This window comes from Ambystoma mexicanum, chromosome 1p (assembly GCF_040938575.1).
Source record: "Ambystoma mexicanum isolate Mex_15411 chromosome 1p, UKY_AmexF1_1, whole genome shotgun sequence".
Lineage (NCBI taxonomy): Eukaryota > Metazoa > Chordata > Amphibia > Caudata > Ambystomatidae > Ambystoma > Ambystoma mexicanum.
The window spans coordinates 627,497,161-627,785,518 of NC_090921.1; the positions used below are offsets into that span (position 1 = coordinate 627,497,161).

A 288,358-nucleotide genomic window follows, 5' to 3' on the forward strand; every position below is an offset into this window, starting at 1 on the left:
TTTTTCTTATTATATCCTTGTTTCACAAAGTTAGCAGCTGTCAGTGCACAGTGGTCGTCAAAACAGGTAATATCAGTACATTTATGGCGGTACCGGATAAACTCACCATATGGAATAGATTTCTTACATGCCGGAGGATGGCAACTATTGGCATGAAGTTGCAAACCGGTATTAGTAGGTTTTCTGTGGAGTGCCGTATAGAAACCTGTACTGTCCAGTGTGACAATGACGTCCAAATAGATAATCTCAGAATAGCTGTGACATTCAGTAAAGCAAAGGTTGACCTTATTGCTATTAATGCTTTTGACAAAGGATAACCACTCATTTTCTGAACCCTTCCAAATAACAAACACATCATCGATGTACCGCCACCAAGAAACAATCTGTGTTGGAAAACAAGATGAAAGCAAGTCAGAAAGAAAAGTAGCCTCCCACCACCCCATCGTAAGGTTAGCATAAGATGGTGCGAAGGCACTTCCCATGGCAGTCCCTCTGACCTGCCGATAGAAAGACCCTTCAAAGAGAAAGACATTGTTATGGAGACAGAACAAAAGCATATCTATAATCATAGAACTGTGCCCAAGATAGTTGAGAGAGCGGGTGTCCAAATAATATTTGCATGCATTAACCCCGACAGTGTGATTAATCGAGGTATATAAAGAAACCACGTCTAGTGTAGCCAAAATTAAACCCTCTTCCCAAGGTGTGTTAGTGATATGTTGAAGAAAGTCCTTAGTATCTCTCAGGTAGGATGGCAACACTGAAACGAATGGAAATAAAGTTTTGTCAATGAATTGGGCCAAATGTTCCAACTGTAAGCCACATAAAGTAACAATTGGCTTACCTGCGGGATAGTTAAGTGATTTATGTATCTTCGGAAGGAAATAAATCGTAGGTATGGTATAACATGCAGGGGTAAGAAACTTAATTAGATCATCCTCCATTAAATCTTCACTCGCCCATTTGGTACACAAGGCAATCAGTTCTGTTCTTATTTCTTCGAAGGGGTCCTTGGAGAGCTCACTATAACACAGATGATCATGTAATTGCCGATGCGCCTCTGCCACATATTTAGTTCTGTCCTGGATAACGATGTTTGAGCCTTTATCGGCTGGCTTAATGACAATATTCGATAGTTCTTGAAGTTCATTTATGGCCAAACGCTGTGCAGCAGTGAGGTTCTGCTTAGAAATACTGTTTTTTGTCACAGTTTTCTAAAATCACTGATACAAAGGTCTTGATATATATATATTCAGTAAAAAAACTTTGTTAAAGTTTGTTAAAGGGACGTTATGGTTAAGTTGCGCATCTTTGATGTCCTGGGTGTTAGTCTTAGCAGTGTAGGGTGGTGGCGCGAGTTATGGGTGCTTAGCTCACCATAACTGACAAATTTCAGGGGTTTTTCGGTTTTACTTGGAACCATATTGTCCCTTTAACAAAGTTTTTTCACTGAATTTCATAGGTTTTTAGTAGCGCAACTTAACCATAACGTCCCTTTAACAAAGTTTTTTTACTGAATTTAATAAGTTTTTATTAGCGCAACTTAACCATAATGTCTACGAACATCTCACTTCATTGCAGACCTTCCGGAGAATGCCACATGACCATATTCTGGCGCACAGCATGATGACGTGTCCGCGAACCCGTACGCACTTCACAATGAGATCTGTGCTTCATGGACAGTTTGGAACTACATTTTCTACTGATCTACTGATCTAGGAACTTTCAACTTCAACATTTCCCTTGCACAGCTCCAACACTTATTCGTACTCATCCATTAACAATCTAGTACACAGTACATACTTTTAGCAAAACTGCTATTTATCTTAAAATGGCATCAGCTAAGGCCATCCCTCCTCCCCAAGAGACACCACCACTGCTGTAATCAAGGAGCATGGGAAACACTGCCCCTACCTTAGAAATAAATCACGTGCAACATTTTCCCCTGTCCACCTGCCACTCCATATTCGTGTTTTGTGCCTCTTCCCTCATTTCTCTCCCCACCTTTCGTTCTTAGCTCTCTTGCCAAAAAAAATCCATCCAAAAACAAAATAAATGTTCCTTTAGGAAGCACCTTTCACAGTTCAAAAATAGAATTAAAAAAAAACGCATAGACTCGATCTACTTTATATTTCTCAGTAAAGTACAAAGACACAATAAGATTTTCCAACATTTCCATTTACATTTTGTGTTATGCTAATGGGAATATTAGGACGTTCATCCTCCTTTCCACAGACTGGAACGGTGGATACCGGCCCAGCATCCAAGTTATCAACCCAAGCGAAGCGAGGGTGGATAACAAGGTCTCTGGACCAATACCCCCCATCCCAGCCCCTGAAATGGGGGATGAATGCCATTAGCAGCCTAGGTTCGCAAAGCGGTAACATGTGCTACTAAAAAAGAGGATTTTTTGTCCTATACCGAGACACCAAAGGCATCCCGGTTTAGGAAGGAAGATCCTTTTCCAAGATGGCCACCATGGGAATGGAAGGTGGGGGTTCCATACAGGGCCCCTCTTCGCTTTCCATAGCAGCCTGCAAAAGGCAAAAAGAAAACCCTGTGGCCATATTAACACAAGCACATTTTTCTTCCCTTTCAAATCTATTCTAATTTCGAATAACTTTACCACAAAGCCAGTCCTAGGTGGACATGGCCGCTTTAATCCTATGTTTTGTCCCTTCTGGTCATGGGCAGTAGCCACATTGTCCGGATCATGAACTTATACCATGACCCCGACATTCTGGCCACTGCCAATGGCTACAGCCTTCCCCTCAGTCACTAAAGCTATACCGCTATATGACACTTGTCAAATAAGAAAACAATGCCACATTTGCAAAACCATCCTTTTTGATCCTTGCCAATGTGCCTTACGCAAATTTGCTGGAAATCCAACCACGTTTTATTTTTTCAAAACTGTCAAAAGAATGCACAAATCATTTGTCATATAAGCTGTGCACAAAATCCCAACAAAATTTGTAAACTCATTCGAAATCACATCAGAAATATTCCACCCATCATCATCACCCCCCACCTCCCCAAACATTATTTCATAAGTTTCACAAGTGCAATGCTCAGAAAATACTATTGTCCCGAGAGTTCGACCATGTATTTTTGTACATACGTTGATCTATCACAAACATTTCCAATTCACCTTACCTCATTTTTCCTCTTTTAGAAACATACAAAATCTGGCAGCAAGGCGCGTCCATCTTGTGCTATTCTTATCCATAGCTGCATCTGCCTAAGGTAAACTACCCTGACGTCATTAAATCATATGCCCTGCCCCTGACCCTCACATAACCAACCCTAGTGATATTGAACACCTTTCTCGGTTCCTCTTCAGCGTAGCCAAATGCGCCCATAATCACCTACGTGACGCAGAACCTGAAAATCAACACACATCGACTAACAACATAGCACGTCACAATTCGAAATATTAAACCGTTCTTTAAAAGTAAACAAAAACACTGTACAATTTGTAAAGTACTTTTATTTCACAATAAACTCTTCGAGAACATCTGACTATTCCCATATTCAATCAAATTGCAAAATTGTTTCTTTGCTCGCATTTGTGATGTCATCTTTGATGTCCTGGGTGTTAGTCTTAGCAGTGCACGGTGGTGGCGCGAGTTATGGTTGCTTAGCTTACCATAACTGGTGAATTTCAGGGGTTTTTCGGTTTTACTTGGAACCATAACGTCCCTTTAACAAAGTTTTTTTACTGAATTTCATAGGTTTTTAGTAGCACAACTTAACCATAATGTCCCTTTAACAAAGTTTTTTTACTGAATTTCATAGGTTTTTAGTAGCGCAACTTAACCATAACGTCCCTTTAATACTGTTTTTTTACTGAATTTCATAGGTTTTTCGTAGCGCAACTTAACAATAATAACTTTGACATGTAATATGGAACATACTGAACCCTTTCTACTGAATTTGACTGTCCGCGGACATGTTCGGACAACAGTACCACCACCTAAAAACTCTAGGGGGGTATGTGTAATTGTTATATCATAACATAGGAACATTTAACAAATTCACAAAGCAGCACACATACAAAGTATATGTAGTAATACTTAAGAAATGTAACCCATATATGTAACACACTAACCATTCGTTAAAATGCAATATGTTCTAAAATGGAATATACCAAAAGACGATAAAGTGGCTTCCAACATAATTACCTCACAGACACTCCACAACTAAGAGCAAGACCAGACGTACAGACTACTCATCACATATCTCACCTGAAATAGTGAGTGCACTTCATTTTACTCATATATTTATAAACTTTCTGTATTAGATAAAAAAAATATATTACTTTTTTGTTTTCTCAAGAAATGTGTAGTACTCTGGAGTGGCTAGAGGAGCATTTCCCACGAGAGGAAATGTCAGAAGATAGTGCACCTAATGGTACACACTTTACTATATAAACCAATTAATAAATATTATTTTGTATACATTTAACATCTACATTTTTTTTTGTACAGACCATACAAAAATTGAAACTACTACAGAAAAAGAAGCGGTGGATAACACTCTGGAACACATAAATGAAAAAATGGACCAATTTATGGCAAATTTTACCAATTTAAAAAACTTAAAACTAACAACAAGATACCATTGTCCCACCTGTACTTGTCCCCCCTCACCATATCCCACTCATTTAACCCCAAACCCTCTCCATGGACCAAAACGTTTTGATGACATTTCCATCCCTTCTTCACCTGATCCCAATTATGTTGATATCCCTAATTCTCCTGTTTTTGTTTCCGTTTCTGCCCCACCTTCTCAGTCATAAATTGTTAATATATGTCAAATAAAGTTATTTTTTTATATTGTGTGTTAATTAGTTTCAGTTCTTTTTGTTAAAACCAATTTAGGTGCCACAGACAGCGTGGTTGTTCGGAAATGTTCGGAAATAGACGAAAATGTAAGTGTCCTGAGGACACTGTATCTGTCCGTAATGTTCTCATGCAAGTTGAAACTGTTCTAAGAACACTCGTAGTGTCCTGAAATGTTCGTAAATAAACGAAAATGGAGGTGTCCTTAAGAACACTATGCCTGTTCGTAGTGTTCGCTAGCAAGTTGAAACTGTTCTAAGAACACTCGTGGTGTCCTGAATTGTTCGTAAATAAATGAAAATGGAGGTGTGCTGGGGACGCTATGTCTGTCCGCATTGTTCGCAAGTAAGTTAAACTGTGCTAAGAATAAACGGCTGTCCGTAACTGTTCGTTTTACGTGTGACGCACTTTTAATTAGTTCAGGACCCGAACACTGTCCGTAGAACATCAACGCGCATGTGCAAAACAATGTCCATACATTGGGTGTCCTGCGGACCGCCGCTTCCTTAGCGAACATGCTCACGAAGCAATCATGTGACCACGCCCACGCTAATCGCATGTTCTGAATGCGGACACTGTTCGTGTCCGCGAACAGTTTAAAAGTACATTTCCAAGTAATCCACAATATTTCTCATTAAAAACTCACCATACCACAAATCCCACATACTAATCCTAAATTTCCACATAGTTTTTGTGACTTTTTGAACCTTTTTTGGTGTTCGATCTGTCTTGCGGATGGCGTGCATGTCCGCGAACTGCGTACAAGCACCCCTATAAAAGACCACGCCCTAGAGCTCATTCTCATTGTGTTTCTGGCTATTCCACAGAGCACACTGCATTTTGCTGCATACTTTGCAGATTTTGAGATTTCCATCTCCAAGCCGATGACATCCATGGCTCCACTATTGCCACCTGGTGCTACATCTGCCTCAGCACCACCCCACCCCCTCCACCACCACCATCTCCACAAGGGCCTGAAGAGGGGAACAGGAGTGAGGATACAGAGGAGGAAGAAGAGGATGACGAGAATGAGGTAGAGGAAATCCCTACTACCCGCCCTCGGCGTGATTCTTGGGTGTGGCGGTTGTTTACCTTCATGGGACTGGTCCTAAGGCCTGTGCGAACCGTGTCACCTGCAATGAGTGCAAAATGCTACTCAGTCGCGGGAGGCATGGTTCGTACAGCTTTGGGACCTCAACTCATTCCACACTGGGGCCATTCACCAGGTTGTACCTTGCGAAGAGCGTAGTAGGTTGATTGCCTCTACTTCATCCTCCGTTTCTGATCCTGTCACCACAAGGAACACCTCTGTGGGACAGCGTCTTCCTCAAGCTGCCTCACAGGCCATACAGAATTCTGTTGACCCTTACCTTTCGAGGGTCACAGTTGTATGTATGTACTGTGACACAGTACTCTGCAGGGGGGAGCGACTTCTGAGTGCTTTTGAGACTATCGTCTCACAGCAGGAGAAGACCTGCTCACTAGCCAAATAAAACCCACTCTACATCTTCCTCTCTCAGCTCGCCCTTTCTTATCCCTGTGGTTGGTGTCCCTCCCTTTACCCTCCTTTCCCCTCCTCTCCTAGTGTGTCGTGTATAAAAAACCAAATAAAATACAAAATACATTGGTTGAAGGTGCATGCAGAAAGCTGTGGAGTATCTATAGATCTTGGATTCACACATGTGGAAGGGTGTCCAGTCATTTGGTCGACTGAAAACTGGTCGACTGGACAAATGATCGAACCAATTTGGTCGAAAACCAAATAGTCGAATTTTTTATTTTTTTATTTTCACCCCTTTATTTTTGGGGGGGGGGGTCCCACCCCCCAACACCTGTTTTTCTTCTAAAAAACCCTTTTTTTTAAAAACAAAAACCCGAAAAATAAATATATAATTAAAAAAAAAATTCGACCATTTGGTTTTCGACCAAATTGCGTCGACCAAATGTCATTCGACCAGTTTTCAGTCGACCAAATGACTGGACACCCTTCCACATGTGTGAATACAAGATCTATAGATACTCCACAGCTTTCTGCATGCACCTTCAACCAATGTATCCACGAGTCTCCCAAAATCCACACAATGGGCCTCATTACACGGTAGCCGGTAAGGGTTTACCGGTACCGGTATTTTACCGGTACCGGTAAATCCTTACTGCCTTACTACGAGGTCCCTTTGCGGGTTGGAGAATTTAACGCATGCTTTTTGCAGGTGTTAAAAACCAACCCGCAAAGGGACCAGGGAGCTAATTACGGTACCGCAATTTGCGGTGCCGTAATTAGCACCTTCCCCATTCCCATTATGCCCTATGGGGCAAAAATGGGAATGGGGAAGGGCAATGGGGGAAGGGGGAATTACCGCCCCACCAACCTTGGAATAGGGCGGTAATTCCCCTTTCCACCAAGGCGGTGCAGGTATTTTACCGGCATGGACCAAGGTGCTAGTAGCACCTTGGTCCACCGCCATCCGTGTAATGAGGCCCAATCTGTTTTTTGTAACACTCACCCATAGCTATCTGTTCTTCTCTCAGCAAAAATAATATCTGAGAAAACCTCTCCTAGCACAACACACTCACTAAACTTTACTGACCAATCCCTTGCTACATTCAATCTCATGTGCATGCCTCCCCACTCCAAATTCCCCGGATGTAATACGCGGTGTCCTAGAACTACTGCCATGTCCGCGAACATATCGTAACATGGAAAGCCCTTCTACCATTTCCACTTCACTCTCTGTGCCATTCCCTCATTGGATGTAGCTAAGAAATCACATGACCATCCACCAATCAAATCCAAGACCTCTACATGTAACTACATCATCATAGATCAGCACTGCAAATGTACGGTGAATCTCTCAGAGTACAAGTCTCATACCATTGGCAAGCACGATCTACGAGAAATACTATACAAGTCTCCAAGATTTCTACTTGCAGCTTCGTCCATATCCATATGCATGAACACAAACTACAGGTATGCATATTTTCTATACAGTACATGAACACATTTTCTAACCGACTTTTACCTTGTATAATCCGTAAAATGAATCTACGATCATTTTTTCATTGTCCTAAAATGAACTGTGACTTACAAACCTTTATACCGTTTAATTTCTTCATACACACACACGCAAATAATGTTAAACTAACATTTTTGAAATAAAATATATAGACTACATATAATCAAACAAAATTACATGCACACTCTATGATCAAATCTCAAACAATAATATTTGTACAAACACATAATTGGTTTTAATTTTTTTAATTTATATAATTACTTACATTTATATAGGACAAGCAGGCTATGACATTGACTCACTATTACGTGGAAAAGCAGGCTATGACATTGACTCACTATTACGTGGAAAAGCTTAGTTACAGGAATAGTGGTATACAGTGGTACATTATTCCTACAGTTAGTCATAAGATAGTTTTAATGGTTTTGAGGAAGGCGCTGAGCATTTCAATTAAAAAATTCTATGTCTAAATTAAAAACAGTGCTATATACAAACCAAATTACTAATTTCTTTCTTTTACAATTGCAGTGAAGACCATTCTCCTGAAAAGAAGTAGCTGAATTTGAAGTACAAAGAACAACTAAGAAGCAAACTCCTCATTTTAGAAAGAAAGTAAGTAGAATGTTACCATAATATTTGAATTATTACTCAAACACACTGTAAGGTTAATTCATGCTATTTCTGTGCCTAAAAATAGATATTCTGCACCATTCTGACAAAAATCCCCCTGTCTTAAACAGTTATTTACTGGCAGAATGGCCCACAAATTCCTATTTTTCGACACACAAATTACCCAACTCAGCTGCTAGAATTTAGATGTTGTAGAACAAACAACTGTTTTAATTGTATAGCTTTAGATATACTATTTATACTTCTCCACACCACTGGCTTACTTTTTTCTGTCATCTGAACCCCAGTTTAGTAACACATTAATTCAAGAATACCCATCTCTAGTAGTTGTACTTCCCAATGCACAATCACACACCATTACATACATCTTTATCATCTTACTCAAACACTCATGCACACAACACACATGCATTGCAGAACACCCCAACCCATACCTTCTGTATTTTTTTCAACAGACCCTAAAGAACGCCTACCAAAAAGCAACTCTGTAGAAAGGAACGCAGAAGTAGAGCAAATGAAAAGAAAAGGCTCCAACATAAATATCCATCTATAGCAGAATTTTTAAAAAAAAGTTGAAACACAACAGCTAATACAGTCACATATCACTACAAATAAAACTTCTTCTATAAATCTTGATATAGTGCAAAGTAAGCATACCAAGAAAAGTATTTTAGCCAAAATGTTCCGTCACAAAGTCCTTCAAAATCTTATAAAAACAGGAGAGAAACCAGGTTCAACACTTCAAACCTATCGTAGGAAAGTAATCTTAGAAGCGTTGATAGTCCCAGTGCAATTCTTCTCAAAAGAAAGTTCTTTATTTTAGTGTTAAACAGAATGAAACCACTAACAAAACTAATAACTAAATTACAAAAAAGACTTCTCAATAAACGAAAGGTCAACAGAAATAACTTCTTAAATATCTGTGGAGGTGAATGGAGTCGCACTACAAGCACAGAACCATACTTTAATGAAGAAGCGTACAAACAAAAGCAAACAAATACAATTGCCATACATAGCAGTGGTCGAAGTTATGAAAAAGTTAATAATACCATAATGGAACAAGAATTACTCCTTACAAAAATATGCCCTGAAAACCTAGATTTACCCCTCCATTCAACTGAATCAGAACATCTAGTGTACAAATGGCCATGCACGTCAATGTGTAACATTCCCAAAAAAATGTTCAAGTCTTTACGCCAATTCCTCAATCAATATGTGAAAAGCAAAGACAAAATCAAAATTAAACTACTGCAAAATATGGATGCTTGTCCAGTTCGCAAGTACACAGGACTACAAGGACATTCATTGGCCTGCATTACAGGACCTACTTGCAAAACAACCTTCCATGATATCAAAAGGATATCAACACATCATGCAAGTATAAAAAATCTAGTTTATAAACTGTACTATGCTAAATGTCCTGCTTTAGCACTAGCCAATTTAAATAACATTCTTCTACATGGTACAGCCAAAGACCTACTAGAAGATATCGACTATATCCAGACAAAATATTTTGAAAGTGAAACCCACTTACAAGATGAATTAGCTGTAAACCAACTTCGTAACAATTCTGCACATGGCAACCTTTCACTACACACATACAAAAAAGAAATATTAAAATTTTAAAGTACTTCAGCTGAAGTACCAAACCACGTGTGTGTATGTTGCCGCAGAACTTTTTATAAAAGTAACACAAAAACTGTAGACCTATCATACAAAATAGAAGACAATGAAGATTCTAAATGGTTTGAATTAGCTCTCGACCTTATAGCAGAAAACAAATATGAAATAACTGACCCCATAATACTTAGCACTTCCTGCACTACAAAACTTGACAACAACCAAACTCCTTCACGTGCTATCACAAATAACTTGGAATAATATCCACTACCAAAACCCCTTCAACAACTTAATTTATATGAGAGCATCATAATTCAAACAGTGCACCCATTTCAAGCAATAATACGCCTTCAACCAAAAACTGCAAAATTACCTCCCTCTGAATTAGTGAAAGGTATTTGTGGGAAAGTAGTGTATTTACCATTAGAGCTAAAAGAAAATGTGCAGACTCTAGAAGTGCAACGTCCAATGCAATAATCTTTAATTATCTTGGTAAATGGAGTACCTACAAAAGACAAAAAAATTAGCCCTGCAATATCTTAAAGAGAATAATGAATATTACAAAGAAATTAATATTGAAGAAAACTTGAAAGATACAACTGAAACAATTCAAGAGACAGAAGAAGCTGGTCAATTTGAGCTCCTAGATCCTGCTACAATATCAAACACTTTAGACCATTATACAATTCATCCATTGCATTCTAATGACACCATAGAAGATGCACTGCAAACGTACCAAATGCGTCAAACAAAAGGATCACCAATCAGCATATGGGAAAAAAGTATAGAAGCACGTACTTTTCCTCTACTCTTTCCTACTGGCAAAGGAGGAAGATACAATGATAGACCTATTCAAATATCAGCATCAGAATATCGCTCATTACGAATGTATTCTGAAGATCCCAGATTTCGACAAAATGTGGAATACATATTCCACCTACTCTTTGAAAGTGAACTAGCAACTTTATGTTACGGAGTTGCACACATAGTAAAATCAGGATCACACTTTCAAAATATGACAGCTGCACAATTATTACAAAAAGTTCAACAAAAAGATAAGGTTTTACAAGTAAATCTTACAAATCTATTAGAAAATATGCGTGGTACTAAAGAGTACTCGTTTCGATGTCATGTAGATGTACGTTGTATGATCAGAAACCTTGGCCCACCCACTTAGTTTGTTACATTAAGTTGTGCAGAATATGCATGGGAAGATTTACATGCTTTCCTACGCATATCAAACGAAAACAAAACAAACATAGATATACTAATACCTGGAGAACTTTGTTCTCAGGATCCTGTTAATGTTTCAAGATATTTTCACCATCGCTTCATTGCTATGCTACATTTTATTTGTAATAAAACTGTTCCTCCCCTTGGAGAAGTGCAACACTTCTTTTGGAGAATAGGAATACCAAGCCAGAGGAGCACCACATGTCCACATGCTTTTATGGATTAAAGATGCTCCTAAATTTGGTCAAGACAGTGATGCCAATGTTTTACAGTTTATTAAAAAATATGTCACTTGTGAAATTCCATCAGAATCCACAAATAGTGACCTTCATGCAAAAGTTTTACAATTCCAAAGACACAAATGTGGCAAATACTGTTGTCGCAAATACAAAAACAAAGGAAAATACTACACCAAATGCCGATTTGGTTTCCCTAGACCAGTTACAAATACAGGTCAAGTGAACAACCTCATGTCTTCAGTTAGACATAGTATTAAAGGTAAGTCACCTAAAAATACATATTGCATAAAAAGAAAAGAAGAAGAAAAATATATCAATGATTACAATGCAATCATTGCCCACTTATGGAATGCAAACATAGATATGCAGTACATTGCAGACAATTCTACTGCAGTTGCACGATATGTCACAGCATACTTAACCAAATCAGAAAAGACAGAGCTCCAAGACCTCTGGAATGACCTGTCATCAGATAAAACAGTGTCTCAGAAATTATACAGCTTGGGCATAAAAATGCTGTCCCATAGAGAATGTGGATCCTATGAAGCAGCTGATCGATTAACTGGTACTGCATTGTATGGTAAATCTGAAAATATAGTATGGCTAAGTCTTGGTCCAGCTAAATCTAGAAAATGAGTTCTAAAATCATACGAAGATATAGAAACAATAGCCAAACATGATCCCAACATCCAAGACATTTTAAAAAACAATTTATTGGACACATACTACCCAAACAGGAGTACCACTTTGGAAACCATGTGTCTATACCGCATTGCACAGAACTACACATACAAAAATATTATAAAACCTGATGAACAAAACCGTAAATACAAAGTGACAAACTGTGAAGGCAGCTTAGTAAAACTCACCAAACCAAATTTAATTAATCATATCAAATTGTCTTTAAAGACTCCTCAACATAAAGAAGTATATTACATGTCCCTGCTACAACTCTTTAAACCATGGAGAAAAGAAGAAGAAATACTAGTTAACTATGACTCATATGAAGACGCTTTCCAAGCAAATGAAAGCAGTATAACTGATGTAATCTTTGCACAGTACAAAACAATGTTGCACAATGAACAGCAACACGAAGAAGAACTCCAGGCCCAACTAGATAAGGACACTCCTGACAGTAGTCAACCGTCTGTCACAGGAAGCCAAGAACCACTGGGAGACCCACTAATAACAAATGAGGCAGAATTAGCTATGATAGAAGTAGAAAACACCATGTGTCAGTATGAAGATAAAGAAGACTTAACTATACTACAATCAAAGCTAAACAATGAGCAACGTAGCATTTTTCAAGAAGTAACAAAAGAAATTGCACATGGTGTACAACATGAAAACAAAGAATGCACCTGTCAAAATTACAAACCTATACTATTGTATGTCAGTGGTGAAGCTGGTTCTGGCAAAACATTCCTAATCAAAATCATCAGTAAGTTCCTTCAACAATTGACAAACAACAAACTGTCAGCTGTTGTCACTGCCCCCACAGGTTTAGCTGCCTACAACATAGGTGTTGTCACTTTACACCGATTACTACTCCTGCCAGTAGAACACCAAAACAAATTAGATTATTACAAACATTCTGCAGAAGCTGCAATGGAACTACGCAGAGTATTGAAACAAATGAAAATGCTACTAATAGATGAAGTGAGCATGGTGTCCAACCTAATATTGGCTTTTATTCACCTCAGATTACAAGAAGTACTCAAAACAAACTATGAAGAGCTCTTTGCAGGAAAACACATTATTGACAACAGTAAAAGGTGAGCCTATTTTTAAAACATTAGGACACAAACTCTGCCGTAAAACTGTTGGCAGCATTGGAAATGTCAACCTTTGGCAACATTTCCAATACACAGAATTAACAGAAAACATTCGCCAATCTACAGATCTCACTTATACCAACATCTTAAAAAGTATCAGAGTTAGTATACTTTCTAAAGAAGCAGAAGCAATACTGAAATCCGGCACATTCATGCACTTTATGGTGATAATGCATGTGCTACAGATGTTAGGGAACAACTAGCCCACAAAAATGTCAATTGTATGGCCTTAATGCCAAGTCTTGCAAGCTGTTTCAAATTCAATGAAATAATGTCAAGTAAAGAAATGCAACCAATAATGGAAATTAGCGCCACAGACAAACTAGATGTACATGGAATGACACTACCCATGTGTGACCAAGCCACAACAAGACTAAATAGTTTAGAAAAATCAATCACAAACACAGCAGGCTTGGAAAAGATATTAAAATTATCCTTAAATTGCAGAGTAATGCTGAAACGTAACCTTGACGTGGACCAAGGACTAGTTAATGGAGCACTGGGTAAAGTTGTTGGCTTTCAAACATACCCACGTGACAACAAAATTCAGTTTGTCAATATTCTCTTTGACAAACTTTCAGAAGTAAAAAGAATAGGACGCTCAATTGCTCGATTCCTTCTCTTCAAAGACATGTATGTACGCAGAAAACAATTTTCTCTAACTCTTGCATACGCAGTCACCATTCATAAATCACAAGGTCTTACCCTAGACAAAGCAATGATAGACATTGGTAACACAGTCTTTAAAGAAGGCATGAGCTACGTAGCACTATCACGCTTACGTACACTTGACGGTTTATTTCTAATCAACTTTGATGCAAGTAAAATAAACGCTGATATTCCTTGAATTTATGATACAATAGACTTGTTCACTATACACTCCCCATCTAAACACATATTCTGTTCCACAAAAAGTAAAACATTATAAAAGAAAAATAAATCAAACAGAAAAGCAACAGGATGTCACTGCAAATCCCCCAAAGAGAGTAAAAGAAAGTAATACTTCATCAAGTGCCACAAGCAAAAAAGAATCAATTAGGGAAAGTAAACCAGGTACTTCTTCAAAGAAGGAAGACAAACTCCAAAAAAAGCAGTCAGATACAGAACTACCTGGCCCATTTAAACTCTCAAATATAGTTGGTGTAAGTTGCTACGCAAATGTAGCAATAAATATTCTATTTCAATTACCACCAATCAATTGTTGAGAACATTTACTTACACAGTACAGACACATTGTGTTTGCAAATGTTAGTACTTCACAGAAATGCAGCAAACAATCCTGACAACATGTATAGTGTTTATGGAATAAGACAACAATTGGACTACTGTGCTGGAATGGTGAAATTCACTATAAACTCACAGGAAGATCCACAAGAATTTCTAATGTACTTACTATTAGTACTGGAAAACAAAAACATACCTATAAATGAAATCTTCCAGATTTCATACATGTGGAAACATACATGCACTCTCTGCAACAATGTAACACAAGAACAAATCCCCAATGATCGCTGAACGCTTTGTGTACATATCAATACCTAATTATGAATCCGTTCCATTTCAGCAACTTGTACAAAATGCAAACCATGGTAGATTATGTTCGACCTGCAATTCAGATAATCGCTCCACGTTAATAATACAAACACATAGTAATACTAATGCTTCTACGTTACAATGCAGATGGTACCAAAAACAACTGCAAGCTGACTGGATTCACACATGGTCAAATATCACTTGGTAGGAAAACCTTCACAACAATAGGTATAATCTACCACGCAGGAGCCACAACCAATTCAGGGCACTACACTGCATATATAAAAAAGAAATGTGGATGGTTTGAATGTAATGATAGTACCATTACTCTAAAGCAGAGATTACCAGCAAATCTTATAAATGCTTATTTAATGTTCTTAAAACCAAAATTTGATAACTAAACTGTACTTAAACCTTAAGTACACTTGTAGTAAAAAAATATAAACTGTCACAATATTCCAAAAGCTATCTAACTGCCCAAAGATGCTACAACAACTAATCAGATAAATGAATACCACTCAAATAGAGAAAAAAATAGACAGAATACGCCAATTGGTATCTAACTGTCCCAAAATTTTGAAATATCCAAACAGATAAATCAATACCACGAAATGATATCAAAAATAAACAGTTAGAATACGCCTACTGGTATCTAACCGCTCCAAAATTGTACAATATCCAAACAAATACCTAATATCTTACTGCTCCCAAAAACTAGAACAATCCAATGTATAACGCATTAGCCAGAAACAACAAGTAAACACTGAAAACAAACAAACAAATAAATTGTAGCATAACAGAAAAAGGGTTTTTTCTAATCCACCATCGATTTTTTTTCTTCCACAGACCCAATGATTTTAGCAACAAACACAGAAACTGAGCAAATTGCACAGTACTATGGTTTGTCATCTACTAAATATGAGGGTCAAAAAAAAGAAGAAAATGTTGATTGTACAATGTAATAAGTCTTTATAAAATACTAATACTAACATGCTATTTTCTTTTATCACAGAAATGAACAAGAAAAACATGGACTCCCGTTACTAAACCAAATAGTAAGTATAACATAAAAAATACAACCATCGCAGCATATCACACCCATACTGGCTTATAACATTGTTCCTTATAAATTTGTTTTTGACCCAAAGTTATAAACCACTATGAGTGTGATATGCTGCGGTGCTTGTGGCCAGGGCATAGACTCTTGGGTGCATGGCATATGAGTGTGATATGCTGCAGTGGTTGTGGCCAGGGCATGGCATCTAAGGTGCATGGCCAAATGGCCATGCACCCAACATCCTATACCCTGGCCACAACCACAGCAGCATATCACACCCATAGATTCAAGCATTGCAACCATTTTAATGTCCGCGGACACAAGGAAGTTCCTAGAACACATTCAACTTGCCAGAGGACGATACGGACAGCGTCCTCAGGACACCCCCATTTTCTTTATGTACGAACATTTCAGGACACCGCAAGTGTTCTTAGAACACTTTCAACTTGACACCGAATCCATTCTGTTTATTTACGAACATTTCAGAACAGCCGTGTTGTCCGCAGACAAATCGAACACAACAAAAGCGTCTAGCACATAAAAAAATACAGCATTGCACCTATCTCATACTCCCCCATCCTCCCCAAACACTCTTACACACCAACACACTCCACTAAATACAATTTTTAAACCAAGTTTCACCTCGCTGTCCGCGATCGTCCGCGAATGCAAGATGTCGGGCGCCACCAAAAATCTGACGCGCCCCACGCCGTCCAATCAGCGAACACGTCCGATGTCCGCGGACATCGCGCAAGCCGCTCGGCCAATCAGGGCACTGTCAGCGGAGCGAACCGGGAAGTCCGTCAGCAGAGCGAACAGAAATATCACTAATTTTTTTGACTTACATTTTGGTCATTTTAAAAAAAAACTACTGGACGTATTTACACCAAATGTGCAAAAGCACGCTTTCGGGACCAAGCCCCCACTCCTGCCACAAATTTGGTGTAAATCCGTTCAGCGATTTGGGCTGTAGGCGTGCGCAAAGTTTTTTCCCATTATGTCTATGGGAAAAAACAAAAGTTTTGGGACCCCCCCTATAACTTTGCCCCCCCTGGACCAAACCTCTCCACAATTCAGAGTGGGCCATATACTTTTTTTGCAAAGTTTGGTGAGGATTCGTCCAGAGGGAGCGAAGTTATAAGCCACCCAAAAAATGCTCTTCCTATGGAAACACCAACTTAACCATAACTACATGGAGGCTACCACGTCCATGTAATATATATATGGCCAAACCCACTCCCGCATCATCAACATGTTGCCAAACCCTAACATTCGCAGTCTCTCTCTCTTCACAGCTCACTTCGTCCGCCAACAGGCAGCACTCCCAGACATTTTTTTTATATATTCTTTATATTCACTTTAAATCAACTGATATAAATGATGTCCTTTTTCACATCAAACTACAAAAACATTGTATTTAAAAAAATATACATTTGCTATAAAAAAAGATATCATTTTTGATATCTGTTTTATATGAAATGTATTGCAAGTTTATACCAAAACCCATATCGTAAGAGGGCGGGACTAAGGACACCAAGGGGGCGTTCCCACCTGTCAAAAATTTAACATAGCAAAAAAAAGGGTACCCACATACTGCTGATTTATATCTCATATTTGTGCCAGACGCTTCAGTCGTAAGTTGGCAATACTCCTTTGGTGTATGTCAGTTTTGTCTGCCTCAAAGACAATGTTAATCTATTTTACAGCACTTTCTTATGCCTCCCATTGATAATTAACCTGGGTGAAACTATTCAAGCACATTGTGAAATGCCTGAATGTTGTATATTTGTAACTTACTGAGTTGCTCCGAACATTACCACTGGATGCAGCAAAGTTTTTAGCATAGTTTCCACTAAAACAGCATAAATAGGGAATGCACATTGCAATTTCAGGATCAGCCTTCTTAGCAGAACAGAGCAGGAGTTTTCTAGAACAGATTGAGTTGATGGAAACAATAAGATAGGCTTTAGTTGAAGGACAGGTAGGAAAATAAAATTGTATTTTGTTGGGGGACAGGAAGGAAATTGAAATAGGATAGGCCATCTTTTTAACACTATTGCTGGCTCTACTACATCTCAATCATCACCTTTCAAGACATAAACGAATGTGCTATTTCTTGTCAGTATGAGAACACCACTTAATTATTTGGAGGTAGGCAGGAGATAATATTACATTCAGTGGCTGTAAATTGATATATTATCTTTTAGTGAGCATACAAAATACTAGTTGCAGAAAAAAAGTGTTATATTTTTTGGTATGAAGTAGGAGATTGTTCACAGTGTCTGTAACAGAGTGCTTTGCCTTTTAGTTGTTTACAGTGTCCATACAAGTTACTAGTTGTAAATACTAGAGAAAATGTCTGTGGAGGTCATTATAGGGTAGTTGGTATTCCGGTGGGATAATGGCAACCCTGCCTTACTGTCTCCACCACCTGAGATCCCGGTATTACCAGGATATCACGGGCAGAGGAGTGACGGTAAGTTCCCATTCCCAATTCCCATGGAGTTTAATGAGACTCCATGGAATGGGGTTTACACTTGAACTGTTATTAACAGTGCCAGTGATTCAGGCATTTGTTTGTCGGTAGAGGTCAAGTCTGCCCCGGGAAATCTGTAGTCCCCATCGGCAAACCTGTAGTGTGCTAGGCCAGTAAAAATGCCAAAGCTGGAATTACCAGCATTTTTACCAGACCAGCACACTTGTAATGAGACCCTATATCTTGGTATGGAGGAGGAGATTACTTTCAACGGCTGTAAATGCATTATTTAGGGGCAAGACTGAATACTAATTGCTTATGAAGTTGTGAAAAACAAATCATCATATCCTAGCACTCTTTTGAGACATTCAAGTGCATTCAGTAGCTCTGACTGAGCCTGGCACGTGCCATCTCCGTGAGGCTATGGAGGAGTGACCATTTTGAGTGGCAATAGGACAAGAGCACCTCCAACTGCTGGGGATGTAAGTCAGGCAAAGTAAGTTCAGCCCACAGTTTTTGAGGCTGAATGAGGTGAAAATGTGCACATTTTATCTACTGAAAAGCCTAGAGAAATACATGTAGAGGTGCAGGTTGAGGGATGCTCCTTGCTTTCTCCAACACAAGCCAAACCCTTTGAGGATAAAGATGATGATGACAAAGATAAACATGGGTGAATCCGAGTGAAGGCAAGCAACACTTGATTTTGGAAACCAATGATACATAGAAGAAGGTGGAGGATAGCACCATAGCTACAGAGATGGGAGGGCAGGTCAAAGATATCATCCCACCTTTCGAAAGCAGTATGTCAGATCTGATACTGCACAGCCTCAGCCTGAGCAGACACAGCAGCAACTCTGCCACAGTGAACAGCGCTTTCATGGCCAGAAGAAGGTCAGAGGTGAGATTGTCTTTCTCCAGCCAAAAAGCCAAAGTGTGGAACTTCTTCATAAAAAGAATGAAAGCATCTCATCACCTGTGCCCTATGCAATACAATTGTAAAATTGTGTGCTGGAGAAAGGTTGGGACCTGGTTGGGTGCCACATCAGTGCATGGACATATGATGCAACACCATGCACCAGCCTCGGATGAACCGAGTAGACATCTATTAACAGCCTTCTCACTGTCAGTTGTCAATCACCATGCCACTCCCAGTCTGAATATTTGCTGCAGAAAGTGTTACTACTGTTGTGCCATAACTCTAGTAACTGACTGCAGTGGGGCTGATTGACTAATGGAAAGTGCCAGTACCATTTGTACTACTACTATGATGTTCTTGAGTCCTGCCTCTCCTATTTTGCAAGCATGGGAATTCAGAGAAAGAAGGAAAGAGAGAGAGAGAGAGAAAGAGAGAGAGAGAGAGAGAGAGAGAGAGAGAGAGAGAGAGAGAGAGAGACTTGCAATTGGACAAACAGTCGTATCCTAGACATTTATTTCTAGTTTTCCTTGTGAAATGAGATTGGAAAAAATAAGAATATTCTGCTTACACCAGGTACTGGTTGTTATGAGAGCATAACAATCAGAAGCACATGAGATGAGTTTCAATAGTAACAATTGCCTGTGGTTCTGCAAACATCAGTCACTGCTTTCTTGTGCATTTCCAAAGTTGCAAACACCTACGCATTTGGTTTAGAAAAGGCATCAGTCCTAGCCCAACAATGACATTAAGATGGCAAATGTACAGATCTAACCAAGTAGGGTGTTCAAAAACTAGTCCCCCTAACCAGTCTGTTGTGAAATATCACCTCACATCCTCTTCATTGTCTTGCATTCTTTTCTCATTATTCTGCTACAGTAATTTTTACAGTGAGTTCAGTGGTGGAACTGATGTATTTTCCATGCATCTCCACCATGCCAAATACACTGTGCCCTTTCTACCATCCATTACAGAAGATTAAATAATTCCATTAAAGAAGATTAGATAATTCAATCTACCCATCCACAGTTATCAATGTTTTGCATGCAGTGGATAATAAATGCAAACATGTACAGTAGGACCATGTGGAACATGATTGATTGTATTTCTCTTATCTTAAGACTGTATGGCCATGTCCAAGCAACTTAAATTCACAGATCACAAACATGTGTGCCAATTTTTGGTCTACGAATTTCATTTAATTCTGGACTAGCTTAGAACCAATTAGAACCGAAAAGTCTGACATGGCAGTTTCTTATTGACCATGCTATACGTCTTGGTAAAGTTCTAAGTTTCACTGTTTCACCGCATGTCAGCTGTGGCGCACCAGAAGGAGTCAGACTAATTATGGACATGTTTCAAGGGTGTTTCTTCAAAATAAAAATAAAACGCCTATTTAGCCCTGCTGCTATGAGGGAAGTTCCCTGCATAATAAACTAAAACTAACGGTGCTCGTCAAAAAACCAAAAAGTAGCAGTCTTTAGTCCAAATCCTGTTCAGCTACCTGGCCCTACTACTTAAGAAAACCTAACAAAAAGAATGAGGCCAAAGCAATGGCCTCTGTGTTTGGATTCTGCCTGGCCCAACACTCAGATCTCTTCTCCAAGAAGGAGGTTTTAAAGGTTCAAAGTTCTGGATCTCTTTTCCAAATAAAGGTTTTAAAAGAAAAGTTTGTCAAAGTTTATCAATTCCTTGCAGTACAGTCCTCTGCCTCTCTGCTGGTTCTCAATGCCACAGTTCCCAATGTTTATATCAAGTTCATACCGTTCCCTTTTCCACAGGCAAGACAAGGTTTTCTTTTCACAACTCTTGGTGCTGGAATGTGTCCTTCTCTTGCTTTGTGGCTTCTACAGCCTTTAGTGTCAATATCTTTTGGTTTCCCAGCGTTCTCCAAAGCACTCTGATAGACTTGCTTTGTCTCTATTCAGGTTTATCTGGTTCCCATAACCATTGTGGTTTTCCCAGCCTTGATTCACATAGTTCAACCCTCTCCACGGTGCTATCTTTTCAGGAGCATTCACTTTCCTTCTGCTGCTTGACTCTGCAGCTAATGCCCCTCTTGTGCAGAGCTTGGGTATTTGGGCTCTCCTCCCAAACCTAGTCTCAGTGTAAGTTATCATGCCCCAGGCCTACCACGGCTTCCTTGTGGTCGTGCAACCAGCAAGACAGTTCTTTCTGTCTCCATCTCTCTTCTGACCTTGGCTTCACGGTCAGTCAGGATGCCACGTTCCAGTGCCTGGCTAGCAATGTGCTTGCTTTCCACGCCACTGATGGGTTCACAGTCCAGTGTGGCTCTGCCCCATTAGGTCATCTTCCCATCTGAGGCTCGCCGCTGTGTAGGATTCTCTCCTCTCCATTTAAAGTTCCTTGTGGTTTTTTTGTACATCTTGACAACCAAAAGTAGTATATCATTCTTCTTTTACTGTGGCGTTCAGGATAAATCCAGCATTACCTGAAGCCAAAGACATTGAAAATGTCAGTATTCAGTACATCCAAATCATGGTTAATGACAGTCTTTCCAATTCCCCTATAGCAGATAGAGTACTCTAGATCAGGAGTTGCTATTGGAATGGAAGTCTTTCTCCCTGAGAGGGGAGTCACTCCCAGTGAGGTTAAACTTGCACAGCCCCCTAGGCCGGGTTTTGCTGAGTGGGCTCACCTCCCTAGCCTCAAAGGGGGTGGCTCCCCTCTGAGGGGAAGGGACAAATTGTCCAGATTAGTCACAAATGATGGGTGTCTCATTCCCTCCACATCCACCTCACACAAAGCCATCACTCCTCTCCTACAGTTCCCCTCTTCGCCCCTTACCTTGTTTTCTGGTCACACGCTACACTCCAGCCTCTTCGTCCACTGTGCATCCATCCTGCACCTCTCTTACTTTTTACAGCATCTTTCCTGGTGTGATGCAGGCACCTGTCATGACCCTCGCCCAAAACCCCCTCTAGCAAACCCATTGGCCAGGTGGAGTCAGGACTCGGGCCTCTAGAGCCTGGCAGCCTATGGCGCCAGGATCATACACCATGAAAAACAATGTGCTTGGGAACTACTTTATTGTATTGTCAGCCAACATGGAGGCATCCACATAGCTTTGTTCCTAAGAACCAAGCTATGCGGTCTAGTGTTTTGGGTGTGGTAGCCTAGGGACTAAATTACCTGGACTATTTTGTTTGGGCTATTTAAACCACACCCGAGCAAGACAATACCCTTCGCGTTCCTTTGCAGCTTGCAATGTGACGCTCACTGTGTCTCGAACCTCGGAGAAGCAGAACCTGCAAGGAGACAAAAGGAACATCATTAGCAGCAGCATCTTACCTGCAGTCTTCATCTTTAAACACTCGCAGCTACTGAGAAAAGCTTCCTCGAATCTGCACGCCTCCAGGACAGAACGACCTGAAAGAGGAAGATAGAGGCAACATTAAAGAAAGCAGTAGAGACATTTGTAAATTACGAACTGCTCAAAAGGCTTACCTGGCTGGTTGCCTCTCGGCTGGCACCACTCCGGACATTCCACTCGCGCTGAAGAACACTGTGACCTACAAGGAAGGAAAACACAGGTTAGCAAAGTCAAGACTTTGCAGCGCTGCGCATAGCGCTTACTTACCGCATCATAGCGCTCTTATTGCGCCATCATTTACCAGCGGGGCTCAACCAAGCCAGTTTGCTGCGCTGAAGCTCTGCATACCTAAGGGAGAAAAAAGCGACATTTTAAACAAAGAAAGGCATGCAGGATAGCAACAAAACTAAATAACAGCAATAAGACCTACCTGAACAATATCAAACGGGCCGGCGTCAGTGAAGCAACTGAACCGCACTCGCCCATGAAAGACAATGTGCCCCTGCAAAGAAGGCAGGACGGAGAGCACGCCTAATTCTACCATAAGGTGAGGAGAGGGCGCCAGAGGGACTGACATCATACGGGGTGGAGGGAGGATACTTACCTCAGTAGGTCAGTCTTGAACACAGTCCTCCTGTATTTTCAGGCAGAACCTTCCCCGCAGACCACATCAGGGCAAAGCTGAGAAGCATACCAGCGAGTAACCCGGCTGGGTGGCGTCCCTGTGGATACCAGGTGAGCGTAACAGAACGCGAAGCCTACCATAACAAATCCACCAGGGCACCATGGAGACATCAGAAAAGGACCAATTGGCCCAATTACTAGGAGAGCTTCGTGCTGAGGTTCATTCTGCCCGATAAGAGACTAATGCCCTCCGGAGAGACCTAATAGTGAGCAAAGAACGCACTGAAGAGATTAGCAGGCAATACTTGCAATCACAGGCAGGACAGACGCCTCTACCTGGAAGCAATCCAACGATGCAAAACCCTGCCATACCACCCACTCCGGTACAGATCACATTACCTGGAACAGTGCCCCTGGCACCACCAGAAAGGTTCTCAGGCGACCCACGGAAGTAGGCAGCATTCATCAATCAGCACCGCCTTCATTTTCTTTGTAGACCTGGAGCATTTCCAAACGACAAAGCTCGGGTAGCTTTTGTTTTATCATACCTGAGTGGTAGTGCAGCAGATTGGTCGGTGCCCTTGGTAACCCATGACGATCCTCTATTACATGACTTTGGGGGGGTTCCAGAGAGAAATGGAAAAACTTTTTGCTCGCCATACCCAGGAACAAGCAGTAGACAATGCACTCTTGTCCCTCCGACAGGGGAATCAGGACTTGTTAACGTACATTGCTACCTTCAACAGACTGGTTGACGAAGCTAGGTGCCCACAAAACAAAAGAACCACGTTATTCCATCGAGTCTTATGAGGCGAATTAAAGGACGTCTTAGCCCAGGTGGTTGATCCACCCGGAGACTGCGCAGAATTCACAAATCTGGTCGTGCAGCTAGACCACCCGTTGCAGGACCGAAAGGCAGACCGGTCTAAAACGGACCCTCGGACTGTGTATGTTCGACCAAGGGAAACACACCCCGTGTACCTGAAAATTCTGTAGAACCCATGCAGATTGGAGGGATACGGCCTCCATTAACAAAACAAGAGCGGGACAAAAGAAGACAACAACATCTTTGTTTGTATTGTGGGAAACCAGGACATTTCCTAAAGGACTGTCCAGTAAAACCCCCAAGAAGAACAGTCGGGGCCACAGAGAAGGATGAAGCTAAGGAATCGGAAAACTACCATGCTCGACAAACGTAGAGGGCAGTTTGTCGAGTGAGAAGAAAGAGTTGTTAACCTCGCACTTTGCATTACCAGTGATCTTAAATAACCACCAACAGTCGTCAAGAATGCATGCCGTTGAAGCACACATCGATAGCGGAGCAGTTGGAAATGATATTGATCAAGAACTGGCAGCAGAGATGGGGCTTCCTTTGTGTTCTAAGCCAACTATGGACAAGGTAACCACCGTGGATGGGACAGAAATCGCTTCCGGACCAGTAAACCAGTGCACAGCCAGGGTAACCTTGCTGTGCCAGGACGGACATTGGGAGTCTATTTCATTCGATCTAATCAAGGCACCTCAGTTCAGGGATGCCATGGTTGGTTGCTCACAACCCTGTGATAGACTGGCAGGCACGAAAATTAACCTTCCCAGGTGACTGCTCCCCTGCCTGCTATTACCAAGAGGAGAAACCCGACGTCTGTATCCCCATGACTCCCGGAGCGACAGTATCAACCCTGGGAACAACTAATACCTTGCCAAGTGAATACCATGATTTCCAGGATTTTTTCCGAAAGGACCAAGCCAATACATTGCCGCCGCACAGGCCCTATGACTCTCAGATCGACCTTGTTCCCGGTGCACAGATCCCTTGCGGCAGGATCTACACTCTCACAGAACCAGAAAACCTTCATTTGAAATCCTATTTAGACCAGTAGCTTGCAAACGGATTTATCCGTCCTTCAAAGTCCCCCGCAGCCAGTCCTTTGTTCTTCGTACCGAAAAAGGAAGGAGACTTGAGAACCTGTATTGACTACCGCGCATTGAACCAGATCACCGTGAAGAACCGCTACCCCTTGCCACTTATCCCTGAGATGCTAGACCAAGTTAAAGATGCCCAGATTTATACCAAATTGGACCTTCGAGGAGCGTACCACCTGGTCCGAGTCAGAAAAGGAGATGAATGGAAAACCGCCTTCTGTACTAAGTACGGCTTGTTTGAATATCAAGTCATGCCCTTTGGGTCATGCAACGCTCCTGCGGCATTCCAATATTTCATGAATGACGTCTTAAGGGAGTTAATTGATGTGTGCGCCTAAGTGTACAGAGATGACATCTTAGTATACTCAGCCTCGGAACAAGATCATGTCAGGCACGTTCATTCAGTCCTCACCAAGCTCCGTCAACATCGCTTGTTTGCAAAGCTTGAAAAATGCTTTTTTCACGTCACCGAAGTAGAATTTCTTGGTTTTATCCTTACTCCAGGAGGCATCAGAATGGACGTGCACAGGTAGATGCCATTCTGAAATGGCCTTCACCGACATCTCTGAAAGGGGTATAAAGCATGCTGGGCTTTGCGAACTTCTGCCGCCGGTTCATCCCAGACTTCTCTCAGGTTGTGCACCCAATCACAGTACTATTACGAGAAAACAATAAAAAGTTGGCTTGGACCGAAAAAGCAGAAGAAGCCTTTCAGGAACTTAAACAAAGGTTTACCTCCGCTCCAATCCTGCAACATCCTCGTCCAGACCTCCCTTATGTCGTTGAAACTGATGCGTCCAGTCTCGCAATGGGGGCTGTCCTTTCACAGAGAGACCCGGAAACTGGCCAGCTACATCCTGTGGCCTTCTGGTCGAAAAGGTGCTCACCTCCAGAGATTAATTATGCCATCACGGACAAGGAACTCCTGGCTATCAAATCCGCCTTTAAAGCCTGGAGGCACTACCTTCTGGGGGCCAGACACACCATTACAGTCATCACAGACCACCGAAACCTGCAATATCTTAAAACAGCCAAGGCCCAGTCCTCGCACCAATTACAGTGGGCCCTTTTCTTCGCCGAATATGATTATGTGATCACATTTCGACCAGGAGTCAGAAACGGAAAGGTGGATGCCTTATCTCGCATGGGCATAGATGAAATAGTATATACAACTCCAGACCCAGTACCTATTATACCTGAAGACAAACTCTTCGGTATCACGACAGCCTTAACACAAGCAGAACTACGAAAAGAAATCCAACGGACAATGAATCCTGATGCCTACCTCGCATGGCAAAGTGAAGGAGAACAACATACCATCAAGGACCATCTACCCTTTTTTAGGGATCGCCTATATGTACCCAAGAAGGAATTACAACAGCATATTATTTCAAACTACCATGATTCACTGATCGAAGGGCATACTGGGATGGCCAAAACCCTAGCTAAGGTGAAAGAGAACTTTTGGTGGCCTACCTGGCGTAAGGACATCATTCAGTATATTCAGTCCTGCGGTGTCTGCGCACAAAATAAATCACAGAAACAAAAACCATCTGGTCTCCTACAACCATTGGACATTCCTCCAGTTCCATGGCACACTCTTTCCCTTGACTTCATCACTGATCTACCTCCAAGCCAAGGATTCAACACCATCCTTGTAGTTGTGGACTTATTCTCGAAGATGGCCCATTTTATCCCTCTCAAAGGCCTCCCCGACGCAGCCACTTTAGCAAAAGTGTTCCTGGAGGGCGTGGTTAAGCTACATGGCTTCCCTTCGGTTCTGGTCTCTGATCGAGGCAGCCAGTTTGTTTCAAACTTCTGGAAAAAATGTTGTGCAATGGCGCAGATCGACGTTCGGCTATCTACCAGTCACCATCCCCAAACGGACGGCCAAACCGAGAGAACCAATCAGACACTCAAGCAATATTTACGATGCATGCTGCACCACGAACAAAGGAATTGGAAAGACCCACTATGGATAGCCGAATATGCATATAACAAAACTTTGCATTCAAGCACGGGACAAACGCCCTTCTATACCCTTTATGGCAGACATCCACGTACCTCTGAACTAGACCTTCCAGCCAGCTTGGAAATGCCAGCGGTAAAGACTCTACACACAAACTCAGGCTTTCAAAAGGGCAAAGGAACACCTTATTCATGCCAAAGAAAAACAAAAGAGATTCGCCAACCAACACCAGAAAAAGGCCCCTGATTATCAAGTAGGAGACAAAGTTTGGTTAGCCGCTAAATTCGTACCCATCAAGGGAACCCGGACCTTTCATCCCAGATTCTTAGGACCCTATACCATTAAGGCAATTATCAACCCAGCAGCCTTGAAACTGGATTTACCACCTAATCTACACATCAACCGTGTATTCCATGTGTCCCTCCTGAAACCAATGCAACCCGGCACACGGATTGGGACACCACCTAAGCCCATAGTTGTTGATGGAGAACCAGAATTCAAAGTCAAAGATATCTTGGACTCTAAATACTCTAGGACCAAGCTATACTATCTCGTCGATTGGAAAGGATTTGGACCACAAGATAGATCCTGGGAGCCCAGTGAGACTATCCACGCACCACGTCTAATCAGGAAATTCCATTGGAACTTCCCAACCAAACCTGGGCCAGACAGAAAGAACACCATGGGGGGGCCTTAGGGGGGAGTGCTGTCACGACCCTCTCCTGAAACCCCCTCTGGCAAACCCATTGGCCAGGTGGAGTTAGGACTCGGGCCTCTAGAGCCTGGCATCCTCTTCAAAAGCCCTCATGGGGCCAGTCCAGTCCAGGCTCATACACCATGAACAACAATGTGCTTGGGAACTACTTTATTGTATTGTCAGCCAACATGGAGGCATCCACATAGCTTGGTTCAAAAGAACCAAGCTATGCGGTCTAGTGTTTTGGGTGTGGTAGCCTAGGGACTACTTTACCTGGACTATTTTGTTGGAGCTATTTAAACCACACCCGAGCAAGACAATACGCTTCGCATTACTTTGCAGCTTGCAACGTGATGCTCACCGTGTCCAGCTATTCCCTCGAACCTCGAAGAAGCAGAACCTGCAAGGAGACAAAAGGAACATCATTAGCAGCAGCATCTTACCTGCAGTCTTCATCTTTAAACACTCACAGCTACTGAGAACAGCTTCCTCGAATCTGCACGCCTCCCGGACAGAACGACCTGAAAGAGGAAGATAGAGGCAACATTAAAGAAAGCAGTAAAGACATTTACAAATTACGAACTGCTCAAAAGGCTTACCTGGCTGGTCGCCTCTCGGCTGGCACCACTCCGGACATTCCACTTGCGCTGAAGAACACCGCGACCTACAAGGAAGAAAAACACAGGTTAGCAAAGGCAAGACTTTGCAGCGCTGCGCATAGCGCTTACTTATCACATCATAGCGCTCTTAATGTGCCATCATTTACCAGCGGGGCTCAACCAAGCCAGTGCACAGCGCTGAAGCTCTGCATACCTAAGGGAGAACAAAGAGACATTTTAAACAAAGAAAGGCATGCAGGATAGCAACAAAACTAAAGAACAGCGATAAGACCTACCTGAACAATATCAAACAGGCCGGCGTCAGTGAAGCAACTGGACCGCACTCGCCCATGAACGACAACGCGCCCCTGCAAAGACGGCAGGGTGGAGGGCACGCCTAATTCTACAACAAGGTGAGGAGAGGGCACCAGAGGGACTGAAATCACACGGGGGTGGAGGGAGGATACTTACCCCAGTCGGTCACTCTTGAACACAGTCCTCCTGTATTTTCAGCCAGAACCTTCCCCGCAGACCACATCAGGGCAAAGCTGAGAAGGATACCAGCGAGTAACCCGGCTGGGTGGCACCCTGTGGATACCAGGTGAGCGTAACAGCACCTCATCTTGTCCTTCACTCTTCCTTCATCAATCTGATCCCTTCTGTCCCTGCACTGCTCATCTGCCAGCATCTCTGCAGATTAGTATCCAGGGACTGTAGCATCATGGGTTACTACAGATAATGGTATAATGAAACAGATTACGCAACTCATTGTGCCCTACTGTGAGAAACCTAAAGGTGTCTCCCTCACTAGTCCCCGGGGATCTGTCATCCAGGTGGCCATGACACAGCCATCCCTTTTGGATCCAGTTCCTGAGGGTGGACCAGTGCGGGAGGATCGCCTGGATGAGGGGTCCTCGGGGAGTGAAAGTGGGACACCGGAGGGTGAGACACCGCATCCCGTTCCCAATAACACCTTCTTCCCATCCTACCACGTAGGATTCCTAGGAATTCAATCCCTCCTCCCCACCCATACCTACATTTGAATATCAGCGTATGAAATTTCATGAAGTTGTTTTTTTTATGTCTTTCTTTGATTTTGTTCCATTAGTATCTTCTGGGAACTGTTCTGATCTGAACCTTGACCCTGCTTTCTCATGCTAGATTTCACGATGTTCGGGGACAGCGGACATGATCGCTTGGCTCCTACACATTTCTGATGGACCAAGAGTATCTCTTGACGAGCCCAAGTTTCTTTCCATTCGAATGGTTGTATCAGCAGCTAGTATTAGAGGTCATGTTTTTTAAGTTGAAATCCCCCGTTATTATAGTAGCAGCGATTTTCGGTGTTTTAGCTACAATCTCTAGCAGAGTGGATACATCTCTATAAAAGATGTTGTCAGTAATTGCTGCCGGATTTCTATGCAGGTTTATTAAAGCTATGTCCAAATTGCCTTTAGATATTTTTACCAGGTGCATGAATTGAGTTGGAGTTGTCCATTCTTGTAGGGTAAAGCCTTGACTGATTTTGACTGCCACTAGTAAGCCGCCATTGGCCGGCCTTTTGCTGACTGAATAGCTGGTAGAAAAGCTAAAGCGCGGTCATCCCATATTGGCTTGGTTACCATCCAGGTTTCTTGTAAGGCAACGATTTCAAAATTATTGAGTTCATTGTTTTGATCTGTTTGGAGGTGGTTATGGCCTCGCGAGTTCCATGATGCGAGCGAAACATTACACTTTGCTGTAGACGGTAATGGTTATGTTTTTGAAGGCAATGTGCAAAAGGCGCATGAACACTCTGGTTGGATTTGTTGCGTCTTTAGGGATTGGTCTTGTGCTGCCAATTGGGCAGATGATGCCTCAGTATTTCTTTCTGGATCTTGTGCAAGTAAAAAGCCCATCTCGAATAAAGCCATTTTCACTCTCCACAAGGTATTTAAAACTAGGCCAGATCCGATCCACAAACGCACAATGGAGAGATTAGTATCGCACAAGTACTCTACTTGATAGATATCAGCTGAACAGATGTCTTCCAACTCGTGAATTTCGTTGAAGATGTTCAAGATGCTAGATCTACACAGATCATACTTTTCGTACGGGGCATACCTACATTTGAATATCAGCGTATGAAATTTCATGAAGTTGTTTTTTTTATGTCTTTCTTTGATTTTGTTCCATTAGTATCTTCTGGGAACTGTTCTGATCTGAACCTTGACCCTGCTTTCTCATGCTAGATTTCACGATGTTCGGGGACAGCGGACATGATCGCTTGGCTCCTACACATTTCTGATGGACCAAGAGTATCTCTTGACGAGCCCAAGTTTCTTTCCATTCGAATGGTTGTATCAGCAGCTAGCATCTTGGTAGAGGGGACTTCTTTACAGTTATTAAGCCGCTGCTGTAGGTATTCGTCCACTGCCGCTTTAATTTGTTCAGTCCGTTCTTGGATGTATTGGTGCTCGCTTACCTCTTTAGAAGCTGGTGGTAAGACATGGGTGGTTGAACTTGAGGGTTTGTTTTGTATCGACCCATCCACTTGATGATTTATTCGATTTTTGATTGAGTTCTCTGCCGACTCCACAAAGGCATTCAGTGGTGAATGAGCGAGCAGATTAGTTGCTGGAAGGAATTGTTGGCTAGTCTTCTGTATTGCTGTGGGCTCAGTTGAGATGGTTACCTGGGGCAGTGGATCAACTGCCACAGGACTGGTACTGGTTGTAGGCTTTATTGTTTGAACTGTAGGCGAAGGAATTGATATTGGCACGGTCTGGGTTAGGTCCACCATCGGGACCCAAGACTTCGGTTTCACCTCTGTTTTTTTGCCTTGTTATTGTTTTGATACAGCTTTGAAAGCAGAAGTTTCGTTCCGGTGTTAGGCCGTGGTCGCTTACTAAAGACCGCCTCAATGTTTTCCACCTGGTAACCTAAAGTCCTCCCACGCCAATTGAAAAATCAGCTCTGTGGGGGCCTGGTACCAGAATATACCATGTACGCGACACCTGACAAGTGAGGTGCAAGAGCAGGGACATATGCAGAGGCTTCCACCTGAGACTTCTGCTTGGTGACCACTTTTCCCTCCCCTCTTCTTGCTCTTCAATCTCCTCCTAAATCACAACCTGCACCCTATCCTTATCTGGCTGTTGGGAGCCCAATACATCTGCTAAACCCTCTCGCCTGCTACCATCATCCCTTCTCTAACTCCAAAGTTTGTTAAGGCACTGTCCAACACCAAGTCTGGTGAATATGCAACTACAATGCCCTCTGCCTTCATTAAGTGAAATATTGCCAACCATTCCTCTCCTTTCATATCCATGACCTCTAGCATAAGGACTCCCTGGACCAACTGTACCTCCTCCATCTCACCCCTGCCATCTCCACCTGTGGCAACGCCAAACCCTCTGTTATTATTAGCCCTGCTTTCTCATCTGTCTCCTCCTGCCTCCTACTCTGTGGTAAACCCTCCATCAGCCCTGTATCTGCTCATCTTGTGGAGCCGTCTCCCAATGGTTCTCCCACACCAGGAAACAAATTCACTGGCAGTGGGTGTGTGAGACCCGCAGACCCACAGTCACAAGTGGCACACCTTTTACTACGAGCCCTCCATCTGGCATTTAACATCCTTGTTCCATTACAAGCAAACGTCCTCCTACTCCTTCAAGTTCTTCATTAATTCAGTTCAGTTTTTCTTAAGAAGAACTAGCACACTAGACAATAATGACAAAAACAGGTGACTGACCAGGGCAAACAAATGGATTCACTTAGGGGTCTGAGACACACAAAAGAAGGTGACTAAAACAAAAAGGGGTCTCTGGGTTGCATATAAATATGGGAGGGCTTTCCTAAGTTTCACGAACACAAAAAGGAAGCCGTTTTGTATTTGGGTTGTTTTCTATTTTGGTGCTAAAGACAAGGTGATGGAAATAAATTAAACAAGTCACACAAGCCCTAGTAGGACAAACACACATCCAAATGGCATTTTTTTGTATTTTTACATTTTTGGGGGAGACACAAAGAGGGAAAGGGACAGGGGAAAGTGCCCTTTTTAATTTGAGAATGTAAGTGTGAAAAGCTAATAAAGACACCCACATACGAAAGGGGCCATTTTGAGACCTAAAAGCACTCACATCTTACAATCTGTAACCAACGATCTTCAAACTCCTCAAAAATGTACCAAAACCCCTTCAAAACTCGCGTTGTAGTCTTGCCCTGTAAAAACCTGCACAGCAGTCTAAGAAAACTCACAACAGGAAAGTGAAAGCGATTTGGTCCTCATATAGAGTGTCTGAATGTCCCAGAGCAGACTGAATTCCATGATTCTGTGTGCTTTGGTAGGTTTGAGACTCTGGCCCACCAAAAAGGAAGCACCCCATTGTACCAAACACATGGGGCAGGTTGGAACACCATTATTGGCTGCTGGGTTGCATATTCGGTTTGTGCTGTGTGCCAGGCTGGGTGGAGGTTTGCTCAGCCTTATTGATAATAGTCGCCTGATTTACAGCCCTTTTTTCTGTCTCACTTTGATGACGCGTTTCTGATTTCGGTCACGTTTTGCTGCCTTCCAATGATAAGATTCTTGTGATTTATGAGCCTGCCCATTCTCTCTGACCGTTGGTGCTAATGTGATTTTCTGCTTGTAGTTTCTGCATTATGTGAAAACTGTAAACTACAACAACACAGCTGGAGAAAGAATATACTTTGATGCCAATGGAGACTCTCCAGGATTCTTTGATATCCTAAACTGGCAGCTGTCCACAGATGGTAGAAGCAGCTTTGTGAAGGTTGGCACATTTGCTACTCAGTCAGCTGGATACCAGAGTCTAGTTATCAATGACAGCGCAATATTTTGGGGCAATGAATTTACACAGGTCAGAATATTGTTGGGGATCATCTTCTATACGTTATCGTTTTTCACATGCTAATGTAACGTAGACAAGTGAATAATTTTAAGCATGCATGTTAATGTTGTACTGTACACTACAGAGTATGATTTCCTCACTTTTCTGCTCACTATAGCTTCAGAATTTTTTTGTAAACTGATTCGTTGAGGGGCATATGTAAATCTGTGCGATTTTGAATGAAGGGAATTAGGAATACCATGGGTGCATTGCAAATGAATCATGTATTATGAGGTATTTTGTCTGAATTTGTGGCAGAGGGCCTGCCTGACATCATTAATCCAAGATGGCCACCGCTTCAATTTGTAAATGAGAATTTGATCTATAACTCCTTTCTGAGTGATCCTATCAAATATTTTCTAAGGTCCTTTTTTGTTGACCAAAAAAAAACTGAATAAAGAAGTTCCTTAAAAGAATTTTATTACTCTTTTTTTTTAGAATGTTCTGTTCGCAGGTTGTTTTTTATGATTTCTAAAAAAAAATTCCTTCTACTTTGTTACAGGCTCTGGTAATTGGCAAGAAAATGTGAACATTACTTTAGAGCAGTTGAAGCGTGAAATTTGATTGTATCTTCCAGTAAAATCCTTTTTTTTCAAAATGTCAATACCTCCAGATATCGAAAGTCATTTAAAAGTAGAACTTCCACCATCAGCCAAAAAAAGGAAATGGATTACAGACTTTTTCTAGTGTCAACAAAGACAGAATTCTCCCCTGGTTAATCCAAAACGTTCTGAAAAGGCTTTAAAGTGTATTAAGAAGAGAGCCAAGTGGAAAAATAACGTATACTTGAACATATGTCTTTGATTAGGCAACTTAACGAGTGAAGAACTGAAAAATGAAAAAGCATCATGGCATTCGGAATGTTACAAGCAATGTAGCCATAAGTCAAACAGGGATCAAAGCAAAAGACTGTATGAAGAGCAATTATGTGAGCCAAAGCTGTGCATCTCCAGCCATGAAGAAGAGGAAGAAGTAAAACGAAGCTACACTGCAAGATCAAAAATACCTATGCACAACAGAAATAAATGCTTCTTTTGCAATAAAGATGGAAATAGAATAAATCAATTATATTTGATAGCAATTGATTCAGCAGGCATCCTTTTGATGAGAGCAGTAGAACTGTCTAACAATGACACATTGAAGATTCGTCTTAGCGATTGTACAGATCCAGTAGACTCTCACGCAAGGGAAATTGCATATCACAAGCTATGTTGTAACACACATGTAGTGAATGTCTTACAATGCAAGCCTACACTAAGCAGAAAGATGCAGCCAAATTCACCGTCTTACAAAGCAACCAATGTTGAATTTATATGTTCAATAAGTGATTTTCTCCTTGAAGGCCACATAACAACAATGCAGGAAATTGAAAAGTTTTACAGGCAAATTGCACCTAACAATGGTTTAGAAAAAGGACAGATGAAACAAGAAAACAAATGTTTCATAGAAGAAGAGCTTGAATGAAGTGGCAATATTTTTATAATCCCAAAAGGGTAAATTAACCACAGGTCTCACTGAAAGTAACAGCAGATGTTCCACTATCTCATGCAGAAGAAGAATGTGAGGATATTGAGAAAAATATGAGAACCCTTCTTGAAGCAGCTACAATTTTACGGAGAGCCATAATAGTTTTGAAGAAGTGCATTTGACAGATGTTGTTCCACTTAGTTGGTCACTTAGCAAGCCCTGCCCACCTGATGCCTTCCTGCTTGCTGCTCTTTTTCACCACTTAGCAAGCCCTGCCCACCTGATGCCTTCCTGCTTGCTGCTCTTTTTCACCACTTAGCAAGCCCTGCCCACCTGATGCCTTCCTGCTTGCTGCTCTTTTTCACCACTTAGCAAGCCCTGCCCACCTGATGCCTTCCTGCTTGCTGCTCTTTTTCCTTACTTAAGGAGCCCTCCAGCCTCTTTTCCTTTGCAGATGGGGAGAAGGTGCAAGTGGATCTAGGTCACCTGGCCTAAGCACCACCCACCTTCTTAGCCCTGCTTCTTCCTTCCTGATCTTAACTATTAGATCAAGGGCATCTCTCGTTTGGGCGTCCAAAGCGAAGGGCAGACGAAGAAAAGGGCAATTCCTGTTTGGACCAGGAGGACACAGGGCCCGACCCCATACTCAGACAGCAGGTGAGCATGCACCAACATGCGTTACTCCCTCTGTCCCCACAGGCCATCCCAACCCCCTCTGGTCCCCCTGTGATGTTCCCTTGTGACCCCACAATTCTCACACACAGATGTTGCCTGTTTTGCTAGATTCTTCTACCCTGCTCCCCCCTCAACCCCCTTAAGCCTACTTCTGCAGGAGTCTGTCTGATAAATTCTGGTTTCACCATCACCGTCTTGTGGCCAATGCTGGATTTGACTTTTATGGACTTCATTCATTCACGGTGCGTCACCCTTTCTCAACTCTCATGCTGGACTTCCTTTGCATCTTGTACTCATGGTGACCCTGAATCATGCTGTTCTCATCTTCATCTTGTATCCTGGCTTGCAACATTATGTGTTACTACTGACTTCTGCAATTGTATTCACTCTCCCCTCTTGCTTCTCCACTCTTTTGACTGCTAATTCTCTGTTCTCTCCTCCTTTCCCTTCTCCCTTTTCCTATCTCCTCCCCTTACTTTCTTCTATGCACTTACTCTATCAGAATTGTCCCTGGACTGAGTATGATAGCAAACTCATCTGTCTCCTCCCCTTCAGCACTATCTGAAATGTCGTCAGGCCGAGTATGATAGTCGCTTGTTTTGTTCCTCCCCTACCTTTCTGCACCCGTCTCCCTCAACCCCTTGTTTTTCTCCAGCCCTACCAGAAATGACGTTGGGCCTAGTATGGTAGTCGCCTGTCTGTTTCCATTTCTTTCCCACTCTCTCTCCCTCCCTTCCTTATCTATGTCTTTGCTCTTGCACTATCTGAAATGTGGTCAGGCCGAGTAGGATAGTTAATTTCACATCCATACTGTTCATGGCCTGTTAGAATGTCATTGTATTTTCCCTTGTCCCCTCCATTGCTTTGAAGCGCTTTGAAACACATTGTGTACAGGCGCTATATAAATAAACTATCATATCATATCATATCAAAGGAAGTCGTTATTTTTTACAAGTGGCACTGTCAAGGACAGATGGATATCAAAAGTAATTCAGAAAAGCAGGATACCACTGTAATGAACAGGTCTCATAAATAGCCACAGATGTTTATATATGAAATGCTATCACTACGTCAAGCATCCTACACAAGCACTTTCGCCACACGGCCTACCTGCAAAATCCCCTGCAAAATCCCCACCGCAAGTGGCAGTTGGCTTACAATGCACACATCTACCCGCAGCAAATTCATCATTCAATTTCTGCATAGCATTGGAGCGTTTATATATTATGCCAGAGGCCTTCGGTTTGAGACAGAGATAGCCACAGAGGTAATAAAATGCATGGGTGAGTGTGGAGGATCTTAGTGTCACACATGGGCATTCATATGATCTGCAGCGCCCACGTGCCCCTGTGTATTTACAGCATAACAAACGCTGCGCTACTGCTTCGGTGTGGCAGAAATGGAGGTTGCCATGGAGAATATCAACAAAGGCACGCCTCCTGTGTCAAGGTTTCTTGCAGAGTACGCTCTGGTGCAAGCCCCGCCCACAGCCTATGGCATAAAGCTGTCGTCCTTCCACAGAACGGGGTTTTTAATTGCAAGTGTTACGGTATCCTGTTTTCAGTGTGATTCTTGCATCTGCTGAGGTTGACGGACTACCTTCCGTCTTCTTCCTTGAAGCTCCTTTCCTTCCTGACTCGGACCGCTCAAAGACTCCTTTCGCTCAGGACTTTGACTCATGGTTCCGACCCAGGACTGCTACACCGATTGTCTCGCCCTCTGAATTGTCTACAGCGTTCCCGTTCGGCTTCGACCACAGACTGATATTTGTCCCCGCCTTGCTTACTGATTCTACTCCAGAGTTCCTTATGGCCCGACCACAGAATGATACCAACTCCGCTTGTCTCTCAAGGTCGCCTCAGTTCCCGAACTGAATTGGTCCCGGACTGCAACCTGATGCCAATACGCTAGCCCACCATACAGTAAGGTTGTTGTTTCTTGGGATCTGTTGACTACTATTTGTACTCCATTCAATACTACTCACCAATGCTACTAGTATCTCATTATTTCTATCGAATCCTGATCACCTCCATCACAGTACCTTCCATATTGCTTGCCTACCGTTTCCACATCTAGAGACGTGCACGTTCGAATGCTCTGCTGACTAGTGCACCAACCTGTCGCCAGTGCGTCCCTCGTGCCACCCCGGGTAGTATTCCCGTACTAACCTACCTGTTTGTTGTTTTCTCCTGTCGTTGTTTTCTGGTACTTTCATTGGATTCAGATTCACATCTAGGTGGTAAGAACAATTTACTTATCGACTGTGGGGGTGTTTGGGTATTCTGTCTGCTATAGGGGTCTAAGGCCTGTTTTGGTTTCTACTATAGGTTCAGATTCCGTGTCCATAACAAGACTACTATTCAGGTATTCTTAACTCATAGTGCTTAGGTTATTGATTGTGAGATTCAGTTCAATATTACTAATTCTTTGCCCTTTCTTTGCAGCATTGGTTAAGCAGTGCGTGTGTTCTCTGCTCTTTTGTGGGATCAAACCCTCTGTCTGTCCTTTCTACAAAAGCAGAGGGGTGTATCGTAAAAAAGAGTTCCCTCAAGTTGAGGAGGCCTGATCTTGGAGGACTTGGTGTAATCAGGCTCCCTGTCAAGGGACAGAGGTTCTGCTTACTGAACACCACGTTGATCTCGGGACGTCTAGTCAACGCCCCTGGCAGTCAAGGTGCGGTGAGTAAGACTTAGGTTCCCTCAGAGTTCGTCAGAGGCAGATATGTCTATCTGCTGCTGACAACATTGACTTCCTTGATGGTACTCCATATGGTAAAGGAATTGTTCACAGTACAGTTATGGTGGTCTATCAGGAGGCAAAGCAAGGCTGAAGAGGGCCTGAGAAGATTGAGCGAACTGTTGAATCTGTTCAAATATTTGGAACTGTGTGGACAGCATATCAGTACCATAAGGCATAGCAAACGCTAAAGCATAAAGCTAGGGGATTGGAACCCCTAGAAAGTATAGTAAAACGGTTTCAGCCCAATACTTTATCCAGTTTCTGTACCCTTCTTCACACCCGACCCCTCTGGTTTTCCTTACCCAAGTCTGGGCAATCTTCATAGCTCTGTTTCTCTTCTTCTTCTTCCCAATGGTTTTGAAAGAAGGCAATTTAGAGGAAGTATGGGAGTCTTAGTTTTCCCTAATGATGGAGGGAAACTTCTCTAAGTGTTTGTCAGGGCAAAGGGGACAGATGTGTGGTTGTAGGTGAATGGGTTTTAGTGACTGTGGGGATGTCGGATAGGGATATATTTCTTCTCCTACACCTCCCTTTAATGTTAGTACCACATCTCTCCCGAGGGCATTCCTCTAACTGTTCCCAAGGACCCCCTGCTCAGGTGATCCTCCAGCACTGGTCCACCTCCATGGTCCGGTTCCAAAGGCGATGGCCGGGCCCTGGCCACCTCAACAAAGAATCCCTGGTGTCCATAAGGGAGAAAGCCCTCAGGTCTCTCATACAGCGAATTGTGTCACCTTGAGTGGGTTGGCTTTCTTTTGTCAAGTGAAAGGAAAATCCCTATCAAATCGTGCAATGTGCAGCGCTTTTCAGTGGCTGGGTAGTAAACAGCCAATGAGAATGTTAGAATTAAAATTGTTGTTTCATTTTTGTGATATGTAAATATTTTGGTTATTAGGGTATAGATATTTAGGCCCCATAGGGGCGTGTTGGGAGCTTTTACTTTGTGGTCTGCTTCTCCGATCGTATTTGTAAAATAAAGCCGTGCTTTTCCTGCATTGGTGCATTTTATTGTTTTGTTACTTTGGGTTGTAAATGTTAGTATTATTTTGAACTGCTGAGCAAATTACACCTCTACAGCTGGGAAGGAGGCAAGGGGGCAATTGCCCCTTCGGCTGGCTGGGCTGTTTCTCCCTGGGCCAGAGCTGCAAAGTTTAAAAAAAAGAATTGAAAAAGACAAAATCCTGCCTGCCTCAAAGGAATCAAGTGCTGCAAGGCCTGCGCGGTTTCTGTGAAGATGGGGTGAGACCCTCGTCTTGATGTCAGCAATGCTGCAGAAGTGTCTGGGAGCCCCCCCGAGTGTGGCCCTTGGCAGTGAGGGAGTGAGAAGGAGAAGAGCCTAGACTGTAGGTGCATGTTCATACCGCCCAGGGACAATATACACATTTTATTAACAGATTCTATGACCCTGGACAGTAAGGTTGGTACCACTGCATCCCGTACCCGATTGGTTGTTACAATCCTCAGCAGCTTGTCAAGACTTCTACTTGTCAATAGAGCTGGATGAGTCAGGCAGGGCTTGGGCTTTTCCGGGTCAAAGCTGAGGCTGTGGCCTAACCCCTCCTTTCAGGTCAGTGTCTTCTTTAAACAGGGGCCAACCATAAGCTTCACCCGCCTCACATCCGCCCATGAATAATTTCTTTTTAAAGTGCTCACAACATGCTGGGGCTGGACATGAGGAGAACTGAACTTCGTGTTACGGCACATGGGACAGCACTGAATGGACTGGTGGCATGTGTGAAGCATTTATACTTCATAAGGTAAGTGCCACCTGTTCTGCTTCGGCCCTAGCCCAACTCTGCTCCCCTCCCTGCCCCTCCCACACCAGCGCCGTGCCTTTCCAGCCCCTTCCCTCCTTGCTGCTATCCCTATTTCCCAGCACCATCCCCCACACCAGGTGAAAAAACATTCCTGCTGTTTGTTGAGTCTACTTATTTATGTGTTACTTAGGTAAGCATGCATTGAGCAATGAATCATAATGTAACATAGTTCTGAATGTGGATCCAGACCAATCACAATGTTCTATTCATGTGTTTATTACAGTTTTCCACTGTGATGTATATGTATTCTCAGAGTGTTATTATTTGTGGAGTTCTTTATGGAGTTCTGTAATCTTCAGTTGGGTTCTGCCTTCATGGGTGGTGCCTGATGTCGCTTGAACTGGACTTAATTAAACAAGTCTGAACTACCTATACTGCCCCGAGCCATCTTTTTAACATTGGCGACGAGGATTCGCTTCACGGACCCCTGGGCGCCTGTCTAGAGCTGCTGGCTTTGTTTTGCGTTCGTGCCGAATCGCCGGCGCTGTGCCCCTTCCGTCCGCACTAGCTGCGCGAGCTGCGAGGGAGCTGCGCGAGCACTGCCGTTACAGCGCAGGCCCCCGCGAGCTGTGGGGGAGCCGCGCACCGCTGTTAGCGCGCAGGCCCCGCCCCTAATTGCCTCCGTGCTAGCGCACGCGGCCCTCAGCTGGCTCTGGCCGCGCGCAAGCACACGCGCTGCGGCACACGCTGTGGGGGGCGTGTCAGCTTGAGCCCCGGTCTCCATTGTGACACCAGTTGCTTGGCAACGTGTCGGCCTTACCTTTATGAGCCCCGGTCTCCATTGTGATGTCAGCTGACTGCCAGCAGGACTCCCACGGCTGGGAGAAATAAAAGAACGCTGTAATTGGCAACAACGAAGTCACTTTGGGCCAGTGAGGCACATCAACAAAAAAAAAAGAAAATAAATAGAGCTCCATTCGTTGGAACTGAGGGGCCTGTACATCAAAAGCAATTGTTCCCACAGTGAACTGTGCACAAATACTGGTCAATTGCCTTTAAGCACCACAGCATTAGTATTTAAAGTCCTGCCACTTCACAGCCACCACAGCCATCTGCACACACATAGTTGGTGCTATTCTTTTTTCATCATGGCAGCATCAATTCCTCCACCCATTTCGTTCCTCAATGAACCCGGCCGCCCCCCCCTCAGGTGGGACAAGTGGAAGGACACATTTGAAAATTACCTGGTGGCAATGGGCGGAGACAGATTTTCCTCAGCTCGCAAAAAGGCTCTCTTGATCCACAATTTGGGCGTGGAAGGACGCAGGATCTTCGATGGGCTGGCTGGAGACCAGGTTTTGGAGGCGGTGATGCTGACGAGTATGCCTCAAAAAACTACAGGACCATTTTGAAACCAGGAAAAATGTCAGCTTTGTAAGGCATACATTTTTCCAGCGAGTACAAGAACAATCAGAGTCAGTTGAATCATATGTCGCATGCTTGAGGTCACTAAGTTACTCCTGTGAATTTGAGCATCTGACTGATTCTCTAATCAGGGATCAGTTACTCAGGTGCACCAATAACGCCAGGATCCAAGAGAAGTTACTGGCCAAAGATATGAAGCTGGATGAGGCACTCGAATTAGCCAGGAGCATCGAACAGACATCCTTATATGTCAAGGAGCTCAAGGGTGACAAACAAAGTCCGACCACCATGTCGGTCTGTGTAATAGACCAGAAGAAGAGGACAAACACTCCCACTGGGAAGAAAGGAAATTGGACTGCGAAGAATGCATGTACCAGCTGTGGTAACCCCAGACATGGTGCCAACTTTCCGTCGAGCCCTGCCAGATTTGCCGAATGCTTTAAGTGTAAGAATAGAGGGCACTTTGCAAATGTGTGTAAAGCTACTTCCATCAATTTTCTCGAACCCTTAGTGGAGAACAGGCCCAGCATTGAAGAATCGGTCAGGAGAAACTACAACATTCAAGAAGTATCGGCCACCCAGGAACCAAGCGCCAAGTTTGTTTTTGAAATTTCAGCTACTTCAAGTGAGGCCAAGGGTCCGGCAGACACCTTCCTGATTGATGGGCGCAGTCTAGTCATGAAAGTTGACACTTGCTCTCCTTGGACCATAGTCTCACGGGATACTTTAGTGAACATATTGAAGAAGAGTGAAGCTGTAATCAACCCCACTGATGTTAGAGCCTGTGGATATGGAGAATCCACAATAGAGGTTTTGGGGGAATTCTCCGCATCTGTGCATTACAAAGGAAAGGAATGCCAGGCTAACATTCTGGTAGCAAACAAGGGAGCCTCTTTATTAGGTTGGGAAGAACAAAAGAACTTGGGTGTAAGAATACAGGCAAATGCCCCTCAGCCAGTATCTATTGCTGAAGTGGAAGATGACGTCTGGACCAAAGAGTTTCCTGAGGTGTTTTCTGAGAAATTAGGGAAACTCAGAAAATTCGAACACCATATTAAACTTAAAAATGGTGCACAACCGGTGATACACAAGGTAAGGCAAGTGCCATTGAAGATGAGAAGTAAGCTTCGTGTTGAGTTAAATGACTTGGTGAACAAAGGAGTAATTGAGCCAGTAACAGCAACTGAATGGTTATCGCCTGTTGTACTAGTAGTCAAAGCAAATGGAAATCTGAGACTATGTGTAGACTTGCGCAGCCTCAATCGGAACATTGTTGTGGAGAGACATCCCCTTCCCAACATATCTGAGACTCTTTCCACCCTGGAGGAACCAAAGATATTTTCCATCATTGACTTGTCAGCAGCATATCATCAAGTTCCGTTGTCCAAGGGTTGTCAGCATCTTACTGCTTTCATCACTCCTGAGGGAGTGTTCAAATACAATCGCATGCCATTTGGATTAGCTTCCGCTGCTTCTGTTTTTCAAAGCGTGATGGAGGAAGTTCTTAGAGGGTTAAGGAAAGTAACGGTATTCCAAGATGACATACTAGTGTTCGCTGAAAATGAAGCAGAACATAATGAGATTTTGAGGGCTGTCTTAGTCAGACTTAAAGAAGCTGGTTTGACTGTACAAAGAAAAAAATGCAAGATTGCTGTTAGAGAAGTAGACTATTTAGGTCATAGAATTTCTGGTGATGGTATTGCTCCGAAAAAGTCTCTTATTGATAGCATCAGCAGTGCTCCCCAGCCACAAGACAAAGATCAGTTACGTTCTTTCATGGGGCTGGCGGAGTACTACCATACATTCGTAAATGGTTTTGCCACCATCTCCACTCCGTTGAGAGAGTTGTTGAAAAAGAATGTGAAGTTTGTGTGGTCGGGTGAGTGTTAAGAAGCTTTTAAGAAAATAAAAGAGTGCATAGTGCAAGCACCCTCTTTGGGAGGGTTTGTGTCAGGAAGGAAAACTGTTCTATCGGTTGATGCAAGTAATATGGGTCTAGGTGCGGCTTTGTCTCAGGTGAACTCTGGTAAAACTGAACATATAATTGCTTTTGCCTCTAGACCATTGAAGGGAGCGGAAGGAAACTACTCTGTTATTGAGAGGGAGGCACTGGCAGTTTTTTGGGCTGTGGCACATTTTAAGTTCTATCTATGGGGTCAAACTTTTACGGTAAAAACTGACCACAAACCTTTAGTCCAACTACTAGGTAGTGTAGAGTGGGCCAAAGGATCACCCAGAATATCTAGATGGATGATTGAACTCCTAGCCTATGATTTCAAGATAGTGTACATAGCTGGTAGGGACAATGTAGTAGCAGACTGTCTATCTAGGCTACCGGTGGAGGGTAAAGATACAGAGGAAGCATCCTTAGAGCAAGGTTTGAGTATTTCTGAGGTTGAATACAATGCCATAAGCAGAGATGAGTGGGAGATTGCTGATGGTGAGGATCTTATATTGAAACAAGTCAAGGTGTGGACCAGGACAGGGTGGCCTCACAAAGATATTGTAGAAAAAAATGTGACTGCTTCTATTGCATAAAGGATGAGCTGAGTCTATCAGGAGACGGTCTAAAACTCAGGAAGGGCACTAAAGTGATCCCACCCAGTAATGTTAGATCCAAACTGGTGAGTATTGCTCATCAAGGCCATCTAGTGATAGGAGGAACCAAGAGATACATCAGGGAGTTCTATTGGTGGCCGGCAGTTGACAGTGAAGTAGAGAGGTGTGTTAATAACTGCAGAGAGTGTGAGAGGAGTGATAAAAGTAAGGTGGTTAGGGAAGCACCCATGAGACCTGTGAGTGTTCCGGGTGAACCCTGGAAAAAGGTGGCTGTGGATCTGATGGGCCCACTGCAGAATTTGGGGGAGAATCTCAAGTACTTAATTGTGTTAGTAGATTACCACTCAAAGTGGATAGAGTGGAAGGCAATCGGTGAGGCTACCACGGCCCAAATGATATCATTTTTTGAAGAAACATTTTACAGGGAAGGTTTCCCTACGGAATTAATTTCAGATAATGGTGTCCAATTTTGTTCTGACAAGATGGTGGAGTTTTTCAGAAAATTTGGCATAAGGCATTACAGAACGGCACTTTATCAACCCAGGGCAAATGGGCTGGTAGAGAGGGCAAATAGATTTGTAAAGGGAGGCTTGCAGTTAGCAATGGTGGCAGGTTTGGAGTGGCAGAAAGTGTTGAGAGAGATGGTTTGGAACTACTGTACGACACCCCACACTGTTACCAAAGTGTCACCTTTTATGTCTCTCAAGGGCAGGCAGCCGGGCACTAAACTCTGTCCACGGTGGCTTGACTTGGCCAAGAGTGTGACTGTTGATAGGAATAAGATTGTGACACTCATCGAAGAGGCCCAAAATGCATACAAGGAAAGGTTTGACATGGAAAAGAAATCCAAGAGTTTGGTATGGAGAGAAGGTGAACTTGTGTATGTAAAAAACCCCAGGTTGTCCCCTAAATGCATCGAGAGCAAATTCATTGGGCCCAAGAAAATAGCTGTAGTAAGAGGAAATGTGGTCATAATGGAAGGTGGGGAATGCTGGTCCATGTCCAAATTAGTAAAATGTAATAACAATGGTCAAGCGGTAGAGGATGGAGAAAATGGTAATGGAAATGACAATGGCAATGACAATGAGTTGGTGTATGAATCCGGAGGAGTTGATAAGAGTGTTCAACAAGACACAGACGTTAATATCAGTGCAGAAAGGAGGAGAGGTAAACCTCTTTGGTTGCGAGACTATGTATTAGAGTAACTCTGTGTCATTGAAAGGGGGAAGATGTGTTGAGTCTACTTATTTATGTGTTACTCAGGTACGCATGCATTGAGCAATGAATCATAATGTTACATAGTTCTGAATGTGGATCCAGACCATTCACAATGTTCTATTCATGTGTTTATTACAGTGTTCCACTGTGATGTATATGTATTCTCAGAGTGTTATTATTTGTGGAGTTCTTTATGGAGTTCTGTAATCTTCAGTTGGGTTCTGCCTTCATGGGTGGTGCCTGCTGTCGCTTGAACTGGACTTAATTAAACAAGTCTGAACTACCTATACTGCCCCGAGCCATCTTTTTAACGCTGTTCCTACCCTCTCAACCTACTCAGAGCAGCTATGCTTCATTCCCCTGCCCAACCATCCTACTCGGCACCATCCAAAATACACTGGCACTGTTATTAAACTCCTCCACCATCCTCAGCACCCCAATCCCTCTTTTTCTTTCCCCAAGCCCCACAACAGTGAATAGTTGACTGACACTGTCCTTAGCTCCTTGCTGTATTTCTACAATACTGCCAGGGGTGTAATGTAAAAAGTTGTTTTCAAAACATTTCTTCAGCCTTTTCCACATTCACAGTGAAGGAATACTGTTGGAGAAACGTACCACCTCATACCACTACTGTACATTGTTCTATGCACAATGGGTCAATTATGACACTTGCATGCATTACATAGGTAAGGGGGTGATTGGGACATTCAAAGATGCCCATCTTTTTACCCACTAATCATGGCCCTTTGTAAAACCACTGTATTATATTTCACTGTATTGTACTTTCCCTCTGGACAGTAAAAAAAAAAAGTTTTTGAAAAATTGGGACCAAGTTGGATTGTTTAACCACCACCGCTTATCTGTATGTAAAAATAGACACATTTTCACCAGAAAGTGCTCCTAAAATACTCCTGCTGGTATTCCCGTGGGATACTGCCAGTGTTATTTGATTAAACTCTGATCTGTGCGGACAGTAAAATCGGTAGTAATTGCCAATTATAGCTGATATTACCATTACCTCCCAACTCTAAATGACTCTGTAAGGTTTTTGTTTTTTCGTCTTGTCCAGAATACTCTGTAGACAGTCACATGAATGTTAACAGGCTTTCTACCGGGCACAGTTGCCTCTTGCGTGGTCTCTTGGCGCTCTGGCATATCTGCATTGGAAGGGGGATTGGTATGGGGAAGGTGTGTTAGGCGGATTGGGAAGGAAAAGAGCTTTGATGTTCTGTTGGCAGTTTCAGTACAGAGAAACCGGTCACTGAGCTTATGTGTGTATTTGGCTCGCAGTCGTCCTGTGGTGGTGAGGTATGATTTTGTGTGGTTTGGTTTCATGTTGGGTGCTGTGAAGTGTGTGTGGTTTGTGGTGCAGTAGAGATATGGTTGTAGTTAGTTCAGAGTTTGAGGCTGAGTATGCAGAATGGTTAGATTTTAGTACAGTTAGTTAGGAGTAACACATTTCGTTCCCCCAGCAAACCATATAAGTGCAACACATATCCTGCCCCCAACATCAGGTTAATTGCAACACATTTCCTGCCCCCAGCAACCAGTTAAGTGTAGCACATTTTCTGCCCCCAACATATACTATATTAGAGAGGAGTGCTTAGGTCCAGAAGCATACATCGTCCCGAAAAAGCATCTGAATTTAAAGCATCCATTGTCCTAAAAAGGCACCCGGTTTCAAGGATACATTGGGCCTTATTCCGAGCATTGCGGTCCGAAAACAAGGGTGCTGGTAAGCTTACAGGCACCCTTATTTCTGGACCACCACATTACGAATCTGCCTGAAGGGGCCGTTGTGCCCGGCAGGGTCAGACCTGCTCGGCACAATGGCCCCTACAGGTAGACTTTTCACAGAAGTACCGGCACCGTTAGCAACAGTGCCAGTGTTTCCGTCTCCCCACTCCCATGGAGTCCTATGGGACTCCACAGGAATGTGCGGCCTGACTTCCCGTGCCACCGGGACTTGTAATGTCCTGGTGGTATTGGGAAGTCAGGCGGTGGATTCAGTGTTTCTGGGTCAGCGGCAACTCGACAGTTCTGGGCACAGCCGGTCAGGGAGCAGAGAACCACAATACAGATGTTTCATAATATCTAGCAGCGGGGAGTATATGGATAACTTGCACAATTGGGCCACATGCAAAATATGATTAAATTACACAATTAGGTTAGATGCAAAATATGGCTAACTTACATAGGCTTGATGCAAAATATGGCTAACTTGCACAATTAGGCTAGATGCAAAATATGGCTAACTTATACAATTAGGGCAGATGCAGAATATGGCTCATTTACACAGTTAAGCTAGATGCCAGTAGGCATATGGTATTAGGTAGTAAGAGTGGTGGGGTTTTGGGTTTAACTGGAATACAGTAATGGCTGTACTCCCCACCCAGATCACACTTACCTTTTCTGTCACTGTAGGTTGTCTGCATCAGCGTCCACGGGTGAACAGGGGCAAACAGGGATTGGAGCTACACAGAGGGGAGCTGCCCTTTGCCTCTGGCCCTTAGCTGATGCTACCCTGGGAGGGCTGATGAAGAAGATGTTTCCAGGTCATGTGACCAATGAGACCGGCCAATCGGAGGGAGTGGGAAGCAGGCAGCGGCCGGGTCAGAGGGCCGAAAGGAGCATGGCAAAGGCACAGGAAGAAACAGAAAAGCACACTAAGAAAGGGGAAAGAAAAGGAAAAGAGGCACAGAGAAAGTGAAAACACAAGTGGGGAGGGAGGCAGCAAGAGGGGGTCAGAGGGCCGAAATGTGCAGGGCCAAAGCACATGAAGTAACCGAAAAGCACACTAAAGAAAGCGAAAGAAAAGGAAAAGAGTGCTGTGACTTCACATATGATACAACACGTGGATGGAAGTGACTTGTTTAATCACAGAGGCTTAAATAACAAGGCCTCAAGGACTGGAGGAGCGCCAGGGAGCATCAGTTTCCTCCCTTTGCCCCTGCGTCTCTGCTTCTCACAGAATAAGAGAAAAGACAAGTGCAGAGAGAGGGGCAGCAAGAGCGGGTCAGAGGACAGCAAGGGGTAGAGCCAAGGCACAAGAAGAAACAGAAAAGTACACTAAAGAATGGAAAGAAAAGGAAAAGAGGGACAGACAAAGCAAAACACAAGTGTGGCAGGGGTCAGAGGGCAGAAAGGTGCAGGGTTAGGGCACAGGCTGCGCCATTCCTCACCACAGGTGTAGATCCAACTTCAACACACACTTTATGTAGTCACAAATACACTTCCTTGAAATCACAAATAAATATGATGGGTCACTCTTACTCCCTCTCCATCACCAGATCCCAGGCAGACTCGCCTCACAGTTCCTGCTGCTTGTATGAATTGAAATATGCATCTGACTTAACAGAAAAGTGCATCTTGGGAGCATAACAAAAGCCATGTCTACTTGACATATTTTGCTCTGCGTTGTCCAAATGCAAATCTCCACAGCCACAATTTCAAGCAAGACTCTGATCGCAGCTTCTTATCATGTCTGGCAGAGGCTGACTAGCAAATCAAGGTGGTCTACCATCTACAAGTGTGGCAGGGCAATGGAAGGGGGTGAATGACAAGTAATTGGTGACTGAGAAATAAAGGTGAGGGAAGGGTGTGTGTCCTAGGTAAGGAAAGGGGACTGAGTTAAGTGTTAAGGGATGGAGCAAAAAGGGAATGGAATTCGGACATATGTGGACACCAGAGGGTGATGGGTTAGGAAAATAGAGTAAATGAGATAGAGGGGTACATCTGGAAAGGTAGAGCAGCAGATTGAGAAACTGTGGCTAAGATATCTGCCTGGTGTGCATGCCACTGCATTCGATTTTGTCTCAACCCCTTTCTTTTTTATACTGAAGTGATGAATACTTGCTTTATGAACACATGTTTCAATTAAGACTTCTCTTATATTTTGCCAGGTTGCCTTACCATTTGAATTGGTGTTCTGAACGCCAGATTTGTTGAACAGTGTACTAGTTTAGCCTTGACTAATTACTTTACAGAAAGTGTTTTGTTGTTTCTAATATTAAAGATGGAATAGGAGAAGATGAAGTCTCCTCTGCTGTCTAAATTTGAAACGGTGGAACCATGAAGCCAATGCTCAAATCCCTACCCTCCACAATTGACACATTTAGTGATCCTGAGCAAAAAAATGTTTCATTACTGTGCCATGTTTTTCTTAACTTTCTGTAGGGACAGTCCCTCTCAAATGGGTTTATAATCTATAGTGTTAATCCATAAATACATATTAAACATTTATATGATGCATACTCATGGGGAGGCATGATGCCAAGTGAGGTTCCCATGTTGTGGGGGGTGGAAACAGGGTGGCAAGTATGTTTTTTTTAATGAACGGTGGGAAGGCAGGGAGGAAAGAATGGTATTTTTCCATACCAGTGAGTGTTTGGCTCTTAGAGTGAATCCAGACCCACTGACTTGAATCTACCAATTAATCCTATAGCTTCTCCACTTCTATACACTGGTCCAAAACTAAAGGTGGGATGGGATGCAATGGAACAAGGTGGGAGGAGAGGTAATTTGCTGTTCAATTTCAAACTGGGACACGAAGAAACGTGGGCTCAAATCCCAGCTTTCCCAATTCACCAAATTAATTAATTAATGTTGCTATGTTTTTTATGTGGTCGAGGTCCCCCGGGGCCGGTGTCTCTAAGACACCACTAACATAACTGAAAGAGATGTTGCATGAAAGAACAATAATGTCTACTATATATGATTTGTAAAATAAATAAATAAATTATATGTATATATAAATATATATATATATTTTTTTTTTCTCCAAAAAGAATAGATACCTTAAAAAAGCAACAAGTGGAATGCACTCCAGAGAGAAGCTGTGGGGTACAAATGTCCTTCAGCAGAAAGAGGAAAAAACACCACTTTGGATCCAGGCAGCACAAAGTTTCTTTATTAGTAGATGTGCGGCAGGAAAAAAGGAAGCATCCTGAACAAAAACGACCCGTTTTGCGGTAATGCCAACCGCTTGATCACGTAGGTAATAACTGACACAGATGATGGACTACGTTTTAAACCTTTGACAACTCTCTGATGATGTGTAGAGAGTGTCTACATGCTAATGACCGCTTTCTACGTGTGTGAAAAATCAGCCATTTTATCACATTGTAATATTGTGTAATCCACAAGTGTTGGTGCACACACTAAACATTTGCACTGGTTAGAAAACATTTCTGAAGCCCATTTTTGAAAAATAGGTTGTTGCAGAGCATATTTATGGAGGTTGATCTGTCGCTATTGAAAATAAATCTAATGGATGAAATGCTATTCCTCCATATGTGATGCAACAATTAGAATGTCATAATGTACTAATACCGCTTGCATGTGTGGGCAAGCTTAAAGGGAACATTATAATAATAACCCGTAACAAGGCAGTGCAAATACGCAAAAGCAGCAATATAAATGTGCAAAATACATTAAAGCAGCAATAATTTACATAGCAGCAGAAATAAAGTGCATAGTGCTCTCCGTCCATGCATGCAACTCAGGAAATTATGTAAAACTCATTGAGCTGTTGTCCATATGTGGCTCCAAATGCCCACATAATATTAAATGGATGGGGAGATATCCCTATAAGTCATTTCTCACAAAGCTTTGAGTGCTTGCATGGGCTGTTATTAAACTGCATGGTGCGTGCAAATATTGCTCTCCTCTAAAGTGCATAGTGCATAAAGTATTTCAATTTATAAAATGCCTAATATATATATATATATATATATATTCATGTTTGTTAACTGCAAGCCTAACTGCATATATAGTTAAAATCAATGGTAAGAATACCATTTTAAAATACCTGTATGCAGAAACACTATGTGGATAATACAAGATATGGTAGAAAAAGCAGGGTAAAACTAGTCCAAAAGTCTCTGTGTTCAAAGGGCTACTTGTAATAAGACCCAAAACCTAGACAAATTTACATAATCCAATAATTTAAAAAAAAAAACACTCAATCTAAAAAAGACTCAATCTAAAAAAGAATTAAGAAAGAAGCAACTGGAACCATGCTTTCATAAATGTTGATAACTAAACGAAGTTAAAATGAGCAAGTAATCAAAAAGTACTTGTTAGCAAAACCATCAAAAACACCACAGCATTATATAACAAAAATGATGATGAGTTGTTCTAAAGGTGGGTTCTCTTGGATAAGATACATAATGTGATCTAATACACACAGTTCGGAGGGGTAATATGCAAATGACCTCATGTACCCAGGAATGTATATAACTCCTCATCGAGATTATGTCCCCTGGGTTTTTTTGTCTCAAGGTCCAAAATACATTTTGTTTCCATCTGTCTCAATGCAAGCTCGCGATTACCACCTCTAAGTGGTTTGGCAACTTTGTGTATTCCAAAGAACGGTTATACATATATATTACACGGCCCGCGTTAGCAGCCGTGTAGTTATGGTTAATTTGCTCAACCCATAGTCAGACCACATTTTGGCAGGCTTATAACTTTGCTCTCCATGGACCAATTCTCATAGAACTTTGCAAAATAAGTATATCGCCCACTCTGAATTTTTTGGGGAAGTTGGGTGAGGTTTCGTGAACGGGGGGCAAAGTTAAAGGGGGGCCCCACATTTTTTTTTCTCGATAGAGTGAATGGACAAAAAGTTTGCGCATGCATACAGCCCAAACCATTGGACAGATTGTCACCAGATTTGCAGCAGGAGTGGTGGGTTGGTCCCAATAGCGTGCTTTTGTAAATTTGGTGAAAATCCATCCAGTACTTTTTTAAAAAACAGCTAAAATGTATGTCTCAAAGAATTGTGATATCTGGCTCCTCTCCGTGGTCCCATTTCGCTGTTCGCTCCCCGGTCAAAATTCTGATTGGCCTGGAGTGTAGCGTGATGTCGGCGAATATTGGACACGCCCAGTGGTTGGATGGAGGGAAGCGTGATGTGTGTTAGGAAAGATTTCATAATTATATGTAATTTTCCCTCCATGTGTCAACCCCCAAACGTTTTGCTGCTCTTTAAACACCATTGACTGACTTTGCCAGAGAAGCACAGCCCTCAGCTGCCCTCCTCTTGGCTTTTGCTGACTTTTTATGGGGAAACTGACATGCCCTTAAGACAGTCAGTACTGGGAGACTTTGTTTCCCTTAGTCCTTTCCTCATGTTGCAACTTTTGTTAAAGATGTAACCAGTGTGCAATGTATCTTACCATACAGCACACTTGGGTCTCTAGTCATTTCCAAAGGCCCTAGAAATTCTCGCTAGACTTTTTATGAACTGTGCAGATGTGTTATGGACAGGACAGGTGGCAGCTATCATTTTGCATTATTTTTAACCCTTTCTTGCCATGTTAACCGCGTTTGGCACGAATAGGTGGCCTGGCCCCAAATTTAGCCATGCCACAAGGTTCTTTGTCCTGCCCTTTGGCCATCTTACCCCTTCACCTCCCCCAGGTCCATGATTGGTCCACATATGGAGTGTGTGTTTGTGAGCAGATCTCCCATTGGGTCCTCTCTGTTTTGGCACGAAGGGAACTTTGGATAAGAGGAGGCTGAAAACACCAGTACCATGTCGATCTCTGGAGTTCTCACTGAACAAAGGATAGGATCCAAGTATCCTGCAACAAAAAGCCGAGTCGAGGAAACGCTGGTGACCCGCTGGAAGGTTTGGCACCCTGAGCCCGCTGTCATCCCGTGGGACTCCTCTGCATCTGGTCGTCCTAGAAGGTCTGCAAAGGCGCTTCGACCCATTGGAATAGTGGGACCAACTATTCTCAGCACCTTCACCAAACCCTGCGAGTAAGCCTTCTCGGAAGTGTCCCTGGGCCAACCAGTGGGCTGAGCAGTTTACGCAGGACCTTTGCTCTGTCACCGCTGCCATTTCGAGGAGCCTCTTAAAACTTGGTATTCTTCTAGCTCTGTGTCCACGGCACCCCCACACCGAATTTCGTACACTTGTCATTCCCAGGTCTGAATTGAGACGAGTGCGGCCAGACCGGAGTACAAGCGGTTACCGTGTTGCCCTGCCGGGGCAACGACCTGTGGAAGTTCGCTGCATTTGTGACCCCCTTCCCTCTTAAGCCTGCAGCAGTGAAACTGGGCCGATTCCTCCACCCAGAGTGGAGAAATCACTACTGTCCCATTTGGGAATCATCGCTGCATCTTGGGAACTACAAGGTGCCGAGATGTCCTTTTTGCTGCATTCGAACCTGCCAGCGAAGTGGACTGTACTGGCGAAGTTTGGGTCAGCCTGCATCGAAGACCGGTGAGTAGTCCTTAGCCCAACTGGTGGCCCCTATCACAGGAGCCCATTTTTATGCACAAGTGGCCCCTGAGGGCCCCTTTTCTTTCCACAGCTATTGCGAAATAGCAACTCCATCCCGCACTCTCAAACTACCTCTGCCCTCAAGTGGAGGTCCAGCTTGAATAGTGGGAACCTATTCTTCATCACCTCATCCGCCTTCCTGAGCTGCTAGAGACGCTTGAAGAGACCCTATCCTGCCCATTGGCACATGCGCGTGCATGTACTATTGAGCACATGGCTCCTCTCTTCGTAGGGCTTGGATTGCCTCTTAGTTAGGTCTATTATTGATGTGGGACTGGGTCTAAAGATTACCTGCACTGCCTGTTTTCTTCCCCTCTTGGTTGTCAACATATTTTGTGCGTTTAACCCGTTAGACCCCTTGGGTGTTGTATATATATTGTATTGAGTGTGATGTATTGGTTTACTTAGTGTTATTGTGATTCTTTGCTATGCTCTATGTTACAAAGGCCTTGTAATAAATGTGTCTATATTTTTAATATAACACCTGTCTGGAGTAATTTGTAAGTGTCCATGCTTTGTTTGCTCATTGAGGCCTTTCAGTCACCATCCCCCTCCTGAGACTTAGTCTTGACCGCCTGCCATAGCTACCCTGATTGGTCTGGCTTGTCCAGAGGTCACCCTGTTCCAAGAAATTAGGTTGGCCTTCTGAACCTCTGCCCCTCCAGGTCAGAAATCAGAAATCCTTCTTAAAAATGTGTGTCAGGGGCTGATAAACATGCTTTGCGCTATCTGGTAGTGGGAAGAGGGTATGGAAAGGGTGGAGGAGTGAAAGGTAGTTCATATGATATATTTGTTTAGGTGGAAGAAGACGATGGTGTGCGAGCAGTGTCTGCGAGTACTGCAGCAATTCACATGTAGCTCCTCAGGTGAATAGCTTCTGTGGTGACTGCAGGGAGGCTCAATTCGGGATGGGGAGTGGATTGCAGATGAAATCAGGATATTTGCATTGGGTGTAGTATGCTGTGTTGAGTGTGGTAAGCACCTAGCACCTTGGGTGTGTGGCCGGCGGCCTTGCACCGAAGAGTATGCCCACTGGTTGCAAGTACGTTTCGCACTGTTGGCTTGTGTGTGTCGTTTGTGCGCAGTGTACACATTGTTGGTTTCATGGCTGTGGTGATTGTTAGCACATCCTACAGTTTTCAGTCCATGCCTGGTGGTGTTGGAGTCAATAGTCCTGCAGTGTGTCCACTGGGTGAAGTATTGCAATACTATGTGTATAGAAGTGGATAGGGTTCCAGTGGATCCTTTATGTGTGTGGGTTGTGCCCATTGGCCAGATGAGAGTACTTTACTGTATTATGATGCATTGGTTATCAGTACTTAATACAGTCTTGGGTGCAGGGGCAATGTTCAGAAGATTTTGTGGTTTGGTTGGAAGTAGAATAATAGTATGTGAACGCAAGTGGGTAGGGGTGCCGCAGGTTGTGTTATGTTTGTGGGTTCTGGTAACTGGCTAGATCTTTGCATGCATGGCTGTATTATGTTGCAGGGTTGTGTAGGGGTGCTGGTGGATGTGTTGGTGGATGTTTTACGTTTATGGGTTGTGGTAAGTGGCCACATGATCCCATGCATGGCAGCATTGCTTTGCAGTGATTGTGGCCAAGGCATAGCCTCTTAGGGGCAAATAATAGCTGTTATTTACACTGAATGGTGGGCACATGGCACTGTAACACAGCATGACCACTGCTGTTACAAACCCAAGTACAGTGCACACGGACAAAGTCAAGGGGATGGTACCTTCATAATTATGCATACAGAACTGTATCCTACTAAATTTCAATCCCTATAAGCATTTCATGTAAAGTTGTACTTACACAGTTTCTGCAAATTCCATGGTTATACTGTGTGGACGGGAATTTACTCTGTATGGTGTATTGCACATTTGCAGACGACCTTTGCAGAACATGTGCGCTGGGACTATACTGTAAGTTATCTTTGACTTTTTTTTAAATGCCATACAATGTCTGCTCTTGGAGCAATTCATGCGTACTGCTCAAGGCTGTTTTAAAATGAGCATGTGTCCTGTTGAAAGAGGGGTATGTTAGGTTTCGCTTTCCGGCAAGCATGCAGCAAACATGCAGAAAAAAAGATTCAGGCGGCACCGTGTTACGATTTGACCATGCATTCGTGTTGGTAGTTTCACATCTTTCCACATTTTGAAGTGGTGGTGCACCATTATGGGATACGTAATGATATTTGCAGATGTACTGAATTTGTATAGGCATTGTTAGACAGGTGGTGTCTCATTTGCATAGTTGGTGGTTTCAGAGGTTACTGAGGATAGTTTTGAACCCTCATAGTAGCCTTTCTTTTACTTATCATGTAGGAAACAATATTAGTGTGATTTCTGTACAATTATTGTTTCTCTGAGTGTAATAATTGGGGAAATCATTGTAGAACAGACACATTGATGTATTTGTTGGATAGTTACTGTATGCTAAGTTGTTCTAGTTCCACAGTGTAGAAGGTAATTCTTTTTTTGTTGCAATTATGTAGGTACTGGTGGATGTTGGGGAGTAGGGTATTCTAATTTTGTACATCAATAAGTGCATTTTGGCTTCAAGAATATTAAGTAGGCAATTGCAAGATTTGCTGGTAATCTCTGCTTTGGAGTAATGGAAGTATCATTGCCTTCCAACCATGAACATTGCTTTCTAATGTATGCAGTATAGTGGCCTGCACTGGCTGTGTCACCTGTGTCGTAGATTATGGCTACTGTTGTGAAGGTTTTCTTGCCAAGTGATACCTGTCCGTGTGTAAAGGTAGTAAGTTTGCAGTTATTTTTAGTTCCATCAGCAGTGTATCTTAAAAGCATTAATATTACATATTGACTATGTGATTGTATATGTAACGGTGAACGATTGTGGGAATTGCAAGAAGTACTCAATATGCTATGGTTTGCATTTTCTACCAGTTGCTGAAATGGAATGGAATCACAGTTAGGTATTGATACATAGACAAAGCGCTTGTTAGGGACTTGTTCCTGAATGACATGGTTGCAGAGAGTGCATGTATGTTTCCACATGTAGGAAATCTGAAAGATTTCATTTATTAGTATTTTTTTGCTTTACAGTAGTTGCAGTAAGTAGAGAAATTAAAAATTCCTGTGGATCCTCTTGTCTGTTTAACGTGAATTTCACTATTCCAGCAAAGTAGTCCAATTCCTGCCTTATTCCTGAGACACTGTAAGTGTTGTCACGATTATTTGCTGTACTTCTGTGATGGATTAGCATTTGTAAACACAACTGGTCCGAGCCATTTAAATAAATGTTTTCAACAATTGGTGGCATTTGGAATAGAACATTAATTGCTACATTGCATAGCAATTTACACCAGTTGTATTGGAAAATTTTAATGGACCAGGTAGTTTTGTGTCTGAGTACGTTGTTGGAAGTGCATGCGGTTTCTTTGAAGAGGTACTTCTCTTTGTGTGTGGAGTTGGGTATGTGTTGTCCTTTTCAGTCCATTTTTTTGTGTTTGTGATAGTTGATGCAGTATGAGCTGATTTTAATTTCTTTGGTGGTACTGTTGTTTGTAGTCTGTTTTAAGGACCTCTTGCATTCTGAGGTGAATCAACGATAACAATAGGTTGGAAACCATGCTCACCTCATCTATTAGGAGCATTTTCATTTGTTTCAAAACTCTGGGTAGCTCCATAGCAGACTCTGATGAAAGTTTTTAGTACTGTATTTTGTTTTGGTGTTCTACTGGAAGGAGTAGCAATCGGTGTAAGGTGACACCACCTATGTTGTAGGCAGCTAAACCTGTGGGGGCAGTTACAACAACTGAAAGCTTGTTGTTTGTTAATTGTTGGAGGAATTTACTGATAATGTTTATTAAGAATGTTTCCCCTGGACCAGCTTCACCACTTACATATAGCAGTACAGGTCTGTAGAGTTCACAGGTACAAGTTTTAGTTTTGTGCTCTATACCATGTTTCATTTCTTTACTTACTTCTAGAAAAATGGTATGCTGCTCATTGTTTAGTTGGGATTTTAGTAGAGCAAACACTTCTGCAGATTGCTCATACTGACACATGGTGGTGGTCTTTACTTTCGTCATGGCCAATTCTGCCTCATTTGCTATGAGTGGCTGTCCAAGTGGTTCTTGGCTTCCTGTCACAGAAGGTTCACTGCTATCAGGAGTATTTACATTTAGTTGTGTCTGAAGTTCTTCTTCTTGTTGGAATTCATTGTCCAATATTGTTTTGTAGTGTGTAAAGTTTATGTCTGTTATGGTACTTTCACTTGCATTGAAAGCATCTTGATAGGAGGCATAGGTGGATAATACATCTTCTTCTTTTCTCCATGGTTTGAAAAGTTGCAGTAGAGCCATGTAGTACAGTTCTTTGTGTTGAGGAGTTTTTAATGACAATTTCATATGATTAATCAGGCTGCGTTGGGTACATTTCACCAGGCTGCCTTCACAACTCTCAACTCTGTATCTACCCTTTCTCTCATCTGGTTCAATGTTATTTTTGTATGCAAAGTTTTGGGCTATGTGGTACAGGCACATGGTTTCTAAAGTAATACTCCTGTTGGGGTAGTGTGTCCAATAAGTTGTTTTTCGAAATGTCCTAGCTGTTGGGATCATTTTTGGCTATTTTTTCTATGTCCTCGTACGATTTGAGAACTTTTTTTCTGGATGCAGCAGGACCAAGGCTTAGCCACACTATGTTTTCAGATTTACCATATAAGGCGGCCCGTAGCAGCCACATTCTCTATGGGACAGCATTTTTATGCCAAAACTGTACAATTTCTATGACAGTGTTTTGTCAGATGATATGTCATCCCAGAGGTCTTTGAGCTCTGTTTTCTCTGCTTTGGTTAAGTAGGCTGTGACATATCGTGCAACTGCAGTGGAATTGTCTGAATGTACTGTACATCTACATTTGCATTACATAGGAGGGCAATTGTCACATTGTAATCATTGATGTACTATGATCCTTCGGTTCTTTTTATGCAGTATGTGTTCTTAGGAAATTTCCCTTTCACACTGTGTCTAACCGAAGACATGAAACTGTTTACTTGCCATGTTGCTGAAACTTGTCTAGGGAAACCAAAGCAGCATTTGGTGTAGTATTTTCCTTTGTTCTTATATTTGCACAGACAATACTTACCGCATTTCTGTCTTTGAAACTGCAAAATGTGTGCATGCGGGTCACTATGTGTACTTTCTGAAGGAATTTCGCAAGTGACATATTTGTGAATGAACTGAGAAACAGTTGCATCACTGTCCTCACCAAATTTAGGAGCATTTTTAATCCACAAAAGCATGTGGATGTGTGTTGTTCCTCTAGCTTGATATTCTTTTCTCCAAAAGAAGTGTTCCACTTCTCCGAGGGGAGGAAGTGCTTTATTGCAAATGAAGTGCAGCATGGCAATGAAGCGATGATGGAAGTACCTTGATATATTTACAGGATCAAGAGAGCAAAGTTCTCCTGGTGTTTTCATGTCTACACCTGTTTTGTTTTTGTTTGGTATGCATAGGAAAGTGTGCAAGTCTTCCCATACATACTCTGCACAACTTAAAGTGACAAACCATTTGGGTGGGCCAAAGTTGCGTAGCATACACCGTACATCTGCATGCTGTGGGAACCAGTACTCTTTCGTACCACGCATGTTTGCCAATAGATTTGTAATACTTGAATGTAAAACTTCATCTTTGTCTTGCACCTTTTGAAGTAGCTGTGTAGCAGACATGTTTTGAAAATGGGAACCTGTTTTAAATGTGTATGCAACTCCATAACATGGCGCTGCTAGTTTACTTTCAAAGAGGAGGTGAAATATGTATCCCACGTTTTGTCTGAATCTAGGGTCTTCAGAATGCATTCGCAAAAAGCGGCATTCTGATGCTGTTATTTGTGTGCATCTTTCATCGTTTCATCATATCTTCCACCTTTTGTAGTCAGAATAGAGGAAAGGCTTGTGATTCTACACTTTTTTCACATATACTGATTGGTGATCCTTTTTTCTTACCGCATTTGATATGTTTCTAGTGCATCGTCTATGGTGTCTTTGGAGTGCAGTGGGTGAATTGTATGGTGATCTAAAATATTGGAGGCTGCAGTAGGATCTAGAAGTTCAAATTGGCCGGGATTGAGGAGTCCTGAATTATTTCGGTGGTTTCTCTCGGGTTTTCTTAAATGTTTATTTCTTTGTAGTATTCATTGTTCTCTTTAAGGTATTTCAAGGCTTTCCTAACTTTGTTAAAGTCCACCAGTTGCTGCCAATTTTTAAAAAAATCTTTTGTAGGTACACCATTTATCAGGATAATCAAAGATTGTTCCATTGGCCTTTGCACTCATCGAGTGTCTACATTTTCTTTTAGATCTAATGGTAAATAAACTACTTTCCCACAAATGCCTCTTAGGAATTCGGTGGGAGGCAATTTTGCAGTTTTTGGTTGAAGTCATATTATTGGCAGAAATGGGTGTACTGTTTGGATTATAATGCTCTCACACAAATTAAGCCGCTGGAGTGCATTTGACAGTGGAAATACTTCCAAATTATTACTGATTGCCCATGAAGGCATTTGGTTATTGTCAAATTTTGCAGTGCAGTATGTGCACAGAATGGAGGTGCTAGTAATTTCGTATGTGTTTTCAGCTATAAGGTACATAGCTAATTGAAACCATTGATATTCCTCATTGTCTTCTATTTTGTACATTATATCTATAGTTTCTGTGTTCTTCCTATAAAAAGTTCTGCGACAACACACACATACTTGGTTTGGCACTTCAGCAGATGTGCTTTTGAACTTTCGTATTTCTTTTTTGTATGTCTGACATGAAGTTGCAATCTACAAAGTTGTCACTACTGTTGTCTGAAAGTGTTGGAGTGTTTAAGTGCTCTTCACTTCCAAAATATTTCCTTTGGATGTGCTCTATTTCTTTCAGCAGTTGTTTGGCAGTACCGTGTAGGAGAATATCATTTAAATGTTGCAGTGCTAAAGCTGGAATTTTTGCATAGTGCAGTTTGTAAACGAGATTTCTTACTAACATTTTGATATGGTGGAAGGTGCTTTTGCAAGCAGGTCCAGAAATACAGGTTAAGGAATGTCCTCGTTGTCCTGTATATTTGTGCACTGGACAGGAGTCCATGGTTTGAAAAGTTGCAGTAGAGCCATGTAGTACAGTTCTTTGTGTTGAGGAGTTTTTAATGACAATTTCATATGATTAATCATGCTGCGTTGGGTAAATTTCACCAGGCTGCCTTCACAACTCTCAACTCTGTATCTACCCATTCTGTTTAAAATTAATATAAACAATTTACATTTCAGGAGTATTGCACTGTCTACAAGAGCTTCCAGGATTACTTTTCTGCGGTAAGTTTTAAGGGTTGAGCGCGATTTCTCCCCTCTATTTAAAAGCTTCTGAAGGACTCTGGGAATACGGGTAGGGTCTCAGTATTACACCTGTACGTTAGGAGTGTTGAGTCCTATCTGTTGGTTTAAAAATATTGGACTCTGTGGTGAAACATTTTTTGTAAAATAATTTTTTGGAATGCTTCCTTGTGGTGACATTATCATTTGTACGTGCTCTGTTAGCATTAGTGTGAGTTGCACTGTTTATAGTACATTTCTTTTCATTTCTACATTTTGACAGAGGAATTACAGTTTCTTTACTGGTAGGTGGTTTTGTTTTCATTAGTGACTGTATTAGCTCTTTTATTGGAACTTTCTGTACAAATTCTGCTAGTGGTGGATGGCTATTTTCCATGTTTTTAGGTTGTGCTGATCTATTTCTGTGTTGTTTTCTAGAGAGTTGCTGTTTGGTAGGCATTCTATAGTAGCTGTTGGAGAAAAAAGGAAAGTGTGGGTGTGCAGATTTTGAAATGTATATGTGTGCAATGTGCATGAGTGGTTGAATATAAGGGCGGGCATATAAATGGAAGTGTGTCACTGTGTAATGGGCTCTAACTTTCGGTTGGGAACGCTATATCACTATCTGGGGGTTAGTATAATGGTGGCGAGATGATGATATAAATTGAGGAACTGTAGTGGGTCATGAGTAAGAATGAAGCAAATACCGGTGAGTTGACGCAAATCTGTATCTTACAATATAAGAACACTGCAATCTCTCAGTAAGACATAAAACACTACGATGGTATTGAACTTACTTTGTTGGTTGGTGAGAGTAGGTTTATTCTAGGTTATATTTTCAAGTTCACACGCCAGTCGCTTTCAGGACAGAGGTGGGTACTGCAACTGTACAAGAAGAGCTTAAGAAATTATGTTTGTTAATGGCACAGTGATTGCATTTGGAGAATACATTATTTAAAAGTGTAGGGAGATGTCTTGGCAGGAAGAGTTAGTGTGTGTATAAATGGATGGCTTTGTATATGAATGGGGACTTGGGAGCATCAGCATGTTTGCTAAGGGGGTAAGTGGGTTATTTGTAAGTGTGTTGTGTGACGTGCACTCTAGCAAGTGTGTGTATTGATGTAGGACTATTTAGTTTGAAAATGGATTAGGACTCATTGTAGAAGGGTGAGAAAAAGGTTCAGAAAGATGTACAGATTGCAAAGGAGAATGTTTTTGTGTGTTCAAGTCCATTTACTTTTCTGCACATATATGCTTGCTACATGAGTGGAGCAATTATTTCAGTTGTTTCATTTATTTATTCACATTTATGAATGGTACTGTTATCAAGGCACAGATACATTTTGGGGTTTTTAAGTAATGTTGCACTCTGTGAAGTGTGCAAGGTAAGTGGCAGGCACCATGTTGTTATGCCTGCAATGTATGTACTTGGCTTAGTTTGGTAGGATACATTCACTGATCCTTTTCTGTGACATTTTGACAAATTTTATAGGAGGTGCGTTAGTGGGGGAAAAGGTCTTAAAATTGACAGAAAGAAAGAAAAGGGTAACCGTTTGGCTACTACAATGGCTGATATTGGTAAATGCTAACTTTGCAAGCACATAACACTGTAGGTGGCATTTGACGGTAGGTGATGGGAGAAATGACAGTATGCTTTTTGAGTACGTTATGGAGGTTCAGTGGCAGGTACCCTGTTGCGAGTCACTTATAACAGAGTTGCAAATGTATTGTATAAAAAATATTGAAACCTGCAAGTTGTGGTGTTGGGTGGCGATGTGGATGAATCTGGAAGCAGAAACTTTACAGTACTTTCCAGTGGAGGAGCTTTTGATTCACAGGACACTTGTACTCTGAGTGTTTAACGGTTAGTATGGAGTGTTGAACAGAGATGACAGTGTTAGATGCAGAGGTCTTGGATGTGATTTGTGGATGTGTGTGTGACTGTTTAACAGTACCCAATGAGGGAGTGTTGCAAAAGATGTACTGGAAAGGGAAGAAGGACTGCCTCTGCTCTGCTGGTGCACGGCCCTCATTATAGTTGGGGAAGGGCATGTGCCACATGTTGTCAATTCTTACCATGCTTGCAAGGAAATGGGACTGTGGATTATCCAATCAGGGGTTGAGGGTGTGCTTAACAGGAAGGGGTGGTAATATTTTTTTTAATTGCTGTGTACCATGATGATGGTAGAGATGCAGATAGTGACAGTGCTCATCGTCAGGGATTCGTTTGTGGGTGAACTGCACACATATGCCCAGGGTAGCAGCGTTGATGAACATTTTGGTTTGGAAGGAGTGCACGCTTTGTGGCGTAGTGTGGCTCTACCGAGTTTGTAAGCTGTGATTGCTGAGTGCAGGGATGTGGCCAGTTGTGGTACTGTTGACATACTAGTGCTGCATTGTGGAGCACTGCATGTGGATTTTGGCACTGCTGCAAGTTTGCTCGGTGAACTGAAGGAGGTGATGAAAGCAGTGATGCGCTTTTTTCCCACTGCAACAGTGATTTTCTCATGCATACCACCAAGACCAGTGTGGAGTAATCCCGATGTACTTTCTTCCGAGGTAGAGAAGGAAAGGTGTCTTGTAAACGGCAGCATGTCTGCATTTATGTTCGATGCTGGCATGTTCTTCTCTGCCCATGAGAACCGTAGTGCTTCTAATGTGAGGTTTTTCAGTGGAGCTGATTTTCTTTTGTCCCCCATTGAAAATGCTCTTGTGTTCCAGAATCTAAAAGCTATTTTGGAGAAGGTTGTGTAATAATGTAAGGAGGAGAAGAAGAGAACAATCCCCAACAAAAACAAAAAAAGGTGTTTGTTTACAAGCACTGAAGTGGGAGAATGGAAGAACAGGCTCCCGCCCTTCCCCTCTCGCGCTTGGCCTAGAGGATCACGGCCTAGACACCCGCCACGAGAGGAGTTTGCCTATCTACCAGACGACCAAATACCCTGGTACAGGAACATACGGATGTGCCCACCTACCTGCCCAGCAGCCCGCCCTGCCCATGCCGACACCTGCAGCATGGATCAACTCGACTAAACCTACACGTCGTTAGAGATGCCATGACGACCTAGCCAACGGTCAGCAAACCTGTGCAAACATGCGCACCGGACACTCCCACACCAATCCACACGAAGAACATACTCAGTGCTATGACGTAGGCGACAGACATACCCACGGACGTGCATCTTTATTATTTTCCACATAGGCTCTCAAAATGCAGAAACGCAAGACGCATAATGAACTTATCTAAAAAGGCTTGCTCACGCTTCTTCTAAGAACCATGTACCATAATGAAGAATATAACGGAGACACGATACAGAGGATAGAGCAATATGATACCGTAACCTAAAGCGCTCTGCATCAAACGGTTCCACCTATGCACCAGGCCCAAGTAGGCCGCAAGCAAAAGCTTCCATGAACATTGAATGAGCAAGAGCTCGGTTGCTGACCTTGCAGAATGAGCCCGGCAAAAGCACACCGTCAAGGGCACGATGTTGCAATCTCGCACGTTGCAAGCCGACGCCAAGGTCGCACCTGCAAGATAAACCAGGCACACAGCGGGAAAAACAATATTAATTGTGCTGAATTTTGCCTCAAACACGGTCCCACCTCACGTGACAAAGCCAAACCTGACAGGCTGCCAAGCCCAGGAGGAAGGAGACGCCTGAATTCCACGTTTCAAGACACAGGCAGATACAATTAAAAGACTCATTGGACATCTGCAGCAGGGGGAGTAGTCGACCTCCCAACATATGAATAAATCCTCACATTGTTTACACCTACCCATAGTAAAACATTGTTGCAAATGACAGGTGCACCGCGAGCTGGGAACAGCGATAGTCTCAGACTGGGAGGCTCGCGAGCGGACCAATCAGAACATGGGGCTCTTATCACTGACGCCATTAACATTGACCAATCCTCAGAGGTCTTCATGTAACAATTTTCATGTATCAAATTGAAGGGACAGCCCAAGTATACCACCTGACTAACCCTCAACCACTAACACCGTTCTCTATATGTATGCTATACTAACCCTACCACTCGAGTAACCAATCCAGAGTGGAAATAGGTTTTTTGCTAAACTTTCTAAGGTGACGCAAGTAGCGCGTCATACTAAGGTAAAAAGGGCCTGCGAGCCCCACGATTGTGTGTGTGTCAGGATGGACGCGTACGATCCTTGACCCATCCCTGCCGTTTTGTCTAATAAACAGCAGAGTCACCTTGCTTCTTGCGTGTGTCTCATACTCTATCTCTTTTGGGATATACGGGAGGAGTTGGGGCCTCCCTGCCCGGAGGTCTACGGACGGCCCGGCCGACCCCGGCAGAATTTCCCCCCGACAGCACCTTTAAAAAAATATATATTACTTTTCACAGCTACCAATAAAGAAGGGATCCTCTACCCTGGTTGAAATGTGTTCCCGCACCTACGCATAAAGATCAATATGTCAGCGGACACTGCAGCATTTGGAGGTGTGCACGTGCCACATGTGGGTCTTTTGAGGGTGCCTGGCATGGAAATGGGACTGTGTAAGCATGGGGATTGGTCAGTAAGGGTTCCTGGGCATAGTGTGTAAGGACAGATTGTGTCAGAAGGTGTGTTTGTAAATAGGAATGCAAATGGCTGTGGTTATGGCTGTGCTGTTCAGGAGGCAGAGTTTATGGCTTTTGGGCGACTCCTGGATACATTGGTTGACAGTGTATGCAAAATGCTGTGGAGTGGCTGCACACCACATGATGGGTTCCACCATGTGTATGGCCACTGGTACAGAGTACATGGGATGAAGTGGCTGCATGTGGGTTCTCTTTGTACCACTTTGGTGACGCTCGATCATCCAAACATTATTATTATTTATTGTGGAGGGAACAGTTTAGGACATGTTACCGGAATCTCACTGCAGTTTGCGATGAAGGAGACACTTTGACAAGTCATGGAAATGTTTCCAAAGTCGCCAGTAATTTTTTATCGCATTGCCCAGAGACAGATGTGGGTGCGTTCTTCCTCATTTGGGCTGAAAATGGAGAAAGTGAGGCGCAATGTGAACACGGCTGTTTGTGCCTTTTTGCAAGACGTTGGCATGTTCTCCTTCCACAATGAAAACATTACGTTTCGTAGTACCAACATTTTTTGTAGAGATGGAGTCCATCTTAGTGATGCTGGCAATCAGCTGTTTCTGCGTAATATCCAGAATGCAGTGCAGCACTTCTTGCAAGCATAGCAAGCATTTCTCCAGTAGGTGTTGACCACTTCAAACCTTCCAAACACAAACAGCACAAAAAGGCTCTTTTCGGAAGCACCACTTCCTTTTGGGAATGCGTGTAATCTTTGTGACGGAGCCACACCTCGCATTTTTTACTGCGCTATCCGCAGAGCTTATGGTCTGCGTGGCGACCTGCATCCTTTCATTGGAATTCTATTTTTGAACTGTGAAAGGTGGCTCTGAAAATAGCATTTTTCTTTTTTTTCCTTTCTGGTTGTTCTCCTGCTCTTGTAACACACGACACAGAAGGAAAGGAAGGGAAGGGAGGTTAGGGAAAGGGCACCAACCACAGGGATAGTGTATTGCTCTCCCCTGAAAAGTGCACGGAACAACCATAAATCACCAATGCAATTATAGAGCAAATACTTCAACCCATAAACAGACAGACACAATAACTCACAGCCACGCACTCTTTAGAAGATAATCAGCTCTTTACAGCTATTTATTCAAAGATTACAAGTACATAGAAATAACTCATAAAACTAACATGGACATAGATCACAGAAGAAGTAAAGAAGTCAAAATAAATACATCACCGTGAGCGTAACCTGATTCCTCATCTCGTCCAGAAGCAGCTGGAAGACTCCAGGGGCAGCCAGGCCGAGAGTGCCACAGCTCACAGGAAGGCCAGACGGAGCGTCCTTCTCTGGCTGAAGTCTCACCTGACCCCCTCCGGGTTCCCGCATATATAGGAACTCCACAAAAGGGGAGTTAATTCTCAAACCTTCTGGAATTGCACCTGCGCAGTTGAGGAACAGCCGTCGGTTGCCAGCTGGGTCAATCGAGAGCTCCCACCAAGGAATGCAGGGCCTCCCTGCTCTAATAACATGCTCCACGGAGAACAGTAGCAAATCATAACAACACGAGCTTTTCCCAGCAGAAATGGCCTTGACTGCATACCAAGTTTGAAAAAGCATGTTTGTCTCAGCACTGTGAATCTAACACTTCAGCAAAATGTGTGCAGCCTTTCACTGAGGAGTGAAGTAAATATCCAACATGGCATCTGAGCGCTCCCAGAATGCATTGCACGCCTCTGCCATTTTGAACCAAGCATAAATCAAGCAGAACAATTCCACCCTTTGGATATTTATCTTCCGTAGCCAGATGGCACTGGAACTGGTCTCTGAAACCTACGAAATGTTAAAACTAAATTGGGAACACATTGAAGGCAACAACAAGCAATTATAATAGACAGAATAATAAAAATGCAAGCAAAAATATAACGTAGTGTACCCCCAATATCAGGTATCCATGAAAATAACCAATCCCACCAGTTTTTGTTCTGATCTTGAGACACTTGAGAAATGAGATCCCTCAAACCTTGAATATGACTTTCAATGGATCGTGAGTGGTCACTCAAATTGAAGCAACACATACCTTCAAAGGCATTACACCCTAAATTATGTTTCAGCAATAGATAATCAACAGCAGCTCTGTTCTGTAAAGTTGCTTTTCTAATAACTTGACAATCAAGGAGTAATTCTTCTAAAGCTTGCGAAGTATGATTAAGACTTTTAACTACTAAACACGCTAATTTCATCAAAGATTTGTAACCTCCAGCAGCTAAACCCCAAACACCTACTAATGAAAGGGTTAATGCTAAAACCTCAGCTTCTGATAGCAAATGTACATGTGAATCACAGTCAGGAGATAGCCCTACAGATTCAAAGGTTGACCTTTTACCTCGAGTTACCGCTGAGTGTAAAGGAAACATCATTAGTCCTAATCGAGTCAAAGCACATGGACCTCCAGAAATGTTAGCTGGAATATAAGTATATGTAATGTTACCACATGAAAAGAGCCATCCTGTTGGAAGTTTCACATGATTCAAATGACTAGCAATTATCACTGTATGATTGCAAGACATAGTGTTATTTACACTGGTGCATTTGCGTGACATTTGTGAACACAGTCTCCTCTCGAATGTATTATGATTGTATTGATCGGTCAACTCTATTTGTCTGCATTTACCAATTCCCTGTGCTTTGCACGTCATAATATAACACATAATATAACACCTTGGGTTATGTTGTATGTGATAAAACATGTCAAATTTCTCCACTTCTTGTCGGTTTCTTGGCAGAACCTGCAGTACTCGTAGACTGAAAAAGATTGTCTAATGTCTGAGTCTTGAACTAAAGAATCATTATGTGTGACGCCGAAAATATGCTTTAAAACCGGAACAGGCGTCTGCACCGCTACTAAACATGTAGTCAATAAAGCTTCAGCATTGGGCACATCAGTTAAACAAAAGTGTTTATATTCAGTACTTGCTGTGCTAAATAGATCCACATATTTTCTTCTTGAGTTATCATAGGAGAGTGTTTCCTCCGTCCTACAAAGGGCTCCTGCACAACTGGCAACAAGGTTGTTTTCACTTGCTCCTGATGTGTTTGTCGCAATTCACGGATCCATGTCTTCGGTCTGTCGGGCTTGTCAGCACTGGCATAGGGCTGCTTGGGGACAATATTATTCATCACTATCAGTATCCCCTTGATCACTGGCACAGATGTGACATTTTTTGCTGGTGACAGAAGATTTCTTAACCCGTCCAAATGGAGTCCATTTAGTGCCAGAGTCACACCAACCAGACCCAGGATCTACAAAGCAAACCCAGAAAAGAGATATCAGTGTTGCACATCACTCTCTCAGGTAACATTTGTCTGCGGGTACATATTGCCATTTCCTTCTACCAGGCTCCATTACTAAAACCACTTGATCTTTGCCTGATGCAATGACATCTGCTGGCACTGGTGGACCACTTGACTGCTCCACCCACACCTTTGCACCCGGTACCATGCTGTCTGAAGAGCCAAAACCGTGATCCTCATGGGTAGTTAACACTGTAGGAGGCTCCCCTTTATTAATCATGGACAATTTAATGGGAATGACTATCAATTGGGCCACTCGATCACCCTTGTGGATTGATAACAATTGATCCCCACTATTCATTAGGATGACTTTAATCTCGCCTTGGTAATCAGCATCAAATACCCCTCCCAACACTTGAACTCCCTTCAATGCTAGGCCAGATCTAGGGGCAATCCATCCCATATGCTCTGGGGGAATCTGTACTCCAATCCCTGTTTCAATAACAACTATTCCTCTTGGGTCTAATCTGATTTCTTCATTAGAATGCAAATCTACTCCTGCTGACTCTGGAGTTGCCCGAGAGGGAGCTAAAGAACCTGGTGTAATTTCCCAGTATAATAGTGTTTCTCTGACTGAATTGGGTTGAACCTACAAAGTAGGAGTCATTAATCGCATCAAAGGAGTTTCATGTTCATACACAGGCCTATTGTTCAGCACTTGCACCGCATCAAACACACGATCTCGCCAGCCTGCCAAACTGCTGTCTCAAGATTTGTGCAACTGTTCTTTCAGTAACCCATTCATTCGTTCAATTAGCCCTGCTGCAGCTGAGTGGTAGGGAATGTGATATACCCACTCAATGCTCTTTTCCTGACAAAATTCTTGGACTAATATGCCTTTGAAATGTGACCCATTGTAACTTTGAATCTGCAAAGGCACTCCATAATGTAATATGATCTGATCTAACAACCTGAGGGTGTTCAATTGGGTTGTACGTTTGCATGGCAAAACCATCAAATATCCTGAGTATGTACTTACAATAGTGCATGCATACTGACAACCTCTGCTGATTGGCATAGGACCGATATAATCAATCTACCAAATTTGACCTAGTAATTTTCCTCTTCTCAATGTGCCTCGAACAATTTGAGGTATAGGTCTATGCAATTGGTGTTGGCACACGGGACACTGCAAGATAATTGTTTTCACTAGTTCTAAAGGAAGACTGATGCCTCGAGCTTGTGCCCACCTGATAGTAGCCTTTTCTCCAAGGTGCCCACTTTTCTGATGGGCCCATTTGGTCAAACCCTCCATATCGTCTTCCCGAGCCTCTGCATCCACTGAGGCAATCTTGCTGTGTTCATCTGCAACAGAATTAAACCAACGTTCTAATGAATCTGTGGCACAATGTGCGTCCACATCATATACAGTGACTTCACTTTGTAACAACATTTCTGCAATATCTTGCCACAGTTCCTTTCCCCACAACTCTTTTGAATGAATCTTCCATCCATTCTTTTGCCAAGTTGGCAACCACACTGCCAATCCATTCGCCACTGATCATGAATCTGTGTACACATAACATTGACCAGGGGTCGCTTGTTTCAATGCTTGGTAAACTGTGTAAAGTTCTGCGAACTGACTGCTCTTTCCTTTCCCTGTCGTTGTCAACATCTTTTTGGTTTTGGGATTGTACGACACTGCTTTCCAGTACCGCTCAGTTCCCACGTATCGGGCTGAACCATCCGTGAACCAAGCATGCTCTGTTTGTTCCACGGTCAAATCGCTGTAAGGTACTCCCCATTTCACGGGAGACTCACGTTTTTCAGGCACTTCCGGTGGTATGTAATCTGAGGGAGGTATGTTGGCTACTTGCTCATGTAATTTTGCCACTCCACCCTTTCCTGATTTAGCTCTGTCTTGAATGTACCATTTCCATTTAATTATGCTGGCTTCTTGAGCATGTCCTATTCTATGTGTTTTAGGAGAGCTCAGTACCCATTGCATGATTGGTATTTCTGGCCTCATCAATACATCATGGCCCACCGTAATTTGCTCAGTATCAACAAGAGCCCAATAACATGCCAGTAATTGTTTCTCAAACAGAGTATATGAGTTACCAGCATCGGGCAACTTACGACTCCAAAACCCTAATGGCACACGTTTCCTGTCTTGTTTCTGCCACACACTCCAGTTAGCATAATTGTCTTGCACAGACACATTTAATTCCACTTTGCCTTCCTTCAAGGGCCATAAATCAAGCACCTGCTGCACAGTGTCTTTCGCCATCTCAAAGGCTCTCTGCTGCTCTTCCCCCCACTGAAACTCATATTTCTTTCGTGTCACCTTGTAGAGGGGGGCCAATATCTGCCCTAAATGCGGAATATGCTGTCTCCAAAACCCAAACAGTCCTATAAACTGCTAAGCTTGCTTTTTGTTTGTTGGAGTGGTGAATTCAAGTATTTATTGTCGAGCTTTTGGCACCATTTATCGATGCCCATGATGCCACTGAGTCCCTAGAAATATCACTGTTTCAGCTGGACCTTGAATTTTACGCGGATTAATTTCCCACCCTTCCTTTTTCAATCCTTCCCTAAGGACATCTATCTGACTTTGCACGCTGTGCTCATCCTTGCCCTGAATCAAAATGTCATCAATGTAATGAGAAATGTGCATGTCAGGTTTACACGGTATCTTGTCTAAGTGCTCTGCCACCAGCCGGTGACAGATAGTCGGACTGTGCATGTACCCCATGGGTAGTCTTGTGAAAGTGTACTGACGTCCACCCAATGTAAATGCAAACTGCTCTTGACACTCATCAGCAATTGGTACAGAGAAAAATGCATTGGCTAAATCTATCACTGCATACCAAGTCCCCTCAAACTTTTGGACATTTTCAATCAAGGTAATGGCATCTGGGACTGCGGGCACTAAGGGAGGAGTATGTTTATTGAACTCCCTGTAATCCACCGTCATCCTCCACGACCCATCCCCCTTTTTAATGGGCCAGAGTGGATTGTTCCATGATGTGGTAATAGGGCGTAACACACCCGCCTCCACATACTCTTTGATGGTGTCTAAAATGTCCTTGTGCCCCCCAGGAATGCGGTATTGTTTCATTGCTACCCGCTTGGTTGCTATTGGCACTTGCACTGGGGGCATCTTCAATTTGCCTACAGTAATGGGGGTACAAATCAATGCACTCACCCCAAACTGATACGTTTTACCGCCAAGTCCCAAGGTTAGCCCTTCCAAAATGTCAAAGCCAATTATATACTCAGGTATCGGGACAATCAACACTTGGTATTTCTGCCTCTTTAAATTGCCTATTTTCATCTCCACTCGCGTTTGCACTGCGGGGGTCTCTTTTCCCCCTAAACCTGTGATCGTAAACTGTTTGCCTTTAAATCGTGTCGGATTACCATGAATCAAAGAGGCCTCCGCCCCGGTGTCTATCAATGCTCGCACCCCTTGTGTATTTCCTGGCCCCCAAAAAATCTTAACATCGACATGAGGCCGCCTATCCACTTTTATGCGGGCAGACACTGCCGGAGCTTGGCCGAAGCCCTAGTCAAACTTCGAATGAGTGGGACTTGACTCCGCCTCTAGCATTGCACTCACCACCTTTCTCAAATCAGCGTATGTCGGCTGGTACGGGGAAGGTGTCCCCATAGACCCTTCATCTTGTTCTTCCGCAGGGGGAGCAGAAGGTGAGGCATCCCCCTGTGGTGTGGTGACTACTTGTTTCTTAACCTGTTTATAGCGCTCTTTTGCTGCAAGTCCTCGTTTTTTGTATAATTCATACATTACTCTGGTTTCAATGCCATCAATTTCCTCATGTGGCACACCATCTTTTAACAAAGCCAAAAACATGTCTTTTCGGGACACTCAGGAGTCTCTGCTATCTTGCCGCCTGCCTTCAGTTCTTCTCTCACTGCGCCCCTCTCTCTCCCGTGGCTTGTTATCGCTCTTGTCCCACTCTCCCAAATCTGCAAGTTGCCGAATGGCATCTGCTACCTCATCAGCAGCCTTGCCCGTCATGCCTATGAGCAAAGTCATAATGATACTTTTGTATGCGGGTGGCTCAGTTCTAATCACCATGTTGCGAGTTGAAACTGAGAGCGGCACGGCTCCCATGTGATCAGGAGCATCTATGTGAATCGCCTCTTTCATAGCATGCTTTTGAATTGCTTCTCTCAATGTATACCACTTTGTTTCTTCACTAGGCCAGTCTGTGGTAATGGGGTATTTACGGTTACATGCTTGGGCTATCAGGTGCAACAAAGACACCTCCGTATCTTGACCATTAGCATTAGGGGGCGGTCCTGCTCTTAAGACCTCCTGTACATTGGTGTCAATTGACAGGGGTAAGAAATGCGGTGAATCAGTAGAATCTACCAACAACCCTGCAGCACCCCATCTAGCAATCTCACCATCCATGTCAATAAAGCTTCCCCTGATTTTTGCCTCAAACGGGTAATAATTTCCCCAACCTCCTGTTGTGTGTAATCTTCCAAAGTGGTTAAATCCACCATACCATCACTAGGATTCTGCGGGTGTGGTCCGGCTCGCTGCCTTCTAACAGGTTTCGCCGCCACTGTTTTCTGTTTCACCTCTGGGTTGGGGTCAGACTCTTCTGCAGAACTACTTTCTAGACTGATCGAATCAAAAATATCACCATCCCACTTGTCTGGATCGCGGTCTGCGCCAGCGGTAGCGATTACAGTTGCCACCTTTCTTTTGTTGACCCCTCCCTGTCTTTTCCTATGCTTATAACAAGCTACTCTGACTGCTGCCCTCTCGGCCACCGCCTGATATGTGTCGGCCTTATCTTTAAACAGTTTCATTTGAATCTGCTGCATTAACACAGTCGGTTGCCAGCTGGGTCAATCAAGAGCTCCCCCCAAGGAATGCAGGGCCTCCCTGCTCTAAAAACATGCTCCACGAAGAACAGTAGCAAGTCATAACAACATGAGCTTTTCCCAGCAGAAATGGCCTTGATTACTTACCAAGTTTGAAAAAGCATGTTTGTCTCAGCACTGTGAATCTAACACTTCAGCAAAATGTGTGCAGACTTTCACTGCGGAGTGAAGTAAATATCCAACATGGCTCCGAGCGCTCCCAGAATGCATTGCGCGCCCACGCCATTTTGAACCAAGCATAAATAAAGCAGAACAGATAGGAAAGGGCAAGTGGAGAGAGAAAGATGTTGGGTGTCCCTTACTTAGGTAGGTGGCAGTCCTTGTCATGCACCCGGACTGCAGCCTCAAAAGCACTATGAAGTTGATCTCCCCTGCAGAGTATTGCGTTGCAGTACATGCACAATACAGTGACCTTTGAAAGGTAAGGGTCTACTGTGGTGGGTATGGCCTGCAAGACTGGTTTAGGGATCCACTGCCCCACTGAAGTGTCCTTAGTGGTGGCAGGAGCAGGTGCACAGGATGCTGTAGAGGAAATTAACCTACTGCCTTCTTCAAATAGGCCAACCCTCCGAACTGCTGCCTTGTGGTTCGATATGAGGTGTCGCCACATGGAGGTGGTGCCGTATCTGTACACGGCAGGTTTTCCGTGACTGAGTAATATAGCACTCGGTGCATCTCACATGGTTAGTACGAGATTTGGGCACGTCTCCTACAGTGGTAAATAGTTTCCTCACCCAGGACTCACGCTGGCTGCAGGCAATGGGAAATTGCTCTACTACATCCTTCGTTCTCCTCTTGAACTCTATCTACATTACCATGCCGTTCCCTTCTCCAGGCCCTTGGAAGGAGGTGGTGGTGGTGGTGGTGGTGGTGAGGGTGTGGGTGCTGCTGAGTTACAGGCAGTAGTAGCAGCCATGGTTGCTAATAGTTGCAAAGGTAATATAGCACAGAATTGCTCACTAAGCAATTTCAGCATGAAGCAATATGAAGCACCACTGTTCTGTTCTGGAAAGCCAAACACAGAATGCAGAGTAGCTCTGGGGTGTGGCCTTTTGTGGGCTGCTGTTGAGCACTTGGAACCAGAAAGTGGCCCTAAATCGTTCCCAAAAATAGTTAGATGTACAAGGGCCGAGTGTAGGTCCTCTGTAAGGGTGTACTTTCACAGTAAGACTCCATACATTGCAGAAAACAGTACCTTTTTGATGTCAAGGGGCCCGGATCGGGTCCAGCAAATAAGGGCCCACGCGCAGCGTGGGTTCGGTCCCATGGTGATGTCGCAAATGTTCTCAAATTGGACGGCTGTCCGCAGGCTGCGTATTGGGCGGAATACTTTGTGCGCATGTGCATAGGGGTCCTACGGACAACTTTGGGATCCCCGGACTAATTACAAGTGTGACACATGTGCGGCAAACATTTTGTTTTGAAACAAGCTGGTTGTTTGTAGGGTACAGCAGGTGGGATCTTCATGTGCACAGCTACCCGTAGGATGTGTGTGGGCGCCTCAAACTACTAAAAGTATGTCACAAGTTTCTTTGCACATGCTGGACAGGGACGGTGTTGCCAGGACACAGAGGAAGAAATACGCATGCGCGGAGCTGTACAACGGACAAACGTGCGCTCCCACAACTAATTACAGGTAGTTCACAAGATGCGGCTGCAGTGGGGTCCTACGGATGCCTCCATTGTAATTGTGGATAGGCCGGTCAGGTGCAGTGTCTGTAGGACACCTCCATTTTGCTTAATTGCGGTCACCCCGAACAGTACTGTGCGCCGCAGAGTCATAACGGGATTTTTAAAAGAAAGGAAAATCCAACCACACACTCAGCAACACTTTACATTTAAACCTTTATTTTTACACATACATAGATACTATTAGAAAAAAAGAGGTAGCAGAAATGGATACATACACAGGGGAATTGGGAATTTGTACAGGTTGGTCGTGAGGGGAGGAAGGGATTGAGGTCTCATCGTAACGTCTCTGATCACAGGGAATTTGTGGGGATGGTGGACCGGGAAATGGGGAAGGGGTACACCTGCATGTGGGGCAGTGGTATTTAATTTTTTCCAAAATATGCCCTTTTACAAAATCTTTTAAGGCTGCAAAATTGTTTGGCAATTGCTCCATTTTGGCGTCCAGGCTGTCTAGTTTGTTATTTACAGAGTTCCTTCACTTCCTGTGGCCGTATGCTGTTGTGGGAGAGGTGCCGCTTGTGGTGCATTCCATTAATTTCCAGTATGTTCTGTTAAATAAAAGCAATATATATCAACTGTCTTAATTTCCAGACTGTGGTGCCTACCAATGGGATTACTATTGTTACTCATTTCGTCATGAGGGAAATTCTCTTCCAGCCATTCTAGGGTGCTTGCCATTGCTGGGCAAAAAAAGAAACATCATGGTTTTCTAGTATTGTACACTGCACAAACTGTGCAATTGTAGGAGAAACTTTAGTGTGCTTAACACGTTGTAGTGATGTTCTGCTCTCAGTACTTTGAAGTCCTTACTCTGCCAGTTCCTTCTTCGTTCCTATGTAAAGTAGCAGTGCTGTAATATTGTTGGAGGCAGACGTAATTTCTCTTGTTGGTGCATTCCATTATGGTGCATACCCTATGCCTTCGCTCTATTTGTTTCATAAGTACAGAGTTTGCCGACCTACTCTATTTTTCCTTGCAAATCACGTACATTGTGCTGTTTGTATATGTCCCTTGTTTTTGCTGAATGGTACCACTTTGTAAGAGAACCCCGGCCTTTTTCAGCAGGTTGGATGCCACCCGATATCTGCGAACAGATGCACAGTCCTCGGTTATTGTGCCCATCGGCGTGGAGCCATCGATTTGGTATGTTGTATGGTACATCTATACAAACTAAGGGTATCCTGGTAAAAACCTATGAAATTCACTGAAAAAACATTGTTAAAGGGACATTATGATTCAGTTGCCCTAAGAAAAACCTATCAAATTCAGTGCAAAGACTTTTAAAGGGACATTACAGTTACTTTGCACTAATAACAACCTATCCATATTATGCTTACAAGTAAAACCGAAAACCCCCAGAAATTCGCCAGTTATGTTAAGCTAAAAAACCATAACTCGTGCCATCACTGTGCACTGCAAGGACTAACACCCATGACATCAAAGATGACATCACAAATGCCATTCATGCCATCACTGATGACATCACATGCCTGGCTCCCTCTTTTTTTCTTTACTGACATATGTAGGCCTGGTGGTTTTCTTCACTTCTTTCCTTAGGGCCCACACACATCATATATAATACATACACATTGGGGAAGAACCAGCCTTGAAACATAGCAATCATTTGTGTACATGAAGATACTCAGTTAGGTTATGCACAATTTCTGGTAGTACTACTGCTTTTTTGCTCACTTTACTTTCCCTGTACATGCTCATATTTGCATGTGTTGTTCTTACACTAGGCAACTTAAGGCAACTGAACCATAACGTCCCTTTAACAATGGGGGTCATTACGACCCAGGCGGTAAGTACGCCAACTTTACCACCATGGTGTAAACTGCGTTTACACCATGGTGGATGGCGGATTTACCGCCCCATTCCAAGGTGAGTGGGGCGGTAAATCCCCATTTCCCATTTTACCCTTCCCCATTCCCATTTTTGCCCAATAGGGCATAATGGGAGTGGGGAAGGCGCTAATTACGCCACCGTAAATTACGGTGGCGTAATTAGCACCAAGGCGGTTTAGCGCCATGGATTTTAACGGCTGCTAAAAGCAGCCGTTAAAATCGGAATCAGGTGTTAAGGGTTAACGACGGCGTTAACCCTTAACGCCTGAGTTGTAATGAGGCCCAATGTCTTTTCAGTGAATTTGATAGGTTTTTAGTAGCGCAACTTAACCACAACGTCCCTTTACCCTTTAACAAAAAAGGTTCACTATGTGTATATATATATATATATATATATATATATATATATATATATATATATATATTCTGTCTGTGCAGGCAGCAGTATTACCATATAAGGATTCCCAGCCGGTAAAAAATGCCATACCAAAGACAGTATAAGCAGATAGGCTTTACCAACATGGGCCAGTGTACCACATAATAACACTTATATTTGCTTTTAGCCTTCATCCCCAGTACAAAAATGCTCTAGTCTATATGGTCAGACTAGAGTCACCAATGCAAGCCGGTCTAGCCACTGAATAACACTCATTATGTTTGCTTTAACCTTGATGCCCAGACAAAAATGCCATGCCAAAGTACTGACACCACCAATGTAGGCCAGTTAGGCCACGTAGTACCACTCATCATGTTTGCTTTATCCGTGATGGCAAGTAAAATTGCCATTCCACAGTAAGAAAGCATATGCCGACTGGGACTAACAGTCCATACCTTCTTAATTTGGCACAGCATTTTTTACTTGGCATGAAGGGTAAAGCAAACATGATAAGCGTTATCACATGGCTAGACAGGCCTACATTGGTGGTGCCAGTCTCCATATATTTTCTTCCTGCGCCATGGCATTGTTTACTTGCCATTAAGGGTGAATCCAACATGATATGTGTTTTTACATGTCTCGACTGGCCTATATTAGTGGTTCCAGTCTGCACATACTTTCTTTCTGTGGCATGGCATTGTTTACTTGCCATCATTGATGAAGCAAACATGATAATGGTTACTATGTGGCTACCCTGGTTTACATTGTCAGTCTGCATTTACTTTGTTACTGTGACATGGCATTTTTTTAATGGGGCTTCAAGGGTAACATATATACAGCATATCTCCATAAGTAGCTCCAGTCTGTCTATACTTTTCTAATGTGGCATGGCATTTTTTATTTAGCATCAAGGGTAATGTCATAAGTGTTATTAGATGGCTAGACTGACATACTCTGAATGTAGGTCAGACTAGCCACAAAATAACATGTTTGTGTTACCCTTGATGCACAGTAATTTACTGCGAATCAAGGGTAAAGCAAATATATGTGGTATTAAGTGGCTAGACTGGCTAAATTGAATGCAGACCAGTTTAGTCACATAATAATACTTATCATGTTTGCTTTACCCTTGATGCACAACACTCATGAGTAAAGCAAACATGATCAGTGTTATTACGTGCCTAAACTACCATTTTAGCCACTTAATAACACATATCTTGATGAGTACATTTTAATGTACCCTTGATGCACATTAAAATGTACTCATCATGTTTGCTTTACTCTTGATGCATAGTACAGTTTCCAGTGCATCAAATGTAACGCAAACATGATACATTTTATTACATAGCTAAACTGGCATTCAGGAAATGTAGGCCAGTCTATCCACATAATAATGTGCCCCACCATACTGGGCAGCCACCACTGGGCAGCACAGTCAACCCATATGCTTTATTAGCACGGGGGACGACGCTACCTGCCTCATTGCAGGGGGGCATCACTTGCTATGCATTGTTGTTTGTTTTTATGTGGAGCCCTTTGGGATCTGCAACAAACATAGTGAGTAATAATGGGAGTTGGCTGGTGGCAGAAATCTAGCCCTGCTGTCGCTCATTATTGTGCTAACAGCATAGACACACTGACTGACATGAGATGACTCCTCTCCTGATAGTCAGTGTGCTCATGTTATGGGGATAGGAGGGAAGGCCATCAGGTCATCTGTGGCGGCCTGGCGAGTGCTGAGGAAGCAAGCAGGTAAGGTGCTTTTTTGATGTAATGTTGAATGTATGAATGCAAGTAATTGTTTAAATGATATATGATTGTGTTGGTGGATGTATTGTATGTGAGTGTGTCTGTGTTGGTGTGTGATGGTGGAGTGGGGCCAATACATTTGGAGGTGAGCCCTGCCATGCACCTAGCAGTCTGCAGTTGGTGGGGCTGCAGTGGGCATGACATTCTTTTTTGCTTCAAACTTGATGCACAGTAAACTTTACTGTGCATCAAGGGTAAATCAATCATGATAAGTGTTATTATGTAAATAGACTGGTTTACATTCAATGTATCCAGTCTAGCCACCTAATAACACTTATCAAGTTTGCATTACCCTTGATGCGCAGTAAATTACTGTTCATTAAAGGTAAATCAAACATGATAGGTATTATTACATCATTCAAACAAAGCCACCTATGCCCTTTACTCATTCAATCGTGTTGTTATGTTATTTTATGGTCTTCACCCCTGAGAAATGGCACTTTGCCCCTTAATGAACAAGTACATAAATGGCAAGTTGGAAGAATGGCTTCTGAAGTTGGCCTGTTGTGTTGCTGTTGTTGCTAGTTTGAGAGTGTTTAATGGATGGCAAGTGTCCAAAACCGCAAGAGCTTCCTGCACGCCTCGAATTATATGGACTACGCCACTGAATCATTTCAACATGAGACTCAGCTCAGCGTGATAATCGGTTCATTGACCAAAACGTGACCGCAATAATGGCGTTCCCCATTATGAATGCTTCCACCGTGGCATCTGGCTTTCTACTTTACCATTAAATTGAAGACTGTGTGCATGCTGATGTCGATATCGGATCGGACTAAAGCTGTGGTATTTGTCGAGGTGCCGCGTCTGCTTTCCAGTTGCTGGAGACCATCATAATTAGATATACGCCATGAGCTAGAACCTGTAGAGTATCTTGGGTCCAGCATAAGCAATCAGAGCTTCATGCAATACAGCAAAGAAAATGGAATCATTTTTTGAATAAAAGACATGAAATGGAAGCTTTAGATATTGCTGCTAATTGCATTGAAAAGACAGTTACCCCCTGAAGAATTTCCTAGCTTGTCATTACATTGTCAGACGCGAAGGAGTGAAATATGTTGGGTTTTTGTTTGTATTGTCAGAATAGTGTGAATGAGAGAGAATGAGTCTGATGATTGAATGATTTAAGTGTGTAATTCTTTACATAAAATTGCACAGCACAAGCACGTTTTCAACCATAAACGGGTTCAAAGTTGTGACTGTCTTTGATGTGTTTTTACTGCTTTTTAACTCTAATTATATTAATAAAATATGTGTTTTTTACTGCCATTGTCACTGGTTGCAATTTTAGTATTTGCATATAATTAGTTTAGGATACAGTTAAATATCATTCTTTGACTGACCCATACTTTCTTGAAATTATTTAAACCCATAGGCATTTTTGTTTGGATTATAGGCTAACAACCTTTCGAGGGGCTGCTCTAGGGTTTGATTGCCCTGAAGCCTCCCTTTTTGTTCTGATGCAAAACTTCAAAGGGAGAGCTCTTTGATTAAGATGAAGCAGAATCCGTGCTGCTGCATTTTGTAGTCTCTGCAATCATTGCTGCTGAAATTCAAGGATGGTGAGGTTATGTAGTGCTTGGGAGATAATGATATGCTCAAAAGTGTGGGGAAATGCTAATAAAAGGCAGAGATTTCATTTGGAATTCAGAATTCTGCATGAAGCATAACACCCTGGCACCCATACAACCACTGGGAAGGATTCAGAGCAATTGCCCAGAACTTCCAATCAGATTTTCTGAGGCCAGATTGCTGGAGGAACAGCCACAATCAGAATGTCTATCTTCAAATGCTTCCTTTATAGGTGTGATGATCCTTCAGATAGCGTGACTTCTTCCCAGGAGAGCAACCCTTCCCATGAGGCTAGAGAGGTGACATGCGGAAGGCTCGAATGGGGAGGGGCTACTCTCCTAGGGATAAGGACGCAATTGGTAGGCACAACCCTTGTGAAAGCACAACACATAGGCTGACGATGACACCCAAACCTTATCAACATGAAATCACCTCCGGAACTATGTGTTATTGTGAAATATCAAACTCCTCGGATGGCAAAAGTACTGAGACAAAGAAGCGTTCAGAAACACTACATTTTAGAGGGACAGAAGCTAGAACAGCTGCTGTCAATTGGAAGGATCTTACGCAGGGGCCGTCCCCATGATTTAAACTGAACAGCAAAGATGGACTGTGTTCTTTTCAATCACTGAACTGTCCGGCAGCGGCTTGTGTGGTCTGGCAAGCTGGAAGCTGGGATACCACCATTGGGAGAACCATGCGACCAAGGAGGCCGCATCCAAGCATGTAGAGATGGTGCAAGGCTTTGTGAGAACAGGCTTGTCTTCAAGGATGAGAAAAGGAGTAGCAGGACGCCTGGAAGAGAAGGGCCATGCGAGTCAGTTGGGAATCAGCACAATAAACTTGCAGAGACTGAGAGGTGGTGGCATGACCTGTAGTGGGTGGACCGTGCGGTTTGACAACGTTGCTGAGACTGCCTATTGTAACATACAGCAGAACCATGTAAGTTACAATCAGTAGTGAGCGAGAGACCATGAAGATGGTGTATTCTGTTATGGAGGGACCAAGGGGTCCAACAACTATGCCAAGTTGATCCACAATACCTTGAGGCTGAGAAAGGCAAGACGCAGAGGAGGTCTCGAGAAAGAAGTTGACCTGAGAAGTGTGGACCCACGACCCCTGGTGAAACCGGTGAAGAGTTCCCAGGGAGAAGGTAACGGGAACATGTACAAGTCTCGGAGTGGGCCGGGAAGTTTCAAGAACCTACGTTTTAAAGAAGTAGAGAGAACCGTGAACCATTTTGTAATACAGGACACCAGACCAATTTCCTAAAAGTGTGGTGCTGCAAAGTCAAGGGGGAATTCAAGAAAAGTTTCATCGTCCCATTGGGGGTGGACCAAGAACTGTACAGGCCTTGCTAAGAAAGGTAGAAAACAATTGGGGAACCAGCTAGGAGAAGGGAGAAGGAACTTCATCTCCTTGCCCCATGAGAACTTTGTGTGACTGTTTATGTTTTCTGTTGAATCATGGAACTGCGATGGAACTTTTGTTTTGAAGAACCTGAGAGGAGTTTGGAGACTTTACATCCATGAGATGGGAGACATTCTCCTGGATAATAAACAGAAGTCAAAGTTTATCATATTTTTTTGTAGTGACAGCAATAGAGTAGGAGCATTTGTGACCAGGACAGTACCTTTTGGTTTTGACTCACAAAGACGAGCACCTGAGTTTCTTTGGTTTAGGCAGGGAAATTCCCTTCGAGTTAAGGATAGACTCTTCATTACTTGTTGCCACAAAGGCTGATAAGGAACAGCCAGCAATTTTAAAACTCAACAGTTGTGAAGCAGTTGTGAAGCAGATGTGCACAGCCTGCTGTGACGTTAAATGTGGATTGCCTGTCTTCAGCCTGATTGTACTCTTTGACGCCCAGGTCACAGTTCACCTACAATAGACATAATGAATATATGCAAAGGAACAGAGCCCTGAAGAACACCAGATTAAGAAAACTGAGGTTTAGACTAGTGTTCCTCCAGACAAGAGAGTAGGAATTGGTAACTGATAGTGTCACCGACACGCAATGGTGGGTAGTGTTGACCCTCAACATCACCTCCATTCCCACCACTGAAAAGTGTCCAATATGGAGGAAATTAAAGACTCAGTCCCTCATCGGCGTCCAAATCTGAAAAATTGATTGGATATAATGTATGACTGACACTGTTGTACCACAATGCTTTTCACAGAGTCAGGTTAGAAATAGGGTGGTAATTTACCCACTTCAAAGGGTCTACTTTCGTTTCTTTTCAGAAGTGAGATGACAGTTTTGGTTTTAGGTTCAGTCGACAGTTTTTCAGAATGCAGAAAGCTGTTGAGGCAGTTCAGCAGGTTTGTTCTCTGTATTACAGGAAAAAAGACTGTCACTTGTTTGAAGATTGCAGGAGGGAACGCCATTGGGTAGCTCTGAGAATCTTCTAAATGTGTTTTATCAAAAGGAAATCTGATACACACGTTGATAAACATTAAGGAGTATACTCAACAGTTGTTGGCTGAATAACAATTGGTGAGGTGGCAAAGTGGGCTCATGGTGGGCTTCAAGTGCCATCCCTTTACTTTGCGACCCCAATCACATTCACCTTTACTCATCCTTACCCATCTGGCCCATATTTGCTCACTCTGCTTTCTGGCCCACTTGACTGCACACACCATCGCACATCTCTTTGGTCTGGGTAGAAATAAATTGTAGGACTAGTTCACTTTATTTATTTTTACTGTACTAATGAGTGGTTGACAAAATCCTTTGGACTTCTGTACAAATTGGCAATGAATGCTAGAATAGTGATTAAACAATGCTCAAATAACTACAGTAGCTGTAACCCAGTGAATCAAGGGTGACCTGAAGTAATGAAATGGCAGATATTAACTCCACTCAATGTTCTGTCCTCAGGCACCGCATTCAGTGTGCAGTGAAAGCTGTGCTGCTGGTCAGAGAATGCTGATCCGGGAGGGTGAGCCCCCCTGCTGTTACAACTGTGTGCTGTGCCCAGAAGGCGAAGTATCTAACCATACCGGTGAGTTGCTGCAATACTTACATTACTACATTTCACAGCTCTCGTTTGTATATTTAGTTACTTTCCAGGCGCACCAGCACTGGCGCACCAAGAATAAACCAGTCTTCGCCGGCTACTTAAGCTGATGATAAGAACTCCCTCCCAGTTAGCCTTATTTCTTGCGAACTGTATCTTTATTGCTGTAATTGGTTAGGCATTGAGTATTGCTTGAGTCTCCTACTAATAGTTATGCTTTGCACTAGATTGTTTCACTTGAATTTGTGCACATTATATCAGTAATTTAAACATTGGTATTGTGTCAGCTAGAAACTGAAAACCAACAGCTAAAGCCACAATTCGAGCCATTTAAAAGGCTGAATGTTAAAGGAGCATTTCGAGCTTTGAAAAGACAAAGTTAAAAGCTGTATTTTTTTTCACCTAGATTCAACATTTGTACAGGTGCTTCTGCCCTTGGGGAAAAGGGCAAACATTGCACTGAATAAATTACAACTTTATTGCATTTCACCAACGGACTAAAACTACTGTCCCCATATGGCAGTATTATGCCTCAAGGGGGAAAAACTACATTTTCACAGCTGCCCCTTGTATACTTAGTTACTTTCCTGATGCACCAGGACAAAGCCGGTCTTTGACGGTCCGAGCTGGGTCGCAATGTTGCAACCCAGTTCCTCGCTATCCTCCAATTGTACACCCACACAGGTAAGAGTCTTTAAACAGGGCGGTATACTAATTCCTGCGGCACATCTACCATATCTGCTGACAATGGGTTTTCCTAATGATCTTACCTTAGCCCTGGCTGCCCAGAAGGTTAGGCATCTTAGGATAATTACTCACCTTCTACATAACAAATATGACACACTGCCTGGAACATTACCATAGTCCTCTGCCCTCTACGACTAGTCCCATGAATAAACCTCCTAGTCTAGTGAGTGAGGCCCCTGTTTCTGAATCAAAAACGAGTCTAGATACAAGTTGACACATGCCTACTCACCAGTTTCTTTAGATCTCACAAGGCTTTCGGATGACACCAGTATGGTGACTACATCTCCTCTCAAAACCACAGGGGTCCCTCCCAGCACACTCAGCCTGGCCACTCTTGTGGAGCCCACCTGTGCCTCAATTGGGAATATTGCTCTAACACTCCCTTGCCCGGTTGGTCCTACCTCGACCTGTTTAGGCTCAACCCACAAAGCACCCCTTACTCCTAATTGTTCTCCTTTGTTACCTGACACCTCCTTGAAGGTCACACACCCCCTCTTAATGAAACCTCTAAAATGTGCTCTACTGAAAACCCTGTCCTTAAACAAACATGCCATGGCCATTCACGATTATATCCTTGACTCAGACATCTTTTGCCTTACTGAGACGTGGATAACTGAGTCAAGTGGCCCGATGATCTCTATTTCTGTCCCAGATGGATATTTTATCACCTGTAAAAACCACCCACATGGCCAAGGGGTGGGGTTGGGGATATCGCCAAAAAACATCTAAAATTCTTCAAGTCTTCCAGCGACTGCGAGAATTGCTAAATCTTACTCCTTAAGACAAACCCTACACCACAGAGTTGTGTCAATCTGATTGTTGTTTATAGGCCTCCTGTCGATATGTCGGATTTTAACGGGGAATTGCTACATCTGCTGAGAGGGCTAAACAGCACTAACTGCTCTATTCTTCTTGTCAGCGACTTCAACCGCTGGCTACATAATAACTAGGACAAAGAAGCTGATGCTCTAGCAGCTGGTCTGAATAACCTTGATTACTTTGTTGCCAATAATGACCCGATGACAATAAAAGACAATATGCTTGACTGGGTAGTGACTAGAAATCTTTTAGTCAAGATAACTAGAACATCTCCCTGTATCAGGTCAGACCATCACACAATTGACTTTCTCATTCAGTTTCCGGGTCTCCAGTCGAAAGTCAAGAATCCATCTAAAGAGATCTCTAGTCGCAACTACAGTAAAATACATGCTCTTGATCTTCAGGAATGTCTGGACAATGTTATGGTCTCTTCACAGAACTCTGACTCCCCTGAAGTTCTTGCTAACGTATTTAATTCCACCCTTAGCTGCTTGATAAACAGACTCGCACCTATAAGGACAAAAATCGTCAGGGCCAACGTGAGCCACCATAAATGGTTTTCAACAGACATTAACCTACTGAAAAAAAAAAGAAAATGAAAGCCAAGTCTATATGGCTCAGGCAATAATCTGAAATAAACAAGAACAAATGGAAAGACTTAGAGAAAATCTATAAATCCTCACTTTTTCATGCAAAAAAACACTTCTTCAATCGGCAGAGCCACAAAGCCAAATACAACCCAAAAAAATCTTTTTTAAATTCTTAAGTCCCTGTAAAAGCCCGAAGCATTACTTACAGATCCAATTATGCCTCCATTGCTCGTCCCACCATCCTCTTGCATTTGGACTATTGCAATGTACTGCTACTAGACACAAGCAAGAAAAACACAGCCAAACTACACATTTCCCAGAATAGCACTGTTCGAATTGTTAAAGGCAAATCCAGGTGAGATCATATCTCTAGCAGTCGGAAGTCTCTCTGTTGTCAAATCAGCAGTCCTTTCCACAGATGTCTCTAAGGACATGCCCCTGTATATTTAAAGAACTTGGTGACCCCTTACTTTCCAGCAAGAGCTGTTTGCTCCTCCAACCAGGCACTGGTGACTCAACCCAAATGTGTAAATGGTTTAGGGGAGGCTTTCCCAGTAACTTCAGCCCGAATCCTCTGCCTTTGCCTGTAAGACATGAAGCCAACCTGGTTAACTTTCGTTGACAACTGAAAACCCCCTCAATGTATTTTCCCTCTTGTACCAGTCCTGTCTTTTTGTTCATCGTATTGTGTAAGTGTTCTCCTGCCCTGCGCCCTGATGCCTACAGGCTTTCGGTGCATTACAAATAAATAAATAAATAAAAATGACCAGACACTAGAATTCTTGCTGCATGTGTTGTCTCATAGCGAAGGCTAGTAGGTCAACAAAATATGACTATCCTCATATAATATGGCCACAATATCGCTGCAAGTGCTGGACTCATCTAAAGCGAACATAATTAAGATTTTCCTCGATGTCCAAAAGCTGTGTCCCCAAAATCATATGACCTGTGTTGGACTACTACTGGACCTACTACTGGACCTTCTCAGAGTCAGATGTTGACTTCATGTTCAGAGTGTTGGCAATTATTTCAGCACTGAGAAATTTCCGGGCGGGCGACTGACTGCACACCTAAACTATCCCGCACACCCAACAAAACTCTAATGCATACTACACACAAATCACACGCACATCTGAATGCAGACACTATTAACTCCAACTCTTAATGCAAACACTGCTCTGCTAACTCCCATTAACCCCACCTTTTTACTTGAAGACTCGAAGAACCAAGATAACATATACTGTGCAACAAACAGTAGCATGCCATTATTAATGTACTTACCACAACATTCAGAATGTAGTTTTGCTTCACACAGGAAAAGGATACAGCAGTCAGCACTCTCATACTGTCACATCCTACATGGCACTGTGAATTCTCTGCCAACAGATTCCTATAAGGAGTGTGAACAGAGAATGGCATATTCATATCCCAAAAAGGCAACATGCCAGGTGGATAAAACATCAGGGATGCACACAACAGACTGGTTTAGGGGGAGCCAGCTTGCAGCACTGGCATCAAATCAACTGTGTATGGTAAACGCACTCAGACAATGAGGAACTGGTTTGACAAAGACAAACAGTGCATTAAAAAAGTCCACTAGTCAACAATGGGCTGGAATGGAGAAATATGTTCAGTGTGCAAGATAGAGCAACTCAGTAGTATAAGATAATACCTTTCATCACCATATGAATCTGACAGGTGGCCACGCCACCTCAACTCAGAAGTGCCATCTTATCGGAAGTCCCACCCTGGATGTGATGATATGGTGGTCACCTGGAAGATCCTCCCTGCCGGAAGTCCAGCCCTACTGGAATTCTCGCCCTGGATGTGACATCTTGGGGGTTACCCGGAAGCCCCACCCTACCGGAGGTTCTGTCCCAGATGTGACGTCATGGGGGTTGCCCAGAAGTCCCGCCCTACCAGAGGTTCTATCCTGGATTTGATGTCATGGTGCTTCACACGGAAGTTGCACCTCACCCAGAGGTTCTATCACGGATGTGACATCATGGGGGTTCCCCGGAAGTCCCTCCCTACTGGAAGTACCACCCCAGATGTGACATCATGGGGGTTGCCTGGAAGTCCCACCCTACCGGAGGTTCTATCCCGATGTGATGTCGTGGGGGGTCACCGGGAAGTTCCACCCTATCTGAAATCTTATCCCGGATGTGATATTATGGGTGTAAGCCAGAAGTCCCAACCTCTAGGTTGAAGTGCCATCACCATTTCGAACTGATAGTAATCTGTGTGAAGCCCTGTTTGTGCACCCCTTGCACCGGTTTATGGGGTGACAATATAATGCACAAATGATGTAGATATTGTGTTTTACTCCCTCAGGTATGCCCCAAAGAACCTGGAAATGGGTCACAGTGTTTACAGGGCGCCAGGGCGCTGGGAGATGTTGCAGGCATTACACTATGACCTTTGGGAGGAGGTGTGAAGTAGGTAGTGCACTTTGGACCCTGAAATGTGTCATGGTGTGACAGGGCCCTGTGCCGTCCCTAGGGGTGGAGTAAAGGGTATATATACAGAAGGATCTCTGGAGAGAGGTAAACATCGCTCTTGAAGACTTAGGGTATCTACACCTCCGCACAATCTTCCTTGTAAAGGTTGACTGGCCGATTCATGGAATTAATGTGCGCTGAAATTTTCAGCGCAAGCGTGCAAAAGCGTGCGAAAGCATGCGAATTGCAGTGCCAGTGTGAAAATCGCAGCGAAACCCGTGCACAGCGATTCACGGAAGTCAGTGCGCGTGTAAATCCCAGGATGTGCGCCAAAATTCTGCGTGGCGCACGCTGGCGCACACGTCTCCAAACAGCGTGTGCTACGCGCACAGAGAAATTGCACATAGCGCGGCGCACACAACAAAAGTAGGAGGAACAGAGGGCGTGACACGCGGAATGGGGAGCAACGCGGGAAGTACAGGAGGCAAATGCGCGGAACACCCACATGCACGTTCAAAACACGTATTCATGGATTCGAATGGGGCTAACGTGTGCGCCAAAAAAGATGCACTAATCCTGAAACACATACGCCAGCAGGAAGCAGGCGTAGGTGGACCCGCGCAGCATAAAAGTGCACGCAAACAACAAACAAGCTCAGACGCCAGGATGAATATACCGTTCCTAGCAGCAGTGGTCGTGGGATACTGCAGGAGGAGGAGGAGGATAGTCAGGCCCAGAATTTTCACACCCAGACCAGCCTTTTTGGGATGCCTGATGACCAGGTGTATGGGAGGTACAGGTTTCCACCTCACATAATACTCGACCTGGTGAGTGAGTGGGAGGATGACCTCACATCACCCACCCTGTGCTCCCAGGCACTCAGCCCCCTGGAGAAGGTCCTCAATGTACTGCACTTCTTGGCCACTGGATCATTTCAGCGGACAAGTGCTATAGTCGGGGGGGGTGTTACAGGCCACGCAGTCACGCTGCCTACACCAGGTCTTGGCCATCATGACTGCATGCCCATCAGTCCGCAGGCACATATACCTGCCCAGAACACCTGCAGAAAGGCAGCCTGCCGTCCAGGATTTCTACGGGGTGGCACAATTCCCCAAAGTCCTAGGTGCCATTGATTGCACCCATGTGGCTCTACGTCCCCCCAGGGCATCAGAGCACATCTATAGAAACCGCAAGAACTGGCATTCCATCAAAGTGCAGGTAGTATGTGATGCCAAGGGAATCATCACCTCAGTATATGCAAACTATCCAGGGTCCACCCACGACAGTTTCATTTACAGAATGTCAACCCTAAACCGGGACCTAGAAGCTGGGCGGCATGGCGATACATGGCTGCTCGGTGAGTATAAATGCCACAGCACATGCATGCATGTCGGATACTGAGTAATGTCACAACCCCACTAATGATACCCATCACCACCTCCCCAGGGGACAGTGCCTACCCTCTGAGCACCCACTTGATGACGCCAATTCGGAATCCCACCACGCCACCCGAGCTAAGATACAACACAGCCCACATTGCAAAACGGGGCATAGTGGAGCGCACATTCGGAGTGCTCAAGTCATGCTTTAGCTCCCTTGACCGTTCTGGCGGGAAGCTGTTATACGCTCCCCCAGTAGTGTGCAGATCATAGTGGCAGCATCATGTGTCCTGCACAACATTGCAACATGCCGGGGCCTGCCCGTGGACATGGTAGTGCCCCCAAATCCTCAACCACATGCACACCCACTGCGCATGGGAGGGGAAAGGGCACGGGGTGAGGCAGCCCGTACGCAGCTGGTGGCTAATTAATTCACCTAAAATCACACCCCTGTGGCGTGCACACACCCCTGGCACATACCATCTGACAATCAATGATGATGACATAAGGGACACTCAACTGTCACAACCATACCAGCCTGAGATTGGTCACCTGGAAGAGTTACATTGTGTTCATCCCTACCTACACAAACACCACCAATGCTGTGTCATCAAAAGACACACTTCCATGCTGCTAAATTCATTACCCTCTTGCAAAATAGAACATGACAACAGTGCCATGTCACCCAACCCCTCCCCAGCACCGCCACCCAACACACCATGGCATGTCATGCTATGTGAGAGCAAACAAAGCAATCCCCAAAACATGACACAAGTGTCACAAAGTACAGTGTCCCTAATGGAAACTGGCCACACACAATATGCTCCCAGTAATGTAGAACTAACAACACACATGACCAAATACTTACCAACAATACAATGCAGCTACACAACCTCAAACATAGCACAAACATGACAGTACTAAGTTAAAGTAGTGGTAGTCTTACAACCTGATTATGCCAGCACATCGACCACTTCCAACTGTACAGTGTTGCTACCACACAAATGTGTAAGTGCACTGCTTACAACATGAACTCCATCTCCAAAGTAGACGGCCTTGTGAAGACATGAGGAATGAGCCTGCAAATTAGGAGGAAGACATGGATGCACAAGCACATATCAATACACCATGCAGTGTACAATACAACAACAATATCCACTAGGAATGTATACACAGTATTGACTACAGACTGCCCACACAGCTCATGGGAGTCCAACGTCACTGTGTAAGTCACTGTCACTTAGGCACACCCTTTGCAAGCCAATGGAAACGGGAAGCAGGAGGGGTGTGTGTCTCACGAACCCAAGCATCTAACCCAAACTCAGGAGAAGCCTGCATGTGCCCAGCCAGAATACAGTGGATGCCCACGGGAGCCACACAAGGCAACACACTGTAATAAAAAAATCAAAAATCAAAAATCAAAATTGACCATGTGGGGGCCGGGGGAGGGAGGAAGCCACCCAGGAGGTCTGAGGACAGGGTGCACACCAACAGCCAGCTGTGTGGATGTTGGGAAAACAAAACACCTCCATGGGCTCATGGCCTGCACGGCTATGCCAATGTGGGAGAACTGCTGCTGTCGCTCTCATCACCCTCTGCTGCTGCCACAGGAGGTGGAGGTGCTATGGGAGGCAGCCCACGCAAAGCCCTGGTATGGTCCTCCATGGCAGCAAGCATGCGGGTGTGGAAGGTCTCGTTCTGGAGGATTATAGTGCCGAGATCCCCATGCACCACCTGACGTGATGCCCCGATCTCCTCCCGAGTTGCCTGCCTCTCAGCTGAGAGCGAACGTGTGAGCCGCTCCAGATGCTGTTCTGTCCTCAAGTTAGTGGAAGCCTCAAGGTCAACAAGAGTCTCCCTGAGGTGATGGAGTTCTACCCTCAAGGCTTCCCTGTGGCCCTGGGACTCTATTAATATCGATTGGCGTAGAGTTTCCAGTACAGCCCGTCTGTCCCTGTTGGACGCCAACATGTCCTCCCTGTGTGATTGGCAAATGGAGTCTGTTGCCTGCTGTAGTTGCTCCATCTGCCTTTCAGGGGGACAATGGAAGTGGCCACCCTCTCCATTGCTTGAGCCATCATCTCAACTGATGCTGCCTGTTAGGTTGCCATACCGTACATGGATTGTTCCCATGCGGTATTGCCTGGTGGCGTATGCCACCGTTTCGGCAGGCACCACACCTGTTTGGGGCAAGGCGATCTGCGCCTTGCTGTGCCAGCACTGCCTGAGGCTGCAGGACTGCATTCCCCCTCTGATCTGCTGGCCCAGGGACAGGATCAGATGTTGTGGAGTGTGACCCTGCATCCGTGACCGCCAAAGGCGGACTTAACAACACTGACATCCCCATAGGGGGTTCTACCCCTGGTGCAGGTGGGTTGGACAGAACAGAATCCCTGCCAGAAACACTTACCTGCGATGCCACATAGGTCTCATCATCCGAATCAGCACCTGAATAGAGGTCTGTGGAGGTGCACCCAGAGACACCCCTGGACAGAATGGTCTGCAGCAAGATTGGGTTCTCACCCACCACCACACCACGTCCCCCACTGGTGCCCGGTCGTGCCTGAGATCCCTCCTGGGTCTGCACCATCTCCTCAACCTCAACAGCATCAAGTGCGTCATCCCCTGCAAAAACATGAAAGACAACAAATGGAAACAGGCGTTAGCACCATAGCACACAAATAGGCCTGACAACCTACAGAACCAGTACATGATTTACACATGTCCCACATCACTATAACCCTCCCATGCATGCACTGTCACTGAGTTGGAAGGGGAGGCAAAAGGCAGACACTGATGACACCAAGATGGAAGAGCAACACATTTGCTGCATGCTGGGTAGCAATGCCATCACACATTGGCCTGTGAGTGGCATGTCCAATACACATACATGACACATGCCATCACACAGATGGCATGTACCATAGCCATGGTACATTCCACAAGTACATCCATATGTCAGTGAATGAATATTGTCAGCCATCCATTTGAGATGGATATGATGAGATGAAAAATGCTACATAGTGTGACAAAATAGGCATATGCCACACACTGCAACACATCCAGTGTACAAAAATACAGTGATTGCAGGCCGATGTACACATCAATGGTTGTGCATTTCAACATGACAGGAAACAACTATCATGTTCCACATTCAAACAGGCCCCAGAAATGTATGTGATCAGGCCAATACTCAATCAGCCTGAATGGTCAAATCATTCACCTAACAAGGTAACACATGTGGGCCAATGTGGGGTTCATCAATGACAGAAGCATGTCACAAATGTGACAATAGGGCTGGGGACTACGTAGCAAAAGTGGGAGAATTGAAACAATCAGCCTGAACGAACTCTGAAAAATACAAACAATGTTGTTGCAAGATGCCACTTCAAGGGCAACTGCCGTAATGTTGCGCTAAATTACTACTGTGGGCAGAAGGGATACTGTCACACCCAAATCCAAGGCCGCTGAATGTTTTGGATGAAGCACATGGGTGACCCATACCACCCAGGCACACACACCCTCACCTGGCACTCAATCAGAACCCGTCACCCAAACAACATACACATGCATTACACACACATGCATGGGCACTCACCGGACAATGCATCATAATCAGGTAGTTCTCCTACACCTTGGATCTGTTCCTCTGTGATGAAGGCCCCAGCAACAGACTCATGTTCAGTGAGTTTGTTGTCCTCTTGTGGAGACCCACCGCCAGTCACCAGAGTAGCGGCATGATTTGAGGCCAGCTTGTTCTTTGCTCTGCGTTTCAGGTCATTCCACCGCTTGTAGCAATCATCAGCTGTGCGCCTCACAAATCCAAGGGCACTTATGCGGTCCGCGATGGTCTGCCAGTGTGCCCTACGTTGACCAAGTGTGGTCTTGCACCCTACAGTCACCACCATTTCGCAGCTATGTGCTGACACATAGGCCACAAGTGCATCACGTTCCGGATCATTAAAGCAAGGCTTCCTTGAGGTCCCGGAGTGTGTAGCCGTGTCTGGGGTCTCAGCCTGTCGTGCCAGAGCACCCTTCTTCCTCTTCTTTAAAGGTGGAGCAGAACAAGAGTGGCTTACGCCGCTCTGGTCAGTAGGGGCAGAATCACCGGTGGACTGGGTAGTAGGAGTGTGGGAATGCACAATGACCATAGGTCTTGATGAAGGCATTGGTTGCAGGGTAATGTTGGCAGGGGGAACGTCAGTTTGATGGACCTGGACTGACACTGTCCTGGCTGGGAGAGTCAGAGCTGGGGCGGATGGAGCTGCAGCTGCCCCTGCAGCCTCCCCACCATGCATACTTGGGGCAGCAGATGACATAGCTGCCCCAGATCCACGTGGCTTGGTGACAACAACTTGCACCGCCACACGTGGCCTAGACTTGCTGACCTGGAAGTCAGCCAGGGAGTCATCCTGTGCCAGGTCAGGTGCCACAATGGGCTGGTCCAACAGGGGCTGAGCTGGGATGGTGTCAGCCACGTTTCCCTCAACCATGGGGGGGGCATGGGTGTCCCTGATTGTTCCTCCACACATGGGGGTGTAGGGGCACCCTGCAAATCCCGGCCACGTCCCCTACTGCGCCCACCACGCCCACCTTTTTAAGGTCGGCCACCTTTGCCTCCCTTACCGCTTGGTCGCCTCCGAACCATGGCACTGATGTTGTTGTGCGTATGGGAGTTGCAATAAACTATTGTACTGGGCAATTGGGGGCCAAAGGGGTAGGATACCAGATGGAATTTGTACCCTAGTGCTCTAACAAGGCTGTCTGTGCCCCCTGGGGGAAGATGACGGGTCATGCAACGCACAGGCAGCCCAAAATCAAAAATTAACGTTCACGCAACCTCTCGTAGACCACGTGCGTGAAAAAATTAACCCGCACTACGCTGTGGCACCCAGAAACAAAAAACTAAGCGTACGCGTAATACACGCAGCCTACAATGACCTCTGAAGGGGAACGCGACACCCGGGGCAAGCACAGTTGCTAAGTACGTGCAGAACTCACCATCTGCCTGGAAAAAGAACGTGAAAAATACAAGTGTGTGAGCATTGGCAACACCCCCGCCAAAAGAAGAATTGTACGCTATCTGAGGAGACAGGACAAAAGGAAAAGTGAACTCTGTTTGAGGAAACAGGCCCAACAAAAATACAGAAAAGAGCTGTCAGAGGTAACAGGGAGTACGAACTAGAAACGCTGTGAAGTAATCGCGTGTGAACCGACAAGAAGTACAGATTTCACCCACTCGCTCTCCACGAAAAGCACGTACAAGGAAATGGCATCCTACATGTAGCTTTTAAACCAGCCCACATGTACACGTCGGATACGCGTGTACGCGGGCGCTTTCCTCCAATTACACGCGATGACACTCGGACGTGCAGTTTTTCCACGTGTGCTCTGTCATCACGTGCTATGAGGGAAATGCCCGCGCGCGTAATGTAACTTACGTGCTTATGCGCTAAGGGCCTTTGGTCCAATGAAATCGCGTGCGTGTGCTGACGCGCTTACGCGCTAAGGCCCTTTCCTCGAAATACACGCTGACGTGCAATTTTTTCACGTGCCAAATCACTCCGTATCAAGCTGCCCACGCGAAAACACACGGAAGACCATGTTCCTACCCAGAAGGCCGAATTACTGCCCCCCACAGCCCTGAGCACGCTCCCACCTGCCATCTGCTGCTGCCTGACTGCCTGCTGCCCACGTGCCCTGCCATTTGCTGCCTACACGTCAGCCAGGGGTGTAGTTGCTGTGACCACCCCTGCTGGAACCAAAGACTCCCGAATGGGATTCCATCGCTCCACAGCCCAGCCCCAGGACCCAGTTGCTCACCCACTCCTGCCTCTGGGGTTGCCATGTCCAGCACAACACCATCTGGCAGCACTGGGAACCCCCAGCCAGAGAGGCAGAGGGCCACCAGCTTCACTGCCACCGAAGTTGGTGTCCTGGTGGAGCAAGTCCTGGGGCAGTATGATGCCCTCTTTGGAAGTTTGCGCACCGACAATGAAGGACGGACCAGGATCTGGATGAACATTGTGACTGCCATCAACGCGGAGGGGGTGGCAGTCCGCGACTTACATCATGTCAAGAAGCGCTGGGAGGACTTCAGGTCCAGGACCCTCAACAAGGTCCGGCACCTCGCTAAGGCAGCGCATGCCAAGGGGCGCCGGGGCCAGCTGTCAAACCATCAAATGAGGGTCCTGGAATGCATATGCCCAGCGCTCTACGTCCAGATCCTTGAGAGGCAGACCCGTCTGGAGTCGAGCGGTAAGTGTACATGCATGTTGATAGTACGCTGTGCATAAACTTTTGTTTGCCAGTAGTTTGCCAGTAGTGTGCAGGTTGCACATGTGTTTACGTAGGACCATGTAGGGATGTGTATGAACATGGGCGTGAGGCTGCCACATGTGAGTTCTCTCAGTTGTGAAATACATTGATGGTGTATTTGTTGGTAAGCATGCTGGGCAAATGCAGATGTGGGAGCACACATGTTTGAATTTCTGTGTATGTACATTGGCATGGTTGTGGCATGGATGGTGGTTCATAATGCATGTATCTGCGCTGTGTACATGTGCATGTATCTGTATCTGACAAGTGTGCAACTGTGGTGCAACATGGATGCACGTGGCACTGATATGTAGAAGGATGAATGGCAGATGTGACATGTATGGCGATCTCATCACTGCAACAGTTGGAGGAGATGTAGACATGCATGTAAGTGTGGTGGTGTGTGAGCATGTCTAGTGCACTCCTTGTGTTTCATGTGATGTCAGGCTCACCTTTGGCTGTTCATGCTGTTGTATGTGTATGGATGGTGCTGCCTGGTGCAATATTGCTGTTGAAATGTTCATGTGTGTGAGTTAAAATGACATGTGTGTCGTGGAGTGTGATGCTGTGTCTGTAGTTAATCAATGCCACTCATGTGCAACTGTCATGTGTGTATCAGTCCATTGTACAGTGCCCTGATGCCTGTGTTTTATCTCTCCCTGTCTGCAGCGTCAACTGAAGAAGAGGGCGGAGAGGGTGCTGTGGAGCACAGCGGCAGGGATCATCCCGCCAGCCGGAGACGTAAGGCCCGGCTCCCCTCCCAGGTTGTCATCTTGTCGGGTAGTGAGGAGTCCGGTGCCACGTCCCAGGCCGCAGCTGGCGAGGGAAGGTCCAAGAGGCAGAGGTCGGAGTTGGACTCCTCAGCAGCAGAAGGGGCAGCTGAGACCCCACAGGGTGCGATGGAGGAAGATGGCACGGAGTCATCCAGGTTGGTGGAGGAGGAGGCTGTGCAAGGGACAGACACAGGGTCTGGAGGTGGGGATTCCACTGGTGCTAGTGGTGCAGTGCAGGGGCAGGGACAGGAGGCAGCACAGGCCATCGCGGAGGTGCCTGTGTGTAATCCTGTCCCCGATCCTGTGACTGCATCATCCCGCACCAGCAGGGATGCTTACGTCCAGACCCGTTTTCAGGGAGGGGATCCGCTTACAACAACTGGCCTTCCTCTCCCTGCGGACGTGGCTATCCAGGACCGGGTTGAGCCTGTCCTGGGTGGGGTGGCGTTGCGTCAATGGGCCATGCGAGGTAACCTGCAGTCTTTTCATGAGGAGACTGCATGTCTTCTCGAATGGCTAGTTGACCGTGTTGACCTACTGGGACAGCTCACCAGGGCCGTATTCCTCCGTTTTCTGGACCTTGTTCTGACCCCCTCCTCAACTGAACCCCCTATGCCCCAGTCGTCCTCCATGCCATCTTCCCACCCATGTATCACCTGGGTACCCTGTGGAGCTGCCTCTGACCCTGCGGCCAGGCTGGTGGAGAACACATCCCTGCCACAGTCGGGAGTCGGACGTCCACCAGGGGTGGCCACCTCAACAACTTCACCCCAGCCGGAGGAGGATGTGCAGGCAGCAAGAGCCAGGGCACAGGCGGAGGCACAGCAGCAGCAGCAACAAGGTGGGAGCCATCATGGCTCGGGGCCTTTGACATCAGAGGGGCAGGCATCGGCCAGAGGGCGCAGGAGGACCCAGGATTGGAAGTGTCTTCTTAGTGGCAGCGGTTAGGCCATGCTATAGATGTGGAGCGGCAGCGGGCAGAAGAGGCACGGCTCACGATGGTCAGGGCAGAGAACTCCATGCGGAGGGCCCTGAGGGGGGACGAGTGCCTCGAGGCAATTCGCAGGAAGTTGGAGGAGTACATGTCGTCGTCCCTGCAAACCCTCGGGGCCATGGAAGAGGACCGCCTCCAGGACATTGAGCAGATGTTCGATGATGCCCTGGCCCGGGACATCCAAAAGTGAGCCGTCGGACTAGCCTGCTGCCCTTGTAAATAGTTTTTAGAGTTAGGTTTCCTTTTCGTTTTCCTTTTATTTGTGGTCAATGGACAATGCCACACAAATTTGTATATAGTTATATTTTTAGGTTGTTTGTTAGGTAGGTTTCATTTGTTTGGTTGGGATCATGGACCCTTTGCATCCTTGGACAATGGATTGTATATAGTTTCATCATGTATTCAATTGTTTTTTTTTTTGCATTATGGACATGGAGCAATGGATTTATGTTTTCCGGACAATGGATTGTAAATAGTTGGACTATGGGTTGATTTCTCTTTTTTTTTATTATGAACATGAAGCAATGGAGATTTTTTTTTACATTTCCTTTGGATTTGCGTTGTTGGAGGATGACTTTGGACTGTTTTTCTTTCAATTTTTTTTGGCTTGGTTATCATTTTCATTCAATCATCTTTTTCACATGCTTTTCATTTCATGTTTCATATTTTGGTATGCTTTCATTTCATTTTGGATTTCATGTACATAATACATTTTCATGTTTTAGTTCCATGTGTGGGATTCGCTCATTGGGTTGATGCATGTGAAAATGTGGGTTTACACAAGCAATGCCAACCAGTGTATGTGTGTGACGGACATGTGTTGATGTACATAGTTGACTTTTGGTTTGTGTCATGAGATCGGCATTTCACTGCTGGGGGGTGGGGGTGCAGGGGGACATGAGTGGGGGCTTGCTGGCAGGTGCCCCACAGTGCTGGGGGGTGGGGGTGCAGGGGGACATGAGTGGGGGCCTGCTGGCAGGTGCCCCTCAGTGCTGGGGGTGGGGGTACAGGGGGACATGAGTGGGACATGAGTGGGACACCCCCACCCCCAGCAGTGCAGGGCACCTGCCAGCAGGCCCCCACTCATGTCCCCCTGCACCCCCACCCCCCCCCAGCACTGTGGGGCACCTGCCAGCAGGCCCCCACTCATGTCCCACTCATGTCCCCCTGCACCCCCACCCCCCAGCACTGAAGGGCACCTGCCAGCAGGTCCCCACTCATGTCCCACTCATGTCCCCCTGCACCCTCACCCCCCAGCACTGAGGGGCTCCTGCCAGCAGGCCCCCACTCATGTCCCCCTGCACCCCCACCCCCCAGCACTGAGGGGCACCTGCCAGCAGGCCCCACTCATGTCCCCCTGTACCCCCACCCCCCAGGACTAAGGGGCACCTGCCAGCAGGCCCCCACTCATGTCCCCCTGCACCCCCACCCCCCAGCACTGAGGGGCACCTGCCAGCAGGCACCCACTCATGTCCCACTCATGTCCCCCTGCACCCGCACCCCCCAGCACTGAGGCGCACCTGCCAGCAGGCCCCCACTCATGTCCCCCTGCCCCCAGGTCATGACGATCCTCAATCATGGCCCTTATGGCCAGCCTCCCCAGCCCAAAGACCCAACCAAGTATTGCATCCACCCACATAGAAAAGCCAATTACATGATACAACCCCAATGGCAAGTATGTAAATGAACACATGTCCGTCACACACACACAATGGGTGCAAGTGAATTTGAAAATCGATATCATGACATGCATGAAACCAATGAGATAATACCACACATCGAAGTATGAAGAAAAAAATGTATTAAACACAACATGAATGTAATCTAAATTCAACACACAACAATTGGAATAATAAAAGAAAAGCTGCATGTCTGTAAAAGAATAAAAAACAAGAAATCATAATCCAAAGAAATCCAAAAGAAATGGGGTCCAAAGGCACAGTCCAACAAAGCAATTCCAAGGGAAAAAAGAAAGTGAAAACCATTGCTCCATGGTGAAAATAAAAAAAACAGAACAATCCAATGGTGAACTATGTGCAGATGAACAATCCAGGGTCCATGAGCCCAACTGATGAAATGAAACCTATCAAACATACTACCTAATAAAAAATTATATACAAAAACGTGGTGCATTGTCCAAGCGCAACCAAAATAAAGAAAAAACTAAAGGAAACCTAACACTATCTAACTATATACAATGGCGGTGGGCAAGTCCAGCGGCTCACTCTGTGGTGTCCCGGGCCAGGGCATCATCGAACTCCATGTCTATTTGCCGGAGGTCTCGCAGGGAGGCACTCATGGCCTGTTCCAACTCCCTGCGAGTTGCCTCGAGGCACTCTGCCCGCCTGAAAGCCCGATGCATGGAGAACTCCGCCCTGATCATGGTGAGCCGCGCCTCTTCCGCCCGCCGCCGCTCCACACCGGTGCCACACGGAAGACACTCCCATTCCTGGGTCCTCCTGCCCTATGGCCGATGCCTGCCCCTCCGATGTTGATGGCCCCGAGCCATCATTGCTCCCACCTAGAGCCTGCTCCTGCTGCTGCTGTCCATGTGCTGTGTCTGATGGTGCCTGCACATCCTCCATCAGCTGGTCTCCAGTTGTGGTGTCCACCCCTGCCGGGCCGCCGACTCTCGACTGTGGCAGGGATGTGAGCTCCACCAAGCTGGCTGTGTTGGTCGGGCCAGGTCCACAGGGGACCCTGGTGGAATCTGGGCCGGAAGAGGGTGTGGAGAACGACTGGCACATAGTATCCACAGAGGAGGAGAGGTCCGCCAGAGTGCGAAACACATGTAGGAACCCACCAACCGGGCCCCTCCCAGCAGTGCCACGTCACGACGCTGCTCTCCATGATGGCGTGTGTTCTCCGCCCAGAAAGGACGCACGTCATCACGAATGACACGCGTGTGCAACGCGACACCAACCAGGACGGAGCCCATAAGTTTGTGGGACCCCTCGTCTGCAGGTAGTGGAGAGGCAGATGACATGGCACTCTCCCTTACCTGCGGACGGGCCTGGGACGGGGCCTCCCTGCTGGTGTATGGTGGTGCAGTTAGAGGGTCAGGGACAGCGACATGCACAGGCCCCTCCGCGGTGACCTGTGCTGCCTCCTGACCCTGGCCCTAGACTGCACCACTTGCACCAGTGGTACTACCCCCACCAGGCCCCATGTGTGGCTCAGTAGCAGGCTCCTCCTCCTCTGTGGAGACCACCAACCTGGATGTCTCCACACCGTCTTCCGCCATTGGAAGCCCCTGTGGGGGCTCACCCGGCCCTCCCGCCACAGCCATTGTGGCAGACGCAGCACCAGCCCCCTCGCTCCCGGATGATGGTAATTCCAGGGAGGGTGGCTGGGCCTTGCGTCGCCGCCCAGTGGTGGCATCCCCGCCGCTTGGCTCCACAGTGCCGTCTCCGCCCTCTTCTTCACTTGACGCTGCATAGAGGAGACAGAACACAAGCATCAGGGTACAGTACAAAATACCCTAGACAGGAAGCAATAACACATGAGTGGCACTGTCAAATGGCACTTCCGTCCTGTCATTCCACAACACATGGGTGAATGCACACAACACACATGCAGAAACAGTCCTGGCGCCTGCAATCAAGATCAACATCCATTTAGAAGGGCCCCTGTAAACCAAGATGTTGCCTTCAAAGTCACATGCATCCATGGCGTTTCAAAGTCATACACACATTTCTCAGGCACACGCACACACATGTGCACCATACATGTACATGACATCAGCACCCATTCCTCACACCCCCTGTCCAGGAACAGAGACAGCCATGCTTTCATGTGTTCATTCCGCATAGAGCTCCCCGTGTTGCATTAAAACACATGCACCAACCATGTGGTTCACACATAACTGGTCTCACAATCATGACCATGATGTCCCTGCACAGACACATCCATAGGTGGCCTATGTCACACATACAGGCAAGCATCAGACTACCAGCACACTGCAACATGCCCTGTCTCACACAGCAATGCTTGGCCACTTACCGCTCAACTCCAGACGGGTCTGCCTCCGAAGGATCTGGGCATGGAGCGCTGGGCCTACGCGTTCCAGAACCCTCATCTGGATGTTACTCATGCGTGCCCGGCCCCCCTCCTCGAGGTGCCGGGCCTTGTGAAGGGTCCTAGACCTGAAGTCCTCCCAGCGCTTCTTGACGTGCTTGATGTTGCGGGTTGCCACCCCCTCCATGTTGATGGCAACCACTACGTCGTCCCAGATCCTCTCCCGTCCTTCCTTGTTGGCGCGTGATGTTCCGAAGAGGGCATCATAATGCCCCAGGACATGCTCCGCCAGGACACCAACTTCGGTGGCAGTGAAGCTGGTGGCCCTCTGCCTCTCTGGCTGGGGGTTGACAGTGGTGCCAGATGGAGATGTGCCCGACATGGCAACCCCAGAGGCAGGAGTGGGTGGGCATCTGGGTCCTGGGGCTGGGCTGTGGAGCATTGGTATCCCAGTCGGGAGTCTTCTGTTCCAGCAGGGGTGGACACAGCAACTGGACCCCTGCAGATGGCTGATGTGCAGGCACCAAATAGCAGGGCACGTGGGCAGCAGACAGTCAGGCGGCAGCATATGGCAGGTGGGAGCGTGCTCAGGGCTCTGGGGGGCAGGAAAATGGCCTTCAGGGCAGGAGCGTGGTCTTCCATGTGTGTATGCGTGACCAGCTTGATACGGAGTGATTTGGCACGTGAAAAAATTGCACGTCAGCGTGAAATTCGAGGAAAGGCCCTTAGCGCGTAAGCGGGTCAGCACACGTACGCGATTTAATTGGACCAAAGGCCCTTAGCGCGTAAGCGCGTCTGTGACGTATCGTGCGCGGGCGTTGCCCTTTCACGTGTAAAACTTCATGCGAACCCCAGGAATACAGTACCCCACTCGCACAGGGCCTATCGCGTGTGAAACTTCCCGCGAACCCCAGTTATACACATGCCCCACTCGCACAGGCCCTTTCGCGTGTGAAACTTCCCGCGAACCCCCGTAATACACGTACCCTGCTCCAATCACGTGTGAGACTTCCCGCGAACCCCCGTAATACACGTACCCTGCTCCAATCGCATGTGAAACTTCCAGCGAACCCCAGTTATACATGTACCCCACTCGCACAGGCCCTTTCACATGTGAAACTTCCCGCGAACCCCTTAATACACGTACCCTGCTCCAATCGCGTGTGAAACTTCACGCGAATCCCAGTTATACACGTACCCCACTCGCACATGCCCTTTCGCGTGTGAAACTTCATGCGAACCCCAGTAATACACGTTCCCCGCTTGGCGTTTGCTGTTTGGCAGCCCTGTAAACTGGTCCAGGGTTAGCGCAGCCCTTTGCGCTGGATTGGGGATTTTTATGGCTTTTCCTTGCGCGAGGGCGTTCTTGGGGGCGTAACCCGCGCTGCTGCCGGGTCGCTGCGCCACTCTGCGCCACGGCTGGTTTTGGAGGCTTAAATCCATGAATACGCTGTGCGTGGAAATCGATTTTAGCGCACGCGGCTGGTGCAGACATTCGCACGTGCACCCTGTGCGCCAGCCGCGTGCGCCACTTGTGCGCGAAATTCTATGAATTACCCAGTATATGTTCATAGGTAACATATGTACCAACACCGGGCTGCCTATATTGGATGAATACTGGCATTTGTATAGATACGATGTGTGCTCTCTATACCTACACCCTAACGTGGTATTGGAGCAGATCCTGTATCATTTGTATGAACACTCCTTTAGCCTTAAACAATGCATTTTAGAGGACTGTGAGTTGTATGAATGTTTAAATGCTTTGAGTCTTGTATGCATGCAGAATTATATGCAGGGGGAATGGGTGGGTCTGTATAACACCATTTAAAATGCTGCAGAAAAAATATCACAATTGGTAACGCTGTGTCAGACCCTACATGTATAATATCTGTAATAAAAATAAAATAAAATTGTCTTTCACCAGCCATGCCTCTGTTTATTTTTTTGAGTGCTTCAAAGGATAACAACTCTCCTTTAAGAATGCATAAATGCAATTATCATAAAATTGGAATTGGTAGTTATGGTGGTGTTGATGCTCTTTATATAAAATGACAACATGACAAACAGCCCATCACACGTGGAGCTGTTAAGGAATGGCTATCTTGCCAAGAGGCATATACCCTTCTTAAAAATGCTAGAAAACTTTTTAAAAGAAGAATGACCGTGATATCTGACCGTGACAGACAATGGCAGGCGGATTTAGTGGATATGGGTCTTTTGAAAAGCAGAACAATGGTGCTTGTTACATCCTGACAGTGATCGATATTTTATCAAAATACGCTTTTGCTGAGGTCTTGATCGGAGGGTGCCTTCAAAATTACAAACTGATGCTGGCAAGAAGTTTTTATATAGCCCCTCCAAAATCTTCTAAATCAACACGCTGTGCATCATTTTATAACACACAATGAGGTTAAGGTGGATATTGTTGAGCGCTTTAATAGAACCTTAAAATCTAAACGCTGAATATTTTTCACAGCAAACAATACACATCGTTATGTGGACATATAACAGCCTTTTATAAATGTGTATAACAACATCTACCACTGGTCTATTAAAATGACTCAAAATCCTGAAATGCCAAAAAATTCAGTTTGGAGAAACCTGTATGCTCAAAGGTTATCGGAGAAGGTAATGTAAACACCCTTTCGAGTAGGGGACCATGTCAGAGTCTCCAGGTTATAGTGGCACAAGTGTTTGTGAAAGAGGGGATATACATCTACCAACTGGTTGATTATGATAGGGAAGTTGTAAGTGGTAATTTGTATACTGAGGAGTTACAGAAGCTAGATGCTATCAACAAGGCTTTTGCAAACATTCAGTGCTATTTGGATATAAAGCTGTTTCTGGATAATGCTCAGAGGAAAGTATTTCTAAAACGACTGATCTTACCTCATATGTACAGGGAAAATCATTAGGGTGTTGGGAACCGTTCAACATGTAAAAAGTAATAAAGATTTGGACAGAACACATGCTGATATTGATGGGGAATTTTATAGCCTCATGATCTACAGTGATATAGTAGAACAGCATAGGTGAAAGGGGAAAATAACAGTATTGTTAATATACAATGCACTAAACCTGATTATATCCCGGTTTCTAAGAGTCATTTTGACACCATCAATATACAGATAAGAGATGATCAGGGGGAACTGGTCTCATTTAAATATGTGAGGGTTGCTGCACTATCTCCGCTAGCGCCCATTGAGTTTTACATATTGGGCTCAAAGGAAATGTACCTGAATCTGAATGACACTCTACTTTACCTGACCTGTAAAATAAGGAGCTGCTGGATAGCTATTACAGCTGCTGCTAAGGTAGCCACAATGGCCCATCCCATGGCCACCCTTTTTAATCAGGTTGGCATCACACCGACTGATTATGCAGAGTGACAACATGTACGCCTATAGATCGTATATAGAAAGCATCCTGAACTACAGGAATGAAGCTTTGGACACTCAGCTGACAGTGGGGCTTTTTTTATAAAGACTCAGCAAGGCATTTGGAGGATTATGCTCTAGATGGGTCTAACACAGGGTTTATAAAGAGAGCAAGACATGCGAGAGGTTGGAGAAATTATTATTCACTAGGGTGTCTGCACTCCAATCTATTTTTCCAGGAGAAAGGCATGGTGAACCGCATTGATCTGAAAATTAAACTCTCTGAAAATAAAGATGCCTTTTGTCTTAACAGCGATGATGCAGAAGCCGATAAACTGGTAATGGTATCAGCAAGTTTATTTATTAAAAGTGTCAAAGTGTCCCCTACAGTCATATTAACTCACGCTGATGCTCTACAAGTATCTAACCTAAAGTACCCCGTGGAGAGGACATCCTTAAAAATCTTCAGCGTACCAGTGGGTAGCCATGTCGCCAGTCAAGATAATGTATTCTTGGCGTAGCTACCTAAAATAATTATCATTGGTTTTGTGGGGATTATACCCCCAAACCCTTTTAATTTTAAACATTACTACATCAAATACGCAGCTCTTTTTAGGGATGCGGTTGGAGTCTTTATACCTGCCAAAGCCTACAGCCCCAGTTTTTAACACAAAAATACGATTAGGGAGTATTTAGACCTAGTCTCCATTGGTGGTAAACACCTACGTGACAAAGGCTTTGTGTTACCACATGACGACTATGATGAGGGTCACACGCTGTTGGCTTTTGATTTGAGACCTGATAATGCATCATCCGGCTATTATAACCTCATTAGGAATGGTAACCTACACATCGAGGTACGTTTAGCTGCAAATTTACCAAACATAGATAATCTTATCATTATTGCTCTATTTGACTCTTTCATGGAACTCAAAAATCAATGGCAGGTGCTTTATTACATGTAATAGATACCTACCAGATCAAACAATCCCTGAGTAAAGATAAACATGCTAAGAAAACAATCTGGGGGGTGTATTCATGTGATAACCTTCCAGGAGGTATACCTAGTGAGCGACCCATCAACAGTGTTGTGAACACTCTGCCCTACGATCAGGAAGGCACCCACTGTATAGTGGTTTTACATACAATGGTACAATAACAGTCTTTGATAGCCTGGGGTACTTCCCAAGCCACCCAATATACAGAGGCACAATATTGGACTACGTTAAACATATAACACATTATAAAAGAACACAGGTGCAATATTCTGAAACCGAGATGTGTGGGTAGCACTGCTGCTACTTTGAATCTAAAATGTAGGAGCAACATTCTCTGTTGGGGGTTATGCAGACCTATTCACTTGATCTGAGGCAAAATGATCTGATGGTAGCTGCTTTAATGAACAAGAACATATATCACAGACCACCTGTAAATGCCTTTGATTCTTGTCAGAAATGCACCCTTGTTATTAAACCCTAGTTCTGTGTACTTATCAAAATAAAAAAAGTTGATGATTTTAAACAAAGAGCCTTCTCTTCTTTCTTTTTCTTTCTTTGTTTCTTTGTTTCTTTCTTTGTTTCTTTGTTTCTTTGTTTCTTTCTTTCTTTCTTCCTTTCTTTCTTTCTTTCTTTCTTTCTTTCAAAACATGCATAGATAGACATGTTTGAAAACATTAGACGTAAAACGTTTGGTTGGTATAAATAATCAATGTATTTATTGCAATCACAACCCTTTCTTTTACAGAATAGAAAGCTATCCTTATAAAAAAAACATATACAGATATATATATACATATAATACAGCTTTTAAAGATGACCTTAAACTAAAAAAACATACTTACACACTAAACCACACTGATCATTTGCTGGTTGTCTTTTTTTTTTTATTTTCTTAAATGCATTGTCTAGAGAATCCACATCATCTGTCAGGGGTCTAACCTCAGAGTCTTTAAGGTTTCGAGCAGCTAACAATTCCCCATGTCTCCTACTTGTCAGGCTGGTCAGTAATATCCTCTTCTTCCACTGAGGACTCCGTCTCTCCCACCTCCCCTTCCTCCTCACCTTTACTCTTCCACCTGAGTGCCGGATTCTTTTTTCCTTTCGGTCCGGGTCTCTCCTTTTTTTTATGTAGATAGGGGCGGCTGTGGAAGGACGCCATAGTCTCACCTTATAGTTAAACTGTGACAATCCTCCATGGTAGCCAAATGCCGGGGAAAAAGCCAGAGGCACAAAAAAACTCCACTAAAATACTTGGTGTGGCAAGGATCAATAGGACATTTCTTCTGGATTTTATGGCTCGAATGCCTCAACTTAGGATGTTGACAATGGAGGACTTTGCCGATATTTCCTTAGATAGGGGGAATAACTATAGAATGATTTGTGAGGTATCCTCAGCCACTGTGCTGAAATGTATTTAGTCATTTATATCTGAATTGCTTGAACTAGGATTCCGGATCCATACATTTAACGAAAAAATAGCAGCACAGAAATTCTTAGGTTTCGTGCTCCCTAGGAATAAGGAGATAATGGAGTCCACCAACCAAAGAGATGGCGATAAGACCAATGAAAACTTATATATCTCACAATTGCTTACCTTGGCAGCAAATAAAAAAAGAGCTTGACTGGATTGACCCAATGTTGCAAACAATCTTTAACAACAAAACACCTAATGACGAACAATAGCAGGTATTTTATGATAATTTAGTGATCTATTCATGGAACTTGTGTGGTTTTCGCAACATGTTTGAATGGTTGGCTTCCTTCTCACCAAATCAGATTCCTAATATAATCCTCCTTCAAGAAACTATGAAAATGGAGGATTGGATATTACAAGGATACTGTACATATTCTGTTTTTGCATCCAAGGTAATGAGGGGCGCCCCACGGGTGGCCTAGTAATTGCAATCAATAATTCTCTTAAATGTGACTCAAAATCAATTCACACATCGGATCATGTGATTTCTGTAGCTATTAAGGTGAATTCATGCAGTAATAGAGCAGTCCTACTTGTTACCTTATATTGGAACTCCTTAAATACTGACATTGAGGATATCTTTAATGAGATTGATTGCTGCCTTGAAAAAGCAGGGGTGCTTGATCTCATCTCTGAAATAATTTTGGGGGGCGATTTCAATTCTTATTGTCTAATGAATCCTTTGAATTGGTCGATAAATGACATAGTATGGGCTATTGGAAAGCTATCGTCTTCAAGGCCAGCAGGTCCCGATGGTATCCCTCCCTATGTGTACAAGGAAGATCCATTGCTATGGGCAGGTTTATTGAAAATGAAATTTGATGTAATATTCAAGACCATGAAGAGCCCCTGTTCTTGGGTCACTTCAATAGTTATTCCCATACTGAAAAAGGTTATCCTAAAAGTCCCGAAAATTACAGACCAATATCTCTGATGGATACATCTGCCAAGATATTTGCTCTATTATTGCTACATGAAATCGAAAAGTATATTGATTCATATGAAATCTACTCAAAGTGTCAAATAGGCTTCAGAAAGGGGATGAGAACTACTCTTAAGGGCATTACTATAGCTCACATTCTAGCTGGATCAAAACAAAAGGTGCCAGTCCAGTATACATTTTCTTTTTTTGTATTCTTTATTTAAATTTTAGTAATTAGAACAGGAATGAACCATAAATCACAAAGTATCATAACACAGCATAAAGGATATAAACATGTAGGAATAGAAAAATAAATAAATAAATAAATAAATAAAACCATCAATGTACCTACTCAAAAAAGCTCCCCCGACCTTTGTATATAAATTTCTCAATATTCTCTAAGCAGTTCATTTCTGTAATCCAACCCTCCAATATTGGTGAGACACAAGATTTCCAGCTCCTCAAAATCATTTTTTTGCAAATAGAAGCACCTCTGAACAAAAATGTCTTTTCCGATACTGAACGGTCGTCAAGTAAATCCTCAGCCTAGCACCATAGTTTTAAAATCCAAGTCAACATTTTGGTTCAGAACACCGAGACAAATAATAGAAACCTCATGCCAAAACCCACAAACCCTCACACAGTCCCACAGCAAATGTTCCATACTGCCTTTCTCACTCCAGCAACACCAACAAACTTCGGAATCAGACAAACCTCTATGTCTAAGCCTTTCTGGGCTCCAATAAACTATATTGAGAATTTTAATTTGTCTCGAACGTTCAGTCAAACCTATCGAACAAAGCTTCACATTCGCACACATCACAAGCCACAGGTCAGAAGTGATTTCACAACCCACTCTTCTGCTCCATTCATTAAGTAATTCAGTATTCTCCTTATAATTCGATACAATTCGATGATAAACCCTACTCGCAAGTGACTGAACACCAGTAGTGAAAAGTTCAACATTCGCATCCCCGTCAAAATGCACTTCACCAATACATCTCTTCAATTTCCTGAAGTCCGAGATAGAACAATTTTCAACAGTAAAAGTAGCACTTAACTCAACAAAGTCAATCCATTTTCCATCTTTAAAAACATCACTAATCTATTGAATTCCACCAAGAAAACACTCCGGCCAAAACAACAACTTGCCATTGTCCCTTATAGCTTTATTCAACCACAGAGATGCATCAGGCGATTTCAGAGCAACTGAGCCACACATATCATAGATATTCTTCCAAACGTCTCTTAGAAACTCAGTCAAGGGGCATCTCCTACCATGTTTTCTAACATTCGTGAATATCGCTCTTGGGGCGAGTGCGCCCATCACACTTGCCTCTGCCAACGCCCACACACTAGGAGAATCCTTCAAAAAAGGAAGAAAAAATTGGCACAAGAAGGCCAAATGATATGCCTTAAAGTTCGGGACACCTAGTCCCCCCTTCTCAACTGGAAGTTGGAGTTTCCAAAGCTTCAGTCTTGGCGGTTTCTCATCCCAAAGAAAGGACTGGAGAGTGGTATCAATCAACTTCCAAAAAGATTGACCAATTTTCAGGGGAAGCATACTCAGAATATAATTAATTTTTGGCGCAGCATTAATCTTTAGCGCATTTACCTTACCCCACAGAGATAGATGCAATACCGACCACCTTTGGACGTTCAATTTCAGTTCCTTACAAACCATACCCATGTTCTCTTCAACCATATTACTGACATCCTGAGTCAACCAAACCCCCAAGTACTTCAGTTTTTTCTCACACCATTGAAATCCAAACCCCACCACCAAAGACTTATCACAATGTGCAGTCACCGGCATTACCTCCGATTTAGACCAGTTAATCTTATATCCAACCACTTCATGAAACCAATTAAGTGTGTTCATCAACGAATGCAAAGACAAATCCAAGTTCCTCAAAACTAATAAAAGATCATCTGCGTAGAACCAAATCTTCTGTTCAACACCGTGGAAGGAAACACCTTGCAAATTCAAATCACATCTCAATGCAATAGCCAGCGGTTCAATGGCTAGGACAAACAACAATGGTGACAATGGACAACCTTGCCTAGTGCCCCTATGTAAATCAAAAGATTCCGACAATAAGCCATTAGTTTTAACAACGGCAATGGGGCGAGCATATAAAAGGGCAACCCACGTAATGTATTCTTCTCCCATGTTCATATTTCGTAAAACCATAAACAAATATTGCCAGTCAATTCGTTCAAATGCTTTCTCAGCATCTAAGGAGAAAATCGCCACGTCTTCATCTAAATCCTCTGCATGGGACATGGTCAATAACAAATTCCTGATATTACTGAAAGTCCTACGGCCTTTAACAAACCCAGATTGGTCAGTGTGAATAAGCTTCGGCATGAGTTGTTCAATCCGTAAAGCAAGTAATTTGGCCAAAATCTTATTGTCAGTGTTTATCAAACTGATTGGTCGATAATTTGACAGCAAGTTACCTTCCTTGCCCTTCTTTAAAAAGACCGAAATAGTAGCATGGTTTGGTGATGACGGGAGAAGTCCAGCTTCCTTGGATTTAGTATACATATCCTACAAAAGACCCAACACCCTCTCTGGCAGAATTTTATAGAACTCAAACGGTAAACCTTCAGGTCCCGGAGTCTTCCCAGAATTCAATTTACCAATGGCAAACCTGATTTCATCAATTGTGACCTGTCTGTTCAACTCTTCCTTCTCATCACAATTAACCTTTGGAACATCCAACCTGCTCATAAAATGTTCACCTTAACCAGTAACATCAGATTCCTTTCTATATAAATCAGCATAAAAGGTCTTAAAAACTGCATTAATCTCACGCGGATTAAAATTGGTCACACCATTCCCATCCTGAACTGAAGTAATGGCACCCTCAGAGTGTTGTTGTCTCAATATGTAAGCTAGCCACTTATCGCACTTTTCGCCTCGTTCGAAATAAGTACACTTGATCCTATACAAATCGCTATTAGCTTTCATACGCAAAATGTCATCCAGTTCCTTCTTCAGCTTCCTTAACTCATTCCTCTTACCATCATCATTCGGAGTACACACCAATTCTCTCGTCACCTCAATAATACGAGCATCAATATCCGAAGTCAACCTATCCATTTTCTTCCTTTTGCTGATAGACAAACTTAGAGCAAAACCTCGCTTTGTACATTTAAAGGCCTCGTTTTTTACTAAGTTCTTCCGAAGTATTTTCCAACACAAAAAATTCAGCTTCAGTCAGAAGCTTCTCCAGTAGGACATCATCATATAAACTTGATGTATTCATTTTCCATTGAAACGATCTACAGCACTCAAAGTTCAGAGCTACCCTCATAAAGACAGGAGCATGATCAGTAACAGCAATAGAGCCAATACTGCTGTCCAACAAATTCGCGGTCATCCCACCCGCCGTGAGTAGCAGTCCATTATACATGGCATGTATAGATCTATCTAAGGCCTTTGACACAGTAGTGCGTGAATTGTTATGGTCAAAGCTTGCTACTCTTGGTATACTATATACATTGATTTATTGGCTTATTCAATTTCATACAAATACATCATACAAGATAAGACTCACATTGGAAGGGGCAATGTCAAAAGCAATTAATACACAGCTTGGTTTGAAACAAGGTTGCAATCTGGCACCCCTATTATTCAATCTCTATTTATGTGACCTTGAAAAAATGATATGAGAATATTTGCTGTAAGACTTGGGACATTCAAACTACACTGGCTTCCTTTTGCTGATGACATTATATTGTTTGACTGTACTCCATATGGGCTTCAAATGAAACTGCAGCTATTTGAAAAGTTTGCCTACATACATAATCTAAAACCTAATACAAACAAAACAACGATGATGGTTTTCCAAGCTGGAAAGAAAATTGAAAAAATATAATTGGAAACTTAACGACGTGTATATATCACCATCAATTGAAATCATTTACCTTGGTTATTATGTGTCGGATGAAATGTCTATTAAAATCTGGATAGAAAGACTTAGGGCCTCATCATGAGTCTGGCGGTAACCTTTAAATGCGGCGGTAGCGCTATAACCGCCACATTTAAGGGTCCGCCAGATCATGGCCTTGGCAGATTTCCCCCGAGCTTTGAGCTGGGGGGAAATCCGCAGCAAAATTCCCGATTTTCAGCGCTATTACCGCCAGCGGGAAATCCACCGGCAGTAATAGCGCGAATTTTCCCCATTGGGCCCAATAGGGAATGAGGAATTCCCGAATGGGCTCAATGGGGAACGGGCAATAACCCTTCCGCCAAAACCCGTGATCCAGCGCTAATAGCGCCGGGGGGTTTGGCGGTAGGGCTTTAAGCACCGGCGCTAATAGCGCTGGCGTTACCGCCCAACTCGTGATGAGGCCCTTAATCTGAAAACAAGACCTCTCTTGAGTCAGATGACGCTGATATTCTTCAAATACTGTACAATTTCACTACATCCATTGCTGGAATTTTGAATTTAAAAGTGGAATCAGTCACCTTTTACACATTGGATATATGCTTATATAATCTTGGAAAGCAAGTGGATATACTGCAAGGTCATTTGATGAAAGCAGCACTCCGTCTTCCCTCAGCAGTACCTAACTGCATAATTCGCCATGAGTCTGTTTAGTATCACTCTCATGTAGAGCACAGTGGCGAGCGCTCTCGAATTATGCAAGGATGCTTGATCCACCTAAGAACTCCTTGTATCAGGACTATCAAGCAACTATTGCAATTAAAAGTACTAATTCGATTACACTGTTCCATAGGAGACTGCTTAATCTAAGTAATGCACATGAAAATGTTGAAATTAGAAATGGTTGTAATACACTTAATGTAAACTTATGATGAACAAAGTATGTACAGAAAAAGATTGTATTTCAATGGGAATGTAATTGATTTCCTTTTTATTCTTTTATATGTTTAAATTATTTTCTTTTGTAAAGGTTTTATGTGAACCAAGTACAAAAAAATAAAAAAAAATAAGATGAAAATAAAATAAAAGGTGGCTGTAATAGCTGTCCCGTAAGCGTGTTATTTTACAAGGCAAGTAAAGTAGAGTGTCATTCAGATCTAGGGACATTTCCATTGATACCAGTTCCCCCTGATTGTCCCTTATCTGTATATTGATGGTGTCAAAATGACTCTTAGAAACCAGGATATAATCAGGCTTAATGTATTGTATATTAGCAATACCGTTATTTTTCCATTTCACCTGTGCTGTTCTCATTAGGGGGGCATATGAGTCACCAACCATTTGATATTCTACTATATCATTGTAGATCATGAGGTTTTAAAATCCCCCACCATTATCAGCACTTGTTTTGTGCAAAGCTTTAATACTTTTTACATGTTGAACGGTTCCCAACACCCTAAAGAGTTTCCCGGTACTTATGAACTCTGTGGTAAGATCAGTCAATTTTAGAAATACTTTCCTCTGAGCATTATCCAGTAAACAGCTGCATATCCTAATAACACTGAATGTTTGCAAGAGGCTTGTTGATAGCATCTAGCAGCGCTTGTATACTGCCGTAAAAACTGGGAAGAAAACCTGCGTGTAATATATCAATAGGGCTTTCACACTTGATGGTAAACTTTGCTTCTCTTCTATCCACAGTGTCCCACATATGGGGGTATTGAATCTCCATCAGACCAGCTTCCCACAACCCTTATAAATCAATGGGTTTAGCCATCTTAACACAATAATTAGATATTTCGTTGTTAGGCAATGTATCTAAAGAAGCGTTACTCGATAAGGTGATATAAAATCCGGTGCTTTCCATCTTCTTACAGAGTGCTTCTGCTTTTTAGATCCTTTAGAGATGCAGTGCTGACCCATCTTTTACATTTCTCAGGCCATCTCATTCATTTTACCTTGTATTGTTTCTAACACCCCTTACTTTTACTCTGAATAATTTTATCAACCCTATAAAAATGATGGAGATCATTTGTAACCTTCTGTAACTTCTTGGTATAAAAATGACCACTTACAACTTTCCCATCATAATCAACCAGTTGGTAGATGTATATGCCCTCTTTCGCAAACACTTTTGCCACCATAACTTGAAGACTCTGACGTGGTCCCCAACTCGAAAGGGTGTTTTCTATACCTTCTCCGATAACCTTTGAGCATACAAGTTTCTCCAAACTGAATTTTCAGGCATTAGAGCCTTTGAAGTCATTTTAATAGACCAGTATTAGATGTTGTTATAAAAATCGATAAAAGGCTGTAATATGTCCACAAAACGATGTGTATTGTTTGATGTGAAAAATATCCAGAGTTTAGATTTCAAGGTTCTATCAAAGCGCTCAACAATAGCCACCTTAACCTCATTGTGTGTTATAAAATGAAGCACAGCGTGTTGATTTAGAAGATTTTGGAGCGGCTTATTTAAAATCCACTTGCCGGCATCAGTTTGTAATTTTGGAGGCACCCTCCCCTTACTGAAGACATGCTTGAAAGCATGCTTGAAAGCAGCTATGACTCTTGAACCAGTCTTATCCCTCAAGACCTCAGCAAACGGGTATTTTGATAAAATATCGATCACCGTCAGGATGTAACACGCACCATTGTTCTGTTTTTCAAAAGACTCATATCCACTAAATCGGCCTGCCATTGTCTGTCACCGTCAGATACCACAGTCATTCTTCTTTTAAAAAGTTTTCTAGCATTTTTAAGAATGGTATATGCCTCTTGACAAGATAGCCATTCCTTAACAGCTCCACGTGTCATGGGCTGTTTGTCATGTTGTCATTTTATATAAAGAGCATCAACACGACCAATTCCACTTTTATCATAATAGCTTTTATGCATTCTTAAAGGAGTTGTTAACCTTTGAAGCACTAAAAAAAATAAACAGAGGTGTGGCTGGTGAAAGACATTTTTATTTTATTTTTATTACAGATATTATACATGTAAGGTCTGACGCAGTGTTACCAATTGTGATATTTTTTCTGCAGCATTATAAATGGTGTTATACAGACCCACCCCTTCACCCGCGTATAATTCTGCATGCATGCAAGACTCAAAGCATTTAAAAATTCATAGAACTCATGGTCCTGTAAAACGCATCTTTTAATGCTAAAGGAGTGTTCATGCAAATTATCCAGGAGCTGCTGCAATACCGCAATAGTGTGTAGGTATAGAGAGCCCACGTCATATTTATACAAATGCCTGTATTCATCCAATACAGGCAGCCAGGTATTGGTACATATGTTACCTATACACATTACACTTTTACAAGGATGATTGTGCAGGGGTGTATACCCATAGATATTTCAAGGTATTTGGGGCAATTCCAGATATTCTCTCTTTCAGCATAGCGTATAACATTTTTTTCACACATACACGTCCTGGCTTCAGTTTACGTTCCACATGCATTGCTTTGGATTCAGAAGTTCTATCCCTGAATCAAATGTACACATATAAGGTGCAAGTTCATCATATTTTTTTTCTCTTTTAAACAGCTTCGGGCGTATCAGGCACTCCTTATGGGTCTTCCTAAAAATGTATAGGTCAGAAAAATCTTTTTAAATTAATCGGGCTACTGGTTTCTAAAAACCATGGGGCCGGCACCTGTAAAGATTCCAGGTTTTCCCCAGGATTGTGAAAACCGTGTATTTCCAGGAATGTTTTTGTTAAAACGATCTCTACACTATCATGCACGCACATGCCCATGCCTTTATAGACTGCTTTACGCAGCTGCAAAACTTCATATTGATTCAACATAAAACATATCCTCCGTATTGCTATAGTGTGATAATGCGGTTGTAGGCATTCATTAGCAGGCTGTTGCGGGTCATCGCATTTATGTCCATGACACCAATAGTAATAATCATGCCTGAAGCATGTTTTCACTAGACAAGCCACAAAAGCCTGAACAGTTAAGGACTCCAAAAGGGTCATAATTCCATCTTTTTCTTCATCAGAACTTTCAAAGCATTTTAAGCAGACACATTTCTTACACTTATTATTGCTTTGGGTTGCTGTACTTTTGATCATTTTTTAACAGCACACACAGTAAAAATTGATGGTATTGAATGAAGACCCCTGACTCTCAGCACCGTCAACTTTATCTGCCGTTTTCTGCAATTTTAAAAATAAAGAGGTTTAACTATTGAATATATGGTTTAACAAGTTTTCACACACACCTTGTTACATACCAGATTGCACAGGTCACGACCATCCACTTCCATCTTCATAGCATTAGTGGCATCCATAAACAGCTTGGCCCTCATTAGGACTCCGGCGCTAAACCATGGTGCTATTAGCACCATGGTCCATGCCGGAGTCCGCCATGGAGAAAGGGGGAATTACCACACCATTCCAAGGTTGGCGGGGCGGTAATTCCCCCTTTCTCCATGGCCCTTCCCCATTCCCATTTTTGCCCCGTAGTGCTCAATGGGAATGTGGAAGGCGGCAATTATGGTACCGCCAATTGCAGTACCGTAATTACCATCAAAGTCCCTTTGCGGGTCCCTACTTTAACCAGCTGTTCAGGTCGGGAGCCGCAAAGGGACCTCGTAGTAAGGCGTTAAGGGGTTAACGGCGCCACAGCCTTTTACGGCGCCGTTAACCCCTTAACGCCAGGGTCCTAATGAGGGCCCTTGTCTTCATCCATACATGCTTCTATCTCTGGGGACATGGCAGCCTCTGGAAACAGCTCCCCCAAAATGCCCAGGTCCTCATACAATGGCGCTTTAAGAGTCTTTATAGACTCATCCATAGTCATGTAGTCTGCATCTGTGTAGGCTGCATCAGTTATAACAGCATCTATACCATCACAGCATTCAGCAGCAGCTTTGAAAGGGTGGGAATCAGGTGGCGTCATATCACCTAGCTTCATCATAACAAGGCGTGCACTCAGATCAACCTCACACTCCATAGCATTAGCATAAGTGTGTTGCAATTCCTCATCAGCTGTACAGGTTATTGTTGTCAAGACATTTCAGGCTGTAGTAGTTTTCAATTGTGTTCAAGTCATCACCCCTTGAGGTATTCTTAGAGAAGTAGCTGTACCACTTCATGGTTCCTGGGTATCGCTGCCATTGTGAAAGCAGGCTTCCTAAGTCTTCAAGCGTGTTGTTTACCTCTTTGCAGAGCTCCTACTGTATATGTACCCTTGACTCCACCTCTAGAGATGGCACAGTGCCTACATCATCTGCACAGCACCCTGGCACAACATGACACATTTCAGGGTCAACAGTGCACTACCTACTTCGCAGCTCCCCCCAAATGTAGCAGTTTAATGGCCACATCATCTCCCAGCACCCTGGCACCCTGTAAACACTGTGACCCACTTCCATGGTCTTGGTGGCATACCTGCAGGGGTTAAACACAACATCTACATCATTTACGCATTATATTGTCACCCCATAAACTGGTGCAAAGGGTACAAAAACAGGGCTTCACACAGATTACTACCAGGTCAAAATGGTGATGGCACTTACCCACAGCCTAGAGGTTGGGACCTCTAGGTTACACCCATAATGTCACATCCATGATCGGATTTTCCGGCAGGGTGGGACTTCCGGGTGACCCCCAATGACATCACCTCCGGGATAGAACTTCCGGTAGGGTGGGACTTCCAAGCAAGCCCCATGATGTCACATCGGTGATCTGATATGATATGATATGATATGATATGATATGGGATTTATAACGTGCCTATACACAAGTATTTCAAGTGATAGAACTTCTGGATGGGGTAGACTTCCATGTGTCACATCCAGGATAGAACCTCTGGTAGGGCGGGACTTCTGAGCAACCCCTATGATGTCACATCTGGGACATAACTTCCGGTAGGGCTGGGCTTCCGGGTAACCTCCATGATGTCACATCCGGGTTTGGACTTCCGGTAGGGCAGGACGTCTGGCAGGGCGGGTCTTCCAGGCGAACCCTATGATGTCACATCTATGGAGCAACTTCCGTTAGAACGGAACTTCTGCGGTTGAGGGGCGTGGCCACCTGTCACGTTTATATGGTGATGAAAGGTATTATCTTATACTACTCAACTCAGTCATCCACATCATTGGACATTATTGGAGTCAGTGGCTTTCCTCCACGCCTAGTACAAGAGGCAAAGCTGATGAATGCCCTGTTATGACTAGGAATGTTTATCACTAGGGAATGTTGGCTGTTTTATTTTGGCAAATGGCACTGAAGTAGACGTTAACCACTGATACAACACCCGTTCCTACCTGTCCACCAATATTGCAGCATGTGTGTCACTATTTCAGCCCTGCTAACAATCCCAAGACATTTTGAATGTAGTTTCTTTGTATTGCATGGACTCAACTGTCACTAATGATTGATTATAGAATAAACTGTCTTCGCACCAGATAACCATAAGCGCTTTAAAACTAGAGCTAAGGAAAATGAGCTCTGATACACATTCCGATGCTTTTAATGAAAATGTACATGTGACGTCAATGGAATCAGATCTTGGTATAAAATCCAATAACTTAATATACAAATGCTTCAGCCTCCATGAATATGTTAAAGGCCAAGGGGGCCGGTCCCTTATTGTAGCTATGCAAAATCAATGGTGCTAAAATTACGCTGATTAACAAAATATGCAAATATGCACCTAACACCAATACCGCGGATGACTATGATTGGAGAATAAACCAAGTGGTGACATTTAGAGGCACAATAATCATGTGGGGAGGAGATTTGAACAGAGTGCTAGACATGCAGTTAAACAGTTCCTCGTATTCAGCAAGCTCCCAGTACAAAGCGGCACAAAGAATCAACCAAATTCGAGACCTACACGGGCTGGTAGATATCGGGTGGAGGTGCCATCCCTAATATAGAGACTTTACATTTTAGTTAAATATCCACAATGCAGCATCCCACACATAATCCAACATAGATTTTTTTTTAAATATCTGGAGTGGCTAGATGGGTTACAGACACCACTATAAACCCACAGAAACTTTCTCATCACTCAACAGTAGCCCTGCACCTTTTGGTCCCCACAAGTGGAACCAACACTAGGCGCTGGAAATTCAAAGAAGATCCTATAACTGATCTTGCGTTTCAATCTGTTCTGCAAGGAGAGATATTGAGATTCTGCAAAATGAACACTGGAGTGCGAGACAATAAAGGAAGGGAAAATACAGGTAAAATATTAGCATGGTTAACTAAAACCTGAGAAAACAAAAATGCTCATTCGCACAATAAGGGGAGATAATGATCACCTAAAACACACTGCTCTGGAAATCCTACATGTATTTTTGAAACTCTACACCAATTTATATTCTTCACCCAGTCACAACACTATGCATCAAATAAACCAATTCCTAGAAGAAATAAGTCTCTATTGGATAGAGAACGAGGAGACAGAAAGCCTTAATCACCCAATTAAATTACAATCTGAGAAGTCCACAAATCCAAACACTACTTCCCTATTGGAAAAACGCCTGGGATAGATGGTATCTCAATAGGATTATATAAAGCCTATGCGAACACTCTGGGCCCTCACACTTTAAACTTATGCATCAGAGCTATAAAGTAGTGAAAACCGTCAGAAGCAATGAGATAGGCTCGGTTGTGCTTCTACTAAAACCACATAAAGACACCATGGACTGTTCATTTTATCAGCTAATAATGCTTATTCATATAGATAGCTGGATTTTTGCAAAGATCCCAGTGAATAGGCTTCTCCCACTAGTATCCCACTGTATACTATCTGATCAATCAGACTTAATTCCGGGGAGCAGTAGGGCTGCAGGTCTAGAAACCATCGCATGAACATGGGTTTGAGTTTTGTGTTGGCTTATCCAAACTAGGGGAGAATGATCGGTGACCAATGTAAACTTTCTTCCTAAGAGGAAGTATCTCAGGTGGATAATGGCCCACTTGATGGCCAGGGCCTCTAATTCCAGCACAGAGTAATTTTGCTCACATGGGAAGAGTTTGCGGCTCGTAAAGAGAATTGGATGTTCTAATCCATCACAGACTTGAGATAGGACTGCTCCTAAACCAGTAAGGGAGGCGTCTGTCTGCAATATAAAATCTTTGGAGAAATCTACTACCTTCAGGATTGAGTTTTGGCACAGAGTTTGTTTTAAGGTGTTAAAACATATGTCATCCTCTTCAGAGCAATGAAGGTTCTGGGGTTCGGCGTTCTTAATGTTATCGGTCAACCTCGCAGTTTTGTCAGACTAATTAGGGATAAACATACAGTAATATCCTATTAACCCTAGAAAGGCTCTCAAATCCCTTTTATTTTTGGGTGTAGGTGTGTCTAGGACGCCTCTCACTTTCTCATGTTGGGGTTGTATGTTCCTGTTCCCTACAAAAAAAAAGATATTTTTATGGCTGATTGTGCCAATCTGCATTTAGATGGATTAGCAGTTAGGCTGGCTTTTCTGAGGACTCTCATAATAGTATGAAGGTGGAAAAGGTGGTCTTCCCAAGTTTTACTATAAATGACAATATCATCAATGTAAGCTCCACAGAAGTCGGAATAGGGGCATAAGATTTTATCCATTAGGCTTTGGAAAGTGATTGATGTGCCGTGTAAGCCAAAAGGGAGGACTTTGAATTGAAACAGTGCTAAGGGTGTTGAAAACACTGGGCCTCATTACGAGTTTGGGGGTAAGTCAGCGTCCTTACCGGCATGGAGCAAATAACGTGTCTGTGTTGCAAAGAGCCCGCTATTAGATGGCCATTACGACTTTGCGGCACGAGCATTGTGCCATGCCGGTAAGGACTTTACAGCCATGGCGTAAAAGACCCAAAAATCGCCCTTAGCGGCATCGCGAGAAGCGCAGATAGCAACACCGCCATCCATGCCACCGGCATTAGTGGTAATCGCTATCAACGGAGACCGCTAATAGCGGTGACCGTAAATAAGCGGAACCAGAAGTAGCGTCATCGCACAGGAACGGGAAAGAGCACGGTGGCCATCTTTAAAAACACAATCCATTGCCATCCTCTGCACCCAGGATCCAGATCAACACCACACTTGTCCCAATATCATCCAGCAGCATATAAGAATGCCCAAGGCACTCAAAAAAGGAGCTGCGCGCATGCGCAAGGAGCACTTCTCGGAAGAAGAGTTCAACATGCTCGCCAACACCTTGGCTAAAAATGGGGAAGTAGTGTTTTCTACTGACATGCGTAGACCAGCACTGTTGCGCAAAAAAGAAATCTGGGCTGTGTAGCGCAGAAAGTGAGCGCTGTAGGAACCACCCCACGCACAGAGAAAGATGTCCGGAAGCGCTGGGATGACCTGCGCCAATGTGTAAGGAACATCCTCGCAGCAAACCGCAATGAGGGAATGGCTACAGGTGGCGGAGGTGGCTCACCCATAAAGATGCATCGCTGGGAGGAAATCTGTGTAGCCACCATCGGAATGGAGTCAATCGAGGGTGTGGGGGACATGGAGCGAGGAGCCCTGTCATCGGCTGATGCAGGTAGGAGTCAAAATACACCACTGTATGGCAAACCATGAAGATGTCCCCTCGAACTCACAGTGAAATGTGCGCAACCCTTCCTAAAGGCAGCGCACAGTGCCATCTCATCCACAGACATGATACACCCCATACATGTGTCATCCCGGATGCATGGCTGCATGACCCACCCAAAAGCCAAACAACCCGTATGTCAGTACTCCAACTGCAAATATCTGCCATTCCATAGAAATGCAGCTACCTCAATGCATGTCTGATGCACGTACACCTATCACTAATGCTCTCCCTCTCTTGTACCCCCACAGGCACACAATCTGACAGCGATGAAGAGGACCCCAGGGAGAAGCCTGCGACACCAGTTAAGCAGCCCAGGGTCATGGAGGGGCCAAACAGGTCCTCTACATCAAGGGGAAGAGTGAAGGCAGGACCACATCACGAGGCCAACACACCCCAAGGACCCACAGCACTATTGTGCAAAGTTTCCACAACCACTGCACCCACACCAGCCACCACCATACAGGAGCCAGTGGCTGAAGGCACAGTATCCACTGCCAGCAGTACTTTTGGAGAGTCAGCTGCCACCGCAGCCGTGTCAGATGACGAAGAACATACTCCCACACCTAGAACACCTACCGCTACTGGCCCCCTGCAGTCACCCCACCTCTCCCCAACCAGCATACACAATAGCAGCAGCCATGAACTGTCTGCTGTGGAGTCCTGTCCAGGGAGCCTCAGCCCCACACAGAGCATGCATGAAGCACCGACCATGTCCCTTGCCCCTTCAACATCCGCCACTGTCCGGGACAGGCAAGAGGGGAACACAGTAGTCCAACAGCGCCAGGAGGAGCTGACTGGGCTGGTGACCCAGCACATCATAGAAAGTGGCCAGGCAAGGGAGGAATTAAGGGAATGTGCAGTGTCCCTCAAAGCTGCCATTGAGTCCACATCTAGAGACATGTGCAGCGAATTGGCGGCTGTGTGGCAGGTCCTCACCCGCATGGTGGAAGCCTTGGAGGCCCTGCGTCCCACACAGGTGGTTGAACAACCAGGCACCTCCTCCAGTGCCAGCTCCAGACAGACCAGCCCCCTGCGTAGGTCTGGCCAGAATCTGCGCAGGTCAGACAGGGGTCAACCCGATGCTGGCAGTGGAAAATGGGTGTAGGTGCAGCCTGCCATCCGGAACTCTTGAACACTAATGGTGCATGCAAGTGCACACCATGTGTGGGGAAGTTGTAGGGGGAGGGGGAGGGGAGAGAGGGTGTGTGGGGAAGTTGTGGGGGGAGCGGAAGGGGGAGAGGGTGTGTGGGGAAGTTGTGGGGGGAGGGGGAGAGGGTGTGTGTGGAAGTTGTGGGGGGAAGGGGAGAGGGTGTGTGTGGAAGTTGTGGGGGAGGGGGAGGAGGGAGAGGGTGTGTCTGGAAGTTGATGGGGGAGGAGGGGAGAGGGTGTGTGGGGTAGAGGGCTTGTGCACATTCTAACTTTTATTTGTTCAATACACCTTTTGTGGAATGAGAATTCACATGTCTGGACATTGCTTATTGAGTATATGTGCTTTATTGGTGAACAGTGTACAGTGTCCATGTCCCTGACACACCCAGTGCCCTGAGTCCCACCTCCATGGCACACACCACATCCATGTGAGTTAGAAACATTGGTCAATCAAAGTCTGGCAGAGGCACATTCCGTTTGATGCACATATTGTGTAGCATGACACATGTCATGATGATCTTTCCCACCTTCTCATGTCCGTACAGGAGTGCCCCACCGGACCTGCTGAGGCAGCGAATCTGTGCCTTCAAAAGGCCAAATGTCTGCTCGAGCACCACACGGGTACGTGTATGCGCACGATTGTAGTCCTCTTCGTGCCTGTTCTGCAGGTTCCGGACAGGGGTGAGGAGCCACCTCTTCAAGGGATAGCCAGCATCACCTGCATGTGTGCAACAATGGTAATGTGTAAGTGGTTACATCAAATAGGACCTGTAGCAATGACACAATAGCATGCATTAATTTCCTGTTTGCATCCTCATATCCATGCATGAATCGAGCTACTCAATGGAACTGCAATGTGTGTGTTCATCTGATCAACTGGTGTGTGTGTGCCAACGTCTAGTGGGTGCAGGGGTGTCCAATACATTATCAGTAACCAAGCACTGTGGTAGCCCACGCCGATTGTTCCCATGTTCTAGGTGATGTGTTGTTCATTGTATGCTGTTATCCTGTCACCGTTGATGCCAGACTCGAGATGATCTCACTCTCCGAGCCTGATGTAGCCATGCTGTTATGCAGGACCTCTGTGTTGGTGTAGGAGTGGAATCATGTATTTTGGCCTCATGTGAATCCTGTGTACGCACTTATGGACACCTATCCTTCTTGCTGATGTAAATTTCTTATGTGCAATGGCCATACTGACAGCATGGTGCTGCATTGTGTTGCAGGGGCTATGGTCAGAATATGTGCAGTGTTGATGGCTGTGGAATTTAGGTGTCAGGTGTCAGGTCCAGTCTGGCATGCTTCGGGGCATGAACATTGTCCATCCTCACAGCTACTCTCAGCCAGGTGGAGTATGCATCTCTCCCTCCCCTTCTCAGCCATGTGGAGTATGCATCTCCCCCCCCCTTCTCAGCCAGGTGGAGTATGCATCTCTCCGCCCCTCTCAGCCAGGTGGAGTATGCATCCCCCCCCCTTCTCAGCCAGGTGGATTATGCATCTCTCCTCCCAATCATCTCCTCACATCACGATGCCATGAGCATGACAAGCAACTCACCGAGTAGCCAGGATTGTTGCCCTGCGTGTCTCTCCATGTAGTGTGGTATTGTGGAGTTCGGCATGACCATTGAATCATGGGTTGATCCGGGAAATCGGGCACAACAATGTGTGATGATCTTGTTTGAGTCACATACCATTTGCACGTTGATGGAGTGATACAATTTACGGTTGCGGTACACTACCTCCATGGCATGTGGGACCACCAATTCCACATGGGTCCAGTCGATGGCACTGATGCAACCTGGAAAGCCTGTCAGTGAATGGAAGCCAACTTTGGTGTTGGAGATCTCCTGGGCAATCTGTGGTAGGAATATGTGGTCGCCTGTGTGCTTCATGAGGGCATCGATCACTTGGTTCAGCGTCTGTGAGAATAATGGTTGTGACATGCCATGCATCTGCCCTACTGTGTGCTGGTAGGTGCCTGTGGCCAGGAAGTGGAGCACAGACACCACCTTCAGTAGAGGGGGGATGGTGGTACAGATGTCTATGAGGCTGGCAATGTCGTTATGTATCATGTGCACAATGGTGGTGATGGTGTCCCGGTCCAGACGATACAGGGTGTGGATCTGCTCAGGGGTTAGGCTGAATGGACTGGATCTGATTCGAGGGATTGGGGGCTGCCTGTGTGGTACAACTGCCTGCACTGGTGGTGCATGCTGTGCCTGCCTCACCCTCCTTCTCCTCCTGTGTCTCCTCTGTGCTGTCTGTTGTTGTTGTTGTAGTTGGAGTTCCTCTGCAATCATGTCCTCCAGCCCCAATAGAGCTATTAGTATTGGTATCATTTTGGTGTGTGACTGGGTGTGGGAAGGTGTGGGGTGTGCTTCTTTTGTGCTGGCCCAGTCTACATTGCATCCACCTGTGCTGATTGTGAGCACCTGTGGCAGTTGGGAACACTGCACATGGCTGTTTACAGGTGGTTTGTGATGGCGGTATTTACTCCATGCCGGTAAGGTACTTTTCGGGCTTAAGGGGGCCGTTATTTGCATATCTGCCTGACTTGTGTTCAGCACGTGTTTACGCCATGCCGCTATTGCCGGCATCGTAGGTCTCGTGCACGCGCTAATGCCACTAATAGCGGTACCGTTATTTACGGTGCCGCTAATAACGGGTTGGTGGCTCATAATGGTGCAGAGCGGTAAACAATGCCGGTAATCCTTTACCGGCATAATTTTCCCGTTACCTCCAAGCTCGTAATGAGGCCCACTGTCTTTTCTTTTTCTGGCCCATATACTGGTACCTGCCAGTATCCTTTTGTTAAGTCTAGGGTGGCTAGGGTATTCCAATCAACCTCCTTTATATCTGGAATCCATAATTAATGCTACTTCATACTCCTCAGGGTGTTCCTTCTTGGGAACCCTGGATCTGGGAACTGACCGACCAAAGGAGTCCGTCCAGTATTCCTTGAGTAAGGAGGAATGGAATACCGGATGAATGTGTTTCATATGGGTAGGTAGATGTAGTAAGTAGGCACAGGATTTATTTGTTCTTGAATAGTGAACGGACCCAAGAAACATGGTGACAGTTTGGAGCTTAATAGCCAGCTGGGAAGATATTTTGTAGACAACCACACTTTGGTACCTTTATCCCATGGTGGAGATGGGAGGTGATGTTGGTTGGCCAGGTAACAGTACCTACGACAGGTATCCTCAAGACTTCTGCTCGCCACTTCATGAGCTTTGGTGATGTCGGTAAGGAGGGCGTCCACGGAAGGGATGGCAGTGGCTTGAAGGTCCCCAGGCAAAAAGGCTAGAGGGTGGATATCGTAGGAACAAAACAAAGGGCTGATTGATGTAGCAATGTGCTTGCTATTGTCATAGGAGAATTCTGCTGTTGGTAGCAGCGCCATCCAGTTGTTCTGCTGGTTATTGATAAAGCATCGGAGATATTGTTCCAAAGATGCATTCAATCTCTCTGTTTGGCCATTCGTCTGCGGATGAAACCCTGATGGTAAAGCCTTTTGAATACCTAATTTCGTGCACAGGATCTTCCAGAAACATGAGGTGTATTGACTTCCCCTGTCAGAAATAATCTTCCCGGGAAGGCCATGTAGCCGGTAGATGTCTCTGATGAAAACAGTAGCCATTTCCGCCGCAGTAGGTATTCCTGGTAGGGGGGTGAAGTGCGCCAGTTTGGTGAAGGTATCTATGGTTACCATTATGCAGGTGCATCCTTCTGAAGGAGGCAGCTCAACAATGAAATCTGTTGTAATGGTCTCCCACGGTCTGGTGGGCAGTGGTTTGTGTTGTAAATGACTGATGTGTTTCAACGTATTGTGTTTGGATCTGCAACATACTGGGCATGAACTAACATACTCTTTGGCTTATGTGGCTATGTTTGGCCACCAAAACTGTTTTTTAAGAAGATCTGTAGTATTGGATACCCCTCGGTGTCCTGCCAGGCAACTATCATGGCACCATTCAAGAGCGGACCGTCTGGAGGATACGTCCGGTAGATACAAACATTGGTCTATGAACAATAACCCATCCTTCTTGCTGATAGTATTCTGCTTGGTCAAGGAGGAGGGGGCAGGATGAAGTTCTGAAGCTTCTTTGACTCCTTGTAGAAACGATGATACTATACTAATCACCTTATTTTGAGCAAACATAAGTCAGGACGATGGTCTGTGGGAACTCCAGGGATTGGCACTCGAGATAAAGCATTTGCCAGAACGTTCTTTGTTCCAGGATGGTAAGTTATTGTGAAATCGTATTGGGCGAAAAAATGGGCCCATTTGGCCTGCCTGGAGTTAACCCTATTAATAAGGAAGGAATCCCTGTAGTCACAGGTCCACTCTACTAAAAAACTGTATATAAACTTTAATTTAATACACATTAAGAGTTAATAAAACACATAGGCCCTCATTACGACCCTGGCGGAAAGGGTTTTACGCCAGCGTAATGCATGGCGTACCTTTCCGCCTTACTACGAGTTCCCGTAGCGCCATGGTGGTTTTTTCGCCTGGTTTTTCCGGGTGGAAAAATCCATGGCGCTACGGGACCTGTTGTTAATTACGCCACCGTAATTTACGGTGGCGTAATTAACGCCTTCCCCAGTCCCATTAGACCCTATGGGGCAAAAATGGGAATGGGGAAGGGTAAATGGGGATTGGGGACTTACCGCCCCGCCAAGGTCGGAATGGGGCGGTAAGTCCGCCAACCCCCATGGCGGAGTTGGCAGCTCTGCGCCATGGACCATGGTGCAAATTGCACCATGGTCCTCCGCCAGGGTCGTAATGAGGGCCATAGTTAATAACAATCATCACAAAACTATTAAGTACATTACAAAAAGATCATCCAAGATCATTACATAAAAAACGTGATTTTGTCAATAACAATCAAATAGTCGATAAACACAAAGTGAACAATACATTCAGCATATATCTGAAATTGTATCAGTTTCTGATCACCACTAGATAACATAAATTGTTGATTCCCTGTATGAGTCCAGGAAATTGTCTCGACATGTTTCTGTTCTTAAGGGGTTATTCAAAGAACATTCATCAGGAGGTTTGTCATAATCACGAAAATCCCAATGGAAAAAACAAATTGCTTCATGAGAAGAAGGCTATTGTGTACACGTGCAACCTTGCGTGGTGCTCGTGAGGGCTCACAACGTCTCTAGTGTAGGTTGAGGTGGGCTGCCAAGTAGCTCTTCACCTGTAACTGAGTGTGTCTTCTGATAAGGATTATGCACAGGAGGGGGTAGATCCCTTGATGTGGCAGTACTTCTAGTGGGGGGCCAGTATTAATAGTGGTACTTCAGCAAGTAGGCAGTCACGCTTTCAACAGTTGAAGGATCTTGCTGTTCGTGGTGCTGGATACAGGTACCGCTTCCACACGCATATGTAGAGGCTCGTTACGTGAGTTTGAATCTCGACAATGGACACAAATGCGTCCGGGCGAGACGCGAAAAACTCTGTCTCGTAAAGTTGGTCCTCTGCCTTGAGTTAACACACTCCATTTGTTGCAAGACTCACAGGTTTTTATGGTCGGTTCTTATGACAAAAGGGTGAGCGGCCCCCTGCAGCAAATGGTGCCACTACTCACATGCCATCATCATGGCCAAGAGTTCCTTTTCGAGAACCGAATAGTTGGTCTGACTGGGAGTTAGAGTCCTTGAGAGGTAGGCTACTGGGTGTTCTAAACCACAGTGCTCTTGTAAGAGTACCGTGCCCAAGGCTTCTGCAGAGGCATCTGTCTCGACCACAAAGGGTTGGTTCTGATCCCGCTGTCGCAGAACGGGCGCCGAGCAGAAAGAGCATTTCAGTTCTTTGAAGGCTTGTTCAGCTTGTTCAGACCACAAAAAAGGGACGGTTGTTTTCTTGAGTAAGGCTGTGATAGGCAATACTATCTTGGAAAAACCTACGATGAACTTTCGCTACAAGTTGCTTAATCCCAGAAACCTCTGGACATCCTTGACCGAGGTGGGAACGGGCCACTCCAGTATGGCAGTCACCTTACTAGAATCCATCTGTATGCCAGCACTAGATAGGACGAAACGTAGGTAGGGTAATGTGGATGCCTGAAAAATGCATTTCTTGGGATTGACTAAGAGTTTATGTTCTTTGAGACGTTGGACCACTTGGCGAAGATGTTTCTGATGGTCTTCTCCTGAGGTTGAATACACCAAAATATCGTTTAGATAAATGATAGTATTGTGCTAGAGAAGGTCAGAGAATATCCAGTCCATGAACCTCTGAAATATCGCCAGAGCGTTCACGAGGCCAAATGGCATTACCTTATACTCAAAGTGTCCGTACGGGGTGCGGAAAGCTGTTTTCCATTTGTCCCCCGCACGGACACGTAAAAGGTGGTAGGCTCTCCGGAGATCCAACTTAGAGAAAATCACCGCTCCTTGCACTGCCTCTAGGATGTCCTTTATGAGGGGCATGGGGTACCTGTCTCACACAGTTACTCTGTTCAGACCCCAGTAGTTAATACAGGCCCGGAGTTCAAGTGTCTCTTTTTTAGGAACAAAAAATAGTGAGGCGCCCGCCGGGGAACGGGACAGTTGAATGAGTCCATGCTGGAGATTGTCGTCCAGGTATTGTCGTAATACCTCTTTCTCCTTCATGGATAGAAAAAACATCTGGCTGAAAGGCACCAATGCCTCTGGAACTAGATCGATGACGCAATCCTCTGGTCAATGCAGTGGTAATGCTTGTGGTCCTTTGTCAGTCACAGAATACCTGGTCAAAGTCGTTCAAGAATGCGGGAACAGAATGTATTTCTAGAACACTTAGAGAGGGGGACGAGACCATGGAAGTGTCTACAGTGGAGTAATTCATGACATGAAGGCACGTCCGGCTGCAGTAGTCGGAAGGTAAAAGACATCTGGTTCTTGCCCCAGTCAATGGAAGGGTTGTGTTTCCTGAGCCAGGAGATCCCCAGGATTACAGAAAAATGGGCGGCCTTGATGGGGTCAAAACGGATGGGTTCAACATGGTGCATCACTTTCATCAGCATGGGAACAGTGATGTGGGTGAATGGCCCTGAACACAAGGGTTGGCCGTCCACTCCTTCGACCTTCTGGTTTTCGTCTTTCTCCTCTGTCTCTATCCCCATCTTCTTGGCCCAGGAGATATCCATGAAGCAACCAGCTGCACCACAGTCAACAGTTGCTAATGCCTCTATGTTTTTCTTCTTGAAAAGGAGCTGTACACCCACAACCATGAGTCAACAGTCTTCAGTGGGTACAGTAGTGGTGACTGACATGGAGATGTAGGGGCTTGCAGGGCCACCTCGGAGATGAGCCCCGTCTAACTCCGAGAACGATCGTTTCCCGACCGACGAGGTGGTACCTCTCTGCAGTCACGAAGTAGGTGTTTGTCTTATCCGCAATACATGCAGAGGCTGTTGTCCTTTCTTCTCTTTCTTTTCTCTGCGCTTAGGGGTCCTCTCATGGTTCCGATTTGCATTGGTTCTTCCTTACTGGATGTAGGTGAGGAGGGTGTAAGACCGGGGTTCTCCACTCTGAACAGGGCCCCTCGGTTCTTTTTCCTATCGGATCGACGTTCAGAAAGACGGAAGTCGATCTGTAACATAGCAGACAACAATTCGGCCAAAGTAGCGGACCTCAGGGAACGGGCTAGCTCATCCTTTAACTCTTCTCTTAGTCCTCTTCGAAAGATGGCATATTGTGCAGAGTCTGGCCAGCATGCCTCAGCTGCCACATGCTTGAAGTGTGATATGTAGGTAAGTAGATCCGCCAATCCTTGTTTTATGTCTAGCAATTCCTCGCTAGCTATATGGGCGGTTTCTTGTCTTTCGAAGGCAGTCTTGAACTGTGCGGTAAAGGCACTATAATCCTGTAGTAACGGGCTGGCTCCAGTTACTAGAGGAGCAGCCCAGGTCAGGGCATTACCTGTAAGGTTTGATATGAGGAATCCTATGCGAGCTTGATCACTAGCGTAGGTTTGTGGATGAAAAGTGAAGTGTATAATACAGGCTTCCATGAAGTCCTTAAATTTCCGAGGAGAGCCATCAAACTTCCCGGAAATGAGGGGCATAGGAGGTAAAAGTGCGTTGCTGTTCTCGAACTGCGGCATTCTGCCGTAGGTTAGCATTTTCTGTCTTCAAGGCCTGGACCTCTTGTGTTAAGCCTTGCACAGCGTTCACTACCTCTTATAGATGTTCGGCTGTGGCCATGGTGTTTTCTCTTTCTTGGCGTTGCAATCTGTCACTTCTATCTCCTGGTTTGCTATGTTTGCATGCATCTGAGTCATCACTGAACACAAAGTCCCATTCGTCCTCCCCCTCACCTGTGTCCTTAGCGGCGGTCTTGTCTCCTTTCTTCTCCCTTTTATTTCCCTTGTTTTTCTTCTGGTAGAGGTAGGGCCGCCCTCGGTTCGAAGCCACCCTGCTGCCCTTGATTCAAATGGCAAACAGAAGGGGCTTCTTCCCGATGACGTCCAAAAAGAGAAAAAAACCCAAAGGCAGAAAAAACCTCTTTGGTATTGTGGTATCCACAGTGTTGAAGATCCTAGGTTTATCCTGGGAACCAAGCCAGGCCGTTGAAGGATCCTTTCCCCCTCGACCGCAGCTGGTGAGTATGAACAGCAGAGGACAGTAAGGATAAACTCTACGGAAGGGGTATAGGGAAAGTAGGTAATATCTCCGGAAAAAGCACCAGTCAAGGCGGAGCTCGCAGACAGAAGATGCGATCCAGGAAGCCAAGGTAAGCAGAAGAAAAGGAGAAAAGCAGAGCCCCGAGCGGGGAAGGGAGAATGACTTCGGCGAGGCGGAGTGGCGGAACTCCGGCGAAGCAGAGTTGCAGGAGAGGGGCCATAAGGAAAGAGGGGCGAACCAGTGAGGAGAAAGCAAAAGAGGGAAAACAAGGAATGCAAGAAAGACACGGATAGAAAGCACTAGCGTCTGTATTCACGAAACCGAAAGCAGTGAGTTGCAACGTGACGCTAGAGCAGAAAGGGAGGGGCTAAGTAGCGAAGGAAGGAAACGTGAAAAAGAGTAGACCCGCACCACCAGGAAAATTTAAGAAAGTGTGGGAGATGCAACGGGGTATACTAACAGCGATATGATGGCCTCAAAGGCCAGACACGCCACAAGAATCGGCACGTGACAATTAGGTCATCGATGCGTGGCATGGAATAGGCATCGAAAATGGTTATCACGTTGACTTGACGGAAATCTATACAGAACCTCCAGGAACGGTCAGGTTTATTGACCATTACGATAGGGGAGGACCATCGGCTCGATGATATTAGCTTGCAGCATTTTGTTCACTACCTTGACCACTATCTGTTTACGGGCCTCCTGGAGTCTATAGGGTTTTAAATGGACCACTTTTCCTTCAGGTGTTCTAATATAGTGGTAAGTGCCTTTGATTCTTCCTGGTTTGTCTGAAAATACATCGGGGAAGGCTGTGATTCTATCCTTTAGATCTTCTTGTATTTGGGTAGACAATTCAGGAGGAATTAGTTAAATGTTGTCTATATCTTTTGGAACCAAACAAGATAGTAATTTGGCATGGGTGGCTGATGGTTTCTCTTTCCACTCGTCTAGGAGATTCACATGATATAAATGGACCTTCTGTTTTCGGACCGGTTGGGCTATTTTATAAGTACAGGTTCCCGTTCGTTCTACTATTTCATAGGGCCAACGCCACTTAGAAACAACCTTGTTTTCTGAGGTGGGCAATAGGACCAATCATTTTTGTCCTATAGAAAATGATCTGAAGCTTACTTTCTTATCGTAATCGGATTTGTATTAACTTTGGGCCTTTTCCATATGAGTGCTGACTAGATCACAGACAACTCTCATATGTTCTCCCATTCGGGTAATGGTTTGCAAGATGGGGATCGGTGCCTCTTCTCATTCCTCCCAGATTTCCCAGAGCATGTCGAGGACATCTCTGGGCTCTCTGCCATAAAGTAATTCAAAAGGGGAAAATTCTGTAGAGGCCTGTGGGGTTTTCCTCACTGCAAATAGTGCCCACTTGATCATTATTTCCCAGTCCTTACCGTCTTTATCTACTAGTTTCCGGAGGATTCATTTTAAGGTTGTATTGGATCTTTCTACCAAGCCATCAGTTTGAGGGTGTTATACAGAAGTTTGTAAGGTGGTAATCTGGAGTAGCTCTTTGACCTTTGTCATGAGCTTGCTCATAAAATGTGAACCTTGATCGGTCAATATTTCCTTGGGAAAGCCAACACTGGAAAAATATGGTAGAAGCTGTTTGAGGATTTGCTCTGTGGTATTATTTCATATTGGGAATGCTTCGTGGTATCTAGTGTCATAATCCACAAATACTAGGACATACTTGTTGCCTAATCTGGATGTTTCGAGAGGTCCAATAATGTCCATTCCAATTCTTGAAAAAGGAACTTCTATGATTGGTAAGGGATTCAAAGCGGCAGGCAATAAACGTCTTTATATCGCTGTTGATGCCTGTCCAGTACAACTTCCCACTGATGTGTGCTTGGGTTTTCGTTTATCCTGAGTGGCCCCCAGTAAGATGCCAGTGTGCGATCTCCAGTACGACTATTCAGTGGGTCCTGGGGATGGTACAACGTCCTTTTATTGCTGGATGTTTTTTTTGTGGGGATTTTTACCGCACATTTTTTACTGAAAAAACCCCCATCACATTTTGTAGGGGGATTAGAATATTATATATATGGGGTTTGGGTGTTTGGCAATAGATACAAAATTAAAGATAATGGGGAGTTTGGGGGTGAACATCCCCCAAAAATAATTTTTAAACGTTCAATTTTTTTTTGATAAAATATTTACAGTGAAAAAAAAACATGCAAAAACATCCCACGATGAAATGACATGGAAGCCTGGGGATCCCCAACTGTCAGGGTAATTCATAGAATTTTGCAGAAAAGTGTCGCAAGCGGCTGGCGCAGAGTGTCCGTGTGCGATTGTCTGCGCCAGGCGCGTGCGCCAAAACCGATTTCCGCGCACAGCGTATTCATGGATTTCAGGCTCCCAAACCAGCTGTGGCGCAGAGTATCGCAGCGACCCTGCAGCAGCGCCAGTAACGCCCCCAAGAACACCCTCACGCAAGGAAAAGCCATCAAAATCGCTAAATCATCGCAAAGGGCTGCGCCAACCCTGGACCAGTTTACAGGGCTGCCAAACAAGGAACGCAAAGCGGGTAACGTTCATATCAGGGGTACGCGGGAAGTATTACATGCGATTAGCCAGGGTACGTGTATGACAGGGGTACGCGTGAAGTTTTACACGCGATTAGCCAGGGTACTTGTATTACAGGGGTACGCGGGAATTATCACACGCGATTTGGCTGGGTACGTGTATGACAGGGGTACGCGTGAAGTTTTACACGCGATTAGCCAGGGTACGTGTATTACAGGGGTACGCGGGAATTGTCACACGCGATTTGGCTGGGTACGTGTATTACAGGGGTGCGCGGGAAGTTACACACGTGATTAGGCTGGGTGGGTCCTCACAGGTGTTTCCTGTACACCCTCCACGGCCCCTGCAGGCAGCCCACAAAACAGGGGACTACCCTGCACACCTGCTCATGTCTCCCACCCCCCACACTCCCCAGCAGTGTGGGGCACCCTCCACCAGGCCCCCACTCATGTCCTCTATCACCCCCATCCCCCAGCCACCATGGGCAGCCCCAACCAGGCTCCCACCCATGTCTACCACCACCCCCACCCCCCACCCACCATGGGCAGCCTCCGCCAGGCCCCCACTCATGTCTCCCACCACCCCCACCCCCCCAGCAGTGTGGGGCACCCTCCACCAGGCCCCCACCCATGTCTCCCACCACCCCCACCCCCCACCCACCATGGGCAGCCTCCGCCAGGCCCCCACTCATGTCTCCCAACACCCCCACCCCCCAGCCACCATGGGCAGCCGCCACCAGGCCCCCACTCATGTCTCCCACCCACCCCCACCCCCCAGCAGTGCAGGGGCAGCCCCCACCAGGCTCCCACCCATGTCTACCACCCCCTCACCCCTCAGCCACCATGGGCAGCCCCCGCCAGGCCCCCACTCATGTCTCCCACCACCCCCACCCCCCCAGCAGTGTGGGGCACCCTCCACCAGGCCCCCACCCATGTCTCCCACCCACCACCACCCCCCAGCAGTGCAGGGGCACCCTCCACCAGGCTCCCACCCGTGTCTACCACCTCCCCACCCCCCAGCCATCATGGGCAGCCCCCACCAGGCCCCCACTCATGTCTCCCACCACCCACACCCCCCAGCAGTGTGGGGCACCCTCCACCAGGCCCCCACCCATGTCTCCCACCACCCCCACCCCCCAGCCACCATGGGCAGCCTCCGCCAGGCCCCCACTCATGTCTCCCACCCACCCCCACCCCCCCAGCAGTGTGGGGCACCCTCCACCAGGCCCCCACTCATGTCTCCCACCACCCCCACCCCCCAGCCACCATGGGCAGCCTCCGCCGGGCCCCCACTCATGTCTCCCACCCACCCCACCCCCACAGCAGTGTGGGGCACCCTGCACCAGGCCCCCACTCATGTCCCCCTGCACCCCCACCCCCCAGCAGTGTAGGGGCACCCTCCACCAGGCCCCCACCCATATCACCCCCCACCAACCATGGGCAGCCTCCACCAGGCCCCCACTCATGTCTTCCACCACCCCCACCCCCCAGCCACCATGGGCAGTCTCCGCCAGGCCCCCACTCATGTCTCCCACCCACCCCCACCCCCCCAGCAGTGTGGGGCACCCTCCACCAGGCCCCCACTCATGTCTCCCACCACCCCCACCCCCCAGCATCCAGGGGCACCCTCCACCAGGCCCCCACTCATGTCCCCCTGCACCCCCACCCCCCAGCATCCAGGGGCACCCTCCACCAGGCCCCCACTCATGTCTCCCACCACCCCCACCCCCCAGCATCCAGGGGCACCCTCCACCAGCCCCCCACTCATGTCTCCCACCACCCCCACCCCCCAGCAGTGCAGGGGCAGCCTCCACCAGGCCCCCACTCATGTCTCCCACCACCCCCACCCCCCCAGCAGTGTGGGGCACCCTCCACCAGGCCCCCACTCATGTCTCCCACCACTCCCACCCCCCAGCTTCCAGGGGCACCCTCCACCAGGCCCCCACTCATGTCCCCCTGCACCCCCACCCCCCAGCAGTGCAGGGGCACCCTCCACCAGGCCCCCACTCATGTCTCCCACCACCCCCACCTCCCAGCCACCAGGGGCAGCCTCCACCAGGCCCCCACCCATGTCTCCCACCACCCCCACCCCCCAGCAACCATGGGCAGCCTCTGCCAGGCCCCCACTCATGTCTCCCACCCACCCCCACCCCCCCAGCAGTGTGGGGCACCCTCCACCAGGCCCCCACTCATGTCTCCCACCACCCCCACCCCCCAGCCACCATGGGCAGCCTCCGCCAGGCCTCCACTCATGTCTCCCACCCACCCCCACCACCCCAGCAGTGTGGGGCACCCTCCACCAGGCCCCCACTCATGTCCCCCTGCACCCCCACCCCCCAGCAGTACAGGTGCACCCTCCACCAGGCTCCCACCCATGTCTACCACCACCCCCCAGCCACCAGGGGCAGCCTCCACCAGGCCCCCACTCATGTCCAACTCATGTCTCCCACCACCCCCACCCCCAGCCACCAGGGGCAGCCTCCACCAGGCCCCCACTCATGTCCCCCACCACCCCCACCCCCTAGCCACCATGGGCAGTCCCCACCAGGCCCCCACTCATGTCTCCCACCCACACCCACCCCCCAGCAGTGCAGGGGCACCCTCCACCAGGCTCCCACCCATGTCTACCACCACCCCCACGCCCCAGCCACCATGGGCAGCCCCCACCAGGCCCCCACTCATGTCTCCCACCACCCCCACCCCCCCAGCAGTGTGGGGCACCCTCCACCAGGCCCCCACCCATTTCTCCCACCACCCCCATCCCCCACCCACCATGGCCAGCCTCCGCCAGGCCCCCACTCATGTCTCCCACCCCCCCCCGCTCCCCCCAGCATTGTGGGGCACCCTCCACCAGGCCCCCACCTATGTCTCCCACCACCCCCACCCCCCACCCACCATGGGCAGCCTCCGCCAGGCACCCACTCGTGTCTCCCACCACCCCACACCCCAGCCACCATGGGCAGCCCCCACCAGGCCCCCACTCATGTCTCCCACCCCCACCCCCCAGCAGTGCAGGGGCAGCCCCGACCAGGCTCCCACCCATGTCTACCACCCCCCCACCCCCCAGCCACCATGGGCAGCCCCCGCCAGGCCCACACTCATGTCTCCCACCACCCCCACCCCCCCAGCAGTGTGGGGCACCCTCCACCAGGCCCCCACTCATGTCTCCCACCACCCCCACCCCCCAGCATCCAGGGGCAGCCCCCGCCAGGCCCCCACTCATGTCTCCCACCACCCCCACCCCCCCAGCAGTGTGGGGCACCCTTCACCAGGCCCTCACCCATGTCTCCCACCACCCCCACCCCCCAGCCACCATGGGCAGCCTCCGCCAGGCCCCCACTCATGTCTCCCACCCACCCCCACCCCCCAGCAGTGTGGGCCACCCTCCACCAGGCCCCCACTCATGTCCCCCTGCACCCCCACCCATCAGCAGTGCAGGGGCACCCTCCACCAGGCCCCCACCCATGTCTCCCACCACCCCCACCCCCCACCCACCATGGGGAGCCTCCACCAGGCCCCCACTCATGTCTCCCACCACCCCCCACCCCTCAGCCACCATGGGCAGCCTCCGCCAGGCCCCCACTCATGTCTCCCACCCACCCCCACCCCTCAGCCACCATGGGCAGCCTCAGCCAGGCCCCCACTCATGTCTCCCACCCACCCCCACCCATCAGCAGTGCAGGGGCACCCTCCACCAGGCCCCCAGCCATGTCTCCCACCACCCCCACCCCCCACCCACCATGGGCAGCCTCCACCAGGCCCCCACTCATGTCTCCCACCACCCCCACCCCTCAGCCACCATGGGCAGCCTCCGCCAGGCCCCCACTCATGTCTCCCACCCACCCCCACCCCTCCAGCAGTGTGGGGCACCCTCCACCAGGCCCTCACTCATGTCTCCCACCACCCCCACACCCCAGCATCCAGGGGCACCCTCCACCAGGCCCCCACTCAAGTCTCCCACCACCCCCACCACCCCAGCATCCAGGGGCACCCTCCACCAGGCCCCCACTCATGTCTCCCACCACCCACACCCCCCAGCAGTGCAGGGGCAGCCTCCACCAGGCCCCCACTCATGTCTCCCACCACCCCCACCCCCCAGCATCCAGGGGCACCCTCCACCAGGCCCCCACTCATGTCTCCCACCACCCCCACCCCCCAGCAGTGTGGGGCACCCGCCACCAGGCCCCCACTCATGTCTCCCACCACCCCCACCCCCCAGCATCCAGGGGCACCCTCCACCAGGCCCCCACTCATGTCCCCCTGCACCCCCACCCCCCAGCAGTGCAGGGGCACCCTCCACCAGGCCCCCACTCATGTCTCCCACCACCCCCATCCCCCAGCCACGAGGGGCAGCCTCCACCAGGCCCCCACTCATGCCTCCCACCCACCCCAACCCCCAGCAGTGCAGGGGCACCCTCCACCAGGCTCCCAACCGTGTCTACCACCTCCCACCCCCCAGCCATCATGGGCAGCCCCCACCAGGCCCCCACTCATGTCTCCCACCACCCCCACCCTCCCAGCAGTGTGGGGCACCCTCCACCAGGCCCCCACCCATGTCTCCCACCACCCCACCCCCCAGCCACCATGGGCAGTCTCCGCCAGGCCCCCACTCATGTCTCCCACCCACCCCCACCCCCCCAGCAGTGTGGGGCACCCTCCACCAGGCCCCCACTCATGTCTCCCACCACCCCCACCCCCCAGCCACCATGGGCAGCCTCCGCCAGGCCCCCACTCATGTCCCCCTGCACCCCCAACGCCCAGCAATGCAGGGGCACCCTCCACCAGGCTCCCACCCATGTCTACCACCACCCCCACCCCCCAGCCACCAGGGGCAGCCTCCACCAGGCCCCCACTCATGTCCAACTCATGTCTCCCACCACCCCCACCCCCCCAGCAGTGTGGGGCACCCTCCACCAGGCCCCCACTCATGTCTCCCACCACTCCCAACCCCCAGCTTCCAGGGGCACCCTCCATCAGGCCCCCACTCATGTCCCCCTGCACCCCCACCCCCCAGCAGTGCAGGGGCACCCTCCACCAGGCCCCCACTCATGTCTCCCACCACCCCCACCCCCCAGCCACCAGGGGCAGCCTCCACCAGGCCCCCACCCATGTCTCCCACCACCCCCACCCCCTAGCAACCATGGGCAGCCTCCGCCAGGCCCCCACTCACATCTCCCACCCACCCCCACCCCCCCAGCAGTGTGGGGCACCCTCCACCAGGCCCCCACTCATGTCTCCCACCACCCCCACCCCCCAGCCACCATGGGCAGCCTCCGCCAGGCCCCCACTCACGTCTCCCACCCACCCCCACCCCCCCAGCAGTGTGGGGCACCCTCCACCAGGCCCCCACTCATGTCTCCCACCACCCCCACCCCCCAGCCACCAGGGGCAGCCTCCACCAGGCCCCCACTCATGTCCCCCACCACCCCCACCCCCCAGCCACCATGGGCAGCCCCCACCAGGCCCCCACTCATGTCTCCCACCCACACCCACCCCCCAGAAGTGCAGGGGCACCCTCCACCAGGCTCCCACCCGTGTCTACCACCACCCCCACGCCCCAGCCACCATGGGCAGCCCCCACCAGGCCCCCACTCATGTCTCCCACCACCCCCACCCCCCAGCAGTGTGGGGCACCCTCCACCAGGCCCCCACCCATGTCTCCCACCACCCCCACCCCCCAGCCACGATGGGCAGCCCCCACCAGGCCCCCACTCATGTCTCCCACCCACCCCCCAGCAGTGCAGGGGCACCCTCCACCAGGCTCCCACCCGTGTCTACCACCTCCCCACCCCCCAGCCACCATGGGCAGCCCCCACCAGGCCCCCACTCATGTCTCTCACCACCCCCACCCCCCAGCAGTGTGGGACACCCTCCACCAGGCCCCCACCCATGTCTCCCACCACCCCACCACCCAGCAACCATGGGCAGCCCCGCCAGGCCCCCACTCATGTCTCCCACCCACCCCCACCCCCCAGCAGTGTGGGGCACCCTCCACCAGGCCCCCACTCATGTCTCCCACCACCCCCACCCCCCAGCCACCATGGGCAGCCTCCGCCAGGCCCCCACTCATGTCTCCCACCCACCCCCACCCCCCCAGCAGTACAGGGGCACCCTCCACCAGCCTCCCACCCATGTCTACCACCAGCCCCACCCCCAGCACCAGGGGCAGCCTCCACCAGGCCCCCACTCATGTGCAACTCATGTCTCCCACCACCCCACCCCCCAGCCACCAGGGGCAGCCTCCACTAGGCCCCCACTCATGTCTCCCACCACCCCCACCCCCCAGCCACCATGGGCAGCCCCCACCAGGCCCCCACTCATGTCTCCTACCCACCCCCACCCCCCAGCAGTGCAGGGGCACCCTCCACCAGGCTCCCACCCGTGTCTACCACCCCCCCCCACCCCCCAGCCACCATGGGCAGCCCCCACCAGGCCCCCAACTCATGTCTCCCCACCACCCCCACCCCCCCCAGCAGTGTGGTGCACCCTCCACCAGGCCCCCACCCATGTCTCCCACCACCCCCCACCCCCCAGCTTCCATGGGCAACCTCTGCCAGGCCCCCACTCATGTCTCCCACCCACCCCCACCCCCCCAGCAGTGTGGGGCACCCTCCACCGGGCCCCCACTCATGTCTCCCACCACCCCACCCCACAGCATCCAGGGCACCCTCCACCCAGGCCTTCACTCATGTCCCCCTGCACCTCCACCCCCCCAGCATCCAGGGGCACCCTCCACCCAGGCCCCCACTCATGTCTCCCACCCACCCCCACCCCCCCAGCATCCAGGGGCACCCTCCAACAGGGCCCCACTCATGTCTCCCACCACCCACACCCCCCAGCAGTGCAGGGGCACCCTCCACCAGGCCCCCACTCATGTCCCCCTGCACACCCACCCCCAGCATCCAGGGGAACCCTCCACCAGGCCCCCACTCATGTCCTCCCCACCCCCCCCACCCCCCCAGCATCCAGGGGCACCCTCCACTAGGCTCCCACTCATGTCCCCCTGCACCCCCACCCCCCAGCATCCCAGGGGAACCCTCCACCAGGCCCCCACTCATGTCTCCCACCACCCACCCCCAGCATCCAGGGGCACCCTCCACTAGGCTCCCACTCATGTCCCCCTGCACCCCCACCCCCCAGCATCCAGGGGAACCCTCCACCAGGCCCCCACTCATGTCTCCCACCACCCCCACCCCCCAGCATCCAGGGCACCCTCCACTAGGCTCCCACTCATGTCCCCTATCCACCCCCACCCCCCAGCCACCATGGGCAGCCCCAACCAGGCTCCCACCCATGTCTACCACCACCGCCACCCCCCACCCACCATGGGCAGCCTCCGCCAGGCCCCCCACTCATGTCTCCCACCACCCCCACCCCCCAGCAGTGTGGGGCACCCTCCACCAGGCCCCCACCCATGTCTCCCACCCACCCCCACTCACCAGCAGGTGGAGGGGCACCCTCCACTAGGCCCCCACTCATGTCTCCCACCACCCCCACCCCAGCATCCAGGGGCACCCTCCACAGGCCCCCAATCATGTCTCCCACCCACCCCACACCCCCAGCAGTTTGGGGCACCCTCCACCAGGGCTCCCACCCATGTCTACCACCCCCCCCACCCCCCAGTCACCAGGGGCAGCCTCACAGGCCCCCACTCATGTCCAACTCATGTCTCCCACCACCCCCACCCCCCAGCCACCAGGGCACCCTCCACCAGGCCCCCACTCATGTCCCCTATCACCCCCACCCTCCAGCCACCATGGGCAGCCCCAACCAGGCTCCCACCCATGTCTACCACCACCCCCATCCCCCACCCACCATGGGAAGCCTCCGCCAGGCCCCCACTCATGTCTCCCAAAACCCCCCGCACCCCCCAGCAGTGTGGGGCACCCTCCACCAGGCCCCCACCTATGTCTCCCACCACCCCCACCCCCCACCCACCATGGGCAGCCTCCTGCCAGGGCACCCACTCATGTCTCCCACCACCCCCACCCCCAGCCACCATGGGCAGCCCCCACCAGGCCCCCACTCATATCTCCCACCCCCACCCCCCAGCAGTGCAGGGGCAGCCCCCACCAGGCTCCCACCCATGTCTACCACCCCCCCACCCCACAGCCACCATGGGCAGCCCCCGCCAGGCCCCCACTCATGTCTCCCACCACCCCCACCCCCAGCAGTGTGGGGCACCCTCCACCAGGCCCCCACTCATGTCTCCCACCACCCCCACCCCCAGCATCCAGGGGCAGCCCCCCGCCAGGCCCCCACTCATGTCTCCCACCACCCCCACCCCCCCAGCAGTGTGGGGCACCCTTCACCAGGCCCTCACCCATGTCTCCCCCACCCCCCCACCCCCCAGCCACCATGGGCAGCCTCCGCCAGGCCCCCACTCATGTCTCCCACCCACCCCCACCCCCCAGCAGTGTGGGCCACCCCTCCACCAGGCCCCCACTCATGTCCCCCTGCACCCCCACCCCCCCAGCAGTGCAGGGGCACCCTCCACCAGGCCCCCACCCATGTCTCCCACCACCCCCCACCCCCCACCCACCATGGGCAGCCTCCACCAGGCCCCCACTCATGTCTCCCACCACTCCCACCCTCAGCCACCATGGGCAGCCTCCGCCAGGCCCCCACTCATGTCTCCACCCACCCCCCCACCCCTCCAGCAGTGTGGGGCACCCTCCACCAGGCCCTCACTCATGTCTCCCACCACCCCCACCCCCCAGCATCCAGGGGCACCCTCCACCAGGACCCCACTCAAGTCTCCCACCACCCCCACCACCCCAGCATCCAGGGGCACCCTCCAACAGGCCCCCACTCATGTCTCCCACCACCCCCACCCCCCAGCAGTGCAGGGGCAGCCTCCACCAGGCCCCCACTCATGTCTCCCACCACCCCCCAACCCCCCAGCATCCAGGGGCACCCTCCACCAGGCCCCCACTCATGTCTCCCACCACCCCCACCCCCCCAGCAGTGTGGGGCACCCTCACCAGGCCCCCACTCATGTCTCCCACCACCCCCACCCCCCAGCATCCAGGGGCACCCTCCACCAGGCCCCCACTCATGTCCCCCTGCACCCCCACCCCCAGCAGTGCAGGGGCACCCTCCACCAGGCCCCACTCATGTCTCCCACCACCCCCATCCCCCAGCCACGAGGGGCAGCCTCCACCAGGCCCCACTCATGCCTCCCACCACCCCGCCCCCCAGCCACCATGGGCAGCCCCCACCAGGCCCCCACTCATGTCTACCACCCACCCACCCCCCAGCAGTGCAGGGGCACCCTCCACCAGGCCCCCACTCATGTCTCCCACCACCCCCACCCTCCCCAGCAGTGTGGGGCACCCTCCACCAGGCCCCCACCCATGTCTCCCACCACCCCCACCCCCAGCCACCATGGGCAGTCTCCGCCAGGCCCCCACTCATGTCTCCCACCCACCCCCACCCTCCCAGCAGTGTGGGGCACCCTCCACCAGGCCCCCACCCATGTCTCCCATCACCCCCACCCCCAGCCACCATGGGCAGTCTCCGCCAGGCCCCCACTCATGTCTCCCACCCACCCCCACCCCCCCAGCAGTGTGGGACACCCCTCCACCAGGCCCCCACCCATGTCTCCCACCACCCCCACCACCCAGCAACCATGGGCAGCCTCCGCCAGGCCCCCACTCATGTCTCCCACCCACCCCCACCCCCAGCAGTGTGGGGCACCCTCCACCAGGCCCCCACTCATGTCTCCCACCACCCCCACCCCCAGCCACCATGGGCAGCCTCCGCCAGGCCCCCACTCATGTCTCCCACCCACCCCCACCCCCCAGCAGTACAGGGGCACCCTCCACCAGCCTCCCACCCATGTCTACCACCAGCCCCACCCCCAGCCACCAGGGGCAGCCTCCACCAGGCCCCCACTCATGTGCAACTCATGTCTCCCACCACCCCACCCCCCCAGCCACCAGGGGCAGCCTCCACTAGGCCCCCACTCATGTCTCCCACCACCCCCACCCCCCAGCCACCATGGGCAGCCCCCACCAGGCCCCCACTCATGTCTCCTACCCACCCCCACCCCCCAGCAGTGCAGGGGCACCCTCCACCAGGCTCCCACCCGTGTCTACCACCCCCCACCCCCCAGCCACCATGGGCAGCCCCCACCAGGCCCCCACTCATGTCTCCCACCACCCCCACCCCCCCAGCAGTGTGGGGCACCCTCCACCAGGCCCCCACCCATGTCTCCCACCACCCCCACCCCCCAGCTACCATGGGCAACCTCCGCCAGGCCCCCACTCATGTCTCCCACCCACCCCCACCCCCCCAGCAGTGTGGGGCACCCTCCACCGGGCCCCCACTCATGTCTCCCACCACCCCCACCCCCCAGCATCCAGGGGCACCCTCCAACAGGGCCCCACTCATGTCTCCCACCACCCACACCCACACCCCCCAGCAGTGCAGGGGCACCCTCACCAGGCCCCCACTCATGTCCCCCTGCACACCCACCCCCCAGCATCCAGGGGAACCCTCCACCAGGCCCCCACTCATGTCTCCCACCACCCCCACCCCCCAGCATCCAGGGGCACCCTCCACTAGGCTCCCACTCATGTCCCCCTTCACCCCCACCCCCCAGCATCCAGGGGAACCCTCCACCAGGCCCCCACTCATGTCTCCCACCACCCCCACCCCCCAGCATCCAGGGGCACCCTCCACTAGGCTCCCACTCTTGTCCCCTATCACCCCCACCCCCCAGCCACCATGGGCAGCCCCAACCAGGCTCCCACCCATGTCTACCACCACCGCCACCCCCCACCCACCATGGGCAGCCTCCGCCAGGCCCCCACTCATGTCTCCCACCACCCCACCCCCCAGCATCAGGGGCAGCCCCCGCCAGGCCCCCACTCATGTCTCCCACCACCCCCACCCCCCCAGCAGTGTGGGGCACCCTTCACCAGGCCCTCACCCATGTCTCCCACCACCCCCACCCCCCAGCCACCATGGGCAGCCTCCGCCAGGCCCCACTCATGTCTCACCCACCCCCACCCCCCAGCAGTGTGGGCCACCCTCCACCAGGCCCCCACTCATGTCCCCCTGCACCCCCACCCATCAGCAGTGCAGGGGCACCCTCCACCAGGCCCCCACCCATGTCTCCCACCACCCCCACCCCCCACCCACCATGGGGAGCCTCCACCAGGCCCCCACTCATGTCTCCCACCACCCCCACCCCTCAGCCACCATGGGCAGCCTCCGCCAGGCCCCCACTCATGTCTCCCACCCACCCCCACCCCTCAGCCACCATGGGCAGCCTCAGCCAGGCCCCCACTCATGTCTCCCACCCACCCCCACCCATCAGCAGTGCAGGGGCACCCTCCACCAGGCCCCCAGCCATGTCTCCACCACCCCCACCCCCCACCCACCATGGGCAGCCTCCACCAGGCCCCCACTCATGTCTCCCACCACCCCACCCCTCAGCCACCATGGGCAGCCTCTGCCAGGCCCCCACTCATGTCTCCCACCCACCCCCACCCCTCCAGCAGTGTGGGGCACCCTCCACCAGGCCCTCACTCATGTCTCCCACCACCCCCACACCCCAGCATCCAGGGGCACCCTCCACCAGGCCCCACTCAAGTCTCCCACCACCCCCCACCACCCCAGCATCCAGGGGCACCCTCCACCAGGCCCCCACTCATGTCTCCCACCACCCACACCCCCCAGCAGTGCAGGGGCAGCCTCCACCAGGCCCCCACTCATGTCTCCCACCACCCCCACCCCCCAGCATCCAGGGGCACCCTCCACCAGGCCCCCACTCATGTCTCCCACCACCCCCACCCCCCAGCAGTGTGGGGCACCCGCCACCAGGCCCCCACTCATGTCTCCCACCACCCCCACCCCCCAGCATCCAGGGGCACCCTCCACCAGGCCCCCACTCATGTCCCCCTGCACCCCACCCCCCAGCAGTGCAGGGGCACCCTCCACCAGGCCCCCACTCATGTCTCCCACCACCCCATCCCCCAGCCACGAGGGGCAGCCTCCACCAGGCCCCCACTCATGCCTCCCACCCACCCCAACCCCCAGCAGTGCAGGGGCACCCTCCACCAGGCTCCCAACCGTGTCTACCACCTCCCACCCCCCAGCCATCATGGGCAGCCCCCACCAGGCCCCCACTCATGTCTCCCACCACCCCCACCCTCCCAGCAGTGTGGGGCACCCTCCACCAGGCCCCCACCCATGTCTCCCACCACCCCACCCCCCAGCCACCATGGGCAGTCTCCGCCAGGCCCCCACTCATGTCTCCCACCCACCCCCACCCCCCCCAGCAGTGTGGGGCACCCTCCACCAGGCCCCCACTCATGTCTCCCACCACCCCCACCCCCCAGCCACCATGGGCAGCCTCCGCCAGGCCCCCACTCATGTCCCCCTGCACCCCCAACGCCCAGCAATGCAGGGGCACCCTCCACCAGGCTCCCACCCATGTCTACCACCACCCCCACCCCCCAGCCACCAGGGGCAGCCTCCACCAGGCCCCCACTCATGTCCAACTCATGTTTCCCACCACCCCCACCCCCCCAGCAGTGTGGGGCACCCTCCACCAGGCCCCCACTCATGTCTCCCACCACTCCCAACCCCAGCTTCCAGGGGCACCCTCCATCAGGCCCCCACTCATGTCCCCCTGCACCCCCACCCCCCAGCAGTGCAGGGGCACCCTCCACCAGGCCCCACTCATGTCTCCCACCACCCCCGCCCCCCCAGCCACCAGGGGCAGCCTCCACCAGGCCCCCACCCATGTCTCCCACCACCCCCACCCCCTAGCAACCATGGGCAGCCTCCGCCAGGCCCCCACTCACATCTCCCACCCACCCCCACCCCCCCAGCAGTGTGGGGCACCCTCCACCAGGCCCCCACTCATGTCTCCCACCACCCCCACCCCCAGCCACCATGGGCAGCCTCCGCCAGGCCCCCACTCACGTCTCCCACCCACCCCCACCCCCCCAGCAGTGTGGGGCACCCTCCACCAGGCCCCCCACTCATGTCTCCCACCACCCCCACCCCCCAGCCACCAGGGGCAGCCTCCACCAGGCCCCCACTCATGTCCCCCACCACCCCCACCCCCCAGCCACCATTGGGCAGCCCCCACCAGGCCCCCACTCATGTCTCCCACCCACACCCACCCCCCAGAAGTGCAGGGGCACCCTCCACCAGGCTCCCACCCGTGTCTACCACCACCCCCACGCCCCAGCCACCATGGGCAGCCCCCACCAGGCCCCCACTCATGTCTCCCACCACCCCCACCCCCCAGCAGTGTGGGGCACCCTCCACCAGGCCCCCACCCATGTCTCCCACCACCCCCACCCCCCAGCCACGATGGGCAGCCCCCACCAGGCCCCCACTCATGTCTCCCACCCACCCCCCAGCAGTGCAGGGGCACCCTCCACCAGGCTCCCACCCGTGTCTACCACCTCCCCACCCCCCTACCACCTCCCCACCCCCCAGCCACCATGGGCAGCCCCCACCAGGCCCCCACTCATGTCTCTCACCACCCCCACCCCCCAGCAGTGTGGGACACCCTCCACCAGGCCCCCACCCATGTCTCCCACCACCCCCACCACCCAGCAACCATGGGCAGCCCCGCCAGGCCCCCACTCATGTCTCCCACCCACCCCCACCCCCCAGCAGTGTGGGGCACCCTCCACCAGGCCCCCACTCATGTCTCCCACCACCCCCACCCCCCAGCCACCATGGGCAGCCTCCGCCAGGCCCCCACTCATGTCTCCCACCCCACCCCCACCCCCCCAGCAGTACAGGGGCACCCTCCACCAGCCTCCCACCCATGTCTACCACCAGCCCCACCCCCAGCCACCAGGGCAGCCTCCACCAGGCCCCCACCTCATGTGCAACTCATGTCTCCCACCACCCCACCCCCCAGCCACCAGGGGCAGCCTCCACTAGGCCCCACTCATGTCTCCCACCACCCCCACCCCCCAGCCACCATGGGCAGCCCCCACCAGGCCCCCACTCATGTCTCCTACCCACCCCCACCCCCCAGCAGTGCAGGGGCACCCTCCACCAGGCTCCCACCCGTGTCTACCACCCCCCACCCCCAGCCACCATGGGCAGCCCCCACCAGGCCCCCACTCATGTCTCCCACCACCCCCACCCCCCCAGCAGTGTGGGGCACCCTCCACCAGGCCCCCACCCATGTCTCCACCACCCCCACCCCCCAGCTTCCATGGGCAACCTCTGCCAGGCCCCCACTCATGTCTCCCACCCACCCCCACCCCCCAGCAGTGTGGGGCACCCTCCACCGGGCCCCCACTCATGTCTCCCACCACCCCCACCCCACAGCATCCAGGGGCACCCTCACCAGGCCTTCACTCATGTCCCCCTGCACCTCCACCCCCCAGCATCCAGGGCACCCTCCACCAGGCCCCCACTCATGTCTCCCACCACCCCCACCCCCCAGCATCCAGGGGCACCCTCCAACAGGGCCCCACTCATGTCTCCCACCACCCACACCCCCCAGCAGTGCAGGGGCACCCTCCACCAGGCCCCCACTCATGTCCCCCTGCACACCCACCCCCCAGCATCCAGGGGAACCCTCCACCAGGCCCCCACTCATGTCTCCCACCACCCCCACCCCCCCAGCATCCAGGGGCACCCTCCACTAGGCTCCCACTCATGTCCCCCTGCACCCCCACCCCCAGCATCCAGGGGAACCCTCCACCAGGCCCCCACTCATGTCTCCCACCACCCCCACCCCCCAGCATCCAGGGGCACCCTCCACTAGGCTCCCACTCATGTCCCCCTGCACCCCCACCCCCCAGCATCCAGGGGAACCCTCCACCAGGCCCCCACTCATGTCTCCCACCACCCCCACCCCCCAGCATCCAGGGGCACCCTCCACTAGGCTCCCACTCATGTCCCCTATCACCCCCACCCCCCAGCCACCATGGGCAGCCCCAACCAGGCTCCCACCCATGTCTACCACCACCGCCACCCCCCACCCACCATGGGCAGCCTCCGCCAGGCCCCCACTCATGTCTCCCACCACCCCCACCCCCCAGCAGTGTGGGGCACCCTCCACCAGGCCCCCACCCATGTCTCCCACCCACCCCCACTCACCAGCAGTGGAGGGGCACCCTCCACTAGGCCCCCACTCATGTCTCCCACCACCCCCACCCCCAGCATCCAGGGGCACCCTCCACCAGGCCCCCAATCATGTCTCCACCCACCCCACCCCCAGCAGTTTGGGGCACCCTCCACCAGGCTCCCACCCATGTCTACCACCACCCCCACCCCCCAGTCACCAGGGGCAGCCTCCACAGGCCCCCACTCATGTCCAACTCATGTCTCCCACCACCCCCACCCCCCAGCCACCAGGGGCACCCTCCACCAGGCCCCCACTCATGTCCCCTATCACCCCCACCCTCCAGCCACCATGGGCAGCCCCAACCAGGCTCCCACCCATGTCTACCACCACCCCCATCCCCCACCCACCATGGGAAGCCTCCGCCAGGCCCCCACTCATGTCTCCCAAAACCCCCCGCACCCCCCAGCAGTGTGGGGCACCCTCCACCAGGCCCCACCTATGTCTCCCACCACCCCCACCCCCCACCCACCATGGGCAGCCTCCGCCAGGCACCCACTCATGTCTCCCACCACCCCCACACCCCAGCCACCATGGGCAGCCCCCACCAGGCCCCCACTCATATCTCCCACCCCCACCCCCCAGCAGTGCAGGGGCAGCCCCCACCAGGCTCCCACCCATGTCTACCACCCCCCCCACCCCACAGCCACCATGGGCAGCCCCCGCCAGGCCCCCACTCATGTCTCCCACCACCCCCACCCCCCAGCAGTGTGGGGCACCCTCCACCAGGCCCCCACTCATGTCTCCCACCACCCCCACCCCCCAGCATCCAGGGCAGCCCCCGCCAGGCCCCCACTCATGTCTCCCACCACCCCCACCCCCCCAGCAGTGTGGGGCACCCTTCACCAGGCCCTCACCCATGTCTCCCACCACCCCCACCCCCCAGCCACCATGGGCAGCCTCCGCCAGGCCCCCACTCATGTCTCCCACCCACCCCCACCCCCCAGCAGTGTGGGCCACCCTCCACCAGGCCCCCACTCATGTCCCCCTGCACCCCCACCCCCCAGCAGTGCAGGGGCACCCTCCACCAGGCCCCCACCCATGTCTCCCACCACCCCCACCCCCCACCCACCATGGGGCAGCCTCCACCAGGCCCCCACTCATGTCTCCCACCACTCCCACCCCTCAGCCACCATGGGCAGCCTCCGCCAGGCCCCCACTCATGTCTCCCACCCACCCCCACCCCTCCAGCAGTGTGGGGCACCCTCCACCAGGCCCTCACTCATGTCTCCCACCACCCCCACCCCCCAGCATCCAGGGGCACCCTCCACCAGGACCCCACTCAAGTCTCCCACCACCCCCACCACCCCAGCATCCAGGGCACCCTCCAACAGGCCCCCACTCATGTCTCCCACCACCCCCACCCCCCAGCAGTGCAGGGGCAGCCTCCACCAGGCCCCCACTCATGTCTCCCACCACCCCCACCCCCAGCATCCAGGGGCACCCTCCACCAGGCCCCCACTCATGTCTCCCACCACCCCCACCCCCCCAGCAGTGTGGGGCACCCTCCACCAGGCCCCCACTCATGTCTCCCACCACCCCCACCCCCAGCATCCAGGGGCACCCTCCACCAGGCCCCCACTCATGTCCCCCTGCACCCCCACCCCCCAGCAGTGCAGGGGCACCCTCCACCAGGCCCCACTCATGTCTCCCACCACCCCCATCCCCCAGCCACGAGGGGCAGCCTCCACCAGGCCCCCACTCATGCCTCCCACCACCCCCGCCCCCCAGCCACCATGGGCAGCCCCCACCAGGCCCCCACTCATGTCTACCACCCACCCCACCCCCCAGCAGTGCAGGGGCACCCTCCACCAGGCCCCCACTCATGTCTCCCACCACCCCCACCCTCCCAGCAGTGTGGGGCACCCTCCACCAGGCCCCACCCATGTCTCCCACCACCCCCACCCCCCAGCCACCATGGGCAGTCTCCGCCAGGCCCCCACTCATGTCTCCCACCCACCCCCACCCTCCCAGCAGTGTGGGGCACCCTCCACCAGGCCCCCACCCATGTCTCCCATCACCCCCACCCCCCAGCCACCATGGGCAGTCTCCGCCAGGCCCCCACTCATGTCTCCCACCCACCCCCACCCCCCCAGCAGTGTGGGACACCCTCCACCAGGCCCCCACCCATGTCTCCCACCACCCCCACCACCCAGCAACCATGGGCAGCCTCCGCCAGGCCCCCACTCATGTCTCCCACCCACCCCCACCCCCCAGCAGTGTGGGGCACCCTCCACCAGGCCCCCACTCATGTCTCCCACCACCCCCACCCCCCAGCCACCATGGGCAGCCTCCGCCAGGCCCCCACTCATGTCTCCCACCCACCCCCACCCCCCAGCAGTACAGGGGCACCCTCCACCAGCCTCCCACCCATGTCTACCACCAGCCCCACCCCCAGCCACCAGGGGCAGCCTCCACCAGGCCCCCACTCATGTGCAACTCATGTCTCCCACCACCCCACCCCCCCAGCCACCAGGGGCAGCCTCCACTAGGCCCCCACTCATGTCTCCCACCACCCCCACCCCCAGCCACCATGGGCAGCCCCCACCAGGCCCCCACTCATGTCTCCTACCCACCCCCACCCCCCAGCAGTGCAGGGGCACCCTCCACCAGGCTCCCACCCGTGTCTACCACCCCCCACCCCCCAGCCACCATGGGCAGCCCCCACCAGGCCCCCACTCATGTCTCCCACCACCCCCACCCCCCAGCAGTGTGGGGCACCCTCCACCAGGCCCCCACCCATGTCTCCCACCACCCCCACCCCCCAGCTACCATGGGCAACCTCCGCCAGGCCCCCACTCATGTCTCCCACCCACCCCCACCCCCCCAGCAGTGTGGGGCACCCTCCACCGGGCCCCACTCATGTCTCCCACCACCCCCACCCCACAGCATCCAGGGGCACCCTCCACCAGGCCTTCACTCATGTCCCCCTGCACCTCCACCCCCCAGCATCCAGGGGCACCCTCCACCAGGCCCCCACTCATGTCTCCCACCACCCCCACCCCCCAGCATCCAGGGGCACCCTCCAACAGGGCCCCACTCATGTCTCCCACCACCCACACCCCCCAGCAGTGCAGGGGCACCCTCCACCAGGCCCCCACTCATGTCCCCTGCACACCCACCCCCCAGCATCCAGGGGAACCCTCCACCAGGCCCCACTCATGTCTCCCACCACCCCCACCCCCCAGCATCCAGGGGCACCCTCCACTAGGCTCCCACTCATGTCCCCCTTCACCCCCACCCCCCAGCATCCAGGGGAACCCTCCACCAGGCCCCCACTCATGTCTCCCACCACCCCCACCCCCCAGCATCCAGGGCACCCTCCACTAGGCTCCCACTCATGTCCCCTATCACCCCCACCCCCCAGCCACCATGGGCAGCCCCAACCAGGCTCCCACCCATGTCTACCACCACCGCCACCCCCCACCCACCATGGGCAGCCTCCGGCCAGGCCCCCACTCATGTCTCCCACCACCCCCACCCCCCAGCAGTGTGGGGCACCCTCCACCAGGCCCCCACCCATGTCTCCCACCCACCCCCACCCACCAGCAGTGCAGGGGCACCCTCCACCAGGCCCCCACTCATGTCTCCCACCACCCCCACCCCCAGCATCCAGGGGCACCCTCCACCAGGCCCCCAATCATGTCTCCCACCCACCCCACACCCCCAGCAGTGTGGGGCACCCTCCACCAGGCTCCCACCCATGTCTACCACCACCCCCACCCCCAGTCACCAGGGGCAGCCTCCACAGGCCCCCACTCATGTCCAACTCATGTCTCCCACCACCCCCCACCCCCCAGCCACCAGGGGCACCCTCCACCAGGCCCCCACTCATGTCCCCTATCACCCCCACCCTCCAGCCACCATGGGCAGCCCCAACCAGGCTCCCACCCATGTCTACCACCACCCCCATCCCCCACCCACCATGGGAAGCCTCCGCCAGGCCCCCACTCATGTCTCCCACCCCCCCGCCCCCCCAGCAGTGTGGGGCACCCTCCACCAGGCCCCCACCTATGTCTCCCACCACCCCCACCCCCCACCCACCATGGGCAGCCTCCGCCAGGCACCCACTCATGTCTCCCACCACCCCCACACCCCAGCCACCATGGGCAGCCCCCACCAGGCCCCCACTCATATCTCCCACCCCCACCCCCCAGCAGTGCAGGGGCAGCCCCCACCAGGCTCCCACCCATGTCTACCACCCCCCCCACCCCACAGCCACCATGGGCAGCCCCCGCCAGGCCCCCACTCATGTCTCCCACCACCCCCACCCCCCAGCAGTGTGGGGCACCCTCCACCAGGCCCTCACTCATGTCTCCCACCACCCCCACCCCCCAGCATCCAGGGGCAGCCCCCGCCAGGCCCCCACTCATGTCTCCCACCACCCCCACCCCCCCAGCAGTGTGGGGCACCCTTCACCAGGCCCTCACCCATGTCTCCCACCACCCCCACCCCCCAGCCACCATGGGCAGCCTCCGCCAGGCCCCCACTCATGTCTCCCACCCACCCCCACCCCCCAGCAGTGTGGGCCACCCTCCACCAGGCCCCCACTCATGTCCCCCTGCACCCCCACCCCCCAGCAGTGCAGGGGCACCCTCCACCAGGCCCCCACCCATGTCTCCCACCACCCCCACCCCCCACCCACCATGGGCAGCCTCCACCAGGCCCCCACTCATGTCTCCCACCACCCCCACCCCTCAGCCACCATGGGCAGCCTCCGCCAGGCCCCCACTCATGTCTCCCACCCACCCCCACCCCTCCAGCAGTGTGGGGCACCCTCCACCAGGCCCTCACTCATGTCTCCCACCACCCCCACCCCCCAGCATCCAGGGGCACCCTCCACCAGGACCCCACTCAAGTCTCCCACCACCCCCACCACCCCAGCATCCAGAGGCACCCTCCAACAGGCCCCCACTCATGTCTCCCACCACCCCCACCCCCCAGCAGTGCAGGGGCAGCCTCCACCAGGCCCCCACTCATGTCTCCCACAACCCCCACCCCCAGCATCCAGGGGCACCCTCCACCAGGCCCCCACTCATGTCTCCCACCACCCCAACCCCCCAGCAGTGTGGGGCACCCTCCACCAGGCCCCCACTCATGTCTCCCACCACCCCCACCCCCCAGCATCCAGGGCACCCTCCACCAGGCCCCCACTCATGTCCCCCTGCACCCCCACCCCCCAGCAGTGCAGGGGCACCCTCCACCAGGCCCCACTCATGTCTCCCACCACCCCCATCCCCCAGCCACGAGGGGCAGCCTCCACCAGGCCCCCACTCATGCCTCCCACCACCCCCGCCCCCCAGCCACCATGGGCAGCCCCACCAGGCCCCCACTCATGTCTACCACCCACCCCACCCCCCAGCAGTGCAGGGGCACCCTCCACCAGGCCCCCACTCATGTCTCCCACCACCCCCACCCTCCCAGCAGTGTGGGGCACCCTCCACCAGGCCCCCACCCATGTCTCCCACCACCCCCACCCCCCAGCCACCATGGGCAGTCTCCGCCAGGCCCCCACTCATGTCTCCCACCCACCCCACCCTCCCAGCAGTGTGGGGCACCCTCCACCAGGCCCCCACCCATGTCTCCCACCACCCCCACCCCCCAGCCACCATGGGCAGTCTCCGCCAGGCCCCCACTCATGTCTCCCACCCACCCCCACCCCCCCAGCAGTGTGGGGCACCCTCCACCAGGCCCCCACTCATGTCTCCCACCACCCCACCCCCCAGCCACCATGGGCAGCCTCCGCCGGGGCCCCACTCATGTCTCCCACCCACCCCCACCCCCCAGCAGTTTGGGGCACCCTCCACCAGGCCCCCACTCATGTCCCCCTGCACCCCCACCCCCCAGCAATGCAGGGCACCCTCCACCAGGCTCCCACCCATGTCTACCACCACCCCCACCCCCCAGCCACCAAGGGCAGCCTCCACCAGGCCCCCACTCATGCCCAACTCATATCTCCACCACCCCCAACCCCCAGCAGTGTGGGGCACCCTCCACCAGGCCCCCACTCATGTTTCCCACCACTCCCACCCCCCAGCTTCCAGGGGCACCCTCCACCAGGCCCCCACTCATGTCCCCCTGCACCCCCACCCCCCAGCAGTGCAGGGGCACCCTCCACCAGGCCCCCACTCATGTCTCCCACCACCCCCGCCCCCAGCCACCAGGGGCAGCCTCCACCAGAGCCCCACCCATGTCTCCCACCACCCCCACCCCCCAGCAACCATGGGCAGCCTCCGCCAGGCCCCCACTCACGTCTCCCACCCACCCCCACCCCCCCAGCAGTGTGGGGCACCCTCCACCAGGCCCCCACTCATGTCTCCCACCACCCCCACCCCCCAGCCACCATGGGCAGCCTCCGCCAGGCCCCCACTCATGTCTCCCACCCACCCCACCACCCCAGCAGTGTGGGGGCACCCTCCACCAGGCCCCCACTCATGTCCCCCTGCACCCCCACCCCCCAGCAGTACAGGGGCACCCTCCACCAGGCCCCCACTCATGTCTCCCACCACCCCCACCCTCCCAGCAGTGTGGGGCACCCTCCACCAGGCCCCCACCCATGTCTCCCTCCACCCCCACCCCCCAGCCACCATGGGCAGTCTCCGCCAGGCCCCCACTCATGTCTCCCACCCACCCCCACCCTCCCAGCAGTGTGGGGCACCCTCCACCAGGCCCCCACCCATGTCTCCCACCACCCCCACCCCCCAGCCACCATGGGCAGTCTCCGCCAGGCCCCCACTCATGTCTAACACCCACCCCCACCCCCCAGCAGTGTGGGACACCCTCCACCAGGCCCCCACCCATGTCTCCCACCACCCCCACCACCCAGCAACCATGGGCAGCCTCCGCCAGGCCCCCACTCATGTCTCCCACCCACCCCCACCCCCCAGCAGTGTGGGGCACCCTCCACCAGGCCCCCACTCATGTCTCCCACCACCCCCACCCCCCAGCCACCATGAGCAGCCTCCGCCAGGCCCCCACTCATGTCTCCCACCCACCCCCACCCCCCCAGCAGTACAGGGGCACCCTCCACCAGCCTCCCACCCATGTCTACCACCAGCCCCACCCCCAGCCACCAGGGGCAGCCTCCACCAGGCCCCCACTCATGTGCAACTCATGTCTCCCACCACCCCACCCCCCAGCCACCAGGGGCAGCCTCCACTAGGCCCCCACTCATGTCTCCCACCACCCCCACCCCCAGCCACCATGGGCAGCCCCCACCAGGCCCCCACTCATGTCTCCTACCCACCCCCACCCCCCAGCAGTGCAGGGGCACCCTCCACCAGGCTCCCACCCGTGTCTACCACCCCCCACCCCCCAGCCACCATGGGCAGCCCCCACCAGGCCCCCACTCATGTCTCCCACCACCCCCACCCCCCCAGCAGTGTGGGGCACCCTCCACCAGGCCCCCACCCATGTCTCCCACCACCCCCACCCCCCAGCTACCATGGGCAACCTCCGCCAGGCCCCCACTCATGTCTCCACCCACCCCCACCCCCCCAGCAGTGTGGGGCACCCTCCACCGGGCCCCCACTCATGTCTCCCACCACCCCCACCCCACAGCATCCAGGGGCACCCTCCACCAGGCCTTCACTCATGTCCCCCTGCACCTCCACCCCCCCAGCATCCAGGGGCACCCTCCACCAGGCCCCCACTCATGTCTCCCACCACTCCCACCCCCAGCATCCAGGGGCACCCTCCAACAGGGCCCCACTCATGTCTCCCACCACCCACACCCCCAGCAGTGCAGGGGCACCCTCCACCAGGCCCCCACTCATGTCCCCCTGCACACCCACCCCCCAGCATCCAGGGGAACCCTCCACCAGGCCCCCACTCATGTCTCCCACCACCCCCACCCCCCAGCATCCAGGGGCACCCTCCACTAGGCTCCCACTCATGTCCCCCTGCACCCCCACCCCCCCAGCATCCAGGGGAACCCTCCACCAGGCCCCCACTCATGTCTCCCACCACCCCACCCCCCAGCATCCAGGGGCACCCTCCACTAGGCTCCCACTCATGTCCCCTTGCACCCCCACCCCCCAGCATCCAGGGGAACCCTCCACCAGGCCCCACTCATGTCTCCCACCACCCCCACCCCCCAGCATCCAGGGGCACCCTCCACTAGGCTCCCACTCATGTCCCCTATCACCCCCACCCCCCAGCCACCATGGGCAGCCCCAACCAGGCTCCCACCCATGTCTACCACCACCGCCACCCCCCACCCACCATGGGCAGCCTCCGCCAGGCCCCCACTCATGTCTCCCACCACCCCCACCCCACAGCAGTGTGGGGCACCCTCCACCAGGCCCCCACCCATGTCTCCCACCCACCCCCACCCACCAGCAGTGCAGGGGCACCCTCCACCAGGCCCCCACTCATGTCTCCCACCACCCCCACCCCCAGCATCCAGGGGCACCCTCCACCAGGCCCCCAATCATGTCTCCCACCCACCCCACACCCCCAGCAGTGTGGGGCACCCTCCACCAGGCTCCCACCCATGTCTACCACCACCCCCACCCCCCAGTCACCAGGGGCAGCCTCCACAGGCCCCACTCATGTCCAACTCATGTCTCCCACCACCCCCACCCCTCAGCCACCAGGGGCACCCTCCACCAGGCCCCCACTCATGTCCCCTATCACCCCCACCCTCCAGCCACCATGGGCAGCCCCAACCAGGCTCCCACCCATGTCTAAAACCACCCCCATCCCCCACCCACCATGGGAAGCCTCCGCCAGGCCCCCACTCATGTCTCCCACCCCCCCCCGCCCCCCCAGCAGTGTGGGGCACCCTCCACCAGGCCCCCACCTATGTCTCCCACCACCCCCACCCCCCACCCACCATGGGGCAGCCTCCGCCAGGCACCCACTCATGTCTCCCACCACCTCCACACCCCAGCCACCATGGGCAACCCCCACCAGGGCCCCCACTCATATCTCCCACCCCCACCCCCCAGCAGTGCAGGGGCAGCCCCCACCAGGCTCCCACCCATGTCTACCACCCCCCCACCCCACAGCCACCATGGGCAGCCCCCGCCAGGCCCCCACTCATGTCTCCCACCACCCCCACCCCCCAGCAGTGTGGGGCACCCTCCACCAGGCCCCCACTCATGTCTCCCACCACCCCCACCCCCCAGCATCCAGGGGCAGCCCCCGCCAGGCCCCCACTCATGTCTCCCACCACCCCCACCCCCCAGCAGTGTGGGGCACCCTTCACCAGGCCCTCACCCATGTCTCCCACCACCCCCACCCCCCAGCCACCATGGGCAGCCTCCGCCAGGCCCCCACTCATGTCTCCCACCCACCCCCACCCCCCAGCAGTGTAGGCCACCCTCCACCAGGCCCCCACTCATGTCCCCCTGCACCCCCACCCCCCAGCAGTGCAGGGGCACCCTCCACCAGGCCCCCACCCATGTCTCCCACCACCCCCACCCCCCACCCACCATGGGCAGCCTCCACCAGGCCCCCACTCATGTCTCCCACCACCCCCACCCCTCAGCCACCATGGGCAGCCTCCGCCAGGCCCCCACTCATGTCTCCCACCCACCCCCACCCCTCCAGCAGTGTGGGGCACCCTCCACCAGGCCCTCACTCATGTCTCCCACCACCCCCACCCCCCAGCATCCAGGGGCACCCTCCACCAGGACCCCACTCAAGTCTCCCACCACCCCCACCACCCCAGCATCCAGGGGCACCCTCCAACAGGCCCCCACTCATGTCTCCCACCACCCCCACCCCCCAGCAGTGCAGGGGCAGCCTCCACCAGGCCCCCACTCATGTCTCCCACCACCCCCACCCCCCAGCATCCAGAGGCACCCTCCACCAGGCCCCCACTCATGTCTCCCACCACCCCCACCCCCCCAGCAGTGTGGGGCACCCTCCACCAGGCCCCCACTCATGTCTCCCACCACCCCCACCCCCCAGCATCCAGGGGCACCCTCCACCAGACCCCCACTCATGTCCCCCTGCACCCCCACCCCCCAGCAGTGCAGGGGCACCCTCCACCAGGCCCCACTCATGTCTCCCACCACCCCCATCCCCCAGCCACGAGGGGCAGCCTCCACCAGGCCCCCACTCATGCCTCCCACCACCCCCGCCCCCCAGCCACCATGGGCAGCCCCCACCAGGCCCCCACTCATGTCTACCACCCACCCCACCCCCCAGCAGTGCAGGGGCACCCTCCACCAGGCCCCCACTCATGTCTCCCACCACCCCCACCCTCCCAGCAGTGTGGGGGCACCCTCCACCAGGCCCCCACCCATGTCTCCCACCACCCCCACCCCCCAGCCACCATGGGCAGTCTCCGCCAGGCACCCACTCATGTCTCCCACCCACCCCCACCCTCCCAGCAGTGTGGGGCACCCTCCACCAGGCCCCCACCCATGTCTCCCACCACCCCCACCCCCCAGCCACCATGGGCAGTCTCCGCCAGGCCCCCACTCATGTCTCCCACCCACCCCCACCCCCCCAGCAATGTGGGGCACCCTCCACCAGGCCCCCACTCATGTCTCCCACCACCCCCACCCCCCAGCCACCATGGGCAGCCTCCGCCAGGCACCCACTCATGTCTCCCACCCACCCCCACCCCCAGCAGTTTGGGGCACCCTCCACCAGGCCCCCACTCATGTCCCCCTGCACCCCCACCCCCCAGCAATGCAGGGGCACCCTCCACCAGGCTCCCACCCATGTCTACCACCACCCCCACCCCCCAGCCACCAAGGGCAGCCTCCACCAGGCCCCCACTCATGCCCAACTCATATCTCCCACCACCCCCACCCCCCAGCAGTGTGGGGCACCCTCCACCAGGCCCCCACTCATGTCTCCCACCACTCCCACCCCCCAGCTTCCAGGGGCACCCTCCACCAGGCCCCCACTCATGTCCCCCTGCACCCCCACCCCCAGCAGTGCAGGGGCACCCTCCACCAGGCCCCCACTCATGTCTCCCACCACCCCCGCCCCCCAGCCTCCAGGGGCAGCCTCCACCAGGCCCCCACCCATGTCTCCCACCACCCCCACCCCCAGCAACCATGGGCAGCCTCCGCCAGGCCCCCACTCACGTCTCCCACCCACCCCCACCCCCCAGCCACCATGGGCAGCCTCCGCCAGGCCCCCACTCATGTCTCCCACCCACCCCCACCACCCCAGCAGTGTGGGGCACCCTCCACCAGGCCCCCACTCATGTCCCCCTGCACCCCCACCCCCCAGCAGTACAGGGGCACCCTCCACCAGGCTCCCACCCATGTCTACCACCACCCCCACCCCCCAGCTACCAGGGGCAGCCTCCACCAGGCCCCCACTCATGTCCAACTCATGTCTCCCACCACCCCCACCCCCCAGCCACCAGGGGCAGCCTCCACCAGGCCCCCACTCATGTCCCCACCACCCCCACCCCCCAGCCACCATGGGCAGCCCCCACGGGCCCCCACTCATGTCTCCCACCCACACACACCCCCCAGCAGTGCAGGGGCACCCTCCACCAGGCTCCCACCCGTGTCTACCACCACCCCCATGCCCCAGCCACCATGGCAGCCCCCACCAGGCCCCCATTCATGTCTCCCACCACCCCCACACCCCCAGCAGTGTGGGGCACCCTCCACCAGGCCCCCACCCATGTCTCCCACCACCCCCACCCCCCCAGCCACCATGGGCAGCCCCCACCAGGCCCCCACTCATGTCTCCCACCCACCCCCACCCCCCAGCAGTGCAGGGGCACCCTCCACCAGGCTCCCACCCGTGTCTACCACCTCCCCACCCCCAGCCACCATGGGCAGCCCGCACCAGGCCCCCACTCATCTCTCCCACCACCCCCACCCCCAGCAGTGTGGGACACCCTCCACCAGGCCCCCACCCATGTCTCCCACCACCCACACCCCCCAGCAACCATGGGCAGCCTCCGCCAGGCCCCCACTCATGTCTCACACCCACCCCCACCCCCCAGCAGTGTGGGGCACCCTCCACCAGGCCCCCGCTCATGTCTCCCACCACCCCCACCCCCAGCCACCATGGGCAGCCTCCGCCAGGCCCCCACTCATGTCTCCCACCCACCCCCACCCCCCCAGCAGTACAGGGGCATCCTCCACCAGGCTCCCACCCATGTCTACCACCCCCCCACCCCCCAGCCACCAGGGGCAGCCTCCACCAGGCCCCCACTCATGTCCAACTCATGTCTCCCACCACCCCACCCCCCAGCCACCAGGGGAAGCCTCCACTAGGCCCCCACTCATGTCTCCCACCACCCCCGCCCCCCCAGCAGTGTGGGGCACCCTCCACCAGGCCCCCACCTATGTCTCCCACCACCCCCACCCCCACCCACCATGGGCAGCCTCCGCCAGGCACCCACTCATGTCTCCCACCACCTCCACACCCCAGCCACCATGGGCAGCCCCCACCAGGCCCCCACTCATATCTCCCACCCCCACCCCCCAGCAGTGCAGGGGCAGCCCCCACCAGGCTCCCACCCATGTCTACCACCCCCCCACCCCACAGCCACCATGGGCAGCCCCCGCCAGGCCCCCACTCATGTCTCCCACCACCCCCACCCCCCAGCAGTGTGGGGCACCCTCCACCAGGCCCCCACTCATGTCTCCCACCACCCCCACCCCCCAGCATCCAGGGGCAGCCCCCGCCAGGCCCCCACTCATGTCTCCCACCACCCCCACCCCCCAGCAGTGTGGGGCACCCTTCACCAGGCCCTCACCCATGTCTCCCACCACCCCCACCCCCCAGCCACCATGGGCAGCCTCCGCCAGGCCCCCACTCATGTCTCCCACCCACCCCCACCCCCCAGCAGTGTAGGCCACCCTCCACCAGGCCCCCACTCATGTCCCCCTGCACCCCCACCCCCCAGCAGTGCAGGGGCACCCTCCACCAGGCCCCCACCCATGTCTCCCACCACCCCCACCCCCCACCCACCATGGGCAGCCTCCACCAGGCCCCCACTCATGTCTCCCACCACCCCCACCCCTCAGCCATCATGGGCAGCCTCCGCCAGGCCCCCACTCATGTCTCCCACCCACCCCCACCCCTCCAGCAGTGTGGGGCACCCTCCACCAGGCCCTCACTCATGTCTCCCACCACCCCCACCCCCCAGCATCCAGGGGCACCCTCCACCAGGACCCCACTCAAGTCTCCCACCACCCCCACCACCCCAGCATCCAGGGGCACCCTCCAACAGGCCCCCACTCATGTCTCCCACCACCCCCACCCCCCAGCAGTGCAGGGGCAGCCTCCACCAGGCCCCCACTCATGTCTCCCACCACCCCCACCCCCAGCATCCAGAGGCACCCTCCACCAGGCCCCCACTCATGTCTCCCACCACCCCCACCCCCCCAGCAGTGTGGGGCACCCTCCACCAGGCCCCCACTCATGTCTCCCACCACCCCCACCCCCCAGCATCCAGGGGCACCCTCCACCAGACCCCCACTCATGTCCCCCTGCACCCCCACCCCCCAGCAGTGCAGGGGCACCCTCCACCAGGCCCCACTCATGTCTCCCACCACCCCCATCCCCCAGCCACGAGGGGCAGCCTCCACCAGGCCCCCACTCATGCCTCCCACCACCCCCGCCCCCCAGCCACCATGGGCAGCCCCCACCAGGCCCCCACTCATGTCTACCACCCACCCCACCCCCCAGCAGTGCAGGGGCACCCTCCACCAGGCCCCCACTCATGTCTCCCACCACCCCCACCCTCCCAGCAGTGTGGGGCACCCTCCACCAGGCCCCCACCCATGTCTCCCACCACCCCCACCCCCCAGCCACCATGGGCAGTCTCCGCCAGGCACCCACTCATGTCTCCCACCCACCCCCACCCTCCAGCAGTGTGGGGCACCCTCCACCAGGCCCCCACCCATGTCTCCCACCACCCCCACCCCCCAGCCACCATGGGCAGTCTCCGCCAGGCCCCCACTCATGTCTCCCACCCACCCCCACCCCCCCAGCAATGTGGGGCACCCTCCACCAGGCCCCCACTCATGTCTCCCACCACCCCCACCCCCCAGCCACCATGGGCAGCCTCCGCCAGGCCCCACTCATGTCTCCCACCCACCCCCACCCCCCAGCAGTTTGGGGCACCCTCCACCAGGCCCCCACTCATGTCTCCCACCCACCCCCACCCCCCAGCAATGCAGGGGCACCCTCCACCAGGCTCCCACCCATGTCTACCACCACCCCCACCCCCCAGCCACCAAGGGCAGCCTCCACCAGGCCCCCACTCATGCCCAACTCATATCTCCCACCACCCCCACCCCCCAGCAGTGTGGGGCACCCTCCACCAGGCCCCCACTCATGTCTCCCACCACTCCCACCCCCCAGCTTCCAGGGGCACCCTCCACCAGGCCCCCACTCATGTCCCCCTGCACCCCCACCCCCCAGCAGTGCAGGGGCACCCTCCACCAGGCCCCCACTCATGTCTCCCACCACCCCCGCCCCCCAGCCACCAGGGGCAGCCTCCACCAGGCCCCCACCCATGTCTCCCACCACCCCCACCCCCAGCAACCATGGGCAGCCTCCGCCAGGCCCCCACTCACGTCTCCCACCCACCCCCCACCCCCCCAGCAGTGTTGGGCACCCTCCACCAGGCCCCCACTCATGTCTCCCACCACCCCCACCCCCCAGCCACCATGGGCAGCCTCCGCCAGGCCCCCACTCATGTCTCCCACCCACCCCCACCACCCCAGCAGTGTGGGGCACCCTCCACCAGGCCCCACTCATGTCCCCCTGCACCCCCACCCCCCAGCAGTACAGGGGCACCCTCCACCAGGCTCCCACCCATGTCTACCACCACCCCCACCCCCCAGCTACCAGGGGCAGCCTCCACCAGGCCCCCACTCATGTCCAACTCATGTCTCCCACCACCCCCACCCCCAGCCACCAGGGGCAGCCTCCACCAGGCCCCCACTCATGTCCCCCACCACCCCCACCCCCCAGCCACCATGGGCAGCCCCCACCAGGCCCCCACTCATGTCTCCCACCCACACACACCCCCCAGCAGTGCAGGGGCACCCTCCACCAGGCTCCCACCCGTGTCTACCACCACCCCCATGCCCCAGCCACCATGGGCAGCCCCCACCAGGCCCCCACTCATGTCTCCCACCACCCCCACACCCCCAGCAGTGTGGGGCACCCTCCACCAGGCCCCCACCCATGTCTCCCACCACCCCCACCCCTCCAGCCACCATGGGCAGCCCCCACCAGGCCCCCACTCATGTCTCCCACCCACCCCCACCCCCCAGCAGTGCAGGGGCACCCTCCACCAGGCTCCCACCCGTGTCTACCACCTCCCCACCCCCAGCCACCATGGGCAGCCCGCACCAGGCCCCCACTCATCTCTCCCACCACCCCCACCCCCAGCAGTGTGGGACACCCTCCACCAGGCCCCCACCCATGTCTCCCACCACCCACACCCCCAGCAACCATGGGCAGCCTCCGCCAGGCCCCCACTCATGTCTCACACCCACCCCCACCCCCCAGCAGTGTGGGGCACCCTCCACCAGGCCCCCGCTCATGTCTCCCACCACCCCCACCCCCCAGCCACCATGGGCAGCCTCCGCCAGGCCCCCACTCATGTCTCCCACCCACCCCCACCCCCCCAGCAGTACAGGGGCATCCTCCACCAGGCTCCCACCCATGTCTACCACCACCCCCACCCCCCAGCCACCAGGGGCAGCCTCCACCAGGCCCCCACTCATGTCCAACTCATGTCTCCCACCACCCCACCCCCCAGCCACCAGGGGCAGCCTCCACTAGGCCCCCACTCATGTCTCCCACCACCCCCACCCCCAGCCACCATGGGCAGCCCCCACCAGGCCCCCACTCATGTCTCCCACCCACCCCCACCCCCCAGCAGTGCAGGGGCACCCTCCACCAGGCTCCCACCCGTGTCTACCACCCCCCCACCCCCCAGCCACCATGGGCAGCCCCCACCAGGCCCACACTCATTTCTCCCACCACCCCCACCCCCCCCAGCAGTGAGGGGCACCCTCCACCAGGCCCCCACCCATGTCTCCCACCACCCCCACCCCCCAGCCAACATGGGCAACCTCCGCCAGGCCCCCACTCATGTCTCCCACCCACCCCCACCCCCCCAGCAGTGTGGGGCACCCTCCAACAGGCCCCCACTCATGTCTCCCACCACCCCCACCCCACAGCATCCAGGGGCACCCTCCACCAGGCCCCCACTCATGTCCCCCTGCACCTCCACCCCCCAGCAACCAGGGGCACCCTCCACCAGGCCCCCACTCATGTCTCCCAACCCCCACCCCCCAGCATCCAGGGGCACCCTCCAACAGGGCCCCACTCATGTCTCCCACCACCCACACCCCCAGCAGTGCAGGGGCACCCTCTACCAGGCCCCCACTCATGTCCCCCTGCACCCCCACGCCCCAGCATCCAGGGGAACCCTCCACCAGGCCCCCACTCATGTCTCCCACCACCCCCAACCACCAGCATCCAGGGCACCCTCCACCAGGCACCCACTCATGTCCCCCTGCACCCCCACCCCCCAGCAGTGCAGGGGCACCCTCCACCAGGCCCCCACTCATGTCTCCCACCACCCCACCCCCCAGCATCCAGGGGCACCCTCCACCAGGCCCCCACTCATGTCTCCCACCCACCCCCGCCCTCCCAGCAGTGTGGGGCACCCTCCACCAGGCTCCCACCCATGTCTACCACCACCCCCAGCCCCCAGCCACCAGGGGCAGCCTCCACCAGGCCCCCACGCATGTCCAACTCATGTCTCTCACCACCCCCACCCCCAGCCACCAGGGGCAGCCTCCACCAGGCCCCCCACCCCTCATGTCTCCCACCACCCCCACCCCTCAGCCACCATGGGCAGCCTCCGCCAGGCCCCCACTCATGTCTCCCACCCACCCCCACCCCTCCAGCAGTGTGGGGCACCCTCCACCAGGCCCCCACTCATGTCTCCCACCCACCCCCACCCCCCAGCAGTGCAGGGGCACCCTCCACCAGGCCCCCACCCATGTCTCCCACCACCCCCACCCCCCACCCACCATGGGCAGCCTCCACCAGGCCCCCACTCATGTCTCCCACCACCCCCACCCCTCAGCCACCATGGGCAGCCTCCGCCAGGCCCCCACTCATGTCTCCCACCCACCCCCACCCCTCCAGCAGTGTGGGGCACCCTCCACCAGGCCCTCACTCATGTCTCCCACCACCCCCACCCTCCAGCATCCAGGGGCACCCTCCACCAGGCCCCCACTCAAGTCTCCCACCACCCCCACCCCCCAGCATCCAGGGGCACCCTCCACCAGGCCCCCACTCATGTCTCCCACCACCCCCACCCCCCAGCAGTGCAGGGGCAGCCTCCACCAGGCCCCCACTCATGTCTCCCACCACCCCCACCCCCCAGCATCCAGGGGCACCCTCCACCAGGCCCCCACTCATGTCTCCCACCACCCCACCCCCTCAGCAGTGTGGGGCACCCTCCACCAGGCCCCCACTCATGTTTCCCACCACCCCACCCCCCAGCATCCAGGGGCACCCTCCACCAGGCCCCCACTCATGTCCCCCTGCACCCCCACCCCCCAGCAGTGCAGGGGCACCCTCCACCAGGCCCCCACTCATGTCTCCCATCACCCCCATCCCCCAGCCACGAGGGGCAGCCTCCACCAGGCCCCCACTCATGCCTCCCACCACCCCCACCCCCCAGCCACCATGGGCAGCCCCCACCAGGCCCCCACTCATGTCTACCACCCACCCCACCCCCCAGCAGTGCAGGGGACCCTCCACCAGGCTCCCAACCATGTCTACCACCTCCCACCCCCCAGCCACCATGGGCAGCCCCCACCAGGCCCCCACTCATGTCTCCCACCACCCCCACCCTCCCAGCAGTGTGGGGCACCCTCCACCAGGCCCCCACCCATGTCTCCCACCACCCCCACCCCCCAGCCACCATGGGCAGTCTCCGCCAGGCCCCCACTCATGTCTCCCACCCACCCCCACCCCCCCAGCAGTGTGGGGAACCCTCCACCAGGCCCCCACTCATGTCTCCCACCACCCCCACCCCCCAGCCACCATGGGCAGCCTCCGCCAGGCCCCCACTCATGTCTCCCACCCACCCCCATCCCCCAGCAGTTTGGGGCATCCTCCACCAGGCCCCCACTCATGTCCCCCTGCACCCCCACTCCCCAGCAATGCAGGGGCACCCTCCACCAGGCTCCCACCCATGTCTACCACCACCCCCACCCCCCAGCCACCAGGGGCAGCCTCCACCAGGCCCCCACTCATGTCCAACTCATGTCTCCCACCACCCCCACCCCCCAGCAGTGTGGGGCACCCTCCAGCAGGCCCCCACTCATGTCTCCCACCACTCCCACCTCCCAGCTTCCAGGGGCACCCTCCAAAAGGCCCCCACTCATGTCCCCCTGCACCCCCACCCCCCAGCAGTGCAGGGGCACCCTCCACCAGGCCCCCACTCATGTCTCCCACCACCCCCGCCCCCCAGCCACCAGGGGCAGCCTCCACCAGACCCCCACCCATGTCTCCCACCCCCACCACCCCCCAGCAACCATGGGCAGCCTCCGCCAGGCCCCCACTCATGTCTCCCACCCACCCCCCCAGCAGTGTGGGGCACCCTCCACCAGGCCCCCACTCATGTCTCCCACCACCCCCACCCCCCAGCCACCATGGGCAGCCTCCGCCAGGCCCCCACTCATGTCTCCTACCCACCCCCACCACCCCAGCAGTGTGGGGCACCCTCCACCAGGCCCCCACTCATGTCCCCCTGCACCCCCACCCCCCAGCAGAACAGGGGCACCCTCCACCAGGCTCCCACCCATGTCTACCACCACCCCCACCCCCCAGCCACCAGGGGCAGCCTCCACCAGGCCCCCACTCATGTCCAACTCATGTCTCCCACCACCACCACCCCCCAGCCACCAGGGGCAGCCTCCACCAGGCCCCCACTCATGTCCCCCACCACCCCCACCCCCCAGCCACCATGGGCAACCTCCGCCAGGCCCCCACTCATGTCTCCCACCCACCCCCACCCCCCCAGCAGTGTGGGGCACCCTCCAACAGGCCCCCACTCATGTCTCCCACCACCCCCACCCCACAGCATCCAGGGGCACCCTCCACCAGGCCCCCACTCATGTCCCCCTGCACCTCCACCCCCCAGCAACCAGGGGCACCCTCCACCAGGCCCCCACTCATGTCTCCCACCACCCCCACCCCCCAGCATCCAGGGGCACCCTCCAACAGGGCCCCACTCATGTCTCCCACCACCCACACCCCCCAGCAGTGCAGGGGCACCCTCTACCAGGCCCCCACTCATGTCCCCCTGCACCCCCACGCCCCAGCATCCAGGGGAACCCTCCACCAGGCCCCCACTCATGTCTCCCACCACCCCCAACCCCCAGCATCCAGGGGCACCCTCCACCGGGCTCCCACCCGTGTCTACCACCACCCCCACACCCCAGCCACCATGGGCAGCCCCCACCAGGCCCCCACTCATGTCTCCCACCACCCCCACCCCCCCAGCAGTGTGGGGCACCCTCCAGCAGGCCCCCACCCATGTCTCCCACCACCCCCACCCCCCAGCCACCATGGGCAGCCCCCACCAGGCCCCCACTCATGTCTCCCACCCACCCCCACCCCCCAGCAGTGCAGGGGCACCCTCCACCAGGCTCCCACCCGTGTCTACCACCTCCCCACCCCCCAGCCACCATGGGCAGCCCCCACCAGGCCCCCACTCATCTCTCCCACCACCCCCACCCCCCCAGCAGTGTGGGACACCCTCCACCAGGCCCCCACCCATGTCTCCCACCACCCCCACCCCCAGCAACCATGGGCAGCCTCCGCCAGGCCCCCACTCATGTCTCCCACCCACCCCCACCCCCCAGCAGTGTGGGGCACCCTCCACCAGGCCCCCACTCATGTCTCCCACCCCCCCACCCCCCAGCCACCATGGGCAGCCTCCGCCAGGCCCCCACTCATGTCTCCCACCCACCACAACCCCCCCAGCAGTACAGGGGCACCCTCCACCAGGCTCCCACCCATGTCTACCACCACCCCCACCCCCCAGCCACCAGGGGCAGCCTCCACAAGGCCCCCACTCATGTCCAACTCATGTCTCCCACCACCCCACCCCCCAGCCACCAGGGGCAGCCTCCACTAGGCCCCCACTCATGTCTCCCACCACCCCCACCCCCCAGCCATCATGGGCATCCCCCACCAGGGCCCCACTCATGTCTCCCACCCACCCCCACCCCCCAGCAGTGCAGGGGCACCCTCCACCAGGCTCCCACCCGTGTCTACCACCCCCCCACCCCCCAGCCACCATGGGCAGCCCCCACCAGGCCCCCACTCATGTCTCCCACCACCCCCACCTCCCCCAGCAGTGTGGGGCACCCTCCACCAGGCCCCCACCCATGTCTCCCACCACCCCCACCCCCCAGCCACCATGGGCAACCTCCGCCAGGCCCCCACTCATGTCTCCCACCCACCCCCACCCCCCCAGCAGTGTGGGGCACCCTCCACCAGGCCCCCATTCATGTCTCCCACCACCCCCACCCCACAGCATCCAGGGGCACCCTCCACCAGGCCCCCACTCATGTCCCCCTGCACCTCCACCCCCAGCATCCAGGGGCACCCTCCAACAGGCCCCCACTCATGTCTCCCACCACCCCCACCCCCAGCATCCAGGGGCACCCTCCAACAGGGCCCCACTCATGTCTCCCACCACCCACACCCCCCAGCAGTGCAGGGGCACCCTCCACCAGGCCCCCACTCATGTCCCCCTGCACCCCCACCTCCCAGCATCCAGGGGAACCCTCCACCAGGCCCCCACTCATGTCTCCTACCACCCCCACCCCCCAGCATCCAGGGGCACCCTCCACCAGGCACCCACTCATGTCCCCCTGCACCCCCACCCCTCAGCAGTGCAGGGGCACCCTCCACCAGGCCCCCACTCATGTCTCCCAACACCCCCACCCCCCAGCATCCAGGGGCACCCTCCACCAGGCCCCCACTCATGTCTCCCACCCACCCCCACCCTCCCAGCAGTGTGGGGCACCCTCCACCAGGCCCCCACCCATTTCTCCCACCCACCCCCACCCACTAGCAGTGCAGGGGCACCCTCCACCAGGCCCCCACTCATGTCTCCCAGCACCCCCACCCCCCACCATCCAGGGGCACCCTCCACCAGGCCCCCAATCATGTCTCCCACCCACCCCCACACCCCCAGCAGTGTGGGGCACACTCCACCAGGTTCCCACCCATGTCTACCACCACCCCCACCCCCCAGTCACCAGGGGCAGCCTCCACAGGCCCCCACTCATGTCCAACTCATGTCTCCCACCACCCCCACCCCCCAGCCACCAGGGGCACCCTCCACCAGGCCCCCACTCATGTCCCCTATCACCACCACCTCCCAGCCACCATGGGCAGCCCCAACAAGGCTCCCACCCATGTCTACCACCACCCCATCCCCCACCCACCATGGGCAGCCTCCGCCAGGCCCCCACTCATGTCTCCCACCCCCCACCCCCCCAGCAGTGTGGGGCACCCTCCACCAGGCCCCCACCCATGTCTCCCACCCCCCCCAGCCCCCACCCACCATGGGCAGCCTCCGCCAGGCACCCACTCATGTCTCCCACCACCCCCACACCCCAGCCACCATTGGCAGCCCCCACCAGGCCCCCACTCATGTCTCCCACCCCCACCCCCCAGCAGTGCAGGGGCAGCCCCCACCAGGCTCCCACCCATGTCTACCACCCCCCCACCCCCCAGCCACCATGGGCAGCCCCCGCCAGGCCCCCACCCATGTCCCCCACCACCCCCACCCCCCCAGCAGTGTGGGGCACCCTCCACCAGGCCCCCACTCATGTCTCCCACCACCCCCACCCCCCAGCCTCCAGGGGCAGCCCCCGCCAGGCCCCCACTCATGTCTCCCACCACCCCCAACCCCCCAGCAGTGTGGGGCACCCTCCACCAGGCCCTCACCCATGTCTCCCACCACCCCCACCCCCCAGCCACCATGGGCAGCCTACGCCAGGCCCCCACTCATGTCTCCCACCCACCCTCACCCCCCAGCAGTGTGGGCCACTCTCCACCAGGCCCCCACTCATGTCCCCCTGCACCCCCACCCCCCAGCAGTGCAGGGGCACCCTCCACCAGGCCCCCACCCAAGTCTCCTACCACCCCCACCCCCACCCACCATGGGCAGCCTCCACCAGGCACCCACTCATGTCTCCCACCACCCCCACCCCTCAGCCACCATGGGCAGCCTCCGCCAGGCCCCCACTCATGTCTCCCACCCACCCCCACCCCTCCAGCAGTGTGGGGCACCCTCCACCAGGCCCTCACTCATGTCTCCCACCACCCCCACCCCCCAGCATCCAGGGCACCCTCCACCACCCCCACCCCCCAGCATCCAGGGGCACCCTCCACCAGGCCCCCACTTATGTCTCCCACCACCCCCACCCCCCAGCAGTGCAGGGGCAGCCTCCACCAGGCCCCCACTCATGTCTCCCACCACCCCCACCCCCCAGCATCCAGGGGCACCCTCCACCAGGCCCCCACTCATGTCTCCCACCACCCCCACCCCCCAGCAGTGTGGGGCACCCTCCACCAGGCCCCCACTCATGTCTCCCACCACCCCCACCCCCAGCATCCAGGAGCACCCTCCACCAGGCCCCCACTCATGTCCCCCTGCACCCCCACCCCCCAGCATCCAGGGGCACCCTCCACCAGGCCCCCACTCATGTCTCCCACCACCCCCACCCCCCAGCCACCATGGGCAGCCCCCACCAGGCCCCCACTCATGTCTACCACCCACCCCACCCCCCAGCAGTGCAGGGGCACCCTCCACCAGGCTCCCAACCGTGTCTACCACCTCCCACCCCCCAGCCACCATGGGCAGCCCCCACTAGGCCCCCACTCATGTCTCCCACCACCCCCACCCTCCCAGCAGTGTGGGGCACCCTCCACCAGGCCCCCACCCATGTCTCCCACCACCCCCACCCCCCAGCCACCATGGGCAGTCTCTGCCAGGCCCCCACTCATGTCTCCCACCCACCCCCACCCCCCCAGTAGTGTGGGGCACCCTCCACCAGGCCCCCACTCATGTCTCCCACCACCCCCACCCCCCAGCCACCATGGGCAGCCTCCGCCAGGCCCCCACTCATGTCTCCCACCCACCCCCACCCCCCAGCAGTTTGGGCACCCTCCACCAGGCCCCCACTCATGTCCCCCTGCACCCCCACCCCCCAGCAATGCAGGGGCACCCTCCACCAGGCTCCCACCCATGTCTACCACCACCCCCACCCCCCAGCCACCAGGGGCAGCCTCCACCAGGCCCCCACTCATGTCCAACTCATGTCTCCCACCACCCCCACCCCCCAGCCACCAGGGGCAGCCTCCACCAGGCCCCCACTCATGTCTCCCACCACCCCCACCCCCCAGCCACCATGAGCAGCCCCCACCAGGCCCCCACTCATGTCTGTCACCACCCCCACCCCACTAGCAGTGTGGGGCACCCTCCACCAGGCCCCCACCCATGTCTCCCACCACCCGCACCCCCCAGCCACCATGGGCAGCCTCCGCCAGGCCCCCACTCATGTCTCCCACCCACCCCCACCCCCCCAGCAGTGTGGGGCACCCTCCACCAGGCCCCCACTCATGTCTCCCACCACCCCCACCCCCCCATCATCCAGGGGCACCCTCCACCAGGCCCCCACTCATGTCCCCCTGCACCCCCGCCCCCAGCATCCAGGGGCACCCTCCACCAGGCCCCCACTCATGTCTCCCACCACCCCCACCCCCCAGCATCCAGGGGCACCCTCCACCAGGCCCCCACTTATGTCTCCCACCACCCCCACCCCCCAGCATCCAGGGGCACCCTCCACCAGGCCCCCACTCATGTCTCCCACCACCCCCACCCCCAGCAGTGCAGGGGCACCCTCCACCAGGCCCCCACTCATGTCCCCCTGCACCCCCACCCCCCAGCATCCAGGGGCACCCTCCACCAGGCCCCCACTCATGTCTCCCACCACCCCCACCCCCCAGCATCCAGGGGCACCCTCCACCAGGCCCCTACTCATGTCCCCCTGCACCCCCACCCCCCAGCAGTGCAGGGGCACCCTCCACCAGGCCCCCACTCATGTCTCCCACCACCCCCAACCCCCAGCATCCAGGGGCAACCTCCACCAGGCCCCCACTCATGTCTCCCACCACCCCCACCCCCCAGCATCCAGGGGCACCCTCCACCAGGCCCCCACTCATGTCTCCCACCCACCCCCACCCCCCCAGCAGTGTGGGGCACCCTCCACCAGGCTCCCACCCATGTCTACCACCACCCCCACCCCCCAGCCACCAGGGGCAGCCTCCACCAGGCCCCCACTCATGTCCAACTCATGTCTCCCACCACCCCCCAGCCACCAGGGGCAGCCTCCACCAGGCCCCCACTCATGTCTCCCACCACCCCCACCCCCCAGCCACCATGGGCAGCCCCCAGAAGGCCCCCACTCTTGTCCCCCACCCACCCCCACCCCCCAGCAGTGCAGGGGCACCCTCCACCAGGCTCCCACCCGTGTCTACCACCCCCCCACCCCCCAGCCACCATGGGCAGCCCCCACCAGGCCCCCACTCATGTCTCCCACCACCCCCACCCCCCCCAGCAGTGTGGGGCACCCTCCACCAGGCCCCCACCCATGTCTCCCACCACCCACACCCCCCAGCCACCATGGGCAGCCTCCGCCAGGCCCCCACTCATGTCTCCCACCCACCCCCACCCCCCAGCAGTGTGGGGCACCCTCCACCAGGCCCCCACTCATGTCTCCCACCACCCCACCCCCCAGCATCCAGGGGCACCCTCCACCAGGCCCCCACTCATGCCCCCCTGCACCCCCATCCCCCAGCATCCAGGGGCACCCTCCACCAGGCCCCCACTCATGTCTCCCACCACCCCCACCCCCCAGCATCCAGGGGCACCCTCCACCAGGCCCCCACTCATGTCTCCCACCACCCCCACCCCCAGCAGTGCAGGGGCAGCCTCCACCAGGCCCCCACTCATGTCTCCCACCACCCCCACCCCCCAGCATCCAGGGGCACCCTCCACCAGGCCCCCACTCATGTCTCCCACCACCCCCACCCCCCCAGCAGTGTGGGGCACCCTCCACCAGGCCCCCACTCATGTCTCCCACCACCCCACCCCCCAGCATCCAGGGGCACCCTCCACCAGGCCCCCATTCATGTCCCCCTGCACCCCACCCCCCAGCAGTGCAGGGGCACCCTCCACCAGGCCCCCACTCATGTCTCCCACCACCCCCATCCCCCAGCCACCAGGGGCAGCCTCCACCAGGCCCCCACTCATGCCTCCCACCACCCCCACCCCCCAGCCACCATGGGCAGCCCCCATCAGGCCCCCACTCATGTCTCCCACCCACCCCCGCCCCCCAGCAGTGTGGGGCACCCTCCACCAGTCCCCCACCCATGTCTCCCACCACCCCCACCCCCCAGCCACCATGGGCAGTCTCCGCCAGGCCCCCACTCATGTCTCCCAGCCACCCCCACCCCCCAGCAGTGTGGGGCACCCTCCACCAGGCTCCCACTCATGTCTCCCACCACCCCCACCCCCCAGCCACCATGGGCAGCCTCCGCCAGGCCCCCACTCATGTCTCCGACCCACCCCCACCCCCCCAGCAATGCAGGGGCACCCTCCACCAGGCTCCCACCCGTGTCTACCACCCCCCCACCCCCCAGCCACCATGGGCAGCCCCCACCAGGCCCCCACCCATGTCTCCCACCACCCCCACCCTCCCAGCAGTGTGGGGCACCCTCCACCAGTCCCCCACCCATGTCTCCCACCACCCCCACCCCCCAGCCACCATGGGCAGTCTCCGCCAGGCCCCCACTCATGTCTCCCAGCCACCCCCACCCCCCAGCAGTGTGGGGCACCCTCCACCAGGCTCCCACTCATGTCTCCCACCACCCCCACCCCCCAGCCACCATGGGCAGCCTCCGCCAGGCCCCCACTCATGTCTCCGACCCACCCCCACCCCCCCAGCAATGCAGGGGCACCCTCTACCAGGCTCCCACCCATGTCTACCACCACCCCCACCCCCAGCCACCAGGGGCAGCCTCCACCAGGCCCCCACTCATGTCCAACTCATGTCTCCCACCACCCCACCCCCCAGCCACCAGGGGCAGCCTCCACCAGGCACCCACTCATGTCTCCCACCACCACCATCCCCCAGCCACCATGGGCAGCGCCCACCAGGCCCCCACTCATGTCTCCCACCCACCCCCATCCCCCAGCAGTGCAGGGGCACCCTCCACCAGGCTCCCACCCGTGTCTACCACCCCCCACCCCCCAGCCACCATGGGCAGCCCCCACCAGGCCCCCACTCATGTCTCCCACCACCCCCACCCCCCAGGCAGTGTGGGGCACCCTCCACCAGGCCCCCACTCATGTCTCCCACCACCCCCACCCCCCAGCATCCAGGGGCACCCTCCACCAGGCCCCCACTCATGTCTCCCACCACCCCCACCCCCCAGCATCCAGGGGCACCCTCCACCAGGCCCCCACTCATGTCTCCCACCACCCCCACCCCCCAGCAGTGCAGGGGCACCCTCCACCAGGTCCCCACTAATGTCCCCCTGCACCCCCACCCCCCAGCATCCAGGGGCACCCTCCACCAGGCCCCCACTCATGTCTCCCTCCACCCCCACCCCCCAGCATCCAGGGGCACCCTCCACCAGGCCCCCACTCATGTCCCCCTGCACCCCCACCCCCAGCAGTGCAGGGGCACCCTCCACCAGGCCCCCACTCATGTCTCCCACCACCCCCACCCCCCAGCATCCAGGGGCACCCTCCACCATGCCCCCACTCATGTCTCCCACCACCCCCACCCCCCAGCATCCAGGGGCACCCTCCACCAGGCCCCCACTCATGTCTCCCACCCACCCCACCCCCCAGCAGTGTGGGGCACCCTCCACCAGGCTCCCACCCATGTCTACCACCGCCCCCACCCCCCAGCCACCAGGGGCAGCCTCCACCAGGCCCCCACTCATGTCCAACTCATGACTCCCACCACCCCACCCCCCCAGCCACCAGGGGCAGCCTCCACCAGTCACCCACTCATGTCTCCCACCACCCCCATCCCCCAGCCACCATGGGCAGCCCCCACCAGGCCCCCACTCATGTCTCCCACCCACCCCCATCCCCCAGCAGTGCAGGGGCACCCTCCACCAGGCTCCCACCTGTGTCTACCACCCCCCCCCCCACCACCCAGCCACCATGGGCAGCCCCCACCAGGCCCCCACTCATGTCTCCCACCACCCCCACCCCCCAGCAGTGTGGGGCACCCTCCACCAGGCCCCCACCCATGTCTCCCACCACCCCCACCCCCCAGCCACCATGGGCAGCCTCCGCCAGGCCCCCACTCATGTCTCCCACCCACCCCCACCCCTACCCCCCCCAGCAGTGTGGGGCACCCTCCACCAGGCCCCCACTCATGTCTCCCACCACCCCCACCCCCCAGCATCCAGGGGCACCCTCCACCAGGCCCCCACTCATGTCTCCCACCACCCCCACCCCCCAGCATCCAGGGGCACCCTCCACCAGGCCCCCACTCATGTCTCCCACCACCCCCACCCCCCAGCAGTGCAGGGGCACCCTCCACCAGGTCCCCACTCATGTCCCCCTGCACCCCCACCCCCCAGCATCCAGGGGCACCCTCCACCAGGCCCCCACTCATGTCTCCCTCCACCCCCACCCCCCAGCATCCAGGGGCACCCTCCACCAGGCCCCCACTCATGTCCCCCTGCACCCCCACCCCCCAGCAGTGCAGGGGCACCCTCCACCAGGCCCCCACTCATGTCTCCCACCACCCCCACCCCCCAGCATCCAGGGGCACCCTCCACCATGCCCCCACTCATGTCTCCCACCACCCCCACCCCCCAGCATCCAGGGGCACGCTCCATCAGGCCCCCACTCATGTCTCCCACCCACCCCCACCCCCCCAGCAGTGTGGGGCACCCTCCACCAGGCTCCCACCCATGTCTACCACCGCCCCCACCCCCCAGCCACCAGGGGCAGCCTCCACCAGGCCCCCACTCATGTCCAACTCATGTCTCCCACCACCCCCACCCCCCAGCCACCAGGGGCAGCCTCCACCAGGCCCCCACTCATGTCTCCCACCACCCCCACCCCCCAGCCACCATGGGCAGCCCCCACCAGGCCCCCACTCATGTCTAACACCCACCCCACCCCCCAGCAGTACAGGGGCACCCTCCACCAGGCTCCCACCCGTGTCTACCACCCGCCCACCCCCCAGCCGCCATGGGCAGCCCCCACCAGGACCCCACTCATGTCTCCCACCACCCCCACCCCCCCAGCAGTGTAGGGCACCCTCCACCAGGCCCCCACCCATGTCTCCCACCACCCCTACCCCCCAGCCACCATGGGCAGCCTCCGCCAGGCCCCCACTCATGCCTCCCACCCACCCCCACCCCCCCAGCAGTGTGGGGCACCCTCCACCAGGCCCCCACTCATGTCTCCCACCACCCCCACACCCCAGCATCCAGGGGAACCCTCCACCAGGCCCCCACTCATGTCCCCCTGCACCCCCACCCCCCGGCATCCAGGGGCACCCTCCACCAGGCCCCCACTCATGTCCCCCTGCCCACAGGCCCTGACAATCCTCAAGCATGTGCCTCATGGCCAGCCACCACAGCCCAAAGACACAACCAAGTATTACATGTGCCCATGATACTACTCCAATGGAAACAATGTAAATCAACACATGTGTCTCACACACACACACTGGTTGCAAGTGAACCTGAAAACCCATATCATGACATGCATGAAAACAATGAGATGAAACCACACATTGAAGAATGAAAAAATCCAAATAATGTATTAAAAACAACAGCAATGGCAATCAAAATTAACCAAAATACACAAGTAAAATAATAAAATTAAGCTGGCTGTCCCTTTTCAAATTAAAATCAATAAATGATAATCCAAAAAAATATCTTCCAAAGTTCAAGTCCATGAAAAGGAAATGAAGGGAAAAAAGAAATAGAAAACCATTGCTCCAGGGGAAAAAATATTCATAGTATAAAAAATATCCAAATCCAAAGTCCAACTATGTACAAAGTATTCAGGGTCCATCATCCCAAGAGAAGAAATGAAACCTACCAAAAAAATCTAAAATGGAACTATATACAAAAGGTGGAGCAGTGTCCGTCGACTCCAAATAAAAATAAACTATAAAGGAAACCTATCACTAAATAACTATATACAATGGCGGCGGGCCAGTCCAGCGGCTCACTTAGTGGTGTTCCGGGCCAGGGCATCATCGAACTCCTCGTCTATGTCCCGGAGGCGGTCCTGTTCCATGGCCCAAGGGTCCGCAGGGACGCCGACATGTTCACCTCCAACTCCCTGCGGATTGCCTCGAGGCACTCGGCCCGCCTCAGGGCCCTCCGCATGGAGTTCTCCGCCCTGACCATCGTGAGCCGCGCCTCCTCCGCCCGCCGCCGCTCCGCGTCTATGGCGTGGCCCAACCGCTGTCACACGGAAGACACTTCCCGTCCAGGGACCTCCTGCCCTCCGGCCGATGCCTGCCCCTCCGATGTTGAAGGGCCCGAGCTATCGTGGCTCCCACCTACAGCCTCCTGCTGCTGCAGCTGCTGCTGTCCATGTGCCCTGTCCGATGGTGCCTGCACATCCTCCTCCAGCTGGGGTGCAGTCGTTGATGTGGCCACCCCTGCTGGACGTCCGACTCCCGACTGTGGCAGGGATCTGTTGTCCACCAGCCTGGCCGCACAGTCGGAGGCAGCTCCACAGGGCACCCAGGTGACACATGGGTGGGAAGATGGCATGGAGGACGACTGGGGCATAGGGGGTTCTGTGGAGAAGTGGGTCGGAACAAGGTCCAGGAAACGGAGGAATCCAGCCCTGGTGAGCTGTCCCAGTGGGTCAACGCGGTCAACGAGCCATGCGAGAAGACGTGCAGACTCATCATGAAAAGACTGCAGGTCAGCTCGCATGGCCCGTTGACGCAACGCCACCCCACCCTGGACAGGCTCAACCTGGTGCAGGATAGCCACATCCGCAGGGAGAGGAAAGCCAGGTGTTGTAAGCCAATCCTCTCCCTGAGAACGGATCTGGAGGTAGGCATTCCCGCTGGTGCAAGATGATGCAGTGACAGGAGCAGGGACAGGATTGCACACAGGCACCTCCGCGGCGGCCTGTGCTGCCTCCTGTCCCTGATCCTGCACTGCACCACTAGCACCAGTGGAATCCCCACCTCCAGACCCCGCCACTGTCGCTTGCACGGCCTCCTCCTCCACCAAACCCCCCACCAACCCGGATGACTCTGTGCCATCTTCCTCCTTTGGGCCCTGTGGGGTCCCAGCTGCCCCTTCTGCTGCCGAGGAGTCCAACTCCAACCTCCGCCTCTTGGACCTCCCCTCGGCAGCTGCGGCCTGGGACGCGGCACCGGACTCCTCACTCCCCGACGAGATCACAACCTGGGAGGGGATCCGGGCCTTGCGTCTCCGGCTGGTGGTGTGACCCCTGCCGCTGTGCTCCACAGCACCTTCTCCGCCCTCTTCATCAGTTGACGCTGCAGACAGGGAGAAAGAAAACACAGGCATCAGGGCACTGTAAAATGGACTCATACACACATGACAGTTATACATGAGTGGCATTGGTAAACCTCAGACATGGCATCACAATCCCCAACACACATGTCATTTCAACTTGCACACATGAGCCATACCACAGCCATATTGCAACAGCCAGCACCATCCATTCACATACAACAGCATGAGCAGCCAAAGGTCATCCACACATCACATGCAACATAGGGAGTACACTACACATGCACACACAACACCAAACTTGCATGCATGTGTACACCCCCGCCAACTGTCGCAGTGTTTTGATCGACATCCATGTCACACCTGACAATCATTCCTCCACATCCTGTGCCATGCAAGCCCACACACAGAAGCACCATTCATGTGTCACACATGAGACCCCTCGCATGTGTCATCCTCACGGCCCTGTACACCCCCCCTACTTGGCCACATAAAAATACATGCTCAACCTGCACACTCCTGGCACACCACCACACGCACAGCTTACAATCAGTATGCATGTACACTTACCGCTCGACTCCAGACGGGTCTGCTTCTCAAGGTCCTGGATGTGGAGCGCTGGGGATATGCGTTCCAGGACCCTCATCTGATCTTCCGACAAGTGGCCCCGGCGCCCCTTAGCATCCGCTGCCTTCAGGAGGCGCTGGGCCTTGTTGAGGGTCCTGGACCTGAAGTCCTCCCAGCGCTTCCTGACACGTTCGTAGTCGCGGACTGCCACCTCCTCCGCGTTGATGGCAGTCACGATGTCCATCCAGATCCGAGTCCGTCCTTCCTTGTCGGCGCGCAACCTTCCGAAGAGGGCATCATACTGCCCCAGGACGTGCTCCACCAGGACACCAACTTCGGTGGCAGTGAAGCTGGTGCCCCTCTGCCTCCTTGGCCGGGGGTTGCCACTGGTGCCAGATGTTGCAGTACCCGACATGGCAACCCCAGAGGCAGGAGTGGGTGGGCAACTGGGTCCTGGGGCTGGGCTGTGGGTCGATGGAAAAGCAGTCGGGAGTCTTCGGTTCCAGCAAGGGTGGTCACAGCAACAGCACCCCTGGCTGATGTGCAGGCAGCAAATGGCAGGGCACGTGGGCAGCAGGCAGTCAGGCAGCAGCAGATGGCAGGTGGGAGCATGCTGAGGGCTCTGGGGGAGCAGTAATTCGGCCTTCTAGGAAGGGACGTGGATTTCCGTGTGTGAACGCGTGGTAGCTTGATACGGAGTGATTTTGCACGTGAAAATCCAACACGTATGCGTGTAATTCGAGGAAAGGCCCTTAGCGCGCAAACGCGTCAGCACACTGTACATTCATTGGCCCAAAGGCCACCAGCGTATGCGCATCTATGAAGTCACGTGCACGTTGAATAGGGCACACGTTGGAAATGTTGCGTGTTAAAAAAATGAAAGACACGTCCGAGTGTCAAAGCTGTAATTGGTGGAAATGGCCTTAGCGCGTACACGCGGAAGTGACAAAGCGTGTAATTGGTGGAAATGGCCCTACACGCAGAAGTGACAAAGCGTGTAATTGGTGGAAATGGCCCTAGCGCGTACACGCCACGTAAGTGACGCTGGATGTGTGGCCTGCATAAAAGGTACGTGTAGAACACCATTTCCTTGTACGTGCTTTTCATGGAGAGCGAGTGGGTGAATTCTGTACTTCTTGTCGTTTCACACGCGATTTACTTCACGGCGTTTCAAGTTCGTACTCCCTGTTACCTCTGACAGCTTTTTCTCTTTTTTCTCTTTTTCTGGTTTTCCTGTTCCCTCAAACAGTGTTCCCTTCTACTGTTGTCCTGTCTCCTCAGACAGCGTACAAATCTTCTTTTGGCGGGGGTGTTGCCAACCAAACGCGCTTCTTTTTCACGCTCTTTTTCCTGGCAGACGGTGAGTCACGCACGTATCTAACATCTGTGCTTGCCCCGTGTGTAGCCTACCCCTTCAGAGGTCATTCTAGGCTGTGTGTGACACGCATACGTTCATTCTTATGTTACTGGGTGCCACAGCGTAGTGCAGGTTTTTTTTTCCGCACACGTGGTCTAGGAGGGGTTGCGTGCACGTCATCTCCCTTTTTTGGGCTTCCTGTTCGTTGCGTGACCCGTCATCTTTCCCCAGGGGTCACATTCAGCCTTGCTAGAGCACTAGGGAACAATTACCATATGGTACCCAACCCCTTTGACCCCCAATTGCCCAGGACAATAGTTTACAGCCACTCCCATATGCACATTAACATCAGTGCCATGGTTGGGAGGCGAGGATTCCGTAAGGGTGGCAAAGGTGTACGAGCCACAAGTGGTGGCCGTGGTGGATCCGGTAGGGGACGTGGTCGTTACTTGCAGGGTGACCCTGTCCCCCCATGTGTGGAGGACCAGTCAAGGGCACCCATAATCCCCCCCTCCCCCCGGGTTGAGGCTGATGTGGCTGACACCATCCATGCTCAGCCCTTGTTGGACCAGCCCATTGTGGCACCAGACCTGGCTGACTCCATGGCTGACTTCCAGATCAGCAGGTCTATGACACATGCGCTGGTGCACGTTGATGTCATCAGGCCACGTGGATCTGGGGCAGCAAGGTCATCTGCTGCCCCAAGTATGCAGGGTGGAGAGGCTGCAGGGGCAGCTGCGGCTCCATCCACCCCAGCTCTCACACACCCAGCCAGGACAGTGTCGGTCCTAGTCCATCCTGCTGACATTCCCCCTGACACCCTTACACTTGAGCCAATGCCTGCACCAACTCCCATGCTGAGTGTGCAATCCCACACTCCTGATACAGAGTCCACCAGGGCTCCTGCCCCTAGTGTCCAGAGCGGCGCAGGACACTCAGGATCACCACCACCTTCCAAGCGGAAGAGGAAGAGTGCTCGTCCGGCACAGGCTGATGCCCCAGACACGACTACACAGTCCGGCCCGTCGAGGAAGCCCAGCTTCACGGATGCCGAACTGAATGCACTTGTCGAGTATGTGTCCGGACATGATAACGAGATGGTCATTGTTGCAGGATCCAAGACCACACCTGCACAACGCCAGGCACACTGGCAGACCGTTGCGGACATCGTAAGTGCCCTTGGAATCGTGAGGCGCACAGCCAATGATTGCTATAAGCGCTGGAATGACCTAAAGCGCAGGGCAAAGAATAAGCTGGCCTCAAGTCATGCCGCAACTCTAGTGACTGGAGGTGGGTCTCCAGTAGAAGACATGGAACTCACTCCACATGAGTCAGTCGCTGGGACCTACGTCACAGAGGAACAGATCCAAGGCGTGGGAGATCTGCTTGATTATGAGGCATTGTCCGGTGAGTGCACATGCATGTGTGTGTCATCCATGTGCATGGTGTGTGTGTGAGGGCTTCTGTTTGTGTGCCAGGTGAGGGTGTGTGCGCCTGAGTCGTTTGGGTCACCCATGTGCTTCATGCAATACATTCTGCGCAGCAGCATTTGGCCATAGCAGTATCCCTTCTGCCAACAGTAGACATCTAGGCCAACAGCACGCCAGTTGCCCATGAAGTGTCACCTTGCCACAACATTGTTGCTTATTTTTCTCTGTTCATTCAGGCAGATTGTTTGAATTCCACCACTTTTTCTAGGCATTTCTCAGTCCTGTAGTCACATGTCTGACATGGCTATGGTAAAGTGGAGTGACTTTGTTACCTGGATATCATTTGTTCACACATGTCCCTGTGCAATCGGACCATTTTGGACTGGCAGCTCCGGGTGAAAAATCAGACCTGTTTGAATTAGAAAAGCTATTACATGCGGGAACTGGACTGAATGAATAAGTGCTGCCCTCCTCTCCATCTTCACTCAATAGCAATGGTACATGCCATCTGTGTGATGGCATGTGTATTTCACCTGGCAATCACAGGCCAATGTGTGATGCCACTGCCAGGCAGCATGCAGAAAATGTGTTCATCTTCCATCTTGGTGTCATCAGTGTGTGCCATTTACCTGCCCTTCATACGCAGTGAGGGTGCATGCATGGGAGGGTTTTAGTCATGTGGGACATGTGTCAATCAAGTACTGGTTCTCTTGCTTCTCAGCCCTCATTGTGTGCCATGGTGCTAATGCCTGTTTCCATTTGTTTTCTTTTATGTCTTTGCAGGGGAAGACGCACCTGATACTGCTGGGGTTGTGGAGATGATGCAGACCCAGGAGGGGTCCGAGGGCCGACCGACCACCAGTGAGGAACGTGGTGTGGTGGTGGGTGAGAACCCACAACTGCTGCAGGTCGTGCTCTCAAGGGGTGTCTCTGGCTGCACCTCCCCCGAGCTGTACTCAGGTGTTGATTCGGATGATGAGACCTACGTGCCGTCGCAGGTGAGTGTTCCTGGGAGGGATTCTGTTCTGTCCCACCCACCTGCACCAGGGTCAGAACCCTCAATGGGGATGTCAGTGTTGGCAGCTACGCCTTTGGTGGTTACGGATGCAGGGTCACACTCCGCGACATCTGATCCTGTTCCTGGGCCAGCAATTCAGAGGGGGAATGCAGTCCTGCAGCCTCAGGCAGTGCCGGCACAGCAAGGCGCAGTTCGCCTTGCCCCAGACAGGTGTGGTGCCCGCCGACGTGGTGGCCGTACGCCACCTGGCAATACCGCATGGGAGCAATCCATTTACGGTATGGCAACCCAACAGGCAGCATCATCAGAGATGATGGCTCTGGCCATGGATAGGGTGGCCACTTCTATTGTCCCCCCCGAAAGGCTGATGGAGCGACTACAGCAGGCAACTGACTCCATCTGCCAGTCACACAGGGAGGACATGTTGGCGTCCAACAGGGACAGGCGAGCGGCACTGGCGACTCTGCAGGAAGCCATCTCCATAGAGTCCCAGGGCCACAGGGAAGCCCTGAGGCAGGAGCTCCTTCACCTCAGGACGACTCTTGTTGAGCTTGAGGCTTCAACAAACCGAAGGACAGAACAGCAGCTGGAGCGTCTCACCCATACGCTCTCAGCTGAGATGCAGGCAACTAGGGCGGAGGTCCAGGCATCCCGTGAGTTGTTGCATGGGGACCTCTGCACACTCATCCTCCAGAACGAGACCTACCAAACCCGCATGCTTGCAGCCATGGAGGAACAGACTAGGGCCTTGTGTGGGCTGCCTCCCATAGTGCAACCACCTCCGGATGCAGCTGCACAGGGTGATAATAACGACAGCAGTGATACTCCCACAATAGGGTAGCCGTGTGGGCCATGAGCCCATGGAGGTGTTTTTTTTCCCCAAGATCCACACAGGTGGGTTTTGGTGTGCACCCTGTCCTTGGACCTCCTGGGTGGCCTCCCCAACCCCCCCGGGCCCATTAATGGCCATTTTTTATTTATTTATTTTTTTATTTTTATTTTTTATTTTTTTTGGGACAATGTATTGCCTTCCGTGGCTCCTGTGGGCATACGCTGCATTGTGGCTGGGCACATGCAGGCTTGTCATGTATTTGGTTCAGATGCTTGGGTTTTTGTCACACACACCCCTCCTGCTTCCCGTTTCCATGGGCTTGCAAAGGGTGTGCCCAAGTGACATTGACGTACATGGTGACATTGGACTCCCACTACATGTGTGGGTAGTCTAGTCAATACTGTGTATACATTCCTAGTGCATATTGCTGTTGTGTTGTACACTGCATGTTGCATTGATGTGTAACTCATCATCTGTGTCTACCTCCTAATTTGCAGGTCCTTTCCTCATGTCTACACAAGGCCCTCTAGTTTGGAGATGGGGTCCATGTTGGCAGCAGTGCACCTACAACTCTACATGGCGGCAACACTGTACAGTTGGAAGTGGTGGGAGTGCAGGCATTTCCAGGTGGTGAGACTACTAATTCCTTACATTCGTAATGTCATGTTAATGGTAGTTTTGAGGGTCAGTGGCTGATAAGTGTTATTGCTAAATACCTGCTCAAGTGTGTTGTTGGTCCTGCATTACTGTGAGCATTTCAGTTGTCGCGAGTTTCAATTAGGGACACTGTACATTGTGACACTTGTGTCATGTTGTGGGGATTACTTTATTTACCTGCACATAGCATGACATGGCACGGTGTGTCGTGTGGCGGTGCTGGGGATGGGTTGGGTGACATGGCACTGTCCTCATGTTGCATTTTGCAAGTGGGTATTCATTTTAGCTGCTAGAATGCATTTTTTTCACAAAACTGCATTGGTGGTGTCTGTGTAGGTAGGGATGCACACATTGTAACACTTCCAGGTGAACAATCTCAGGCTGATATGGTTTTGACGGTTGATTCTCCAGACATTCAGGATCAGTGTCAGGTTGAGTCATCATTGATTGTCAGATGGTATGTGCCAGGGCAGTGTGCACTCCACAGGGGTGTGATTTCTAGGTGAAGTAATTAGCCACTAGCTGTGTACGGGCTGCCTCCCCCCATGCCCTTTCCCCTCCCATGCGCAGCAGCCGTGCATGTGGTTGGGGATGTGGGCCCACCACCATGTCCACGGCCAGGCCCCGGCGTGTTGCAATGTTGTGCAAGACACATGCTGCCACTATGATCCTGCACACTACTGGGGGAGCGTATAACAGCTGCCCGCCAGAACGGTCAAGGGAGCGAAAGCGTGACTTAAGCACTCCGAATGTGCGCTCCACTATGCCCCGGGTTGCAATGTGGGCTGTGTTATATCTTACCTCGGGTGGCGTGGTCGGGTTCCGAATTGGCGTCATCATGTGGGGGCTGAGAGGGTAGGCACTGTCCCCTGTGGAGGTGGTGATTGGTATCATTGGTGGGGTTGTGACCTTGCTCAGTATCTGACATGCATGCATGTGCAGTGGCATTCATACTCACCAATCAGCCATGTATCGCCATGCCACCCAGCTTCTAGGTCCCGGCTTAGGGTGGACATTCGGTAAATGAAGCTGTCGTGGTTGGACCCGGGATAGTTGGCATATACTGAGGTGATGATTTCCTTGGCATTACATACTACCTGCACGTTGATAGAATGCCAGTGCTTGCGGTTCCTATAGATGTGCTCAGATGCCCTGGGGGGACGTAGAGCCACATGGGTGCAGTCGATGGCACCTAGCACTTTGGGGAATCGTGCCACACCGTAAAAATCGAGGGCGGCAGCATGCCTTTCTGCAGGTGTTCTGGGCAGGTATATGTGCCTGCGGACTGATGGGTGTGCAGTGATGATGTTCAAGACCTGGTCTAGGCAGCGTGACTGCGTGGCCTGTGACACCCCACCCACTATGGCACTTGTCCGTTGAAATGATCCAGTGGCTAAGAAGTGCAGTACATTGAGGACCTTCTCCAGGGGGCTGAGTGCTTGGGAGCACAGGGTGGGTGATGTGTACCTCCCATACACCTGGTCATCAGGCATCCCGAAAAGGCTGGTTCTGGGTGTGAATATTCTGGCCCTGACTATCTTCCTCCTCCTCCTTTGGTAGCCCACGGCCACTGCTGCTAGGAACGGTATATTCATCCTGGCGTCTGAGCTTGTTATTTTGTTTGCGCGCAAATTTATGCGTCGCGGGTTGACGTATGCCTGCTTCCTACTGGCGTACGTGTTTCTTTGCGCGTGTTGTAGGCGAGCGTGTGAAACTTCCCGCGTACCCCTGAAATCCAGTACCCAGGCCAATAGCATGTGGAAATTCCCGCGCACCCTGGTATACACGTGCGCTGATGTACTCGCGTGTGAAACTTCCCGCGCACCCCTGAAATCCAGTACCCAGGCCAATAGCGTGTGGAAATTCCCGCGCACCCCGGTATACAAGTGCACTGATGTACTCGCGTGTGTAAGTGCCCGCGCACCCCTGAAATACACGTACATAAGACAATCGTGTGTATGCGCACTTTTGTCCAATTACACGCGATGACACTCTGACGTGCAGTCTTTTCACGTGTGCTCCGTCATCACGTGCTATGAGGGAAACACCCGTGCGGGTCACGTCACAGACGCGCTTACGCGCTGAGGGCCTTTGGTCCAATAGAATCGCGTATGCGTGCTGACGCGCTTACGCGCTAAGGGCCTTTCCTCGAATTTCACGCTGACGTGCAGGATTTTCACGTGCCAAATCACTCCGTATCAAGCTGGCCAAGCGAAAACACATGGAAGACCATGCTCCTGCCCAGAAGGCCGAATTACTGCCCCCCAGTGCCCTGAGCAGCCTCCCACGTGCCATCTGCTGCTGATGCCTGCCTACCTGCCTGCCTGCTGCCACCGTGCCCTGCCATTTGGTGCCTGCACATCAGCCATCTGCAGGGGTCCAGTTGCTGTGTCCACCCCTGCTGGAACTGAAGACTCCCGACTGGGATAACATCGCTCCACAGCCCAGCCCCAGGACCCAGTTGCTCACCCACTCCTGCCTCTGGGGTTGCCATGTCGGGCACTTCCACATCTGGCACCAGTGGCAACCCCAGGCCAGAGGGGCAGAGGGGCACCAGCTTCACTGCCACCGAAGTTGGTGTCCTGGTGGAGCATGTCCTGGGGCAGTATGATGCCCTCTTTGGATCGTCCCGCGCCAGCAAGGAAGGACGGGAGAGGAACTGGGCCGACTGTGTGGTTGCCATCAACGCGGAGGGGGTGGCAACCCGCAACGTCCAGAAGATCAAGAAGCGCTGGGAGAACGTGAGGTCCAGGACCCTCGTGAAGGCCCAGCGCCTCGTGGAGGGGGGCTGGGGCCGCATGAGTTCCATCCAAATGAGGGTCCTGGAACGCGTACGCTCAGCGCTCCACGCTCAGATCCTTGAGAGGAAGACCCGTCTGGAGTTGAGTGGTAAGTGTCCAAGCATTGCTGTTTGAGACAGGGCATGTTGCAGTGTGCTGGTTGTCTGATACTTGCCTGTATGTGTGACATAGGCCATGTATGCATGTTTGTGTGCAGGGACATCGTGGTAATGCATGTGCGACCAGTGATGTGTGAACCACATGGTTGTTGCATGTGTTTAAATGCCACATGGGGAGCCCTATGCAGATTTTACACATGAGAGCATGCCAGTCTCTGTTTCTGGACAAGGGTGGGGGTGAGGGATGGGTGCTGATGCCAGGTACATATATGGTAGCCATGTCTGTGTGCCTGACCTGCGTGTCTGTGACTTGTGAATGCCATGGATGCATGACACATGTGTGTGACAATGCACAGATTCACTGATGCAGCCTAGTTACCCTTGTATCCGCTGTGTTTGGGGTGTATGAGGCCAGATGGATGTGACTGAGGTGAAGTGTGTGCATGTGATAGGCATGACCCATGATGCATGTGAGTTCCATATCATTGTATGTTTCAAGAGTCCATTGGACATGTATGGAAATGTCCATGGCATGCACCATGCCTGTTACTGTGTGTGTTTTGCCTGGACTGACCCATGTGTTGTGGAGGGACATGATGGAAGTGTACTTTGACAGTGGTACTCATCTGCTATTGCTTCCTGTCTAGGGGACCATTGAACAGTACCCTGATGCTTGTGTTCTATGTCCCCCACTACGCAGCGGCTAGTGAAGAAGAGGGCGGAGACGGCGCTGTGGAGCAAGGCGGCGGGGATGCCCCCACGGCTGCAGCGGAAGGGGTGGGTGAGCCCCCACAGGGGCCTGCTACGGCAGAAGACGGTGAGGAGCCATCCAGGTTGGTGGTTTCCACAGAGGAGGAGGAGGCCGCCACTGAGGCACATATGGGGCCTGGTGGGGGCATCCCTGCTGGTGCAAGTGGTGCAGTCCAGGGGCAGGGGCAGGAGGTTACACAGGTCACCGTGTTGGGGCCTGTGCATGTCGCTGTCCCTGACCCTGTGAGTGCACCACCATGCACCAGCAGGGATGCCCTGTCCCAGGCCCGTCCGCAGGTAGAGGGGATGTCCATGTCACCTGACTCCCCTCCACCTGCGGACGAGGGGACCCGTGTCCGTATGGAGAAGGTCCTGATTGGGGTCGCGATGCGCGCGGGTGTAATTCGTGATGACGTGCGTGCTTCCCGGGAGGAGCACGCATATCATCACGAAGAGCACTGTGCCGACGTGGCCCAATTGGGATCTTCCATGTTCGGGGGTTTCCTGCATGTGTCGGCCAATCTGGCGGCCCACTCCTCCTCTGCGGAGGCTATACGCCGGTCGTTCTCCTTGCCGTCTTCCGGCCCAGATGCCACCAGGGCCCCCTGTGCACCTGCCCTGACCAATGCAGCCAGCTCGGTGGGGATCCCATCCCTGCCACAGTCGGGTGTCGGAGGTCCAGCAGGGGTGGACACCACAGCAACTGTACCCCAGCAAATGGAGGATGTGCCGGCATCATCAGGCAGGGCACGTGCACGACGGCGTCGGTGGATTCCATCAGCCTTGATGCCGTCGTGCTGGCAGAGGCAGTTGCGTCGGAGGCAGCAGCAGAGTCAACGTGGGAGGCATCATGGCTCGGGGCCATCAACATCGGAGGGGCAGGCATCGGCCGGAGGGCAGGAGGACCCAGGACAGGAAATGTCTTCCGTGTGGCTGCGGTTGGGCCAGCAGATAGGTGCGGAGCGGCGGCGGGCGGAAGAGGCGCGGCTCACGATGGTCAGGGCGGAGAATTCCATGCGGAGGGCCCTGAGGCGGGCTGAGTGCCTCGAGGCAATCCGCAGGGGGTTGGAGGAGCAGATGGCGTCGTCCCTGCGGACCCTCGGGGCCATGGAACAGGACCGCCTCCGGGACATAGACGAGGAGTTTGATGATGCCCTGGCCCGGAACACCACGGAGTGAGCCGCTGGACTTGCCCGCCGCCTTTGTATATAGTTCTTTAGTTTTAGGTTTCATTTGTTTCTTCTTATGATTTGGAGTCGACGGACACTGCTCTACTTTTTGTATATAGTTGCATTTTAGTTAGGGTTTTTTGTAGGTTTCCTTTGTTCAGTTGGGCTCATGGACCCTTGGATGTTTTGTACATAGTTCTTCATTGGATTGTTTTATTTTTTTATTTTTGATTTATTCTCCATGGAGCAATGGTCTTTGCATTTATTTTTATCTCTCGGATTGATTTTATTTTTAATGTGACTTTGAACAACATTTTTTTGGATTTGAATTTGTAGTTTTGATTTTTTTGGACGGACATGCAGCTTATCTTTTTTTCATTGCCATTGTAGTTTGTTTCATTTCATTTGCATTCAATTTTTTTTAATACAATTTTGATTTCATACTTCACTGTGTGGTATCATCTCATTGGTTTCATGCATGTCATGTTGGGTGTTTTCCCATTCATTTGCAACCATTGTGTGTGACGGACATGGGTTCATTTGCTTTATGAACATTGGGGGTGTAACATGTAATTTCCATTTCCATGTGGGTGAATGGGTTACTTGGTAGGGCCTTTTGGCTGCGGAGGCTGACCATAACGCACATGATTGGGGATTGTGAGGACCTGGGTGCAGGGGGACATGAGTGGGGGCCTGGTGGAGGGAGCCCCTGCACTGCTGGAGGGTGGGGGTGCAGGGGTACATGAGTGGGGGCCTGATGGAGGCTGCCCCTGGATGCTGGGGGGTGGTGGTGGTGGGAGACATGAGTGGGGGCCTGGTGGAGGCTGCCCCTGGATGCTGGGGGGTGGGGGTGGTTGGAGACATGAGTGGGGACCTGGTGGAGGGTGCCCCTGCACTGCTGGGGGGTGGGGGTGCAAGGGGACATGAGTGGGGGCCTGGTGGAGGCTGCCCCATGACTGCTGGGGGGTGGGGGTGGGTGGGAGACATGAGTGGGGGCCTGGTGGAGGGTGCCCCTGGATGCCGGGGGGTGGGGGTGGTGGGCAACATGGGTGGGGGCCTGGTGGAGGGTGCCCCTGGATGCTGAGGGGTGGGGGTGGTGGGAGACATGAGTGGGGGCCTGGTGGAGGGTGCCCCTGGATGCTGGGGGGTGGGGGTGGTGGGAGACATGAGTGGGGGCCTGGTGGAGGCTGCCCCTGGATGCTGGGGGGTGGGGGTGGTGGGAGACATGAGTGGGGGCCTGGTGGAGGCTGCCCTGCACTGCTGGGGGGTGGGGTGGTGGGAGACATGAGTGGGGGCCTGGTGGAGGCTGCCCCTGGTGGCTGGGGGGTGGGCGTGCAGGGGGACATGAGTGGGTGCCTGGTGGAGGGTGCCCCTGGATGCTGGGGGGTGGGGGTGCCGGGGGACATGAGTGGGGGCCTGGTGGAGGGTGCCCCTGCACTGCTGGGGGGTGGGGGTGGTGGGAGACATGAGTTGGGCATGAGTGGGGGCCTGGTGGGGGCTGCCCATGGTGGCTGGGGGCTGGGGGTGGTGGTAGACTTGGGTGGGAGCCTGGTGGAGGGTGCCCCACACTGCTGGGGGGTGGGGGTGGTGGGAGACATGAGTTGGACATGAGTGGGGGCCTGGTGGGGGCTGCCCATGGTGGCTGTGGGGTGGGGGTGGTGGTAGACATGGGTGGGAGCCTGGTGGAGGGTGCCCCACACTGCTGGGGGGTGGGGGTGGGCGGGCGACATGAGTGGGGGCCTGGTGGAGGGTGCCCCTGGATGCTGGGGGGTGGGGGTGGTGGGAGACATGAGTGGGGGCCTGGTGGAGGCTGCCCCTGCACTGCTGGGGGGTGGGGGTGGTGGGGGACATGAGTGGGGGCCTGGTGGAGGCTGCCCCTGGTGGCTGGGGGGTGGGGGTGGTGAGGACATGAGTGGGGGGCTGGTGGAGGGTGCCCCTGCACTGCTGGTGGGTGGGGGTGCAGGGGGACATGAGTGGGGGCCTGGTGGAGGCTGCCCCTGGATGCTGGGGGGTGGTGGTGGTGGGAGACATGAGTGGGGGCCTGGTGGAGGCTGCCCCTGGATGCTGGGGGGTGGGGGTGGTGGGAGACATGAGTGGGGGCCTGGTGGAGGGTGCCCCTGCACTGCTGGGGAGTGGGGGTGGTGGGAGACATGAGTTGGACATGAGTGGGGGCCTGGTGGGGGCTGCCCATGGTGGCTGGGGGGTGGGGGTGGTGGTAGACATGGGTGGGAGCCTGGTGGAGGGTGCCCCACACTGCTGGGGGGTGGGGGTGGGTGGGAGACATGAGTGGGGGCCTGCTGGAGGGTGCCCCTGGATGCTGGGGGGTGGGGGTGGTGGGAGACATGAGTGGGGGCCTGGTGGAGCGTGCCCCTGGATGCTGGGGGGTGGGGGTGGTGGGAGACAGGAGTGGGGGCCTGGTGGAGGGTGCCCCTGCACTGCCGAGGGGTGGGGGTGCAGGGGGACATGAGTGGGGGCCTGGTGGAGGGGGCCCCTGGATGCTGGGGGGTGGGGGTGGTGGGAGACATGAGTGGGGGCCTGGTGGAGGCTGCCCCTGGATGCTGGGGGGTGGGGGTGGAGGGGGACATGAGTGGGGGCCTGGTGGAGGGTGCCCCTGCACTGCTGGGGGGTGGGGGTGGTGGGAGACATGAGTTGGACATGAGTGGGGGCCTGGTGGGGGCTGCCCATAGTGGCTGGGGGGTGGGGGTGGTGGTATACTTGGGTGGGAGCCTGGTGGAGGGTGCCCCACACTGCTGGGGGGTGGGGGTGGTGGGAGACATGAGTTGGACATGAGTGGGGGCCTGGTGGAGGCTGCCGCTGGTGGCTGGGGGGTGGGGTGGTGGTAGACATGGATGGGAGCCTGGTGGAGGGTGCCCCACACTGCTGGGGGGGTGGGGGTGGGTGGGAGACATGAGTGGGGGCCTGGTGGAGGGTGCCCCTGGATGCTGGGGGGTGGGGGTGGTGGGCGACATGAGTGGGGGCCTGGTGGAGGGTGCCCCTGGATGCTGGGGGGTGTGGGTGGTGGGAGACATGAGTGGGGGCCTGGTGGAGGGTCCCCCTGCACTGCTGGGGGGTGGGGGTGCAGGGGGACATGAGTGGGGGCCTGGTGGAGGGTGCCCCTGGATGCTGGGGGGTGGGGGTGGTGGAAGACATGAGTGGGGGCATGGTGGAGGGTGCCCCTGGATGCTGGGGGGTGGAGGTGCAGGGGGACATGAGTGGGGGCCTGGTGGAGGGTGCCCCTGCACTGCTGGGGGGTGGGGGTGGTGGGAGACATGAGTTGGACATGAGTGGGGGCCTGGTGGGGTTGCCCACGGTGGCTGGGGGGTGGGGGTGGTGGTAGACTTGGGTGGGAGCCTGGTGGAGGGTGCCCCACACTGCTGGGGGGTGGGGGTGGTGGGAGACATGAGTTGGACATGAGTGGGGGCCTGGTGGAGGCTGCCCCTGGTGGCTGGGGGGTGGGGGTGGTGGGAGACATGAGTGGGGGCCTGGTGGAGGGTGCCCCTGCACTGTTGGGGGGTGGGGGTGCAGGGGGACATGAGTGGGTGCCTGGTGGAGGGTGCCCCTGGATGGTGGGGGGTGGGGGTGGTGGGAGACATGAGTGGGGGCCTGGTGGAGGCTGCCCCTGGTGGCTGGGGGGTGGGGGTGGTGGGAGACATGAGTGGGGGCCTGGTGGAGGGTGCCCCTGGATGCTGGGGGGTGGGGGTGCAGGGGGACATGAGTGGGGGCATGGTGGAGGGTGCCCCTGGATGCTGGGGGGTGGGGGTGGTGGGAGACATGAGTGGGGGCCTGGTGGAGGCTGCCCCTGCACTGCTGGGGGGTGGGGGTGGTGGGAGACATGAGTGGGGGCCTGGTGGAGGCTGCCCCTGGTGGCTGGGGGGTGGGGGTGGTGGGAGACATGAGTGTGGGCCTGGTGGAGGGTGCCCCTGCACTGCTGGGGGGTGGGGGTGCAGGGGGACATGAGTGGGGGCCTGGTGGAGGCTGCCCCTGGATGCTAGGGGTGGGGGTGGTGGGAGACATGAGTGGGGGCCTGGTGGAGGCTGCCCCTGGATGCTGGGGGGTGGGGGTGGTGGGAGACATGAGTGGGGGCCTGGTGGAGGCTGCCCCTGCACTGCTGGGGGGTGGGGGTGCTGGGTGACATGAGCAGGTGTGCAGGGTAGTCCCCTGTGGTGTGGGCTGCCTGCAGGGGCCGTGGAGGGTGTACAGGGAATACCTGGGAGCACACAGCCAAATCGCGTGTAGAATTTCCCGCGTACCCCTGTCATACACGTACCCAGCCAAATCGTGTGTGGAAATTCACGCGCACGTACCCTGCCAAATCGCGTGTGGGACTTCCCGCGCACCCCTGAGATCCACGTACCCAGCCAAGTCGCGTGTGGAAATTCCCGCGCAAGTACCCTGCCAAAACCTGTGTGGTACTTCCCGCGCACCCCTGAAATCCACATACCCTGCCAAATCGCGTGTGAGACTTCCCGCGCACCCCTGAGATCCACATACCCAGACAAATCGCGTGTGGAAATTCCGGCGCACGTACCCGGCCAAATCGCGTGTGGAACTTCCCGCGCACCCCTGAAATCCACGTACCCTGCCAAATCGCGTGTGAGACTTCCCTCGCACCCCTGAGATCCACGTACCCAGACAAATCGCGTGTGGAAATTCCCGCGCACGTACCCGGCCAAATCGCGTGTGGAACTTCCCGCACACCCCTGAAATCCACGTACCCTGCCAAATCGCCTGTGAGACTTCCCGCGCACCCCTGAGATCCAAGTACCCAGACAAATCGCGTGTGGAAAGTACCCGGCCAAATCGCGTGTGGAACTTCCCGTGCACCCCTGAAATCCACTTACCCTGCCAAATCGCGTGTGTGACTTCCTGCGCACCCCTGAGATCCACGTACCCAGACAAATCGCGTGTGGAAATTCCCGCGCACGTACCCGGCCAAATCGCGTGTGGAAATTCCCGCGCACCCCTGAAATCCACGTACCCACCCAAATCGCGTGTGAGACTTCCCGCGCACCCCGGAATACACGCACACGTTATTTTTCAGTCAGCTGGTGTCCGTGTTTGTGGGTACCCCTTTGCACGTCATTTGTCCTGGAGGGCCACAGTATAGGACATTCATCATGGCTGTATATAGGTGCTATTTGTTGGCGCACCTTTTGGCGCACATTTATTACAGGCGCAGAGACGCTACCGCCTGCTTTCTTGTGGCGGTCGTGTTTGTGCCTGTGCGCTGGTTTGACCGTGCGCTTTTTTGGCCTATTCGATTCCATGAATACGGGTTGTAGGCGAGCATGTGGGTGTTCCGCGCACTTGCACCCTGTACTTCCCCTGTGACGCCCACATTTTGGCAAGTTTTTCCCCATTCCGAGTGTTACGCCCCGTGTTCCGCCTACTTTTGTTGTGTGCGCTGCGCTATGTGCGATTTTCGCTGTGGCCTGTGCGATTTTCGCTGTGACCTGGCGCACGCCGTTAGATGACCTGTGCGCCAACGTGCGCCGTGCACTTTTTTAGCGCACATCCGATGGTTTTCTCGCGCACGGCCTTCCATGAATCGATGTGCGCTGCTTTTCGTGTGATTTTCGCACTTGCACTGCGATTTTTGCTATTCCACTTCGAATCGCACATTTTTGGCCACTTGCGCCGCGCTAATTATTCCATGAATCGGCCTGTGTGTCTTTATCAACCCTTCAGTCGACGATTCCGTCCTATACAGCAATCCCTGCTTTAAGAAGAAAAATAAGGTCTCTTTTTCTATACCTTCTCCTTCTGGAATAGCCTGTAGGAAGGTCTCAGCGAGAGCAGGATCATTTCACAAGGCGAAGGCTGATTCAGGATATATGGTGGACTCCTCTCCCATTGTGCCTTAAATGTGAGAATGTTTATCAGCCTCCACAAAGCCCATTGCACCTCTTTCTGTTTTATCTGGTTCCCTTGAAAGTGAGGAAAAAGCGCATTCTCCAAAATTCCCTGAGCAATTTGATCCCCATAATGTACTTCAAATGGGACTTGGCCATGATTCTGTAAGAGAACTTTTATGTCTCCTCAGAAGTCTGGGTCGATGACCCCTGCTAAAATGTCTATACCAAACTTCCATGCTAGGCCAGATTTTGGGGCTAAACTGATGTAACACCCTGGTATCGGTATCAGAACCAAATCGGTAAGAATCATGTCTCTTTTCCCATGGGGGAATGATATCTTACCTACTGCTACAAATATCGAAACCTATTGATTCTTTTGTGGCAATAGAAGGGCTAGAAGCTTGATGACTACATTTTTGAAATTGTAGGGTTCCCCAGTTTGTTTCAATTGAGTCCTCCTGGTTCGTTCCTACGTGTTACTTCAATGGGGTCCTCCAGACGCTGTTGCGGCAGCTATCTATATACTGTTTGCTTCAGGTTTCTTGGGTTCCCATAACCATACTTATATTTTACTTCTCTTCATTCCACTCTTCTAACCCTTCCTCGACCTGCTATCTGTATCTGCACCGGGCCTGCTCCATTGGGTTGGTGTCTCCATGGGGTAACTCTCCCATCCCGGCTCCTGTCTTCAACTTGTGAGAGCAGCTCTGACAGCTCCTCCGTAAACCTTTGGCTCTTTCCTCAATGTGCGTACCACTCTGATGGGCCCTCTCTGGCCAGCCTCTCTTGGCCCTCTCCCTGCTCCCACCTCTGAGGCTAAAAGCCTCGGGTCATCTTCACCTCCACACTCTCCTTCTCTCCTCACATCTCTGATGTCTCTAAGAAGTCACACTACCAGCTGCACCTCCTTAGAGGTATTCTTCCTTTCCTCTCCTTCCCCCAGAAGCTCACTGTCTCCAGAGCTCCGGTTGGACTATTGCAACAACCTCTTTCTAAATCTGCCTACTTCTACACTCCGCCCTCTGCAACTCATCCAGAACAGGATAGCGAGACTTGTCCTTGGCCTCAAGCCCAAGGATCGTATCTCTCCAGGACTGAAATCTCTGCACTGGCTCCCAGTGGCTGCGAGGATTAAGTTAAAAAAGCCTTTGCATTGTCCACAAGGCCTTCTGGGGCATGGGGCCGCAATACCTTCAACTCTCTCTTCCTAAATATCTTCCTTCTCGAGCTCTTCGCTCATCCACCTCCAACTCCTTCAGGGTCAGTCGCTTCTCCAAGCAACGAGTTGGTGGTAGATCTCTTTCTTCGGCTGGGTCCTCCCTCTGGAACTGCCTACCTCCCTCCCTGAAACTTGAGGAGAATCATCTCTGGTTACGGAAGCACCTCAAAACCTTTCTCTATTCTTCTGCTTTTTCTCCTCCTCTTCCCTGCTGACTTCCTGGCTGAAACTGAAACTGCACTGGTTACCTGGCCACTCTCTGATCTCGGGCCCAGGTCCCCTACCCTGCCAGTCGCACACCTGCACTGCCTTCCTGGCAACCCCTGCACCTGGGAACTGTTCTGCATCCCTACAGTCCCACTACCAGCATATGACCCCTGATGTCTGCCCTTACTCTTTCACTTTCACTTTTACTTATTGTTATTTATTCTATTATCCCATGTATTGCACTGCCCCTCCCCTTCCCACCGTTCCGTTCCCCTTCCCATGCACTTGCGCGATCTGAATGACACCTGGCCTAGTAGGATTGTTGTCTGTCTTCCCGCTGTTCCCCCTTCCTTGCCTCGTCGCGCCTTGAAACACTTGTGTATAGGCGCGTTATAAATGCCATATCATATCATTCTCTGCAGTAGTCATTGTGTCTCAGGATGGACTCAAGGCTTTGTTCCTTAACATGATTCTGGTGTCAGCATTCGTTAGCGGGCTTCCAGACTGCCACGGCCTCAATGTGGCGCTGCTACCCGTGGAGATGGCTTTTCTGCCTCCATCTCTACAGCGTCTCATTTGCTACGTTTACTGCCGGCCCTCTGCCGTCCTTCCTTTTCTGCTCCATGTGCTCGTGCTATCACCGGCTCCATGGTACTGCGTGACCCCGCCCCTCCTGGATGTTGCATCATTAGAGGCTCGTCTATGTGCTGGATTTTCTCTCTGGGTTCTTTTATGATGGCTATGTTGTTTCAGGCAAGGGGCGTGTCGTGTGTTAGGTAAGAATTGGTGCAGTAACACTGTGAGACTACACAAGACTTATTTGCTTTGTATTAGGTAACCCATTTTTTGTTATAGTTGGTAGCGTGACTGAGCAGCCAGGCCTATCTCAAGAGGGGTAAATGTGAGCTGTATAGCTGAACAGATGGAATCATTCAATACAAGTAACCAAGTAACACTTATACTGAAGGTTTCAGTTATAAATATTTATTTATTTAACATCAGTTTTAAATAAGCATTCTTTAAAAAGGCAATTGATTCTAACAGTTCAAGTAAACTTTGAAATTACTTTTCAGAATTATTAAAGCTAGTGGATAATCTTTGGATATGCTTCATACACTTCTACATCCTGCGGTGACTTCAATCTCAAGAATAGTATTTGCATTTATATATCACACCAATACTTTTGTAAAGAGTTGCAGAAAGGAAGGTTTAAGGGAAGTTAAAAGGTTAGAACAATGCCTCAGACAAGGTGAGGGCAACTGAGAGGCAAAGAATATGAAAGTCAATGGATTTAGAAGAGTGCCTTAGGGAGCCAGGACAAAGTCTATAGTTCTGATGCACTTCTTGGACAAAAGTCTTGCAAAAAGTTAGCGAGTTCAGAAAAATCACTTGCAGGAACACAAGCTGTTAAGCTTCTGCAAAGGGAGTTGAAATCAACGTGGAAAGTAAGCAGGTGCGTATCTCAAGTGAGACAGCACGACTTAAGGCAAGAAGGTAAGTACCCCAAGCGCAAAAAAGTACCTTTGGTTAGAAAAAATGGGTCTAACAGGATTTTGTCTTGTTACAGCCAAGCAGGCCCTGGTTCCTGAACCTCAGTCATGGGGACAAGAGGGAGGAAGTCTGGAGGGCTCCTGTGGCGGTACTTGTAATGGTCATCGTCAGCTATGGATTTTCTTCATTTCAGCAGCACTTTGTGATATCAGCGCTTCTCAAACAGCACTGATGCAGAACGATGGACACCAGTTGGACTTTCCTCACACCCTCGGTCCTGCACTCTGGTGAGGGGACTCTAGATCAGGATTTCCTGCCTCTGGAAGGTCCTTAGGAGGTTTCTGGAGGTTTTGGGCAGATTTGTTCTGCTGCAGATGGTTGCACTCGACTATGGACACTCGACCCATGGCATTAGGCTTCTGCAGCAATGGACACGCACAGCAAGTCGGGGATTGCACCAAAGTGGAGTTGGTCTCTGAGTTAGTTGGTCCCACTAACCCAAGGGGAGAAGTCGTTCCACCGGAGCTTCTCTGTCAAGGTGAAATAGGAGGTCAGCAGAGCAGCAGGACATCACCGGGCTGAACGAGGTCCAGGAAGTTGTAGCAGGCTTCTCTTCATGATTTCTTCCAGTGGTCGACTCTGCCTATAGTCCCAAAACCCTTGCCTTTTAAGCACGTTTTCCCATTCATGCACAGCCTATATCTGTCAATCACACAGCAGCCAGCCGGCCAATCAGGACTGGTTTTGTTCAGGCACACCTAGAGACAAAGGACAGGGGAGTTTCACGACCCTTCGTCACATCCTGTCCTTCCAGACACACTGGAGCCAGGGGCAGGTGCCAAAGGCAGAACAAACAAAGGGCGCAAACCTGTCTCAATGCACAGAGTAAAACCCAAGAAAGACCTCACAAACAGAAAATGGCGAAAAAAGAAGACAGGGGCTATTTTGCCAAAATGGTTGCAGCTGAGGGTTCAGCCTGCGGTAGAAAAGCACAATGGCAGGAAAAAGTAAACCACTTCCCCCAGCCATTTAATGTAGTGAGGGTAACAACAAATTTTACATCAGAAAGTAGGATAAAGGGGCAAATGAGTAACCACCCAGCACTCCACATAAAATGGTGTGTGCTGGACCTACAAATAGACCAGGTAAATAAAGTCAATTTCACTTTACTATTCTTGGGAACTGTAGTTCACCCAAGAAAAAGGTATTTAAACCTTAAGAAAAACCCAAAGGATTTCTCAGTGACACTGCACTGAAGGTGCTGTGTGTCACCATACAAAAAGCAGATGCCTAGGGAGTTTGTCAGACTCCAAAAACAGTGAAAACACAAAATCCAAATCAGGTAAAAACGAATGCGAGAAAGGTCTCACTCACTCCAGGCTCAAAAGTCATAAGTCCAGCAAAAGAGCTGGGGGACTCTAAGGTTGAAGAGAATTTGCACAGAAATGAAAACTCTCCCTAACATCGTTCCTCCTTGTATTTGGAATATGCTCCGGTATTTTCCAAAGCCAACATGAAGGGTACAGTGTCACCGCTTGTTATGGGCAATATAGTGGAACTAATATGTTTCTCTATTCCCATATAAGCATATACTGTCTTCATTGAACTGAGTTATTATGGGAATGCGTGTCCTTGTCCCCTAGAGAGGAGTCACTCCCAGTGAGGTCCCACTTGCCCAGACCCCTAGAGAGGGTCTTGCTTAGTGGACCCACCTCCCTAGCCTCAAAGTGGGTGGCTCCCCCCATTCCGGGAGAAGGGAGAATAATTCATATTCATCACAGATCACTGAAGAATAATGGCATTATATCTATGCACAGCCAAGGTTGTTGTCCCTCAATGCAATGCTTGATATAAATTGATTAATTTTCAATTCATACATCAAATGTACTGCTTTCTGGCAATTTTGCATAAATAACATTCTGAAATTTGGTGGCATGTACCCACTGCTCACCAGATGTTCTCCATTTAGAATCAGCCCGCAATGGGATAAATGATTTTTGGAGAGGTTTTCAAAATAACCGGGGTAATATTGGGTGATGTGATCACAATGTCACCCCTTTACGGGCCTATAGGGTTGCACAAAAGAGATACCAGCCTACACTCAGAAACTTGTAGATCTCCTACTAGTATTAGCTCGAAGATGCATTGCAAAATCATGATGGCGGGGTCCCGTTCCAACCGTACAGTCATGGTTAGATGATGTTACGTGCTGTTATGACATTGGAGAAACCTTACATTACCATTATCATCTAAACCAAAAGATATTTGCATCCATTATAAGACCTATTTGCTCAGCAATTGACGCCCAGCATGGGACTGTGCAACACTGTCAACTAAGTTGGCATGACAGGGCACCTTCACAAGCTCACCAAATAGAGGATGGCCTATTTAATTCATGTTGTGATAATGGTAGAGTAAACACATCACAGCTCATTTTTCTGCCTGATATAACATAAATGAAAGGCATACAAAATTTGCGTGAAGCTTTTATGCCTTCAATTCACGCCATGCCACCTATTTGTCAATTTGTATGGTGGAGAGGAGGGGCACAATGTAACGTGTTTCGCCGCTCCCTTCCTCTCCGACATACAGATACTCCAGTATTTGCACCTGCATGCATTTCCATGTGGATGCAAATGCTGGGAGACCCTATGTAGTCTGTTGGCTTTTTACACCAGCAAAAAGACAATGAACTCCGTAGGGATCCATTGTAAATGCTGCCTGCCATGCGTACATGGCAAGCAGTGTTTACTACATGTGCACGGCTGAGTGTACCATTTTTCTTGCGCATCAATCAAAAAGTCGTTTTTTTAAATGTTATTTATTGTTCACTTGTTAGGTGCTTATACAGGAGGTAAATACTGTTTCAAAGAGCCCACGGGGCAATAGGGAAGGAACAGGGGATGATAGACAATGTAATTGCAATTATGTTAAATAATTCATACAATATTATAAGAAGAGACAATTGGGAGGGGGAACAAACCTACTATGCCTGGTGTGGTGAGTGTTCAGAACGTGCAAGTGCAGAGGGGAAAGGGATATGGGATAGGTGCTGTGGTGCTCATGGAGAGCAGTAGGTGAAGTGCTATGAAGAAGGTAAGTGCAACCTCCAGTGATGGAGGGTGAGCGAGGCAAGTGCAGAGGATAGACAGCAGCTGGTATGATAAGGTGTGGGAGGACAGAGCCAGAGGGAGCATGAGGGCCCTGCACAGCATTCAAGCTACTGTACGATTAGCAGGGGGAGATGGAGGGAAGGAAGAGTTGAAGAGGAAGGTCTTGAGGCTTTTCCGGAACTTAAGGAGGTCCTGCTCAAGACGGAGAGGTAGGGGAAGCTGTTCCAAAGTAGGGAGCCCACTGAGGAAAGCGATCGACCACTTGCCCTCAGGGAGTTGGTACCAGAGAAACACAGGTGTCTAGAGGGGGAAAATTTAGTCAGAAAGAGTTTTAGATAGAGTGGTCCTCGGCCCCAGACAGCCTTATTGATGATGCAGAGGGATTTGAATTTAATCTGTGCTGCGTCCGGGAGCCAGTGAAGATGTAAGGCACAGAGATGCAGTCCCTGGGCTTGAGGCCAAGGACACGTCTTGCTGCCCTATTCTGGATTAACTGGAGGGGTCACAGAGTGAACGAAAGTAGATTAAGGAGGAGGCTATTGCAATAGTCAAGCCTAGACAGAACCAGAGCCCGGGTAGCACCTGCTCCTATTTCCTGCAGCAGCAAGTTCTCGAAGTAGTTGATCGGGTCTGCGCTCTCTGTTCCTTCTGGCAGCCTGACGATGCAGAGATTATTTTTGCGTGCCCTTCCTTCTGCTTCCTCCGCTCTGTTTTCCAGATTGCGTACTTGCTGTTGGAGTGCAGAGGTCTGTTCAGTGTTGGTGTTTCAGCCACTAGTGTTGGCCTTTGTGTCCTTCTCCAAAGTTCTGGTGACTCAACCAGGCTTCTTACATCCTACCTTAGCAGGTTAACATCCACACTAACCATATCTATTTTGGCTTCCAGGGACATCTTCAGGTCTGCAATGGCAGATCCCAACTGCGATCCCCATGGCACTTTCCGTTCTGTAATAGTGTCCAGGATCTGACGGTCACCACTTGGTGATGAAACGACCACCTCTTGTCTGCTCTTGTCTCTTGTGAATATATCCATCAGTGGCTGTTTCCCTTTGGGTTTGCCTGCTTTAGACGCCATGTCTCACAATCCTCGTCAATTAAGGCTTCCCCCGCCCTCTTTTGGGGTTTGTTTCCACTCGAGGCCTAGCAGTAAGCGGGCTATTCTTCCTGTAGTGTGGCCCGTTCTCTTCTCTTGTGTGGGGCCAGGGGTGATTCCCAAGTTTCTCTTGGGATGCAACAGATATATATTTAAATCAGACCAAATTGGTCATTGCCCTTCGGGTCTGTATGTTCTTTGCACAGCAGCTGCTCTTTGCCACTGGTCCGCTGTCACTGTTCTAGTTCCCCAAGTGATATTAGCGTATCCTGTGGCCCCCGATCTCAGTCTCGCATAAATGGAGACTCTGCTGTAGTGCTCGGGCTTATGCGGCTGCCAGGGCTGTCCCTCATCTACGGCCCGTGATTGTCCCAGCCGCGCCTGTTGTTCCTGTACCAGTGAGGGTGCACTTGAGCAGTTAATTACTTCCCCGCTGAGGGTAGTCCACATGGGTGTCCATACTGTCTCCTATTCCCATAGGAGTACCTTTGCGTTTTACGAGGCACAGCATCTCATGTCTCATTATCCAGCGCACCCTACAGCACCAGGTTCCCAAGTTGTGTGGTTCTCCTTTGTCTGCTGGGTCTGTCCACACCCTGGCCTGCTTTATGTGGAACCTTGGTGCCCGAGCTCTTGCAGTGCTCACCTATTTGTGTTTTCATCCGTGACAGCTGACTGTGTGTCACCTTCTCAAAGAAGCCTCCTGTGTTGGCAATGTTACGCATTTGAGGTAACGGTAGCAGAGACCTTCACTGTGCTCCTTGTGTTGCCAGTGTGCCATTTGGCCGTATCGCAGGCTAAATTCCAAGCACTCCACATGGTCATCATCAGCGGGGTCTGTTCATCGCACTAAACGCCTTCTGCTATTTGCATCCTGGCAATGTGTCGGCAGTTCTTGATCATCCTGGGCTCCACGTTGCTCTCTCGCTTTTCACAGTCCGTCTCCCCTTAGCTGCCATGGGTGTGTGCCGGCTGGCCGTGCCCTTTGTTCATGTGATCGTCCTTGCTGCCACATGTCTCACCCTACAATCCTGCAGCGCTAGGTGTGGGTGCCGGTGCTTTCCAGTCCTGCTCCGGGGGTTGCTGAGGCCAGGAGCCCCCAATCCCCACCGGTGTCTATCGTCAGGTCGGGGCATGGTCCCTCTTGGTGCCCATTCCCCTCGGCAACAGAGTGTTGGTTGTTGTGTCACTGGTGCCCCTCACAAGCCTCTCTGTCCAACTGAGCCTCGGGGTGCATAGACGGTGTGCGCACCTACATGCCCCAGCTGCTGACCACAGCTGTTCGCTCCAGCGGCATGTGCGTCTCGGTCCCTATGGGGCTAGAGCACGGTCCTTTTATGCAGTCCTTTGTTCAGGACCAGCTGCCATTTTAGTTTGAGCGCTGCAGATCCCAGCGGTGCTTTTTTCTCCCATAGCTGCTATCTTACTCCACAGTTCGGCCCCAGGATGCCTTCCCTGCATGCCAGTTCCCTTCATGCAACTGTGGGTACGTTGTCATTCTTCATGATTCATTTTCGTTTGTGCACACAGATCTTCCAGGATCCGCGGGAGCTCCGAAGATGTACAGCCACTCACATGGGTACTTCAGTCAGAGGAGGCGGAGCAGGGGGGGAATTAGGGGGAGAGGCAGAAGTAAGGAAGTTGATGAGAGATGGCAGAATCCGATCAAAGAGAAGGAGGTTGACTTGAGGGACTTGAACAAGGATGGTGCCTGTGATGTAGACATTAATGCAGCAGTGCGATAAGAAGAAGCCTGCAAAGAGATTTGATGAGAAGTCCATGGGTTTGAAGATGGGACAGAGAAAAGGATGCCAGTAAAGATTTCTCTGGTGGATGCACTGACATAGGTGTCTGCAATTGGGAGGCCAGGGTTTGTCTTTTTTATGCTTTTTCCATCCAGATTTTGTGAGAGAGGGTGGATAAGTGATAGTTTAGCAGTTGGGGTAGATTGGGGAGATGGAGAATGCCAACTCAGAGGAAGAGGAAAAATGCGAGAGGCAGAGAGATAAAGAGGGGACGGGGTGCTGCAGTGAACAGTTGTGACTTTAACTCACAAGCGATAGTGCGAAAGTACATTGGGTATTCTTGTAAGAACTTCTAACTGCAGAATTTCCGGCGCAGAACTCCACAATGCAAGTGTGCAACACAATATAAGCAAGAGTGCATACCGACGTTTCTGGATCATAAACCCCATTTGTGCCCAAAGAGTGGGGGATGAATGCCATTGGCAATCGAGATTTTACAGCAGTAATATGTGGTACCAAGAAAGATGATATTTTGTCTTTAACCGGAACGCCTTTGGCGTGCCCGGCTGAAGAAAACAAATCCTTTTTCAAGATGGCCACCATACAAAGGGAAGACGGGCATTGGATAGAAAACCTTCTTCACTTTCCATTGCATGCTGCAGAAAGCAAAAAAGAAACTGTGTTACCGTTATGGCAGCACCACATTTGTGTTCCTTGATAAATGTGTGGTTATGAGCAAGACCTTTACCAGAAAGGCAGTCCCTGGTGGACATGGCGACCTCAATGCAATATTTTCTCCCTTGCAGTAAACTCCAGTAGCCATATCCCTGACGTTGTGGCCACTACCCATACACAGAGGCTACCCCTCAGAGACAGAAGCTGTACCGTTGATTTGTTATGTACATTACGACCCTTGTTAAATATGAAAAGACTATCACATGCACAACACGAAGCTTTTCAGTCATTGTCAATGCCCTTTACATACATGTGTTGTACATGTACTAATTCTTTTCTATAAAAATGTGCGTAAAAAAAACAAAGGAGTAGTGTACTTACGTTGACATAAAATGCCAAAAAAAACTCTGTGATGGGAAGCGCAATGACGTCAGAAATACTGGATGCAACACCATTACCACTCACCTTTCGACACATAATTTTGTAAGTGACACAGGTCGAAAGGTGTGAAGATATGTGTATTGGGAGGTTGTAACCATATATTATTGTACAAACATTTCTGTGCATAGGGCATCTGGGTGACAGAAATTGGGCTAACGGTGACAGAAATTGGCGTGACGGCACTAATGCATATGAGATGGGCCTGACTCTCCCGTAGCCAATGCAAGTGGTATGGAGGACCTTTCTCCATAACGTTCTTTGGCAGCTTAAACAAATGCGTCCATATGGACGTACGTGCTGTGATGTAGCACCTACAAAAGAACACATTACGACCTGCAAGGTAGCATGCCACATTGGGAAAACAAAGAATACATTTGTAAAGAAAACAGTAACATTTAAAAATGTGTCCAGTAGTTTTATTTCACAATAAACTGAGCGAAATCATCGCCCTATGCAAGTAGTAAAGTAGTTTTGTTTCACAATGAACTGTGCAAAAAGATGGCACTATTCACTTTTCCATAGAAGTATTAAGTTTGTCTCTTTGGTCAACAATGACAATGCTAAAGGCCACGTTGTTTTTTTCCACACACAAAAAGTAAGCATTGCCGCCCCACATTGATGTGCAAGACGACGTCAACCGCTGTGATCTACACCACCAGAAACAATGGAATGTTACTTCTTATAGCGACAGCAGCCTAGGGACACAGAGGGCCCACACGATCATCCCAGTGAATTATCACGCTCAGACAGCCGGTTATGAACAGTTGCATTTGACGGGTAAAGAAGCTGTCACTGGGCAACTGTAATCTGTGACAATCACAATAGGGAAGGAAGTATCTGAGGAGGAAATGGGAATTAAAGGATGTATGAATACGCAACCTTTGGATAAACCACAGTTGCAATACATAACATTTTCAGTAAAAAATTAATTCAATAGGAGGAAATGTAGTGGGACCCTAGGGACGGCGACAATCTGCAATGTCCATAATTGGAAAAATAAATCGAACGGCACAGAAAGCTGGAACGTCATTATTAATAATACAATTTTTGTTTGGAACTAGCTGCGCGGAAGGGGAAATTAAATGTGTATCAGTGCAATCTGTGCACAAAACAAAATTGTAACACATACCTTTTTTAGGAAATATTATTTTAATTTGGGGAAATGTAGTGGCACCCTACAAACGGTGACAATGTGCAATGTCCATAATAGGAAAAATAATTGCAACGGCACATAAAACATGTAAATCATTAGGGAAAATTATTTTTTTTTTTACAAATTAAAACATAACTTCAATTCGGTATATAAGCGGCAAAAATACACTTACATGATGTGGAGCGCCTCCATTGCGTTCGCTGTAGTCAGACACTAGTGTATGTGGAAGACTACCTGTTCGGGAACTAATTTCTCATGGTCGGTGCAAACGTTTTTGAAGCATAACCTTATCAAACGATATGTTTTTCAAACTGTTACTCCCTACATTCTTTCTACTCTTTCCCTGTACCTCAAGGTTAAAAAACAAGGGACCCCTTGTGCGGCTGTACTGAGTTTGTGTTGAAAAGAGAAAATGCAGTGGCCTTCACTTCCGAATGCAAATACATTCTCATTTTGCAACAACATATCAGCGGCTATTCATGAGAACCGCTACTGGCGTACACGTGCAGAAGGGCTGTGTGTACAAAATAGTGCAGGTGGCTGGCTGAGATTTCAAACAGTAGGACGCCAGCCTGATCGCAGTAATTCTGTTTATGTATTGTGCAATGGACGCAGTAAATTAATTTTGTACAATGAGTAGCAAGCCCCACTGTACCGTATGACAGTGCTAACAAGAATACTTCAATGTTTGACTTTCTACTACCACGTCTCATTAACGCTCACCTTTCGAAACAGTGTTCCATAAGTGTTATGAGTGCATTGGTGCCTTCTTCGTTTAGGTATGTTAGCGCCGATGTTCGCGTTCCACAGAAAACGAAGTAAACATGGCAGACGTATCGAAAGATTACAAAGCACTTCACGCTGTGCCACAACCAATTGGTGAAAGCGCAACATGGTCGCGGGCAGCACGCCATGGGATAGCCAATTGCAATCTTCTCCACGGAGCGAACAGGGAAGTGTGACCGTGGAGCAGACACAGATATCACACATTTTTAGAGACATACTTTTTGATTGTTTTTAGGGGAACTACTGGATGGATTGTCACAAAATTTGCAAAAGCACGTTTTCGCGCCCAAGCCCCTGCCTCAAATTTGGTGCAAATCCGTCCAGCGGTTTGGCCTGTAGCCGTGCGCAAAGTTTTCCCCCATTCCGTCTATGGAAAAAATCCCCTATAACTTTGCCCCCCCTGAACCAAACATCACCAAACTTTGCAAACGATTTCAGAGTGGATCATATACTTTCTTTGCAAAGTTTGGTGAGGATTAGTTCTGGGGGAGCAGAGTTATAAGCCGCCCAAAAAGTGCTCTTCCTATGGAAACAGCAACTTAACCATAACGTAATACACCATTTAAAAGCAGGTATAAATAAATACATTCATCAACAAATAGGACGAATACAACAATACTATGATTACACAAATATAAATTATATTTTTATAAAATGTATTTTATTACATTGATTATATAATCACAGTTGCAGCTGAGTAGATAAGGTTACATTGAACTTTACATCGGAAAATGAAAAACGTCTTTCCTCTGCAACTTCTCTTTCCATAAATCAAGCTTAGTAAATTTGGCAGGCCAGCGATCTTGCCAAATCTGAACACTCTGCTAAATTTGAAATCTGAAACACACCCAACATTAAAACCATGTGCATGAATATAGGAGCAAAGGAAGTATTGGGTGTACTACTGAACATACACAATTATCCTCATAACACACACACATGCACCACCCGTGCAAAACCAAACATATTTTCAGTATGTTCAATAGCACAAATCACCAGATGCTTCAAAAATAATGTATAATGCAAAATGGATTTACTGAAACAGAACATACAAAACATTCAAGATGTTGTCGTTAGAAACGTTGCCATGGCCAGTAAAATTAACCCTGTCTCCATGGAACACGGAACGGTCATTGCTGTAGATGTCGATTTGGCAGATGTATAATAAGTGCCTATACATAAAGGTACAAATACGTTTAGTTCACATTCCAGTGAGCTTTGCGATCTTCTGTGCTTCGGGCCCATTCTTTACAGACAGTGATGCACGAAAAACAATGTGCCACAATGGAAATTGTTGAAACACATACTGTAGTCAGGCCCTCATTTTCTGAAGAATGTCTGTGACCTTGGCATAACCAAGGTCATTACCACTGATGTGGAGGAGGAGCACATCAGAAACACCATCATGGTAGGGGATTCATAAACTCACACAGGCCACGGTATCAGTCTATTTTTCCCCAGGATGTCCATGCCAGTGGATGTTGCAGCAGAGATGCTCACTCTACTCCTATACGTTGGAGAAAGCCCAGAAGCCATTGGATCCAAAATTCCCCAACAATGCCCATGTTTTTAGACATATAACCAAAGCATGGTAAAAAGCACAATACATTATAAGGAGACTCCATTTAAAACTGCACCAGAAGAAACTACATACTGTTTGTAGTACACATGCCACCATATAGCAACACATATATACCACCACATAGCACCATACTCACGAATAAAAAATTATACATGGCAGCGCACATGTAAGCATATCTACATACAGCTTTAGTGCACCAACGCCCATTCAGACAGACGCCCTAGCATACCATGCACATTTACAAGCCATGTATACACCCTGACTCATGCAATGTTCAAGACCCTGATCAGTTGGCATGCCTTTGTGCTATTCAATCATATGAACCACAAGCTCTATCTGCCATATTCCTTGGAATGACTTAACAGTCCATGCAACATGCCTTCAACTTCATGCCATTTAAACAGGTATCCATGCATTGACAAACTCTTGCATCCAAAACACTAACAAAAAACAATTCAATTTACTGTTTCCACATTTTCTGTCACTGGATGTCTACCAAATGGAGCCTGCTCCAAGATTCCAACCCTGACAATTATCGTGGTAAGTCCAACACAATGGTCAAACACTACATGAGTTGAACTCCCCCAACAATCATGTATACAAGCCATGTATACACCCTGACTCATGCAATGTTCAAGACCCTGATCAGTTGGCATGCCTTTGTGCTATTCAATCTTATGAACCACAAGCTTATCTGCCATATTCCTTGGAATGACTTAACAGTCCATGCAACATACCTTCAACTTCATGCCATTTAAACAGGTATCCATGCATTGACAAACTCGTGCATCCAAAACACTAACAAAAAACAATTCAATTTACTGTTTCCACATTTTCTGTCACTGGATGTCTACCAAATGGAGCCTGCTCCAAGATTCCAACCCTGACAATTATCGTGGTAAGTCCAACACAATGGTCAAACACTACATGAGTTGAACTCCCCCAACAATCATGCTCACTAAAACAGAAAACCCACGCGCTATCTAACAGGGAATTCTCAAAGCTATCCCACTCAACACCTCATTCAAAAATTATATTGCATAATACGTTTTTATAAATGCACTTGGAACACACTTTCGCCTGTGCCATCAGGCAAGATAACACATCTTAACAACACACACAGGTTACCTAAGAACAAGGAATTACCATAGCATCTTCTTTGTCCACTCTAAAAACTCAAACAGGATTACATTTTCATCCACACTACCTACACAAGAATGTTTAAGGCTTAACACAAGGGAGTGAGCATATCAAAGTTTTATTTGCAAGGTAAACCAATGCAGTGTTATGAATGTCTTTAAACAGCATAATAACATAACAGCACTGCTCATTCACAGAGCTATTCACCAGATGAAAATAACCAAAGAAACAACTCAGTCACGGCATATATATATATATTTTTTTAATTGTGTTACTGGCTATACTAAGACAACCTTACACAAAAAGGCATCAAACATCACAAAGCATTACAGGTCATATGGCTCACAACTTGCAGCAATACAATCTAAAAAAAAAAAATAATAATTAATTGCAATGCTAAAAGAATTTCTAAAACATAAATACACACCTATGAAAAATTAAATCAATGAAGATTATTCAAAACTTTAACAAATACCTTTCTTTCATTCTCCGTTATAAGGTCTGTTTTCATAAAGAACTGTTTAACAGGCAAGCCCAGCAAAGACGTTTCACCACCGCTATAGTGAAGGGAGTCTCTTCCCCACTAGAGAGCCTATTTTATTTAATTGTTTTATGGTTAAACAAGTCAACCTTTAACAATCTTGACAAGAGTTAAAAAATGAACAGACAATTTATCCCAACAATTTAAATTTAAATACTACTACAAAAATTAAAACAGTAACAGCAAAGTAAGAAGCAAGAAGCAAAAAGCAAAAAAACAAAAGAGATAAAAGAAGACACAGTTAACACATCAGGCACTACTAGATCCATAATCCCCTCACCTCCCAGCATATGGGTAAATGCATGCATCATAACCACCATTACTACAGACATAAATGATACAGACAAGTATGGATATAGGTAAGAGGGTAACTTTTTTTTAGCCCTGCCTCCACCCCCAAAAAAAGTCACAATGGCAATTACAGTGGATGTCAAATGACCAAACAAGCATGAGGACCAAATCATTTCAGGGTAACCAATGTTTGCGAATTGTGCAAACCTTCGTAGGAGCATTGATCTCAAAACAGTTAGTGCCATAAATAGATGTTTCAGAGTTTTCTGGGCTTCCACGTCCTACAGTACCTACACCCCACCCAGTCCCCGACAATCAAACCTCTTCTACACATGATTTATTTGGTTAAGAAGAGAGTCCAAAAAAAAAACAGAAAGGCACAGCGAGCCCATCTAGCCAGATATACTGACAGGAATGCTGCTAAAACTCCCAATTTCTTATGATCATATTTTAAATGTGAGAGAGAGGGGTAGCTATGTACCTTTTCCATCGTAAGGATCCAGTCAAACTCAAATACATTTTTCTTCACCCGCTCTGGATTATAACAGAGTTCCTCTGATGAGCTCTGAATTTTAATAAGAACCGAAGTGCAATGATCATTAAGCCAGGAGCTTTTCCTGCTTTCCAGAATTATTTTTGGATCATCAAAAAGAGAGCCTATTGAAATATTCATCCAGGTTTAAATAGGACCAATTATGGACATAGTTTCCCGGCAGTGTGGTTCTGGATTCCTGCAAAGCGCTGCTGCGAATTACAATATGGTCTCTCGTTTGCAACTGTATCAACCTCTTTAAACATACCATAGAGGCCATTCTCAATGCGTGTGAGTTTAATCTACCCTTGTGAAACTCCCCAGTTGGTAAAAAATTCAATCTGTAGGATCTGCATCCGCCAATAAGCATTAGGGAATTGTTTCAAGTAGGCTGGCATATGCCCCAGAGGTTTATCCATGACAGATAAGCTTTAATAAAGTTTAAACGACCTAACCTTGTCTATAGTCTTCCCCCAATCTCTTACCCATAAGTTTTTTTTTAACATGTCCTGGGTTACAAATCAGTTCAACCCCCTTTTGACGGCACTCATACAGAATAGAGTCTGCACATAGCTTTTTCTCCGCAATTATCAGCTCCCACACATAGAGCCGGTCATACCCTTAATTGGATCTTGACTCATCGCATTTCTGTCTCTGACATTAACATTGCTCAGTGTCCGTGGTCAAACCACTATTTAGTGAATTTCGCCTTTTCTCCACCTTGTTCTTCGATCCCCTCAAAATCTTCCTTACAACCGTATGTTACTGCTAGGAATCTGAAGAAATTAACGTCCCAATTACTCTCCTCTCAGCTGCTGTCAAAACTTGAGCCTGTGCACACTTTTACTAATTCCGATGACCTAGCACACCATCTTACCCATACCTTCACCCACATTGTTGATACACTCACACCCAAAAAACCCTGACTAGTTACACCTATTTCCAACAAGAACACTTGGTTTGATGACTCAATTATTGGTCTTCATCGTCTTAAACAAAAGCCAGAGAGACAATGGCAGAAAAATCCTACCCCCCTTCTCCATACTATCTATAAACAGTCAGTCACTAATCTCAAACAAGCTAATATGGACATCAAATCCCATAGCTATAACACGAGGATCACCTCTGCCAAATCAAATCTAACACCCACAAATGTTTTGCCATTTTAAAAGAGTTTGACGGTAAATCCCCCATTGAAACTATGGTAAAGAAGGATGCTGACTGATGCAAGTTAATGCATGATGAATTTAACTCCAAAATTTGAGGTCATACAAAATCTATTAATGACCGGTTAAATTGAGTTCCCCTTGTTGCAGCTCATGGACACACTCCTCTGAATATCTTCTCACCGTTTACGTATAAAGAAACAATGCAAACATCTTTTCTTTTTTTTGCCCTGCTCCGAGGGCCAAATCTGTGGCAAAAATGAAACCTACCTCTTGTATGGGGGACAGTTGTCCTTCTAGCCTCTTTAAAGCTTGCATCAGCAGCTTGGCTCCTTGGGTGAACTTCCTTGTTAATCTCTCCTTCCAGGAAGCAAACGTACATGCAGCTCTTAAAGAGGCATGGTTTACACCCGTGCTAAAAAAAGTACCCTAGATCCTTTCATCGCTAACATCTACCGATCTATCATTAATGTGCCGTTTTTATTGAAAATATTGGATCGCGTTGCTTACCTACAACTGCAGGATTTCCTCAAGAGTAGCAACCTTTATAACTGCAGGCAATCTGGCTTCAGGTCAAACGAAACCGCGTTACTTGATTTGAAATCCCGCATTGCAGCGTTCGACTTAGTTGACCACTTCCGGCTGGTCGCTAGGTTAGATGATCAGGTGCTCTGTTCATCTGCCGTGGCTCAGTGGATTGCATCCTTCCTCGGACCCAGATATGTCAGAGTGGCTGTGGACAATGTTTGCTCTACTCCCACCTTAGTCACTTGCGGGGTACCACAGGGCTCCTGCATCTCGCCAACATTGTTCAATATATATATCATGCCTGTCCTTGCTCTTCCGGATGACCTAGGTGTCCAATTTACCAACTATGCTAATGACATCTAGGTCATAATGGAATTATTAGATGCTATACCAGGGACACCAACACTGTGAACTCCGTGTATCAGGCCATCCAGGCTTGGATGGTTACCAACTTGCTTCCACTCAATGTTAAAAAAAAAAACTCCTGATTATTGCTTCCAGATGTAAAATCAAAAAACTGGGCCCGACTATGAGAGTTTTTGCATAGTCACTAACAACATTAAAGTTGCTAAATGTGTAAAAACATTAGGTATTACTATGGATGCTTAGCTTACTATGAAGTTTCTCAGATAAAAGCCTCTTGTAGCTATGTATCAAAACTTTTGAATCACATACAACCGTATATTTCCTTACAAAATAGGTAATTAGTTGCCACGGCCCTGGTTAACTCATGCCTTGATTATGGTAACAGCTTAATGGCCGGAACCTCTCAAGCCAATCTCCAAGTTCTGCAGGTTACACAGAACAATGCTATTAGTGCAGTCTTTTGTCTTTTTCATAGGGATCACATCTCTGAAGCCAGACGAGAACTTCACTGGCTCCCTATAAAACACTGTATTACTCATAAGATCCTGTCACTAACATTTAAATGCTGTAACGCTGATGCACCACAGTATTTATCAAACTGACTGTCTAACATCAGTTCTAGGTCAAAGTTTCGAATGCATAGGATCGAATGACCAAAGGGTCGAACCAAAAGGACCGAAAACCAAAGGGTCGAATTTCTTTTTTGTTTTTTTTATTATTTTTTTTTTTGGGGGGGTCCAAACCCCTGTTTTTTTGGTAATAACCACGTTTTTTCCAAAACGGACACCCAAAAAAAATATATTAGAAAAAATAAAAATTCAACCATTTTGTTTTAGGTCAAATTGAGTCGACCGTTTGGCATTCGATCCTTTTGTATTCGGTACTTTAACTGGACACCTCTAACATCCCATTAGAAAACACCTTGCGCTCCTATGATCCTAACAAACTGACACAGCCCAGATTTAAGCTCTCAGGTTTTGGTGGCACTATGTTTAACATACAAACCCCTTTGGCCTGGAATAAGCTTCCCGACCACTTAAGGAAGGTGAATGTTGTGATGTGCACTCAGACGTCGTTCTCGATCGGCGAGGTTCGAGAACGATGCTGGAGTCAGAGTGAGGATCTGCTTTTTACATGGAGTGCACCCGCCTGGGGGCTCTCGAATAATGCTACTCTTATGAATGTATCTTGCCATTGATATCATTTAAGAAACGGAACAATTGGCGACGAGTATTTAGGGAGAGCCTCCAGAAGAGAGCAGACTTCTGCTTGACGCCCCACGAGCCCAGGCAGGACAAGGAAAAGCTGCCCACCGACAAGTAGCACAGCAAAGAAACCGGACCAACAGAGGCAGGTACACCGTGAGGGACTTGAAAGAGGAACCGATGAGCCAGCAGATTGGTCATATATAAAAAATTAAGGAGGGCCATAGGGCACTCACCATACAGCATTAAGCAGCATCTTTCAATTGCAGGGCCCGGCGTGTGTACAGCGCTCACCTATACTCAACACCGACCAGGGAAATAACAGAATAACCGGGACCCACTGCATATTGGATGATAGAAAACATTATAAATGTTTTTTTTATTTAATAATAACCAAGCCTCACCAAACACTCTGCAATCAAAGACTCAATGATGTTCCATGAATACTTGCACAGTGGGCATGAGCATGCTAAATAAATAAACAAAAACAAAAGAAAAAGAGTAGAAAGAACAGAGAAAGTGAACACTCCTGCTCCTTGCCCCTTCCTTGCAAATCCAGGTAGCCCACCACACAGTGGTAGCAGTGGGTGGAAACATTCCAAGTGTACTTACAAGCAATTGGTCGAGCAAAATTCAACAATGACCTTAAAGTGGCCACCATATCAAATTGCATAGGTGCTGAAGCACTCAGGATTTTCCGCACTCTATCCAATCAGAGCAATAGTGATGAAGGGGCAGGAGATTCCACTAGTGGCAGCAGAAACAGACGCTATGAAGCTGCTCTTTGTAAATTCTCCAACGATTTTGGGAACAAGACAAACATGGTACTAGAGAGATATTTATTCTCCCGAAAACAGAATAAGGGAGAATCAGTTGATACCTATATTGCTGTTTTAAGAGGGCTGATGGCAACGTGCAGGTTCACAGGCATTGCGGACCAATACTTAAGAGATCAATTAGTGCTCCACACTGCCGATTCCCACATTCAGCAAACATTGTAGTAGGCTAAATAACCTACTTTAGACCAGGCAGTGGAAATCGCCAGGACAATGGAATTAGGAGATAGATGCATGAAGACTGTACAAAGCAAACAAGATATAACAGAAATTAAGAGTGTGCCAGCCGAAAGAGATGATGATGGAGAATATGCAATAGTAGCATTGATAAGAAGAATGTCCACAGTGGCTGCCATAATGAAACCCACTGAGAAATCTAGAAAGGAAAGAGATACTTTTAGTAGAATACAATGGAGATCGTACAAATGTGGTCGGGGCAAACACCCCATTGTTGACAGAAAATGCCCAGCATACGCGGCAGAGTGTTTCAGGTGTGAAAATATTGGACATTTTGGAAATGTTTGCAGAAATAGCAGAGGAAGAGGAAGGGTGGGTTCAATTGGCAAAGATACAAGGAAATTAACTGCACCACAAATACCAATATTAGAGCTTTGGAATAAATAGGGGGCCCCAGCAGCCTATTATCTGTTTCAAATTCCAGAGAAGAACAGGAAATACAAATGTTGACAATCACCTCAGGAGGAAAGAGAGGTCCATGGGTGAGCATGAGAATCAACAAAATACCTATGCAAGTGATGGTGGACACAGGTTCGCCATTCGCCATACACCATGGTGGATGTCCTAACATTCACTAGAGAATTGAACGGGCGATCTGAGGAGTTGAGGACAACCAATATCAGGGCCACAGGGTACGGCAAGAGTCTCATCAACATCATGGGTTTTAAATGGGTCCCTCTCAACTTTGAGGGCAGAGAGACATACTGTAAGTTGTACAAGGTGGAAAATGAACCGTCGGTGGTAGGATGGGAAGAACAAGCAGCTCTCCGAATAAAGATACACCCGGGAGAGGCGATTCCGATATTATGTGTGTCCAATAAAGATTTTAATACCAATGAAGGGCTAGCAAAGAGGTTTCCTTTAGTATTCAATGAAAACATTGGAATGTTCAAGAGTTTCAAACATAGGATTGTTCTGAAGAGAGGTGCCAGACCATCATACACAGGGTGAGAAACATTCTGTTGGAAATAAGAGATGCACTGCAGAAAGAATCAGAGAATGTTATTGGTGTCCAGGGATGCGGAATGAAATTGAAGAGTGTGTAAGGAATTGCCAGGCATGTGCAGCAAGTGATAAGAGCAAGAACACGCATGTTACACCACTACAACCTGCAGAGATTCCAAACATGTTGTGGAAGAAACTGGCCATAGATATTACAGGACCTTTCAAGACATTAGATGCACAAAAAATATATATTGTCGTGTTTTTGGATTACACGTCAAAGTGGGTTGAATGGGAAGTAATGGAGGGCATGATTATGACACGGAAGATTGTGAGATTCTTGGAAGATGTATTCAGCGGGGAAGGAGATCCCCAAGAAATAATATCGACAATGGGGCCCAATTTACGTCAGAGGAGATGCAAGCGATTTTAAGGATCGAGCCATTGAACATAAAGTTACTTCACTTTACCATCCCATTGCCAATGGATTAGTGGAGCGCATGAATGGTATGGTAAAGAAAATAATACAACTGGCTTTGGCCGATTAGTTACCATGGAGAGATACACTCAAGGAGACATTAAATGCATATAGAATGACTCCTAATTCTACAACAGAAAAAGAACCATTTATCATGATGAGAGGGAGAGTAGCAACTTAACAGGTTGAGACCACCATGGTTACCAACAAAAAACTGTAAAAGAATAGACATTGATATTATATATTATAAGGAGAGTGAAAGAGAAACAAAAGAAATACAAAGAGTACTATGACCATACCAAGCATGTAAGGAAAAGTGAATTTAAGGGAGGAGTGTGTGTAAAAGAACTTAGGAGAATTTTAAAAAGCTTGTCCAAATTCAGGGAGGCACAAACAGTGCTGAAAGCATCGGAGAAGTCAGTGATTTTGGAGGATGGAAAAAGATGGTTGTGTGATGATGTTGTATGTTCCAGAGTACTGAACAGACCAAGTGAGGAGTCACATTTTTGTCATATGTTTGTGAGGGTTAAGAGCAGATTCACAACCAAAAACTGTCAACCGATGCTGCAATGGAGAGAAGTGGTGGTGACCTTTTCCCTGTCCAAAGGATGTCGCTGAGGAACAGGAGAGTTGCTCCAAATTTCAAGAGTGACTATGTTTATTACTAACTGTATCCTTTTTACTGGTATATTTTATTCACGTCCCCTCCTCTTTGTCTTTTCCCCCAACTCTTTCCCTGTTCATCCATGCAGGAGAGATGTTGTGATGTGAACTGGGACATCATTCTCAAGCTGCGAGGTTTGAGAACAATACTGGAGTCAGAGTGAGGATATTGGTTTTACATGGAGCGCACCCACCCTGGGGGATCTCGCAACAAAGCTACTCTTATGAATTTATCTTGCCCGTGATATCATTTAAGAAACTCAACAGCTAACTCCCTCTCTGAGTTTAATAAAAAAGGAGTTAAGACCCTCCTCTTTAATCTTGATCCAGATTAAGCTTTCTATTACCTTCTTATTGCTTCACCTGGACTCTTTTGTGCTTGTTCATATTTTCTTGTTTTTCGTACACTGGGAGGCCTATGGGCGATTTAGCGTGTGATAAAAATTAAACTAAATGAAACTAAAGAAAACAGATGCATATGAAAAACATTGCCCTTTTGTGCAGAATACATGTAAAAGAAGTTTATTTTATTCATTCATTTATTTTGGCATTTATGTAGGTGCACCAACCCCATGAGCATCTAGGCACTGGTTACAATAAGGTAGAAAGAGGAAACATGAGACAGTTGCAGAAAATAGAGGTAGAGGAGTGTTAGTTAAAGAGGTGAGTTTTCAGTTTGTTCCTGAAGATTTTGTAGGAAGGTTTGTCTCGCAAGTGTGCAGGGAGGTCATTCCAGAGAGTGGAGGCCAGGACCGGGAAACTGGACCCCCAGATTGTTTGCGGTTAGATCTTGGGGTAACGAGGCAATGTTTGTAGGCAGATGGTAGAGGTTTTACTGAGGAATGTTTTTTCATTTTCTGTGTGAGGTAAGGTGGGGCATTGTTGGTCAGACACTGATGAGCGAAAGAGAGGGTTTTGAAGCTGATATGGTCTTTAACCGGGAGCCAATGAACGGAATTTCTGATGTTTGTGATGTGGTCCCACTTTCAAATGTCTAAGGATGCTCGCAGCTCATTGTTCTGAATCATCTGGAGCATGGTCAAGTTTTTGGCTGAGGTGATGCTGAGCAATGAATTGCAATAGTCAAGTTTTGAACAGACAAGAGCCTGTGCAACCTCAAGCCATTGTTTTGCAGACAGAAAAGGTTTGCTGGCATTGATGAGCTTAGTGGCATATCCAGAAGTGGAGGCAATATGATTGACCTGATGGGTCATGTTTAGTGAATAGTTGCAAACCAATTGTGTTTAAAGCCAAGAGATTGAATCAAGAAGCAGTTGTTGATTTATCTTTCCCCATTGAGGATTTAAGTGGAAAGATTGGAACAAGCCTGACCACAGAGTACAAATAGTAGTGGTAGGAGTTTTTTATCCTGGCAGGCGGGTACACCAGGAAAGGTACATTTAGTGGTAAGTCCTGGCAAGCGAGCGTTGAGAAGGATTTATGAATTCTGTCCAGGAGGGGCAGAGGTTCAGAAGTCCAACCTAGTTTCTTGGAACAGGGTAACCTCTGGGCAAAAGCAAAACAAAAGAGGTGATGGTTGGAAGGTTTAGAATAAATCTCAACCTCTGGCATTGCTCTGGGCAACCCTCCAGACCATCGTTCTTCGCCTGCCAAGCCATTACAAAAGGGGAAAGACCACATGCAAATCAGGCTTGGTCCCACCCCCAAAGGGGTAGTCCAGCCCGAACTGCTAGGTCACATCGCTTCTGCACGAGACCACAAGCATCCCCAGACATGTTTCAACCTTGTTGGGCATCATCAGTGAGGAGTAGCTTGGGTCTCTAGGCCCAGCAGGCACGGGACCCACGTCTGGGCATACCCGTCCCACTCGGGGTGACAAAAGCAAAACAAAAGAGGTGATGGTTGGAAGGTTTAGAATAAATCTCAACCTCTGGCATTGCTCTGGGCAACCCTCCAGACCATCGTTCTTCGCCTGCCAAGCCATTACAAAAGGGGAAAGACCCAAGCTACTCCTCACTGATGAGGCCCAACAAGGCCGAAACATGTTTAGGGATGCTTGTGGTCTCGTGCAGAAGGGATGTGACCTAGCAGTTCGGGCTGGACTGCCCCTTTTGGGGTGGGACCAGGCCTGATTTGCATATGGTCTTTCCCCGTCTGTAATGGCTTGGCAGGCGAAGAACGATGGTCTGGAGGGTGCCCAGAGCAATGCCAGTGGTTAAGATTCACTCTAAACCTTCCAGCCATCATCTCTTTGTTTTTGCTTTGTCACCCCGAGTGGGACGGGTATGCCCAGACGTGGGTCCCGTGCCTGCTGGGCCTAGAGACCCAAGCTACTCCTCACTGATGAGGCCCAACAAGGCCGAAACATGTTTGGGGATGCTTGTGGTCTCGTGCAGAAGGGATGTGACCTAGCAGTTCGGGCTGGACTGGCCCTTTTGGGGTGGGACCAGGCCTGATTTGCATATGGTCTTTCCCCGTCTGTAATGGCTTGGCAGGCGAAGAACGATGGTCTGGAGGGTGCCCAGAGCAATGCCAGTGGTTAAGATTCACTCTAAACCTTCCAGCCATCATCTCTTTGTTTTTGCTTTGTCACCCCGAGTGGGACGGGTATGCCCAGACGTGGGTCCCGTGCCTGCTGGGCCTAGAGACCCAAGCTACTCCTCACTGATGAGGCCCAACAAGGCCGAAACATGTTTGGGGATGCTTGTGGTCTCGTGCAGAAGGGATGTGACCTAGCAGTTCGGGCTGGACTGCCCCTTTTGGGGTGGGACCAGGCCTGATTTGCATATGGTCTTTCCCCGTCTGTAATGGCTTGGCAGGCGAAGAACGATGGTCTGGAGGGTGCCCAGAGCAATGCCAGTGGTTAAGATTCACTCTAAACCTTCCAGCCATCATCTCTTTGTTTTTGCTTAACCTCTGGGCAAGCCAGACCAATCGGGGTAGCTATGGCAGGCAGTCAAGACTAAGGGCCTCATTACAAGGTTGGAGGTAGCCATGGTGCTATTAGCACCATGGCTACCCCCTTACCCCATACCGGGTCCGGGTTGTCGGAATAGGGACTTACCGGGTCATTCCAACCTTGGAGGATCCGGTAAGTACCCATTCTGAAAACCATTCCCATTAGAGCCCCACATAGGGCTCAATGGGAATGGGGAAGGAGCTAATAACGGGCCCGCAAATAGCGGGCCCGTTATTAGCTCCCTGGTCCCTTAGCAGCTCCCGCTAAGGATGCCTGGTAAAACCAGCTGGCCTTAGTGGAACCCGCTCAGGCACCTCATAATGTGGTGGTAAGGGGTTAACGGCACCAGTATCCTTACCGGCACCGTTAACCACTTACCTCCAACCTCGTAATGAGGCCTCAAGTCTCAGGGGGGGAGGGTGACTGAAGGACCTCATAGAGCACACAGAGCAAGGACACTTACAAATTACTCCAGATAGGTGTTATATTAAAAATATAGACACATTTATTACAAGGCCTTTGTAACACAGACTATAGCAAATAATCACAGTAGCACTGAGTAAACCAATACTTCACACTCAATACAATTTATATACAGGACCAGGAGGGTCAAAAGGGGATGACTGCACGAAATATGTTGACAACCTAGAGGGGACGAAAACAAGCAGTGCAGTTAATCTTTAGACCCAGTTCAACATCAGTTATTCACCTAACTAAGAGGCAGTCCAAGCCCTAAGAAGAGTGGAGCCTTGTGCTCAATAGTACATGTGTGCCAAGGCACGCGGTTGTTCCAATGGACAAATCAGGGTCTCTTCAGGGGTCTCTAGCAGCTCGGGAAGGTGGATAAGGCGATGAAGAATAAGTTCCCACTATTCAAGAAGGACCTCCACTTGAAGGCAGAGGCAGTTCGAGAGTTCGAGATGGAGTCGCTATTTCGCAATAGCAGTGGACATGAGAGGGCCCCCTAGGGGACACTTGTGCGTAAAGTTGGGCTCTGGCGCTAGGGGCCACCAGTTGGGGTAAGGATTACTCACCAGTCCCTGAGGCAAGGAGACCCAAACTTCAGCAGGTTAGTCCAATTCGGTTGCAGGTTCGATGGCGGCAAAAATGATGTCTCGGCACCTTTTAGTTACTGAGTTCCAGCAAGGATTCCCAAACGTGACAGTGGTGATTTCTCCGCTTCTGGGTGGATGAATCACCCCAGTTTCACTGCAGCAGGCTTCAGGTGCAAGAGGGTCACAAATGCAGTGGACTTGCAAAGGACGTTGCTGCAGCAGGGCAACACGGTAACCGCGTGTACTCGGTCCGGGCGCACTCATCTCACTTCAGACCTGGGAATGCCAAGTATACAAAATTTGGTGTGAGGGTGCCGTGGACACAGAGCTAGCAGTATGCCAAGTTTCGAGGGCCTCTTCAAAACGACAGCAGAGAGAGAGCAAAGGTCCTAAGTAAGCTGGTCAGCCCACTGGTTGGCCCAGGGACACTTCCGAGAAAGCTTACTTGCAGGTTTTGGTGAAGGTGCCGAGAATAGCTGGTGCCACTATTCCAATGGGTTAAAGCGTCTTCGCAGACCTTCTAGGACAACCAGATGCAGAGGGGTCCCACGGGACGACAGCGGGCTCAGGGTGCCAAACCTTCCAGCGGGTCACCAGCGGTTCCTCGACTCAGCTTCGTAGTTGCAGGATACTTGTATCCTATCCTTTGTTCAGTGAGAACTCAGGAGAACAACCTGGAAGTGGTGTTTCCAGCCTCCTCTTATCCAAAGTTCCCTTTGCGCCAAGACAGAGAGGACCCATTGGGAGATCTGCTCACACACACTCCATACGTGGACCAATCACAGACCACGGTGGTCTCGACACTCCAGACTCTCTGGCACCCAGGATGTGTATTGGGACCAGACATCCCAGCCCACATCTGGAGGCACACACACAAGCCATGCAGAAGCCTGTGAAAGCATTGGGATTAGCGGGAAAATGCATGACCAAATAAGGACTGGCCCAGGTCAACTTGACCTGGGGAAGGTGAAGGGGCAAGATGGCCAAAGGACAGGACAAAGAACCTCGTGGCATGGCCATTTTGGAGTTAGGCCACCTATTTGTGCCAAACGCAGTTAACACGGTTAACATTTCAGGAAAGGGTTAAAAATAATGCAAAACAATAGCTGCCACCAGTCCTGTCCATGACACATCTGCACAGTTCATAAAAAGTCCAGCGAGAGTATCTAGGGCCTTTGGAACTGACTATAGACCCAAGTGTGCTGTATAGTAAGATACATTGCACACTTGTTACATGTTGCACAAAAGTTGCAACATGAGGAAAAGGACTGAGGGAAACAAAGTCTCCCAGTACTGACTGTTTTAAGGGCATGTCAGTTCCCCATAAAAAGTGAGCGAAAGCCCAGAGGAGTACAGCTGAAGGCTTTGCTTCTCTGGCAAAGTCAGTCAGGGATGTCTAAACAGCAGCAAAAAGTTTGGGGGTTGACACATGGAGGGAAAATTACATACACATATGAAATCTTTCCTAACAGTGAGTGGACCAGAAAAATGATGACTTAAAGTACTGCAAAGTGGAAGAAGGTTGTGGTGAAAAGGAAGTGACAAACCCAGCAATGTGTTTTGATGAACTGTTACATTAACCATTCTGACAAAATGACTTTGCTCATAAAGAAATGTGCTGTGATGAAAAGTGATTTGCCTTCAGAGTAGATAATATTTACATTGACTTTTGGTTTGGCATATGAAGAGATAATCCTTTTTGATTTGCCAAGCTAAAGATTGTGGAAGCTGTAATAAATGTCTTCAAAGTAGCACATCATTTTAAGAACTGATTTAGTACACCAAGACAAATGACTGGTCATTCCACTTGGTTTGTGAAAGGAACTTTCCCGAAATTGAACTTTGGTTTAAAACATACTTTATTGATCCAGGGGAAGGTGATTTAACTCTGGTCACAAGGTTCCTTGTTTATAATTGTGTTTCTGACTGTATGTTATTGTCTGAAGCTCACATTGCCAGGCATGTCCTGTATGTTTTGTTGGGCATATATTAGTGTCAGGGACAGGTACATTTGGACATTAGGTCATTTTCCGTTAGCCTTAGTTTGTTAGGTAGGGAAATCCCTGTTAGGCTAGGGAAAGATAGGCGGTCATCTCATCTTTGATTATTAAAATGACTTCTTGTGAGAAAACTATTTGTTTGTCTCGCATTTCTGACCCCTCCCAGCGAGTAGGGTTGTTAGACCGAGTGAAGAGAGTGAGAGCAAAGTGCTTGTGAGATTGAAAGGAGGATAAGTGAGTAGAAGCTGTGGTAGAATAGTATGAGTAGCAGTGTGGAGGCGTGGAGGTGAGAGTAGTAATGTGAATGTGGGAGTAACCGTATAAAGGAAGGAGTACTAGTGTGGAGGAGGGAGTTATACCATTGAGGGGAGGAGGCAAGTAGTAGGAGGAGTGAGAGACAGACAGATGGACAGAAGTTGGAAGGAGAGAAAGTGGGTGGAATTGGATAGAGAAGAGTAGAGAGGGGAGCATAGAATTCAGTAACAGGGAGAGGAGCATCAGGGCATGAGAGTAGGGTGACTGAGTCGGGTATTGTGTCTGGAAGGCACATTCCCTGACATCTTTTAGCGCTAACAACATCAATATTGTAGGGCTAGTTTAGAAAGAGCTCAGGTAGAGAAGGTGATTGCCATTAAGTCCTCCTTTGCTGGAAGAAAGAGACTAGACAGCAGGGGTCAACAGTGTATCTACTAACCCAGGGTTTAGGGACCATTGGGTTAAAGTGGGAAATACTAAACTAGATACGTGAGTGAGGGAGGGCACTAGGACACTGCTTAAGGAAACAATGAAACCGCTTGAACCTTTTCCACGAGTTAGAGTGTTCTTTGAACCATCTCTGACACCAGTCAGCATTCATTGGTTAATGTCTGCCCTAGGGTTTGTAATATTGTTTCCCATTCAAATGCTTCCACAAGCCTGGCCTGACACAATGGGGGATCACCACTATGCACCGCTTGGGTGCACAGGGAGAAGCTTGTTGTCCCACTCTCAAACACTAACACTGCGTCAGTATTATCAGGGCAAATTCACTAGACTGTTGGAGGTACGCTGCTTATATGATAGTCTGGAGAGGAACGCACCACAGATATTTTGACTTCTTCCCATGTCTGTGCATGGTGCCACTGCATCTAGGACCACATAACTATGGTGCCCAAGTTTTTCCCTGCCTTCCGTTCGCACACCACTTTCCATCAGTGTGTAATTTTCCAATTTGTTTACTGCTTATTTTGTGTGAAGTACTGCCACAATGTGGCCTAGCAACACACAAGCAGGGACAATCTGGGTGGGATGGGGCTGGTGGTGTTGTGGATGCCACATAATGGTGTGATGTGCATTCTTATCTGTGACAGGAAGGCGGTTTCTCGAAGCGACTGTACTGAGGTGGAGCGTGAGCTTCTAATAATACTAAAGCCTCTGCATGTGTGGCGTCATTCTCCTCCTCCTCCTCCTCCGCGTATCACTGCTTCATAACCTCTATTTTCATCATCATGCATCTCATGGTTAATAATGTTGTCTGAATTATCACTGTACTGGGCTGGCAGAGCTAGAGACCTAGGATGTTGAAACTTCTTCTGTTCAACCATTCCATGTGTTGTTCTTTCCTGATCTTTGGTAGATAAAATCTGCATACCATTCACCCGGCTTCTGAGATAGTGGTCAGAACTAAATGTGCAACATCCTCTGTTGGTCTCAGTGGATAGTTATCATCATAGTGCAAAACCTCTACATGTATTTGGCGTGTGTATTATGTGATAGGTGTGAGGGTGTGGAGAAGAGAAAGGATTTACAACATTATTTTCTGGAGGTCTTCATATTGTGGTATTATCAGTTACTATGCACCTGCCTCGTTTAGCAAAAATCCCAAACTCCTACTTGCTTGTTTTATTGCTACCCTATAACATGTAATGTTTAAGAAGCTGCATTTCCTGTGTTTTTGTACCAATCACTCTCTCTCTATCTTCCGTGTCTGTTTATTAAGATGCGACTGACTGCATGAAATGTCCAGAGGATCAGTGGCCCAATGAATCCAGAGACCTTTGCATGCCGAAGACTGAGGAATACCTTTCATTCAGTGAGCCTTTGGGAGCCATTTTGTCCAGTGTTTCAACCTTTGGCTTCCTGCTTGCCTCCAGTGTTCTTTGCATCTTCATCAAGCACGGAGATACCCCCATCATCAAAGCAAATAACAAAACTCTGAGCTATTTTCTCCTGGTGTCCATTCTGCTCTGCTTCCCCTGCTCGTTGCTGTTTATTGGCCGCCCTGGGAGGGTACACTGCTGGCTGCGTCAGGGACTGTTTTCCACCCTCTTTTCTTTTGCAGTCTCCTGTGTGCTTGCCAAAACTATCACAGTGGTGATTGCATTCCGTGCTACAAAGCCAAACAGCTCTTTGAGGAAGTGGGTGGGCTCGGCCATTCCCAACTCCGTGATCCTAACCTGCTCCAAAACGCAGGTTCTGATATATGGCATATGGCTGGCAAGCTATCCCCCCTTCCCAGATCGGAACAATCAGGCCTTCAGAGGAAGGATGCTGCTTGAATGCAATGAAGGGTCGCCCTCTTTCCACTACTGCATGAAGATATTTCTGGGTCTTCTGGCATTAGTCACCCTGGTTGTTGCTTTCCTGGCTCGAAAGCTGCCAAGTGGCTTCAATGAGGCCCAGCACATCACCTTCAGCATGCTGGTATTCACCAGTGTGTGGCTCTCCTTCATCCCGGCCTATCTGAGCACAACAGGGAAGTATACCGTCGCCGTGGAGGTATTTGCCATTCTGTCCTCCAGTGCAGGCTTACTCGGCTGCATTTTTGCTCCCAAGTGTTACATCATCATTGTGAGGCCCAAAATGAACACCCGAGAACATTTAATGGGAAAATATTTGCTCAAGAATTAGGAATGGCAGCTTTTATAGGCTATTGCCTCTGTCTGTTTATAAGCTTCGCACTGCCTTTGATTCAGAACAGACAGCTATCCAAGCCCCAGGCATCACAGGTCGTTTTCATCGCTGTTCGATTCTTGTTTACAGAATTCCCAAACTGAGAAAGCAAAGGAGTGTCTGCCTAATGTCGACTTAATAACTTTTGAATTTAAATGAATTTAATGTCGACCCCTGGAATCGACCTTAATGTAAAGGAACCTGTGGGGTCCTCTCATTATTTACCATAGCCTCATTTCACCATTTTCTTTTAATAGTGCTTATACCCACATATCCCCTTCCATTACCCATGCTTTTATCTTTGCTGGTAAGTATCTCCTTATTCTAGCTTTATTTTCCTATCATTTGTTTTAAAATGTCTTCTTTTATTTTCTTTAACAATCTTTATTTTAATTATTGCAATAATAGTTATCTTAATTATTTTTATTACTATAGATTTAGTTAGACATTCTTGGACACTACAAGAGGGCATTTTCATTTGGGTGGAGCAAAATCAAGGCATATTGCTTTTGTGCCTACATTTCCCGCTCCTGTCCAATTGTGTGCTCAGACAAGGAAGGCAGGGGTGGGGGCATGGAGTTATCATCTCTGCCATGGTTTCCTCCTCTGTCTTGCACAAGCTTTTCATTTCAAATGTGGAGCCCACCTCAAATTAGCACCTCCAGTAGAGCTGGCGGATATCATTATTAAACACTGTCTGCAGATGGCCATTTGCAGGCGGCGTTTACTTTTTTTTGCAAAACCGTAGGTAAAACCGAAGAGTATAAGGCAATTTCGCCTTGTTTTACTCTTCAGTTTAGTACTCCGCCTTGCACATTATCTAGTTGCATGCAGGGGGGGGGCAGCAGCTTGTAAGGGCAAACAATGGTGATCCACTGCATGCAATTTAGATTTGTTTTACAATGAGCATCTGCAGGTTTATTTTTTTTAAATTATATTTACCTGTTCCCAAACCCAAAACCTAAAATTTTTCTTGACGTTGTTTCCTTATGGAAACACTGAATTTTAGTGTTGAAAAATGAAGGCATTCAACCTTTAGACCTCTCGACTTGTTAGTCTCACAATGGCCATGCCCATTTTGAGTAGCCAACTTCTGGGCTTTATATTGTGTTATCATAGTTTTAGGAAGACGCTGACAGATTCCAAAGGAATCCCTTGGACTTGTGAAAACGTAAAAGATTGAAGTCACTTTACTCCTCTTTTCTTGTATTTTGAAAAGTGTTTGTACAAATATAAGCATACATTTCCTTATCTCATCATGTATCTGATACCCATACAACCTTCAATTATGATAGCCCATATAGGTGAAAAACAATTTGCAAGGCAGTCAAATTCCTTATGTTTAACATGGTACTCTTTCAAAGCCTCCAAGTAAGTATCACTGAAGTAATGACCAGAGGCATCCGTTGGACACCCAGACACTCAGTTGAGAAGCTTATTTAAGACACTGCAAGTATTGTGTGGCAGATTCTTCAAACACAGAATGACGACCTCCCGTGCTACCTTTTGGTCTTTCCACAATTTTACCATTTGTTGACTACCTTTTCATGTTTGGGGTACAACACTCTCCTCCACTGCATCGTCGTTGCTCTATCTCATGAAAGGTAGGCGATGTGGCATAGTCTCTGAATTGTTGACTTGCAACCCGGGAATCAAGGTTTTAACCCTCACTTTGTGCACTCAATCAAACCATTGTGTGATTCTGGGTGAATAATGTGTGCGGCATAATGTAAGTATAGAAAAATCGAATCACGAATATGCTCTCTAGTATTGGCCCAATGTAGAGCATCAATTTTCTGGCATTGCAATCCTGTACAAGTGCACTAGGGCAAAAATGGCCCTAATGCCTAAAACATGCTTTCAATCAATTTTTGACCCCCAGGCAATGTTTACCTTAATACTAATACAGCCCAATATTAGTACTGGGGCAAACACTGTGCTGGTTCAAAAATGCATTGAAAGAATTCGCATTTGCAAGAGAGCAGTTCTTGATATAGTGTAACTTTCAGGCACGTTTTCACTTGTATGGATACAAACTGGGGAGAAGACCCGCATTCTCTTTATCCCCAAAGCGTGAGTAGAGACTTCTGCATGCATGTACCTAAAGCCCCACAATGACTTCCGACTGATACCTCAGAACACCTTTGTTCCTGAATCAAAGAGTAAGTGCATATTGACCTAGATTACTTGTAGCAAATGAGTGGTTCCTTTTTATTATCAGTGTCCTCTTCACCATTAGTACAGTTCATATGATTGCTGTGAACTTTGTGTTTTTTTTCTGCCTTATGTGACATTTCCTGTTTGTGTTAGGATTTTAACTCGTTTCCCAAAATGGCTACATTGGTGCAGTTTCTCTAAGGGTTTGAAGAGACCCTTAAGTGAGCGGTCTTGAATTTTCCACACTGTTTTCACTTTCTGGTTGTGTTGTGTTGTAGTATAGTAGATTTGTATAAGAAAATTGTACAGCACCAACACAGCCCATGCTGGAGCTTTGAAGGCTAATGTGAATTGGAGGAGTGCAAAGTGAGTGATGTACAGGGAAGGCTTGATCCCAGAGTGTGTACCCATGAATACAATCAAAGAGCTAGACCTTTGTTATTTCAAGCGTTCCTATATGTTATGTATTATATCTTCTCTGCATTAAATTCCCTCATGTTGGGTTCGATCCATACTTCAAGATCCAAGGATCCCACAAAGGACCAGCTACAACCGCAGTATTCAAAATATTAATGCCGAGCCCCGTTGAGTAAAACTGTAAAAATGTTGATGCTGAGTACCCCCCCCCCCCCCTCCCTTGGGTAAACATATTTTTGCTGGGCCCCCTAGATGTCATTTCTGCTTATATTTTCTATTAAAATCAATCACTGCACTCCCTTTTAAAAGAGCCTTGTGCCCCCTGTGTACCTTTGGGCCTCCCAGGGTCCAGCCCCACAGTTTGAAGACCACTGAGCTACAACCAGTCATATTTTATTCGTTATTTCAAAGACAGCTCCTTGGTGCCCTTTCATTCTCAAGGCTAAAACCTAACTCCCCATCTTAAAATTCGCAATGTAATGGAAGAAGGAATCCTTACATGAATGGTAGATGTAGTCACTTTGCCACTCAGAGGGTCTCCTCTGTCATCTGCCCTCTCCCGGAAGTGGTTCATGCGGCCATGGTATTGTGCAGTGGCGCAGGATCACCTCAGAGATTTTGTTTTATTATTATTTATTTATTTCGTGCAATTGGCTAATCATAACCTTAGGCACATGTAAAAACAAAACACTGTGCCTACATTATTACATTGTGCAATAATGATCAGCAAGAACCTATATCATAGCTTACAATAAATAAATGAATAATTACCGCATTCTGAACAGCTAATACATTATTACGTTATAGCACTAATTCGGGGTCAGCTATAGCCACCATACATGTATGCCATACATAAAAGGCAGCTGCTGTGACTACCTAGGATTCAGCTGAGTATATTGCTCCCCAAAATTGATTGGAACCAATAGAGTCAAGCCTGGGCAGAAATGTGTCATACGTCTTTAGGTAGACTACTTTTAGCACTAGGCAGTCTGTTAAAATATGCCTTGCTGTCTCAGTTGCTGTATCGCAAAGTCGACAGCGCCTCACCTCAGCTGGTGAATTTGTCCAACAACCTATGTATTCTCGCATGGGCAGGAGATTGAACCGTAAATATGTAATGAAGGGCCTAAGCTTCACCTCACTTATCTTTGTTAGGTATGGGCAAGGACTATTAACCTTAAAACTCTGTGAGCTAAATTCGCTGTAACGCGTCTTCCCCTGCAGGCTTGTTGCATTTAAAACGCAACCTTTTGTTTTAATATATCGTAGCCATTAGGCCTAGAGGACATTTGATCAAATGCGTAAACAATGTTGACCATGTGGGGCATTACCGTATCCCTCAAACTTAAAAATTCAAAAAACGATCTTGCTCTTGGCCAGCAGCACCTTTAGCACGCTATTCTCGCCCTGACCATCCCCTAGTTCGCGTATAATTTACAGCATCTAATTAACCATCATGTGCGAATTGAATAGACCACCAACTCAAACCTAGCCACCTCCACTGGAACGGCGGATTGGGGCACCCCAGTATAGACCAGAGTATTCTCCCCTCTATGCTTTCGTACCATTCCATGTAAGACTCAGCTAAGGCTTCCAGGCCATATAGCAGGCCGGGGACTGTGCTCGTGTTGTAGATTACTCCAACCCCTCCACTACGTGCTATATTTCTTTTTATTAGCTGCCATTTTTTCTAAATATTTCCTGTGATGTAATCTTCAAAAAACGTTTTTGTGCGCAGTGAACTCATTGGGAATCGTAAATAAATATACTTGCTCACCACTTCCAGGGGGAGCTGTCCCAGATTCCAGATAAATGGACTACCCACACTGCGTTTACTGTTAATGGTCACAACCTTGGTTTTTTTACTATATTAATTGTTAAATAGTTTGCTACAGCATAAAGCCCCAGGGCAGTGATTGGTCTCTGCTGGCCAATCGGCGTTCGGTCTATTAAAACAATGTCATCAGCATACAGCAACCAAGGGACCGGCTCAAGGCCGATCTGGGAGGCGAGGGGGGCTTTAAGGTACGCACAGATGTGAAGGCACTACCCAAGTCTGAAATATATAGATTGAATAGGAAGGGAGCCGGGCTGCACCCCTGGTTAAGGCCTCTGTTAGTATTAATTTGACTTGTTAGACAGCCCTCCAGTTTCTCGTGTTTCTCCCAAAGTAAAGGTCAGGAGACTGAATCAGAGTCTTTGGAAAAGTCAATGAAACATACATATAACTTTCCATACGGATCTTTCAAAGTTTCGCCAGTCAGATACTGCAATACACACAGGTTGGTAATACTATTATGTTCCCTTCAGAATCCAGTTTGAAATTTACTCAGTAGGTGGTTCTCCTCAAGTCACTGTGACAAGCGCTTTAGCAAGAGGGCCGCAAATATTTTTGAGCTGCAGTCCAGCATAGCCAGTAATCTCTAATTACGGGCATTGTTCCTGACTTCGTTCTTAAACATATGAACAAGAATCGACTTGCTCCAGCTGTCCAGAATACTGCCACTATTCATGATACAATGAAATAACTGTGAGTTGGATGGGCCAGAACTCCGGGTTAGCCTTAAACACCACATTTTCCACTGTGTCAGGCCCCGGTGCCATCAATGATTTCATGTTATTGATTACAATGAATACATCGCCTGTGCCCCACCACTAAGAATTCTGCAGGTGGCCTTCCAAAAACCAAAGCCTGTGTTCCCATTCCCCTGATCTAATATAGCTCTGTGAGATGTTCCATCAAGGATGCTTCTTGGACCAAACTGAGCTCATGTCCACTGGATTTGGCCAGATATTGCCTGTAGTATGCTCAAAATATCCTGCTGTCATTGGAACGAACCAATGAGAACATGAATTTCCAATTACTGTTGGACATACTATGCCATTGGCTTCGAAGCCAGTTTTTATAGTTAGTGGTAAGGGAACTAAGCCCTTTCCCTTTCTCTGTGCTTGTTAAACCTTAATTCCTCCCAACCTGGGCTCTTTCTTTGCGAAACTGGCATTTCCGTTTTTGGACGGCCATATCAAACAGGCCCACTCGCTTGGTAGTCTGGCCGAGCATGCGAGATGTCCTTTGGAGCCAGAGCCCCGAGCCATCACTCATCAATTTCAAATTCCAATTATGCTCAATAATAGAGGATATCTTCTTGACGTTTCTATCAGACCAAATAATACGATTGCCCTGAACGCTAGTTCTACTACTGTGGGTGACATAGTTCAATTTGCGATTATAGGGGGGCCTTTATGTCCAGGTGATCAGCAAGTGGTCGCTTAGTTGTGTTTCCAATACCACTTAGACCAAGTGCAAGGTAGGGACAAAACTTTGAGAGATTTTGTTGAGGCACACCAGATCAAACTCAATTCACAGTTTTCCCCATCCAGAGTCACCCCTCAATGCTCTTGGTATCATATGTGCCCATTCCTCTTCTTCAACATCGTAATAAACAGTTCCTTGATTTTCAAATACCAAATGTGTATTAAGGTGTACTGCAATAGCCAACTTTCCATCTGGGCACTGGTCGTAACATGCTTCCACCAACCGTACTACTCTTGACGATATGTTACTATCTGCTTGTGCATTAGGGCGTCATACACGTGAACAATCAGCAAGTCCCTAGCGGCAAAACTATCGCTACAAATACACACAGACATTATATACGGAGAGGTAGGTTAGTCCGAAAAGAGTCAGACATTTAGATTTTTTTACTCCCACTGCCAGGCCAGCCGATGAGTGTCCGCTGGTATTAGGGCGAGCAGGGCTACAGATGGACAGTATACCCGTCCAGATAAAAAGGGTCTAGGAGCCATGTCTCCTGAAGAAAAATATATCACTTACTAATAGGGCTGCTGCACCCAATGGATTGGTTAGGAAGCTGTTGTGGCCCGAGTATTCCAAGAGAACCAAGAATTATTGTCCCGTTTACATCAGTATTGATCGCTTTCAAAAGTGTGCGGCACCCAGCTAGAAACCTCTTTACAATCCCCTTTGGAAGGGTTAGCTGGACCTGGAGCCCTTAAAATTGAATGTGCAATCTAAGCGGGGGCCGTCGAACCGCACATTTTTTGTGAATTAGACATAGGTTCGGTTGGCCTGGGTATGAATGACGTGTGCTTGAAACATACAGTTATCTGAAAGCCCGGATTACTAAGTTCCAGGTGGTGTGAACTGTTGAATTTAGGATGCTTGATGAATTTGACATCTTCTGTTTTATAATCTTCAGAGGCTCAGTTTTCCCAAATAGCTCAAAGAGAACTCTGCGGTTTAAAAAAAGGGCTCTGATTAGACGGGTAAAGTTCTTGCATTTTTACCCATTTGCTCTCTGGTCTCAGTTTAGTTTTTGGAAAGTGGTCCAATTTAGGTCGTTCTTCATGTCACAGCTGTACTTGCGACGAAGTAGCTATAACCTGGGACTCACTTTAAGTCCTATCTTCGATAGCCAGGTGTTGTTCATCGGGTTCCAAAAGATTCGACACCTGAGGAAGGGCCACTGCAGCAACCACCAACCGACTATTCAGTTGTCTCAGTTTAACCAGGGGCGCGGACTGCTTTTTGTTATTCGCCTTCTTCTTAATGGGCCCAACCATAACCGCCTTAGGCGGCTCTACCAGACTCGAGACCTTGCCATTAACCTTGGCTTTGCCCTTGGGCCGGGGCGGGTCGTCCTCCTCTCTTCCCACAGCGCTGGCCTTCTTTTTTATGATAGCACATAAGCCTGAAATAGTACCACCTGGGGAACCGGAAGGTCGATCTTCTCTGTCCCCTGAGACAAGGGCTCAGAGTTCGCCAATATTATCTACAACACAGGCCAGCAATTGTTTTAATTCTCGCTGTTTGCTTGCAATAGCTGAGCACAGTGAAAACAAAGCATCCACCGAAAAGCCAACGCATTCAACGCAGCCGAAGCACTGCTGCTCTCTTGCGGAACCGGAACAACGCAGTGATACTGCTCCACGTATTCCGTCTCACTTTCATTCGAAGAGAAGCTGGAGGAGCTTGACAGGAGGCCCTCCAAGTCATGTGTGCCCGATAAGTGCATGTCAACAGCATTGTTAAAATTACTGGGAGCATATTCATTTCATCTCCTTTTTCATGCTGGTTCAAATATTGATTTAACGGTGGATTATTAATGTCTATGTGTGAAAAACACAATGAATTGATGCTAGATGTGCAGTCCACTCCACTCAGCAGACACCGGGGATTTCCACAGACAGTGCCACTTTACTTTTGAGATTCGTGCGGGTCGCTCCGCCAGCCAGGGATTTATAGAAGTGTGTGAATATGCAATTGGCATGGGCAGCTCCATTAAGGGGTTGTTTACATATGCTAGCACCGCTGGGATATTATTGTTGTCCGACTGCACCATTGGGCTCGACGTGGGAGGGGACATTATTGAATTACTTGCCGTGCGGCTCATCTGTTTATTCCTTGTTTGCTGTGCTGTACCGCTACACAATCCGTATTTGTGAGCCTTTTGTTTAGGCAGTTGGCTCTCCCTTGGTAGTTAAGATTATGGAAAGGGAGTTGCCAATTCCAATCCACTACCCAGGGCTCTACTCAAGATGATGGGCAAGCAGTCAATTATTTAGCCCCGGTCCTGCAGTTTCACGACAGCAGGGAGATCACCATGCACCTTGAGTAACATCCAGCTTGCAGTTGAAGCAGCACAGCCACACAGGATTAGAATACTCCACGGACAAATCAAATGACCCATGCTCGCGTCAGCTCCGGCTGGCTTTGTCTCTCCTGACGCTGAGTGACATGACCTTGCAGTAAGCAGCGTAGGTGAAGCAACCACTTAATGACAGAGCTCAGGATACAATGTGGGAGACAGGCACCACCAGGGAAGAATTCTTTATGCCGAAGAGCCACCCCACACTCAGGGGTGTCGCTAGGTCTAGAAAATATCCATGGCTATGCTATTGTCAGGACTGTCGGGACAAGGGGCTAGCTAGCCTTTTGGTTGTTGCCCCAGAGCTTCTATCCGGGGTTACAGTCAAAAGACCCAGGCCTATAGCCCCCTCAGCTACCCCCTAGCAATACCTCTGCCCACACTGATCACACTAATCGCTTAGCCTCGCTTTGCTCCCAGGGGAGGGTTTTAGGCAGGTTGCAGGTCGCTGCAATTAAAGGCACAGTTCTCCTTGCAAAACGGAGAAGCTGCTTCCCAGAACATCCTCACACCACAAGTGAATTAATCACACTAATCCCTTAGCCCCACTTCGCCTCAGAGATTCAATATGAAGGCTTAGCCTGGAATGCAGTTCTCAGATGTGTGTTGGAAGCTTAATTATTTTGCAGGATCATAGCTCAGAAAAACTACACTGATTCTTCTACAGACAAAAGTTTTGCAACTGAGCTTAAAAGAATATATGGCACCCTCTCAACAATGTATACTTAATTTAAAAATGCAATTTCCTTGTCTAGACCATTCCATATTACTCTCTCTCTTGTATAAGAAACACTGAGAGAATACAGGAAATATGTCCCCTCTCCCCAAGAAGGAGTCAACCCCTTTGGGTCTAGGGAGGTGATTCTGCTAAACTTAACACTCCCTAGGGACAGGACAAGTCGGATGATCCCACTGGGGGTGATGCCCCCTCTGGGAGAGTCGATCACTAAATAGGGTTATGTATCATCCACCCTCACCACAAGATTGTAATAGTTATGTTTGTTACATGGGAATTAATGCATGTGAAAAAGAACCCATTTGTACAATGATGGCCTGGGGTGGTTTCTGACCCCTTTCCGGCACCGGTGACTATGCAGGGCAGACAACAGGAGAGAAGCCCACCCCCTCACTAAATGGAGGATAAGAAGCCTCACGGCCGTGGAACCGCAAAGGAGAGAAACCTGTGGGGCTATAGAGCCGGACTCTGTTGAAGGACCGGCACACAGAGAGAGATATCTCCTCTTGGGAGGCGTGACAATGGTAGGAGTGTGCACACCCAGTGTGGTGAGCAATAACACAGAGAATCCCAGGAATTGCCCAGCTCCCTGCCAAGAACAGGGATGAAGGAACCAGATCCCGGAGAACCACCAACAATTTGAAACGCTTGACCCAGAACTGATCACGACCATGAGAGGCCAATGTTTGTAGACCCACGCAACGCCTGCAGGACAAGGATAGTTGCTGTAACTGGTGAAGTGCTGCTCAACAAAGCTAGAATAAGGAAGCCAAATCTGCAGACCAAAAAACCTACACGCAAAGAACCAAGGCACGTGGTCGCTGTCTGAGGATGCCGGGAAGGCTACCAGAGACACCACGTATGGTTGAGAATCAGAAGGGCCCAGAGCGGACAGCAATAGACTGACCCCAAAAAGTGGTGTTAAACCTGAGACTCCAGGGTGGGGTAGGAACCACAGGGATTGCATACTGGGGCAAAAACAGCCCCGTTTTCAAGAGGGAAAGATATAACTTTGTTGAATACAGGAGTGGGGTGGTATAACAATCCTGCAGAAACTTACTGAAAACTTTACCTGAACTGTGAGATCGGTAGGAAGCCATTAAGATATTTGTTAACCACTTGATTTGAACTGTGCATTGGGTAAGAAGCCAAGACACATTTGCTGGTAACCTTATTGGATGTATATATCGGTCAAGAAACCCAAAGTCATTTGTTGGTTACTTTTTTGGGAACTGTACCCTCATTTCATCCAGAAAGACATAGCAGTGGGTTCAGAAATCATCCTCCTGCCCCCTTTTATCATTCGGGTAAATGACCCTTATGATATCCTTTAGTTAAGTTAGGTTCTTTTCCTTTTTACTGGTAAGGACAGGAATTAACCTAGGATAGGTTTCCAGAGAGCGGACAGACTTTCTTTTGTAGGACATCCTGACATGCACCCTTTTGAATCCTTTCCTTTCATTTACCAAATGAGAAGGGATAGGATAGGGCTTTTGGTACTTCAATGAAACTTGTGTTACTAAACATGAGAAGTTGTCCGTCTCCTGACACTGACTTACCACAACACCATATCTAAAATTCGCATTGCAATGTCAACATGTTTGGCTTTTGAATATGATATAATATAAGATATGCTATGATTGGTTATTTATAATGTGCTTAATACTCAGAGGTTTCTAAGCGCGGACCTGGTGCTCGAATCTGTGTTGCTCTGTGTTGTCTTGCTTCTAAGGCGAGCACGTTGTCCCTGAGTTATCCTCCCAAGACTAAAGGCATTGAATATGCATTCACCAGCGAATGCCATAATATACCATGGTACTTTCACCAACTGCCAGCTTTCTGCAGCTTATGGCCAAATAGTACAGTGGCATACTTTATTGCTATGTTATGCCCAGGTATTTACATTTCAGAGCACATCATATGTCAGGTATTAGATAACAATTGAAATCCCTAAAAAAATGCTACTGCTTGCCCCATCCTTCAAAGGGATACCATACAGCCAACATTCGGCAAAAACATCTTTCTTTCCCATCTGCATGATAGAAGTGCCAGATAACACCAAGAATTACCTAGAAACTGTCCAACCCTGTTCAAGCAAATCAGAATCTCCCACATTTGCTGAGCCGGCATTGAATCAGCATCTTTCTTCTATGACAAAATACAGACGTTCCAGGCTTTGCTAAGTGCTGAAGTATCTAGCTACAACCATATTTCTCAAGCCATCAACTAAACGCTGACCTGGAAATGTCCCTCCTTCAGCTACATCTGATAACAACAAACTATTAAGCTACGGAAGATCATTAAAGCCCCTGCAACCCAGGCTCAACCCAGCCCAGCCTCAGTAATCAAATACCAAATACTCACTCTGATGTCTATCACAGGTGGATAGAGACACATGACAGAGATGTTTCAGCACATTTATCTTTCAACTGTTTTGTTGAAGGGTTTGGAAGAATGCTTATCAGTTGGGGAGCCAATGAAATCAATCTGCAAGCCTTACCATGGTACAGTGAGATAATGTTCTTAATAGTGGTGCTTTGTGGCATGGTGAGATTGGTTGAAAGTGTGCGCATACCAGGCATTCTCTTGTATATAGGGTAATATCCTGATACATGTAGGACCAGCAGGCAAACTCTCCGAGAATTACAAATGTGTTTTACACTCCGCTGTGACCAGAGGTAATTGCATCATGGGTGTGATGCCTCAGAGAGACACATGATGAAGTAGGTACTGCTTTCATGATTAGCAAACTCGGATAGATTAGAAATAGTTTCTTTGTTCTGAGGATAATGTTTAATTCACCCTTCCCTTCCTAGTGTTTATTTTGAATGGAATGCCCAACTGGGACCATGAGATGTTCATATTGAACACCCAAGATTGTGTCTCCGTTTTGTGCTTTGATTAAGTCTGCATTGGAAGTGTCTGAGCTACAACTGGATTCCCATTTTCTTTTTGGGTCTGTGATCTAGTGATGACTGAGGTTTGTATTTCTCAAAGAGGATGGTCTATTGAAATGAATTCCAGCTCTACAGCACCAATCTAGGAGCCATTGACCATTGGGTTTCAGTACAACTGTTATGTGCTTATTGGATGTGCTTTTGACTTCCCAAATTATTCCTTGAGTCCATTTTTTAACTGATTTCTAAGAAGCTCTCCAAAGCAGCTATTGGTAATTTGTGCTGACGACCAGATACTGTATATATGCATCCAATAGGATTACTTCTATATTACCTCTATATGTAAATAGGTGCGCACACAGTTCTATATATGTTTTATATATATGGATTGTGGGAAAATACATTTTGGAATTCAGTAAGTAAATCCCTCCATATTTATCAATTTCTATTTTACAAGCATCAGTTACATCACTTTATTTGCACATTAATATCCTGAAAATCTGCAAATATTTCCAGTGGTGGTATTTCAGGAACCTTCGCAATTTTGTTTAAAGTTGTTTATTGTTATATGCATATGCCTATGCTTTCTGCTGTTCCCCGTCAAAAAGAAGTATGTCATGAATTTGTCTCCAACATGTGGGTAGTATCAGTAAACAGCAAACAGTCCTCCAATTCCTGCTGGAATGGCAACATCTTTGACCTCATTATCACTGTTTTAGTCATCTAGCAAAGCACAATTACAGGATGAGTCAATTCAGCAGTGAGGGACAAATCAATGATTGCTCTGGCAATTCATTTTCCTTTTTCAAAGGATATAGCTTGTGGATCATCTTTCCCAACAATAATTCTGAAATGTCCACCAGTGACAGACAACAATGGTGTGTGTTTTGTTATGAGTCCCTGTTAAATGACATTTTGAGTTTAGGTAAGGAAATGCATTATTATCAGACAGAGATTGGCATTTTCCCACTTGCAGTGGATGTGTATATTGTATTGTTTATTCTGGTATCTCTATTTCCTTTTTAGTCTGTATTTTACTACACAAGGCAACAGCTGTTTTGTTTTAAGGGCGTGTGTACACCTTGAAATGATGTGGGCTAACCCTCTCACCCTCAATCTTCCCCACAGTTTTTATTGATTAAATCAACAGTGTCTGCAAGGCAACGGAGAATGTCATTTGCTATGTGCAAGGAATGCGGAACATTATCCCCATTAAGAATTTGTATTTCAATGTTTTATTGGCAAAGCTTTTTAGCATCCCTCTTTCAATAAGAGTTTTTTGTGTGTGTTTGGGTCATCTGGTGACACTCTAAGTGGCTATAATTGTATTTATACTCTAATGGATAAGCATTCAAATAGTATATTGCTTATATGTGAATGCTGTCCCATTAGAGTTAAAATGGCTTTGACTGGTGCCTGAGATTCAGCCACTGATGTTAGGACAGTCTGTTCTGATTTGTTTGTTTAATTTGGGAAATCACAGATGTATGTGGATCTGCTTTTTCATCTTTTTTTCTGGGGTTTTTAGTTCTGGCACATGCCATGCAAATCAGAATGGTGTTTGAAACTAATCGTGTTCCAGTCAAAGTTTGTGACACCATTTTTGTTGATGATTGAGACAAATCTCTCAAGCATCCTTTTTTAGTAAGTACATGCAACTCCAGATTATCTTGAACTTTAACAATAGTAACATCTGCACACTGTGAATTTTGCAGCTGTAACTCAATGCCGTTCTGACCTTTTGGAATTATATGCAATTCAGATGAATTTTGATGAAGAGGATCAGTCTGGGCATACATAGGTCTCTCTGGGACAGACCAAAGAATCAAAAAGACATAATCCAAAATTGATTCAATCTTTTACGAAATATGTTGCCTGGAATCAGATCTTTGATCTTCAGATGCCACAAGCACTCAATGTTTGAGCTTGAGATTACCTATTTGCATTGCCACCCCAGCAAATTTGGCAATGGACTCATTATTAACTGGCATTATGATGACCAATTTGTATTGAATTGACCAAATATCTGATAGGTGAAGACACCAGATTGCCTGGGTGAACCTCTAGATTTCATCTGTGAATTTCCTTAGGGTCAACCATTTGATTTGAGAGTATAGAAGGGAGAATCAGAACCTAGGTAAGGATTCGGGTGAGATGGTGATGTTCACATGTGATTAAGGTACTCATGCGAGAATTCAGATAACATTTTAGGTGAAAAGCCAATTTGGCCTCCTATGGATGAACTTGAACCCTCCTGTTTCCTTGGTGGGTTTAGTTTGGCTGTAGTAAAGCAAGGCGATGGCTGGTCCAGAGCACAGAGTATCAGGCACTACAGAGTTCCAGGAGGGATATTAGGTAGCATTTTATTCTTGCCAGGGAGCAGGGTCGTGTGTTTCATTTTGTTTCATGAAGCCAGTTTGGGTTGGGACACTCGTTTGTATTGGGAAGGCAATTTAATTTCCCTTTAGTTGTGTTTTTTTTTTACTTCAAGAAAAAACAGCAGTGGACAAACTTGGGTGCAGTGCTGTCCAGCTGCAAATACATTGATATTGATGTGGGTACACCAAAGAATGTGGAACTGTTGCCCTACTACCTTGAATTTGAAGAGGTGGAGACACAGTTATACAGCCTTTTCCATCGTACTCCCTATCCTATCCTATCCTAGCCTATCCTATCCTAACAGTTCACCGGGATAGATGGTTCTCAGTATACTCGGGTACCTTTTCAAATGCCCTGTACCTCACACTCAGCACATCTATGCCCTTGCGTTCCCATCTCTGATGATCCTTTCCTCAAGCTTCCCTCTCTTATCTATTCCGCACCCTCTTTCTTCTCCATTTTGTCTTCCTATACACTCCCTCCCTCTAATGGAAACAACTGCTCCTTCCCTCTCTCTCTCACCTTCCGGTCTCCCCTCTCCTTTCTTCTCTCCACCCTCCTCTCCCCCGTACTGTACTCTCCACTCTCCTTGCTACTCACCTCTCTATTCTCCAAACTCTGATCTACTGCACTATCCCCTCTCCTACCCTCTCCACTCCCATCTACTCTCCTTTCCCCTACTATCCACTCTCCTCCCTACTCTAATCCCACTTACATTCACCTCTTATGCTCTCTTTTAGACTCATCTCACTCACCTATTTTTATACTTTTTCTGTAACCCTCACTCACAACTTCCTCTAACCATCAGCACACTCTTATATACGGGTAACACTCTCTCTCACAACCAATATCTTACCTGTAACATGTAACATCTCCACCAGTCTCCTCAACTCCCCACTCGACCGTCCACAAAACCGGACCTAACACGAACAACCAACACTGTGCAGTCATTTACTACCCCTTTAATAGTACTCTATTCATACTTCTAGCTCTCCCCCGTCGATTGGCGGCAGTACTCACCTAATTATAGGCACCCATCTGTACCTGTTTTTTACACAGGGGCGTGGTAACACAGGCAAAATGCTTCAAAAAATTCCTTAAGCCCTGTCCCCTTTTCCAACAGGGGTCAGTTAGCCGTCTCTTATGTCTTCCAGACAAGCTATTTGTATGGTGTGTGCTTTTTGTTTTGCCGCTGTGGAGTGTCTGATTCCCAATTGCGTGGTAAATTGTTCCCCTCTGGGTTCCAGTAAGATGTGTATTTCTTGCATTTCTAACTCATGGCTCGTTTGGTTTGTTTTCTGCTTCAGAGATTTCTGGGATCTGCAGTTCTGCAAAAGCAAAGGGAGAACACTGGCCAGAATGTAGTATGGCAGGCATTGGGTGATTGATAGTTTTACCCTCACTTGTAACAAGGAAGATAAACAAGGTTGACGGGAGACTGTGGCTCTCCCACCTCCCTCACTCCAAAAAAACCCTGGTAGGCCTCCTGTTCCTATCCCCTCCTGACACAGTCAAATTACTCACTGTGTCACAAATTATACATGGAAAGATACATGCAGCCTTTGCAAACATCTCTCATATTCTACTGCCCATAGAAACAATTTGTAAATATGTCTTTATTAAATTGTGAAGGTGTGTCATTCAAGCAACATCTACAGTAGTAAAAGAGAACATGTGTTTTCTTTGCAACTCAGAGGTTATTTCCACATTAGAAGCACAAAGAAATTGCCAGGTTGCCATTTGAATACTTCCAAGTTCCTTTGCAAATGATTCAAAGAATAATTGCAAACAAATTAAATTCTGACATCGCAAAGCATCAGATGGTGGAAATATATGTACTGCTCTAGTAAAAACATAGCTTTCTAGATTCAACCCTTTTACAGGTATTTATACAGCATACACTCCACTCCACGTAAACTGCTCTTCTGAATTTGTCCAACTTCACCGCCTCTGCTAAGCACTCAAACCTATACTCTGTCCTAATTCTCCTTGATCTGTAAGCTGCCTTTGACACTGTCGATCAACCTGCTCTCCTTAATACTCTTTCTTCTTGGTATTTGCGATGAAGCCCTTGCCTGGATTGGATCCTACCTTGCACATCAACAATTCTCTGTCTCCTGGAGCAACAACACCTCAACTCACTCCTCTAACCGTTGGCGTTCCACAATGCTCTGTCTTGAGTCCACTCCTCTTTACACTCTACACCTCTGCTCTTGGGGCACTAATCTCCTCCATTGCTACCAGGGCTCTCTCTGAACTCACTCACTTCACACCTACTTCTTCATACCGTCACAAGGCTGAATGGCTGATGATGCAAAACAAGGCCAGATTTAAATTTCTTCTCATGGTTCACAAATATATCCACGGTAAGGCACCACTGTATCTATCCTCCTCTATCCAACTCCATAAGCCTTCTCATAATCTCAACTCTGCCTCCTCGACTACCCTTGTCACTCCTTGCCCTCCCTGTGTTTCCTCTCACTTCCATTCTTTCTCTCTTCTTGCACCACTTGCACAGAATTCTCTTTCGCTGGACACCTAGACATCCGAGAAACAGTCCACATGGACTAAAAGTCTGCCTCCTCGCCTCTGAGTTACCCTCTTAATGTACCTCTAAACTGCCTGCTAGCTAACATTTTTCCCTCACCTCTAACCTGCCTCTGTCTCTCACTTCCTCTGCCTCCATTCTAGCACTTCAGCCACCATGGTCATGCCCTGAGCACAGCTGGCCGTACCGCCTACCTGCACTTAAAAATGTCCAATGTTGAATTACCTTAGTCTATGTATTTCCACGTATCTATTGTTCCCGGTGACTGTTCCATTTACTCCCCTCCACAACCTGGTTGGAATATCCTTGAAACTCAACTTATTGTAAGAAGCTCCCTGCCTCCCGTTAAATCTGATTTCTTATCTATTGTACATTCTTTTGTGACTTCCTGGCCATATCTGAATCATGGATACATGACGCGGCAGGACCTTCGCTCTCGCTCACTGTCCCAGATGGTTATACAATATTTAGACAGCACAGAGATAAAACACGAGGTGGAGGTATTGCTATCATATCCAAATCAAGACTCCTTATGAGACCAGCTCCTTCACAAATTATACAATCTTGCAAAGTTCTCACCATTAAACTCCCTCTAATTAACTCCCAAACCCTTACTATCCATTTAATCTACAGACGGCCTGGTCCACCTGGGACATTTGAGGAGGACATCTACACCCTACTATCTAACAACCTTAAAACGACTACCCAACTACTACTAGGCGACTTTAATCTAGGATTCAATGACCCAGCAGATAAGTACGCTTCCAACATAGCCAAAATCCTATCAGAATTAGGCCTCTCCCAAAAAAATCAACAAACCTACCCACAATAAAGGGAGAACCCTAGGCTGGGTAGCTGATTATAACTGCACTGCCACCATCACCTCCATCTCCCTGCAACTGTGGACAGACCATTTCCTTGTGGCTTTACACTATCCACTACTAGACCACTCCCGATTGTCTCACCTATTGCCCCACGTTGTTTAACAAGGAACAAAAAGAATATTACAGTGGACAAAGTGATTCCTGCCATTCTCCCTACCCTCAACTCACTGGCTGACAACCTAGATCCAGGTACATTTATCCACCAGTATAATAAAAGTATGATAATTGCTCTTGACAAAATTGCTCCACTTAAACTCAGCAAACCCAAATCTCATCTAAACAAGTGGTTCACCCCCCCAGCTAAAGGACCTACGACTCCTAAAAAGGAAATGTGAAACCGCTTGGAGACTACTCCCTTCAGATGACAACAAATCCAAGTTAACTAAAATCACATCGCAATATAAAAATGAAATCTGCCTGGCGAAACGAAACTCTTACAATGAACGTATCTCTAACGCCAATTCCAGTATGAAGGAATTATTCACCATGCTATCTCCTATCCCAACACCTGGTATTTGTACTAAAAACAAAACATGGTGTTCAGATATTCAACAGGCACTATCCAATAAAGTAGCGACACTCCAGAACAAAATAGCCTTAAAAAAGCTTCCCTTAACTCACAACCACAATTAAACAACCTAAACCTTCCTCCTAGCGAAATACCATCTGACCGTCCTGCCAGATTCCATTTTACTAAAACTCGAGGTAGAAAAAGTCATTCTTTCACTCAAGCCTTCCAATTGCCAAGGTGACCTTTGCGCAGATTATAAAAGATGCTGCAAGAGATCTTGCCCCTTTTACCTCTAAACTGATTAATGCCTCCTTTTTATCTGGCACCATTCCCACCAACCTGAAGCAATCCTGGGTACTCCCACTGTTAAAGAAACAAACCCTAGACCCACTTATTCCTACCAATTACTGTCCTATCACGACGATACCATTTCTGCTCAAAATTCTCGACAAGGTTACTTACACCCTGATCCAAAAATACCTGGAATTCCATAAGCTTTTGGGAGCAAGACAATCTGGATTCCGCCCCCTACATGGGACCGAAACCGCTCTCATCGACCTAAAAACACATGTTAATGAGTTAAGAGACAAAGGCAAAACAGCCCTCCTCCTACTGTTAGACCTCTCAGCCGCATTCGACCTGGTGGATCACAAGGTGTTATGCGGCCACACGGACTCGACAGCCCACTTTTCTACAGAGGCTATCAGATGGATAGAATCATTCTTGAGTGATAGAACCATGAGGGTCTTCTCCTCCTCTGCAGCGGCTGACCCTGCCCCTATCACGTTTGGTGTCCCCCAGGGTTCTTGTGTCTCCCCTACATTATACAATATATTCACCAAGCCCCTGTTCGATGATCTGGACCTTCTGGGTATCACCTGCACTAACTATGCAATTGATACTCAGATTCTCTTCCCACTTTCTGGGGATTACTACAAGGATATGGCACTGGTGAATAGAGTGTATCTCATCATCAAGGCATGGATGGCCACTCACAGTCTATGCCTGAATGATGACAAGAAGGAGCTCATCATCCTGGACACCTACTTCAACCTTAAGAAAGTAGGCCAGGAATATTCATCATTCTCCATTGATGGGAACCTTATTAAGGTAGCCAAGGAAGTAAAAGCCCTTGGTTTCTACCTTGACTCTACCCTTTTCTTTGACAAACAAGTGAAATCAATGGCCTCCACTACTGCTTACACATGCAAGCTCATCAGGACCGGCAAACCTTTCCTATAGAATGACAGCTGCTTCATCCTGGCCAGAGCTCTAATACATTCTAGGCTAGATTATTGCAATGCTCTTTACATCGGTGCCAAGAAAGCCATTATCCAGAGAATGCAAATCCTCCAAAATAATGCATTAAGAGCTGCTCTAGGTGCGAACAGAAGAGTACACATCTCTGCGACTAGACGCCAAAACAACTGGCTCTCGACTCATGATAAAATCCTGCTAAAAACGGCATCCCTTACCCACAAAGCATTAAATAATGCTGCCAACAGCTATCTCGCACACAGAAGCACATCCATCAGACCTATGAGAGCCATCAACGCCAATTGCCTTACTGTACCAAGATTCAGACTTACCAAGGCTGGAGGCAGCAGCTTTCCTGTGAAAGCAGCCAAACTCTGGAATTCCCTGCCACACCCCCTTAGAGAAGATCAATCTTAGTTGAACTTTAGATGTAATTACATCAACCTACTGATCCCTAGGATTGATTGCTGTATTACTTATACCTAGGATGTATCTGCATATTCCACCAAAGCATATTGTAATACCTGCTTGCTGTGCTTATGTATCCTACCTGTTTACAATGTGTATATATGTCTTACCCTGACCATAACCTGTAACTCTGTAAGCTTTGCATTGTCTTGTTGCTGCGCCCTGATACCTTCGGGTCTGGTGTGCATTTTAAATAAAAAAACAAACAAACAAAAAAGCATTGTTCCTCCTGTATATAGATAAATAAACAAATAAATGAAATACATTAACTTGGAACGATTACAGTGTAATGTAAAAGCTGTTTATCTAATAATTGCAATACATTTTTTTAAAAAAAACATTAATCTGCTGTAAATATTGTCGCACAATAATGATGAATAGGGGCAAGAAAATAGCGTTCAATAGTTATATTAAGAAATGTGGGATGTGTCATGATGTCAAGAACTATATTCCTTCTGTCGTTGGTTGCCACAATTCTTATGTTTCAAATGATTCTACTGGACATTATGTTTCATGATGCAACAGTTTTTTGCAAATGCACCTTCTCTCTGTGACCTGGGACATGTGGCCCCAGGTTCCAAACACAAACAAGGGTACCTGGTAAAGAGTCTACATTCCGGGAGTCAACCAACAATTTATACAAATTCTACAAGTTAGGAATTTATGTGTTTGTCTTCCTTTACTTAGTTAGAAAAGCACATATATAACTCAACAAACATGCAATCCTGGTAAGTGCAATATTATTTTTACAAAAAGATGTATTTCCCATAAAAACAAAGTTTGTACAAAAATCACACATTTGGAAAAACTATAAAGATAGAAACAGTTTTCTGACTGTCAATGATTGGCTAATCCCCTCTGAAGAGATACAAACCAATCCCTTGTATGTCAAGGGAAAGCCTCATACAAGTGTGACAAAATAAAGACATAATAAATAAAACACACTGAGACACTATTTTGTGGCCAGATTCGAAAAAGCAGCAGTTGTTGGAATGCATTTCATCACTGGAATCTAGGTACATGGCCTGTGCATAAAACATTCCTCTGTCATTGCACTTTCTCAATGGGAGTCTGGGATGTTTGACTTCAGGTACCAGCACTTATTTTAAGAACTTTAACTCCAAGCTTTAGAATACAGCAACTCAACACAAGTACACTTTCAATGACATCCCCCTCTCTAATCCTCTCACCACTCCTCTCTCTTGGACTGACCACTTTCTGCTTTCCTCTCACCTAAAACTCTGTGTCCATCAAGAAAAGCCCACACCAGCATTGCCACCTACCTTCTCGGTCATTCGGCCCATGAAGCATGTGTCAGTGGATGCATTTGCCTCTACTTTCTCCGCTCCTCCTACTCCTATGGTGGACTCACACTGTCACAGCTCTCTGTAACCTGCATCTTTGTATCTTCAACACTCTGGACATCCTTGCCCCTGTCATGAGAATCCATCTGAAGCCTACCTCCAAGTGCAACTCTTGGTATGGCTCCAACCTCGCCGCCCTGAAACGCAAGTACAGGGTGGCTGAGAGGAAGTGGAGGGCCTCGGGCGCATCCTTTGCCAAACTGGCCTGCCGCCTGCTCCAAAGGCAATACAGACTCTCTCTCATGTACAAGAAAAGAGCCAACATCCAATCCAAGCCTGCGTCTCTGTGGCCTCTCATAACATGGCTGAACTCTTTCAAATCTGCAAGGAGCTGGCCAATCCATCTGCAGTCTCCACCTTGCCTGTTCCCTCCCAAGTCCCCTGTATGGCTCTGGCTTCTCACTTCACTAAAACCCAGGACATCTCACTCTCCTCTTCCTCTGCCCCTCTCAACCCCCTCTGGCCATCTCTCTCTCTCCTCTCCTCTTTCTCTCTGACAACACCTGATGAAGTTGCTAGAGACGTCTGGTCTATGAAAGTGTCATCCAAACAGGTGCTCTCCTGCTCTTCGAGAACCATCAAGGACCACATTGATACCCTCGCTCCAGCCATGACTAATTTCTGCAATAACTCTTTCACCACTGAATCTTTCCCCTCTGTCCTCAAGCACTCCCTTGCGCATCCCCTCCTTAAAAAAGCCTTCTGCCGATCCTGCCTGTCTGGCAAACTATCGCCCGATCTCTATCATTCCTTTGCTGGGCAAACGTCTGGAAAAACTGCCCAACTTAGAACTTACTCTCCACGCTGAATCTGTTGGTTGTCTCCATGACCATCAGTCTGGCTTTAGAGCAGCCAGAGTCACAGAAACTGCTCTCCTGAACACCTGTGAAGATCTGCTCTTTAATCTTGACTCCAGCTTTTCTTCTTTTCACATCCTCCATGACCTTTCTGCTGCTTTTGACATGGTCAATCATGCCATCCTGATCAGTCGACTCTGTGAGAACCTGGGCATCATGGATCAGGACATGGAGTGGTTGATCTCCTTGCTCCTGGACCGACACTCCCAGGTCCAACTTGGGTCCTTTCTCTCCACCACCTCTCTCCACACATGTTCTCTTCCCCAGGACTCTATCCTCTCACCCTGGCTCTTCAATGTCTTCTTGGCCCCTTTGCCCACCTGATCTCTACATTCTCCTCTAATTTTCAGGGTTATGCAGATGACACTCAGCTTTCTTACAGGCTTACCTTAGCCGGTTCTCCTCTCTCCTCATTCCTGACTGTCTATCCGCGATTCAGGATTGGTGCTCCTCCAACGATCTCTGCCTTAATGCCAGTAAGACGATGATCCTTCTTATTGGAACCCCTGCTCCCGCTTTCCCTCTCTAACTCTGGCCGCCCTCCTTGGGCTCTCTTCCTTTGCCTTCCTGTGAATCAAAAAACCTTGGTGTCATCTTCCACTGCAGTCTCTCCTTCTCTCCACCCATCTCGGACCTTGCCAAGAAGGCCCACTACCAGCTGCACCTCCTCAGAGATATTCTTTCTTTTCTCACTTTCCCCAGAAGCTCACTGTCTCCAGAGCCCTGGTTCTCTCTAGGCTGGACTACTGTAACAGCCTCTTTCCCAATCTGCCTTCCTCTACTCTCCGCCCTATCCAACGTATTCAGAACAAGACAGCAAGACTTATCCTTGGCCTCAAGCCCAGGGACAGTAGCTCTCCAGCCCTGAAATCGCTCCACTGGCTCCCTGTGGCAGTACGGATCAAGTTAAAGACCCTCTGCATCATCCACAAGGCATTCTGGGGCCAGGGCTCACACTACATCAAACTCTCTCTTCTAAAATACCTTCCTTCTTTAGCCCTTGGCTCAGCTACCGTCAACTCTCGGAGGGTCAGACGCTTCTCCAGGCAGAGAGTGGGAGTGGTAGATCTTTCTCCTCAGCAAGTGTCTCCCTCTAGAATGGCCTCCCTGCCCCTCTCAAACTTGAGCCGGACCACCTGAAGATCTGGAAGCAGCTCAAGACCTTCCTTTTCTCCACTGCTTTCTCTCTCTCCATCCCCTGCTGACCTACCTATCTGCTGCACCGACTGGTTGCTTGGCTACCCTCAGAGTCTTGATGGGTTCCAGGCTCTTCCATGATTGGTCTCCCCTGCACTGCCTCTGGGCCTACTGCGCACTTAGGGGATGTAACTGTAACCCCTACAGTCCCCTGCCTCCTTGCACTACCCAAAGCCGAGCGGGCCTGGCTGCACTTACTCAGAGCATTGCTTCCCTGATTGAACTTCCTCCTTCCCTCTCCCTGGCACTTCCCCCTTCCCTTCACCCTGTACTGTGCGTTGTCACACTTGCACGAATGACACAAGGCCTAGAAAGATCGCTTGTCTTGTCCTTCCTCTGTTTTCCCTCCCTTGTCTTGTGCCTAGAAACACTTGTGTTCAGGCACATTATATATGACATATCATATCACATTATAAATCTGATTCTGGAAGGATGACATGCATAAACAATGGGAAATACATAAACTGGTGGGTTCGGTGAAGTTGTTGTCAACTGATGTACCCCATGGTGAGTCCATCACTACTCAAGTCAAGATAGACAAAATGAGGGTAAAAAAAGAAGCTTAGCTGAAGAAGTGGCTGTGAAATGGGGAGGAAGAAATAAGGAGGTCATGATGGGGGATTGTTTTAAATGTTCACATGAGATCCACATATTTTGAAAACAAAGCCAGCCCAGTGGATTTCAGAGACTGTTCAGATGATAACATGTCTTTCAATAATCAATAGAACACAGCAATACAAAATTATGACAGTTGAAATGTCATTTTTGCACCATTAAAATAAGACATTGTAGGTTTTTCTAGCATGTTGGGGAGGCAAACGCCAGGAACATATGATTTCTGGGAAAGCGTGCATGGTATGGTTTTATAAATTAATGATAACATGCCCAGTGATAATACGCATATATGTACACAATTGTAGAATTTTAGATGGGATGTTTTCAAGGGAAATGGCAAAAAATTGCCAGAATGACTAAGCATCATTACACCGTCTTGGGAGTTGGATCAGCATGTTTCTTGTAAAATATGGAGTCTGCATATCTCATTTTCCTGTTGATGATATGTGTAAAAATAAGCATTTTGCTCCATAACTTATTTTGGCAAAAGTAACTTGCTGAAACAAAAGTACATCATAAAACATCCACCCTAAAAACAGAGTCACTTTGTTCATCGTCTTCCAGGGAGGAGGCGACATTACAGTTTGACTTATCCGATTTAGAGGTATGTCTAGCTTAGTTCAGCCCACATAGTAAAAACACTCTGATTTCATCCAGCCTATAAGGGTGGGGACAGACAGATTCCAGACACACAGATTCCAGAAAGACAGACAGACCTTCAAGAAATTCCAGCATTCATAAATCAACATCCAGAGATCCAGGCATTCCACGTTCACCCTGCAAGATTCCAGATTCCAGAAGCCAGGCCAAAGCTAGCTGACCCTATCCAGGCAGAACCACTGATCCAGAATTAAAACCCTCCTAAAATCCCTATAATTCAGAGAGAAACGGGAGAAGGCTGTGGTACCCTTTTTTGAAGTATCATGTGACCGGACAGGCTTTGCTCTGCTACCTGCCTGCCCAGCTGATGAACCTTGCTGTCTCCAGTGACCAGCCTAGGCCCAGCTGTCCCATTCTAGGCGATCCCGCCGCAGCGCAGAGACCAGATCTTGCCTCGCTGTCCAGAAACCCGGTTCGCTGTCCCAACTACCCCATTCAAGTGCTTGTTGTAAGTATTATCTTCCCTGTAACCAAAAAGCTGCATGCCTTGCTCGGTTACCTGGTATTAGGTCCAATCCCATAGAAATCCTATAAATATCCCAGTAAATCCTTAAAATTGTTGAGATCCTCTGTGTATCTGTCCTTAGGAAAACCTGAGCTAATTTCCAGTGTTAGCGCATTCTTTCCAACTCATTTCAGTCCTTGTGTAAGTCCTTAGTACTATTATGAATAACTTTATTAATTCCCATATAGAACTGTACATGGCGTGGATAGGTTGCCATTGCAAGTAACCGCCTCACATAGCATCTCTTTCTTTAACAATCTAGTCACTAAAATATAGTTTCGGTAGAAGGAATCACTTTACTAACAAAACCGAGTTGTCCCGTGAAATTGTTCCCGTTTTAAAACCGAGATTCCTTTCCCTTTACGAATCTAATACTGTCACCCTTTCACTTTCATATTGTACCTGTGATGTGTCTTTGTACCTTAACATCAAAACCGCCTTCCGATTCTGGCTGTTTAACCCATTTTCCAAGCCGTTTTGCTATTTTAAACCTGTGAAAATAAGCAAATGGAATTTCTCCAAGTGTGACTTTGCTGCACTATGTTTTTCCTTCCAAAAATGACTTTCTGAACGGTATGCCTGTTGTTAGTACATTGCCTTGTAGTTTTCTAGTTTTCTCACTTATTTGATACAGCCACACTCATTTCTGCCTCATTCATTCAACCGCACATGCAAAATAGCTTTTTAGTCATTCTGAGTACTATTTTGCTCAATGTCAAGGGTTTTCAATCCGATTTTGCCTCCCATTCAGGGTGGAAGGTCGTATTTTCATTCTGTTTCTTGTCTAGCATACCTGACTCCTTGCTATTCCTTTCTACCCACACAAAATTCGATTAATAGGGGTTTGAGGGCATGTTGCATGGGGAAATACTAACGGTGGTGCTTGTTAGGGAGAATTCTCTGGTAAGGCTAATTTCCCAAACCTAGTGAGTCCCCCAGCTGCTTTGCTGGATTTTTGAGGTTTATTTTTTCTCCTGCTAAGAGTGACACTCTTTTTCTCCCACTCTTAGACATGATCTGAGATATCCTTTGACTTTGTATGTGTTTTTTGGGCTATGGGGCCTTTTACTCCATAGGGTTTCATGTATTTTTGGTAAGTGTGTTACACAGCACCCTCAGTGCAGTAACACAGGGGTGTCATAGTGACCCCAAACATAGACCCCATACCCTGGGACTGACTACTGTCTCCCAGGGCATGTAAAGTCACCATTGACTTTACTAGTCTTAAATTGTGAACAGAACCAGTACAAACCATCATATTGTGGAAGTACTTGTAGGGGTAATTAGATTGCCACTGGGACTGTTTTTCGAGGGGGCACTGTGCAGTCCCCCCTCGTCGAGTTTCTGGCTGGTGGCAGTGGTTACCAGGCGAAATATTCCACCGGAATATTTCCTATGGGATTTTCCCATTCATTTTAAACGCACCACTTTTTTGGTGCAATGTTAAAGATACCGCCGGGTTATTTATTTAATATTTATTCCCCGGTTGGATCTTTTTGCCAGGACTCGGTTTTAAAATGGCGTTTGTGTTCGCCTCTGTAACTCCAACCCAAGTCGAGCCCTTTGTTCCACTTTTTGGCGGGCTCCTGCACAGAAGCCCCCAAAAGTGGTGCCACTCTTTCTGGGTCTACAGGATGTGTGGGAGGGGGGTTTGGGTACCCTGGACTGAGTTGCCTCGGCAACTCAAGTCGCACTCTTGTGTGATTGGCCCAGTGGTGAGCCGCCCGGCTCACCACTTAGCATGTTTGAGTGACAGCTAGGACTGATGAATGGGGGTTTTCTGCATAAAAGCAGGGCTTTGGGGACTGGAACTTCAGAAGTCGCCACAGGACCAAAGAATCCGAAGAGGGAGAAGCTGAGCTGACCTGCAACGATGACACCACCGGTGGAGCCCTGCTGAACCGTCTCACCACTTCCCAACGACAGAGAAGATCTTCATCCCGGAGATAACCAGTTCGCCCTCTTTTTCACCTTCCTGGATCGTCTCATGGTCGAATCGCCCGTGCCAAGCACCCCGGCGGCCGGATAGCCACGCTTCACCACTACTGCGAATAAAAGAGTAGTACCTTTTAACCGAGGAACTCCGTGGCTGGTTTCTTCCCTGGCAGTGCAACGACCTCCAGCTTTCCTCCACGTTGAGATCTTCTCTTCCCCTGGACGAAGCACCGATTTCCACCCGCTGCCAGGAACAACTGCCCCCGCTGGAGCTTTCTCACCATTTCAGGTACTGTGTCCCGCCTGGTCTCCCTTGCAACAGACTGTTCAAGGTGTCCCGTAAATCCTTGACTTTCTATCCTGGGGTGACTTGGGACCTGCTAACTAACTTTTCCTGAACTGATCCAACCCTTTTCAAACTATCTGCAATAACTCTTTAAAGTACTATTCAACTGTGTGATCTTGGACACATTCCGCCTTGCTCTCTCCAAGAGTGGGCCTGGCCTATGACTTTCTTGCTCTCCAGTAGACTCTCCCTTTTTTGACTTGCTCTGGTTCTCTTAAAGTGTTAGTATTGTTTATTTTCCTAATTCTGCCTTTTCCCCTCCCTTTTTAACTAACTTATTGGAGTGCCATCTTAGGTTAAGCGCTCACCTCTGTCTGAAAATAAGTGGTGTTTTTACTAAGACTTGTTCAATAAGTAATCAGGGATGTATATATATTAATAGTGACTGTGTTTGAATTTGCTTGCCATATTAGTGTTAGTGTATATTACCAAGTGTGTTCTTAAATAAATAATTATATACTTTTAAACCCAAGCTCTGGTCAGTGTTTGCTTGTGCTACTGTATTTCTGTACCTATTTTGTATACTCTATATACTGTCTAACTCTTCTTGAGAGAAGTTTGGCTGCTCAGCCACAGCTACCATGTATATCTGGGTGGTATTGGGTTTACTGCCAACACCTGCAGTGGTCCCTAAGGGAACTGCGCAGGTTTCTGCCTAACAGTGCTATCTGAAAATAATGCCCAAAAGGTAATGTTGCTTTCTTTCAATTGTTCATTGTGTCTCCTGTGCTAGAAGGTTAAACTAAGTGTATTCTATCATTTTCCTGTGTAATTATCACCACACTGGTGATTGCTGCCCCATATTGAATGTGTTTGATTTTTATTCCACATTAAAATAAATAAATATTTCATTATCACACACTGGCCTGGTTCATGATCCATTGTAACACTGGGTGTACTTTAAGGGGGGCATGAGACGGATTGGCTGCCTTCTCAAAGCTGAATCCAAATTCATAAATTAAAAGTGTTTTAATTGTGCGCTGCATCCTTGGCCGGTATTAAGAGTCCTGGTCTGGAGTGTGACGGCTCTTTAAAATCCTTAACAGAGTATACGGCCTTGCTAGTGATAGTGTGTCCAGAGACACTTGGCAGTGTTGTTTTGGGGGCAGGACTTCGGGGGGATTAAAGTGTTTGTGCACGAGAGAATTAGTCTCAAACATTTACCAGTTGTTGCTAAACTCATGGCGAAGCTGACCAGACAGACGTGGGCTGCCCTGGCAGAGGGAGTTGTCAAGGGAACTGGATGACAAAGCTTGGTGCAACATTTATTTATCTATTTTTAGCATTTATGTAACACCCAGACCCGAGGGGTATCACAGCATTTGTAGAGTAAAGAGGTCAAATAGCAACACCAATGTAAAGTTTGTCATATTTGTTTAAAAGCCAGGTTTTCAGAAGTTTCTTGAAGGCAGGGTAAAATCATTCATTTCTAATGTTGGGAGATAATGAGTTCCATAGGGTGGGGGCTGTAACACTGAAACGTATGCCTCCTACTGTGGTGTGCTTAAATCTGGGGGTGACAAGAGACAGGTTTCTGGAACAGCAGAGAGGACGTGCCTGCTGTTTCTTGACAATGCTATTGTTGATGTAGAGGGGGGCTTTTTTGTAGATACAGTGGTGAGCAATGGTCAAAGTTTGAAAGTCAATGCATGCTTTGACAGGGAGCTACTGAGTTTTCCACCAAGTTGCTATAAGGTGGTCAGATCGGTGAAGCCCTAGCGCTGCTCACAGTGCTTTATTTTGGAGGAGTTGGAGCCTAGCTAGGTTGGTGGCCGACGTGCCCATAAAGAGAATGTTGCAGTAGTCCAATTTGCTGAGTATAATAGCTCTGTGGAGTGTGAGGCAATTGCTTGGTGCAAGGAATTATCTACTCAAGGAGATGAGTTTGGTGGTATAAGCTGTGGATGATGCGAGGGTGTTAATGTGCTGTGAGAAACCTGAGGGTATTCTCCCAGCTAGACCTTGGGAAACCCTTATTCAGGTGGCCTGAGGAGGGCTGGCACGCTCAGATCCCAACCCTGGGGGTTGACGAGCGAGGGAGGATCACCTGGATGGGGGAACACAGGTTTATGCTCGGGAGATTGCCCCAGTTGAGACCGGGTATTACACCGGAGCAAGGGATGAGGAAGACAAGGTCCCTGAAGCTTTTATGGGCTGTATCATTTCAGCCTCCCTTCCATCCGAGGAACTTCCTTTTCAAGAATCCATCATCCCCTCTGCCTCTGATGAATCCATTGCTCACCCCGTTGCATACAGAAACCATCTTTCTCAGAATCCTTATTTTTCTCTTCCTGATCAGAATCCAATTATTCTTTTCCACACACCTCTGGTTACTATTTCCTGCACTCCCCCTGTGTTCAGACAAAATACTACCATTCCCCCAATTCTAAATGTTCACTTCGTACTAATAGTCCCGTTCATTTCCGCTTGCCCCACAAACACCTACCAATCACGTCTCTCTGATTGTCATCTTCTGAACACCCAATCTACTATGACAGAGCAATACCGTTCCCACAAACTCCTATGTTCTGTTCTCCATCCCGGTCATTCTTGTCCATTGCACAAACCTTCCCTTATCCTGTCCCGTAGGATACTATGACACTCCAACTCCCCCTCAGCCCCCTTTTTCGACACAAATGCTTTTTCATACCCAAGGCAGTGGACTAATGTAAAACCTGTTTACTTGACATGTCCCGACACAAAGGTCAGGCAAAGCCAGGCAATTGACTTAGATAACACACACCTGACGGCCCTTCCTTTTCTCTACAGGGATAAAAGGTGGAGCAAGAGAGTACAGTACGAGCAAAGCGAGCACGGCAGACAGCACGACGAGATGACTAAGCAGGTGCGGCAGTTCAAGCAAACGAGAAGGGCATCAGGAATCGAGAGGGTGGCGAGGAGAGAAGTGACCTTGCCCTTTTTGTCCCAGACCCGCAGAAACTTTGGGGAAGAGAGCCTAAGACTGCGAACAATAGCATGAGTGTCCTGCAGCGGATGTGAACGGTACACAGGGCAAGCCTACGCTGATAGGCAGGCGTGAGGGAAGCTCCCACGACCGTGGTACTGGCCTTGACTCCAATGAAGAAAAAAGGCGAAGTGGTTCATCACAGCCGGTGAGTCGAGGGGAGAATCAATAAGAACTGGGCTGTGTAGAATAAGAAGCGCAAAGTGGCAAGTTTGAACCAAGTTCAAACTGTAAAATGTTAAGGGGAGACCAGCGGCAGAGGAAAACCAGCACTACGTGGGTGCTCAACTCAAGAGACTCTGGTCAATCCCCATCTAAAGGAAACTAAAGGTACCAGAAGGCCGTAGGAGGGCCAACAAAATAGGTCAAGGTGGTCATACAGAGGGTCAAGAAAAATCCCAGTACAACCGAAAGACTTTGATGTACAAGCACTGTGAAAAAAAGGGAAGTGAATCCAGAAAACATTGAATTGTGAAAAAAAGAGAACATTGAAAGTAAAGAGGGGTCAGCACCCAGAAGAGAGGGACTCAGAGGTGAGCCACTGTCACCCTGATCGAGAGCCACAGAAAACCTGGTGAAGGGAGGCTGAGAATCGAGAGGGGTTGGAGTCTGGCAGAGGGGGATCCAAGAGTGAAAAGTTGTCATGCCAAGGTTGACAAGATTGAAAGCAAAAGTTAAGAAACGGTAAGAGTGAACCTGAAGGAGGGATGCCAGAGATGAAGCTATAACCCAAGTACTAGCAGTCGAAAGAGGTCCGAACCTGGCCGAGGGAGATCAAAGGGTGAAGCATCACCCGAGTACTGACAGTCAAGAGGGGTTTGAGCCCGACCGAGGGAGATACGGGGGGAGCTATTTTTTTCGAACTACAAGTAAGAAAAGAACTGATAGGAGTCAATACATAAAGGATCAGCACCCATAACAGGGGGACCCAGGGCTGAGACCATCACCCTATGTGAAGTGGAGATTACAATTGAGAAGGGTCAGTGCCCAGAAGAGGGGAACCCATCCCCCAGCGAACATTTGGAAACAAACTTTTAATTTGTTAAAGGAACTTTTATTTTGTTAATTAAAACGTCAGGCCCAGTAGGCAAGAGACTGTCAAAAGAAACGAGACTTAGCCATCGACGGTCCTGAGAACTGCCACTGGAACTGTCATCTTGTGCTGGAGAATCCCGAGACTGTACTGTGCTCCAAGCTCCCATCTTACCCCGTACTCAAAACATGGGGAAGGGAGACCCAGGCTACCGCATCCTGACATATTATTTAAGAACACTTCTTTCTTTTCTTGAGAACTTTCCCACACCCTTTTTTGTATTAGTAGTGAGGTTTGGCAATAGGTGTCTTAGTATAGGCCCTTTTGTTTTGACACAACACCACTAGGACTGCCTTATTTTTTCATTTGATGGTCGACGCTTGTTCCCATCTTAGATTTAGGTTTAGATTAGGCATTTTTCCAACCTGCGCACAGAATTCCTTGTTCAATAACACCCTTGAACTGTGATCACTTGTGTCTGTCTTACTTGTTGTCACCATGAGTTTTTCACAGTGCTTAGTCATGGCTAACTCAGAGCCTAGTTATATATCCCCAACATTTTGACCTGTTTGAGGACCAGCACGGTAGTGCCATCAATGAGGAATGAAGTATAGGCAGTGTCAACGTTTTTGAGGAGGTGGGGTGAACCAACAATGAGTAGTTCAGTTTTGTCATCATTGAGGCAGAGGTTGTGGGTGGCCATCCAGTTCTGAATAGTGTTGTACACCTTGTTAATAGCAACAGTGTCATCTATGTGATTGCCAGAGGCAGGGATGAGAATTTGCGTGTCATCAGCAAAGTTGGTATAGATGATACCGAGGGAGTCCAGGATGTCGAATAGGGGCTTAGTGTAGGTGTTGTAGAGGGTTGGTGACAGGCAGTAGCCTTGGGGAACACCTAGGGGTACTGGAATCGGGTTGGCAGCTGAATTGTTGCTAGAGACTCTTGATGTGCATTCAGTGAGGAATGATTTGACACAGTCAAGTGGAAGTGTGAACTCAGGTGATGGCAGAGCGTGTCATGGTCAACCAGATGCCTGAATCACAGATGCTGTCAAGCTGTATTTTGAGGTTGAGTAGGGCTGTATCAGTACTATGTTTAAGGCGAAAGCCTGACGGTCTTGCTCCGAATAGAGAGGATGGTGTTTGAGGAAATGATGTACTTGAGAGTAAGCAATGCAGTCTAGGTCTAGGATTTTTAGCAGAAAGGGACCATTTGGCATGGCATCCACAAACTAGCAGTTTCGACCGGGGCCTTGGACATCCAATACAAGCTAATTTACAGATGTTATCAATCCCCACATTTACTACATAAGCAAAACTGCAATCACTCACATTTGTGCTGGAGAAACGGTGGGAGAAGAGGAACTTTCTATCACTTGGGTGGGAATGCCCTGTGCTTCAGGGGTGTTGGCTGGCTGCTAGAGCCAGTATTAGTGATATCACTTGCCACAACACTCCAAATGAATCGCTAGGATATTATCAGGGGTCCTCTCGAGATATGAGCAGGAGTGATATCCATTCAGACACTGGGCTGTCTTCCAAACTCCTTTTTGCTGCAAAGTGGTTTATTTGCCCACATTGGCAGAGGTCTAAACCCCCCCTCGAAAGTGATCTGGCTTCCAAAAGCTTGTGAACAAGGGTTAGAACGCTCAGCAACTTCTATGCAACCTGGTCTCCATTTTTGGTTGGGCTATTAGTTTTTTCTTGTGACCCATATAAGCCTAAACTATTGCAATAGAGTACAGACAGAGAGGAATGGTATATGAGGGGAAACACAGAGGAATAACATATGCAATGCAGAAGGACACACCGTCTATAGGTGTTGTTTGGTTATGAGACCACCCATTGACTGCCCATGTCCATGCTACTCCCTATTGCCATTCCCACCCATACCTGCCTCTCCCCGCCCAAATCTCCTCCTAATGGAAACTCTTTGATCTGACTTCTAAAGCCTTACCATCAGACTTTGCACTCAAGTGCCTGCCAGTTTTCTTTTCGAAAAAGTCTTCTGAGAGATAATGACTTAATTGGAGTTGTAAACGCTGCTGGTATAATAAAAACGTCTTACCAGGCCTGCCTGCAGCCACTCGATTTATAAGCACTCTGCGTGTCCTTCACTGAAGTCCTGTTAAGAAGCCAAACTAACTAGGGCTGCACAAGCATTGGGTGTATGGAATGGATAATGTATGCTGACCAGATGGCGGAGGAATGCACAGTGGAAATCATTTTTCCACTCGGTCCCCCTCCTCTGTATTATCACTGCTTCTAAATGGGGCAGAGCATTAAATGTAGCTGTTAAATGATTACACCTCCATTTAACCATACATGCCAACATTATTAATTCCATTCGGAAGACAATAGTCCAAGTCCTGGTTTTAACTTTTCATTCTGGGACTTGGAGTTTGTAACTGGGAAAGCCAGGACTACAGACCTCAGAATGCAAAGTTTAAACCAGGACTGTATTAAAGTTTCAGAGATGGATTGGAGAATGTTAACATGTATGTTTAACGCACCGCCCAGATTTAAATGTAGGCACTGTGTGCTTTGAGAGTCAAAAAGCTTTAGTAATGCATTGGAGCAGCCGGATAAAATACAGCTGCGTTTGACCCTTCCTGCTCTACGGTTTTTCAAAGTGGAGTTTCCCGTGACAGCATGTAGTTTTCTGCTGGAGGAGCCACCATAACCCTGGTGGCGATCACTTGTTTTCATCTCGCCCCTCTTTCATTATTCCAGCCATAGTGGCTGTCTTGGAATAATGCCCTTGTGTGCAGCATGCTCCCAAACTTGGGGTGTTCCAGAGGAGACGGCTGTGTAGAAGGCTTCCCAGCACTCTCTTGAACACTGGTTGTGGGGTTTAATGAAGGGCTACGGCCCTGAGAGGGAAAACACTAACAAAGTAAAAAAAATGTGTTCGCGCTTTGCTGATTTCTACACTATCCTGTTCTTGCATGCCCAAAATTAGTTACTACTGGCACTCACATTTTGGATGTTCAGGTAAGTGTAGGATAGTCTGTGTGCCAGTATCCACTCTTATCTGTAGGCCTTTTATACTTTCAGCGTCAATTATGAGCATCCATGGAAACATTCCTCCTTACATTCGGGGGATGGTAAACCAGCCCTGGTTTTTTTTTCATTCTGAAAGTTGTAGTACTGTATATGTGGAAATCTGGGACTACACGTCCCAGAATGCAAAGTAAAATTAAGACTGGATTTGCATCCCCCAAATCCAAAATGGAATGTGGCATGCAGGATTGTGAGAATAGCATATCAGCAATTTTCTGCAGATCTGTCTTGTTTGGTTGGTGCTCTACCTATTTGTGGAAACATCAAGGTAAAGAAAAAACCCACCCTAGACCTCCTATGTTTCGTGTGTTGCACATCCTTATTTTGCATTCACTTTTATGCTGCAAAATCTAACATAGGTTTTGCTGAAAAAAATGACAATATTCTTTAGCTGTATCAGCCAGCAAAAGGAACAATTGTGCCCTTATATTCCTTTTTCAGTGGCTACAGTGACCCACTGAGTTGCCTATTGTGCAGAGAAAAACATATTGTCCTGGATTATCAGTTGTGAATGGATGACACTCAATATCAAGGATCTATGAATTTGGTTCATATTCACTCCTTCAAAGCACCTATTGACTGAAACCACAAAATTATACTCAGCATTTCCCAGTCTATTCGAGAAACAAACATCCAGTTCAGTTTTTTTACTCAGCATGATGTGGCTCTTGCAGTCCTGGATTTTTGCATTGTAGATTCAGGTCTACAAGTCCAAGAATGCAAAGTAAAACCATGACTAGATTAGCAACTCCCAAACTGAATGATCCATGTGGACATATAGGTACTGATTTCTGGACATCTATGTCCATCTGGTACCACTTTGCCAGATGTAGGCTTCACAGTACAAACCACTGGTAGTACATCCTTTCATGCAATTTGTTCAGTTTAACCAAAGCTAAAACTCCCAGGAAGTATTAGTTTGATAAATGAAAAGCCAACTACTGGAATTTGTGTGTCAGGGGGACCTGGAGTCATCTGGCCACCCGTCTCAAAACTATTCAAGTACTGTCAAACAGCTCATATGTCATGTTACATGTCCTCAATAGAGCACTTATCTGCCACTGGTAAAGCCTGGAGGCACTTTGGCCAGTCTGTGTATGTCAGTTTGTACAGTTCTGGCTTTCTAAAGGATTGTATGTAGCCTGCCATTGCACAATAAATATTCAGTAAGGCATGGCATAGTGATAAACCTTTGACACTATCTTTTCAAAATAGGAACATTGCACTCACAATACTATTGCCTGTCATTAAATCTAGCCGGCTTTCCCTTATTGGTAACTGTCGGCATGCTGGTACTGATGTTGCTTTATGTTGTGTGGTTGGCTATGTCAGCTGCTAGTGCGCGACAGCAATGTACTGTGCTTCTATGTAAGTCTGATTCACGATGCAGTTTAAGTGTCAGAGGGTAGTCATGAAGCAGACCCTGGCAATTAATTACAGTACCTAGCCCAGAATACATGCCATGGCATAGTCACTAGAGAAAGACTTACATAGCGTAAAATAGTTTATCAAGGCATAGCATGGCATAACAAGGCACAATAAGAAAAAACATGGTGAGATATATTTTTGATATCAATGTATGAGAAATTACATTGTTACAGCATAACAATGCATGCAGACTGGCATGACACTTCAACCACAAAGTGGTCTAATCATTGTCGGTATCTCCCAGAATATTAATACTGAGGTCATGGTTGCAATATGGTGTGTAACTGACCATACGCTAATCAGTGCATGTCTTGTTGCTCTATTTTGAGACACCATGCAAGGCTGAATGTTGCTGGTGTTAAGAGTGTGAATGTGTTGGGGTGGGCTGTCGGAAGGTGGCCCCATGCCAGTTCATTACTAATTGGATTTTCAAAATTCACAATTGCAAATAACGTGTGCCTATATAGTAGCCGTACCTTGTAGATCTGTGCATCGTATTTCATCACACAAATGCATATCCCAAAACTACACACACAAGCCAGTGCTTGTTAGTTATGCCACTAAGGATTGTAAGAGCTTAACGTGCCCCACATGACAGAGAACTCTAGGCTGGTTTGACATCTGAGATTTAAAAGAGAAGGAAAGAGAAAGAAAAAGAAAAGAAATAAAAATCGTGATTTCATACACTTTAAATATTAAAGCTATGGGGGGAGAGGACCGAACTCTGACAATTGGCAATGTATACACGAGTGGGAACGTTGTAGTGATTCTGTGTGCTGATGCTTGATAACCATCTTATGTCATAGGCTCAATAAAGCTTGGTTGGATTAAAAGAAATGTGGTTTGGGGAATTATTTTAAATCCACATATCATCGTGGAGCATATGTCTGGGAGAACAGTTTCTCGATGTGGTTTGGGGAACTTTGGTTGCAAGATACAGCATGCAACATTCCACTGAGAGCAAGGCTTTGCAGTGTTGGTTTGGGAGTGTTGCCTTCATGAGTTGACGTCTAACCTTATAGTGCCGTTATTTAGACCTTTGCCTGCTGTTTTTTTTAATGTATACCAGCTGACTGCAAGGAGATCCAGACAGATTGGAGCTGACCACATTTAACAGTCCTCTGGCAAGATAATTTTCTAGTCAGCATATTTGAAAAAGACAGATTGACACAGTTTGTAATATTTTAGCGAGGATTCTCTGAGGAGATCATTCGTTGTTCTGCTGTTCTTGTAGCCACAATCATTTTATTTGAGCATAAAATGCTTCTGTAAGGATTTTTTAAAAAAAATATTGTCAAGTTGTTATATCATGTAATTTGTGTACTTTCCAAGTCAGGTCTACAAATAGGTCGTTTTTTAATTCATGAAACTCAAACATTCACAAATAACTGCACCGTGTTGTACACCAAGAACTGGAAAACAGTCTGGTTATGTGTTAGAACTGCAGACTGGGCTCAACACCTCAGCATAACCACTTAATCAATGTGTGTGACCCTGTACAAATCGACCCTTTACAAATCATTTAATCTCATAGGGCCTCATTCCAAGTGTGGCAGAGCAGTAAAAAAGTGGCGGTAACTGAATTACTGCCACTTTTCCCGCTCTGCCAAACTCAGAGTTTGGCCTTGGAGTGGAGGAATTCCTTCCAGCAAGATGCTGGAGGGAAATCCTCCACCTTAACGCTGAAAAATTGGAAACATTGGTAGTTTTGCCAAAATGACCATAGACTCCTATTGACTCTTTAAATTAGGATTAACACCGCCTACCACCACTTGTACTCGTGTGGTAACCGTATTTTCCATTTGGAGACAGGCTCGGAATGGCCTGTAGGGCAACAGGACAATGCCAGAACCAAAAACGTAAAATGCTGGTATGGGCCAGTTTATTTGGTTAATGTGGGCCACTTTTCTGTCCAATGTGAGCCAGTTTGATGAGTTACTTCACCACTTCACCAGTAGTTTGACCAGTATTGCTGAATACATATTCTTTAAAATACACAATTTGCATCACATATTATCAAAAACGCCCCCCCTGGGTAATATTCCAACAGTCTGTCACAAAAGGAATGAATTGCCATTTACAACTGTGCGACACTTTTTCATTGGTGCCCGAGACAATTTTCTGCCCCAGGCCGACTCTGTTTGGGGATAGTTTGGCGGTAATTCCACCAAACTACCACAAAACCTGGAATGAGGGCCTATTCCCTAAATAGTCAAAATTGACAGTTGCTATGTATTTCAAAATCAGTCCCACGATATACTATTCAAAAAAGCCTCACTCAGGGTTTAAATGACTAGAGAGTGGCTTAATAATGTGTAATAATAAGAGTCCATGTATTTTTAGGCATCACAAAGTTGATAGCTTCTTTTTCTAAAACTTTATTCTATCATTTTCAACCAAGAAAAAGTTAAAAACTATAACACCAGGCAGCAGCAGCCCAACACCATCTAGAATACCCTCAATTGCAAGGAATTTTGGTCAAGTACAAAAACAAAGCATAATGTTTAAACATTACATAGAACAATATTCTATGTATCCAATAAAGCTGTGATTACCAACAAGAGACCCATATGCATATTTGGTTAAATAGGCTTCAGTTTAAAAGTGCAGTCTCATGTCCATAAGCAATTGATGATACAGAGTATCTGGAGACATTTGCACCATGGCCAATTGCACATATTAATAAAAACGGAACCAAAGATGGGCATTGTGATGAATTGCCACATGGCAGTGGTGCAAAGCCCTGGCTTTTTTAAATCAACAAATGGTATGATGATGGTAATTCCATCCCAAAAAGATTTCCCTTTGCTGTAAACTCCATGCCAATAGCATAGTGCACTTGTGCCCTGCCGCATCAGCAGCCTGATCCGTGGCGTATGCTCTACTCATGGCACAAATCAGGTTTAAACGTCATGAAATGCCCACTTACAGTCACAGGGACTGCCAAGTCCCTGCGGTGCAGGGGCAGCATTCAAGATATGGCTCCCTGTACCAAAACTACAAGTGTCATAAGTAACCCATGCTGGTGGCACAGTAAACTCTAAATAAAAGCTATGCCTGAGTTTAGGCATAGTGCCTGGTACTACTTATGATCACGACCGCCACATTCCAATTGATATCACACATGTGTCAGCTCTGTTGTGGAAGGTGATATGCATTCTGGTCAGTCAGGGGGTAGCCTGCATCTGCATCTCTAAAGGCCTTTCTTAGTGAGAAGGGAGGGGACGGAATTATGATAGGCAGGAAGGGTCTGGTCAATGGATGGAGGATTCCATCATCTTGATTCTTACGGCCCCTCTCTCTCTTTCCTGTCACCTCCACTTCCTCTGGAGCAAAGCACTTTGGGTGTGACATCAGAAGGACAAAGATCACTCCATTCAAGAGCAGGGATTGGACCAATAAGGCAGACTAGCTTTAGTCCAATCACCTGAGGGCTTGTGCCTTTAAAAGAAGGAGTCTTGTGCCCCTTTTTCAGATTCTCTCCGATCCTCTTTGATCCTTTAGGCCGCAGATTCACCCTGCAGATCCCACTGTACTTCCTTTGGGAGAGTTGTATTCTCCAAAGCCTTCAGCATGAGGTGAAAAAGGAATGATCTGAGATAGAAGGAAGATCTGTTTCCTACCCACTCTCAGGGCACATAGGGAGTGACCTCGGCTGTGGACCAGGACCTACCACTCTGCACCAGAATCTCCTGAGCTGGGGAGAAGACCCTGAAGGGAACCATCATGTCATCGAGACCCCCTGAGTGGGTCTCACCGCAACCTGAAGCCCATACCAGCCGCAGCTCCCTGTTGTACCGCAACAAACCGGTCACAGCACCTGGAACAAGAAGGAAGTGGCTGATGCTGTTTGCTGCACTCCTGCACCACATCAAACATTGCTTGCACCTTCGACCAGCTCGACACTGCATCGTGTCCTAGCCAGAGCTCATCACCTGGTAGGCCCGAAGCGACTGCTTAATGCTGAGACCCAAACCAAATCACTGGAGAGTCTCACTCCAACTCTAACCAGAGGTTACAACCACAGCTTGGCCCAACCAGCCCTTAAACCGCCACCTAATGGATCGCACATTGTCACACCGTGGATCACCACTTCGACAACCGTCGCCAGCCGAATCAAACTGCTGGAGTGTCACTCATCAACACCGCCTGGGAGCTAATGCCAGACTCTGGCCAACTGTGACTGCACATCCTGCATCTTTGAGAGACACCCTTCTACCATAAAGCGCACCTGCCTTTGCCCCTACTCGATGCCTGCTGGTTGCCTGGACCACTGGGTAGAAAACAGCAGCTAATGTGACCTAACCAGTCACTAGAGTCCAAGTGAAACAATACCTGGATTTAGTTCTTGGTGGGCTGATGCCATCAGACCCGGGGTTGAACATAAATGCAAGCAGATTGAACTCAGTTTGTGTACGTTGCCTCGTGTGCACCCAAGTGGAAAGCAAACATCAAGCAGATTTAAAAGCAACAGCTCTGTGCTATTCAAAGGCTGCTTTCGGCGAAGCATGTCGGTGCAATACCCAGGATCTGTTCGAGGTAGACCACCGGGAAGGGTTGATTAGTGATGCTCCAGCGGTTTCAGTTGGCTGGCGGCAATTGTTGAGTCAGTGATCTGGTTGCTCCAATGTGCTTTTCAGCGAAGCAGCAGTAAATGGCGAGTAAGATCGAGTCATGGCATAACCCCTGGTTTGAGTCGCCAAGTGACTTTCCAGTGACCAGTGGCTCAGCAAGGGCACAATACAGCTTCAAGTGAATCAAGATGCAGGCACTTGTTGGAAGGATTGGAGTAGCGCCACAAAGCAGCATTGGCTGAATCGCACAGTGTGGGACAAGGCACAACATCAATTCGACTGGTGTTGAGGTGGCAGAACAGGTAGCCTTAGGTGATCTGGTCCTCCAGATGCTGTGAGACCCACTTCAGTGGCTCAAGGATACTTTTCAGTCCTTGTGCTCATTCCCCTAAGTACTAGGGAGGCTCGTCCACAACTGCTGGTGTCCTACAGCACAGTGAGGTCCTAGGCACTGTGATGAATCCCAGGATATCGTCACTGCTTCCACAGGGGGAGCCCCTTCCCATAAGGCCAGGGAGGTGAGGCTGCTACCCGATAGTCCCCCTGGTGGTGGTAACTCATCGGGTGCATTTCATGGGAGGAGGAGCCTCCTATTCAACCAGTGATGACTATTGTGGGAGAACGCGATATCCACCTAACACCTACACCTCTCCTTCACCCCTCTCCTTCACCCCCACTCTCTCCACCCCTACCCTCCTATCCCATGTACTTCTTTGAGATTCAAGAAATGGAAAGGACTGAGACGAGGAAGAATAGAGGTGGCTATCATGACGATCCAAGCCAAGAACCTGAGACAAGGAAGAGGCGCGGGTCCGCAGAGATCACTCAGATGAACTTGCATGAATGGTCTAGTCGTCAACTACAGACCTTACTGCCATAAAAACTGACAAAGAACTCACCCAAATGCCAGATGCTCCAGAGAGGAACCGTGAGAGGGAACGCTGCCTGATGAGGATAGCAGCAGGAGCAGACCCAGGCGTGGAGATGCACAAGTGGCAATCTCCACCGAACATGCTAAGCGAACTGGGAGGCTAGGCAAGGAAAGCGCCAGCAGTGCAGCACTGCATAACCACGCAGTCTGGCTGGGACAGACACGCAGAACAGGGTCAGAAGCATCGGAGCCACTGCAGCAAGCTGAGAAGTGCCCCAGAGCACCAGTGAGGCGAAGAAAGACACTGGGAAGCCCACGACTGACCAGAGGACTGCAGCCAAGACCCTGAAGGTATATAGGGGGCTGAGCCTATGGTTGGGGGTCGTAAGAGGGTGCATGAAACCCTAAAACCAACAGTGTATGGAACGTGTGGAAAGAGGATAACCCCTACGGGACACTAAGAGAAACATTATCAATATATTGTAATAAGGGTACTAGGGTCTTGGACCCTTACAGGAGAAGGACATATCAAGGAACAAGAGTACCTAGACTGCCGAATAAGAGAGGAGCAGTTGAAGAGAACTGTGAGAATTATACATACAAATGCAGTACTTGGCAGGAGAGTAAATTAAGTCTGCATGTGAGAGCACACAATGTAATGATCCTACACAGTACCACCTTGTCAGCTTTCATGGCCATCCATATGGGCCAACGGAAGTGGGTGCTCTGGGGGATAGTGCAAGCCACCTTATTTGTGAAGCTACCCTTTAAGTTGGTACACAGGGAACTCAAGAGTTCTGGGAAATCTCCCTGCAACAGGTCCCAGATGGTACACAATATGAGAGTCGCTGAAAGTCTGGATAGCAGTGTTTTAATGTGGCCTGAAACCCGAGACATACCAGAAAACCCCTACAAAAAGGGTTGGATGACCACATTTAGGCCATGGTTGGAACCAGTGGGAAAATGTCACTTCAATTACTGTGGAGGTCAACCGTTTTACCAAGGCAGAGTGGGCAATCTGCAAACCCCATCTACAGACCTGGCAATAGGACACCAGTATAAGGCAAGTGAGTGAGATAAGCACCCACCATGGTTGTCCACAAAGTTGCACTGGAAACCAGGGTGAAGAGTAACTTCCTGTGAAGCTTGTTCATGATCTGTCAACCATGGCTAAATACAGCACCGACATTCACCAGAGCAGTCCACAAGGAGGGACCACCGGATCAGACGGCAACCATCTTGGAATTGTCTGACTCGAAGCTGGTGGGTCAGAACGCTGCTGCGATCTGAGCGTGATCTGCAGGTCGCAGGTTAGAATCCCGGCAAGGCCAACTCAGCTTTTCATCTTTCAGAGGTCGATAAATGAGTACCAATTTCGGTTGGGTGATATTGTATGTAATTATGTGCTATGTAAAGCGCTTTGGATTAAGGCGCTATATAAATAACACATCATTATCATTATTATCATTATACCTGTCTGAACCAAGCCTGTTAATAATGTCACCTGCACTTATCTAAGGATTAGCGATAAAGAGAACTGCTGCATGGCAATAAACTATTAGAGACACTTGCCCTGTGTCTGCATGCAATCGATTCCAAGTCAAGACATGGCATTCGCATCAAACATGGCAAATTCTGAAGCCCACCACTGGACCCATACACAGGTCAGAACGCTAACAATTACTAGCTACCACTGCTATATCTGTTTTGGGGGTTCGAGAGCTTCAGACCAGAATTCACTAGAACTGAATTTTCTTTTGGATATGCTGCATTTTACTACACCAAACTAAGAACCTTTTCAAATGTATCAACCCAGTAGGCTCTCTGAGTGTAGCACATGGCCGTTTTTTGCAAGGTTCAATATATTTGATGTTTCTATGGACTGTTTCAAAGATACCGGTTATTTACAGCTGTACTTTGGGTTATACGACAGTGAACAGAGTGGGCTATTACTGTTTTGATGATTTCTCCTACTTATAGCCTCTGCCTACATAGCCATACTGGTTAGAGCATTGGCGAAGCCTGCCACACTTTGGAAAACATGGGGAGGAGGTAAGCCTTGGCACTCAGGACAGACGAATAACGAGAGATGATACGGACAAGAAAATACACCCAACTATTAGGAACGGCTCCTAGCCAAGCCTCCCAATTGATTGATTGATAGGTTTGAACCCACTATAAAAATGGGCTACCTTGTTCTATTCTGCTTTTCAAGAAATGCACGTCCCCTCAGAAGGGTAAATACTTTCCTCCCGACTGCACTGTGTATGAATATTGAGCCTCACTGCACAGTGGAGTCAAGTGATAAGGCGGGAGGAATGGAATCTGGCTCCTTCCCATTCTGCTGGGGAAAGAAGAAAAAACACAGTTATGAACAACGATGGTCATCCAAGTTGGACACAAGGACCCTCTACCTTCTCACCGCTTCCCTATGCAGACTGTTCACATATGAAAAACCTGTTAGGATTCCCCATAGAGCAGCTAAGCCTAGATGGCAAACATGAAGAGGAGTAGCGTTTTGGGGAAGGTGGGGATAGAACAAGTGGAAGCCCACTACAGTGGCTGATGCAACAGGAGTTTGGACAGGGTTTGGGGTGGAGTCCTTAGGTACTGGTGGCAGGAGCCTTGGTAACATTGCAGCAGGTTTTCTTTTTCCTGAGATTTTGCAACAAACCATGCAGTGTGTACGCAAATAAAAAGGCCGTGTCCAGACGCAAGCTTCATCAGGTCTCATTACTAACTTTGCAACAGAACATTATTGAAATTGAACAGTTTATTTATGCCAGCTGTTAGTACTATACAATAGTACTCATACATTCTTCCCCTTTTCATATGTCATTGAAGCATCAAATCCTTTGTAAATGGATTTTAATTTGCAATGGTCATCTAGGAGCAGCCCACTCCCCAGGGTACTGTCAATGTTGATGCTATCATGTCCAAATTCAGTTAATCCGTTGTATCTTCTTCTTAAGTGTTTAGCATCAAATTATTTAATTGCTCAACAATCTTTATGGATCAAAATTAATTATTTACCCGTTTTTGCCAGCTAAAACTACACTCATTACTTGCGAGGCAATGAAAAGATGTAGATAAATGTGGACAGTGCCAGCGTGGAGATGTGCTGTTTTAGACAAAGAAGATTTCCCCGATTTTCTAATACCTGCAACTATCAATCCTGCTTCATTCTTGAAAGTATCCTATTCAGTTGTCTTCAGATATTCAAGAAAAAGATGATACACATTCCTGAAATCAAAGGCTACAACTTAAACCAAGCAAAACCAAGGTTATTTTGTTTGGGCTAAAGCACTTGTTAGGTGAGAATAGACATCCACTGCCTCCTTTTATTCTGGGATCAGAATTGAGGTACGCCAACAGGATTAAAAAAAAAATCGGCTGTGTGTGGCAGGGTAACCTCAGCTGTGAAGGTCAAATTGGGCCCAAACTGCAGGCTGTTTATTTTTATAAATTACAGCTCCTTCAGCAGGCCCTTCCATATGTACCCCAGAAGGACCAATTGGCAGTGGTAGGAGGCGCGATCAACTCTAAATTGGATTCCTGTAATGGCTTATTGGCCGGGGCTCCAGACAAGCAAATTTATGGGATGCAGAAAGTACAAAATGATGCAGTGAGATTGGTGTTTGGAGTGAATACGCGTCCATGAATCCACTGGTTGGCTGTTGAGGACAGGCTCAAATTCAAGATTGGATGCATGGTATTCAAACGCTTGAATGATCTAGCTCCATCGTATTTGGCATATAAGTTAAACTGTTACCAACCTGCACGGTCCCTTGGATCAAAGGATACATTTTTGTTGGCAAATCCCCATAACCTGTTGTGCGTCTAGGGGAGATTGCAGATTTTCAGTTTTGGACCCAAACTATGGAACAGTCTCCCACTACACATCAGGAATGCAGAATCCTGGTCTCTGTTTCAGAAAAAAATAAAAACCTATCTGTTTAAATAAGGTTGAAGATGCATCATCCAGGACCTTATAGTAATTTCTCTGACCTGGTGACCCATAACGGATTCAGTTTTATAACAACTGCGCCTAGATGCGATTCGGTTCGCCAATAGCAGCGCAATCCACATCATTGTGAGGGTGATGATGTATGGAAAAATGTGTGATGCAGCTTGTATTAGACCAGTTATTTCATTTATTCCGTCCTCGTTTTCACAGTCCACTTTATGAACTCTGATGTTTGGTGCACCACATCCTTTACTTTCAGATGTCAATCTATTTTTGTTTCAGTCATAATGTTTTACATTAGTAGCATGGCTAATACAAATTCATATTAGATCATCTGAACCAATACATTACTTAAGATTAACTTTGAATCATGATCAAATTTATTAGCATTATCATCCTCTTTGATATACAGAGAACCTAAACTATTAAAAGAAGTCCAAACTGCCTTCACATGTCACAAATTCACATGTCATCATCAAGTTATGGAGGACGCATTACAGCCCACGGGCTGAGGGATGTAACAGGTGATATCAGTCTGCACCTGATTTATGGGCCCCAGCTGAAGCCACAGTACTGTAAGCATTGTACTATGCAAAAGAAAACACAAAAAAACAGTTAGAAAGAAACTAAAAGCATTTGAGTAGGTGTTTAGAACCTTACAGTGAGCATTGTCCTAGCGCAATGTTGCCTAAGGAGGAAATTGAACACTAAGGTGGAATAACGGTAGTGAAACAACCAATACAGCACCAACCCATGATAGCCATGACTGTGTGACAACAAGGAGTAAGGGGGCCCCATGGCTGGAGATAGAGCCCAATCCTGGATTGGCTCTCAGGAAATGGAATAATGCGTTTTAGACCACGTTTGCCACTTCAGAGAGCTCCTCTAGTTGTTTTTCTGATGAATGTACCAGCACTTACTGCAACCAGCTCAGAGGATACTGTATCCCTGAACAAGGAGACCCATTGCGTAAGGAATGTGTGTGGTATAACTCTACTAGGGAGAGACACCTCGTGATGGCAAGGTGCTCCACTCGGGTAGGTAATGGGGAAGATGATTTCAGGATGACTGTATAAACTTAACCTTGAATCATCCTAGCAAGGCCTTGGACCTTTCAGATTCCCTCTCAGCTTTTTCTTTAAACCAGTGGGCGAGGGGAATGTTAGATGTCTAGTGACCGGTCTAATTGATGGCCATTCCAGTCCAGCTTGGGTAAAGACAGAAAGTCAGCAGAGGGCATCTTTACACGTCCTGGGCAGTTTGGGCATCCAGACATTACAATTTCGAATAGATTTGACTGTCTAATGGATTTAGAGGAGATTGACTGACAGGAGTTTTATCCCAAAGAAGCTTTGCCATTGATTGCCCCCTCTAATGACCCAATCATAACCAAGGATATAGTGCAGGTTCGGAAGATAGCAGGGCGTTGGTGTTGAGATACCTAAAGGGGTCTGGTATAACATCCCCAAGGTTGCAGGATTTACAGGCGTCACACTCTTGGTATGGAATACTGCAGGCCTTAATAGCAAATCTCAGGATATTGCATGGTGGTACTTTGACAGGGACCATCAGGTCATTATGTTCCAGGAAACCTGGGCAATTGATCCAATTCATCTCTATGGGTTTCTTTTGTTTCCTCTGCCAGCTGTGAGGTGAAGTTTTAAAGGTCAACCTTCTAGGGGCCTGGCAATATACATTTAGATTCATTTAGGATGGAATATACATTCATCCGCTAAGTAAAACACAAACATATCTCTGTGATAGACACTACCCCGAGAGCTAATCCTCTTGGACTAGATAATCTCTAGAACTACAACAAAAAAGTAAATGGGATGGTTCATCTATTACAGTCCTTACTTAAATGTATGTTAAATGATTACGACCAACTGGAATGGGTTTAGGATTAGGGTCGGATGAGGGCCTTCTTCTATACAATAATGAGGAGGAAATGGTGTTGGCGATTCCCAAACCACGTTTGGCGGATCCTACAACTTCAAGCAGTGCACTTGCACTGTGGCACATTCTAATGGAGATGGGGCTTAGAGCAGTAAATGGAAGATTCCATTCAGAAATGACTGGTAATTTTACTTTTGATAATGGTAGATCCTGCAGTATCATAGACGTTATACAGATCTCTATTGAAACAAGTATTATAGTGCCAATTTACAAAAAGGGAAACGAGTTCCTGCCTTCTTCCTTTTAGTCACCTTGTTGGATGGGACATCTATGCTACTGAACAGATTGGAGGACTGGGTGAGGCAACACAATAGTATACCCAATAACTAGCCTTTAAGACAGGCATAGGTACTATGGGTACAGTAAATAAGTCCTTGAATGTGTATTTTCTCTTGGCAAAATATGCCCCCCCTTCTGGGATCTCCTGTCTATGTGGTCTTTATGGACTTTAGTTCGGCTTTTTATTGTGTGGACAGGAGGCTCCTTTCAGTGACCTTTGACCAGATGGGTATCCTGAGGTTTGGATTTGATGATGGAGGTCCCCCATACTGATGTTGTGGCAAAGGGTGAATTGAGTGACCCTATTGAGGTGGGAAAGGGAGTCAGGCAGGGGTGTGTTCTCGCCCACCTTAGAAGCTGGAAGTGCTGATGTACCCCAATGTAAAGGCAGAAGGCTGACTGTTTTAAGCTGTTTTATGCTGACGATGCATTGATGCTAACCAGAACCCCCAAATCATTGCAGGTACTTGTCGATACATATGGCACCTATATGACGGAACACGGTCTGATGGCTAACGCTTGGAGATGTTACGTAATGTGTTTTTCCACCACAAAACAAAGACCCTCCCCAAATACTGTTAAACGGCCATAGATTGTAAGGATTTCTTCTCTTTCTGGGTGACCTTTAACCATCAACAAACTTGGAAGACCAATATTGATATACAGAGGTCCCAGATGAATAATCTTATTTGGGGCCTCTTCAGATTTGCTAAGATTGTGAAGCCGCACTCAGTCAAACATATGCTAGAAATTTACCAGGGCAAGGCATTAGCTGCAGGAGGTTACGGAGGAGGTGACTCAAACTATGAGGCTGCGGAAAGTTAAAGACCCAACAGCGGGGAGAAATCTCTTTCTTGAACACCTTCCTGGTGTCCCAACTTCTACGTCATTGTGCCTACTGCAGTTGGAGACTGACTTAGCCTTCTTAATAGACTTACGATCACTTAGGCTAATTATACTGTGGCATGCTGTGTGGTTAAGAAGTGACACTAGCTACATTGTTACTGATGAATCTGTTATTGCTGGGAAAATGCCATAAAATACTATGGTTGGCTTTTATCAAAAGATCACTGGGAATTATGAGTTTGGGTGATTGTTTTCTAAACCCAGAAAATGTTGCCCATATTCCTATTCAGCTCCTCAAAGCAAAATGTTGGTCTGTTCGGACAATATCAGGAGGAGGCACATTTGTGGAAGGCTTCTGTCAGGCTGTATATCCCATTACGTCCTGTATGTGTTCAGGGATATTATCAGATTCCGGTTCCTCCTTCCCCAAATCTGGGTCACTCCAATCCCCTTCCTCCTCACCTGTGAGTTCTTGCTCCAAAGTTGCACCAAACCTTTTCTTCCACAGCTCTTCTTTCTTCTTTTCTTTTTTTTGTGGATAGGATCTGCCCCAAAAGGAAGCCACCCTGACCCCTAGATAGAAGGTCTGTGGTGCCCTTCCTCCGGTTCAGACCAAAAGGGGAAAAAGCCGTTAGGCATAAAAAAAACCTGACTGATGGGATCTGGTGGTATTCCCTTCTGTAGATGTTGATAGGTGACCAAAAAGAGCAAGGATGAGATGCAGGTAAGGGAATGGTAAGCAGCCTAAGACAGCTGCCGAAGAGTAGGAACAGGTAACAGAAGGTTAGCCTATAAGGCAGACCACAACACTGCCTGTTACAATAGCCAAGGAGAAAATGCTGATGGAAAAAAGGGGAAATACCTGGCGAAAATATGGTGAGCCCTCGAGCCACAAGGAAGCAAAGAAGAGGCAGCGACAGAGAAGAGCAAAGCAGAGAGAGAAACAATTGGCCCACAAGAGCCAAGAGGAAACACTAACGAGCGCTCCAACCCGAAAGCCTGACGCGAGTAGGTTGCAACGCGCAGACTTCCGGGTTGGAGCTACTGAAAAAGGCCCTCCCCGGCAGCCGTCAAAAAGACTAGACCACTGCGGGGTGTTGCACGGAAACGTGGCGGAGTGGCTAATGGCCGCTCCAACGCCATCCGCTCCATACACGCCAGCCACGGCGGCGTGTGACAGATATCTAGCTACGGTCTCAAACACATATCATCAGACTTTTCTGACTAGGGCTCGGCTAAACACCTTCCATCTAAACGTCATAACTTGCAACTTGTCAGGGATATCTTGCAATGGTCTCAAACACATATCATCAGACTTTTCTGACTAGGGCTCGGCTAAACACCTTGCATCTAAAAGTCAAAACTTGCAACTTGTCAGGTGAGTCAAAGCCAGACGATGTAAGCTTCTTGTGCGGTGAGAAGGAAACACTGCTGCACTTTATACTGTTCTGCACTATGACTAAGGACGTTCAGAAACTATATTCACTGAACTTACTTAGAGAGTGTGACTTATGGCATTAGCGGCCAGCCATTATGCTTTTGCTGTCCCTGCCTTAACCTGGAGTTGCCTTTGCCTGTTTTTGTTAAAGCTGCCTGGTGCCAAAGTTCCAAAATAATGGCTTTGTAGTACGGTATTCTCTGTGAAGAACAAGTTACTTCTTACCTGGTAACGTTCTTTCGATGGGATGTTCCTCCAACGTATTCCTTATCTTTGATAGATCATCTCCCAGCTTGCTGGCCTCGGAAAACATTTTCAGTAGAGGGCCCTGCGCGTCGACGTCCCTCGAGCCGATGTCCCTCGACAGCCTCTGTATCATCGCCGACGTCATCACGTGTATAAATAGACTCGCGCAGCGTCCGTTGCTCAGTTCCGTTTTGACGTTAACAGTTGTTTTACATGAATTGGTTATTGACCTTGAAGGAGCGTAAGGTGCAACCACAAGGGAAGTATTACTGCGGGGATGGATGGGAGGGGCGATAAGGAATACGTCTGAGGAACATCCCATTGAAAGAACGTTACCAGGTAAGAAGTAACTTGTTCTTAGAAGGGATTGTGTCCTCCGACGTATTTCTTATCTTTGATAGACTCCCATAGCAGTGGTGTGTAATTGGAGGTGGGAGTAAAACGCCATGTTTCCTTTTAGGAATGAACAGAATGTAATACGGCTTTGCCAAACCTAGTCTCTTGACTAGAGGAGGAATCCAGGTTGTAAAATCTTGTGAAGGTATGTGCGGACGACCATGTGGCAGCCGCACATATGTCTCAAACCGGAAACCCTCTTTGGAGGGCCGAGGAGGCTGTGATACCCCTGGTTGAATGAGCCCTAAGATTTTGAGGAGGCTCTTTCCCTGCTAGATTGTAACATTCCAGAATGGCCAAAATAATCCATCTGGAAATGGTTTGTTTTGTTATCGGTGGTCCCAATTTGTGCCCTGAGTAACCTACGAACAGTTGGTCTGCTTGCCAATCCTAGCAAGTCTGGTGATGTAAAAGCTTAAAGCCAGCCTTGGGTCCAGCCTATGTAGCCTTTCTTCCTCTTTCCCCGGATGGGGAGGCAGATAGAACAAAGGTAAGATAATTTTCTGAGTGATGTGGAATTCAGAAACCACCTTTGGGAGGAAATTAGGCTTCACCTGTAGGACAACTTTGTCTTTATGAAAAATTGTATGAGGGGGTTAACAAGATAAAGCTTGTAATTCGCTCACTCTTCTAGCAGATGTTAAAGCCACTAATAAGACAGTTATAACGGTGAGAAATCTTAGCGAACAAGAGTGGAGTGGTTCGAAAGGATTACCCATCAGGAAATTTAAGACTAACTTTAAGTCCCATAAGGGAACTTGGAATGGTCTTGGAGGATAGACATTAGTTAATCCCTTTAGAAATTGTATTACTAAGGGTAATTTGAAATACGATGGCTCCTCTGCAGTGCGCTTGAAGATCGATAGCGCTGCGAGATAGCTCTTGATAGTGCCAACTTGAAGGCCTGAATTTGCCAAGTAGAGTAGAAAGGATAACACCGTTGGTGAACCACATGAAAAGGGGTCGATATTCTCTTCTCTACACCAGCTGCTAAATTTGTTCCAACGGCAGCGGTATAAAGTCTTTGTTGCTGGCCTTCTGGCCGAAAGCAACACTTCCATGACGTCATCAGGGAGGTCCCAATCCTTGTATCTCAACCTTTCAGAAGCCAGGCATGAAGGTTGAGGGTTCTGATGTCTGGTTGGATAACCTGACCTCCCTTCTGTGAGAGAAGATTCTCCTTGAGTGGAAGATGAATTGGAGGGCAGATGGACATGTCCAGAAGGTCCGGGTACCACGTTCTCCTGGCCCAGTCTGGGGCAATTAGGATCATGGTCCTCTGGAATCTTCTCAACCTCCTGATCATTTGAGGAATGACAGGGACTGGTGGAAACGCGTACAGGAGTGGAAACTCCCAGTCCACTACAAACGCGTCCCCTAGAGCTCCTCTCGGGGGAAATTCCCTTGAACAAAACAGATCGCTCTTCCTGTTGGTACTTGTGGTGAACAGATACACTTGCGGGGTTCCCCAAAGGGCGAAGATCTCCTGAAGGACTTCCTGAGCTAGTTCCCACTCGTGGGAGGTTGTGCCATGCCTGCTCAGAGCGTCCGCCGTCAAGTTCTTCTCTCCGGCTAGGTGAACTTCTGATAGAGAGATTCTTCTTGAATTGCCCAAAACCAGAGCTGCATTGACTCTCTGCACAGTGGCAGTGATCCTACGCCTCCTCTTTTGTTGAGGTAGTGCATCGCCACTGTGTTGTCCGTCATTATCAGGACATTTTTCCTCTGTACAGATGGCAGAAAAGCCTTCAGCGCTAGTCTGATTGCTCTCAGCTCTAACAGGTTAATATGTAGTCTGGATTCCGATGGAGACCAACGACTGCTGATGGTCAAGTCATTGGTATGGGCTCCCCACCCTGTGAGTGAGGCATCTGTTATCTCCAGCTACGGTTGCCAAAACAGTTCTCCCTTCAAGATGTTTTTCTGGCAGACCCACCACTGAAGGTCTCGAGCCACCTTGTCCGGAACCTGAAGGAGGTTTGTCATTCTCCCTGAGAATTGCGACCACTGAGTTCTCAGTGCCCAATGAAGAGATCTCATTCTCAGGCGACCCTCTGGCACAAGGAAGATGCAGGATGCCATGGGGCCTAGCAACCTCAAAAAGTCGAAGGCTGGGAGACGTTGGGCATTTTGAAACTTGGTGACCATCTGCAGAATATCTTGAGCCCTCACCTCTGGTGGCGAGGCTTTTCCCAGGGAAGTGTCCAGGACCGCTCCAATGAACTGGAGCCTCTGTGATGGTATCATCTGTGACTTCTTTAAATTGAGGGAGAAGAACAGTTTGTGAAGGAAGTGGCAGACATAATCTAGCTGAATCTGAGCTTGTTCCGGGGATACAGCTCTGATCAGCCAATCGTCCAGGTAGGGGTAGACGAGAATCCCTTCCCTCCTTAGACTTGCAGCCACTACCGCATTAGCTTGGTGAAGACCCTCGGGGTCGGAGGTCAGCCCAAATGGCAGAACTCGAAATTGATAATGAGAGCCGCCAATTGCGAACCTCAGGTATTTCCTGTGTTTGAGATGAATTGGCACAAGGAAATAAGCATCCTGGAGGTCCAGAATTACCAGCCAGTCCTGGAGCTGGAGGGCCTGAAGGATCTGAGAGAGAGTTACCATCTTGAACTTGTCCTTCCTGAGGAACTTTTTCAATTCTCGTAAGTCCAAGATAGGCCTCAGTCGTCCGTCTTTCTTCGGTATGAGAAAGTAGGGGGAGTACCAGCCCTTGTTCCTCTCCACTACAGGTACCGGTTCTATGGCACCTTTCTCTAGCAGGTCTACAATTTCCTGCAAGAGGAGCGGATCTGGAACTTTCAGAGAGCTGTTCCCCGGTGGATGACTCTGAGGGATGCGTAGAAAAGGCAGGCAGTAACCTTGGGCAACTGTCTCCAATGCCCAAGCATCTGACGTAATAGCCTGCCATTCCGTCAGATGTTGAGTTAATCTGCCCCCTACTGGTGTCTTGTGAGGAGAGTCCTCAGAGCGGTTTGGAGGCGGCTGATGCAGATGGCGAGGGTAAAGAGGCACCTGCTGCTGCTGCGGCTTTTGTATTTTTACCCCGTCCACCTCGGCTGAATTTTTTCTGACCCCTTTGAACCGGCTGTCCGCTGCCTCTTCCGAATGCATAATAGAAGCGAAAGGACTTACCTCTCCAAGAGGTTCCTGAGGGGCGATATGGTGTCTGACGGATTGCAGCTCCCAGGGATTTTGCTGCTGCCTTTGATGTCTGAAGCTTTTCTAAACTGTCATCAGCCTTCTTACCAAACAAGGAAGAGCCGTCAAAGGGCATATTCAAGAGTTTGCTTTGCACATCTGGAGCAAAACCAGACTTCCGCAACCAAGCAAATCTCCTGGTTGTTGTACTTGCCGCCATGGCCCTGCTGATGCTGTCATCAGAATCGATGCCAGTTTGAAGGGCATCTTTACCATCCTTGATGATGTTTAGGAACGCTTCCCTTTCTTCTCCCTGCGGGAGGCAGTCAGCCGCTGATGAAGCACACTCCCAAAGTGTGTGGCTGAACCTTGCGAGCGTACAAGTAGCATTGATGGATTTCAACGCCATGCTACATGCAGAAAATACTTTTTTGGCCATAGAGTCATATCTCTTATAATCCCTGTCCTGTGGAACAGTAGGGTAAGCCGATTTACTACCTGATGAAGTAGCTGCCTGAACAACCAGACTCTCCGGAGTTGGGTGTTTGGATAAATATTCAGCGTCAGCAGAAGACACCCTATATTTAGCTGATAATTTTTTGTTAACCGCCAGGATTACCTCAGGTGTTTCCCAGTTTGCCAATATTCTCCTTTGTAATGCCGCATGAAATGGCACCACATGATCCTCCACAGGACCAAGATGTCTGTGAGGTCGTATTGCTGAAAAGCAGGTGAGGGTGTGGACCACCCCATAAACTCTATTATCCTTGCCATCAAGGTTCTATAATGGTTTCAGCATGTTCCCCTGGGTCTGGTCTGGCAAATTCCACTTCTGGGGAAGTGTCCAACCCACTTGCTTCCTGCAAGGATTCTTGGAGGTCTTTCAACCTACCTTCCTCAGAGGTAAATTCCTCTGGTACAAGAGTTGCAGATCCCTGCAACTCAAAAGGTCTTTCCTGATCCGAATCCTCCCCTTCTTCATAAATAGATGATAAGACTCTGGAATAATCAGGTCTTGAAAATGGTATAAATCCCATTTCTAGAGCAGAAGGGGTCAAATTCGTCATGAATGGCTGAGAAAACATCAACGTCGTTGACGCGGACGTTAAAGGCTTCAAAGCCATCAGGAAAGGTGGTAGAGGCCTTGATGAACTCGAGAGTATCGGAATTCTACTTGAGGTTGTCGACGACATTCTCGTGATCAAGGCTCTGGGTATGGACACTGGCTGTGAGGTGGCCGTGGGTTTGTCCTTTCTCGGTGTCGACGTCAGCGTCGAAGACGGCATCGACTCGACTGACCTGTGCGTCGAAGAACCCTTCGATAACGGCGTCGAAGACGCCGATCTATGCATCGAAGACGCGACTTTGCCTTTACTCGAGGGTTCGTGACTCTCTCGAGTGGCTTCTTTCGCCGGGTGCTGCGACTCACAGCGTTTTGATTTTTAGGGTCTTTCACCCAGGGTATCACCCTCAGCAGTCTTCGAGGGGATCGAGGCCGCTTTCTCGAAGACGCTCAGCATCTTTTTCCTGAATTCCTCCCACTCAGCCTAAAAGCTGTGTTTTGTGGGGCAGGAGATCCTTTTTGGGGAAACGGAAGAAGAAGACGAGGAAGGGGATCTTCGACGTCTCTTTTTTGAATGCTTAGATCTCGAAGAGTGATGGGAACTGCTTCGAGACCTAGAACGAGAATGTCTTTTGTGATGACGAATGTCTCGACTCTGCCGAGGAAACTTTTGAAGAGGTTTTAACTGCCTTACCTCTCTCGAGCTTCCCATTACGCTCCTTCAAGGCTTTCTCTGTCATGGACATGCAGTCCTTGCACTCCGAACAATGGTGCTCGATTCCCAGGCACCACAAACAGATCCTGTATGGATCCGTCAAAGACATTTTCTTTCCACAGTCTCGAAATTTTTTGAAGCCGGACCCTGGAGTCGTCGGTTCGGGTGAGGAAGCCAAGGAATAATGAAGTATATTTGACTGAAGAACTGAGCAACGATATTCCGAGGCCCCACGAAGCGCGGAAAAACGGAACTGAGCAACGGAGGCTGCGCGAGTCTATTTATACGCGTGATGATGTTGGCACCGATACGGAGGCTGTCGAGGGACATCGGCTCGAGGGACCTCGACGCGCAGCGCCCTCTACTGAAAAATATTTCCGAGGCTAGCAAGCTGGGAGATGATCTATCAAAGATAAGGAATACGTCGGAGGACACAATCCCTTCGAAATATATGTTTTGACGATGCTGGTTTCTTTTTTAACTGTGTTCTAGATTTTATGGAGATGAGATGTATGCCAATGTTTTCACGATTTGGGGTTGAATGAGCCAAGCGGAAATGTTTGAGGGAGAAAGGACCGTAGATTATTATTTCGAAATAATCTTCGGCCTTTTCTCCCCTAAACATTACTGACTTACCCAAACCCCTACCCACACCCCCACCCCTACCCACAGACCCCTACCTACACCCCCACTCCCCATGCCCTACTTACCTTGCATTCCGTCTGGCTCTGTCCTTGTAACGTCTGCTCCCTTTCACTTCCATGATCGGGAACCGGCGCAGCAGGGTCCTTTTTTTTGTTTTTTTTTGGGGACTGCGGGACAGCTGCTGGACTCTCGCATCTGTGTGCTGTTCCCGCACTGCAACATGGGGTAGGCACCATGTATTTGCCCATTGCTGGACTCTCGCATCTGTGTGCTGCTGGTGCCCTGCAACATGGGGTTGGCACCATGTATTTGCCTATTGCTGGACTCTCGCATCTGTGGGCTGTTGCCGCCCTGCAACATGGGGTAGGCACCATGTATTTGCCTATTACTGGACTCTTGCATCTGTGTGCTGGTGCCACCATGCAACATGGGGTAGGCACTATGTATTTGCCCACTGATTTGACTTTGCATCTGTGTGCTGCCACCACCTGGCAACATGGGGTAAGGCCCACTGGATGTGGGCCTTACCCCACTGGATGTGATCATCATGTACTTCTCTTTTGCACTTGGCGCATGATTATCACCTTTGTACAATGTAATTCACCTCTTACGCTTCCTTTTCTGTAAACTGAAGCACTGTAACCGTGTTAAGTTAAAAGCTCCTAGATACCTGGGTTTTGTGCGCTATATAAGTGACAAAATAAAAAAATAAGCTTCAGGATACACCCTTGCAACCCCCGCTCACAGTATAGTAAGCAGGGGTTGGGGGGACATCCCTGCAGCCCTAGACCAAATTGAAAAGACCTACCCAACCAAAAGTCAAACTTTTAGAAGGTAGAACATTTGGTAGTACCTTATTTCGGAATGTTGGTTGGGTAGGTCTTTTCAACTCAGTCTTTTTGGCCGAAACCTGTCTTGAGATTGATTTTCACAATATCATGTATGAGTTTTATATTGCTGTTTCATACTGTGATGTTCTGTATTTATGTTGTGATGTTTTATGGATTCTATAAAATCCAAAATAAACAAATTGATTGATTGATTTGTAGTGAAACATCAATCTTGGTTACTTTGGTTAAGGACCTGCGCTGACCCATTGTTCAAAATGCCTCACCAACATTTCAATGCTATAGGGATAGATCTGTGTCCAAGTAGAAAAATGTGAACATTGAGAAAAGGTTGTTTTAAACGGAACACATGATGGCTCCAGTATCTTTAACCCAAAATATTACACAACACATGCTATGCAACGCAACTCAAATATCACATTATAATAACACTATTCAGTGGTCTTTAAGAAGTGTGAATTTCTGAATGCACTGAAGGAACTCTTTAAGCCTGTGATGATATGGTAAGGCCTCTGGATGAAAAAGGAGTTGGTTGAAAAGACTCTCAGATCAAGCTATATCTGTCAAAGTGTCACGTGACATCCAATGCACGACCCTCATCAAGCATCTAAGCTCATGGAAGGAATATGGGAAGAAGTTGGAATTTGTTTTCTATCAGCCCTTAGCAATGGGGTCATATATCCCTCTGGCCATCAATTAATAGTACAGCTACCCAGAACTTAGTATTTCCCTCCACAAAGGCTCCATTTGTCATGAAGGCACATTGCAAAATATGGGATTCGGTTATCAGAAAATGTCATTATTGTGGTGACAGAAAGTGCGTATAAACCGCCATGTTTGTTGGCGCAGGGAAGTGGGGAGGATCACAAGGCATTGTTATTAGATAGTGGCAGAGCCCATAAGGGACTGCAGAGATGGGAGTTTAGACTAATAGCACGTGACTTGATGGAGAGAGCGCTCGCAAGAGATGATAAACGTGACCAAATGAAGCAGAGATGTGGAAGTAGCAGAAGGTATGAAGACGTTTACTTGTAAACACTTAAGAGATTCAATAGCTTGCTTAGGTAATGAACCACTCCTCGTTTGTTTAATTTAGTGATAAAAAGAACGTATGAAATGGCTTCTTCGTTTTGTTGGGGGCTCACATTTTCCTGGTGGTCATATTCCAGCTGGTGCATTCTTTGCATTGTAACCAAAATATATTGACTCTGGTATCTGTTACAAATCGGAAATCAGAGTGTAGTTCTGAGGGAACCTCGATGTATGTCATCTCACTCGTAAATCTCTAAACAGATGTCCTCAACCATTCATGTGTTGGCGTGCTGTCAGAACACGAATTCCACATTTACCTGGCCATCTCAAATTCTGAGGCGTTGATCAAAATCTCAAGATGCACATCAGAAGACAAAGATGAAAACATGCAACAATCAGGATGCTGTGAGATAATTGTGCGTGACCTAGTACTGGCAAGACAAATTACCACCAATAAAGTCAATGTCTAATGTTGACCTTCATCCATAAACAGCGTCACATGTAAAGCAGCCCATGATCACAGCTTGCAGGACAGACAGGAACTCTTCATATTTAAAACAATTGAAGGAGGTTGAAGGCCCTCGAGTTATGGAGGCCTCTTCTGTGGAAGAATCTTTATGCACCGATGAACATGAATTAAACTATTAAACTATTGAAAGAAGCCTAAACTGCATTCACAGATTTACATTATATCGCTGAGAATGTTATCAACAAAGATGTAAGGAGTAGGGTATTGACAAACTATCTTTGAGCTTTTTTTAATCTATCAAAACGCTTAAGGGCAAATGAGAAACAATTGTACAATTCTTTCTAAATGATATAGAGTTTTGTTACTGTGAAACTTTCATTGCCTGCTTTTTCTGCTGACAGGTTGGTTTTGTATGCAGGGCACGGAATGTAAAGCAGAGATGTTTTCCATTTGACTTAGCATGTTGTGGTACCTGCAATTGCACCTGACATTGAATATGTTGTATTGTAACATCGAACCACACAGGTTTTTCTTTTATGCCACATTAAGACAGAACATGTTCAAAAGACGAGGCCCCGCCTTCACCAATATTTTCATGTAAACTTACAAGTGAAAGAGTCATTCGACACTTTGAAAAAAGGTGCAACATATCTCATTACTTTGGTAAGCTGATCTTGGGGAGAGATCAGTGATAGGGTCAGCCATTTCTGTAAATGTGCCACCACTATGCTCCCTATGTAGAACAACTTCTTGAATGCAATTCTCCAAAACATGTAGCATTACATTTTTAGCAACCGTTCTCATATATACGGCGTGATGCATTCAAAGACTTATATCATCTAGCCAGCACTTTCCGATAAACACCATTAATTGCGCATTGGTGATGGGAGTGCTCGCGTTGGAGTGCTTGTAGTCTGGGTGAGATACTGGGTTCATGTGTGATTCTCCAGTATGACTTCGGTCCCTAGGTGGACAAAAACGTCTCTTGATACTGAGTGGAAGGGTACAACGCCCCACGATGTAGAAAGTGTAAAATGAAGTAGATACATACTTGAGCGTGCACACAGGCTCCTTGGATATCTTACCCTGTGCAAGATAGGGGGTACATTTTCTAATCGCTCTTCTCCAGATCACAGATTAGAGTTAGGGTTGCGAAGGAATTAGCTTCAGGGCCGCCCGCTTGATGAGATGGAGAAATAAAATAATAAATACTACATAATACAAATAATAAATACCGCGGCAAGGCAGCTTGTGACACTCACGAGCTGCCTTGCTGTGGTATCGATTAATTTTTCTTTCTAAAGACTGAACGTGACTCAGATACCAACATACGTTTTTCTCCATCCCATCAAGTGGGCGGTCCTGAAGCTAATTCCTTCACCAATGAGCAATTAATGGCGTTTATCGGAAAGTTGATCTTAGATTCAAGTATAAAGTTCAAGTGACTAATTGAGAAATCCTCCTGAAGAAAGTTCCAGATGAAAGATAGAGAACTGAAACAGGTCGGGGCATAATACTAGTAATTTGATATACTAGTTATATAGTGAGATCGTTACTGATCATACTTCATTTTCTAAATGTTAAGTAAACCTTTAGTCTGAAGGAAACAGATGTCATCAACAGATCAATATTGAATGGCTGCTACTAGATCAGTAGCCTTCTTTTTGGTGTCACAAGTACTTTATTTTTATAAAGTTCTACTTTTATCATGTTTAATTGTATTTTACGGATTATTAATAAAATTAATATGTTTTTGAAATACTAACTGATTTCTGGAAGTGCTGTTGTGTATAATTCTACCTCGTTGCTCT

General features: G+C 49.3%; 1 protein-coding gene across 1 annotated transcript; it reads left to right on the plus strand.

Moving 5' to 3' along the window:
• Positions 1–81,687: 81,687 nt before the first annotated feature.
• On the plus strand, positions 81,688–228,117 carry LOC138501684 (vomeronasal type-2 receptor 26-like). The gene is made up of 3 exons (XM_069622373.1): positions 81,688–81,897; positions 83,837–83,960; positions 227,207–228,117. The coding sequence occupies exons 1-3, from the start codon at positions 81,688–81,690 to the stop codon at positions 228,115–228,117; spliced, it is 1,245 nt and encodes a 414-aa protein (XP_069478474.1).
• Positions 228,118–288,358: the final 60,241 nt, after the last annotated feature.

Bases quoted from the DNA above. Each gene is read 5' to 3' on its own strand.
- LOC138501684 (XM_069622373.1), top strand. From the start codon at position 81,688: ATGGTGCAAGGCTTTGTGAGAACAGGCTTGTCTTCAAGGATGAGAAAA. The intron at 81,898-83,836 runs GTAAGTTACAAT...TTCTGTCCTCAG, and splicing joins GTAACATACAGCAGAACCAT to GCACCGCATTCAGTGTGCAG. The intron at 83,961-227,206 runs GTGAGTTGCTGC...CTGTTTATTAAG, and splicing joins CGAAGTATCTAACCATACCG to ATGCGACTGACTGCATGAAA.